General features: G+C 43.4%; 3 protein-coding genes and 1 pseudogene across 37 annotated transcripts; 3 read left to right on the top strand and 1 right to left on the bottom strand.

Annotated features, from left to right (window-relative positions):
- The first annotated feature begins 227 nt into the window (after nt 1–227).
- Nucleotides 228–129,509, top strand: DENND5A (DENN domain containing 5A). Of its 6 annotated transcripts, none has more exons than XM_005578652.3 (23): nt 228–619; nt 62,111–62,182; nt 62,962–63,071; nt 65,432–66,089; nt 76,445–76,632; nt 87,193–87,510; nt 89,229–89,444; nt 89,970–90,204; nt 97,292–97,442; nt 98,119–98,212; nt 102,016–102,147; nt 107,077–107,229; nt 115,615–115,699; nt 117,287–117,371; nt 117,842–117,970; nt 120,887–121,008; nt 122,226–122,371; nt 122,935–123,053; nt 123,752–123,933; nt 124,544–124,626; nt 125,184–125,307; nt 125,916–126,084; nt 128,485–129,509. In XM_005578652.3, the coding sequence occupies exons 1-23, from the start codon at nt 508–510 to the stop codon at nt 128,666–128,668; spliced, it is 3,867 nt and encodes a 1,288-aa protein (XP_005578709.2). In that variant the 5' UTR covers nt 228–507; the 3' UTR covers nt 128,669–129,509. The 6 variants fall into 6 exon arrangements, 3 of the variants coding, with proteins under 3 accessions (XP_005578709.2, XP_005578710.2, XP_005578712.2); XM_005578653.3 differs by having other exon boundaries at nt 125,916–126,050; XR_012423402.1 differs by lacking the exon at nt 124,544–124,626.
- A 40,636-nt stretch (nt 129,510–170,145) lies between these two features.
- Nucleotides 170,146–171,704, bottom strand: LOC102116285 (keratin, type II cytoskeletal 8 pseudogene; annotated as a pseudogene).
- A 2,615-nt stretch (nt 171,705–174,319) lies between these two features.
- SCUBE2 (signal peptide, CUB domain and EGF like domain containing 2) lies at nt 174,320–250,633 on the top strand. Of its 24 annotated transcripts, none has more exons than XR_012423405.1 (24): nt 174,320–174,640; nt 176,224–176,346; nt 181,503–181,613; nt 186,440–186,565; nt 190,873–191,007; nt 195,626–195,751; nt 198,277–198,393; nt 199,105–199,194; nt 204,451–204,567; nt 205,551–205,673; nt 209,055–209,171; nt 211,153–211,275; nt 211,697–211,813; nt 212,080–212,166; nt 214,202–214,306; nt 216,812–216,967; nt 217,345–217,551; nt 233,374–233,540; nt 236,245–236,412; nt 237,115–237,276; nt 239,944–240,141; nt 241,664–241,816; nt 245,892–245,971; nt 246,649–248,390. XR_012423405.1 is itself a non-coding variant. In XM_065528585.2 (24 exons), the coding sequence occupies exons 5-24, from the start codon at nt 190,929–190,931 to the stop codon at nt 246,799–246,801; spliced, it is 2,649 nt and encodes an 882-aa protein (XP_065384657.1). In that variant the 5' UTR covers nt 174,320–174,640; nt 176,224–176,346; nt 181,503–181,613; nt 186,440–186,714; nt 190,873–190,928; the 3' UTR covers nt 246,802–250,633. The 24 variants fall into 24 exon arrangements, 20 of the variants coding, with proteins under 20 accessions (XP_065384657.1, XP_015290623.3, XP_065384653.1 ...); XM_065528585.2 differs by having other exon boundaries at nt 186,440–186,714; nt 233,370–233,540; nt 246,649–250,633; XM_015435137.4 differs by having other exon boundaries at nt 233,370–233,540; nt 246,649–250,633.
- Nucleotides 250,634–263,442: 12,809 nt separating this feature from the next.
- NRIP3 (nuclear receptor interacting protein 3) lies at nt 263,443–284,264 on the top strand. 7 transcript variants are annotated; one of them, XM_065528588.2, is made up of 8 exons: nt 263,443–263,688; nt 274,818–274,905; nt 275,016–275,177; nt 275,665–275,747; nt 277,460–277,599; nt 278,858–278,910; nt 279,024–279,118; nt 283,779–284,264. In XM_065528588.2, exons 3-8 carry the CDS (start codon nt 275,046–275,048, stop codon nt 283,867–283,869), a joined length of 594 nt encoding a protein of 197 aa, XP_065384660.1. In that variant the 5' UTR covers nt 263,443–263,688; nt 274,818–274,905; nt 275,016–275,045; the 3' UTR covers nt 283,870–284,264. The 7 variants fall into 7 exon arrangements, 6 of the variants coding, with proteins under 6 accessions (XP_065384660.1, XP_073870493.1, XP_065384658.1 ...); XM_074014392.1 differs by lacking the exon at nt 283,779–284,264 and adding an exon at nt 279,432–282,791; XM_065528586.2 differs by lacking the exon at nt 274,818–274,905.
- Nucleotides 284,265–288,358: the final 4,094 nt, after the last annotated feature.

The following is a 288,358-nucleotide window of genomic DNA, read 5'->3' on the forward strand; positions in this document are numbered from 1 at the left end:
CGGGGGAGGGGGGGTGGCAGTTGCGGGCGACCAAGGAGTCGCCGGCTGCGCTGCGGCGACCCTCCGGGAAGCTGCGGCCCGCGGGCTGCGAAGAGCATCACGTCATCCTTTCCGCCAGGAGTCCGCCCTCTCCCGGAGGGCGCCTGCGCGGGCGCGGCGGGAGGAGGGTCGAGGTGGGGGCTGTCCCCGCGCTTTCCGCCCTTCTCCAGGCTCGCTCGGGCCGCGGCGCTCTTGGCTAGCTGCGGCGGCGGCGGCGCGGAGGGGAAGGTGTCCAGGATGCGGCGCGGGGCGGCCCGGTGCCCCCCCGCCCCGTCACGGCAGCCGCGGCGGCCGAGGGGACCGGGCCAGGGCCGGGGGCGGCGGCCTGAGCCGCGGTAGCGGCGGCGGCAGCGGCTGCGGCTGCGGCTGCGGGAGGGGCGGCCTGAGGGCGAGCGGGCGGGCGCCCGGGTTGCTGGGGCTCCGTGCAGCTCCGCACGGCCCGGCCCGTCTCGTCTCGGCCCCGGCGCCATGAGCGGCGGCGGCGGCGGCGGAGGGGGCTCGGCGCCCAGTCGCTTCGCCGACTACTTTGTCATCTGTGGACTGGACACCGAGACCGGGCTGGAGCCGGACGAGCTGTCGGGTGAGTGCGCGCCGAGCCCAGGGCCGCTTTCCCGCGCCCGCTGTGGTCGGGGACCCAGGAAGAAACCTCCCTTTAGCCCCGCTTTGTCCCGGGAGCCGGGCGAGTGTCGGCCGGGAGGACCAGGGCGGGCGCGGGCGAAGGGGGCATTGGGCTGGAGGGGGGAAACGGATGAGGGGCTCTGAGCCATAAGGGGTCCAAACCTGCGGCCCGCTGCGCCGTGGCCACGTCTTCGGCGACCAGAAAGACGGAGGGTTGTGTGTTCTCAGTTTGGTGTAGGTTGAGTGACTTCGTTTAAAATAAAGGAAAGCTTGTCCTCCAACACCCATTAGGGAGGGAAGGCGTCCCACGTCCTAGTGGAAAGTAAGTTCCACCCAGACTTTAAAAAAAGGAAAACAAAAACTTGGTGAGTGTATCTGGCCACTTCCCAAGAAGCCTGTGATACCAGTTCCTCAAAACCGTTATAACCCAGCCCTCGGCTGGGCCCCCTGAGTTTTCCTACAGATTGCAGCTCTGCACGTCTGGATGGGGCATGAAGTAATAAAGTGAACTTGGGCGGCATCAAGAAGAGTGGGAACTCCCTTAGCCCTGGAAAGGGCTTGTATCCCGGGGCCATGCCTTTTTTGAAAAGTAATTTATGTCCTTTATGAGGCCAGAGGCGTTTGTGAATAAAAGGGTAGCAGCATTCTAGTTGGAGAGGCTTGGTGTGTTGTGGTGTGTCTCAAGTCATCTTTCAAAGGGAAAGTGATGAGAGGAGTCAAAGATGGGGCCCTGATCAGATTTGGCACTCATTGCAGAAGGCGTGAAAATTACAGTCCCCGTGACTTTTCCACTGCACTGTCATTGGAATCTTTGAATTGTAACAGTTTTGAAAATAAGTTTTTGTCTGGAGTTTACAGTTAGTGGGTTTCAAGTGGGTAGAGGTTTGTCGAGTTGTACTTTAAGGTTATGTGATCCTGATGAGGGAAACCCCTTTTCACTTTTCTGTCTCTGAGGTTTCTCTCTCGAAAGTGATTATCGTGTTGACTAATCTTGCTTTGCTTCAACGATGACAAGACAGTTTTGTTTTTGGTCACCAGAAAAAGTCCAGTGTTTCTTATGAAAAAAAATTAGGCGGGGCTCAGTGGCTCACCATCCGGCGGCTGACGGGTAATCCCAGCACTTTGGGAGGCCGAGGGGGGCGTATCACTTGAGGTCAGGAGTTCGAGACCAATTTGACCAACATGGTGAAACCCCTGTCTCTACTAAAAATACAAAAATTAGCTGGGCGTCGTGGCGTGTGCCTGTAATCCCAGCTACTCGGGAGGCTGAGGTAGGAGGATCGCTTTAACCCAGGAGGCGGAGGTTGCAGTGAGCTGAGATTGCGCCACTACACTCCAGTCTGGGTGATTGCGCCATTATACTCCAGTCTGGGTGATAGAGCGAGACTCTGTCTGGGAAAAAAGAAAAAAAAAAGAAAACGTGATAAATTCATGCTTTAACAAGGTTAGAAAAAAATAAGCTATTTCCTCAATAGCAGGTAGAGAAAATATGAAGCAGAGCAGTAATATAATTAATATTAGGCTTTTTGTTGGGGTAGTTTTATTGTTTCTAATTTACTTTAAAAAAAATTTTAATTTTAGGCCAGGCGCAGTGGCTCACGTCTGTAATCCCAGCACTTTGGGAGGCCGAGGTGGGCAGATCACGAGGTCAGGAGATTGCGACCACCCTGGCTAACACGGTGAAACCCCGTCTCTACTAAAAATACAAAAAATTAGCCGGGCATGGTGGCGGACGCCTGTAGTCCCAGCTACTCGTGGGGGCCGAGGCAGCAGAATGGCATGAACCCGGGAGGCGGAGCTCGCAGTGAGCTTGTGCCACTGCACTCCTACCTGGGAGACAGAGCGAAACTCCGTCTCAAAAAAAAAAAAAAAAAAAATTAATAAATAAATGTCAATTTTGATGGGTACATAATAATTGTTCAAGTTCATCTTTTAAGGTCTTCAAATTCTTATAGTACAGATGTTTTTCATCTTTTTCCTATGTGGTAAGTATGTGACTTTGATGTAACTTTTGGAATTCGGTTCAAGGTATTGGTGTTGGAAGGGTACCTCAGAGAGGAAAATGAGGCCCAGGAAGGACAGTGGGACCTGCATCCACTAGTTAATTGCTTGGTCCAGTGCTCTTCTCATGACATTAAACTGCATCTCATTGGCCTGATGTTGAGAAATGTTAAAAACAACATAATTCTTCTCAATAAAAGAAACTTTAAGGTGGTGGAATAAACTTTTTTTTTTTTTTTTTTGAGAGGGAGTCTCGCTGTGTCGCCCAGGCTGGGGTGCAGTGGCGCAATCTCAGCTCACTGCAAGCTCCGCCTCCCGGGTTCACGCCATTCTCCTGCCTCAGCCTCCGAGTAGCTGGGGCTACAGGCGCCCGCCACCACGCCCGGCTAGTTTTTTGTATTTTTAGTAGAGACGGGGTTTCACCGGGTTAGCCAGGATGGTCTCGATCTCCTGACCTCGTGATCCACCTGCCTCGGCCTCCCAAAGTGCTGGGATTACAGGCTTGAGCCACCGCGCCCGGCCTAAACTTTTTTTTTTAATGCTGTGCTTTTGGGTGTCAAATTGTATGAACACTTGGTTTGAGAAGATAGAATGTTTTGCGAATGATAGAGCATAAGAATGAAGCTGGGAAGTTAACTGTTAGTGAGAGCATGAGTTTGGGGTAACATTCCTGCCCTGCTATTGACTATCTCTGTGATTGGGAGCAAGTTAGAGATAACCCTGTCAGGGTCCTCATCTATAAAAAAAGAATGTAAATAAAAATAATCTAATCAAGTAGACCTTCAAAAATGTTTAAAAACTGTCTTTCAACATTTCATTAAAAGAGAAATGTTACTCTCTTTTAATGAATATGTGTTAATTATCTGGCTTTTTGGCAAGCTAAAATTATGTCCCTGTGAAAGTTTATTGGGATAATAAAGGGGGATGAGTTGTATAAAATGTGTAAAGAAGGGTATTTTCTGTTTTTTTTTTTTAAATGTGGTTGCAGTAGTGGAATGCCGAGACCACATTTCCAATAGGTGGCATTTGTTAGAGTATGCAATGTTGAAAGGATTTTTTTTCCTCCCTTCATTTCATTTCTGGTGGGTTGATAGGGGAATCTGAACTATCCAGACAGGGAACCTTTTTTTTTTTTTTTTTTTTTTTTTGGAGACACATCTCACTCTGTTGCCCTGGCTGGAGTGCAGTACTGCAATATTGGCTCACTGAAACCTCCGTCTCCCAGGTTCAAGCAATTCTTCTGCCTTAGCTTCCCAAGTAGCTGGGATTACGAGCCGCGCGCGCCACCACGTCCAGCTAATTTTTGTATCTTTTGTAGAGATGGGGTTTCACCATGTTGGCCAGGCTGGTCTCGAATTCCTGACCAAGTGATCTGCCCACCTCGGCCTCCCAAAATGCTGGGATTACAGGCGTGAGCCACCACTCCCAGAGGGAATCTTTGAATAAAACAAAACAATACAAATAGCAGGTTCTTCCTGAGACTCTCCAGGGTGCATTTTCTCTCCTCAGCCTGCCTTGTAGCTCCCAAACTGATGATATTGTACTCAGTGAAACTGCAGGAAATTGTAATTTGCACCCAGGTTCTCCAAGAAGGTATTGAGGAGTCTCTAAGAAGGTGCACTCCACATAATTCACTTACATAGCTCAGGTAGCATCTACATTCTTAAAAAGTGAACCCAGAATAAGCAAATCAAAGATGCTCAGTGTTCCTTCTTGTTTTGTGGAGAAAGGTTAAGATTCATTCCTCTGTCTGCAACAAATAAACATGGAGGCTGGGCACAGTAGCTCATACCTGTAATCCCAGTACTTCGGGAGGCTGAGGCTTGAGCCCAGGAGTTTGAGACCAGCCTGGGCAGCACGGCGAGACCCTGTCTCTACAGCAGTACAAAAAATTAGCTGGATGTGGTGGCGTGTGCCTGTGGTCCCAGCTGCTCAGGAAGCTCAGGTGTGAAGGTCACTTGAGCCTAAGAGGCAAAGGTTGCAGTGAACTGAGATTGTTACACTGCACTCCAGGCTGAGCGACAGAGGGAGACCCTGTCTCAAATAAACAAATATACCTGAAGAAAAATAAAAATAAAAAACCCCAAATAAGCATAGAGCTTGCTGTGTTTATTATAGATTGAGATAATTGGATTTTATAGGAATCTCTTCCTGTCACCTCTTTCCCTTTCTTGCAGACTCAGCATGTAGGCAAGTAATGTAGAGTTGTTTTTTGTGCAAGGAATTGAGGAGGGTGTGAAAATTAATTTTGTTTTCTGGTTGAGGAAGCTCTTTGGACTGGAAGAAGAAGAAGGTAATCTGTGAGCAAAGCACAAATTTAGCCACCTTGAGGATATGGCATCTGCTTGTTGGCTTTTTGAACTTGTCAGTTAGGTAAGCAAATCTGGAAGAATTGCTTCTGATTTATGTTTTCCATTATTTTTGGCACATCCTAAGTGGAGAGGCAGATGGTAGTGTTCAGTTTCTTTTTCTACCTCTGATGGGCGAATGTCCTGGTGAATCTTCTTTTTCTTTGTTTCTTATGGTCACCACTAGGTGACCCCAGAAGAAGGCTTTACTGTGAAATGGGGTTCATGAGTTTATTTTCCTTGTCTCTGCTTGAGAATTAAGGTTCCTGAATGCTTGTGACCTATTTCTTACTTTGGAATCTGTAAGTTCCTCTGAACTGATCTGCACCTAGCATTGAGATATAAGTATCCTAGGTTCTTTCATCTGGTACTCCAATTTTCCCAGGCTCTGTGCAGAGGCTCTTGCCAGGAATTGAAGAGAAGTGGCTAGGGATAAGGATAGATGGAAAACTGGCCAGTGTCCTGTATGAACTTACTTAGAAAATTGAGACTCCACTGTAATAGTCTCTCTTTTTTTTTCTTTTGAGATGGAGTCTCACTCTTTTGCCCAGGCTGGAGTGCAGTGGCATGATCTTAGCTCACTGCAACCTGTGCCTCTCCCGTTCAAGTGATTCTGAGCCTCAGCCTCCCGAGTAGCTGGGACCACAGGTGTGCACCAGCACACCTGGCTAATTTTTGTATTTTTAGTAGAGACAGGGTTTCACCATGTTGGTCAGGCTGGTCTCAAACTCCATACCTCAGGTGACCCACCTGCATTGGCCTCCCAGAGTATTGGGATTACAGGTGTGAGCCACTTTACCTGGCCTGAAATAGTCTCTTAATGTCACCTTTAGAAGAGAGAGAGGGTCCTGGTACAGCAGCTCACCCTGTAATTCCAGCACTCTGGGAGGCTGAGGCAGGAGAATTGCTTGGGTCCAGGAGTTTGAGATCACCTTGGTCAATGTAGCAAGACCCTGTTTTTTTTTTTTTTTTTTTTTTTTTGAGACGGAGTCTCACTCTGTCGCCCAGGCTGGAGTGCAGTGGCATGATCTCGGCTCACTGCAAACTCTGCCTCCCGGGTTCATGCCATTCTCCTGCCTCAGCCTCCCAAGTACCTGGGACTACAGGTGTCTGCCACCACGCCTGGCTAATTTTTTTGTATTTTTTTTTTTTTTTTTGGTAGAGATGGGGTTTCACCGTGTTATGGTCTCAATCGGATGGTCTCGATCTCCTGACCTCGTGATCCGCCCACCTCGGCCTCCCAAAGTGCTGAGATTATAGGCGTGAGCCACTGCGCCCGGCCTGTTGTTTATTTTTTTGAGACGGAGTTTTGCTCTTGTTGCCCAGGCTGGAGTGTAATGGCACGATCTCGGCTCACTGCAGCCTCTGCCTCCCGGGCTCAAGCAGTTCTCCTGCCTCAGCCTCTCAAATAGCTGAGATTACAGGCATGTGCCACCATGTCTGGCTAATTTTGTATTTTTAGTAGAGATGGGGTTTCATCATGTTGGTCAGAGTGGTCTTGAACTCCTGACCTCAGGTGATCTGCCTGCCTCAGCCTCCCAAAGTCCTGGGATTACAGGCGTGAGCCACTGCGCCCAGCCTAATATTCTGTTTTTATAAAAAATAAAAATAAGAAAGAGAAAAAGGTGACTGTCTAGGAAAGGTAGATGACTAGTCAGATTGTACTCCTCCTTAACTGTATTGAGCAGTGAAATTTGAACTTCAGAATTATTGAACATTAAGCATGAAAGCATCCTTAGCAATTATGTAACCTTCTGATTTTACAGGTGAGGAAACTGAGGCCCTGAGGAAGTGGGATAATATTTGTCTCCCTTGCCACATTTCATTCTGCTACTTGAGTGATATTTTGCATGCTTTGCAGACCTTTGATGAGTGGTGGAGGTGGGGGGAACAAGCAAAAAATTTGTCTGGCAGGGCAGGAACAGACATTATGGTAGTTTTTTTCTAGTCCAGATTTCTGTTTCATGTTAAGAAAGAATACTGTGTGTGCAATAGTAAGACTTGGAACCAACTCAAATGTCCATCAGTAATAGACTATGTAAAGAAAATGGCACATATACACACCATGGAATACTGTGCAGCCATAAAAAAGGATGAGTTCATGTCCTTTGCAGGGACATGGATGAAGCTGGAAACTGTCATTCTCAGCAAACTCTCACAAGACCAGAAAACCAAACACCGCATGTTCTCACTCATAAGTGGGAGTTGAACAATGAGAACACATGGACATAGGGAGGGGAACATCACACACTGGGGCCTGTTTGGGGGTGGGGGACTAGGGGAGGGATAACATTAGGAGAAATACCTAATGTAGGTGACGGGTTGATAGGTGCAGCAAACCACCATGCCACGTGTATACCTATGTAACAAAACTGTATGTTCTGCACATGTACCCCAGAACTTAAAGTATAATTAAAAAAGAAAAAAGAAAGAATACTGTGTGTGGACCGGTATGGTGACTCATGCTTATAATCCCAACACTTTGGGAGGCTGAGGTGGGTGGATCACTTGAGGTCAAGAATTTTAGGTTTTAGATCAGCCTGGCCAACATGGTGGAACCCCATCTCTACTAACGATACAAAAGTTAGCTCGGCCTGGTGGCGCACACCTATAATCCTAGCTACTTGGGAGGCTGAGGCAAGAGAGTCGCTTGAATCTGGGAGGCAGAGGCTGCAGTGAGCCGAGATGGTGCCACTGCACTCCGGCCTGGGCAACAAAGTGAGACTTTGTCTCAAAAAAAAAGAATACTGTGTGTGATTATCATTAAGGATATCTTTTTTTTTTTTTTTGAAACAGAGTCTGTCTCTGTTGCCCAGGCTGGAGTAGTACAGTGGCACAATCATGACTCACTGCCGCCTTGACCTCCCAGGCCCATAGCTTTATTGCTTTATCTTTTGTTACAATTTCACATTTAAAGAAGCATTGAGGGCCAGACGTGGGTGGTCGCTTACGCCTATAATCCCAGCACTCTGGGAGGCCGAGTTGAGACCAGCCTGGCCAACCTGGTGAAACCCTGTCTCTACTAAAAATACAAAAATTAGCCGGACATGGTGGTGGGTGCCTATAATCCCAGCTACTTAGGAGGCTGACACAGGAGAATCGCTTGAACTGGGAGGCAGAGGTTGCAGTGAGCCGAGATGGCACCATTGCACTCCAGCCTGAGTGACTTGGTCTCAAAAAAAAAAAAAAAAAAAAGAAAAAGAAGCATTGACATGAATAGAACAAAGAACTCCAGTATATCTCTTAACCAGATTCAATGATTGTTAACATTTTGCCCCATTTGCTTTATCATTTATATGTGTGTCCATATATAAACAATTTTATTGACATATAATTCATATACCATACAGTTCACTTATTTAATTCAGTGATTTTTAATTTATTCACAGTTTTACAATCACACTACAATCAATTTTGAAATGTGTATTAATCACTCTCCCCTGAAAACCTGTACCCATTAGCAGTTACTCCTCATTTTCTCCCAACCCTCTAACCCTGAACCCTAGGCAACCACTCATCTACTTTCTATCTCTATAGATTTGCCTGTTTTTGACATTTCATATACATGGAGTAATGTGTGTGGTCTCTTGTTACTGGCTTCTTTCACTTAGCGTAATGTTTTCAAGGTTCACTTATGTTGTAGCATGTATCAGTATGTCATTCCTCTTTATGCCAGAATAATATGCCATGGTATGAATATACAACATTTTATGTATTTATCCATTAGTGGAAGGACATTGGATTGTTTTCTTCCTTTTTTTTTTTTTTTTCTGAGACAGAGTTTCACTCTTGTTGCTCAGGCTGGAGTGTAGTGGTGTGATCTTGGCTCACTGCAACCTCCGTCTCCCAGGGTGAAGCAATTCTACTGCCTCAGTCTTCTGAGTAGCTGGGATTACAGGCATGTGCCACCACGCCCAGCTAATTTTTGTATTTTTAGTACAGACAGGGTTTCACCATGTTGGCCAGGCTGGTCTTGAACTCCTGATCTCGTGATCCACTTGCCTTGGCCTCCTAAAGTGCTGGGATTACAGGCGTGAGCTACCGTGCCTGGCCTTCATTTTTTGATTGTTATGAATAATGCTATGAACATTTGTGTACACTTCTTTTTTGTGTGTGTGGGCCTGTGTTTTCATTTCTCTTTGCTGAATACTTAGAAATGAAATTACTGGGTCATATGGTAACTCTGTGTTTAATCCTTTTTTTTTTTCAATTTTTTTCAATTTTTTTTTTTTTTTTTTGAGATGGGGTTTTGCTGTGTCGCTCAGGCTGGAGTGCAATGGGACAATCTCGGCTTATTACAACCACTGCCTCCCGGGTTCAGGCCATTCCCCTTCCTCAGCCTCTCGAGTAGCTGGGATTACAGGCACCCGTCACCATGCCTGGGTAATTTTTTTTTTTTTTTTTTTAGGACGGAGTCTCACTCTGTCACCCCGGCTGGAGTGCAGTGGCGTGATCTTGGCTCACTGCAACCTCTGCCTCCCAGGTTCAAGCAATTCTCCCGCCTTAGCCTCCCAAGTAGGTGGGACTACAGGTGCGCACCACTATGCCCAGCTAATTTTTGTATTTTGTACTAGAGACAGGGTTTCACCATATTGGACGGGCTGGTCTTGAACTCCTGACCTCGTGATCCACCCGCCTCGGCCTTCCAAAGTGCTGGAATTATAGGCGTGAGCCACTACGCCGGCCAATTTTTTGTATTTTTAGTAGAAATGGGGTTTTACCATGTTGGCCAGGCTGGTCTCAAACTCCTGACCTCAGGTGATACTCACCTGCCTCGGCCTCCCAAAGTGCTGGGATTACAAGTAAGAACCACCACACCTGGCTGCCCGACTAATTTTTAATGTTTTTGTAAAGATGAGGTCTCACCATCTTGCCCAGGCAGGTCTTAAACAACTTGAAGAGCGATACTCCCGACTCAGCCTCCCAAAGTGCTGAGATTACAGGCGTGAGCCCCTGTGCCCGCCTGTGTTTAACCTTTTGAGAGACTGACTGCCAGTCTGTTTTCCAAAACAGCTGCACCAGTGTACATTTCTAATAGCAGTGTATGAGAATTCCACTTTGTTCATATCCTTACCAATACTTATCTATTTGTTTATAGCCATCTTAGTGGCTGTTAAGTGGTATCTCATGGTTTTAATTTGCATATCCTGGAAGACAAAGACTTTTATTTTTATTTATTTTATTATTTTATTTTATTTATTATTTTTTGAGACGGAGTCTTGTTTTGTGGCCGAGGCTGGAGTGCAGTAGAACGATCTTGGCTCACTGCAACCTCTGCCTCCCGGGTTCAAGCGATTCTCATGCCTCAGCCTCCCAAGTAGCTGGGATTACATGTGCCTGCCATCACACCCAGCTAATTTTTGTATTTTTAGTAGAGACAGGGTTTCACCACATTGCCCAGGCTGGTCTCGAATTCTTGACCTCATGATCCACCCTCCTCAGCCTCCCAAAGGGCTGGGATTACAGGCGTGAACCACCGCGCCTTGCCGACTAAGACTTTTAAATAAGACTTCTTATTTCAAAGAGAAAAGGATACCCCTCCCCGGAGATGAAGTAGCTATAAAAAGTTTGATAAGCCAGTTTCAAACTAGGAGTCCATATGGACTAAACTTAATTTTCATCTTTCTCTACTAGGCTGGTTGATTCTGGGCAGATTCTTGGGGTCATTTTATAAAGGCATCTCTGCTCTGAAGCCCAGATTACTAGCTGCAGCAAAACTCAAAATCTTATGGCTTATCTCAGACGTCTGTGGATGCTTCCAGAAGTCAAGGCTACTGAAGTACAGAAAGAGTTCTTAAGTTAGGTTATGTGTTTTCTTTTTTTAGGTACAACAAGTAAGAAGTCAGGAGAGATGAGACCCACACAGAAAACAATTACAGAGTAGCCCAAGGCAGTTAAAATACAAGCTAAATTTCTGTATATATACATATTTTGAGATGTGGTCTGGCTTAACAAAGCCAGACCCAGGCTGGGGTACAGTGGACAATCATACCTTACTTCCTCAGCGTTTCTGAGCTCGAATTTCTGAGCTCAAGGGATCCTCCTACCTTAGCCTCTTGAGTACTTGGGACAACAGGCATGTGCCACCACACCTGGCTCATTGTTTTTTTTTTTTTTTTTTTTTTTTTTTGACACAGAGTTTTGCTCTTATTGCCCAGGCTGGAATGGGTGGCACAATCTTGGCTCACTGCAACCTCCGCCTCCCGGGTTCAAGTGATTCTCCAGCCTCAGCTTCCTGAGTAGCTGGGATTACAGGCATGCACCACCATGCCTGGCTAATTTTGTATTCTTAGTAGAGATGGGGTTTCTCCATGCTGGTCAGGCTGGTCTTGAACTCCTGACCTCAGATGATCAGCCCGCCTCAGCCTCCCAAAGTGCTGGGATTACAGGTGTGAGCCACTGCACCCATTGTTTTTTTGAGACAGGGTCTCACCCTGTTGCCCAGGCCAAAGTGCAGTGGTGCGATCATGGTTTACTACAACCTTGACCTCCTGGGCTCAAGTAATCCTCCCACCTCGGCCTCCCGAAGTGCTGGGATTATTGGTGTGAGCCACCACACCTGGCTGCCCAACTAATTATTATTTTTTTTTGTAGAGATGGGTTCTCACCATCTTGCCCAGGCTGGTTTTGAACAACTTCAAAAGTGATACTCCCGACTCAGCCTCCCAAAGTGCTGGGATTATAGACGTGAACCACTGTGCCCGGCTGAGACTGTATATTCTAAGAACATAAGAGAACCCTATTTGACTCCATCAGGCAGGGAGGATCATATTGAAATTAGTTGATTTTACTTTAGTAATATTAGGGCCCTGCAATTCTCTTCTTAGAAGGAAATCCTGCGTCACAGTGTTTAGTGCTTAAATCAAATTCTCTTAGAGCCTGCTCAGACCTTCCTTCCTAGGTTAAAAATAAAGTTTTCTTTGCCTAAAGCCTCTTTTGGTAACACCCTTTTCCAGTCCTACATCCTTTTATAAGTTTGTTTTTTGGCTGTCTTTGTTGGAAGGCATACTTGGACTTGGCTCAGCTTCTACATTCCTGTTGTGGCCAGGTGTGGTAGCTCATGCCTGTAATCCCAGCATTTTGAGACGTGGAGTCGGGGAGGATGGCTTTAGGCCAGGAGCTTGAGACCATCCTGGGCAACATGGTGAGACCCAGTCTGTACAGAAAATAGAAGAATTAGCCTGTATATGTCTGTATATGGTGTAGTGGTATATGTCTGTGGTTCCAGCTACTTGGGATGCTGAGGTTGGAGGATCAGCTGAGTCCAGGGAGGTCCAGACTGTGTTGAGTCATGATTGTGCCACTGCACTCCAGCCTGGGCAATAGGGTGAGACCCTGACTCAAAAAACAAACAAACAAACAAAAAATTCCTGTTGCTATCCCTGAGTTTGAATTACTGTCAGGTAGTCTTAGAGGTCTCTCAGGAACCTGGGTACACATGAAGGAACCTATACTTGGTATGTTTTAGGTTCCTGCTGGAGATGGCCTAATATCCAGTGAGAAAGAGGCTTGCCTTTCAGAAGCTGGTGACTTCCTTGTGGAATTCAGTTTTTTTGTTTTGTTTTGTTTTGTTTTTGAGATGGAGTCTTACTCTGTCACCCAGGCTGGAATGCAATGGTGTGATTTCGGCTACTGCAACCTCCTCCTCCGAGGTTCAAGGGATTCTCCTGCCTCAGCCTCCTGAGTAGCTAGGACTATGTGCAAGCGCCACCACACCTGGCTAATTTTTGTATTTTTAGTAAAGACGATTTCACCATGTTGGTCAGGCTGGTCTTGAACTCCTGACCTCAGGTGATCCACCCACCTCTGCCTCCCAAAATGCTGGAATTACAGGCATGAGCCACTGCGCCCGGTCGAATTCAGTAATTAAACACAGGCTATTACTGCCAGATTTTTAGATTTAGTTCTTCTTTTTTTTTTTTTGTGGCAGAGTCTTGCTCTGTCACCCAGGCTGGAGTGCAGTGGTGTGATCTTGGCTCACTGCAACCTCCGCCTCCCAGGTTCAAGCGATTCTCCTGCCTCAGCCTCCAGAGTAGCTGGGACTACAGGCGCCTGCTACCATGCCCAGCTAAGTTTTGTGTTTTTAGTAGACGTGGGGTTTCACCATGTTAGCCAGAATGGTCTTGATCTCTTGACCTCGTGATCCGCCCGCCTCGGCCTCCCAAAGTGCTGAGATTACAGGGGTGAGCCACTGCACCTGGCCAGATTTAGTTCTTAGAAGTTATTAAGTGAAGCAGATATTAGTCAAATGCCATATTCCAAATCTTCTGTGGTTGCTGATTTTGGTTTGGTGTACGTAGAACCCTAGGCTGAGTCTTTTTTTTTTTTTTTTTTTTTTGAGACGGAGTCTCGCTCTGTCTCCCAGGCTGGAGTGAGGCTGAGTCTTATGAATGGTAGAATCCTGGCATGGCAGAAAATGAGAGTATGTGCCAGATGTCAAGTTGTTTTCAGTATGCCTCCAGGGGATCAGATATAACTTGGGAAGTAAGATGGCAATAGGTATAATTTAGAATATTGTGTTTCTCAAATATTGTACTTTCTTTGATATTTGCTTGTTGTCATACATGGAGTCTCTTGTAGAGCTTCCTGTTAAAGAGAACCAGGTTAGTAATTTTTTATTTTATTTTATTGTATTTTATTGTATTTTTTATATTTTATTTTTTCTGAGACGGAGTCTGGCTCTGCTGCCCAGGCTGGAGTGCAGTGGCGTGATCTCGGCTCACTGCAAGCTCCGCCTCCCGGGTTCATGCCATTCTCCTGCCTCAGCCTCCCGAGTAGCTGGGAATACAGGCGCCCGCCACTATGCCCGGCTAATTTTTTTGTATTTTTGGTAGAGACGGGGTTTCACTGTGTTAGCCAGGATGGTCTCGATCTCCTGACCTTGTGATCCGCCTGCCTCGGCCTCCCAAAGTGCTGGGATTACAGGCGTGAGCCACCGTGCCCGGCCTATTTTATTTATTTTTATTTACTTATATATTTTTTGAGGCAAGGTCTTGCTATGTCACCCAGGCTAGAGTGCAGTGGCGCGATCTCGGCTCACTGCAAACTCCGCCTCCCGGGTTCAAGCAGTTCTTCTGTCTCAGCCTCCCCAGTAGCTGGGATTACAGGCACCCACCACCGCGCCCAGCGAAGTTTTGTATTTTTTAGTAGAGACGGGGTTTCACCATCTTGGCCAGGCTGGTCTTGAACTCCTGACCTCATGATCCACCTGCCTCGGCCTCCCAAAGTGCTGGGGTAATTTTTTATTTTTTATTTATTTCTATTTTTATTTTTTTTGAGACGGAGCCTCGCTCTGTCACCCAGGCTGGGGTGCAGTGGCCGGATCTCAGCTCACTGCAAGCTCCGCCTCCCGGGTTTACGCCATTCTCCTGCCTCAGCCTCCCGAGTAGCTGGGACTACAGGCGCCCGCCACCTTGCCCGGCTAGTTTTTTGTATTTTTTAGTAGAGACGGAATTTCACCGTGTTAGCCAGGATGGTCTTGATCTCCTGAACTCCTGATCCGCCCGTCTCGGCCTCCCAAAGTGCTGGGATTACAGGCTTGAGCCACCGTGCCCGGCCTAATTTTTTATTTTTTATTGTTCATTATGTGATGGGTAAGTCAGGTTAAAATTTTGCTTGGCCATCTGTGGTCTACTTTATGTACTGAACTAGCTGGGTTAGCCTAATGCTAAAATGCTTTCCTGGAATGCTGAGAGGCCTGAACAGTGAAAAGTCTGTAGAGGTTTCTCACATTGAGTTTCATTCCTCTGTGAATGTGGGATTCCTTGATTTCTTTCTTTCTTTTTTTTTTGTTTGAGATGGAGTCTCACTCTGTTGCCTAGGCTGGAGTGCAATGGCTTGATCTCGGCTCACTGTAACCTCTGCCTCCCAGGTTCAAGCGATTCTCCTACCTCAGCCTCCCAAGTGGCTGGAATTACAGGTGCCTGCCACCGTGCTCAGCTAATTTTTGTATTTTTAGTAGAGACGGGGTTTCACCATGTTGGTCGGGCTGGCCTCGAACTCCTGACCTTAGGTGATCCACCCGCCTCAACCTCCCAAAGTGCTGGGATTACAGGCCTGAGCCACTGTGCCCAGCAGGAATTCCTTGATTTCTAAACTATTCCAGTTGGCCAAACAATGCATGTGCATTTGTTTATATTGGTCACAGAATCAAAAAATGTCAGAACTAGAAATCAGAGATAGTTCAGCCATCACTTTTGACAGATGGTAATGATTAATATTTGTAAATGACTTTGTAGTTTTACAGTGTACTTTTAAATGATTTTTATTTTTTTTAGCCTCACTTGAAATAAAATTGTTTTGTCCCTTGTTACCCACCAAGTTAGAAAGATCTGTTAGAATCCAGGTCTTCGGTCTGCTGTCTTACTGTTACTGAGGTTGGTTTGTTTTTTTAAAATTATAGATGTGGGAAAACCGAAGCAGTGGCATAATCGTTGAAATTCAGAGCTGAAGTGTGGCCTCTTTGTGGTTCAGTCTCCAGCCCACATTGCAGTAGAGGAGCTGTGTCAGGAGAGGAGGCAGGTTGCTTGTTTTCAGAATTGTAGTTAACAACAACCATTGTTCTTTTTCCTCTTTCCCTACTCTTTATCAGTTCTGGAAATGTTTTTCTTAGACTATGTAGTTACTAGGGGTTTGCTTCTAAGAAACCTTTCTTTTTTTTTTTTTTTGGTGACAGTTTCAGGATGTTTTTATGCTTTTTGCCTGGGTTTGTCTTTGAAGGAAAAAAAAAGATTTGCATTTACTAACCTCAGATATCCCTCAGTGTAGCCTATAATTTGCATGTTTTGTAGTTGTAGTTTGGGGGCTGGCTGTGACTTCTGATTAGCCGTATTCTTGATAATAAGATGATGTGGAAAACACCTGAGAAATTTTAAGGATTTTTTTTTTTTTTTTTTTTTTTTTAAAGGCACAAACACAGAAGAGGAAATGGTTTAGAAATAATGATCAGGGCCGGGCGCGGTGGCTCAAGCCTGTAATCCCAGCACTTTGGGAGGCCGAGACGGGCGGATCACGAGGTCAGGAGATCGAGACCATCCTGGCTAATATGGTGAAACCCCGTCTCTACTAAAAATACAAAAAACTAGCCGGGCGAGGTGGTGGGCGCCTGTAGTCCCAGCTACTCGGGAGGCTGAGGCAGGAGAATGGCGTAAACCCGGGAGGCGGAGCTTGCAGTGAGCTGAGATCCGGCCACTGCACTCCAGCCTGGGCGACAAAGCGAGACTCCGTCTCAAAAAAAAAAAAAGAAATAATGATCAGGCCGGGTGCGATGGCTCAATACTGTAATCTCACCACTTTGGGAAGCTGAGGTAGGAGGATCCCTTGAGCCCAGGAGTTCGAGGCTAGCCGGGGCAGCAGAGTGCAACACTGTCTCCACAAAAAAATTAAAAAATGAGGCCAGGCACTGTGGCTCATGCCTGTAATCCCAGCACTTTGGGAAGCCGCGGTGGGTGGATCACCTGAACACAGGAGTTCGAGAACAGTCTGGCTAACATGGTGAAACCCCATTTCTACTAAAAATACAAAAAAATTATCCGGGCATGGTGGCGGGCTCCTGTAATCCCAGCTACTTGGGAGACTGAGGCAGGAGAATTGCTTGAACCCGGGAGGCGGAGGTTGCAGTGAGCCGAGATTGCGCCATTGCACTCCAGCTTGGGCAACAAGAGCGAAACTACATCTCAAAAAAATAGAATAAAATAAAATAAAAAAATGAGATCTGTGTGATGACATGTGCCTCAGCTCCAGAGGCTGAGTGGGAGGATCCTTTGAGCCTGGAAGGTCCAGGCTGCAATGAGTTGTGATTGAGCCACTGCATTCCAGCCTGGGCAGCATAGCTAGACCCTATCTCAAAAAGAAACAATAGAAGAAATAATTACAGGCCACAATTATAAGACAGTAAATGAATAAACCCGATTTATAACAAATTACATGCTTTTTCATCACAATACATTAGAATTACTATCCCGGAATGTCGGAGGACTTGGTTCTTTTTCTTTCTTCTTTTTTTTTTTTTGAGACAGAGTCTCGCTCTGTTGCCCAGGCTGGAGTGCTGTGGCACTGTCTCAGCTCACTGCAAGCTCCACCTCCCGGGTTCATGCCATTCTCCTGCCTCAGCCTCCCGAGTAGCTGGGACTACAGGCACCCGCCACCGTGCCCGGCTAATTTTTTTGTATTTTTAGTAGAGATGGGGTTTCACCACGTTAGCCAGGATGGTTTTGATCTCCTGACCTTGTGATCCGCCCGCCTTGGCCTCCCAGAGTGCTGGAATTACAGGTGTGAGCCAACATGCCCAGCCAGGACTTGGTTCTTTTTTCAGGTGTATCATCTCTGATGCCTTTTTCATTCTTTCTTTTTGTAGTTTTAGAACAGTGACTCTCTGACAATGTTTTAGCCTAGTTATGAAGATAGCTACTAATTTTGGGATATATTGTTATATTGTTGAAGAAAACTAAATATTTTATTTTGGGTAAGTTAGGTGTGTAAACCAAAAGTAAAACCCTAAGTCCCTCAGCCAACTGAATGCTCCCCCACCCCCCACCCCCACTTGGCTAAGGGGACCCTAGAGAAACCTGAAAAACTAAATTCCAAGTCATGACTCAAGGGGAGGTTGCCCTCATTATATCCCTCTCTTTTGCCCAGTCTGGAATGCAGTGGCTCAATCAGCTCATTGCAGCCTAGACCTCCCAGATTCAAGCCATCCTCCTACTCAGCCTCTGGAGTAGCTGTGACCACAGGCACCTGCCACCACACCCGGCTCATTTTTTAATTTTTTGTAGAGATAGTGAGTGTGTCACTATGTTGCCCAGGCTGGTTTTGAACTCCTGGGCTCAAGGGATCCTCCTACCTCAGCTTCCCTCTCTCTTTTGAAGAGGGGTATAATGAGGCATGGCCAACCTCCCTTTAAGTCATGACCACCATTAATGTTAAAATGAAGATCATGAGACTGACAAAAGAGACTCTTTGGCAATAAGATAACCAAATTCCAGCTGGGCGCTGTGGCTTATGCCTGGGCGCTGTGGCTTATCCCACACTTTGGGAGACTGAGGAAGGTGGATCACTTGAACCCAGGAGTTTCCAGATCAGCCTGGGCAACATGGTGAAACCCCGTCTTTACAAAAAAGACAAAAATTAGCCAAGTGAGGTGTCACCCACCTGTAGAACCAGGTACTCGAGAGGCCTGATGTGGGGAGGATTGCTTGAACCCAGGAGGCGGAGGTTGCAGTGAGATCATGTCACTGCACTCTAGCCTGGGCAACAGAGCAAGATCCTATCTCAAAAACAAAACAAAACCCAAAGATACCAAATTCCAACCTGAGTCTCATCTAGCATCACATGACACATAGCAGACCCTGAAAGAAATAAAAATATTTTACCCCAAAATGTATTTCTTTGAAGATGTTTTAAAATGGCCCTGCAAAGCTGTCTTTCGTGGGGGAAATTTGCGTCTGTAGAGATGCAATTAATACAGACAGGGCTTTCCTAGATCTAGAAGATTATCTAAGAGTTGGACACCTTTTAAGGTCTGAAAAGAGACATTTACCATCTATACTCTTGGTTACCTGGAGGCTTCATCCAAAATTTGTAAACCAAAACCAAACGGTAACATGACCATCTCAGGCACATTTTCTCAGAACGTGTTGAGACTGTTCCCTGGGCCACGGTCATTCATATTGATTCAAAATAAATCTCTTTAAATATTTTACGGAGCTTGTTTTTTTTTTTTTTCCTTCACTAGGTGTCTCTCTCCTTGTTTTTCCTAGAGTTTTTATTTGATAACAGCATTCTTTATTTTTTTCTTGATTTTAAAAGCCATAGGTCATTATGAAAATGCAAACATTATAGAGCTGTATTATAAACTCCTTTGTCTCAGAATTGTTGTAGAACTAAACTGGAGTCTGCTTGCCCAGTGCAGTAGAACCAGTTATCTACACTGAGATTTGCAGTCATTGAAAGAAAGGCTTTTACTACAGGGTGCCAAGCAAGGAGGACTAGGCAGCAGAATGTTCAAATCCCGGCCTCCTTAATGGCTTGCAGGCAAGGGTTTTTAAAGGCATGGGTAAATTTCAGGAAAGCAGGAGCTGCAGGCAAAATTGTAAATCAATACTTGGAGGTTACACATTGATTTAGGCCTAAAAGGAAGGGCTATCTTGAAGTGGGGCTTACGGGTTGTAGGTAGATGCAAAGATTTTCTGATTTGCAGTTGGTTAATGAAGAAAAGCTTTGTTTAAAAATTTGGGGTCAGTAGAAAAATGTTAACTAGTTAGGGGGAGTAACTTTCTTTAAGCCCCTCTGGAAGAAACCTTAGAACCTTAGAAAGTTACGATGGTTAACTTTCAGTCTTTACTTCCCTTTTTTTTTTTTTTTTTTTTTTTTTTTTTGAGATGGAGTTTTGCTCTGTGGCCCAGACTGGAATACAGTGGTGCAATCTCGGCTCACTGTAACTTCCACCTCCTGGTTTCAAGTGATTCTCCTGTCTCAGGCTCCTGAGTAGCTGGGACTACAGGAGCGTGCCACCATGCCCGGCTAGTTTTTTGTATTTTTTTTTTTTTTTTGAGACGGGGTCTTGCTCTGTCACCCAGGCTGGAGTGCAGTGGCTGGATCTCAGCTCACTGCAAGCTCCGCCTCCCGGGTTCACGCCATTCTCCTGCCTCAGCCTCCCGAGTAGCTGGGACTACAGGCGCCCGCCACCTCGCCCGGCTAGTTTTTTGTATTTTTTAGTAGAGATGGGGTTTCACCGGGTTTGCCAGGATGGTCTCGATCTCCTGACCTTGTGATCCGCCCGTCTCGGCCTCCCAAAGTGCTGGGATTACAGGCTTGAGCCACCGCGCCCGGCCATTTTTTTGTATTTTTAGTAGAGATGGGGTTTCACCCTGTTAGCCAGGATGGTCTCGATCTCCTGACCTCATGATCTTCCTGCCTCGGCCTCCCAAAGTGCTGGGATTACAGGCATGAGCCACCCCACCTGGCCCTACAACCCTTTTATCTGAGGGCTATGTGTCCGGTGTGGAACCTCAGTGGGTGTCTGAATTTCTGAAAGGCAACTCAGGGATACATTTTAAGATGTTCTCCTTAGTTTGTGTGGGGAAAGCAAACATCTCTGTAACTGACTTCCTTGGCTATTGTTTTAGGCTGCTGTCTTGTTTAACAGGTTGCTTAGTCACTTCTAGGGCTAGCTAGGGCGCTGGAATTTTCCTTGAAGGAACTCACAATTTTCCTTTATTTCCTTGCTTGGGGTCTGCAGGCCCTAAAAAGGGGGTCCCTGCTCCATCTCAGAGTCAGGTAGGCAAATTTCTTAACTTTGGTAGAACACCATACTTTATGTAGTAGGTGCTTAATGAATATTTGTTGTATTAATTATGAAGAGAGATAGGTTGGGTGTGGTGGCTTACGCCTGTAATCTCAGCACTTTGCGAGGCTGAGGCAGGCGGATCACCTGAGGTCAGGAGTTTGAGACCTGCCTGGCCAACATGGTAAAACCCTGTCTCTACTAAGAATGCAGAAATTAGCTGGGTGTGGTGGTGCACGCCTGTATTCGCAGCTACTTGGGAGGCTGAGGCAGGAGAATCACTTGAACTTGGGAGGCGGAGGTTGCAGTAAGCCAGGATCGTACTACTGCACTTCAGCCTAGGGGACAGAGTGAGACTCCCTCTCAACAGTAAATAAATAAATAAATTAAATTAAATTAAAAATAGAGGCTGCCTATTCAGATTCTTTTTCCCCCGAGATAGAGTCTTGCTCTGTTGCCCAGGATGGAGTGCCGTGGTGCGATCTCAGCTCACTGCAACCTCTGCCTTCCGAGTTCAGGCAATTCTCCTGCCTCAGCCTCTCGAGTAGCTGGGATTACTGGCATGCACCACCATGCCCAGCTAATTTTAGTATTTTTAGTAGAGATGGGATTACAGGCGTGAGCCATGGTGCCTAGCCTGCCTATTCAGATTTTAAAATAATTCTGTGTAACCATTTTTTTTTTCTTTTTTTGAGATGGAGTCTCGCTTTGTTGCCCAGTCTGGAGTGCAGTGGCACAATATCAACTCACTGCAACCGCTGCCTCCCAGGTTCAAGTGATTCTCCCACCTCAGCCTCTCAAATAGCCTCTCAATACAGGCGCACTACCAAGCCTGGCTATACCATTTTTTTTTTTTTTCTGATATACGTATAGTACTTAACTTTTTGTAACTTAATAAGCCAAACTTCCACAACTTTCCTAAGTGCTGAGTAATCAGAGAATGTGGGGGCTTTATAGAAGAGAAGAATAGCAAGAACTGTGATTGCTTTTCCAAAATTCTCAAAAAGCCAAGGACCAGAGTCAGACCTAGAAATAAGATGCTAGTAGGGCCGGGTGCGGTGACTCACGCCTGTAATCTCAGCATTTTGGGAGGTTGAGGTGGGCAGATCACCTGAGGTCGGGAGTTTGAGGACAGCCTGGGCAACATGGTGAAACCCAGTCTCTACCAAAAATACAAAAATTAGCCGGACGTGGTGAAGTGCGCCTGTAATCCCAACTACTCGGGAGATGAGGCAGGAGAATTGCTTGAACCTGGGAGGCAGAGGTTGCAGTGAGCTGAGATTGTGCCACTGCACTCCAGCCTGGGTGACAGATTCCATCTCAAAAAAAAAAAAAGGTAGTGGGAGAAGCATTTTGTATTGTACTCATTATTTTATGATTTACATATTAAATTGTGTAATAGTGCAGATTAACCTGTATTTTTATTTATTATTATTTTTTGAGACAAGACTTTTGCTCTCATTGTCCTGGCTGGTGTGCAATGGCTTGATCTCGGCTCACTGCAACCTCTGCCTCCCGGGTTCAAGCGATTCTCCTGCCTCAGCCTCCCAAGTAGCTGGGATTACAGGCATGTGCTACCACTCCTGGCTAATTTTGTATTTTTAGTAGAGATGGGGTTTGACCATGTTGGTCAGGCTGGTCTGGGATTCCTGACCTCAAGTGATTTCGCCCCTCTCACCCTCACAAAGTGCTGGGATTACAGGCATGAGCCATTGCTCTTGGCTAATCTGTATATTTAAAAATGAATTTAGTTTTAATTTATTCAACCAGTTTTGTTGGCTCAGGATCGCAACCTCTTGTTGGGAAAAATATCCTTTGGAAATTATCTTAGTGCTGCCATAACAGAATACCACAGACTGGGTAATTTAAAAAGAACAGAAGTTTATTTCCTGCCGGGCACGGTGGCTCACCCCTGTAATCCCAACACTTTGGGAGGCCGAGGCAGGCAGATCACCTGAGGTCACCAGTTCAAGGCCAGCCTTGCTAACAGGGTGAAACCCTGTCTCCACTAAAAATACAAAAATTAGCTGGGTGTGGGGGTGGGCGCCTGTAATCCCAGTTACTCAGGAGGCTGAGGCAGGAGAATTGCTTGAACCTGGGAGGCGGAAATTGCTGTGAGCTGAGATCACACCATTGCACTCCAGCCTGGGCGACAAAAAAAAAAAAAAAAAAAAAAAGGCCGAGCCGCGTGGTGGCTCACGGCTATAATCCAAACACTTTGGGAGGCCGAGGTGGGCAGATCACTTGAGGTAGGGAGTTCGAGACCAGCCTGACCAATATGGAGAAACCCCATCTCCACTAAAAATACAAAATTGACTGGGCATGGTGACACATGTCTGTAATCTCAGCTACTTGGGAGGCTGACGCAGGAGAATTGCATGAACCTGGGAGGCGGAGGTTGCCGTGAGCGGTGATCACACCATTGCACTCCAGCCTGGGCAACAAGAGTGAAACTCCGTCTCAAAAAAAAAAAAAACAAACCAGAAATTTGTTTCTCACAGTTCTCGGAGCTGGGATGTCCAAGATCAAGGCGCTGGCATTTGCTGTAGTGAGGGCCTTTTGGCTGTGTTTTCATATGGGAGAAGGAAGAAGGACAAGCTATCCCAACACAAAGTGAGGCCTCTTTTATTATTATTATTATTATTATTATTATTATTTGAGTCGGAGTCTTGCTCTGTCACCCAGGCAGGAGTGCAATGGCGCGATCTCAGCCCACTGCAACCTCTGCCTCCCGGGTTCAAGCGATTCTCCTGCCTCAGCCTCCAAGTAACTGAGATTATAGGCCTGTGCTACCATGCCCGGCTAATTTTTGTATTTTTGGTGGAGACAGGGTTTCACCATGTTGGCCAGTCTGGTCTCGGACTGCTGACCTCAGGTAATCCTCCCGCCTTGGCCTCCCAAAGTGCTGGGATTACAGGTGTGAGCCACTGCATATTTTTTTTTTTTTTTTTTTTTTTTGTGACGGAGTCTCGCTTTGTCGCCAGGCTCGGGTACAGTGGCACTATCTCAACTCTGCAGCCTCCACCTCCTGGGTTAAAGCGATTCTCCTGCCTCAGCCTCCTGAGTAGCTGGAACTATAGGTGCATGCCACCACGCCCAGCTAATTTTTTTGTATTTTTAGTAGAGACAGGGTTTCACCATGTTGGCCAAGATGGTCATGGTCTTGGTCTTGGTCTTCTGACCTCGTGATTCACCCACCTCAGCCTCCCAAAGTGCTGGGATTACAGGCATGAGGGTCTTAGAGCCAAGCACGGTGGCTCATGCTTGTAATCCCAGCACTTTCGGAGGCCAAGGAGGGTGGATCGCTTGAGCCCAGGAGTTCAAGACCAGCCCGGGCAAAATGGCAAAACTCTGTTTCTACCAATAAAGATACAAAAATTAGCTGAGCTGGGTTGCTTGTGCCTATAGTCCCAGATCCTCAGGAGGCTGAGGTGGGAGGATTGCTTGAGCCCAGGAAGTGGGGTTGCAGTGAGGCGAGATAGCAACACTGCACTGTAGCCTGGGTGACAGAGCGAGACCCTATCTCCAAAAATAAAAATAAATAAATAAATAATTAATTAAATAAAATAGGCTGAGCACGGTGGCTAACGCCTGTAATCCTAGCACTTTGGGAGGCCGAGGCGGGCGGATCACCGGAGGTCGGGAGTTCGAGACCAGCCTGACCAACAGGGAGAAACCCCGTGTCTAGTAAAAATAGAAAATTAGCTGGGCATGGTGGCATATGCCTGTAATCCCAGCTACTTGGGAGACTGAGGCAGGAGAATCACTTGAACCCGGGAGGTGGAAGTTTCGGTGAACTGAGATCGCGCCATTGTGCTCCAACTTGGGCAATAAGAGTGAAACTCCATCTCAAAAAAATAAATAAAATTAAAAAATAAAAGGGCCTTAATCCCATTAACAAGGGAGCAGCTCTCATGGCCTAATCACCTGTTAAAGGCCTCACCTCTTCATACTATCACATTGGTAACACCTGAATTTTGGAAAGGACACATTTAAACCACAGCAGAAATATAACAAAAATTTAGGAGTATCATCTGCTAAACCGACATCTAGTTTTGCTGAACTCTGAGGTTCTGTATGTCCAAATACACTTGACTCTTGAACCAAGTTGGGGGTTAGGGGGCACTAATTCTCCGTGTAGCGGAAAATCTACATATAACTTTTGACTCTCTGAAAATTTACTAATAGCCTACTGCTGACCGGAAGCCTTACCAATAACATAAATAGTTAATTAACACATATTTTGTATGTTAAATGTATTATATACTGTATTCTCACAATAAAGTAAGCTAGAGAAAACATTATTAATAAAATCATAAGGGAAATAAAATATTATTATTATTTTTTTGTGTGAGATGGAGTCTTATTCTGTCGCCCAGGCTGGAGTGCAGTGGTACGATCTTGGCTCACTGCAACCCCTGCCTCTTGGGTTCAAGCAATTCTCCTGCCTCAGCCTCCCAAGTAGCTGGGACTACAGGTGCCCACCACCACGCCTGGCTAATTTTTGTATTTTTAGTACAGACAGGGTTTCACCATATTGGCCAGGCTGGTGTCGAACTCCTGACCTTGTAATCCACCTGCCTTGGCTCCCAACATGCTGGGATTGCAGGTGTGAGCCCCCATGCCTGACCAGGAAATAAAATATATTTGTCCTTCATGAAGTGGAAGTGGATCATCAAAAAGGTCTTTATGCTCATCATCTTCACACTGAGTAGGCTGAAGAGGAAGAGGAGGAGTTGGTCTTACTGTCTTGGAGTGGCAAAGGTAGAAGAAAATCTATGTATAAGTGGACCCACACAGTTGAAACCCATATTGTTCCAGGGTCAACTGTAGTGTTTACACCCTTTCTTTGTTAAATATTTAATCTAAGATCTCCCCACCCATTGTCTCACAACATCTGTGTGAAGCACATTCTTTCTCCTGTGTATGGAAACTAGTACATTTTGAATTTTATCTACTAGAAGAATGTTTAGTGTTTGGTGGAGGATTGTCAGTCTGCCCATCTAGCACTGTTGACTGCTTAGCTCAGTTGGTTATTAGTGTGGTGTATTTAAGGAGGCCAAAGTCATTGAGTTAGTCTCCAGAAGAGCAGATATTCCAGTTAGCCTTATTCGACTCAGTTTCTTTTTGAGACGGAGTCTCACTGTGTCGCCCAGGCTGGAGTGCAGTGGCGTGATCTCAGCTCACTGCAACTTCTGCCTCCTGGGCTCAAGTGATCTTCCTGCCTCAGCCTCCCGAGTAACTGGGATTACAGGTAAGTGCCCCACGCCTGGCTAATTTTTGTATTTTTAGTAGAGACGGGTTTCACCATGTTGACCAGGCTGGTCTCGAACTCCTGACCTTGTTATCCACCTGCCTTGGCCTCCAAAAGTGCTGAGATTACAGGCGTGAGCCACCACGCCTGGCCTCGACCTCCTTTTATGCTAACCTCAGCTGACCATCCTGCTCACTAGTATATTGTGGGTCATAGGGAGCCAAAAAACATGAGGCTGGTAATATTCCATCCCTGTTATTCATAGATGATATTTAAGTTAATGGCTATTTTTTTATTGAATACATTTCAATGCCAGGTATTAGATGGCATTATCCCCATGTTGCAGATTAGGAAGCTAAAGTGCAGAGAATTTAAATAACATGCCCGAGACCATAAAGCAAGAATTGGAAGCCTGTTCTCCCTGTCTCTAAAGTCTTCTACCTTTGTGTTATTGAAAGACCAACTTAGTGATGGGGCCTTGTTTGCAAAGATGTGTAAGTGAGACAGTCAGTGTCCTTGAGGGGCTCATAGTCTTCTGAGGGGTTAGGCATGTAAGCCAATAACGACAATGCACTGTGATAACTGATATAATGAAGGTATGTTTGTAATTGAGAGTGTCTTGCAATCGGTGATTGTCTAGAAGATCTCAAAATTAGTTTGCTCTGTTTGTTTTTCATTCCCTCCTTCAGCTCTTATTTACTGAGTTTCTGTTATTTGCTAGTCACTATTTTAGGTACTTAAGACACATCAATGAGTGAAACTGCCTTTGTGAAGCTTTGGTTTTAGTGGAAGGAGACATTGAAAAATAAACATAATGAATCAGTAATTTCCATAGTATATTAGGAAGTAAGTGCCATGGAAACAGTAAATAGGGTTAATGGGATCAGGAATGTAAGGGCAGGGTGGAGACAGATGTTGTACTTTTCTTTCTTTCTTTTCCTTTTTTTGAGACGAAGTTTCGCTCTTGTTGACCAGGCTGGAGTGCAATGGTACAATCTCTGTTCACCGCAACCTCCACCTCCCAGATTCAAGCGATTCTCCTGCCTCAGACTCCCAAGTAGCTGGGATTACAGGCATGCGCCACCATGCCCGGCTAATTTTGTATTTTTAGTAGAGATGGGGTTTCTCCATGTTGATCAGGCTGGTCTTGAACTCCCGACCTCAGGTGATCTGCCCGCCTTGGCCTCCCAAAGTGCTGGGAGGTAACCGCGCCCAGCTGATGTTGTACTTTTATTAGGATGGTCGGGGTATACCTCACTGAGAGGGTGACAATTTGAGGAAAAATTCTAAGGAGTCAAAGGAGTGAGCCATATGTATATGTGGAGAAACGTATTTCAGGCAGAGAGAAGAGCCTGTGCAGGGGCATTAAGCTAGGAGTATACTTGATGTATTAGAACTGTTTACAGTGTTACTGAGGTTGGAGGTATTAAATGAGGGGACACGTGGTAGGAAGATGAGATTAGAGAGACAAGGAAAGGGAGTGTGGGGGAAAGATGTAGGGCTTTATAGGCTTGTGGTTCTCATTGTCTGGTCTCTGGACCTGTAGTATCAGCATCACCAGAGAACTTCTTAGAAATGTACATTTTAGCCCCACCCTTTACCCGCTGAATCACAAACTCTGGGGGTGGGGCATAGAAACCTGTATTTTAACAAGCCACTGCCCTGATGCATACTAAGGTTTGAGAACCACAGTTTTGGCTACTGTAAGAGCTTTAATGTTACATACCTACATGGCTGCAAATTCTTAGGACTGATGTAGGTTTAAGTTCAGTACCTGAATGACTGTAGAGCTTTGGCTTTAGAGTCTTTCAGTTCTGGTTTCAAATTATGGCTTCCTCACTTTCTAGTTGTGAGGCCTTGGATCAGCTTGTGGGGATTACATGAGGGGAAAAATACACAAACATCACACACACAGACAGAGTTACTAGGGCAGATGAGTCCCTGTCAAGACAACTATTCACATGAAAGAACTTCCAAATTTTGGACTGCTTAAATTTATAGGTTGAATTTAACTGGTTGTTAATTCAACAAGCAGTTGAATGGTTGTTAACATATCTCATACCACATCTATCAGCCACATATTTTGTTTCTACTTGAGATTTCGTGATCCTGTCATGGGTAGTTGCCTGTCAGGAATAACTCAACACCTATGACCCTTATCAGGGTCTGTGTTGAGTGCTGGAGAAGAGAAGGGCAGGCACACTGTGAAACAAGGTAGGAAAGGATCAGTTCTTCAGTTCTTTTTTTTTTCTGAGAGAGGGTCTCTGTTGCTCAGGCTGGAGTACGGTGGCACTATCTCAGCTCACTGCAAACTCTGCCTCTAGGGCTCAAGTGATCCTCCCACCTCATTGTCCTGAGTAGCTGGGACTACAGGCAGGTGCCACCAAGCCTGGATAATTGTTGTCTTTTTTCTAGAGATGGGTTTTCGCCATGTTGCCCAGGCTGGTCTTGAACTCCTGGACTCAAGTAATTTGCCCGCTTTGGCCTCCCAAAGTGTTGGGATTATAGGCGAGTGCCCTGTGCCCAGTCAGGATCAGTTTTTGTTTGTTTGTTTGTTTGTTTTTGAGACAGAGTTTTCACTCTTGTTGCCCAGGCTGGAGTGCAATGGCGCAATCTCTGCTCACTGCAACCTCCGCCTCCCAGGTTCAAGCGATTCTCCTCAGCCTCACGAGTACCTGGGATTACAGGCGCTTGCCACCACACCCGGTTAATTTTTGTATTTTTAGTAGAGACGGAATTTCACCATGTTGGCCGGGCTGGTCTCAAACTCCTGACCAGCCTTGACCTCCCAAAATGGTGGGATTATAGACATGAGTCACCACGCCCGGCCTAGGATCAGTTCTTTAAAAGGAACAGATGATGATGTGTTGTTGGGGTTCAACAGAGGGAAAGAGTACTGTTATCTAGCTTTGCAGTTTGTGTCTTGGAAAATTTACTATAGCTCTGGGTGTGACCCTGAACAAAAACATAATCTCTCTGATTTATTCATTGATTAATTTAATACTCACTTAATATATGCAAAAATACCCAAGGGGCTATACATAAATTATAGAATCTGAGGGTTGAAAGAGAGGGACACAACTAGAAAGTGAGGGAACCAAGAGTTTGAACTCTTGGGATAGGAAAGAAACATGAAGGTCATCCATATAAGGAATGGTATTTTTCTCTCTTTAAAAATAAAATGTTGGCCAGGCATGGTAGCGCATGCCTGTAATCCAGTACTTTGGGAGGCAGAGGCAGGAGGATGGCTTGAGCCCAGGAATTCGAGACCAGCCTGGGCAACATAGCAAGACTCGTCTCTACAAAAAATAAAAAGCTGAATGTAGTAGTACATGCCTGTAGTCTCAGCTACTTGGGAGGCGGAGGCAGGAGGATTGCTTGTCTGAGGGATTGAGGCTGCAGTGAGCTATGATGACACCACTGTACTACAGCCTGGGCAGCTGAGCAAGACCCTGTCTCAAAAAAAAAAATGTTGAGCCAGGTGTGGTGGTATGCACTTGTAGTCCCAGCTACTTCAGAGGCTGAGGCAGGAAGATTGCTTGAGCCCATGAATTTGAGTCCAGCTTGGGCAACATTGTGAGGCTTCTGTCTCTTAAATAAATAAATAAAATGTTGAGTTTTAAAATACAGTTTCTAATAGGAAACTTAGAAATTGTAGAAGGATGTAGGCCGGGCGTAGTGGCTCCCACCTATAATCCCAGCACTTTGGAAGGCCAAGGTGGGCAGATCACCTGAGGTCAGGAGTGCAAGACCAGCCTGGCCAACATGGTGAAACCTGGTCTCTCCTAAAAATACAAAAATTAGCTGGGTGTGGTGGCATGCACTTATAATCCCAGCTACTCAGGAGGCTGAGGCAGGAGGATCGCCTGACCCCGGGAGGCAGAAGTTGCAATGAGCCGAGATCGAGCCACTGCACTCCATCCTGGGCAACAAGAGAGAAAATTCGGTGTCAAAAAAAAAAAAAGAAATTATAGAAGGATGTGGAAATAATTCACTCATTATTCCTTTATCTGGAATTAAGCTTTATAAGCACGTTGATGTCTTTATGTAGTTCCTTTCAGTTAAAAAATATTTTTGAGCCAGGCACGGTGGCTCACGCCTGTAATCTCAGCACTTTGGGAGGCCGAGGCGGGCTGATTACAAGGTCAGGAGATCGAGACCATCCTGGCTAACACGGTGAAACCCCGTCTCTACTAAAAACATAAAAAATTAGCCAGGCGTGGTGGCGGGCGCCTGTAGTCCCAGCTACTCGGGAAGCTGATGCAGGAGAATGGTGTGAACCCGGGAGGCGGAGGTTGCAGTGAGCTGAGATGGTGCCACTGCACTCCAGCCTGGGCGACAGAGTGAGACTCCATCTCAAAAACAAAAAAAAGTAATTTAAAGACAGTAAAGTGCACAAATTCTAAGTATGTAAGTATATAGCTTCATATATATATATATATATGCATTTAATCATCACCCGGATCAGTTCTTTCTAGATTTTACTATGTGTGGGTGTATGTGTATATATTTTAACAGAGTGATAATGTGTAATGTAAAATTTTGTTTTGACTTTTTTCACTTGATGTTCTATCATGAGTATTTCTTGATACTTATTATGAGTATGCTCCTGAAATTCCACTGATCTTAGTTAAGAGTTATTTAATTATAAGGAGCAGACACCCACTCAAAAAACCTACTCAAGTTGAATTGATATCAAATTAACATGTTGTATATGAGATAACAGAGAACATCTTAAAAGATGATCCCACATCAAAACAAAGATCTTTCTGGTGGACCCATGGAGTATTTAAAATTTTTCTTTTTTCAAATATCCAGGTACACTTATTTTTACACACTTGTAGGGGTTTTTCTGGAGCATTAATTGCTAAAACTGGACTTTGTTGAATCCAAGAAATGTACCTTTTTTTTAAAATGGAGCCTCGCTCTGTTGCCCAGGCTGAAATGCAGTGGCGTAATCTCGGCTCACTGCAACCTCCACTTCCCAGGTTCAAGTGATTCTCCTGCCTCAGCCTCCCTAGTAGCTGGGGCTACAAGTGCTTGCCACCATGCCTGGCTAATTTTTGTATTTTGAGTAGAGACAGGGTTTCAACAAGTTGGTCAGGCTAGTCTCAAACTCTTGACCTCAGGTGATCTGTCTGCCTTGGCCTCCCAAAGTGCTGGGATTATAAGCATGTGCCAAGAAATGTACATTTTAAATTTTAATAGATATTGCTAAATTGCTTTCCTTAAAAATTGTGCCAATTTATACGTCTACTAGTAATGTTTAACATTCCAGTTTCTTTATACCTGTAATAAAATGTTACTGCTTTTCTGAAACATTTCCAGTCTACTAGGAAGAACATATCTTCTTTTTTTTTTGAGATGGAGTTTCACTCTTATTGCCCAGGCTGGAGTGCAATGGTACAGTCTTGCCTCACTGCACCCTCCGCCTCCTGGGTTCAAGAGATTCTCCTGCCTCAGCCTCCGAAGTTGCTGGGATTACAGGTATGTGCCACCACACCCCTAGATAATCTTTTGTATTTTTAGTAGAGATGGGGTTTTACCATGTTGGTCAGGCTGGTCTCAAACTCCCAACCTCAGGTGATCTCCCCGCCTCGGCCTCCCAAAGTGTTGGGATTATAGGCGTGAGCCACCGCGCCGGCCCGAACATATCTCTTTTTAATCTGAATTTAATTATTAGGCTGAACATCTTTTCATATACTTCATATACATTTGTTTATTCTATGAATCGTCTGTTCAGGCCGTTTGTCCATATTTCTATTGTGGTGTTTATCTTTTTTTCTGATTGATTTGTGGAAATTCTTTTTCTGTTACAAATATTTTGTTTTATGTGTTCTAAATATATTTCTATGTATTAAAAACAGGTTGTCAGGAAATATATCAAAACTTCATAGTCACAATGAAATAATACATACACATAATATATATTTATAAAATTGGGATCATCAGAGAAATACACTTTTGGATCCTTTGCATGCCTTCTTTCCCTCCCTTCCCTCCCCTCCCCTCCCCTCCCCTCCCCTCCCCTCCCCTGTCCTTCCCTTCCCTTCCCTTCCCTTCCCTTCTGTTCCCTTCCCCTCGCCTCCCTTCCCCTCCTTCCTTCTTTCCTTTTCTCTCTCTCTCTCTTTCTTTTTCTTCTTTTTATTTTTCTTTCTTTCAAGACAGAGGTCTTGCTTTGTTGCCCAGGCTGGTCTCAAACTCCTGGGCTCAAGCAATCTTCTTGCCTTAGCCTCCCTAGTATCCAAGATTACAGGGGTGTGCCCAATGCCTAGCTTGTATCTTCCATTTTTAATTTACTATTTAAAAATACTAAATATTTATTTTTCTTTCTTTCTTTCTTTTTTTGAGGTGGTGTTTCGCTCTTGTCACCCAGGCAGGAGTGCAGTGGCGCAATTTTGGCTCACTGCAACCTCTGCCTCTTGGGTTTGAGCAATTCTCCTGCCTCAGCTTCCTGAGTAGCTGCGATTACAGGCGCCCGCCACCATGCCCAGCTAATTGTTGCATTTTCAGTAGAGACAGGGTTTCACCATATTGGCCAGGCTGATCTCGAACTCCTGACCTCAAGTGATCCGCCTTCCTTGGCCTCCCAAAGTGCTGGGATTACAGGCATGAGCCACTGTACCCAGCCAACTTTATTTGTTTGTTTGTTTGTTTTTTTTGAGATAAGGTCTTGCTCTGTTGCCCAGGCTGGAGTGCAGTGGTGCAAACGTGGCTCACTGCAACCTCGACCTCCTGGGCTCATGTGATCCTCTTGCCTCAGCCTCCTGTATAGCTGGGACTACCTGGCTAATTTTTAAATTTTTTGTAGAGATGGATTCTTGCCTTGTTGCTTAGGCTGGTCTTGAACTCCTGGTCTCAAGCAGTCCTCCTGCCTTGTCCTCCCAAAGTGCTGAGATTACAGGTATGAGCCACTGCACCCAGCCTGTTTAAAAATGTGTAATTTAGTGGTGTTTAGTATATTTATGGTTTTGTGTAGCCATCATCATCATGTAGTTTCAGAACATTTTCATCTCCTCAAAAGGAAATGCTGCACTCATTAAACAGTTACTTCTCATTTCCTTGTCTCTCAAGCCTGTGGCAACTAGTAGTCTGCTTTCTGTCTCTGAATTTACCTATTCTGGATATTTCATGTAAGTGGAATCATACAACATGTGGCCTTTTGTGTTTGGTTTTTGTGTCTGGCTTCTTTCAGGTAGCATGTTTTTTTTTTTTTTTTTTTTTTTTTGAGACGGAGTCTCACTGTGTCGCCCAGGCTGGAGTGCAGAGGCACGATCTCGGCTGACTGCAACCTCCATCTCCTGGGTTCAAGCAATTCTCCTACCTTAGCCTCCTGAGTAGCTGGGATTACAGGTGCCTGCCACCATGCCCAGCTAATTTTGGTATTTTTAGTAGAGACAGGGTTTCACCATGTTGGCCAGGCTGGTCCCAAACTTTTGATCTTAGGTGATCCGCCCATCTTGGCCTCCCAAAGTGCTGGGATTATAGGCGTGAGCCACTGTGCCCAGCCTAGCAGGATGTTTTTAAGGTTCATCCATGTTGTAGCATGTGTCAATACCTTATTTCTTTTTGTGGCTGAATAATATTCTATTATTGGAATATTCATGTGGTATGAATAATACATACCATATTTTGTTCCTTCATCTGTTGATGGACATTTTGGTTGTTTCCACTTTTTGCCTATTGTGAATAGTGCTGCTATGAACATTTGTGTACAAATTTCTGTTTGAGCACCTGTTTATGTATATATTCAAGAATGTAATCAATGGTTCATATAGTAACTCTGTGTTTAACCCGTTAAGACACTGCCAAAACGTCTTCACAGCAGTGCACCATTTTACATTCTCACTAGCAATGTATCAGGTTTGCCGAGACCAGCTCGGTCAGGGAGACCCTAACGTAGCGGTGCTAGAGGAATAAAAGACACACAGACACAGAAATATAGAGGTGTGGAGTGGGAAATCAGGGGTCTCACAGCTTTCAGAGCTTAGAGCCTCAAACAGAGATTTACCTACGCATTTATTAACAGCAAGCCAGTGATAAGCATTGTTTCTATAGATTATAGATTAACTAACAGTATTCCTTATGGGAAATAAAGGGACGGGCCGAAATGAAGGGATGACTTTGGCTAGTTGTCTACAGCAGGAGCATGTCCTTAAGGCGCAGATTGCTCATGCTATTGTTTGTGGTTTAAGAACGGAAGTGGTTTTCTGCCCTGGGTGGGCCAGGTGTTCCTTAGTTTCGTTCTGGTAAACCCACAACCTTCAGCGTGGGCGTCATGGCCATCACGAACATGTCACAGTGCTGCAGAAATTTTGTTTATGGCCAGATTTTTGGGGGCCTGTTTCCAACAAGGTTTCCACTTTCTCTATATCCTCGTTAATACTTGATTTTCATTTTTTGCTGTCATTGTGTTTTAATCTGTATTTCGTTGACTACTACTCAAGTAGATAGAAAAAAAATTACTCATTCTTTGTACTGATATTGTGAATTGTCTGTATGCTGGTTATAATATCTCTTTTTGCTATTTTTTTGGGGGAGGAATCAGTGGGAAAGATTGAGGTTGGGGTGCTTTTGAATCTTTTGCTTAGGAAAACTGGTGAGTTTGCTACAGAATTGGGGTGAATAAAGGAATGTGGTTTGGAGGGTGTATTAGTTTATATTAGTTGCCTTATTATTATTATTATTTTTTTTGAGGTGGAGTCTTGATCTGTTGCCCAGGCTGGGATGCAGTGGCATAATCATGGCTCACTGCAACATCTGCCTCCTGGATTCAAGCCGTTCTCCTGCCTCAGCCTCCCAAGTAGCTGGGACTACAGGCATGTGCTACCATGCCCAGCTAATTTTTGTATTTTTGGTAGAGACGTGGTTTCACAATGTTGACCAGGCTGGTCTCGAACTCCTGACCTTAAGTGATCTGCCCACCTTGGCCTCCCAAAGTGCTGGGATTACAGACCTGAGCCACTGTGCCCAGCCTATATTAGTTTACTATGGCTGTGGCAACAAATTACCATAAACTGGGTGGCCTTAAACAACAATAATTTATTTTCTCACAGGTTTGGAGGACAGAAGTCCAAAATCAAGGTGTCAGCAGGGCACAGCTCCTCAGAGGCTCTTGGGGAGAATAATTCCTTGAGCTTCTGTTGACTGTTGGCATTATGCTTTGGTTTCTGACCACACCACTCTAATCTCTGCCTCTGTCTTCTCATGGCCTTCACCTTCGTGTGTATCTTTTCCTCTGTGTCTATTATTTTAGGGATACTTGTCATGATATTTTGGATACACTCAACTACTCCAGGATGATCTCATCTCAGTATTTTTTATTACATCTGTAAGATCCTTTTTCCAAATAAGATAACATTCATAGCTTCTGGAGATTAGGATGTGGACATACCTTTTTTGGGGCCACCATTCAACCCACTCCAGAGGTTCTAAAGGGTAGGTCTTGAATTTTTTTTCTTTTTTTTTTTTTTTTTTTTGAGACAGAGTCTTGCTCTGTCGCCCAGGCTAGAGTGCAATGGCACGATCTCGGCTCACTCCAACCTCTGCCTCCTGGGTTCAAACGATTCTCCTGCCTCAGCCTCCTGAGTAGCTGGGATTACAGGTGCCCGCCACCATGCCAAGTTACTTTTTGTAGTGTTAGTAGAGACGAGGTTTCACCATGTTGGCCAGGCTGGTCTTGAACTCCTGACCTCGTGATCCGCCCACCTCGGCTTTCCGAAGTGTTAGGATTATAGACGTGAGCCACTGCAACCAGCCTTCTTGAATTTCTTAGGGTGTGAGCAAGAAGCAGTTTACTTCCGTCACTATTTGCCTTCCTACTCACCACAGGTAACCAGTATTTTGACTTCTAACAGCATAGTTTTTCATTTCTTTGTACTTTATATAAATGTAATTATATACTGTGAACTCTTGTGTCTGGATTCTTTTGTACAATATGAGAGATTCATTCATATTGTGTGTAGTTTTAGGTTGGTCATTCTCGCTGCTATAGAGTTTGCCCTTGTGTGACTTTACCACACCTTATCTGTTAATTCTGTGGTTGATAGGCACATGGGTAGTTTGTAGTTTTTGAGTATTACAATAGTGACATGTTATGAACATTCCTGTATGTGCCTTTTCGTGAACATGGCTTCTGGTCTGTTGGGTCTATGCTCAGGAGTGGAATTGCTGGGTCATAGGTGTACATATGTTCAACTTTAGTAGGTGCTGCCAGACAGTTTTCCATAGTGGTTGTACCAGTTTACATTCCCACTTGCAGTGCATGAGGTGTAGGTTACTCCCTATCCTTACCAACTTTTGGCATTTTCTTTTCATTTTACCTATTCTGGTGGTTATATAATATTATTGTTATTTAAATTTGAATTTTCCGGATGACTAATGAAGTTGAGCACCTCTCAAAAGTTTGTTAGGCATTTATATGTCTTTTTTGAAGTATCTGTTCAGGGCTTTTGTTATTTTTCTTTGAGTGATCTTTTTTCTTTATTGATTAAATGCAATTCTTTGTATGTTCTAGATATGAGTCTTTTGTTCATTTCTCATATATATATATGATGCAAATATATTCTTGTAATCTGTGCGCTTCCTTTTCGTTCTTTTAATGGTGACTTTCAAGGAACAAAAGTTTTAAGTTGTAATGTACAATTTATATGTTTTATCTTAATGTTTAGTGCATTTTATATCTTTGTTATTGCAGGATCATGAAGATGTTCTGTGTTTTCTTCTAAAGGCTTTTTTGTTTTACCTTTCATATTTAAATCTACAATCCTAGGGCTAATTTTCTTAAACACTCTGCTGTTAACACTACTGTGTACTGCCTGAAAAAAAAGCTTTCCCATTTTTTTTTCTTGGCCATTTTTCAGCATTCTGCAAGTGAAAGAGAAACATTACCATTGCTCTCACAGCTGGGCCTGAAGTACAACAAGGCTTTGATTTGACCAATACAGTGCTTTTGATGCACATTTGATAAAACAAATGCTAGTCTTTGTGCTTTGATATAGTACCAGTTGGTAAAATTTTAGTGGTTAGGAAACTCTGTTAAAAAAAAAAAAAAAAAGAGAATTTATTACTATAAAAGTTCTTAAAGGTAAAGGAAACTTTCTCTTATGTTACTGAGGGTAAACTAACAGGAAGCTCCCAGAGTCTTTTTTTTTTGAGATGGAGTTTCGCTCTTGTTGCCCAGGCTGGAATGCAATGGCATGATCTTGGCTCACGCCAACCTCTGCCTCCCAGGTTCAAGTGATTGTCCTGCCTCAGTCTCCTGAGTAGCTGAGATTACAGACATGCGCCACCACGCTCTGCTAATTTTGTGTTTTTAGTAGAGATGGGATTTCTCTATGTTGGTCAGGCTGGTCTCAAACTCCCGACCTCAGGTGATCCACCTGCCTCTGCCTCCCAAAGTGCTGGGGTTACATGCATGAGCCACCGCACCCAGCCTGGCTCCCAGAGTCTTAAATCTGCTTATGTGCTATGGGGAAGAAGAGGCTGCTGGGTGGTCCCTTATAAGTTGTGGTTTGAAATCTGAATTTGCGGACATGTCGGTGTTCTTAGTATAGCCACGTTTGCTGCTGTGGGCTTTGCTGTGGTATACATTCTGTGAAACAGATGTGTGTTGCCACTTTAGTGCAGTAGAGGTCTGCTTCTTAGGAAACATTTGGTAACTTATAGCACATTTGTGTGTCCTATTTTCATGGCTAAAGATTTTGAGATGACTCTTGCTTATATGACAGACCTTTTGGAAAGAAAGGAGCTAATATTTGTTGAGTACCTCTTATGCTCCATATAAATATGTCCCATATGCTTTACATATGTTAACTCATTCATTCCTCTCAATAGGCTGATGAGGTAGGTAGTTTTTTGTTTTGGTTTTTTTGACACAGGGTCTTGCTCTGTCACTCAGGCTAGAGTGCACGCTAACTGCTCACTGCAGCCTAGACCTCCAGGCTTAAGTGATCTTCCCCTCTTAGCCTCCCTAGCGGCTGGGACTACAAGTGTGTGCCACTATGCCTAATTTTTGTATTTCTTTGTAGAGACGGGTCTCCCTATGTTGTCTGGGCTGGTCGTGAACTCCTAGGCTCAGGTGATCCGCCTTGGCCTCCCAAAATTCTGGGATTACAGATGTGAGCCACTGTGCCTGGCGCAGGTATTGTTATCCTCATGTTATAGATGAGGAAATTGAGATTTATAGAAAAAATACCCTTAGTGTTTCTACAGTAAGGGCAGAAAGGTGTGATACCTTTCCTCACCCATCATAGGTTCAACGGCTGACACTCCTGCAACTAAAAACAAATTAACAAGAAGAAAGCATAAGAGGCTGGGTGTGGCTCACACCTGTAATCCCAGCTCTTTGGGAGGCTGAGCTGGGAGGATTGCTTAAGCCCAGGAGTTTGAGACCAGTCTGGGCAACCCGGTAAGAACCCGTCTGCAAAAAATTTTAAAAATTAGCCTGGCGTGGTGGAGCGTGCCTATAGTCCCAGCTACTTGGGAGGCTAAGGTGGGTGGATTGCTTGAGCTCAGGAGGTTGAGATTGCAGTGAGTTCTGTTTGTGCCACTGCACTCTGGCCTGGGTGAAAGAGTGAGACCTGTCTCAAAAAAAAAAAAAAAAAAAAAAAAGAAAAGAAAAAGAAAAAAGCGTAAGAAATTTATTTAATTAAAGTTTTACATGCAATGGGAGCTTTCAGAAATGAAGACCCAAAGACCTAGGGAAACTCTTTTCATGCTTAGGCTCAGTGAAGAATGAAGAAAGGGAGAGGCCTGTAGAAATGTTAGTAGACAAAGGGTGTTATCTAATGGTAACAGACTGGGTAGGGGAGGGGGACCCAGCAGAGCCTGTCTGTTCAGATTCTTCTTAGACTCTGTGCAGCATTCCTTCTTCCTGGGTATAGGGCAGGACCCTGCTGGAGCCGAGGGTCTTCAAGGAAGAAGGGAGAGAGTGACATTTTTAGGTGTTATGGCTTACTTTGGGGGAGAGGTTTATGGCTTTTGAGTGGGAGGTAATACTTTTTAGGTATTATGGCTTGCTTTTCTGGTATCTGTGACCCGCCTTGGGGAAAGGGGGATTCTGGTTTCTGTGACTTGCTTTGGGGGAGTAAGAGGAGTGAAAGAGGAGGGCAAGGAGAGACTTTGCTTCTGAGGCTATTTCTGAGGTCTTCCAGTCTCCTTTAGTTCATAGTACTCAGCATGCCAGAGTGTCTTACTTAGGGGTATCATTTTTTGAGCCTCAATACCAGGCATGACACCTCTGATACCAAATGTGTGAGTTTTTTCCCCACATTTGTAACTTGGCCAAGGTCTCTGTGATAAATGCATATTTGGGCCAGGCACAGTGGCTCATGCCTGTAATCTAACACTATGCTAACCAATTCTCCAACTCTCTGGTTACCAACTGGGTGTCCTGTAATTCAATTCAATTATTATTATTATTATTTTCCAATTCAGTTCAATTCTGACACTAACTACTTGGGCTTAGTGCAGACTCCATAGGTTAAGTGCTCAGTCTCACAAGACTGTCCCCACTTCAGATGCCAATAGAAAGTCCCAGATTGCCGCCTGTCTGTACTTCTGATCAACCTGCTATAAGTCAGGTGTTCCCATGACCCCTTCCTAAGTTTGCATAATTTGCCAGAATGACTCACAGAACTCTGGAAAGTACTTTACTCACTATTACCCATTTATTATAAAGGATATAACTCAGGAACAGCCGAGTAGAAGAGATGGGTAGGGCAAGTTGTTGTGGCCAGATGTGTGTGTGGAGCCTTCATGCCCACTTTGGGTGCACCGTTCTGCAATACTTAAGTGTGTTCATCAACCCAGAAGGTCCTTGAACCCTGTTGTTTATGTTTTTTTTTTTTCCTTTTTGAGATGGAGTCTCACTCTGTTGCCCAGGCTGGAGTGCACTGATGTGATCTCAGCTCACTGCAACCTCTGCCTCCCAGGTTCAAGCAATTCTTCTGCCACATGCTACCATGCCTGGCAAATTTTTGTATTTTTAATAGAAATGGGGTTTCACTATGTTGGTTAGGCTGGTCTCGAACTCCTGACCTCAGGTGATCTGCCTGCCTTGGCCTACCAAAGTGCCGGGATTGCAGGCATGAGCCACCGCACCCGGCCTTATGGGTTTTTAAAATGGAGTTTTCATTACTGTGTTGGCATGAATTTTGAAATAATTGCTCATTGGTGATTAACTCACTTCAGCCTCTCTCCTCTCTGCAGGTGGTAGTGGGGAGTTGAAAGTTTCAATTCTGTAATCACCCTTGGTCTTTCAGGTGACCAGCCACCACCCTTAAGCTATTTAGTGGCCCTGGTCACCAGTCATGTCATTAGCATACAAACGGTCTCCTCATCTGGGAGATTCCAAAGGTTTTAGGAGCTGCATGCCAGTAACCAGGGACTAAGACCAAATGTACATTTTTTGTTTGTTTGTTTTTGTTTTTTTTGAGATGGAGTCTTGCTGTCGCCCAGGCTAGAATACAGTGGTGCGATCTCCGCTCACTGCAACCTCCATCTCCTGGGTTCAAGTGATTCTCCTGCCTCAGGCTCCCAAGTAGCTGGGATTACAGGCATGTGCCACCACGCCCGGCTAATTTTTTGTATTTTTAGTAGAGACAGGGTTTCACCATGTTGGCCAAGTTGGTCTCAAACCTCTGACCTCGTGATTTGCCTGCCATGGCCTCCCAAAGTGCTAGATTTACAAGCGCGAGCCATCGTGCCCGGCCACATTTTTTTTTTAATTTAAATTTTTTATTTCTGTAGAGATAATATCTTGCTATGTTGCCCAGGCTGGTCTTGAACTCCTGGCCTCGGGTGATCCTCCCATCTTGGCCTCCCATAGTGTTAGATTACAGGCATGAGCCAATGTGCCTGGCCCAAATGTGCATTTTTCACAGAGACCTTGGACAAATTACCTAGAAGAAATTAAACAAAACATGGAACTAGTACTTGAGTTCTAAATTTTCCTATCATTAAAGTCCTTTCCACTATAGTGTATGTAACACAGAATGTACTGCAGTACCTTCCCAGCTTCATCTGGATGAAATGCCCTTTCAGATTTGAGAGGACTCCTTTGCCTGGAGAAGGAGGTACACGTTTACAAAAATGTGCTTATGCGTTCCAAGAGTGACTGGTTTTTAATGATAAATTTGTATGTTTCCATAGCACTTAACATAGAGTTGTATAGATAGTCAGAACTCAATAGAAAAGTGATGGATCAGTTGTTTGAGTAATAATAATGTAATAATGTAGCAAAACGGCTCAACGTGAGGTAGATAAGGTCTTTATAAATCCCATGGTGATTGAGCGGAGAAAATATCACTCTGTGCTTATTTATTTATTTATTTATTTATTTGAGATGGAGTTTCACTCTTGTTGCCCAGGCTGGAGTGCAATGGCGTGATCTCAGTTTACTGCAACCTCCACCTCCCGGGTTCAAGCGATTCTCCTGCCTCAGCCTCCTGAGTAGCTGGGATTACAGGCATGCGCTACCACGCCCGGCTAATTTTGTATTTTTAATAGAGGCAGGGTTTCTCCATGTTGGTCAGGCTGGTCTCGAACTCCTGACCTCAGATGATCCGCCCACCTTGGCCTCCCAAAGTGTTGGAATTACAGGCGTGAGCCACCGCTCCCAGCCTTGTGCTTATTTTTATAGCTTGGATTTATTGAGAGGGTGTAAGTATGATGTGAGGTTTTGGGTGAATTGTTTTGATTCAGAGTCTTGCACTTTCAGTAAATATTTGTAGGACATGGTGATGGATTATGGGGAAATTTTCACCTGAAGGAAGTTTGTTAATTTTCACAACTCTTGTTTAGCTTACTTGAGAATAGATTCGTCAGTTTGGTTTTTGCTACTGTGGTAAGAAGAGCTCTGTTATAATTAGCATCTCTGCTTCCTCTTACAGTTTTATGAATTAGAAAAAGGAAAACTTTATCGTGTTAAATACTTCTTTAAGAAGAGTATTTTATGTTGGGTAATACTCTAAATGTGAAATCCCGAATAACCACATTTGAAAAAACAAGAACAAAAACCTTGAAGATTGAAATAGCCCCAGAAACTTTTTTTTCCCCATTGTCAAGGTAAATTATATATAGATTGGAAAGGATAGAACCAAATCGATTAAGAGGAGACTGAAACTGAGATCATTACTCATTTATACAGGATCATTTAATTGCTCTGAATGAAAGTCTCCTGACCCAGACAAATTATACCACAGGATTCTAGATAATTTTGGGATGAGATCATTCAGTAGATGTCAATAACCTTTGAGGAATCATAGAATTACTGCAAGAAGACATAATCTCAAAACTGGGAAGAAGGTAAGAGCATGGCATGTTCCAGTCAAAATCTAGAGTAGCTTATTAAGGATATAATCTGAGGGTTTAGGAAAAGACCTGATTGATGATGATGATGGTGATGATGATGATGATGATGATGATGATGATTTTCGAGACAAGGTCTCACTCTGTTGCTCAGGCTGGAGTGCAGTGGCGTGAGCACAGCTCATTGCAGCCTTGACCTCCCTGGCTCAATCAGTCCTCCCACCTCAGCCTTCCAGGTAACTGGGGCCTAGGCATATGCCAACATCACCCAGCTAATTTATTTGTTGTAGAGATAGGGTCTTGCTATGTTGCCCAGGCTGGTCTTGACCTCCTGGGTTCAAGCGATCCACCCATCTTAGCTTCCCAAAGTGCTGGGATTACAGGCGTGAACCACGGTGCCTGGCCAAAACTATTATTGTTATTATTATTAATTATATATATATTTTGAGACAGAATCTTGCTCTGTTGCCCAGGCTGGAGTAGAGTGGCATGATCTTGGTTCACTGTAACCTCCGCCTCCCAGGTTCAAGTGATTCCCCTGCCTCAGCCACCCGAATAGCCAGATTATAGGTATGTGCTACCATGCCTGGCTGATTTCTTTGTATTTTTAGTAGAGACAGAGTTTTACCACATTGGCTAGGCTGGTCTCGAAATCCTGACCACAAGTGATCCGCCTGCCTCAGCCTCCTAAAGCATTGGGATTACAGGCGTGAGCCACTGTGCCCGCCCCAAAACTATTATTATTAAGAGCCAACATCTGCCCACTAAGAATGTGTTAGGTCAGACTAACCATGTGTTCATTCAGGTGAGTACATGGATAGAACGGGAAATACTGTCAGCTACCATTTTTGGATTCAAGAATATTTCACAGGAATGACTAGGATATAGTTGGGAATAAGAGAAATTTAAGCGGTATGATGAAATAAGTGATGCAGAAGTAGAGGTTATAGAAAGAAGATGTGACCTAATATCAACTATCAACACTTTTTAAAAAATGTAAGACTTTTAGTTGGCTGCGAGTTTGATTTATGGCAAAAGTGTGATTTAGTTGCCAAAAATTGTGATTTTTGGCTTCTATTCTAGAGATACATTGTCAAAAAAGAGGGAGTGCATAGTCCTGTTTTAAATTGTGTTATTAAATAGTTAGATTACACATAGAGTTAGATGTCAGTTCTAGGAACTAGGATTGTGAGGGAACTGAAAACCATGTCATATGAACTACATTCAAAGGAGCAGATTTGTTTTATAATCAGTAAATGGCTCTGACCCTAGCTCTCACAGAAAAGTTCCAGAAGAACTTGGGGATGGGAAGATGAAAACATTGTTGGGATACTATAGTTTTTTTTTTTTTTTTTAAAGACAGAATCTCTCTCTGTTGCCCAGGCTGGAGTGCAGTGGCACGATCTTGGCTCACTGTAACCTCTGCCTCCCAGGTTCAAGCGATTCTCTTGCCTCAGCCTCCTGAGTGGCTGGGATTACAGGCGTGCACCACCACAGCCGGCTAATTTTTGTATTTTTAGTAGAGACGGGGTTTTACCATGTCAGTTAGGCTGGTCTCGAACTCCTGACCTCATGATCTGCCCGCCTCAGCTTCCCAAAGTGCTGGGATTATAGGCATGAGCCACCGCGCTGGGCACCATGGATTTTGATAGCACTCACTTGAATAAATATAGATTGGCTAACCACGCAAAGAAGGATATAAAGGTTATTCTAAGCAGAGAATATCATCTAACAAAGAATGAAAGCACGAGAAAGCGTACCCTGTTTGGGGAACTCAAGTGAATCAGTGTATTAGAGGGAGAGAGTGGGTGATGGGAGGTGAGATGTTGGCATCACTAGGGATGTTGGCAGGTGCCTTATATGCAGGTGGAGAAACTGGAGCCTAGGAAGATAAAGTGATTTGCATAAGGCTTGAGATATGTTGAACCATGCTAGAACCCCAAGCTTTCTTGCTTCCCTTCAAGAGTTCTCTCCTTCTTCCCTTCCTTTAGGCATGTTGTTTTAGGTTTATATTTTATTTTATTTTATTTTATTTATTTTATTATTTTATTTTATTTTATTTTTTGAGATGGAGTCTTGCTTTGTCACCCAGGCTGCAGTGAATGGCATTATCTCGGCTCACTGCAACCTCTGCCTCCTGGGTTCAAGCGATTCTCCTGCCTCAGCCTCCCTAGTAGTTGGGATTACAGGCATGCGCCACCACACCTGGCTAATTTTTGTATTTTTTAATAGAGACGGCGTTTTGCCATGTTGGCCAGGCTGGTCTTGAACTCCTGACCTCAGGTGATCTGCCCACCTCGGCCTCCTGGAAGTGCTGGGATTACAGGCATGAGCCACTGCACCTGGCCGTTTTAGGTTTATTTTTAAATGGTCAGGGCATGCCTCTGTTTATGAAAGGATTCTAAATAACAATCACAGAGGACTATCTTTTATATTCTTTAGTAAGCTGAATAATTTATCGGAAAAGCTGTAACCTACAGTCAATAGGTTGAAGGATATTAACATTCCCAGGTACCAGTGTCAGATGTTATGCTTCTTTTCTCTCTTGCTTGCTCTGTTGCCCAGACTGGAGTGCAGTGGCGTGATCATAGCTCACCGCAGCCTCAATCTCCCTGGCTCGAGCAATCCTTCCACCTCAGCCTCCCAAGTAGCTGGGACCTCAGGCGTGGTGCTATCACGCCCTGCTAATTTAATTTTTTAAATTAATTAATTTTTTTTTTGAGATGGAGTCTTGCTCTGTTGCCCAGGCTGGAGTGCAATGGTGAGATCTCGGCTCACTGCAACCTCCACCTCCCGGGTTCAAGTGATTCTCTTGCCTCAGCCTCCCGAGTAGCTGGGATTACAGGTGCCTGCCATCATGCCCAGCTAATTTTTTAATTTTTAGTAGAGATGGGGTTTCACCATGTTGGCCAGGCTGGTCTTGAACTCCTGACCTCCACCTGCCTTGGCCTATTCTGCCCGCCTCAGCCTCCCAAAGTGCTGGGATTACAGGTGTGAGCCACCGCGTCCAGCCAGCTATTACAGTTTTAACTTTCAAAGACAAGCAGCTTGTATTCTAGATCATGCTACAATCAAGAACTCTTTCTACTTTACCATGCTAATTGCTTCAAAAATGATTATTTCTTTGGCTAGTTCAAATGATAGATGCAGGGATGATCAGTTGCAGCTATAGTGATTTAGCATTTAATAGCTATGTCTGGTAGAAGGTGTGCTATATCAAGACCTTGTGGCGACTTTGCTTATAACTGATGTAATTGCAGCTTATTGCTCCACTGCAGGTAGGGTTGAATTTCAGCATGGAAAGCACGTTCTTGAGGCCTCTTCGCTTTTCCTCATACAAGGCTGTATCCGGGGTTGATATCTAGCCTATATGCCATATGTGTATGGCTAGTGTTTGTTCTGATTGGTTGGTGCTCACACTGCACAGATTGTTAAATATTTTGAAAATTGTATCTGGTTCTATTCATCTGTATTCTCTGATCTTATATCTGGCTCTATTCATCCCTGTTCTCTGATCTTATGTCAGACCTGAAGTTTCTCTAGTTTTTCTGTAGTGTATTTATAGGGAAAAATTGCCTTTTTTCCTTCTCATGCTCTTAAGCAACTTCATATTAAAAAGTTCCTGGAAACATTAAATTTTGCTTTTACTATTACAGCCATTATACATTATTTTAAGTCCACTTAGTGATCTAAAAGATTTCAAACATTTATGAGTCAATTAAAGAAATTTGAACACTGACTAGAATTTTGGCATTAGAATTTTTTTGGTCAAATTTTTCTAGGTATAATAATAGTATTGAGGTTGTGTTAAAAAAAGAGATACTGTCTTTTAGAGAGACATGCTGAAATATTATAAATAAAATGATATATCTGGATTTGCTTTAAAATAATCTGGCGTGAGGATATACAGGTAAAGCAAGATTAGACATGCATTGATAATTGCTAAAGCTAGGCGATAGATACATGGCAGTTCATTGTACTTTTTATGATAAAATGTTAGAAAAAGCTCATGTACTCTTAAAAGATTCTTGCATTTGTAAAATTATAATTGGATATTAAAAATTTTCGCCGGGCGCAGTGGCTCACGACTATAATCCCAGCACTTTGGGAGGCCAAGGCGGGCGGATCATGAGGTCAGGAGGTCAAGACCATCCTGGCTAACACGGTGAAACCCCATCTCTACTAAAAATATAAAAAATTAGCCGGGTGTGGTGGCATACACCTGTAGTTACAGCTGTTTGGGTGGCTGAGGCAAGAGAATCGCTTGAACTTGGGAGGCAGAGGTTGCAGTGAGCCAAGATCGCACCACTGCACTCCAGCCTGGGCAACAGAGCGAGACTCTGTCTTAAAAAAAAAAAAAAAAATTCTCAGTTAGTTAAAGACATTATTGGCAATTATAACTAATTATAACTTCTGATTTCCTTATAATAATTAGAAATATACATGGGGTTGGCTGTACACAGTGGCTAACCCCTGTAATCCCAGCACTTTGGGAGGCCGAGGCAGACGGATTGCCTGAGGTCAGGAGTTCGAGACCAGCCTGGCTAACACGGTGAAACCCCATCTCTACTAAAAATACAAAAATTAGGCCGGGTGCAGTGGCTCAAGCCTGTAATCCCAGCACTTTGGGAGGCCGAGACGGGTGGATCACAAGGTCAGGAGATCGAGACCATCTCTACTAAAAAATACAAAAAACTAGCTGGGCGAGGTGGCAGGCGCCTGTAGTTCCAGCTACTCGGGAGGCTGAGGCAGGAGAATGGCGTAAACCCAGGAGGCGGAGCTTGCATTGAACTGAGATCCTGCCACTGCACTCCAGCCTGGGCGACAGAGCGAGGCTCTGTCTCAAAAAAAAAAAAAAAATACAAAAATTAGCCAGGGCAGGCGTAGTTGCTCACACCTGTAATCCCAGCACTTTGGGAGGCCAAGGCGGATGGATCACCTGAGATCAAGAGTTCGAGACCAGCCTGACCAACATCATAATAGAGAAACCCCATCTCCATTAAAAATACAAAAATTGGCTGGGGGTGGTGGCAGACAACTGTAATCCCAGCTACTCGAGAGGGAGGCTGAGGCAGGAGATTCGCTTGAACCCAAGAGGTGGAGGTTGCAGTGAGCTGAGATCACACCACTGTACTCCATCCTGGGTGACAGAGCAAGACTCCCATCTCAAAAAAAAAAAAAAAAGGAAATATACGTGGGGTTAATAGATTTCCAACCGAAGGCAAAAAATCTGATCTTTTAATTAGCTTGTATAATATTTTTACATATATTTCCAAATAGCTTTTTGACACATTAAAATTGATGCCTCCATTATTATTTATTCCTTTTTAGGATTCTAGTTGGGAGCCATTGACATTAAACTTTTTGACTAATCTTGTCTGTATCTAGACTTTTTTTTTTTTTTTTTTGGAGACAGAGTGTCATGTTGTTGTGTCTAGGCTGGAATGCAGTGGTGCCATCTCAGCTCACTGTAAGCTCTGCCTCCCAGACTTAAGCAGTTTTCCCACTTCAACCTCCTGAGTAGCTGGGACTAAAGGTACATGCCACAATGCCTGGCTAGTTTTTGTATTTTTCAGACAGGGTTTCACCATGTTGCCCAGGCTGGTTTTGAATTCAATTCAGGTGATCCACCTGTCTCAGCCTCTCAAAGTGCTGGGACTACAGGCATGAGCCACTATGCCCGGCCTCTGTCTAGACTTCTTAACCCTGGAGTTGTATTGCTAATTAATAAATATTTTTAGTCTTTTTTCTTTTCCTATGTATGTTGCTTTAATGGTTAGATTGTATTCCATTGCCTTGATGTGCCAAACTGTCTTCTTGTTGATAGGCATTTGCTTTGCTTTTTCTTTTTCTTGCAGGTTTAGCAGATCAAAGGGTGTGGATTTTTTTAAATAGCATTTATGATGTCATTCCAGATTGGAAGAGCCTATAATGGCCTTTAATAGTAAAACATTTTATGTTTCTAGGAATTTTTTTTTTTTTTTTTTTGAGACAGAGTCTCGCTCTGTCCCCCAGGCTGGAGTGCAGTGGCACGATCTCGGCTCACTGCAAGCTCCGTCTCCTGGGTTCAGGCCATTCTCCTGCCTCAGCCTCCCGAGTAGCTGGGACTATAGGCGTCCGCCACCGCACCCGGCTAATTTTTTGTATTTTTTTAGTAGAGACGGGGTTTCACCGTGGTCTCGATCTCCTGACCTTGTGATCCGCCCGCCTCGGCCTCCCAAAGTGCTGGGATTACAGGCGTGAGCCACTGCGCCCGGCTCTAGGAATTTTTAAAATATAAAGTTATTTAAGAGCATGAGGAGCAAAAAAAGGGAATTTTCTCCTATAAATATACCACAGACAAATTAGAGAAACTTCAGATCTGACATAAGATCAGAGAAGAGGGATGACTCGAGCTAGATACGATTTTCAAAATATCCAAAGGTGTCACTTTGTGCGTTGGGACCTATTCAGTGTTTTTGTTGTTGTTGCTGTTGTTTGTTTGTTTGTTTGAGATGGAGTCTCGCTCTGTCATCCAGGCTGGAATGAAGTGGCGCTATCTCAGCTCACTATAACCTCTGCCTCCCAGGTCAAGAGATTCTTCTGCCTCAGCCTCCCAAGTGTAGCTGAGACTACAGGCACCCGCCACCATGCCCGGCTAATTTTTGTATTTTTAGTAGAGACAGGGTTTCAGCATGTTGGCCAGGCTAGTCTTGAACTCCTGACTTCAGGTGATCCACCCGCCTCGGCCTCCCAAAGTGCTGGGATTACAAGCATGAGCCACCCACTCCTGGCCAGTATTTTCATTCATATTTTTTTCGTGTTGAATTATTATTATTATTATTTTTGAGACCGAGTTTTGCTCTTGTTGCCCATACTGGAGTGCAATGGCATGATCTCGGCTCACTGCAACCTCCACCTCCTGGGTTCAAGTGATTCTCCTGTCTCAGCTTCCCAAGTAGCTGGGATTAGAGGTGCCCGCCACCACATCCAGCTAATTTTGTGTTTTCAGTGGAGACAGGGTTTTTCCATGTTGGTCAGGCTGGTCTTGAAATCGTGACGTCAGGTGATCTGCCCGCCTCGGCCTCCCAAAGTTAACGATTACAGGCATGAGCCACTGTGCCTGACCCGAATTATTTTTAAATATCATACGTTGCAAGCAAACTATCATTTTTTGCAATTTATAAGAAAGTTATGCCACAGGCATTTAAGCACATCTTTTTTTTTTTTTTTTTTTTTGCTTTTAGTGTTCTTTGTCCTGCTTTAATTTTTTTATATGATTTTTCTTATATACCACCTTGTTTTTTGAGGTGGGTAGGTAGGTGGGACATAAATCACAAATTGAAAAAACAAAACCAAACCAATCTCTCTTCAGAATGTTTTGTAGAGTAAGGTATTAAGCTTCATTTGAATAAAATAAAATTCCCTGGGCTTCTAGAGTGCTTTAACTGAGCCCCTCTTTCCTTTCTTTCTAAATGATGATATCCAATCAGAAAAAACGTTAATCTACTGCATTACTCCACATTCTTTGTCTTTGAGATTTGTAACATCTGAAAAATTTCTTTTTGTTACAGAAGTCTGTTGTGATTTGTCCCTTGTGCAGGACCTGTAATAGACACCTTAAAGCAGTGGCTTAAAGTATTTTTTGGCTCACAGATCCCTTGGAAAATATGATGCAAGCTGTGGATTCTTGCCTGAGCCCCATCAGTCAGGATCGTTTGAGTGTTGGCCTGTCAGGCCTATTGCATTAAAATCTTGGGATGTCCCCTCACTTTATCTTGGAGTTACCCTTTGTCACTCTCTTTTGATGGCTCCAGTTTCCTCCATCCTGTATGTAAGTCGTTTTTTTGTTAATTCCCATTTTGGCAGAGCATATGCTTCCTGAGAAAGGATGCATAGAAAGTACATTTTGTTTTTGAGATTATATGTTTGAAATTTCTTTCTTTTACTCTCTTACTTATTATTTGACTGAGTATATAGTTCTAACTGGAAATAATTTTCCCACAGAATTTTGAGGACATTGCCTTATTGTCTGCTAGCTTCCAATGTTGCTATTGAGAAATTCAGTGCTATTCAGATCTCTTTCCTTGGTAAATTTGTTTCTTCCTGGAAACATCTAGAATTTTCTCATTGTCCCTGGCATTCTGAAATTACATCATGACGTGTCTTGGTGTGGGTCTGTTTTCATCCACTGTGCTAGATCCTTGAAGAGCACTTTCAATTTGGAAATTCATGCCTTTCATTTCTGGGAAACTTTATTATTTTGTTGATAATTTCCTCCCCTTTATTTTCTCTCTTTCCTCTTTATGGCATACTTTTATTTGGGTTTTAGACCTCTTGGATGGACTCTAATTTTATTATTATTTCTTAAATAAATAAATAAATTTATTTTATTTTATTTATTTATTTTTTTGAGATGGAGTTTCATTCTTGTTGCCCAGGCTGGAGTGTAGTGGTGCGATCTTGGCTTACTGCAACCTCCGCCTCTTGGGTTCAAGCGATTCTCCTGCCTCAGCCTCCCAAGTAGCTGGGATTACAGGCATATGCCACTACACCCAGCTAATTTTTATTTTTTTAGTAGAGGTGGGGTTTCACCATGTTGGCTAGGTTGGTCTCGAACTCAGGTGATCCACCTGTCTCAGCCTCCCAAAGTGCTGGGATTACAGGTGTGAGCCACCACACTGGCCCAGTACATTTATTTTTCATACAAAGTGTCACTCTGTCACCCAGCTGCAGTGCAGTGACATGATCACAGCTCACTCCAGCCTCCATCTCCTGGGCTCTAGCCATCTTCCCACCTCAGCCTACTACAGGCACACTCCACCACACCCAGCTAATTTTTGTATTTTTAGTAGAGACAGGATTTCGCCATATTGCACAGACTGGTCTCAAACTCCTGGGCTCAAGTGATCCACTCGCCTTGGCCTCCCAAGGAGCTGGGAGCCGCTGCACCCCACCTAAGCATGAGCTGAGCCTAAGTGTGAGCCACTGCACCCAGCCTAATTTTATTACTATATTTTCTCTAATTTTATTTCTTTTGTCCTACTTTTGAGGATATTTCCTCAAATCTATTTTCTAACTTTTCTATTGAGTTTAAAATTTTTCTAACACCATTTTAATTTCCACAAGCTTGTTTTTATTTTTATTTATGTTTTCGAGACAGGGGCTTGCTCTGTCACCCAGGCTGGAGTGCTGTGGTGCTATCTCAGCTCACTTCAACCTCTGCCTCCTGGGCTCATGCAGTTCTCCTGCCTCAGTCTCCTGAGTAGCTGAGACTACTGGTGGGCACCACCATGCCTGGCTAGTCTTTTAATTATTATTTTGTAGAGATGGGGTCTTGCCATGTTGCCCAGGTTGGTCTCAAACTCCTGGACTCAAGCAATTCCACCCACCTTGGCCTCCCAAAGTGCTGAGATTATAGGCATCAGCCACTGCCCGGCCTTGTTTTATTTTCTGAATATTCTTTTAAAACAACAGTCTATTCTTGTTTTATATATATAGTATCATCTTTTATCTCTGCATATCTTTTATCTGTGATAATTTTTTTGTGTGGGAAAAGATACTTTGTTGGAAATGACACATGCTTTGACAGTAGGAGACTATATTTTACTAGTGTGCCAAATTTCTTTTGTTGTCTTTTTATTTTTTAAATCACTTTATGAAGATGTAATTTACATAGCCTACATACCTGCTCATAGTATACAATTTCTGTTTTTTAGTATATTTGCAGAGTTGTGCAATCATTACCATAATTTAATTTTAGAACATTTTAATCACTTTAAAAAGCACCCTTGTACTAATTAGCAGTCACTCTGTATCCCCTCACCCCAGGTAAACAGTAATCTACTTTCTGTCTCCATATATAGGCCTTTTCTGGGCAATTAATTAATTAATTAATTTGAGGCAGAGTTTTTGCTCTTATTGCCTAGGCTGGAGTGCAGTGATGAGATCTCGGCAACCTCCGCCTCCTGGGTTCTAACTATTCTCCTGCCTCAGCCTCTCAAGTAGCTGGAACTACAGGCGTGCCCCACCATGCCTGGCTAATTTTTGCATTTTTAGTAGAGATGAGGTTTCACCATGTTGGCCAGGCTGGTCTCAACTCCTGACCTCAGGTGATTGCCCACCTTAGCCTCCCAAAGCGCTGGGATTACTGGCGTGAACCATCGTGCCCAGCCAGGACATTTTATATAAATGGAATGATAAAGTATGTGATCTTAGGCCACTTGACATGTTTTCAAGGTTCATCTGTGTCGTAGCATGTAACAGTACACCATTCTTTTTCGTGGCTGAATAGTGTTCCATTGTATTATTATACATTTCATTCATCTGTTCATTAGCTGATGCCTGCTGATTCTTTTGTATTTATTTTTTTGAGATGGAATGTTGCTCTGTTGCCCAGACTATAGTGCAGTAGTGTGTGATCATAGCTCACTGCAGCCTCGAACTCCTGGGCTTAAGTGATCCTCCCACCACAGCCTCCTGAGTAACTGGTACTACAGATGCATACCACCATGCCTGGCTTATTATTATTGTTTTTATTATTGTTTTGAGATAGGATCTTGTTCTGTTACCCAGGCTGGAGTGCAGTAGCACCATCACAGCTCACTGCAGCTCAATCTGCCAGGCTCAAGCAATCCTTCTACCTCAGCCTCCAGACTAGTAATTATTAAATTTTTTTTTTTTACATTTATTTATTTATTTATTTTATTATACTTTAAGTTCTAGGGTACATGTGCATAACGTGCAGGTTTGTTACATATGTATACTTGTGCCATGTTGGTGTGCCGCACCCATCAACTCGTCAGCACCCATCAACTCGTCATTTACATGAGGTATAACTCCCAATGCAATCCCTCCCCCTTCCCCCCTCCCCATGATAGGCCTCGGTGTGTGATGTTCCTTTTCCCAGGCTGGTTCTGAACTCCTGGCCCCAGGCCATCCTCCTGATTAACTGCAATTACAGGCATGAGCCACAGTCCCTGGCCCTGCTGGTTCTTAAATAGGCTTTTGGTCAGTCCTCCTGTTTTTAGCTCCATCTTTATCCCCACTTTGAAAGGTGCCTAATGCTACAAGTTCCTGAGCTTTTTGGAGGTTATGTTGTATCTCAGCCTTTCTCAAGCCTACTGTTAGTAACCACTCATTCATCTGCTTTTCAGCTTCTAAAATGTTGTTACTATTACCTTCGCTCTCATTTTGTGGGTTTGTGCCACTCCCCATCCCTCATTGTTTTAGCAAGGTTTTGGAAAGAGAGAGGTAGCCAAGGAAGAGCTAATGCATACCTTCAGTCCTCAGTCTTTCACTGAAAGTTTAAAAGGTGGGATTCCCATGCTGTGTCAGGCTCTAGGCCCAATAGTCATGGAATGACCAAGCTAGAAAAACCTTTAGAGATGAGCAGCTAGTCATGTACTTCATCTTTCAGCTGAAGAGAATGAGACTCACAGGACTTAGTAAATTGTTTAATGTCATACAATTAGTAAGTAGCCAAGTTAGGTCCTTAATCCTGTCTCCTGCCTTCTTAACTAGTTGCTCAGACTTAATTTAGGCTGATTACTTTAACATTCAGTATTGAGGAGAGCATGGGGACCCTTGCTCAGATTTGGCCTCTGCCACTTTTTAGTTACAGAAATGGGTTTGCTTAAGCCCAATTTTCTGGAGGGACTAGCTTTTAGAGAAAGGTGCATGTGTACCTACCTGTGTAGCCTCTGGGAGCTCACTGTATTTGAAAGAGTGTGTGTATACATCTAACTAATTTATTAATTATATAAAAGAATGGCTGGGCGCAGTGACTTACGCTTGTAATCCCAGCACTTTGGGAGGCTGAGGCGGGCAGATCTTCTGAGGTCAGGGGTTCAAGACCAGCCTGGCCAACACGGCGAAACCCTCTCTCTACTAAAAATACGAAAACAATTAGCTGGGCATGGTGGTGCGTGCCTGTAATCCCAACTATTAGGGAGGCTGAGGCAGGAGAATTGCCTGAACCTGGGAGGTGGAGGTTGCAGTGAAGTGAGATTGCATCACTGTACTATAGCCTGGGTGACAGAGCGAGACTCCATCTTAAAAAAAAAAAAAAAAAAAAGAACACAGGATTGGGTTTCTTAGACTGGTCTAAAAGACCATGAATTGGACAGCTGGTTGCATCACCCACTAAACAGGAAATTATGTGAGTTCCAGATGTTACCTGACAGATGTGTGCTCTGCAGGGCATTTGACTGGGCTAAAAGGAATGCAATGTGAACAAAAGTGCTTTCAGTTTGTCCTAGATGTAGTTTGGAACAGTCCTGACTAGATAGGCTCTCAAACCCTAGTCTTTCTAAAACTGCTCACATAAGAAGTTCAGCCATTTTAGAAATACTGGGTACATGAGTTGGATCACGTGTGGTACCTGGAAGATGTTAAGCAGGAGGGAAAACATCAATAGGAATAATGGCTGTATATACAAACCTAAAACGATCTGACAAAGTAAATGTGTTGAGAAAGAGAGTGAACAAATCTGCCTCGAGAAAACAGGAGTAACAGGGTTTATCTTAAATTTACATTGAAAAGCCTGGTCAGCAGCTTTCCTGGGTTAGTGCCTTGGAAGAGGACTTAGAAGTGGCCTGTGGGACCTGTGCGGTGACTCATGCCTGTAATCTCAGCACTTTGGGAGGCCAAGGTGGACGACGGATCACTTGAGGTCAGGAGTTCGAGACCAGTCTGGCTAATATGGCACAACCCCATCCCTACTAAAAAGAGAAAGATTAGCTGGGCATGATGGCAGGCGCCTGTAATCCCAGCTACTTGGGAGGCTGAGGCAGGAGAATCAGTTGAACCTGGGAGGCAGAGGTTGCAGTGAGCCAAGACTGTGCCACTGCACTCCAGCCTGGGTGACAGAGCGAGACTCCGTCTCAAAAAAACAAAACAAAAAAGGCCTGTGGGTGGGGGTTGGGGGACAGTGGACAGTTCACTGCTTGTATTCTGGGTACTTATTTGCATGACTCCTGAGCACCACAGTCAGCTGGTGATGTGGGCCAAGGTAAAACCTGTCTCTTCAAGGAACAGTTACCTTCTTTACGTCATGGTGTAGGAGTTGTAAAATCACTTTAATTTCATGTGAAGAAGAGATAAGGAAGAGTGATAGCTTCCAAAACTCTGCAGTCCTTATTGTGTGTGTGTGCCTGTATTTAAGGTGTCTCTATTTAAAAAGAGCTGATACTAATGAATGTCATCTATTAGTAAAAGTAATCATAAGGTTAATTCTCATTTAATTAGAAATGTGTAATCTCTTCCCTTCCTACATTGTGCCCCACCATCAGACAGGTGATGCCCTCTGATTTGTATAGGGGTTCAGAAATTATGTAGAAGATAGGGAGAATTGAAATGCTGGAGCAGCCAGAGAGTTGAAGAGAAAACAACCTAGCTCTCAACATGTACAAAAAATAGAAGTGTGAGTTGGTAGCAGTGCTATGCTGCTGGGCAGTCTATTTCACAAGTGTTTATAACAGGAAAGATACAGTGCCATCTTTTAGTGTGGGAAATAAACTGATTATAGCATGGATGACACTCAGTTGATGACCATGGTCACCAATAGTATCAATTTTAGGATATCCCAGAATGCCACTATGCAAAGGATAGCATATTAACTTAGACATATGCATTCACAGAGGAAAGAATTTCATCATTCTTGCTGCAGATAATCTGCAGATAATGTGAAATAGACCTTATAGGATTGCTGTTGATACGGTAAGTTGAGGCGCAGTCCATGTGATACTGAAACAGGAGAGGTTCCCTTGTCCCCTCCCTGGCTTGCTGCTGCTGCTGCTTTTTTTTTTTTTTTTTTTTTGCAGACAGAGTCTCGCTCAGCCACCCAGGCTGGAGTGCAGTGGTGCAATCTCAGCTCACTGCACCCACCGTCTCCAGGGTTCAAGCGATTGTCTCGTCTCAGCCTCCTAAGTAGCTGGGATTACAGAAACTCACGCCTGGCTAATTTTTGTGTTTTAGTAGAGATGGGGTTTCACTATGTTGGCCCAGCTGGTCTTGAACTCCTGACCTCAGTTGATCACCCGCCTCGGCCTCTCAAAGTGCTGGGATTACAGGTGTGAGCCACCGTACCCTGCCCACAGTATAGTTTTGAATGCTTGAAATGTATTGCCTGCAGTCTCTGTTTTAAAAACCCTGAGAGGTTGTTAGAACCATTAAAAAAAAGTTTTTTTGTTTCTTTTTTTAAGATAAACTTTAAGTTACCTTTAAGTTAAACTTAAAGGTAATTATAGATTTATTTGCAATTGTAAGAAATAACACAGAGCAATCCCCTGTGCACTCTACCCAGATTCCCTTATTGGTGACATCTTGCAGAACTATATAGATATTATTAGAAACTCACGCCTGTAATCCCAGCACTTTGGGAGACTGAGGCAGGTGGATTACCTGCAGTCAGGAGTTCGAGACCAGCCTGGCCAACATGGTGAAACCCCATCTCTACTAAAAATACAAAAAAATTAGCTGGATATGGTGGCGGGCACCTATAATCCCAGCTACTTGGGAGACTGAAGAAGGAAAATTGCTTGAACCTGGGAGGTGGATGTTGCAGTGAGCCAAGATTATGCCATTGCACTCCAGCCTGGGCAACAAGAATGAAACTCTGTCTCAAAAGAAAAAAAAAAAAAAGATATCAGAACCAGGAACTTGACATTGATATAGTCAAGGTATAAAGAGTTCCATCACTGTGAGAATTCTTGGGGTTGCCCTTTTATAGCCATACCCATCTACCTTCCTCTCCCCACAGCCACCCAACTCTCCCCCTCCCCCACCATTCTTTGCTTCTCTAATTTTATCATTTCAAGAATATTATATAAATGGAATCATACAATATGTAACCTGTTGTGATTGGCTTATTCAGGTCTACTGGTGATGAATTCTCACTGTTTTGCCTGAAAATATTTTTATTTTTATTTAAGTTTGCCTTCATTTTTGAAGGATTTTTTTTTTTCTGTTCATAAAGTTCTGGGTTTGACAGATATTTATTTATTTATTTATTTTTCAGTACTTGTAAGGTGTTCCTTCTTTTTTTTTTTTTTTTTTTTTTTTTGAGACGGAGTCTTGCGCTGTCGCCCGGGCTGGAGTGCAGTGGCCAGATCTCAGCTCACTGCAAGCTCCGCCTCCCGGGTTTGTGCCATTCTCCTGCCTCAGCCTCCCTAGTAGCTGGGACTACAGGCGCCCGCCACCTCGCCCGGCTAGTTTTTTGTATTTTTTAGTAGGGACGGGGTTTCACTGTGTTAGCCAGGATGGTCTCGATCTCCTGACCTCATGATCCGCCCGTCTCGGCCTCCCAAAGTGCTGGGATTACACGTTTGAGCCACTGCGCCCGGCCATGTTTTCTAGCCTTCATTGTTTCTGATGAGAAGGCAGTTGTAATTTCAGTTTCTTCCCCCGAATATAATGTGTGTCCTTTCTTTCTAGCTCTTTTCAAGGTTCTCTCTTATCACTGGTTTCCAGAAGTTTGTCTGTGATGTACTTGTGTATTATTTTATTGGCATTTATACTGCTTGGAGTCCGTTGAGCTTTTTGAATCTGTAAATTTTTGTCTTTTACCAAATTTGGGAAAATTTTGATTCTTCTTCAAATATTGTTTTCTGCCTCATTCTATTTTCCTTCTGGAACTCCAATTATATTATGTTAGACTTGTTGCCCCACACATCTCTGAGGTCCCTCTCTCCTGCTGCCCTTTCTTTTTTAATTTATACATTTTATTTTGTAGAGATGGGGTCTTACTGTATTACCCAGACTGGTCTTGAACTCCTGGCCTCAAACATTCCTCTCAACCTTGGCCTCCCAAAGTGCTGAGGTTACAAGTGTGAGCTACCACACCCAGACAGCTCTTTCTCTAATCCTTTTTTCTCTCTGTATTTCTGATTGGATAATTTTTGTTGTTCTTTTTTCAAGGTCAGTAACTCCTCTGTCGTTTCCAATCTGCTTTTAAGCCAGCCCACTGCGTTGCAATGTCTGTTTCTCTGTTGCGATTTTTTTTTTTTTTGAGAGGGAGTCTTGGTCTGTTGCCTAGGCTGGAGTGCAGTGGCGCGATCTTGGCTCACTGCAACCTCCGCCTCAACCTCAAGAGATTCTTCTACCTCAGCCTCCCGAGTAACTGGGACTACAGGCGCACGCCACCACGCTCTGCTGATTTTTGTATTTTTAGTAGAGACGGGGTGTCACCATATTGGCCAAGCTTGTCTCGAACTCCTGCCTCAGCCTCCCAATGTGCTGGGATTACAGGTGTGAGCCACCACACCTGGCCTGAGATCTATTTTTTTCATTCATAATGATCATACCTGCTTTAAAATTCCTGTTTGCTAATTCCAGTATTTGAGTAAACTTAGGGTTGGTTTCTGTTGATTGACTTGTCTCTTGAGAATAGGTCATATTTTTCTGTTTCTTTATATGCTGAGCAGTTCTGGATTGTAAATAACTAGATTCTGTTACCTCCCTCCAGAGAGCATTCTTATTTTATTATTATTATTGTTATTATTTTTAAGTTAACTGTTTCCCTGTAGTGAGTGGCAACTTAAATCTCAGTTCAGTTCTTTTACCCTTAACTTGGCTGCTTGGGGTCTACTCCATGCATGCGTGGTTCAGGGATCAGCCAGTTTTGTAGGCAGAGTTTGTACATAGATTTTTGGGTCTTCCCTTCTGTGGTTCTCTCTGGAATTTCCCTCTTTCACTTCCCAGCTGCTGTGGTTTGCCTTAAAATTTGTCCTCTGGTTTCTGAAGCTAGTAAGATTATGAGTTTTTCAGTTTTACCCACCTCTTATGACAGACAGGTACTTGCCTGACTGGAAGCCATAAAAAAGGGAAACTCACCCAGTATCATTACCTTCTTCTAAATGATGACTTTTTTCCCTACTTGAGAATCTTCTTGCTTTTTAATTCTCCAGACAAGCTCATACTTGTCTGCAGGAAAGTTGGTCTGATGGGAGCTATTCTGCCATGACTGGAAGCAGAACCTCTGTGAACTAGATATAAAGTATTCTGTTGATAAAATCAATTTTTTCCCGTTGTAGTTTCACAGATCTTTATATTACTCTCCCTATCACCTTCAAGAGGCCAGATATAAAAATGTCTTTAAACGGGGTGTGGTGGAGCATGCCTTTAAGGGAGGCTGAAATCAGAGGATTGCGTGAGCCTGGCAGTTTGAGACCAGCCTGGGCAACCTAGCTAGATCCTGACTCTACAAAAAAATTTAAAAAATTAGCTGGGTGTGCTGGTCCCAGCTACTCTGGAGGCTGAGGTGGGAGGTTAGCCTGAGCTCAGGAGGTTGAGGCTGCAGTGAGCCGTGATTGTGCCGCTGCACCCCAGCCTGGGCAACAGAGTGAGACTCTATCTCAAAACAACAACAACAAATGTCGGTTTGTTTCTGGCTTGATCAAAGCAGAACAGATAAAAAACCTATTAGAAGTTCTTGTAAGGCATGTATGGTTTAAAAAAAATCTTTTATGATTGATTTGAACTGTACTTCCTTGGAAGCAGATTCATAAGGATAGACTGACACGTAGTTGACTGCTTTTGAAATTGTTCTTAGAAATGGGCTTAAAATCTGATATCTAGATCTGCTGATGTTTGTATAATCTGTATGTGTTGGACAAATAATTAGTTGTTGTTTCTAGGACAATAGGACAGTTGTGGTGGCGATGTCATATTCCTAATATTGTTTGAATTTCCAGGGGTCTAAATAATTGAAATTTAAGGTACCTGTGATACACGGGGTTCAGGAGGTGGGCCTGTGTAGGTGTTTCTGAGGATTAAGTTTTCCTACTGTTTCTTCCTTTTTTTTTTTTTTAGATGGGGTCTCACTGTGTCACCCAAGCTGGAGTGTAGTGGTGTGATCTCAGCTCACTACATCTTCCATCCCCTGGGTTCAAGTGATTCTCCTGCCTCAGCCTCCCGAGTAGCTGGGATTACAGGTGTCCGCCACCACACCCAGCTAATTTTTATATTTTTTTAGTAGAGGTGGAGTTTCACTATGTTGGCCGGGCTGGTTTCTAACTCCTGACCTTGAGTGATCCACCCACCTTAACCTCCCAAAGTGCTGGAATTGCAAGCATGAGTCACCGTGCCCAGCCCCTTACTGTTTATTCTTAAAACTCAGCCCTAAGTAAATGATGAGTGAATCATTTCAATAAAAAAAATCTTAGGTTTGTGAATCCCCTTCTCTTACCTTTTTGGCACTCTTTGTGGAGTGACTGAAATGAATATGATTTGCTTTCAGGGCCCTCATACTTCTTTATACATCTCCTTTCCCCTTGTGGAGAAGATGCTTTGCTCTTGCTACTGGTCTAGTCTAATTCACAGAAGGACGTTTGTCTAACTTCAGCACCCTGTATAGTCTTTTATTCAGAACTGGACTCTTTAACAAGACTTCTTCCCTTAGCTGATTTAAAGAAGGGGCAAATGTGGAGAGGTGGTGGTGGGGACAGAGGCTTTAACAATTACTTCTCCCATGATTCATAGCCTTTCTCTCCCTTTTGACCACACGTCAGATCAGCTGGCCATGCTCACCTTTGGCGCCATTCTTCTTCTCACTTTTTAAAAGTTCTCCCCTTAATCACTCAGCTTTCCTATCTTCTCACACGTGCATGTCATGTCTTAGGGAGCACCGTACAGCCATTTAGATGAGATCAGGCACATTTAGGGTAGTTATGGCCATAGAGGCCTAGAGCCATTTTAGGAAGGCATCTTTTCTTCACAGAGGACAGTGATTCCTCTCTATGTTGTGATATTTCATGGTTTTTACTGAGGGGATTTTCTGGCTAGTTAGGAATAAATGAGCACGCGGTAACTGAAAGTGAAGAAGCTTAGGAGGAAGAAACAGTTATCTTCTTTCAGACATGAATGCAGTTTAAAAATACATCCCAAGAATTTCAGACTGTAGACGAGATCATTATGTCAGCTGCTTGCTGCTTAATTACTTTGTACAGTAAGTGCAGGCTTACCATGAGTGGGCTCTTTGCAGGTGTTACTGAAAGCTCTGAGCCTAGCTCTACATAAGCTGTAGGCCTTTGTTGCTGCAGCTATTACCAGCTGCCTGCTGACTTTTGCCAGTCTTCTTTAGTGAAGATTACCAAATGTATTTTGAGGGATGAAATTTGCTCAAAAAGAAAGTTTCAGAATAATTTGTTTGGAAGAAGGATCAGGAAATAAGAGGAATGAAATTATGGCACTTGCTTTTAATAACAGAAAGAAGGTTGGGTCCTATCAGAATTTGAAAATTGTGAATAAGTGAGCTGCTGCTTCTGATGTTGGACAAAACCTCAGAGAAAATAGAGGAGACATTGTAGTTATAAAAGCAATAACTTTCTGACTGGACTTATTACTAGTTTCTGGAACAGGTGCCTTAGAGTTATTATAAACTTTTCTCTTTTAGAAACTTTTGAGGTGCCTCTGGGATTGATTTAGGGTAAAGGACTTTCTGACTTAGGTGCATCTCATCCTGTAATTGTGAAGAATGCATCCTCCTTAATAACCACAAGTCCCTTTAGGTTCCAGACCAACTAAAAAAACTGTATTTGTAACAGAATTTATTCTATCAACTAGAACACGCAAACAGGACCCTGTGCCAGTGTGCTCTGAATGGTTAGGCCATGTAGGTGAAAGATCTGGAGCCTCCCAGATAATAGCCTTCCTGTGAAATGTTATTTGTATATGTATGTTCTTTTTCCTGTATATTTGACATTGAGATCATTGAGGGTATGTGCTTTGTCTGGTTCATCTCTATTCCTTGCAGTATCTAAGTCCCTTGATTACTCAGTAAACAGGTAATATAATTCATTTGACTTGTCCTTGATTGTTTCCCATATGTTTCCATGACACCTAAAATTTATTTGTTTGAACTGTTTATATGTGTTTAATTTGTCCCATACTCCCTAATTCCTTAGGAAAAGCAATATTTGGGACAGTATACTTTTAGATAGAGCACTAGTGACTTTACAGTAATTTGGTATCAATTGAGCTCTTCATTCTACTATACCGTATTATAATGTTTTTCAAACTGAATTGTGATCATTAGTAGGCCTGCAGTCAGCATTTTTAGTTTTAATGATATAGAGTAGGAAATATGAGAGGACATTATATATAAAGGTAAATATTGTTTTGTGAAATTTTTGCTTTAGGTAAATTTGTGTATACACATATACATGTATATGTTTATTGCTTCATAATGTAAAATGTAATTTGTACTGGAATAATGGTCAAAAAAGTTTGAATAACACTGCTTTATTGTAATACTCTGTTATTTCATTTATCATATAGCATTATGCCAGTACATACAGGCTTCTAAAGCCAGGGATGGTGCCAGCCCTTTCATTTCAAGTACGACTGAAGGTAAAAACAAAACAAAATTGAGAACACCCAAAGCTTTCTAATGGTTCTTACATATGTCTCTCCAGTGGCATTTTGTAACCTTTGACCTTCTAACTTTCTTGTGCCTTTTTTGACCAGTAGATTATTCAGATTTGTATCCCTCTAGGTGGTGGGTTCTTTGGTTCTTTCTCTCTTCACTTTAATGTTCTTATTTCAATATACTCTAGTGTTTTTAGGAGGGGGAATGGGAAAACAAAGGACAGTTCTGGAAATTTCAAGTAATTCTGAATTGACAGAATATTTCATTATATTTACCCTGAAATCTGCTTTGTTAATGTTCTTATATCTTTTCGTTTCTTTGTATTTTTCCCAGAGATCATTGAAATGCGTAGTTTATTCTGAATTTTAAGTAAAATATGCTTCTGTGATGTTTTTAGTTGACTTTAAGCAAATTAAACCTGACTTTCAGGGAAAAAAAAAAGATAGATACAATCCTTGTCATTCCTTGTGCTTTCTCACTCTCTTCCAAGAAAATTAACCATTGGGTTTGTAGTAATAGTTTCATTTTGAAGAAGAACTGACAGCTAGTGATGTCTAACATTAACCATGCTATACTTTTTCAGCTTCTTTACTGACCTAATAACTTTAATGCCTTTCCTATTCTTATTCTTAGATGGTTGGCATACTAACCCCCTTGCCTTCATTTCTGTACCTTGCTGGACTACCAAGCTCAGACATTTGTAACCCCGTGACTTAAAGGGATTTTGTAGAGATGATTTGCTTCATTCTTTTTCTTACAGGAGAAAATTTTGAGCAGACGCCATTGAGACGAACATTCAAATCTAAGGTCCTTGCACGATATCCTGAGAACGTAGAATGGAATCCCTTTGACCAAGATGCAGTAGGAATGGTTAGTATTTGTTAGCCACAAGTATGAGATAATTTACAGAGTAATTTTTAATAGGATTGTGAATTCAGGCTGTGGTAGCAGTGGTACCACCAAATACCAATAACTTTTGAAGAAAGGATTATAACACTTGTTGTTTATTATTCTGTATTTTGGTCAAAGTATCAAATATTCAGAATATATTAACTATGCAAAAAGTTATAATGTGTTCCTGTTGTATCAGAGAAATACATAATATTGTGTCAGTGAACTTATTTTGTGGTCCTGATTTATTGATTATTTATTGCATTGAGATTATATGATGAGTTAATTTTAAACTTCACTAGTTTAAAATTGTTTTCTCTCATTCTGCACTGAATATATCTGAGTAATATGACAGAAGTAGATATTTTTGTTTCATCATAATTTTATTTTCATTTTTTTGTTTCATCATAATTTTAGATAGGAAAGCATTTAAAATCTCATATGGAAGAATATACCACTATGAGTAAGCTAACCTTTATTGAATATTCACCTTGTGCTAGGCACTCTAATAAGCATTTTACATGAATTAATTTATTTAATCCTCATGGTACTCCTTACATGGGTAGTATTAAATAAACACATACACATGTACATATTTTATAGATGAAGAAATTAAGATCCAAAGAGGTTAGGTAATGTATTCAAGCTCGCATGGCCAGCAAGTAGTTGAGTTGGAGTTTGAGCACTGTAGTCTGGTTCCAGACTTCTGCTGTTAACCTTATCTTTGTACTGCCTCTGTTGCATTTGTTTTTGAGGCAGGGTCTCACTCTGTCGCCCAGGCTGCTGGAGAGCAGTGGTGTGGTCTCTCCTTACTGCAGCCTCATCCTCCTGAGCTCAAGTGATCCTCTCACCTCAACCACCCGAGTAGCTGGGACTACTAGTGCATGACACTATGCCTGGCTACTTTTTGTATATGTTTTTTAATAGAAACAGGGTTTTGCTATATTGTCCAGACTGTTCTCAAATTCCTGGGCTCAAACAGTCCGCCCACCTTGACCTCCCAAAGTGCTGCGACTATAGGCGTGAGCCACTGCACTTGGCCTTCTATTACATACTTAACGGCATTCTGTAGTTTTTAGAGGATGGTCTTGTTTGATGCACACAAAAACCCTGTGAAGTAGGGAGAGGAAACTGTATTATTTATTTCACAGATGAAGAAACTGTCTTTGAGAGACTTAAGTTTTTTGACTCCTAGTCTAGTATTTATTTCATTTTAACATGCTATATTCTAGAAATACCTAGCCTTTGGGAAGTCAAGTTTAAGGCTAATAGATATAATATAATATAGGCCCTTGTATTTGTTAACCCAGGCTATTATATTTTATTTGTATAGCCAGGTTCATGTAAAACTGGAAAATGGGAACTGATTGATTCAGGTCAGTTCGATTAACTATCCAAGTTTCTTTATATAACCCATCTGAATTAGAGTGAAAACAGTACATCTTTATCCTGATTCTGTCATCTCCTTGGTTTATATGAAATGAGCATACTTTTTGATGTGAAAATAAGTTTTACTAATGACAAAATTTTGTGAGGTGATAGTCCAATACTATTTACAAGTTTGTTTTATTTTTAGGTATAAAGTTGCATCTATCTGGTTTTTAGATATATTTCTAGCATCGTCTCCTAATATACATATCTTACTCTCTGTCTTGCTGTCATGCTTAACCACCTACCATTTCCTAAATTCTCCAAGTTTTCTTTTATCTCCATGTCTTTGTGCATTTTCTTCTTGTCCCCGAAATATCCTTCTGTCCCTTGTGTACCTGATGAACTCTAACATTACCTTTCTTTGGCGACAGAATCTTGCTCTGTCACTCAGGCTGGGCTGCAGTGCATGATCTTAGCTCACTGCAACCTCTGCCTCCTGGGTCAAGTGATTCTTATGCCTCAGCCTCCCTAGTAGCTGGGATTATAGGCGTGCACTAGCACACCTGGTTAATTTTTGTATTTTTAGTAGAGACAGGGTTTCGCCATGTTGCCCAGGCTGGTCTTGAACTTCTGGCCTCAAGCGATTCACCTGCCTTGGCCTCCCAAACTGTTGGGATTACAGGTGTGAGCCACTGCACCTCGTCCGTTTTTGTAGCTTTTTTCTGATATTCCCAGGCTGAGTTGTCTGTTCTGTGTTCCCATAGTACTTTGCATATACTTCTGTATATCCCTGATGACTGCATTATGATTTTATTTACTTGCGTGTCTTGCATTAGAAAGAGAGAGCTTTAAGCCAGATACACTCTCAGCTTAGTAGGTGCTCTATAAATAAATAAATAGTGATGGTGTTCTGAAAGAGGATCGCCAGTAAGTGTTCTTACTGCTTGTTGCCTTGTTGTCTTTTGCAGCTATGTATGCCCAAAGGGCTGGCATTCAAGACCCAGGCTGATCCCAGGGAGCCCCAATTCCATGCCTTTATTATCACAAGGGAGGATGGCTCTCGGACATTTGGGTTTGCCCTCACATTTTATGAAGAGGTGACTAGCAAGCAGATCTGCAGTGCGATGCAGACCCTCTACCACATGCACAATGCTGAGTATGATGTCCTACATGCTCCCCCTGCTGATGGCAGAGACCAGAGCAGCATGGAGGATGGTGAAGACACTCCTGTGACCAAACTGCAGCGCTTCAACTCCTATGACATTAGCCGGGACACTCTCTACGTCTCTAAGTGCATCTGCCTCATCACGCCCATGTCTTTCATGAAGGCATGTCGGAGCGTGCTGGAGCAACTCCACCAGGCGGTCACTTCACCTCAGCCCCCTCCACTGCCCCTTGAGAGCTACATATACAACGTACTCTACGAGGTGCCACTCCCACCTCCTGGCCGGTCCTTGAAGTTTTCTGGGGTCTATGGGCCAATAATCTGCCAGAGACCAAGTACCAATGAGCTTCCCCTATTTGACTTTCCTGTCAAAGAGGTTTTTGAACTGCTCGGGGTGGAGAATGTGTTTCAGCTTTTTACTTGTGCCCTTCTGGAGTTTCAAATCCTGCTCTACTCACAGCGTAAGTCAGTGCTTACTAGAGCCTTCTGCCTGCCTCAGGCTTCCTTTCTTTCCATGTTCAGATACAGTGGGACTGACTGTAAAGGTTAAGAGCTATTACAGTTTAAGCAAAACCCAGATCTTTTGCAGGTAGGTGGTGGATGGCAAATTGATGGACATGAGAGGGCCAGTATTTCTGATTAACTGTCTTCATGGCCTTTTGCTGGGCATTCCAGTCTTGGAAGGGAACACTGCTTCCTATGTCCCTTCTGATTGAAGTGAAAAGAGGGGTGGGTAGGAGGTGGTGGTCACAGAAAGCTGACTTTCCATCAATTCTGTTCTGTCATTCTGCAGAGTTATTTCTGCCTCTTCCTTAGCCTAGTAAAATTGAGGATTCACAAAGGATAATCCTTTATATATTGAGAAAATGTGGATGTGTTGCTTCTTTTTGTTGTTTACTTAACTGAATTGTTTTTATAAATGGGAGGTTGAGTGTAAGCAGCATATTTGGACAAAATAGTAAAGTAGATGAGAAAGAAACAGATGCTTTCTTAATGAACCAGGCTAGTAACATGAAATTCATTCATTCAGTACATGTTTACTGAGAGTGTACTATGTGCCAGGCATTGTTTCAAGGGTAGTGGTGGACAAGATAGAAAAATTGTTGTGGTGGACAAGACAGAAAAATTGTTGCTATAGTGGAACTTAAATTTTAGTGGGGGAAGAGAGGTGATTAAACAAATACATAAACTATGTAGTTTGTAAGGTTCTTAATAAGGGCTATAAAGAAAAATAAAACAGAGAAAGGGATAATATTTGGGGAAGAAATTTATAATAAGAGTGGTTAGGTAGGCATCCCTGAGTGACCTGTTAATATCTGTAGGAAAAGTATTCCAGGCAAAGGGCCCAGGTCTTATAAATGGTCTAAGACAAGAATGTGCTTCATGTGTTCAAGAACAAGGAAGCTGGGTGGATGGAATGGAGTGAATGAGCAGGAGTATAGTAGGAGATGGTGTTAAGAGACTTAACTGGAGGCCAGATTGTATAGAATCTTGTAGGCCATTGTAAGGACTTTGGCTTTTACTCTTAGATGGCTCTTAGATAGCCATCAGAGTTTTCAATTTTTTTTACTTTTTATTTTAAAATAATTTTTAGCTTATGGAAGAGTTGCAAGGAGTGGTCAAAGGACTCTTGTATACCCTATGCCAAATTCACCAATTGTTAACATTTTGCCACATTTGCTTTATTACGGTCTCTCTCTGTGTGTGAACATAACTGAACCATTGAGAGTTATTGTGACTCCTAAATTCTCATATGTTTATTTCCTAAGAATAACATTCTCTGAAATAACTATCATTGATCAAATTTGGAAAACCTGACATTGAGACAGTACTGTATTAAAGTTTCTCTAGTACCTGATAATGTCTATTATGATAATGTAAAAAAATTCCTTATTCAGGATCTAGTGCAATATCTTGCATTGCTTTTAGTTGTGAGTTTCTCAGCCTTTGTCTTTTATGACATAGACATTTTTGAAGAGTACAAGCAGGTTATTTTATAGACTGTCCCTTAATTTGATTTTGTCTGATGTTTTCATGATTAGATTCAGATTATAAATTTTTGCCTAAAATACCATAGAAGTGATGTTGTGCTTCTCTCAGTGCATTATATTAGGAGACATATACTGTCAGTTTTCATGATTACAGGAGGCAGGCATATGATGTCATTTTGTCTCATTTTTGGTGATAGTGATCTGCTCACTTGGTTAAGATGGTGTCTGTGGTTTCTTAACTTGAAAGTTTTAATTTTTCCCTTGGTAATTAACACGTAAGTTGTGAGGAGATACTTTGAAACTAATTATTCTGTTCTTTAAAGTTTTGCGTAACCATTTCTTTTTTAGTTTTTATTTTTTTGTATTATATTTGCAGTTTATGGATGCCTAATAGTTTAGCATCTATTGATGTTTCTATTCTGAATCAGTTTTTTCAAGGATAGTAGCAAAAAGGTGATTTTCTTTTTCTTTTTTTTTTCCTTTTGAGGCAGGATCTCACTCTGCTGCCCAGGCTAGAGTTCAGTGGTGCCATCATGGCTCTCTGCAGCCTCATCCTCCTGTGCTCAAGTGATCCTCCCACCTCAGCTTCCTGAGTAGCTGGAATTACAGGCATGCACCACCATGCCTGGCTAATTTTTTATTTTTTGTAGACATGGGGTCTCACTGTATTGCCCAGGCTGGTCTCAAACTCTTGTACTCAACCTCCTGCCTTGATTTCCCAAAGTGCTGGGATTACAGGTGCCACTGTGCCCAGCCTTAAATTTTTTTTTTTTTTTGTAAGAAATAGTCTTACTCTATCACCCAGGCTAGAGTGTAGTGGCACAATAATGGCTCACTGCAGTCTTGATATTCTGGGCTCAAATGATCTTCCCATCTCAGCTGCCTGAGTAGCTGGGACTACAGGCGCTCACCACCATGTCTGGCTAATTAAAAAAACTTTTTTTTTTTGTAGAACTAGGGTCTTGCTTTATTGCCCAGGCTGGAAAATAGTGGTTTTTAAACTTTATCTGTATTTATTAATTGGCATTATACCATAATGAAGAATGTTTCTTTCTCCTTTGTTTATTATTGTATGGATTCATAGATTTTTATTTTACTCAAGTTATAATTCACTATAATTATTTACTTTGATGCTCAAATTTCCCAGATTTGGTCCACGGACAAAAGAACGGACCTCCACAATGGCAGGGCTTTTGCTTTTTGCTCACTGATGGATTCCAAGCACTAAAACCGTGGCTGGTTTATAAGGGTGCTCAATAAATGTTGTTAAATGAATGAATAACTCAGGCTTTTAACAGGATCACTCTGGCCATTATATTAAGAGTATATCCCCAAAGGGAGAATGAGCAAAGAGTTCCGTTAAGAGGTAATTTGTAATAATCCAGGTGAGAGGTGATGTCAGTTAGAACTAAGGAGGTAACAGTGAAGTGGTGTGAAATGGTTCGGTTCTGGATACAGTTTGAGGGTGAAGTAATGGAAACTATGTTGAACTCAAGAGCACATACCTCATATAAAGTGGACAGCCACTAATTAGCTCCAGTTAATTCCTTGTGGGTATACTGGCCTGATGTTACTAAATATTCCAATATTTCATGAGGACCCAGATTTTTTACATGAAATCTCTGATTTTTAAATATTGGCAATAATATTCTTTTTAAACACTGCAGGCCAAACAAAAAGCATCTGCTGGCTGAATGTAGTTCCTGAGGCTTCACTTTGCAGCTTCTAGTTTAAGATACTAAGTTACAGCCTCCTGTCTCTGGGTGAAATACAGACTTGGACAAATCATATTGCTTTCCTAGCTATTTCTTGACTGGAGCTTCATAAAAATACTTTGAAATGGAGACTTAGTTGAATAGGGAAGAACTTCTCTGGTTTCGAACAGAACAGAGAGGAGGAAACCAAACTGTATAGAGTGTTAGAAGATACAGTAGACTTTTAGGTACCTATAAGGCAGTGGGGTGTTTAGAGGCAAGGAAAGGAGGATTGAAACAAATATGATGAACACAAGGGAAAAATAACATTATTTCATCTGAATTTCTTTTGTATTTCCTAGAATATGGGTTCTTGTATCCATAATAAAAATTTTAAGAGGTTTGAATGTAATTGAGATGGTTAGTATGTAGAATTGAATTGAACTTAGGACCTAAAGTCACGTTCAGCATGGACAAGAGAAAGCTTTTTCCAGAAATTCCTGGGTATTGCTGAGGCCAAAGTGGAGTGGATTACTTTTCATTGGATGTAAGTTACGCTTTTTGTTGTTAATAGAGTGCTTTAAACAATTTAGGTTGGTTGTCTTGAAATAGTTTTTATTAATGATCCAAAGGCATCTTCCTTGTATGGATAAAAATCACTCTGGCCAAAAACAAGCTGTCACCACTGCAGTTGATTTTACCTGCTGCATGTCCTGCCCTCTGAATAGAAAAGAGGTGTTACTTGAGGAAAAGGAATGCAGGCTGAATTGTAAGACTCTGAAAGTATAACCCTTTGGAACGCTGAATTGGCAGTTTTAAGCAGTGTTTTCTTTTTGGTATAGGTCATTTTATTTACTTCTGGATAATATTTATTCTTTAGTCCATATAGAAATAGTGTTTTTTAAATAGCATAATTTTTAATTGGTTGTTTAAAAATTATTATTACTTTTTTTTTTGAGACAGGGTCTCATTCTGTCACCTACACTGGAGCAGGTCTCATTCTGTCACCTACATGGTGTAGGTGACAATCATAACTCACTGCACCCTTGACCTCCCCAGACTCAGATGATCCTCCCATCTCAGCCTCCTGGGTAGCTGGGACTACAGGCATGTACTGCCGTGTCTGGCTAGTTTTTGTATTTTTTGTAGAGATGAGGTTTTGCCATGTTGCCCAGGCTGATCTTGAACTCCTGGGCTCAAGCAATCCACCTTCCTTGGCCTCCCAAAGTGCTGGGATTACAGGCATGAGCCACTGCACCCGGCCTTATTTTAAAATTATATGCAGAACAGAAACTCTTTATCTGAAGTGGCCTAGTAGAGTAGTTGATTGGAAACCAAAAAAGTCAGTTAAGTCACAGAATCCTAAAAATGATATATACAATTAATTTTATAGTTAAACTATTTATTATTTGTTATTTTTGGGATGGAGTTTTGCTCAGTCGTCTAGGCTGGAATGCAGTGGCACAATCTCGGCTCATTGCAACCTCCGCCTCCTGGGATCAAGTGATTCTTCTGCCTCAGCCTCCCGAATAGCTAGGACTACAGGTGCACACCACTGTGCCTGGCTAATTTTATTATTTTTAGTAGAGACAAGGTTTCACTATGTTGGCCAGGCTGGTCTGAAACTCCTGATCTCAGGTGATCCACCAGCCTCAGCCTCCCAAAGTTCTGGGATTATAGGCGTGAGCCACCACGCCTGGCCTAAATAATTTAACTTAAAACGTATAACTGTATAGTCACTAATCTTTGATGAAGGGTCCAGGCATTTCTCATGATTATGAATTCACAAATCAGGTATCTGCACTCCTTGCATAAACCACACCCATAATGCATTGACTAGATTTCCTAGTTACTTTGCTTTACTTTTTTTTTTTTTTTTTGTAGGTGGAGTCTTGCTCTGTTACCAGGCTGGAGTGCAGTGGCGTGATCTTGGCTCACGGCAGCCTCCGCCTCCCGAGTTCAAGCAATTTTCCTGCCTCAGCCTCTTGAGTAGCTGGGACTACAGGTGTGCATCACCACGCCCACCTAATTTGTATTTTTAGTAGAGATGGGGTTTCACCATGTTGACCGGGATGGTCTTGATTTCTGGACCTCATGATCTGCCCGCCTCGGCCTCCCAAAGTGCTGGGATTACAGGTGTGAGCCACTGCGCCCAGCCCTGGTTACTTTTTTTTTTTTTAAAGTAGAGTGATAACTTAAAGAACCTTGCAAAAGAACATGAGCAGAGACTACTTCTAGATTTTTGTCGTATTCCTTAGTTTTTTATTCTTAATTGTTTCATGGTATGCCTAATTCAATTACAGTGTTTTTTAGTGACTTTGTATTACTGAGTCTTTTGAAAGCATTTAATTTTGTTTCCAGAGAAACAGGCATTCTTTCTTTTTACCCTCAGATTTTACCATTTATTTACACAATATTTGGTTACGTTATATAATCCAGTAATAAGTTCAGCTAGCACAGGTTTGGGAACAAATGAGTGGGAGCAATGTATGCTTTACTCAGAGTGGGGAAAATCAATTGATAAAGTGAGTTGGCTAAGTGGAGGCTGATAAGAAATCTCCAATGATATTTTGCTATCTAAAGTAGTCTTTTACTGTAAAAATAATGATTGCTTAAGGCATATAATTAAAATAATTCCAAAGGGAATCAAATATTTTCCTCTCTTTTCTTCATATAGTAGCTAGATATCAAATTTTTTGTGTATCCTTAATGAAAACAATAGTTTTAAAAAACAAATAAATAATATGTGCACATATAATACAGAGAAAGTTGGAAGTTCCCCCCAACCCCCTTTTTTTTAAGACGGGGTCTCGCTCTGTTGCCCAGGCTGGAGTGCAGTGGCGTGATCTCAGCCCCCTACCGGGTTCAAGCAGTTCTTGTGCCTCAGCCTCCCGAGTAGCTGGGACTACAGGTGCGTGCTACCACACCTGACTAATTTTTGTATTTTTAGCAGAGATGGGATTTGCCATGTTGGCCAACCTGGTCTCAAACTCTTGACCTCAAGTGAACTGGCCACCTTGTCCTCCCAAAGTGTTGGGATTACAGGCGTGAGCCACTGCACTTGGCCCCTTTTTCGTTGATCTAGTATCCTACCCCTGAGAAGTAATCTCTTAATTTTTAAAAATTCCCTTTTTTCCGGTATTTTTAATAATGCACTATATATATATGTGTATGTGTGTATATATATATATGTATATATATATATTTTTTTTTTTATTTTTTTGAGATGGAGTTTCACTCTGTTGTCCAGGTTGGAGTGTGGTGGTGCAATCTTGGCTCACTGCAACCTCTGCCTCCTGGGTGCAAACAGTTCTCCTGCCTCAGCCTCCCGAGTAGCTGGGATTAGAGGCACGTGCCACTACACCCAGCTAATTTTTGTATTTTTAAGGGGTTTCACTATACTTGCCAGGTTGATCTTGAACTCCTGACTTCAAGCAATCCACCCTACCTTGGCCTGCCAAGGTGCTGGGATTACAGGCATGAGCCACCACGCCTGGCCCAATGTACTATTTTTTATGTTAGGTGTTAAATATACATGTATTGATTTTAATATTCTTTAAATTATACATATACACTATGAAATCTGTATGGTATATTAAAATAAAACTTGAGGCCAGGTGCGGTGGCTCATGCCTGTAATCCCAGCACTTTGGGAGGCCGAGGAGGACAGATCTCTTGTGATCAGAAGCTCAAGACCAGCCTGACCAACATGATAAAACCCATCTGTACTAAAAATACAAAAATTAGCTGGGCATGGCGGCACACACTTGTAATGCCAGCTACTGAAGAGGCTGAGGCACGAGAATCACTTCAACTCGGGAGGCAGAGGTTGCAGTGAGCGGAGATCACACCACTGCACTCCAGCCTGGATGACAGAGCAAGACCCTGTGTCTAATAAAATAATAAATAAATAAAATAAAACTTGAAAAAAGGCATTTCAAGAGTGTAAAATGAAGGATAGAAATTTACAGCATTAGAGGAGTGTACAGTGACGTGTGCAACTTCTACCTCTGCACCCTGGTTCTCCTTCAGGGAGGTTACCACTGTTTTCCGTTTCCTTGTAGACATAGCTGTGTATATACTATATATATACTTTTTAAAAAGAACACAAATGGGGGCATACTAATCATTGTTTTGCAACTTCCCAGGATAGTTTAAAATTGTTTGTAAATACATAGGAGCTGCCCTGTAGTTTGTTTAGAGGGGGCTTATTTATAGAGTGATTCCAAGTCTGATGTCTTTATCTGCACATACAAGTCATAAAAATGGGCCGGGTGTGGTGGCTCACACCTGTAATCCCAGCACTTTGAGTGGCTGAGGTGGGCAGATCATTTGAGGTCAGGAGTTCAAGACCGCCCTTGACAACATGATGAAACCTCTTCTCTACTAAAAATACAAAAATTAGCCAGGCGTGGTGGCGTGCGCCTATAATCCCAGCTACTGGGGAGGCTGAGGCAAAAGAATCGCTTGAACCTGGGAGGCAGAGGTTGCAGTGAGCTGAGATTGCGCCACTGCACTCCAGCCTGGGTGACAAAGCGAGACTTTGTCTCAAAAAACAAAAAAAGTGCTGGGATTATGGGTTTGAGCCATTACACCTGGTTTAAAAGACATTCCTTTTTTTGTTTTTTGAGACAATCTCACTTAAAAGATATTTTTAATGCCCAGTAGATTCCAAGAGTTTTAGCAGCTGTGTGTTTCAGAAACTGCGAAGAAGACCAAATATACGTATTTATCATACTAGTAAAGTTGTCTACAGGTTATGCTCTTCTTTGATTAGCTAGGAGCAAGGTGATAGGCAACTTTCAAAGCTTTATTAGTGAGCAAATGTAGGATATTTTGCTAAACTTCTACCTTAATACTTTTCAGCTTCTGTTCCCTTTGTACTGAGACTTCTTCATTTCCTAGAAAGTTTTTTGTTCCTTACAACTACTTTATGAACCAACCTGTGATTTAAATGGTGGGGTGGGTTTTTAGTGCATAACATCATTTTAATTCCTATGACAGCTCATTTGAAACCAGCCATTCCAGAGGGATTTTACTCATATGATTTAAAAATGTATATTTCTGCTTTGTCCTTAAATGCCTGAAACCATCATATCATTTGTGAATAGTAATTTGTAAAATTTAAGTTTTAGGCCAGGAGCGGTGGCTCACGCCTGTAATCCCAGCACTTTGGGAGGCTGAGGTGGGCGGATCACCTGAGGTCGGGAGTTCGCGACCAGCCTGACATGGGGAAACCCTGTCTCTACTAAAAAATACAAAATTAGCTGGGGTGGTGGTGCATGCCTGTAATCCCAGCTACTTAGGAGGCTGAGGCAGGAGAATAGCATAAACCCGGGAGGCGGAGGTTGCGGTAAGCCGAAATCGCACCATTGCTCTCCAGCCTGGGCAACAACAGCGAAACTCCGTCAAAAAAAAAAAAAAAGTTTTAGTCAGTCAATTTTATTGGCTTTACCAATATATTTATTAGTCATTAAAAAAAAAAAGAAAGGCTGGCTGGGTGCGGCGGCTCACGCCTGTAGTCCTAGCACTTTGGGAGGCCGAGGTGGGTGGATCACGAGGTCAGGAGTTCAAGATTAGCCTGGCCAAGATGGTGAAACCCCGTCTCTACCAAAAATACAAAATTAGCCAGGTGTGGTGGTGGGCATCTGTAATCCCAGCTACTTGGGAGGCTGAGGCAGGAGAATCACTTGAACCCGGGAGGTGGAGGTTGCAGTGAGCCAAGATGGTACCACTGCACTCTAGCCTGGGCAACAGAGCAAGACTCTGTCTCAAAAAAAAAAAGGCCTAGAAATTATACTCTGAAGAGAAGCCAAATATTGACCACGAGCCTTCCCTTTAGGCTATGATATGATCTCTGATCTATAACAAGAGTTTTGAGTCACTAAAGTCAATCCTCTGGGTCTTTCAAGTTCTAGGGAAGCCTTTTTTTTTTTTTTTCTTTTTTTTTTTAGGAGTCTAGCTCTGTCACTTAGGCTGGTGTGTGCAGCTGTGCAGTCTCGGCTCACTGCAACCTCTGGTCCCCAGGTTCAAGCGATTCTCACGTCTCAGCCTCCTGAGTAGCTGGGATTACAAGTGCATGCCACCACGCCCAGCTAATTTTTGTATTTTTAGTAGAGACAGGGTTTCACCATGTTGGTTGGCCAGTCTGGTCTCGCACTCCTGACCTCAGGTGATTCACCTGCCTCGGCCTCCCAAAGTGCTGGGATTACAGGCGCGAGCCACTGCGCCCGGCCTCTAGGAAGGCTTTTTATTGAAACGTTAAAATAACATTTTTATGCTGTTCTCATTCAGGAAAGGTTGCCAGGTGAAGGGCAGACTTGGCTAGCATGGAAAACCAGCTTCTGCATGCTTGATGGTTCTTTGTGCTTGATTTTGCAGGCAAAGCTCACATAAGCTCCTTATAGGATGTTCTACAGAAGTATATTAGTGAGAAATGAGCCTATTTTTGCTTCCATGCTGAATGGAGACCCAGAACTACTGTTCTTTCTTTTTGTTCAGTTCTCCTACCCCCTTTCTTAAGAGGATCTACTTAACATTCTGGGGTAGTATTTGGAGCAAGATGTCATTAATTATTTTTGTTGTATTTCTATATTAGATTTTATTATGAGCAAGGACCTGTGTGTGTAGGTATATTTCTTTTTTGTTGTTGTTGAGACAGAGTCTCTCTCTGTCGCCCAGGCTGGAGTGCAGTGGCCGGATCTCAGCTCACTGCAAGCTCCGCTGCCCAGGTTTACGCCATTCTCCTGCTCAGCCTCCCGAGTAGCTGGGACTACAGGCGCCCACCACCTCGCCTGGCTAGTTTTTTGTATTTTTCAGTAGAGACAGGGTTTCACCGTGTTAGCCAGGATGGTCTCGATCTCCTGACCTCGTGATCCGCCCGTCTCGGCCTCCCAAAGTGCTGGATTACAGGCTTGAGCCACTGCGTTCGGCCGTGTAGGTATATTTCAAGGGTCTCTTGGTTGTCTCTCGGACACCCTCATGGGAATCACATTGAGCATACCCTTGCTGAAGTTTATCCTGATCCTTTCTAAATAAGAGATTGTATTGAAAGTTTTAACTTACTGTTTCGAAAGCAAGTGCCTTGTTTTTGACTGATTTGTGTGTGTGCTTTTTTTGTTGTTGATCCAGATTACCAGAGACTGATGACTGTGGCGGAGACGATTACAGCTCTCATGTTTCCTTTCCAGTGGCAGCATGTCTATGTCCCAATTCTCCCGGCTTCTCTCCTGCATTTCTTAGATGCCCCTGTTCCATACCTGATGGGCTTGCATTCCAATGGCCTGGATGACCGGTCAAAGCTGGAGCTGCCTCAAGAGGTGAGAGCTTGAGTGTTGGTGCCTCTGGCCTCAATACAGGATTGGGGAGAGAAGGGCTTTGGGATGAACCCAGCATGCATGATGTTACCAAGTTTATTTTCTTTTATTTTGGTGAGTATGAATAACTTTTCAGGAAAAAAGTAAAAACAATGAACATTTAGTTCAATTTATATCATCCCAGAGACATTTACTATCTTTATCAACTGACATACGTACATTGTAATTTCTGTATTTATACTATTGTTTTTGTTTTGTTTTGCTTTTTAAGAGACAAGGTCTTGCTGTGTTACCCAGGCTAGGTGCAGTAGCATGATCGTAGCTTACTGTAGCCTGGAACTCCTGGGCTGAAGTGAGCCTCCTGTCTCAGCCTCCTGAGTAGTTGAGACTAAAGGAGTGTGCCACGACATCCAGCTAATTGTTTTTTTTATGTTTTGTAGATGCAGGGTCTCACCATGTTGCCCAGGCTGGTCTCGAACTCCTGGGCTCAAGTAATCCTCCTGCCTTGGCCTCCCAAAGTATTGGGATTATAGGCATGAGCCTCTGTGCCTGGCTAAGAAAAGAGTTGATTTAAAATATGTATTTCCTATTCCATTCTAAATAGATTTAAAGCATGATTAGAAATAAGATTGTTTTATTTTTAATTTTTTTAGAATTACCAGCAAAACTGGTATGTTACTTTGTGGCTGTTGTGAAACTAGCTGCAGGGAAGTGCTTTCCTACTTTGAATTTCTTAGTCATTAGAAAGGCCTGGGAAGCAAACTTTGGAGTATACATACACTGGTGTCACCACAGCTCTTTGTTTCCTCCCTCTACCAGCCTTTTTTTTGGGGGTAGAGATTTTTGTATATGACTGAGGAATATGAGTGAGGGGCCCCAAGAAGAGAGCATTCTCATGGAACTGGATCTGGGCAGCACTGTGTCATTGGGCATGACTGGGCAACAACTTTGATGAATGCCCTGATAATTAGACCATGTCTGTGATGTTTAAATTATAGTCAAATGCATCTCTTTGCTCTTTTCTCTCTTCTTTAGTTTTAGAATCAAAATATCTTCCTTGTCTTCTTCCATTTCTGCCCTTTTTTCTTCTTTGACTTTATAGAGCATTGTGCTCTTTGGGGTGGAACAATATTAATTAAGGAAAAAAAGATCTAAATGATGGATAAAATCATTGAGTTGAGATAATATTGAGGTTTTTTGTGTACTTGCTTACTGTACCATACATATCCATGAAGAGTGGACTGGAGAAAGAAGAGCTGTTTGTTGTTTGCTTTAAACAAATGTCTATTTAATATTGATACAACTTAGTCAACCTAATTATAATTCTGTAAAGTCACAAAAAGAACAATAACAAAAAATTGTTGAAGGTGGAAGGCCAAAGAAGCAAGCTATGTGCATAATTTAGTAAATAGACCACTAAGCAAGAAGCCAGATTTCTCAGTTTTATTTTCCTCTTTGGCATCAGCTTTCTTTATACTTGGGGCAAATTCTGATCCCTCTAGGATTTTTCAACATTGTTGCCTATGTACTTCATGTATATGGGTATGTGAAGGGACCTCTGAGGGATCAATAGGTTTCTTAATGGGACTGTTGAAGAAACCATGGGTTGTTTAAGAAACCCAAAAGTTGGCTGGGCGTGGTGGCTCACGCCTGTAATTCCATCACTTTGGGAGGCTGAGGCAGGTGGATCACCTGAGGTCAGGAGTTCCAGACCACTCTGGTCAACATGGTGAAACCCTGTCTCTACAAAAAAATTAGCTACAGGCATGGTGGTGCATGCCTGTAGTCCCAGCTACTTGAGAGGCCGAGGCAGGAGAATTGTTGAACCCCGAAGCCAGAGGTTGCAGTGAGCCGAGATCATGCCGCTGCACTCCAGCCTGGGTGACAGTGTGAGACTCCACCTCAAAAGAAAAAACAAAAAATAAAAAAGAAACCCAAAAGTTCTCTCTGTTCTGGGCTATTGGAGCCTCCATGTTGCTGTATTCCCCATCCCTGCTGCAAACTTTACATCTGAGCTTCTGGCCTCCCCTGTAGTCTGCTTGGGAAGGAGTGGTGACAGTGGAACAGTAGAATTACGTGTGTGTACTTCATAAGTGGTTATTGGGTTTCAGAGTCCCAGTTCATCCACCCTTTTCTTCTGAAGGTCATACATTTGTGGGAGCAGTTATATAGCTAGGTATTTTCTACCTTGATTTTTAGCAGATAAACTCTAGGGTATCTGAGCCTGTGTAGTTCCTGTGGAAAAACCTTAGGCTGGGGGAGAAGAGCTGGCTTTGAAAGACAACTTTGGAGTATCTCAGAAATGACATGTTTATAGTAAAAAATCCTAACAGTGCACAAAAGCATAAAGAATAAAATTAAAATTACCTCAAATTTTACCACCCAGAGAGAACTCCTTTCAATATTTTGATGCACATCTTTAAAGTATGTGGTGTCTTTTAACTGCAGTCTTAGAAGGAAGCTTTGGGGCAGTGTATTAGTTCATTTTTACACGGCTGATAAAGACATACTGGAGACTGGGCAATTTACAAAAGAAAGAGGTTTAATGGACTTATAGTTCCATGTGGCTGGGAAAGCCTCACAATCATGGCAGAAGACAAGGAGGAACAAGTCATGTCTTACATGGATGGCCGCAGGCAAAGAGAGAGCATGTGCAGGGAAACTCCCCCTTATAAAACCATCAGATCTTGTGAGACTTTTTCACTATCATGAGAACGGCATGGGAAAGACTTGCCCCCATGATTCAACTACGCCCCACTGGGTCCCTCCCACAACACATAGGAATTTAAGATGAGATTTGGGTGGGGACACAGCCAAACCATATCATTCTGCCCTGGCCCCTCCCAAATCTTATGCCCTCACATTTCATAACCAGTCATGCCTTCCCAACAGTTCCCCAAAGCCTTATTTCAGCATTAACTCCAAAGTCCATAGTCCAAAGTCTCATCTGAGACAAGGCAAGTCCTTTCCTTATGAGCCTGTAAAATCAAAAGCAAGTTAGTTACTTGCTAGATACAATGAGAGTACAGGCATTGGAGAAATACAGCCATTCCAAATGGGAGAAATTGGCCAAAAACACAGGGCTGTAGGCCTCATGCAAGTCTGAAATCCAGCGGGGCAGTCAAATCTTAAAGTTCCAAAATGACCTCTTTTGACTCCGTGTCTCACATCCAGGTCACACTGATGCAAGAGGTGGATTCCCTGGCTGGGCATGGTGGCTCATGCCTGTAATCCCAGCACTTTGGGAGGCCGAGGTTGGTGGATCACCTGAGGTTGGGAGTTCAAGACCAGCCTGACCAACATGGAGAAACCCCATCTCTACTTAAAATACAAAATTGGCTGGGCATGGTGGCGCAAGCCTGTTATCCCAGCTACTCGAGAGGCTGAGGCAGGAGAATTGCTTGAACCTGGGAGGTGGAGATTGTGGTGAGCTGAGATTGTGTCATTGCACTCTAGCCTGGGCAACAATAGCGAAACTCCGTCTCAAAAAACAAACAACAACAGAAAAAGAGGTGGGTTCCCATAGTCTTGGGCAGCTCTACCCCTGTGGCTTTGCAGGGTACAGCCTCCCTCCTGGCTGCTTTTATGGGCTGGTGTTGAGTGTCTGTGACTTTTCTAGGCACACAGTGCAAACTGTCAGTGAGTCTACCATTCTGGGGTCTGAAGGATGGTGGCTCTGTTCTCACAGCTCTGCTGGGCAGTGTCTCAGTAGGGACTCTGTGTGGGGGCTCTGACCTCACATTTCCCTTCCGCACTACTCTAGCAGAAGTTCTCCATAAGGGCCCTGCCCCTGCAGCAAACCTCTCTCTGGGCATCCAGGCATTTCTGTACCTCCACAAAAATCTAGGCAGAGGTTCCCAAACCCCAATTCTTGACTTCCGTGTACTTGCAGGCTCAACACCACGTGGAAGCTGCCAAGGCTTGGGGCTTGTACCCTCTGAAACCACAGCCTGAGCTTTATGATAGCCCCTTTCAGCTACAGCTGGAGCAGCTGGGATGCAGGGCACCAAGTCCCTGGGCTGCACATAGCTTGGTTACCCTGTGTCTGGCCCACAAAACCACTTTTTCCTCCTAGGCCTCCAGGCCTGTAAAGGGAGGGACTGCTGTGAAAACCTCTGACATGCCCTGGAGACATATACCCCCACTGTCTTGGAGATTAACATTTGGCTCCTTGTTAGTTATGTAAATTTCTGTAGCAGCTTGACTTTTCTCCTCAGAAAATGGGATTTTCTTTTCTATTGCATTGTCAGGCTGCAAATTTTCCAAGACTTTTATGCTCTGTTTCCCTTTTAAAACTGAATGCCTTTAACAGCACCCAGGAGACCTCCTGAATGCTTTGCTGCTTAGAAATTTCTTCTTCCAGATACCCTAGATTATCTCTCTTAAGTTCAAAGTCACACAAATCTCTAGAGTAGGGGCAAAATGCCTCCAGTCTCTTTGGTAAAACATAGCAAGAGTCACCTTTGCTCCATTCCCGAGCAAGTTCCTTATCTCCATCTGAAACCACCTCAGCCTGGATTTCATTGTCCATATCATTATCATTATCAGCATTTTGGTCAAAGCCATTCTACAAGTCTCTAGGGAGTTCCAAACTTTCCCACATTTTCCTGTCTTCTCCTGGTCCCTCCAAACTGTTCCAGCCTCTTCCTGATACCCAGTTTCAAAGTTGCTTCCACATTTTTGGGTATCTTTTAAGCAGCACCCCACTCTACTGGTACCAATTAAATATATTAGTCTTTTCTCATGCTGCTGATAAAGACATACCTGAGAGTGGAAAGAAAAAGAGGTTTAATGGACTTAACAGTTCCTCGTGGCTGGGGAAGCCTCACAATCATGGCGGAAGGCAAGGACGAGCAAGTCACGTTTACATGGATGGCAGCAGGCAAAGAGAGAACTTGTGCAGGGAAACTTCCCCTTATAAAACCATCAGAACTCTTGAGACTTACTCACTATCACAGGAACAGTATGGGAAAGACCTGCCCTCATGATTCAACTATCCCCCACCAGGTCCCTCCCACAACATGTGAGAATTTAAGATGAGATTTGGGTAGGGACACAGCCAAACCATATCCGGCAGGGCTGGGGAAATTCACCTGGGACTGTGTAAGGGGGCATCATCAAGGTAGTAAGGTGGGGCAAGCTTGGTTTATAAAAAGGTCTTTCTCCAGAGGGACAGAGAGGGTACATTTCCTAGTCCCCCAAATCAGAATTCATCAGTTACTGCCGTCTTTGGGCATCAGAAGTCTGTAAAAAGCTTTTTGTTCCTTTTTGTACCAGCACATGAGCTCAGCTGGCTCTGAGCAAGTGAAAGTGCTGAGCTGCCTTTGTGAGGCATCCTTTGTCTTACGCTTCTCTTTGGAGCTTCGTTGTCTGAGTTCAGGAAGGAGGCATTTCATCCACAGCTGTATTACAGAATTAAGCAAAGGATATTAAAGGGGTACCATTTTTTTTCTGTCTTAGACCCTTCTTTCCTACTTTCCCCCCATTTTCTCAGGACACTCCTTCAATAGCTTTTTCCCAGTCATCTGTGTGTTGAACTTCTTTTCAATGAATAACATGAGGATAGACTGGCTGGCTGTTTTTTGGCATTTATAGCTGGCTGTTTTTTGACATTAGGAACTGAGCATTGGGAAAGATCATTGTGACCTTGAGTGGAAGATATTTGGGAGACTTCTTGGGATTTGGGGGATCCATGTGATCACTATCTCAGAGCAGCTAACTCTACCCATAATCCCTCTCAACAAGGCAGGAGGTTAACAGAGGAAAACTGATCACTTGGGGTTCAATACCTCTTCCAGGCTACTCTCCCCAAAGCTGTTATGTAAGAACTAATCCCTCATCAGCTGAGGAAAGAGGATGTATGAGGAGTTGCTAGTATTTTGTAAGTACTTCTGTGTGCCAGAGCCCCTCAGTATAGTGGGAGGAAACAGCACGAGGCTATTGTATGAGTCTAGTAATTTGCCTTTTTACCACTCCCTCCTTTAGCCCAATTCTTTCTTTCTTTCTTTCTTTCTTTCTTTTTTGTTGAGATGGAGTCTTGCTCTGTTGCCTAGGCTGGAGTGCAGTGGTGCCATCTCAGCTCACTACAACCTCTGCCAGTCATCAACTCATGGCTACTCTTCTGTGTAAATCCTCCTCTCCACTCCACCTCATGGATTATTTTAAAGCAAATCTTACACAGTATTATTTTGCCATCCAGATATATTCAGTATGTACCTCTAACAGATTTTTTCCTGTTTTTTTTTTTTGTTTGTTTTTGTTTTTTTTTTTTTTTTAGACAGAGTCTCACTTTGTTGCCCAGACTGGAGTGCAGTGGTACAGTTATAGCTCATTGCAACCTTGAACTCCTGGGCTCAAGCAGTCCTTCTCAGCCATCCAAGTAGCTGGAATTACAGGCGTGTGCTACCATACCCAGCTACTTTTAAAATTTTTAGTAGAGACGAGGTCTTGCTATGTTGCATAGGCTGGTCTTGAGCTCCTGGACTCAGGCCCCCAAAGTGCTGAAATTATAGGTGTGAGCTACCATGCTCGGCCCATAAGACTATTTTTAAAACATAAAAGTGGCTTTTAAAATTAAATTTTCAACATCTCTCAATTTTTATTTATTTATTTGAAACAGAGTCTGTCACCCAGGCTGGAGTACAGTGGCATGATCTCAGCTCACTGCAACCCGTGCCTCCTGGGTTCAAACAATTCTCGTGCCTCAGCCTCCCGTGTAGCTGAGATTACAGGTGTGCACTGTCATGCCTGGCTAATTTTTGTGTTTTTAGTAGAGATGGGGTTTTGGCATGTTGGCCAGGCTGGTCTCGAACTCCTCCTGGCCTCAAGCGATCTGCCCACCTCAGCCTCCCAGAATGCTGGGATTGCAGGCGTGAGCCGCTGCGCTCAGCCTCAAATTTTATTTTTGAGTATAGTATTATGTTAACCTATTTATTTATTTAGAGATGGAGTTTCATTCTTGTTGCCCAGGCTGGAGTGTAATGGTACCATCTTGGCTCACTGCAACCTTTGCCTCCCGGGTTCAAGCGATTCTTCTGCCTCAGCCTCCCAAGTAGCTGGGATTACAGGCATGTGCCACCATGCCTGGCTAATTTTGTATTTTTAGTACAGGTGAAGTTTCTCCATGTTGGTTAGGCTGGTCTAGATCTCCTGACCTCAGGTGATCCGCCTGCCTCGGCCTCCCAAAGTGCTGTGATTACAGGTGTGAGTCATCGCGCCCGGCCTATGTTAACCTTTTTAAATGGACAGCATTTGTCCCCAAAACATTTGTTGAAAAATTCATCTACAATGCATGGATCTTGCATTAGGCCATTCTTGTATTGCTATAAAGAAATACCTGAGACTGGAGATAGATATATATGGATATATGGATATATATATGGATATATGGATACACACACACACACACACACACATATATATATATATTATTTTTTTTTTTTTTTGAGATGGAGTCCCTCTCTGTCGCCAGGCTGGAGTGCAGTGGCGCAATCTCGGCTCACTGCAACCTCCACCTCCCAGGTTCAAGCGATTCCCCTGCCTCAGTCTCCCAAGTAGCTGGGACTACAGTTAGCGAGACTGGATAATTTTTAAAGAAAAGAGGTTTAATTAGCTTATTGTACTGCAGACTTTATAGAAAGCATGGTGCTGGCATCTGCTTGGCTTCTGGGGAGGCCTCAGGAAGCTCACAATCATAGCTGAAGGTGAATGGGAAGCAGGGATGTCACATGGCCAGAGCAGGAGCATGAGAAAGAGTGGTTGGGAGGTGCCACACACTTTTAAATTAACAGACCTTTTGAGAACTCACTGTCACAAAGATAGCACCAAGCCATGAGGGATCCACCCCTATGACCAAAACACCTCCCACCCGGCTCCACCTCCAGCACTGGAGATTGCAATTCAATATGAGATTTGTGCGGGGACAAATATTCAGGCTATATTCAAGTCTATTAAAGATCTTTTCTAGTGGATTATTGTTTTCGTCTATTTTAGAATCTAGTAAGGCAAGTCTCCCTTCAATGGTCGTGGCTATTTTTTTCTTTTATTCTTCCAGACAAAATTCAGAATTAGTTATTAGATAACACCCTTCAGAAAAAAATCTTGCTGAGATTTTGGAAATATTTACATTAAATTAACAAGTAAATTTGGGATTATTAGCATCTTATGGATTTTTTCTATCCATTAATATTGTATATATGTCCATTCAGATTGTATATTTCATGATGATTATAACAATGTCGATTAACATTTATTATGTACTGTGTGCCTGGCACTGTGCTAAATCCTTGACATTTATTGTCATATAATTCTCAAAACAAATCTGTGATGTAGGTAATAGTATTATCCCTGTTACATGAATGGAACAGAAGCACCCTTAAGCATTTAATAATGTGCTGCAATGAAGGAAATGTTGTCTTGGCTAGAACAGGTTCATGAATATAAGATAAATATGAAAAAGTGAAAGACTTTTGTAATTTATATCTGCAAGAACATTCCAACAGGGACAAGAACTACAAAGTATTTAAATATATATGTACACACACATATTTTTATTGACACATAATTATACATATTTACAGGGTATGGTATATTTCAGTACATGTATGTAATGATCAGATGTGGGTGTATGTAATGATCAAATGGTGATTAGCATATCCATAATCTCAAACCTTTTTTTTTAAATTTGTATTGGTAACATTCAAAATCATCTCTTCTAGCTACTTGAAAAAGTACAACAAATTTTTGTTGAGTATAGTCACCCTGCAGTGCTATAGAAGACTGCATTCCTCCTGTCTAGCTATAATTTTGTATTGGATAATCAATCTCTTTCTATTCCTCCTCCTTGCCACCCTTCCCAGTCTCTGGTAACCACTCTTCTATTCTCTACTTCAGTGAGATCAACATATTTAGCTCCCACATACAAGTGAGAACATGTGGTATTTATCTTTCTGTGCCTAGCTTATTTCACTTAACATAATATCCTTCAGGCTCCTCCATATTGCCATGAATGACAGGATTTTATTCATTTTTATGGTGGAATAGTATACCATTGTTAAACTACAAAGTATTTAAATTAAATGTACAAGACCTCTAAAGAGGAGAAGAGTAGGTGGTTAAGAACTCAAGATTATGACTGAAGTCAGGGTAACTGAGTTCAAGTCCCAGCTCTACTAGTTAATAACTGTGTGACTTTTGACATGTTACTTAACCTGTCTGTGTCAGTTTTGTCTGTAAAATAGGGATAGCTAGATACTGCCACGTTACTGTGGGTTTTTTTTGTTAGTTTGTTTTTTGAGAGGGAGTCTCATTCTGTTGCCCAGGCTGGAGTGCAGTGGCACAATCTCAGCTTACTGCAACTTCTACCTCCCAGGTTCAAGCAATTATTCTGCCTCAGCCTCCCGAGTAGCTGGGATTACAGGTGCCTACCACACCTGGCTGCTTTTTGTACTTTTAGTAGAGATGGGGTTTCACCATGTTGGCCAGTCTAGTCTCAAACCTCTGACCTCAGGTGATCCGCCTTGGCCTCCCAAAGTGCTGGGATTACAGGCAGGAGCCACTGCTCCTGGCCCCTAAATTGTTTGTTAATCCAGATTATCTACCTCCTCAGCAGTGTATGAGCACTATCTCTTTACATTCTCTCAGAAGCAATTTTAAATCCAGAAGGAAGCACAGAAAGAACAAAGATCAGCCACTAAACCTTACAAATTAAGACTGAGCCTCAGAAAGAGAAAATGGTATATCCAGGGTCATAGAGGGGGATCATAACAGAGTCAGATCTGGAACCCAGACTTTTTGAACTCATTCCTAGGGTTCTTTTCACTGAGTGTAGAATTCACAAATTCACCAGGCATTTATTTTTTTATTTTTTGAGACAGAGTCTCACTCTGTTGCCCAGGCTGGAGTGCAGTGGTGTGATCACGGCTAACTGCAGCCTCGGCTTCTTGGGCTCAGGTGATCCCTCCCACCTCAGCCTCTCAAGTAGCTGGGACTGTAGGTGCATGCCACCACCCCTGGCTAATTTTTGCATTTTTTTGTAGTGACGGAGTTTCCCCATGTTGCCATGACAAGTCTGGGCAACATGGAGAACAACAACTAGGCAACAGTCTGGGTTCAAGTGATCTGCCCATCTCAGCCTCCCAGAGTGTTGGCATTGCATATTTGAGCCACTGTGCCTGCAATGAGTGTTTATCATGTGTGAGACTTTTGTGTTTGATGCTAAACATCTATGATATTATAAAATGTGTTTGATGCTAAACACCTATGATGTTGTAAAATCTTCACCACTCTAACATAAATTGTTTATCTCTTTATCTCCGTTTTACAGCTAAGGAAATAGAATCAGAAAGGTTAAGTAACTTTCCTAAGGTCACAAAACCAGAATGTGGCAGGATAAGATTGGAACTCAAGTCTGTATTATTTCTGAGCCCTGTCTTCCTTACACCATATCTCAAATATAGCCATTTCAGGTGTTTTTCTTTGCCCTCTTGTTCACTAACCTTTCTAAAACTTCTTCCCGTAATGCTCTGGAGTTATTCATACTCCTCATCCTGTTTTGACTTCCAGGCTAACCTCTGCTTTGTGGACATTGACAACCACTTCATTGAGTTGCCGGAGGACTTGCCACAGTTTCCCAACAAATTGGAGTTTGTCCAGGAAGTCTCTGAGATTCTCATGGCATTTGGAATTCCCCCTGAAGGGAATCTTCATTGCAGTGAGAGTGCCTCCAAGTTGAAGAGGCTTCGGGCCTCTGAGCTTGTCTCAGACAAGAGGAATGGGAACATTGCTGGCTCCCCTTTGCATTCCTACGAGCTTCTTAAGGAGAATGAAACTATTGCCCGGCTGCAAGCCTTGGTCAAGAGGACTGGGGTGAGCCTGGAAAAGGTAAGATGTGTATATGAGTCTGTGACACGTGTGATCTGTGCTAGGGTGCTGTCCTGGTGAAGTAAAGTGTGGGATGAGAAAGCACCCAGTTCTGGACAAGTCATATTTGTGAGCAGTGAAAGAATGTTCTGTATGGGGGACTCTGAATTCCATCTGGCAGATGTTATCCTAGTAAATACTACTTTAATCTAAATCTGGGTAGCTTCTCCTTTGAACATCCAGGAGAGTCTGCCATCATTCTATGTGAACACTACAGCAGAGTGATTGGAGAGAGCGTGATAGTAATCTTAGTGTTCAGACCTCTTTTATTTTTTGAGAGAGGTTCTTACTCTGTCGCTCGGGCTGGAGTGTGGTGGCACGGTCACAGCTCACTGCAGCCTCAATCTCCTGGGCTCAGGTGATCCTCCTGCCTCAGCCTCTCAAGTAGCTGGGACCACAGGTTCGTGCCACCACACACAATTAATTTTTTTTTTTTTTTTTAGAGACAGGGTCTCACTATGATGCTCAGCTAGTCTCAAACTTCTGGGCTTAAGCAGTCCTCCAGCCTTGGCCTCCCCAAGTGGTGGGATTATAAGTATGAGCCACTGTGCCAGGCCCAGATCTCTTTTAGATCCATTGCCCTTTGAGTTTCACAGCAACCTAAGGCAGACAGAACAAGTATTAACTGTTTTATAGCCAAAGAAACCAAGGCTTAGAGATCCTAAGTGTTTTGCCTAAAGATTAAATGCCTAGTACGTAGCTGAACTGAGTCTAGAATCTGGTCCTCTTGAATTCTCACTGTTAAATTACTTTTATAAGTTACTTATAAACCAATGGACTAATGTAATAATCTTGTTGGGCTGTGTTTTAGTGAAATATTTCATTTTTTCTGCTTTAGTAGAGTAGATTTTTTCCTGCCTGGTAGAGTAGATATTTTTCAAAAATCATGGGCAGTTAAAGAGGAACAGAGAAATATTTGGTGAAATGAGAAAGGTTTTCTGGGCTGAATGTGGTGGCTCACTCCTGTAATCCCAGCACTTTGGGAGGCTGAGGTGGGAGGATCACTTGAGGTTGGGAGTTCAAGACCAATCTGACCAATATGGAGACACCCCGTCTCTACTAAAAATACAAAATTAGCCAGGCATGGTGGTGCATGCCTGTAATCCCAGCTACCGGGGAGGGTGAGGTAGGATAATCACTTGAACCCAGGAGGCGGAGGTTGCGGTGAGCTGAGATGGTGCCATTGCACTCCAGCCTGGGCAACAAGAGCGAAACTCTGTCTCAAAACAAAAAACAAAAACAAAAGGTTTTTTTTTTTTTTTTGCAGAAAGAAGTAAAGTGATATGAGGGAAAAAATAAAAAATCAAGAGAGCCAGAATTTAACCTCATTGCTTTGTTAAATTGACCTCCCATATTCCTTCCTTTCTCCCTGACCTTTGAGATAATTAGCACCTTTTCTTTCATGGCAGAATCTCTCTCTGCCCATAAAGATCTTATCTCCACTTTCATTGAGTTGTTGGATATCTTTAAGTGAAACTCTTTGATTTTTCTCTCCTTCATGTCTGAGTCTCTTTCCTTTTATTTATTTATTTTTTCCAGTTTTTCCTCTTTTGTTCTCATGATTTGCTGCTAAGTAAATGAGCACTGGAAAAAAATCAGATAAAAAAATCAGGAATTGTGTTCCTTGGGTTAAAAGGAAAAAGTGTGTGTGTTCTCAATTGCTTTTTCTTTTTCTTTAGTTGGAAGTGCGTGAAGACCCCAGCAGCAATAAGGATCTCAAAGTTCAGTGTGATGAAGAAGAACTCAGGATTTACCAGCTAAACATTCAGATCCGGGAAGTTTTTGCAAATCGTTTCACTCAGATGTTTGCAGATTATGAGGTGTTTGTCATCCAACCCAGCCAGGATAAGGAATCCTGGTTTACCAACAGGGAGCAGATGCAAAACTTTGATAAAGTGAGTGTAATCCTGCTTGGGAGGTGGTGAGGAATGAGAACTTACCAGTTATGTCTTGAAGAAGTAGTGGAAAATTACTTGAAGTAGTAATGGAAGATTATTATACGCTGGAAACAAGTTTATGGTCCATTTGATGTTGGTCCATTTGATGTTGATAAAATAGGTCTTGTCGCTTATGAATAGATGTGCTGATTATTATTATCAGATGATTTACCTTCAGCCAAAGGGATCCTCTTAAGACAAAGATATACATGTAGAGTGAACATCAGGATTCTGGGAAGATTGGTTGACTCAGTAGATTACCCAAGTGAGTTTGTTCCAGTGTCAAAGTTTCAAGATACCTGAACTTACATGAGTGTTTTTGTTTTGTTTTGTTTTGTTTTGTTTTTTAAATGTAGAGATTTTGCAGCTTGTTTTTCTTAAAGACCTAGGCAGCTCCAGAGAATAATTAACCTACTGGATTCCTCAGGCACATTGACATTACCCTTTTCCCTGTCAATTACTGCTTCTTTTTGGTCCCACCAGGCATCTTTTCTGTCAGATCAGCCTGAGCCCTACTTGCCCTTCCTCTCAAGATTCCTGGAGACCCAGATGTTTGCATCTTTCATTGACAACAAAATAATGTGTCATGATGATGATGATAAAGACCCTGTGCTCCGGGTATTTGATTCCCGAGTTGACAAGATCAGGCTCTTGAATGTTCGGACACCTACTCTCCGTACATCCATGTACCAGAAGTGTACCACAGTGGATGAAGCAGGTAAGGCCTCCTTGGAACTGTACATTCTAGCCTCTTGGATTATGTCATTAACATGTCCCTTTTCCTAAATATGCCAGCCTCTTTCTCTGTTTCTGCCTTTGCATATGTGGTTCCCATTGCCTGTAATCTTCTTCGTTTTTTTTTTTTTTTTGCCTGGTTATCTTCTTCTCATCCTTTAACACTGTTAGTTAGGAATGGATCTCATTGTATGTAATAGAGACCCTAATCAGCAGTGGGTTAAACAAATGGGGGTTATTTTTCTTATATTAGCAAGAAGTACAGAATTGGTGGTTGCTGGTGTTGGCTCAGCTGCTCAACAATGTAATCAAGAACTGAGATTCTGTCTTTTTATTCGGTGAATCCTTGTTGTTGGCTTTTATGGTCATACTATTGCCTCTTTTTTTTTTTTTAAAAGGATGTCAATGAAAGCCTCATGGTTACAGAAGCTCTTTCTTTTCTGCCCTTTTTTCTCTGTGTGTGTGACAGGGTCTCTCTCTGTCACCCAGGCCAAAATGCAGTGGTGTGAACATAGCTCACTGCAACTTTGAACTCTTTGGCTCAAGTGATTCTCTTGCCTCAGCCTCCCAAGCAACTAGGACTACAGGCATGTGCTCCCATGCCTGGCTAATTAAAAAAATTTTTTTTTTTGTAGAGACAAGGTTTTGCTATGCTCCATCTGGTCTTGAACTTTTGCGCTCAAGTGATCCTCCTGTCTTGGCCTCCCAAAGTGTTGGCATTACACACATGAACCACCACACCCAGCCCCAGAAGCTTTTCATATTCACATTCGAGGCAAGAAGAGGGGAAGGTTGATGTCAGCTATATTCGCCATTCCACCTTTTTTTTTCTTTTTTTGAGACAGGGTCGGTCTCACTCAGTTGCTTAGGCTGGAGGGTAGTGGTGCAATTATGGCTCACCACAGCCTTGACTTCCCAGGCTCAAGCAATTCTCTCACCTCAGCCTCCCAAGTAGCTAGGACTGTAGGCACATACCACCATACCCAGCTAATTTTTTATATTTTGTAGAGACAGAGTCTCACCATGTTGCCCAGGCTGGCCTTGAACTCTTGGGCTCAAGCACTCTGCATTCCAAAGTGCTAGGATTATAGGCGTGAGTCACTGTGCCCGGCCTATTTTCCCACTTTTTTCAGAAAGCAAAAGCTTTCCCAGAAATTTCTAACAACTTTCATTGTCTCATAGGCCAAAATCATGTTATATGATCACCCTCAAGTGCATGGGAAGCTGTGAAAGTGAACATTGAACTGGGTGTAACGTTACCCTGAACAGTATGAAGGTCTATAAGCAAGAAAGAAGGGGTGAATGAATTATGAGTAAGCAGTTGATGGTATTTGCCACAAAAACCTAGCAGATATGTTTCCTTCTCTATGAAGCCTTCTCTGATGCTCCCAGACTGAGTCAGTTGATTCTTCCTCTGTGTTCCTGTGGTGCTTTGTGCATGCTTTTACTCAATCTCTAATTTTTATAGCTATCATTATTAGGGAACAACTTAAGGGCAGAGACTGTATTTACTCATTTTCTTACCCCCATTCTTCTAGCATTTTACCCAGCACATAAGTATGTTGTAATCTACACAAATGATTGAACATGTCCTTTTGTTTAGAGAACTCATCTACATCAGTTTAGCTAGAGAATGGTTTCAGCTTGAAGCATTAGATTAAGTGGTGTATTCACTTCCTGCAGGATGTTCAGTGTCCTTGTTAAGGCATTTTTGTATATTTTCATCATTCATTTGCTGCATTTTGTAGCTACCTACCAGATGCCGAACGTATAGCAAGTCTTCAAGAAATATTTGCCAAATGAATGAGTATGCCAGGCTTGTTTCTAGCCTTTGAACATATAACTGCTGACAGTTTAGACAAAGTCTTGCATTTTCTATTTCAAAGTCTTGTATTTTCTAGTTCAGGATCCTATGTCCTGAGTTAAAGTAGTCTAATTGCATGGACAACTTGTCCTCGAACCTTTGCCAAAAGGACTGTCATCTTAATGAGGGTCCTGGAACAGGGGCTGACAGGTAAAGAGAGAAGACTAGAAAATGTAAGGGAGATGTGATTTTGATTTGTGTGTGCCTAATTTCTCTTAACAGTGTCTTTTTGAGAACAAAGTCTTTTATTTTGATGAAGCCTAATTTATCAGTTGGATTATGCTTTTATTGTATCTAAGACATTTTTGCCCTACCAAGGTCACATAGAGATTTTCCCCTATATTTCCCTGTAGAAGTTTTATAGAGTTTTATAGAAGTTTTATAGTTTTAGGTTTTACATTTAGGCCTGTGATCCATTTCAAGTTAATTTTATAAGTAGTGTAAGTTATGGGTCCATTTTTGTTTTTCATATAGATATTCATCTATTGAAAAGACTATCCTTTCTCTAATGAATTGCCTTTATGCTTTTGTCAAAATGTTGTTAGTTTGTATATGTGTTAGTCTACTTCTGGATTCTCTGTTCTGTTTCATTGATCTGTTGGTCTACATTTATACCAATACCACACTGTCTTGATTACTGGAGCTTACATTAAATGATTACTGTAGCTTATATTAAATCTTGAAATCAAGTAGTGTTAATCTTCTAACTTTGTTCTTCTTTTCAAAGTTGTTTTGGCTATTCTGGGTTCTTTGTATTTCCATACATATTTAGAGTCAACTTGCCAACTTCTGCAAAGAAGCCTTCTGAGATTTTGATGGATATTTGACATCCTAACAGTACCAAGTCTTCTGATCCGTTAACATGGCATATCTTTCCATTTATTTAGGTCATCTTTAATTTTTCTCAACAGCATTATGTACTTTTCAGGGTACAGGTTTTGTATGTCTTATCAGATTTTTCCCTAAGTAGTTCATATTTTTTGGTGTTATTTTAAATTGTTTTGTGTTATATAAATTTGGTACTATTGTATTGCTTTCTTAATTTTAATTTCTGATTGTTCATTGCTAGTATATATAACTGTAATAGCATAATTTTATATACTTATATTGTGTCCTGCAACCATACTAAAGTTACTTTTAATAGCTTTTTTGTACATCCATCAGATTTTCCACATAGACAGTCACATCACCTGTGAATAATGATAGTTTTACTTTTCCTTTCCACCACCCTGGATGCCTTTTATTTCTTTTCCTTTTCTTTCTTTCTTTTTCTTTCTTTCTTTTTTTTTTTTGGCTGTATTACACTGGCTAGAACCTCTAGTATGATGTCAGATAGAAGTGGTGAGAGTGGGCATCTTATTCCTGACTTTAGGGGGAAAGCATTTACCGTAAGAATGATGTTACCTGTAAGTTTTTCATAGATAACCTTTATCAGTTAAGGATCTTACTAGCTTGTTCAGAGTTTTTATCTGAGGTGGATGTTGAATTTTGTCAAATATTTTTTCTGTATCTCTATTGAGGTAATTATATGGTTTTTAGCTTTAGTTTGTTAATATGGTGAATTATATTTTTTCCTTTTTTTTTTTAAAATGGTGATGGGGTCTTGCTCTGTTGCTCAGGCTAGAGTGCAGTGGTGTGGTCATGGTTTTCTGTAACTTTGAAGTAGTGGGCTGAAGGGATCCTCTTGTCTTAGCTTCCCGAGTAGCTAGGACAATAGATGTGTGCCACCATGCCTGGCTAATTTTTATTTAAAAAATATATATATAGAAATAGCCTTCTTTATTCAGAGTAATATTCTTTACTGTGAAATTTATTTTGTTGGATATTAATAACTACTCCAGCTTTCTTTTGACTAGTGCTAACATGGTATGTCTTTTTCATTATTTTACTTTTAATCTATTTCTGTTTTTATTTCTTTTATATTTAAAGGGTATTTATTGTAGGCAGCATGTAATTGGGTTTTGCATTTTTATCCAATTTGACAGTTTCAGATTTTTAACTGAGGTCTTTAAACCATGTACATTTAATGTGATTATTGAGATTGCTGGGTTTAAGCCTGTCATTTTGCTGTTTGTTTTTTATTTGTCCCATCTGTTCTTTGTTCCCTTTTCTTCTTTTTCTGCCCTCTTGTATACTAATTGAATATTTTCCATTATTTTATGATTTCATTTTATCTGCTTTATTGGTTTACTAGCTATAACGTGTTATTTTAGCTATTGCTTTAGGATTTATAGTACACATTTAACTTATCACAGTCTACTTTTAGGTGATATAATATCACTTTCCACATAGTATAAGAACTGTACAGAACTGCCAGGCACAGTCATGTTCTCCCATAGTCCCACTGTTTGGGAGGCTGAAGGGGGAGGATTGCCTGAGCCCAGGAGTTTGAGTCCAACTTGGGTCACATGATGAGACCCTGCCTCTAAACAACAACAGAAAAGAACTTCACAAAACTCTATTTCCGTTTCTCTCTTCCTAGCCTATGTGGTATTGTCATTTATTTTACTTTTACATATGTCATAAAGCTCACACTACATGGTCATTTGTGTTTAAACAGTCAATTGCCTTTTAAAGAGATTTAAATAATAAGTACAAAATCTAATACATTAACTGTGTAGTTAGCATTTCTGGTGCTCTTCTTTTTTTTCTGTAGATCCATACTTCCGTCTGATATTATTTTCCTACTGCCAGAAGGACTTCCTTTAACATTTCTTGTAGTGTAGATCTGCTGGTGATGAATTCTTTCAGCTTTTGTAGTTCTTTTGTCTTTGAAAGGTATTTTCCCTGAGTATAGGTTAATAGTTTTTTCCTTTCAGTACTCTAAAGGTGTTGCTCCAGGCCAGGCGCGGTAGCTCACACCTGTAATCCCAACACTTTGGGAGGCCCAGGTGGGTGGATCACTTGAGGTCAGGAGTTTGAGACCAGCCTGGCCAACATGGTGAAACCCTGTTGCTACTAAACATACACACACACACACACACACACACACAGGCACACAATTAGCCAGGCATGATAGTATGTGCCTGTAGTCCAAGCTACTCAGGAGGCTGAGGTGCAAGAATCGCTTGAACCCAGAAGGTGGAGGTTGTAGTGAGCGAAGATCGCACCACTGCACTCTAGCCTGGGCGACAGAATGAGACCCTGTCTCAAAAAAAAAAAAAAAAAAAAGATGTTGCTCCTCTGTCTTCTCACTTTGTAATTAGTTTATTCTCATGCTGCTATGAAGAAATACCCAAGACTGGGTAATTTATGAAGGAAAGAGGTTTAATTGACTCAGTTCCACATGGCTGGGAATGCCTCAAGAAACTTACAAGCATGGTGGAAGGCACCTCTTCACAGCACAGCAGGAGAAAGAATGAGTGCCAGGAGGGCAAATGCCAGATGCTTATAAAACCATCAGATCTTGTGAGAACTCACTCACTATTGCGAGAATAGCATGAGGGAAACCGCCCCTGTGATTCAATTACCTCACACTGGGTCCCTCCCACCACACATGGGGATTATCACAATTGAAGGTGAGATTTGGGTGCAGACACAGAGCCAAACCATATCATACTTCCATTGTTTTCTGATAAGAAATCTGCTGTCATCCTTAATTTTGATCTTCTCTATATGCAAAATGTCTACTTTCTCTAGCAGATTTTAAGATTTTCTTTTTATCACTGATTTTGAGCAATTTGATTATGATGTGACTTGGTGTAGTTTCCTTCATGATTCTTGTTCTTGCGGTTCATTGTGCTTTTTAGATCTGTGGATTTTTTTGTTTATATCAAATTTGCAAAAATTCTGGCCAGTATTTCTTCCAGTAATTTTTCTATTGTCCCCATCCCTACCTTAGGGACTGCAGTTACACATATGTGTAATATCTGGGATTGCGTAAAATTATCCCAGCACCGCTGATACTCTTTTAATGGCAACAGCTTTTTCTCTCCCTCTGTGACTTCTTTGGGATAATTTCTGTTGCTATGGCTTCAGGCCCACTTAGTTTTTCTCCTGCATTGTTGAGTGTGCTTTTAACCCAGCCTGTGTATTTTTCATCTCCACAGCTTTCACCTTCAGACGTTTGAGTTCTATGTTTCTGATTTTTTGTTGTTGTTGTTTGTTTGTTTGTTTTTAAGAGGTTCTGCTTTGTTGCCCAGGCTGGAGAGCAGTAGTGCAATTATAGCTCACCGTAACCTTAAACTCCTGGGCTCAAGTGATCTTCTGGCCTCGGCCTCCTGAATAGCTAGGAATAAAGGTGTATGCCACCATGTCTGGCTCATTTTTTTTTTTTTTTTTACGAGATGAGGTCTCAAAAACTGTGTTGCCCAGGCTGGTCTTGAAGTCCTGGCCTTAAATGATACCCTCACTTTGGCCTCCCAAAGTGCTGGGATTACAGGTGTAAGCTACCAGGTCCTGGTAATCTTTGATTAGATGCCAGACACTGTGAATTTTACTATTTGAGTCCTGGATACTTCTATATTCCTATAAATATTCTCAATCTTTGTTCTGGGATATAGTTAAGTTACTTAGAAATAATTCGATTTCTTTGTGTTTTCCTTTTTCCTTTGTGTTTTCCTCTGGCAGGACCAGAGAATCCTTTAGGCTGTGATTAATTCTCCACTACCGAGGCACGGCCCTCTGAGTACATTACCCAGTGCCCCATGAGTGATTAGGTTTTCTAGTCTGGCAGGTGGGGACAGGCATTATTCCCAGCCCCGTGTGAGCATTTTGTATTGTTTCTCCTAATCCTTTCCAATGATTCTTTCTCCAGCCTTGAGTAGTTTCTTCACTTGTGTGAACTGACCCATTACCCTGCTGAATACCCTGCAGATCCCCTGGATTCTCTGTCTTCCCTGGTACCATTCATATGAACTCTAGCCACCTTGGTCTCCTTAACTCAGGGAGTCCACCAGTCTCTGCCTAGACCTCCCTCCCTGAGCCACAGCCTGGAAGCTGTCTCTAAGCAGTTAGCTAGGATAGTTCTAGGGGTTACCTCATTTGTTACCTGTTTCTCAGGGTTCCTGTCCTTCATTGCGTGATGTCCAGTGTTTTGAAATTTATCATTTTATATATTTTGCATGGGTTTTTTCCTATTTGCAGGAAAATCATTCCCTTTTACTCCATCTTGGCTGGAAATGGAAGAGTAGCTAGATTTAAAAAAAAATGTTTGACTTGATTTGTGTGTGTATTTATGTGTGTATGTGTTTGTATTCTCATCCAGAGAAAGCAATTGAACTACGTCTGGCAAAAATTGACCATATTGCAGTTCACCCACATTTACTTGACATGAAGATTGGACAAGGGAAATATGAGCCAGGCTTCTTCCCTAAGCTGCAGTCTGATGTACTTTCCACTGGGCCAGCCAGCAACAAGTGAGTCAACTCCAGGGAATCACTGATCCAACTCCCTAGCCATAATAGGGTCATCTAGTATCTGGGCTAGGGCTGTTATCCCCAGAAGACCATGTAATTTTGTAAAGTAGATATGGAGAAGACCCAGACTATCTAGGTTGTTCGCTTATTTGAACAAGAAAGTATGTGACAGAATGTCTTTCAGTTCTGCCTCCACTATGCAGATTGGGATAGCTCCATATGTCCAGGACCTGCAAAAAGCTGCAAATGGGTTAAAATCATCTCATGCCTGGATCCCATTCAACAGCAAGCTAGCATTGTATTTATTAAATGGCAGTTGAAATAATCAGAGCCTGAAATGAAAAGTAGATAAGTTAGCAGAATTACTCATTAGTTGCTTTTGAAGATGACTGTATCAAAGCCCAGATAGAGTTAAGTGAATATAGTTTTAGATCTATATGTCAAGTGTTTGTAGATGTTTCAAGAGAGACATGTTCCCTGAGGAGGTATCTCTCTCATGTCCAGTCACTCACCTTTAATCTGCTCTTCCTCAAGGTCTCTGAGCTGTCTCTGGTGACTTCTTGGTCATTTCCTGTGTCCAGCATTGGCTCTTAGTCATTCATGTTTTCTCCTGTTAGTTGACATTGCTTTTTAAGTGAGACATTATTAATTGCCTGCTTTGATGCTGATGTGTTAGGTGGACGAAAAGGAATGCCCCTGCCCAGTGGAGGCGGAAAGATCGGCAGAAGCAGCACACAGAACACCTGCGTTTAGACAATGACCAGAGGGAGGTAAGATACCTTAAGAATGACAAGGATGACCTTGCTATCATGCTGTGCGCTCCTTCTCTTTCTCATTTCCTGTTCTCTGGTCTGATTCAAATGTCTCAGCATTGACCTCACCCCATAAAGAAGGCTTAATAATAGGTCTAGTTCCTGATATCTGATGGTGGGTCTGGGTTATCACAAATCAGAATGTAGGATGTTTTACAAATTCCAGCTAGCTACTAACCATGTTGTAATTACTCATGCATGATGCTCCCTGGGGAGTTTGATAGGAACCTCTGAAGTTAGGAGTCTGAAACTTGGGAGAAATCCTTTAAAAATTGGTGTTTTGTGTGTGTATAGGAAAAAAGTTAATTTTTTTAAATTCTTTTTTTGTTTGAGACAGAGTTTCGCTCTTATTGCCCAGGCTGGAGTGCAGTGAAGCGATCTCGGCTCACTGCAACCTCCACCTCCTGGGTTCAAGCGATTCCCCTGCCTCAGCCTCCTGAGTAGCTGGAATTACAGGCACCACCACCACGCCCAGCTAATTTATGTATTTTTAGTAGAGATGGGGTTTCACCATGTTGGCCAGGCTGGTCTCAAACACCTGACCTCAGGTAATCCGCCTGCCTCAGCCTCCCAAAGTGCTGGGATTATAGGTGTGAGTCACTGCACCCGGCCCAGAAAGAAGTTAATTCTGTTAGAGTTTTTTTTCCTGCTGTTTCTTACCTTAAATTAAAACAGATAATCTTGACTTTTTTTTTTTTTCCCCCTTCTTCTTCAAAAGACTAAAGGAGAGGAACATTATTATCAGGTACCTGGAAACACAAGATTCTTGAATTTACCTCCTGAATCTTCATTGCTCGTAAGCTGAGTTTCTCAGCTCTACTGTAACTTGCTTCTTAAGTTTCTAGTTATAAACTTCAGGTTGTAGACCGTGCCTTACTTAGTTGCAAAGAAGTTGTGAAAATGAGTGTTAACTTCAGAAACCTATTTCAGTAATTTATCTTTGAGAAAAGATCCTATAATTTTCATCTTGCACAGATAGAACCCAAGAAGGCACACTGTTTTCATGTGTCTGGCAACTCAGTGAATTGGAAAATAAATAACATATTCTCCCTTTGCTATGTTTTTAATGAATAAATTAAAATTGTAAGATATGGTTATGAATTTTCAACTGCTGATTTATAGGATATAGTTACACTGAAATTTTTTTTTTTGTGAGAGTAGCATAAGAAATTTTGGTTATTTGTGTTATTTTAAAAGTCTGTCTTCCACCTAACTTCCTCATTACTATTTTCAGCAGTGTTTATTGACCACTTTTTCTTGGTCAGAATCACTGAGTGTATTAGTCCATTTTCATGTTGCTGATAAAGACATACACAAGACTGGGTAATTTACAAAAGAAAGATTTAATGGACTTACAGTTCCACATGGCTGGGGAGGCTTCACGATCATGGTGGATGGCAAGGAGGAGCAAGTCACGTCTTACATGGATGGCAGTGGGCAAAGAGAGAGCTTGTGCAGGGAAATTCCCCCGTATAAAACCATTGGATCTCGTGAGACTTGTGCACTATCACGAGAACAGCTCGGGAAAGACCTGCCCCCATGACTCAATTGCCTCCTACTGGGTCCCTCCCAAAACATGTGGGAATTGTAGGAGCTACAATTCAAGATGAGATTTGGATGGGGTCACAGCCAAACCATATCACTGAGGTATCAAGGAATTCTTTGCTAAAGCAAAAAAAAAAAAAAAAAAAATCACTGAGGTAAACACTTTGAAATACAAAGGTGACAAAAGAGGTTAGTCTCGTCCTCAGGGAATACCAGTTGATATAAGGGAGCAAAGTCAGACAGAAAGATAACTTCAGGAGAATAATCTTTTGAAATGACCATATGAGGAGCAAACCAATGTTTGATTACTGATTAGAAAAAGCAGAGGTTACTTCGACTTGGGGTCATCATCAAACAAGATGATTTGGAAGAGGAGTAAGCATCTCTTTAAGCCTTAGAGAAAGATGGGATTGTTAGAAGAGCTTTTATTTTATTTTGAGATGGGGTCTTACTCTGTCACCCAGATTGGAGTGCAATGGTGTAATCTTGGCTCACTGCAACCTCCGTTTCCCAGGCTCGGGCGTTCCTCCCGCCTCAGCCTCCTGAGTAGCTGGGACCACAGGCACACACCACCATTCCCGGCTAATTTTTTTTTTTTGTATTTTTGGTAGAGACAGGATTTCTTCATGTTGCCCAGGATGGTCTCAAACTTCTGAGCTCAAGTGATCCACCCGCCTCAGCCCCACAAAGTGCTGGGATTACAGGCGTGAGCCGCTGATCCTGGCTGTTTTTCTTTCTTTCTTTTTTTTTTTCTTTTTCATCTCCTTGGAGCTGTAAGAAGAGCATTTCAAGTAGAGGACATGGCAGGATCTAAAGTTTGGTGTGTAAATGTGTAAAGGAGGCTGTGGGCAGAATATTTTGGAGGAGGGTGGTATGGAGATAGCTAGCAAGTTAGGAGACAGGTAACAGCAGTCCAAGAATAGTAATTGGACCCTAACCTTGGTGGGTTGGTAGTAGAGACAGATTAAGGGGCCATAAGATAGAATGGACAGAGTTATGCCACTGGAATAAATATGGGGGAAAGGAGAAGTTTAGGGTAAAAATGTTGGTCATGAACCTACTGAGAGGATATCAGAGTGCATTTTACTGCATTGATGTGGGTTCCGTGTTAAACAACATATGAAGAAGAATAACCGGCACATTATACAAAATAATTGCAGTTGTTGTTTTGAGTGTGCAATCTTATTTTCCAGGCCTTAATTTTATACTTAATGATAGAAAGGGTAGATATCTTTGATATGGGCAGAGGAGTTAAATTCCTCTCAGCTTGGTGGGGGAACTTATTTTCTCAATGTTACACAGAGATTTGAGATTTGCTGTAGTCATGTGTTTTTTGACTCTTGTATCTTTTTTTTTTTTTTTTTTTTTTGGCGATGGAGTCTCACTCTGTTGCCCAGGCTGGAGTGCAGTGGCGCGATCTTAGCTCACCACAACCTCCACCTCCTGAGTTCAAGCGATTCTCCTGCCTCAGCCTCCTGAGTAGCTGGGATTACAGGCATGCACCACCACGCCTGGCTAATTTTTGTATTTTTAGTAAAGATGGAGTTTCACTATGTTGGCCAGGCTGGTCTTGAACTCCTGACCTTGTGATCTGCCCACCTCAGCCTCCCAAAGTGCTGGGATTACAGGCATGAACCACTGTACCCTGCCTGACTCTTGTATCTTTAAATCAAAGGTAATTATACTATTCAGGGAGTGCTTTACATCTGCTAAAACAGAAATCATCTGTTTTTCCCTTTAATACAAGAATTAAATTAAAATTTTTCTATTCCTAACTATCTGAGCCTAGAAAGAGGCAGCTAAGAAAGTGTGAGAAAATAAGCTGAGCACGGTGGCTCATGCCTGTAATCCAGTACTTTGGGAGACTGAGGCAGACAGATCACCAGGTCAGGAGATAAAGACCATCCTGGCCAACATGGTGAAACCCCTTCTCTACTAAAATACAAAAAAGTAGCCAGGTGTGGTGGCATGCGTCTATAGTCCCAGCCATTCAGGAGGCTGAGGCAGGAGGATTGCTTGAGCCTGGGAGGTGGAAGTTGCAGTGAGCCGAGATCGCGGCACTGCCCACCAGCCTGGCAACAGAGCAAGATTCGTCTCAAAAACAAAAAAAAAGAAAATGTGAGAAAATAATGCCCTCTTCAGGCACCCGTCAGTACTGGTGACCTTTGGTTTATGTACTTGGACACAAGGGGTCTTTATTTTTCTGTTTGATGTAGAAGTACATCCAGGAAGCCAGGACTATGGGCAGCACTATTCGCCAGCCCAAACTGTCCAACCTCTCTCCGTCAGTGATTGCCCAGACCAACTGGAAGTTTGTAGAGGGCCTGCTGAAGGAATGCCGCAATAAGGTAAGCTGTGGACATCTCTGTATGTGTGCTATTTCTGTTAGCAGCCAAGGTAAGACCAAGGATTGGCTCCGACCACTCCCTCTGGATTTTAAAAATACTGTTGGCTGGGCGTGATGGCTCGTGCCTATAATCCCAACACTTCGGGAGACCATGGCAGGAGGATTGCTTGAGCCCAGGTGTTCAAGACCAACTTGGAGAATGTAGTGAGACCCTGTCTTTACAAAAGTATTAAGATGGGCATGGTGACACACAGCTGTAGTCCCAGATACTTGGGAGGTTGAAGTGGGAGGATTGCTTGAACCTGGGAAGTGAAGGCTACAGTGAGCTATGATTGTACCACTGCACTCTTGCCTGGGCAACGGAGCAAGACTCTGTCTTAAAAAAAAAAATCATTAATATAATGAGACAGTACTAATTTTAAGGTCCTGTTAGTTTGAAATTAGTTATATTTGTTTTAAATAAAATATACCATTAATTGAGAGCATGCATGCTTTGATTGATATAAACTTAATGTATATTCCATAAAAATGAACAACAAGCTAGGCGCAGTGGCTCATGCCTGTAATCCCAGCACTTTGGGAGGCTGAGGTGGGCAGATCACGAGGTCAGGAGTTCGAGACCAGCCTGGCCAACATGGTGAAACCCTGTCTCTACTAAAGATTAGCCGGGCGTGGTGGCGTGCGCCTGTAATCCCAGCTACTTGAGAGACTGAGGCAGGAGAATTGCTTGAACCTGGGAGGCGGAGGTTACAGTGAGACGAGATTGCATCATTGCACTCCAGCCTGGGCGACAGGGCGAGACTCCATCTCAAAACAAACAAAAATAACAGAGAGATGTAGTTTTTAATTTCATAAAAAACTTATTTTTAAGACAGGATCTCACTATATTGCCCAGGCTCATCTTGAACTCCTGGGCTTGAGTGATCCTCCTACCTCAGCTTCCCAAGTAGCTGGGGTTCCAGGCATAGTTTTAAATTTTCAACATTTTACAGTACTTTAAATCAGACTAGTCTTCACTCTGACTTACTTCAACAGATTAGTCTTACATATATGCAAATGTTTTTGCCCCTTTATTTTAATCTGATAGTAATGATATCTTTTATCTAGAAACATAAATTTGCTGAGTACCTACTATGTGCCAGGCTGAAATGTGTCATTCAGTTTAAGCTTAGATTGTTTGGATGTTCTTCTCTGTTCTACAAAGACATTTATTCTTAATTTTTAATGTTTTAGTTATGAATTTATATGTCTTTTCTAATAAAAAGAATCTTTCAACCAAGTCAGCATACCATAATTTTAGGGCAGTTCAACTATCTCAGTTTCCACTACATCCTATTTATTTATCAATGGAATAAAAATAGTTTCCTGCACTTTCAGTTCTCAGTGGTGCCCATTTGAAGTGATGTTCGTTTATAGGAGGAAATAAAATATACTGTCTCTTGCAGAAGAAATTATTAGTGTTTAAAGCTAGATTGGCAGGGCACAGTGGCTCATGCCTGTAATCCCGGCACTTTGGGAGATTGAGGTGGGTGAATCACTCGAGCCCAGAAGTTTGAGACCAGGCTAAGCAATGTGGTGAAACCCCATCTCTACCAAAATTAGGCGTGGTAGTGTGCATCTTTAGTCCCAGCTACTTTGGTGGCTGAGATAGGAGGATCATTTGAGCCCTGGAGGTCAAGGCTGCAGAGTGAGACCCTCTCTCAAAAAAAAAAAAAAAAAAAAAAAAAGGCTGGTTAGTGTCTCAGTACTGATATTTTAAATTCAGTTTAAAAAAAACTCTGGCCAGGCATCGTGGCCTGTGTGTGTGCGTGTGTGTGTGTGTGTGTGTAAAACTTCTGTCAGTTTACTCTGAGTAATATCTGTGATTTTTTTCCATACAATTTTGTCTCTTCTGCCTTTCTGCTGTGAAGAACACTGGTGATGCTGCATTTCTACATTTTTTTTTCTAAGCTGCTGGACTGTCATTCTTTTTTTTGAGATGGAGTCTTATTGTGTCACCCAGACTGGAGTGCAGTGACGCAATCCCGCCTCACTACAACCTCCGCCTCCCAGGTTCAAGCAATTCTCTTGCCTCAGCCTCCCGAGTGGCTGGGATTACAGGAGTGCACCACCACGCTTGGCTAATTTTTGTATTTTTAATAGAGACACGGTTTCATCATATTGACCAGGCTGGTATTGAACGCCTGACTTCAAGTGATCTGTCCGCCTCGGCCTCCCAAAGTGCTGGAATTACAGGTTTGAGCCATCGCAACTGGCCTGGACTGTCAAAATTCTTAAGTCATGAGATGCATGACCTGGCTGTGACAACTTCCTATTCCTAGCCAATGATGACTGAAATACATACCAATTTTAGACATGTTAATATGTGGGCCAATGTGCATCTAGAATTGAAGAAATATAGTAATCAATATAACATCACAAACTATTGGCTTGCACATGAGGCAACAGGCTGTTGGAAGTATAAATTGGTATGATGATTTTGGAAAACAGCATAGTATTGTTTAGTAATTCTTCTCCTAGGTTATTCCCTAGAGAAACTTTTGGAGCATGTCCCAAGAGACATGTACACGAAGTTTACAGCAGCATTCTTTTAATAGCCCCAAACTGGAAACAACCCAAAAGTCAATCAGTAAGAGAATTAATAAATATATTGCGGTATATTCATATGGTGGAATGCTATACAACAATGGAAATGGATAACAGTTATACACATCAGTGTGGATGAATTTCACAAATATAAACATGAGTGAAAAAGCAAATCACAAGCCAGGAGTATCGGCACACACCTGTAATACCAGCTACTTGGGAGGCTGAGGTGGGCAGGTTGCTTGAGCCTGGGAGTTCGGGCCCAGCCAGGGCAACATACTAAGACCCAGTCTCTTAAAGGGGAAAAAAAAAATCACAAAAGAGACATGCACGCCGATAGTCCCAGCTACTGCGGGGGCTGAGGTGGGAGGATCAGTTGAGTCTGGGAGGTTGAGGCTACGTGAACCATGATCGAGCCACTGCATTCCAGTCTAGGCAATAAAGAGAGACCCAGTCTTTAAAAAAAAAAAAAAAAAAAGATACAGGCAAACCAAACCATATATTTTAGGCTTTAAAATATACGTAATAATTTTCTTGCTTTTCTGTAGTTTCATTGTGTAAGTGGTTGCTTCTAGAGTGGGAAGGTGAATGGAAGAGGGCACGTGGGGTGCTTCAAAGGTATAAACAGACAGTATTTATAAATAAAATACTGGGTGGGCGCAGTGGCTCATGCCTGTAATCCCAGCACTTTGGGAGGCCGAGGTGGGCAGATCACCTGAGGTCGGGAGTTTGAGACCAGCCTGACCAACATGAAGAAACCCCGTCTCTACTAAAAATACAAAATTAGCCGGGTGTGGTGGTGCATGCCTGTAATCCCAGCTACTCGGGAGGCTGAGGCAAGAGAGTTGCTTGAACTGGGGAGGCAGAGGTTGCAGTGAGCTGAGATCACGCCATTGTGCTCCAGCCTGGGCAACAAGAGCGAAACTCCGTCTCAAAAAAAAGAAAGAAAATACTGGCCTGGTGCTGGTCATAATCATGTAATAGCATATATATATATATAAAATATATTTCACAATAAAAAGGTGAAAAACAGTAATAGTGGAAAGATATATGCCAAAATATTAAGAGTTGCTGCTTTTGAAAGGTAGGATTGGGGTGATTTGTTTTCCTTTTCTTAGATTTTTATATATCACAAATTTATACCATAGTTAAATCTTTTGAACTTGGACTCAAAGTTCAGGCAGATATGGGTTCGAAGGCCAGATCTGTTGCTACTTTGCTGTTTCATTTGGGCAAGTTATATATATATATATAAATTATATATATATATAATTTAATATAGTGCTATATTAAGTATAGATTTTGGGCAAGTTACTTAAGAGAATTATATTATACTTAGAGTATAAATATACTGTATTATTTTATACTATGTTTAAATTTAGTATATTGATTACTATATTTCTCAATTTCCTTATTGGTGAATTGAGGGTGATAATAATAGTTACTTCATAGATTGTTAGGAGGCTTAAATGAGATAATGAAATGCTAAGTACAATGCCTGACACAGTACTTAATAAAAACTGTGATTATCATTATGCAGTGTGTGTTTTCTTGGTTATGATCTTACAATAAGCAGTTGAAAATTTTTATGTAAAATAAATTACCTCCTCAATTTTTGTCCCCTTGACAGTTATTTCAGGTATATTTCTAAGTTGTATGTATGCTCGAAGGTTTGTTTAGTAGGGTCATTTAAGCAGTGGGAATCAGAGAATGTCAGCGGTGAGCATGACTGAAGGGTTTATTTGTTTCTTTTGTAAATGCAAAAACTGAATACAGAGTGATGAAGTCACTGGCCAGGAGTCATAAAGATTACTGTGTTCTTATCCTTTTCTTAACTAAATTTTTTTTTTGAGACAGAGTCTCGCTCTGTCGCCCAGGCTGGAGTGTAGTGGCGCGATCTCGGCTTGCTGCAAGCTCCACCTCCTTGGTTGACGCCATTCTCCTGCTTCAGCCTCCTGAGTAGCTGGGACCACAGGCACCTGCTACCATGCCTGGCTAATTTTTTTGTATTTTTAGTAGAGACAGGGTTTCACCGTGTTAGCCAGGATGGTCTCAATCTCCTGACCTCTCTCCTGACCTTGTGATCTGCCCACCTTGGCCTCCCAAAGTGCTGGGATTACAAGCGTGAGCCACCACGCCCGGCCTTTCTTAACTAAATTTTTAAAGCATGCACTCCCTTATAACCTGACCTATATGGGTATAAATATATTCTGTGTCCTTGGGGCTAATTCATCCTGTCCTTCCCAGCCCAACAGATGTACTGTGCAGGCTGTCAGAACCCTCTCCGGTTGTATGTGATCCTGCTCACTGTGGTTATTTAATCCTGTTGACTGCTTCCTTGTAGACCAAAAGGATGCTGGTGGAAAAGATGGGCCGAGAAGCTGTGGAGCTAGGGCATGGGGAGGTGAACATCACAGGGGTGGAAGAGAACACCCTGATTGCCAGCCTTTGTGATCTCCTGGAAAGGATCTGGAGTCATGGACTACAAGTGAAACAGGTAATGGATGTGTTGCCTCTCTCTGCTGAGCAAATTGTCTTCCTGTTTTCAGTTACTAGCTTTCCCACACTCTTTTTGTCCAGCTGACTGGCTTTGAAGAATGGTGTGCAGTGCTCTGGAGTGAGATTTGAAATAAACAAATAAATAAATGTGATCCAAACTATTTTCCTTAAAGATAAGCTTTATAAATCTGTATGTTTATCAGACTTTTATAAAGAGGCATCTTTCTTCCTGGGGGTAGAGCTGAAGGCCAACCTGATAAGTCCTGTTTGGCAGCTGGCCCTAGTCTAGAGATAGACCAGAAAGAGAGAAGTTGGAGCTCGGGAAGTACTAATTGTACACTAAAGGTTCTTCACTAATCGTATATTCACAATGGAAAAAAAGTCTGTTATTAACATTTCTTTGTATGCAGATGGTTTAAACATTTGAGAAAAGGCCTCAGGAAGTTGAGTAAGTTTGATTTTTCCACTTAATACCCAGAGAATTTCCTTATTTCAAAATACTCTGTTTTCAATTGGTAGTCAAGATAGATACATTTTATTTTTATGTATTTCTAAATTTGAAAATAACTTGAAATTTTTTGAAAAGAAGTTTTATTGTGGAAAAATTAGAAAATACATTAGTATCTATTGGTATTTCTCAAGGGCCTACTATGTCAGGTACTGTTGTAGGCACTAGAAATACCTCAGTGAACAAAACAGACCAAGATCTCTGTCTTCCTGGAGTGTCCATTCTAATGGGTATAGCAGCAATCTTCCACATATGTTTTTCAGAGCATTCTTCTGTGTACACATGCCCATGCATATATAGCTATATATTTAAAAACCCAATGGAACTACAATGAGATACTATTTCACATCCACTGGAGTAGTTAAAATAAGTAACAAGTGTTAAGGATGTGGAGAAATGAGAACTTTCATACATTACTATTGGGAATGTAAAATGGTGCAGCCACTTTTGAAAACAGTTTGGCAGTTCCTCAAAATGTTAAACAGTTCTTATATGACCTAGCAAGCCCACTTCTAGATACGTACTCAAGAGACGTGAAAACAGATGTCTACACAAAAACTTGTATGCAAATGTTCATAGCAGGCCAGGTGCAGTGGCTCACACCTGTAATCCCAGCACTTTGGGAGGCCAAGACAGGTGGATCAGTTGAGGCCAGGAGTTCGAGACCAGCCTGATCAACCTGATGAAACCCCGTCTCTACCAAAAATACAAAATTAGCCAGGTGTGGTGGTGCATGCCTGTAATCCCAGCTACTTGGGAGGCTGAGGCAGGAGAATCGCTTGAACCCGGCAGGTGGAGGTTGCAGTGAGCCAAGATTGCACCGTTGCACTCCAGCCTAGGCAACAAGAGGGAAACTCCACCTCAAAAAAAAAAAAAAAAAAAAAAAAGTTCATAGTAGCATTAGTCATAATAGTGTCATCATATGAGGCTATTATTACCCAAATGTTTATCAGCTGATAAGTGGGTGACCTAAATTTGGTGTATCCATACATTGGAAATATTATTGAGCAATAAAGGGAATAAAGTACCTACATATGGTACAACATGGATGAACTCTGAAAACATACCAAGTGAAAGAAGCCAGATACAAAAGGCCACAGATTGTATGATCTCATTTATACAGAATGTCTAAAGTAGGCAAATCCACAGACAGAAAGTAGATTAAGGGTTGCCAGAGGCTAGAGAAAGGGAGCAATGGGAAGTGACTACTAATGCATATGGAGTGTCTTTTGGGGGTGATGAAAATGTTCTAGAATTAGATAGTGGTGATGGTTGCACAACTCTATATTAAAAATCGGATTTTTTTCAGAAAATTGCATACTTTAAATGTGTGAATTTTATGGTAATATGAATTATATTTCAATGGTTTTTTAAAAAATCCAAATAAGTTAATACTGTACGTAATGTTTTGCAACTCGCTTTGTTTTTATCTCATATCTTTTCTGTGTCCTTAACTAATTTTTAGATGATAGTATAGTAAGTGTTTAAGAGCTTGACTGTAAAGCAGACAGATCTGGGTTTGAAGTATGATTTTCACGTAATAACTTTATGAAACTGAGCAAGTTATCTAGCTTCTCTAAGCCTGTTTCCTTGTATGTATGATGGAATTTTATTTTATTTTATATTTAATTTAGTTTAGTTTTTGAGACAGAGTCTTGCTTTGTTGCCCAGGCTGGAGTGCACTAGCATGAACACTGCTCACTGTAGCCTTGACCTCCTGGGCTCAACTGATCCTCCCACCTCAGCTTGGAGACTGAGACAGGCATGTGGCAACATGCCCAGCTAATTTTTTTTTTTTTTTTTTTTTGTAGAGATGAGGTCTCCCTATGTTGTCCCGACTGGTCTCGAACTCCTGGGCTCAAGTGATCCTCCTGCCTCAGCTCCCCAAACTGCCAGGATCACAGGCATAAGCCACTGTGCCCTGCCTGATGGAATTTTAAAAGTACCTACCTCCATTGGGTCCTTGTGTGGATTCGATAATTAATGTAAAGCACTAAGCTCAGAGCCTGGTTTCTGGCTCTCTAAATGTTTGTGGTTATTGTAAAACCTCAGTTTTAATGACTACATCTATTGTATAGATGTGCCATACTTTAATCAATCTCTTATTATTAGTCATTTAGGTTAATTCTGATTTTTCAGTGTTGTAAACAACACTGCATTTATAGAGTTTTTTAAATGTTAAAAATTGTGTATTGCATCCCTAAAATTTTGAGACTGTGGTGTAGCAACACTATGAACTGTGAGTCAGAAGGACTTTGGGTTTGAATCCTGGCTCCACTGGATGACTTTAAATAAGCAACTTGCACTTTCTGAAATCCAAATCCATGAAAGATAGATAGTTAATAACCTGTCTTTTAGAATATTAATTGTTCTACCATAAAGACATATGCACATGTATGTTCATTGCAGCACTATTCACAATAGCAAAGTTATTGTCAACCTAAATGGCCATCAACAGTAGACCAGATAAAGAAAAGGAGATACATACACACCATGCAACACTACACAGTCATAAAAAAGAACTAGATCATGGCTTTTGCAGCAACATGGATGTAGCTGGAAACCATAGTCTAAAGTGAACTCATATAGGAACAGGAAACTAAATACTGCTTGTTCTCACTTATAAGTGGGAGCTAAACATTGAGTACACATGGACACAAAGAAGGGAACAACAGGCACCAAGGCCTACTTGACGGTGGAGAGTGGGAGGAGGGAGAGGATTGAAAAACTACCTGTGGGGTACGAGGCTTATTACATGAATAATGAAGTAATCTGTACACCAGACCCCTGTGATATGCAGTTTACCTGTATAACAAACTTGCATGTGTGCCCCGAACCTAAAATAAATTTAAAAGAATTAAATAAATACCTTTCAGCTGTGATAATTAGAGGCAATGAAAGGAAATACCTGGCGTGTGATGAGTATGCAAAATATGACAGCTATTATTATGCTGGGTTCTGTATGAAGGCTTTACTTCTTTCTTTTTCTCTGTAACAAGTGAGTAGAATATATATAATCCTTTTATCATTTTCCATAACATTTAGCAAGTCTGGCACTATAGTTGAGCTCTTTTAGCTTTGAGGTAAAACATATATGCCGATAACTTTTAAATATTTACTGCAAAAATTTCTAGGGAGTTAGTGAAGCTTCTTCCTGCATTCTGAAAAATAGTACCGTATCATTATATGTTCTAAGTCTGTGTTCTAGGCTTTGCAGCAATATTCTGCAGTAATTCTCACTGTAGGAGGAATTTATTATTCTGCAGGAATTCTCACAGTAAGAAGTCCTTCCTTCCTTCCTCTGCCTCCCTCCCTCCCTCCATCCCCTCCCTTCCTCCCTCCCTCTGTCCCCACCCTTCCTTCCTCTGCCTCCCTCCCTCCCTCCATCCCCTCCCTTCCTCCCTCCCTCTGTCCCCTCCCTTCCTTCCTCTGCCTCCCTCCCTCCCTCCCTCCCTCCCTCCCTTCCTTCCTTCCTTCCTTCCTCCCCTCCCCTCCCCTCCCCTCCCCTCCCCTCCCCTTCCCTTCCCTTCCCTTTTTCCTTCACTCTGTCACGCAGGCTGAGTGCAGTGGTATGATCTCAGCTCACTGCAACCGCCGCATCCTGAGTTCAAGTGATTCTCCCACCTCAGCCTGCCAAGTAGCTGGGAGTACAACTGTGCACCACAATGCCTGGCTAATTTTTGTATCATTTTTTTGTTTTAGAGACGGAGTCTTGCTCTGTTGCCCAGGCTGGAGTGCAGTGGCGCGATCTTGGCTCACTGCAACCTCCACTTCCCTGGTTCAAGCAGTTCCCCTGCCTCAGCCTCACAAGTAGCTGGGATTATAGGCTCAGGCCACCACGTCCAGCTAATTTTTTTGTATTTTTAGTAGAGATGAGGTTTCACCATGTTGACCACACTGGAATTTCTTTTAGAGTTCATTTGCTCCCCCTCTTATTTTGGAGAGATGAGAAACCAGTACAAAATAATGGGGGCTTTTTAGCTGAAGTTCCATTTTGTTCTGAGTCCTGGCTTTTGGAGCTCTGGAAGTGAAGCAGTGACAATGTCACCAGAGGAGAGTGAAGATCTGTTCTTGCTGGCATGGCATGTATGCCCTTAGGGATACATGTTCAGCTGGAGATTGACCCTGATGATCTATATTGGGTTCCTAACACCATGTTCTCCCTAGGCCTCGGTTTTGCTGGTTTCTTTATCCTGCTGAGACATTCTTCACTTATCTTCCAATCCAGCAGTCACACCCTCATTACCTGCTGTCCTTTATCATACACCCAGATTGTGACTAAATTTGCTCTCAGAGGGTGATTTTATTATGCCACTATGGGGGCACCTTCCTGAGCAACCACCCATTATTATCTGCTTAGAAAGTAGAGAGAACCCAAACAGCATTTTTGCTGCTGGCCTCTTAAATTTTGTTACTAGCCTTGACTGCTTGGATGCAAGGCTGCCTGCAGCAAGTCTTCATAAGAACCTCTGTTATCCTCACCACTCTCTTTGGCTTTCAGTGACATCTTCCAAGGAGATGGACTTCCACCTATAGTTTGTTTTTCTATCAGAGAGAGGTTTGGTTTTTCATACTCGTTTTGTAACTGCTGCCATTTGGGGTTGACACATGAAAAGGAGTTGTTACTTATCTTTCTTGCTTATGACATTCTTGTAGAATCTGATGCAGTTTATTGTGTGTCCATGTCCGTAAATGGATAGTCAGGCTGTATTGAACCTTGCAGTCCCAATCAGGCCCTTTGCAAAAGAGGAAAAAGAGTAGGCCATGTCTTGTGAACTAGAAAAACCAAAGTGCAGCAGCCCAGTTGCTGCTCTTCCACTCTTGCCCTTGCTCTTTCTCCTCACCTCTGTAATCACTGTGGGCCAGGGGCTTCCTTCTGGTATAGTGGCCTGATTTTGCCCTTGTCCTTGGTTCTTTGGTGTTATTGCATGTCAGGCTCTCTGGTCACCAGCTGTACTTAATGTGTGCCACATTCAGACAGTTCTATTAATTTTTCTTAGGCTGCTTTCCTAGTCTACCTAGATGCTGAGAAACCTACTTGCTAATGGTTGTGGTAGATGGAAGGATGAATGGATTTCTAGAAGTTGAATTACTAAGTCAAAGACCATAAATATTTTAAACTCTTGTATTATCTGTTAGATACATTAATAGACCTGTTTTATTTTTTGAAATGGAGTCTCACCCTGTTGCCCAAGCTGGAGTGAAGTAGTGCCATCTTGACTCACTGCAATATTCACCTCCTGGGTTCAAGCAATTCTCCTGCCTCAGCCTCCTGAGTAGCTGGGATTACAGGCACCTGTCACCATGCACGCCTAATTTTTGTATTTTAGTAGAGATGGGGGTTCCCCATGTTGGCCAGGCTGGTCTTGAACTCCTGACTTCAGGTGATGCACCTACCTCGGCCTCCCAGAGTGCTGGGGTTACAGGTGTGAGCCACCGCGCCCAGCCAACCTTCTTTTTTTTTTTTTTTTAAGTTTTTTAATTAAAAATTTTTTTTTCTTTTTGGCTCCCAACAGGAAACAATAGACCTTCTTAGAAGCAGTGTATAGGATTTGTAAGTCTCATTAATGTTGTTAGACTTTTTTTTATTCAAATATTTGGTATTTGGATGAATAAAACCTGGTATTTTCTAATTTTAGTTTTTAGTTTTTATATATTTTAAAAATTGTCTTTGAAGTTGTAGGGTTTTAAGTTGATGAATTTTTGTAGGAAACACAAACATGCAGCAAGCTTATTTTGACAACTTGCTGATCTATAGCGAGGGTTTCCTACCATTCAGATGTTTGATTTTTTTTTCCCCAGAGTAGGTCAAGTTTGTGAATAGAAACAAAATAGACCCTCAGTATTCTCATGGGGTAAATCTTAAGACCTTAAATCTTCACATTCATTCCATAGCACAAAATTTTCTTCAGAAAGTATAACTTAAAAAATTAAGTGATCTTTTCAGAAACATCTCGTGTAGCATAGTTATTAAGTGCAATGGTTTTGACATTAGATAGACTTAAGCTTGGATCCCAACACTCTGCTTACTAATGGTGTGACCTCTTACAAGTTACTTAACCTTTCCGATCCTCAATTTTTTCTTCTCTACAGAAAATAGGGATAGAGATCTCTACGTTGTTAGACTCTTGGGAGCATTAATTACAATATTGTATTTTGAATATCTGACATAGTGCTTAGTTCATAGTAAGCCTCAAGACCTGGTAGCTTCTATCATTATTATAGAACCAAAGTCATTTATAAAACTATTATAATCTTACTAAAACAAACATACCACCTTTATATTATTTTATTATCTACATGGGAACATCTACCATGAATCTGAAATAAAGTTGTTATCATTTAACAAGGGTTATGATGTACTGAACGATGATTAGAAAGAGACAAAGCAGTTGCTGGGTGACCAGCTGGGCTCACTCATTACCCAGGTGAATCGCTGCCTCACATCAGGCTTGCAAATACTATTGAGGTTTGTGCCTTGGCAAAACGACAAATTACTACATGTCTCAAATAGTGTAAATTGCAGTTCTTACCTTTCCAAACACCAAGGTTCTATTATATTGACTGTAGTTTATTTCAGCCATACAGTTAAGTACCAGCCTACCTTTCTTCACATTTCTTCAACTATACCTTCAATAGTAAATCCTCGTTATAGTGATGACTTACTCTCCCTAACCTGTGCTAACAACTTGTAAGGTAACCAAAGATACCACAGTTTCCCCCACTTAACAGAGAAGAAAACTGACATTCAGAGAGGTTCACCAAACTGCTTTGCCTAGTTCGCCAAGTAGCAAAATCAGGACTAGAACAATATTTAAAGGAATAACTTTAAATATTTTAGGAAATGCAGGAGCTAAGATGGAAACTTATAGGCTGCATATCCACTCCTCTGTGCAAAAGCCATCAAGCTGACATAAAACCAAAGGACCATTTAGAGGATGATAGGTCATTTGCTTCTTTTTTTTTTTTGAAAGGTAGCCTCACTCTGTCACCCAGGCTGAAGTGCAGCGGCATGATCACAGCTCCCTGCAACCTCTGCCTCCCACGTTCAAGTGCCTCCACCTCCCAGGTTCAAGTGATCCTCTTGCCTCAGCCTCCCGAGTAGCTGGGACAGCAGGCGTGTGCCACCACCCCCGGCTAATTTTTGTATTTTTAGTAAGGGTTTGCTATGTTGACTAGGCTGGTCTCGAACTTCTGACCTCAAGTGATCCGCCTGCCTTGGCCTCCCAGTGTTGGGGTTGGGATTACAGGTGTGAGACACTGTACCTGGCCTGCTTTTTTCTTTCTTTCTTTCTTCTTCTTTTTTTTTTTCTTAAGACAGCGTCTCACCCTGTTGCCCAGGCTGGAGTGCAGTGGCGTGATCTCGGCTCACTGCAACCTCCGCCTCCTGGGTTCAAGCGATTCTCCTGCCTCCTGAGAAGCTGGGATTACAACCACACGCAACCACATCCTGCTAATTTTTGTATTTTTAGTAGAGACGATGGGGTTTCACCATGTTGGCCAGGCTGGAATCGAATTCCTGGCCTCAAGTGATCTGCCCGCCTTGGCCTCCCAAAGTGTTGGGATTACAGGTGTGAGCCACCGTGCCCAGCTGCTTTTTTCTTTCTTATCCACCGGTCCCTTCCCAGGCTCTCTTTCCCATCTCCTTTCTATTCCCAGTGGGAGACCATTTCCTTTTTCTGTTACCTTCCATTGTTTATATTTCTTCTGGATTTTAGTAAATTGATATATTTGCATACGCTGTGTCCTGGATGTACATTGAAACAAGAAACAGTACATATTTTTTTTTTTAAGCAAAAGCTTCTATCTGTATGTTGAAAGCCTTGACCCCCGAAATCTAAACTGATAGGTGTTTCTCCCTTGCATTGGTTCCAGGGGAAATCAGCCTTATGGTCCCACCTGTTACATTATCAGGACAACCGGCAGAGAAAACTCACATCAGGAAGCCTCAGTATGTCAGGTAAGATAGTCTCTGCATTGGAGAGTCTGCCCTTTCTCCACTTTTCCATCACCCACTGGAGTGATCATTTTGAAGCAAACCATTCTAGGTCAAAGAAGCCTTTGCTCTGGAGTGTTTTCTCTTTTAAATATGGAGCCACCAGACTCTCTGAACCACAGAGCATACCAAAACCATGGCATTTGCTTTCATTATGTATTTCTGTATGCTTTTTATTGGCAAGATAGAAAATTTATATGGGCAAGAGGCCAGTCTCAAAATGAATATGGGTTTTACTGTGGTACCGGGTTTGGAGCAGGCTGTTTTCAGAGTCTTTTGTTTTATTTCTCTGACATGCGCATTATGATTATCTATCCTATTAGTCAAGAGAGCTGTTGGTCAGTGTCCTTCCTTGGACTTCCTCAAAGTCAAGTCCTGGTGTGAATGATCCCTTATACTTACTTTCTGTTTCTAACCTAATAAAAATGTCAGAGTTTGTGGCAACTCCAGAGGTCATCTAGTCCAGGCCCTTTATTTTACAAGAGGAGGAAACAAGTCCGGAGAGGAATTGAATTTACTTAAGATCACAAAGTGAGCTCATGGAAGAGGCCAGACAAGAGCCAGTCATCTTGTCTCCTGCTCTGATGTTTAGACCATCCTACAGTGTCCTTTCCAGGGTAGTCTCCCTTCTTTTTTTACTTTTTGGTGCATCTCCCCTTCACATCATCCTTTGTTCTCCACTCTCTGCCAAAATATTTGCTTACCTTTCTTGGATGTTTTTATCTTAATGGTAAAGGCAAGTTAAATGGGGTAAAAAGATGAGCATGAACTCTTTGCCCTTGAACTAGTTGACCTTAACTAGCACTGAACTTTGGGAGATAATTGGCTGAAAACTAACTAGGGACAAGAGTTCTCCAGGTAGGCTTATGAGGAATTTTTTGGCCCGCTTTCTGGATGTGTAAAAGCAGGTTCTTATTAAGAATGCTATAGAAGTCATTGCCGAGAAATAAACTGTAGCCAAAAATTCTCAATAGCTTGATGAGGAAAATACTAAGTTTTAAACATTAGGCCAGACATGAGGATATAAAGGTATTATATCTTCTCTTCTCCTAGAGGTCCTATCATTCTGGAACAGAACCAGAACATTCTTGTTCTTTATACATTCTCTTGGGCTTTTGTAGGCTGCTGTGAAGCCAGAACAGGATGTGAGTAGTGGCTCCAAGTGGAAGCACTGCTTCTGTGGATCATGATGAGAGCATGATAGACTAGGAGCCAAGAGATCTGTATTCCATTACTGACTTTGCTAGTTGGTGTTGTAGGCAAAGCAGCTAACCTCTCTCAATATCATTTTCCTTCTCTGTTAAGTAGGGGAAATTGTGGTATCTTTTTTATCTACCTTATAAATTGTTAGAGAATTAAATGAGATAATATCCATAAAAATACAAAATTTTGATCTCTAGTAGGAATTTAATAAATATTTATGAAACAATCAATTAAAGTGTTACCAATGTAACCAACTGTTTCCCATAGTAATTTGTGATTTAAGATAAGGGAAGGTCAGCTATTTGGATATTCAGATCTCTTTGGACATGACCAACTTGTTTATTCTAGGAATACTTCTTGATTCAGAACGTAGGAAGTCTGATGCCAGCTCACTCATGCCTCCCCTGAGGATCTCCCTGATTCAGGATATGAGGTCAGTATGGGCTCACATGTAATAAGCCACTAAAATCCTGTTTTCAGTTGCTGCTTAGGTGTCCACTTTAAGTAAGAAGGTCTCAGTGGCTGCTACAGCATCTCAGCTAACATGGAAGCCCTTCTAATCACAAAGTCTTGTGTTTCATAATACATTTGTAAAGCTCTACAAACAGTTGGGTTTCCTGGCATTTTTGGAGGTAAGGGAGCATAGGAGAGTATCTCAGGCCCTAAGAGCTCAGAGTTAGCCTGGCTTTTTAAGGTCTGTGCTGTCTTTTTTCCTTCCAAAATATGGTGAGCCTATCTGGTAAAGCTACATGGAAGCCCAGTATTTGGAGAATATAGAGATAGGTTCTCCTAGGTTGGGATAGGGCCGTCTCAGCAGGTCTCCTTTGGCTTTGCAGGTAAGTTTTTGGCAGTGAGTTAATCTCCCATCCCGCCCTCCACTTTCCTTTTGCATTCTTCCTCCAGGCACATCCAGAACATCGGGGAAATCAAGACTGATGTGGGAAAGGCCAGAGCATGGGTGCGACTGTCCATGGAAAAAAAGTTGCTTTCCAGACACCTGAAGCAGCTCCTCTCAGACCATGAGCTCACCAAGTAAGGCTGCTCCGCCAGGAGTAGAAGCAGGCTCCCAGGAATGGAGGGAAGAGATTGGAAACTTGTGTGGGAAGGGGGAGTATTCATTGCTGCTGCATTCAGCTAACCTCTTTGCTTATGAAGGTTTTGCAGTATTTCCTCTTCTCCCTTTTTATCAGTAGAATACTTCTGCTATATCGGTTCTCCCTGTCTTCTCAACCTGCATGCCCAAAACTAGCTTTCTTAGAGAGGTGGTGAGAAGGATGAGGTCCTCCTCTCCTTCCTGTATTCAGGTGACATGTATATCTCTTGGACATAAGGAATTTCCTTTGTCTCTTTTGTGTTCTGGGGAGCAAAGGATTGGAGAATTAAAAGGAAACTTCTGAGATGTCCTCTTCTCTCTCTTGTTCAACACATCATACCCCTCACTCCTCTCAGGATGTCTGTAGCCTTTTCTTGTCTGTACTTCTGCATGACCCTAGTCCCTGTCTGCACTCTACCTGGTAAACTTCTTCAGGGCCCAGTTTTCTTTCCCAGAGTTTTCCTGGACTCCCCAGAAATGTGGTTCATCCCTCCTCCAGGCATGCATAACATATGTTAGAATATTTGTTCATCCCCTTTTTACCACGATGTGTTGTATTTTCATTATCTATTTGCTTGCTACTTACAGACGTTTGCTTTCATTGAAGGCATAAACCTGTCCCTTTCCCAAGGCTGAGCATGTTGCTTAGCATCCACTAGGGATTCAGCCAGTGCACGTAAAAGGTGTGCATAGTTGCAGAGACAGGAGGTGGACAGCCTGTGAAGAGTATATCTTGATAGAATGTCCCTCAGTCTCTGCGATTTCCAGCTAGCCCCCAGGACTGTTTGTAGCTTGGAGATGTGGTAAGGTGGAGGCAGGGTTGTATATTCATGGGGGCTGTATATTCACGGTACCCACTGAATTCTAAATTCCAAAGGAAGAAATGAGTTAGCTCCTATATAGGGAGCCTAAACTCTTTCTCCTTAACTTGTCTGCGGTGAGTAATACCATGTAGTGCCCCCCTTACCTTGAAACTTACTTTGTGTGGCTGCCATGACCTTATACCATCTTGTTCTCTTTCTCCCCTTACTCTTTGCACAGTGTTGGCTTTCACTGTCTTCAATTCTTTACATGCACACACTCTTTGTTGCTTTCTCGCTTGCTCTCTTACTTGGTGATCTCACCCATTCTCATGACTTCTCTCACCTCTAAGCAGGAAATGCCCACATCTGAAGTTCTAGCCCTGACATGTCTTTTGAACTCCACTCCTGCATTTATTTCCATTCTGATATTTTACCTTTAGCTCAGAGAGAACAAAAGCAAGCTTCACAGAGTCTTCACCATAACTACTTTACTCTCAGATTTTTTGTTAATGTCGCCGCTGTGCTCTCTGAAAAGCTTACCCCCACTTCTTCTCCATACCTACATTCAAAATTTGGAGTCAGTTTTGACTCCTTGCTTTGCTTTATCTCCCACATACAGATTTCAGGTCTTTCACCTCTGTCCCACCTGTCTCCTTACCATTTTTACTGCACAGACTTAGTTTAATCCTCATTTCCCTTTCACTTCTCACCTGCACTAAATTTAAATTTCCTGAATTTGGTCATGGCTGTCCCTTTTTCTAGGGCAAATTGCAGAAACCCCTTACATACTGGGCAGATTGCAAAGTCCTTAGTTTAAAATTTTAGGACCTTCCTTCATTTGAATAGCCTTTTTGTTTGTTGGTTTCATTTGACACCCTTGGTATAATAGCCTAACTTCTTAGTCTCATTGCTAACTGATCACTTCACTGAACTCTCAACTCCAGCCAAACTGGTTTCCAAACCTATCTGTACAACACTTGTCTAAATTTCTGCTGCCCTTCAGGTCCCTCTTGTTCTAGAAGGCCTTCCAGGACCACTGAAACATATGACTCTTTAAATTCCAAGAAACAGCCTTTTGTTTGATTATTCATTGTGAGCAGTCCTATACCATGGCCTTTACCTGATTTATTCACTTAGACTGCATTTGAGGATAGGCGCTTTCCAGCACCTGGACATAACAGGCCTGGGTTGATAAATTATCTGTTGAAAGTGCCTTATAAACCTGGCTAGGCAGAACCTCACAGATCTGAATTCTGTACCTCTCTGGCCATGGTGATTGCAGCTTGGGCAACCAGGACAGTTGTCTTCTTTTGTTCTTTGTGTTGAAGGCCTGCACATTTGGCTCTGGGTGTCTCCTCTATTTGGGGGAAGATATCATTGCTTTGAAGCTGCAGAGGGCCTGGAATGTCAGGCAAAGGAGTTGACCTCTGATGAATGGGCAGTGGAAATGAAGGGAGAAAGTTTGAAAAAAGCGGAAGGATATGATCTGCATGGTTCTTCCTTGCCTGTGACTTGGATCAGAGGCGGGAGCAGAAGCCTGCCCTTTATCGCTTCTGAAGCTGTCCTGGGCTTACACCCCCATTCAGAGCAGTGTTCTGACTCGTGGCTCTCAGATCTACTCAGGGTTTGAAACTAGGCCTGGTGATGAATGGTGACCACAGACCTTCATCCTCTGCCACTCACACACCGTACACTAGCTGACAGCCTAACCAGAAGCCTGAGAGGACCTGTGTCATCCTTGATGGAATTTCATTACAACCCTCAGTTTAGAAAAGGAGATTTCATGACTTTTGATACTTGACATTTTAGTAACGTCATATACCTTGGACACAGGCAGTTTTTGATTTTTGTTGTTCCTGCCGTAGCTTAAACCATTGTCCCTCTGTCCATTAGTTACAGAGTAGATAGCTTTGTTCCTTTATAGGGTGAACCTAAGGAACTTGAGGCTTGACATCTTATGCTTCCCTTAGCTGTCTCCTTCCAGAACTGAAAATTCTAGTTTCTTTCCCTTCCTTTTGGTCGGAGACTGATGTGTTGCCTCCTCTCCAACAGAAAGTTATATAAGCGCTATGCCTTCCTGCGCTGTGATGACGAGAAGGAGCAGTTCCTCTATCACCTCCTGTCTTTTAATGCCGTCGATTACTTTTGCTTCACCAATGTCTTCACAACTATCCGTGAGTAGCCCTGTGCTCCCAGCTGGCCTTCTCAAGGCAGTCTTTATGAACCTGCCTGAGACTCACTCATTGTCCCCTTTTTAAAGAAAGAAGATTAATTCCTTGTACTTTCTATTTGTCTTTTGCTTCTGTGGGGAGAGAGGTGCACTTGCCCTCCTTGGAGGTTGTGTTTTCTCCGAAGTTTCTCATTCTTGTTCTGAACTGGAGAGCTCAGTCTTTTTTGCCATTGTGTTGTCGATGTTGTCCTAGGCACTGCTCTGGGAGCCTAAGGTGATGAAGGTAGAGTGGAGTCAGTTGAGCTGATGCAGTTTACCTCCCTCCCTGCATACCCACAAAGAATCTCCCTTTTGTTTTCACCTAAGAGTGTCACTTGGCATCACAGAATATTTCAGACCAGGCTGAAGGGAAAAAGAGCTCTTGCCTGAGGTAGCAGAAAGAACTCCAGATGCCAGTGGGAGATTTAAGTCTGGGCCCAGTTTTGGCTAACTTATTATGTGTCTGTGAGCAGAGTCTATCCTGCTGTGAGTCCCAGTCTCTCTATTTACAGAATAGGGAAGAGGGTTCAATATGGTCTAATTCCCTTTGAGCCTCTTCTTTCCCTGATGCCAGGATTCTCTGCTGGGTGGAGTTTAGTCTCTGAGTTTGCCACTTGGCTAGTTCTTTGGCCAATTACTCAGCAGCATGGACTCTTGTTTCTATCTGATGCTGCATCTTCCCTTTTAGAGACTAGGGCTATGGGCTTAATAGAAGTAGCACTGGACTGGAATTTAAAAGATCTGAGGCAAACCGTGTCTCTCTCTGTGCCTTGGAAAAAGGATTGCAATACTTCCTCTCCAAAGATTGTTATGATTGTTATTAGGGTTCATGAGATGGTAGATTGAAGAGTGCTCTAAAAAGCAGTTCAGTACGTTAGGAGTTGGGGATATTGTTTAACCAACAGGTTCAGTTAGCTCTGAGCCTACAGATAGGCTTGGATCTTTGATGTTTGGGTGGTAAGTCTGAGAGGAGTGAAATTGAGGAGGGGCTGTGGAATAGTTGGCTAATATTCTACATCAGCCAGGGACTAGGTCCTGGGGCCCTGTTGTTCCAGGGCTTTGCTTGGGCTAGGATAGCAGGGGCCACAGTTGTACCAGCTTGCCTGGAGCAGGTCAGAGTCCCATCTGGTTTGGGAAGGATTCCTGATTCTCCTCAATACTTTTGTGGCTTCCTCTAAACAGTGATCCCGTACCACATTCTGATCGTACCAAGCAAGAAGCTGGGGGGCTCCATGTTCACTGCCAACCCATGGATCTGTATATCAGGAGAATTGGGTGAGACACAGATTCTGCAGATTCCCAGGAATGTGCTAGAGATGACCTTCGAGGTATGTGTTATTTGGGGCCATAGCTCTGTGGGGATCTGAGTTTGCAACAGCTGCTTTGGGGAGTTTTCTGCAGGATTTTTCAGAGGCCTTGCTATGTACAGTGTAATGTGTCAGCATAGCTGACCTTCCTGAGATGATCTGAGGCTGGAGCCAAGAACTGACCCTGAGGAGGGGGACCCCACCTTGTCTAAACAGTGTCTGTTTGGAAGGCACTTTCTTGTCTGGACTTGCACATCTCTCCATGCATAGTGTGTTGAGAAGTCCCCAAGAGTTCTTTCAGCTACTCAGCCCACCTGTTCCCAGAGACCTCAGAACCCACTTCCAGAACCTCTTGCTCCCAGGCCCTATTCTTCTTCTAGGTAGAGTGTTTTCTTTCTCAGCCTTGGGCGCCCCCATGAGATAGGGCTGTACCGCAGTTTTGGCAGTATATAGAGCCATGACCTCTACCCCTGCAGATGCTGAGGGGTCATGTTGCAGGTAGCCAGTCAGATCTGTGCCTCTGAGGACTACTGTTCTTTCCTCTGATTTTCCTGACCTACCTCATCTTCTCTATTCTCTAACAGTGCCAGAACTTGGGGAAGCTTACTACTGTCCAGATTGGCCATGATAACTCTGGGCTGTATGCCAAATGGCTGGTGGAGTATGTGATGGTCAGGAATGAGATCACAGGACATACCTACAAGTAAGTGTTCCCTCAGGCTGTAAGGTAGAGGGGCAAGGTGTGTCTACAGGAGCTCTTTGATGCTTGGGTATGTGGAGTTCCCAAGGAGACCCTTTAGGTTGCGATAACCTGAGGTAACTTCCTGTTTGGCTCTGCCTCATACACTTGAAAGTAAGTAGAAGGAGGGTTTCCTCTTTTTTTTTTTTTTTTTTGAGATGGAGTCTTGCTCTGTCACCTAGGCTGGAGTGCAGTGGCATGATCTTGGTTCACTGCAGCCTCTGCCTCCTGGGCTGAGGTGATTCTCCTGCCTCAGCTCCCTGAGTAGCTGGGATTACAGGCATGCACCACCACGCCCAGCTAATTTTGTATTTTTAGTACAGACCGGTTTCGCCATGTTGACCAGGCTGGTCTTGATCTCCTGACCTCAGGTGATCCAGCTGCCTTGGCCTCTGAAAGTGCTGGGATTACAGGCATGAGCCATCAGGCCTGGCCAGAAGGAGGGTTTCCAGGTGAAGATGTGTGGAATTGCTGTGCCCAGATCCCAGGCCACCCATGCCACTCAGGTCACTTCTCTGATGATACATGGTGGAACCAGCAGAGCCTTGAAGGAGTCTCTATCCTGGTTTCAGAGCCTATCTCCAGGGATTGGCTTTGTTATGGCTCTTGCTGAGCAGCAAAGAGGAGCTGGATGCTCTGACAGTCCATTGTCTGACCTTCAGGTTCCCTTGTGGCCGGTGGTTAGGGAAGGGCATGGATGATGGAAGCCTGGAGCGGATCCTAGTTGGGGAGCTGCTCACATCCCAGCCTGAGGTGGATGAGAGGCCGTGCCGGACCCCGCCGCTGCAGCAGTCCCCCAGTGTCATCCGGAGGCTTGTTACCATCTCACCCAACAACAAGCCCAGTAAGTGGGAGGAGAGGTTGGGCCCTCATGCCACACAGTCTAGGGAATGGGTGGAGCTCTGTGAGCCCTGATATGGGGAACCCAGATCCCAGCCTGTGCAGCTGCCTTAGGAAACACTTCTGCTGACAAAGCCACCTCAGGCATATGGCACCCTCCTCTTATGAATCACTGAGAGCATTTGGCAGTCTCCTTAGAGGGCTGGCAGGAGAGGAGAGAACTCATGCTGCCAAGCCTGGGTGCTGTCTATATTCATGCATGATCCATTAAAGGAGAAGGGTCTACTTTCTGGCCTTCTCCTTCCTGATTCCTGGGCTTCACAGCCAAGGCATGACTCTCTTTTGGTTGCCCACAATTCCAAGTAAAATGGAAAATAAACTTTACCAGCATTTCTTAGAGATAGAACTCTAAGGTGTTAGCTTTTGTGTTTTTCCCCCAAGATTTGTGGAAGAGCTAAATCAGCAAAGCTGGGTGGGCAAGAGCCTCTGCTTCCTAGGGTCCAGCTGCCCTGCCTCTCCTATGGGCCCTCCCCATGTCCTCAGTCTCCTGCTCAGGCAGCTAAGCACTGTTAGCCTCTGAGATTGGTTAGGGATGTCTGCTTGATTTTTATTAGAGCTGAACACTGGGCAGATCCAGGAGTCCATCGGGGAGGCAGTCAATGGCATTGTGAAGCACTTCCATAAGCCTGAGAAAGAGGTGAGCCTTCCTGCCCTCCAATCCAGGGCCTTACATTGAGTAAGAGAGAATAATTTTGTTTTTCCAATTATCCTGTTATGCTCTTCCAGGCCCATGTGCTGTGGACACCCTAGAGTCTTGTAGAGTGTGTGCCTCAGCTAGTTGGAGATGGAGCAGACTCCTTCCTCTGGGGGCCTTTGCCTCAGATTACCCTATTTTCCCTCCATACTGATGACCCAGTAGAGTCCCTGGGCCCCTAGTGAACAGTACCCATTCCTGTCCTCTTCTAGATTTGCCTGGGTCTCCTTGAAGAGTGGCCACACTGGCTTTGTCCTCCAGTGGAGAATCTCCTTGTGTGTGACCCAGATCCCTCATCTCTTCTTTCATCCATTTATTCAACAACTCTTCACTGGGAGCTGCTCTGAGCCAGGCACTGTGCCAGGTGTTAGGGGAACAGATAGAGTCCTAGCCTGTCTTTTGCAGCCCTCCCAACTCTGGGCTGTGGGTTTAGGGATGCAGTGGTGGGAGGGCAGCTCGGCTGAGACAAGCCTGGCATCCTCCCCTGTTTCCTTACTTAGCGAGGCAGTCTGACGCTGTTGCTCTGTGGAGAGTGTGGCCTTGTCTCGGCCCTGGAACAGGCTTTCCAGCATGGATTTAAATCACCCCGGCTCTTCAAAAATGTCTTCATTTGGGATTTCCTGGGTGAGTTGAGCTGGAGTATGAGGGTGGGAAAAGCATGTAGAGATATAGGGGGACTCACCAACATAGCATAGGTGCTGACCACTCTGAGAGGCAGAACCCAAATTAGGTGACTCTAAGATCTCATTTGTTTGCTCTGGTTTTTCTTAAAGGGAATGACAAGAGCTCTCCTCCCCCCTTGGTAAATGCTTACCTCTTGAGAATTGGACAGAAAAGATTCTTCTAGACATCTGTTATTTAGTATGGACTTAGTTCTGAGTCCTCACACTTTCTCCTTATAGATCCCAAAGTCCAGCTGAGTGTATTGGAGCCCCAAGCCCTATGTTGCACCAATATGGAGAATTTTCATGCAAGAAACCATCCTCAGAATTTTTTGTGTCTTCAGAGTAGGGAAAAGAACATCTTTAGATCAAGGGCCACATAACTAAATTTAAAAATAAGGATAGGGAAGCTAAGGATGATTTTGAAACATGACCGGTGACATCAGAACACTTGTACTATTCTCATTAAGTTACCTGCGTGGACTTGGAGAGGCCCATGGCAAGTGGCCTGCAGGACCATCAGGTTGGTGTTGAGAGTCTTTCACTGGCAAGCTTTTCTACTCTTCACAGAAAAAGCACAAACCTATTATGAGACATTAGAGCAGAATGAAGTAGTCTCTGAGGAAAACTGGCATACAAGAGCCCGGAACTTCTGCCGATTTGTCACTGCAATCAACAATACTCCCCGGAACATCGGCAAGGACGGCAAGTTTCAGATGCTGGTGTGCTTGGGAGCCAGGTACTGCAGACCCGGGGCCCAGAGTGCACAGCAGTTAGCCTTGGTGGTGGTGTTGGAGGCCTGGTGTGGTGCAGGGGCGAGGAATGGCTCACCAGGTGCCCTTAGGGAGATGTGGCCTTAGAAGGCTTCCTAGAAGCTTGAATTTCCTTTGCGTATCATGTATGGTCACACATTACATAAAATGTGCCGCATAACAACATTTGTCAGTGATGGACTGTTTATGGGATGATGGTCCTATAAGATTATAATACTCGGCCGGGCGCGGTGCCTCAAGCCTGTAATCCCAGCACTTTGGGAGGCCGAGACGGGCAGATCACGAGGTCAGGAGATCAAGACCATCCTGGCTAACATGGTGAAACCCCGTTTCTACTGAAAAATACAAAAAACTAGCCGGGCGAGGTGGCGGGCGCCTGTAGTCCCAGCTACTCAGGAGGCTGAGGCAGGAGAATGGCGTAAACCCAGAGGTGGAGCTTACAGTGGGCTGAGATCCGGCCACTGCACTCCAGCCTGGGCGAAAGAGCGGGACTCTGTCTCAAAAAAAAAAAAAAAAGATTATAAGACTGTTTTTACTGTACCTTTTATATGTTGAGATATGTTTAGATACTCAAATACTTACCATTGTGTTTTAGTTGCCTACAGTATTCAGCACAGTATTCCTTCATTTTTATTCTTCAGGCTGCTTTGGCAGGAAGCTCCAGAAGAAGTGTAGAAGAGCAGGCCTGGGGGCTGGTGACAGGGCTGTACCGATTTGTAGCTTAGGAGCAACAGACTAGACATATAGTAGGCTCTACCATCTAGGTTTGTATGAGAACCCTATAAAGTTTGCACAGTGACGAAACTGCCTAATGACACATTTCTCAGACTGTATCCCTGTCATTAAGCAACACATGACTTATGTGTGTGGTGATCTGTTGGGGTAGGGATGAGAGCGTGTATGTAACTAGGGGCAGAGGGGCCCCATTTTGAAAGGAAAGATCAAAATTACACCACTGGGGAAGTTTGAAGCAGAGTATATCTAGTTATTCCTTCATTAAACATTTAAATGGCCTTATGGAAGTTGGTAGGAAGAGAGCTGAATAAAACATGGCCCCTTGCCATTTATTTATTTATTTATTTATTTATTTATTTATTTATTTATTTTGAGATGGACTTTCGCTCTGTTGCCCAGGCTGGAGTGTAATGGTGCAATCTCGGCTCACTGCAACCTCCACCTCCCAGGTTCAAGCGAGTCTCCTGCCTCAGCCTCCCGAGTAGCTGGGATTACAGGCATGTGCCATCATGCCTGGCTAATTTTGTATTTTTAGTGGAGACAGGGTTTCTCCATGTTGGTCAGGCTGGTCTTGAACTCCCGACCTCAGGTGATCTGCCTGTCTTGGCCTCCCAAAGTGCTGAAATTATAGGCGTGAGCCACCACACCCAGCCACCATTTAGAAGCTTACTTGTCCTAATTAAATATAGAACATGGAAGAAGGTTTTGAGGGTCCAAAAATGAAATATACATTCATACAATATGCTGAAAAGATAGAGGAGAAAGATCAGAGAAGACTTCAGGGAGGAGTTGGTATTTAAGTGAGCCTTTAATGGAAGGAAATAACAGAATGTGGCAAGGGCAGTAATAGGAAACAGAATAGGGCCCCTGAGCTGGGACAGAGAAAGATTCTTTTCATATTAGTACAAAATTGTTTCATCAGGAGACTGAAGTAATATTAATCTGATATTATGGGTGGTATGCATTAGAGTGGACGAGATTGTTAGGGGTTATTCCTATAGGTCAGGTGAAAGAGCATGAAGCTCAAATAAACTTAAGGCAGTAGTTTATTCAGGCTGCATAAAGGGAGAGAATTGGCATAGTGGTTAAATACAGACTCCAGAACTGCATTCACTATGTTCAGATCTCAAGTTACCCATTTACTAGCCATGTGGTCTTGGACAAGCTACTTAACTTCCATCTACCCCACTTTCTTCATCTGTAAAGTGGGGATAATAATAGTACCTACCTCATATCATAGGGTTATCATGAAGATTACTCTTATGTTAGTACCAGCACATGCTGAGTGCTGTGTGAGGTTAGTGCTTCTTATTATTCCTGGTGGTGGTAGCTGTGGGAGGAGAGAAGCTCTGGGAGACACTGGTGGTGGGGCTGTCTAGGCAGGGCGAGGGAGGCAGGGGAGGAGGAGGCCTGGGGGCTCGTGACAGGGCTGATTTGGGTCAGGTTTGTTTGGTGTCCTGGAGCTGAAAGACCTCTTTGCCAGTCCCTGTTTGGGAAAGGGGGCTGTGGGGGAGCTGTCAGCTTCTCCAGCTTCAGACTTAGTTCATGGTTTCCCCCTTGGCCTTGCACTAACTGTCTGTCTTCCTTTTCCCTTCCCCTTTGACCCACCTGGACTGCTCCTGCTCTGCCAGAGATCACCTCCTACACCACTGGATTGCCCTGCTGGCTGACTGCCCCATCACTGCACACATGTATGAGGATGTGGCACTGATCAAAGACCATACACTTGTCAATTCCTTGATTCGCGTGCTGCAGACATTGCAGGAGTTCAATATCACACTGGAGACGTCCCTTGTCAAGGGCATCGACATCTGACCTCCCAGGACCAGTCAGCAGCAGGACTAAGAAAGACTCACCCTGCAGCTCTGACCTTTCTTCCCAAACGGACTTAAGCGATTGTGCAGGAGGAGACAAAATGTACACTCACTGTAAAAAGAAAACTAGAGGATTTTTGGAATAAATAATCTATTTTAGAGTTTATTTGCCGATTTGCTTTTTACACACTTTCATGTGAAAGAGTGATAGGGAGAGGGAGCGAGGCCGGTGCCGCTTATTTTGAAGCTGGTGCCCTCCCTCGCCGTGGCCACATGCTGGAAGCCTGAGGCCTCCCTGGACTGAGCCTGTGGCACTGCGTGCGGGACAGTTATGTTTCCTTGCCCCGTCGCATTAATGAGGCCCTTCCACATCATTTTTAAACTAATGTTTTCTATATTAACATTATTATGGTTATTTGGCTTTCATAGGCCACACACAGGTGTGCTGAGCGGGAAGCCCTATGCTCCAATCAAAGGGATTTTTAGTAGTGCCTCTAAGTAAGCACTGATGAGTCAGTCCCACATCTTTTCTTTTTTGTCAGTATTATTTGGGAAGGAGACATGCCGGGATGTGTCATCGTGCCAAATATCATATTTCCTGTTGGCACAGTTTCACAGAAGTAAACATAAGCATGTTTTAACAGGTTTTTCTTTTCTTTTTTCTTTTTAAAAATGTTTTATTTATTTAACCCTCCACTGTGTGTTTTTAAGTATTTTCTTTTTTTAAGGAAAGGAAAAGCTTGTCACAATCTAACTGGCTATGTTATTATTATTAAATTTATATTTTGCAACTTAGAAACCAGCTACAGTATGGCCCACTTAATAAAACACCTGAAACAAAACTGCATGGATCACTGATTTTTATGGAGGTTTGTCAGCAGCGGGCGGCTGCGGGTGCAGTTGGGTCCATCTGTGAGGACGGGCTTGTGGCATCACCTCTCTGTACCAGCAAGCTCGGGGTTGTGGCCTGCCCAGGATGCCCCTGAGGGCCTGGGGTCTCCTGGGTCCTTCTGCCCACAGTGCCAGGAGCTCTCCTAGCTGTTACGTGACTGATTGACAGGGATGCAGACAAGGTTCTTTCCCCAGTCCACAGAGGAGGAGACAGAGGCACAGGAGGGAAAAGACCTGGCCAGGGGTGCAGAGGTTGTCACTTGACTGAGACAGGATGGGCCCTTTCTTGAGAGGGTAAGGGAGACCGGGTGTGGGAAGCTGGGGGTCGGGGGAAGCTCTTGAAAGAAAGGTTTGCTTTCCTGGGGATGGCAGGTGGAAGACCTTTATGAGAGGTCCGGCTTCCTTCATTTTTATTCTTCAGGCTGCTTTCTCAGGAAGCTCCAGAAGAAGTGTAGTGTGATCAAGTCAGGGACCTCAAACCAATCAGTGCCCTCTTTTATGCTTCCCTGGTTTGCATGCACTTTCCCTTTGCCTGGAATGCCTCCCCTTCACCCACTTTGTTTGTTGTTTGGGATTTACTTTAGCAGTCACCTGTGTGAAGTGTTCCCCAATCTCCCTAGGCAGTTAATCATTCCATCCTTGTGCTCCTTCATTTTCTTAGATGCTGGCATCTCCTCTCTGGATTGTCATTGCCTGCTTTCACATCAGGCTCAGCCCCTGCACCGTGAGCTCCCAGAGGGAAGAGGGGGATCTCTTACCTGTCTCCACCCCCTGGGCCTGGCAGGTGGTAAATGCTGCTGAAGAGATGAGGAAAGGGCCTAGAGAGTTGCAGCGCAGCGTCCTGCCTGCAGAGGGGGTGAGAGGCTGCACTGCACCCGTCTGCCTGAAGCCCACGGACAGAGCCTTAGTTCTTTTGGAGATGGCCAAGAAAAGGGGAGGGAAGGTAGGCAGTACCTCTGGAGCAGGAAGCAGGATTCTTGGCTGGGCAAGAAGGGCAGCATGGAACTCAGCTGTATGTATGTATATTGTGGGCCTAGGCCTGAGCTTACCTTAAGCCAGGTGCCTGGGACCAACTATTTCCTTGTTCTAACAGCTGATACTACTCACTTTCTACTGTGTTTTGTTTTGTAATCTTCGGCAAATCCATTTTGGAATGACGTGTGATATAAGAGAACAGACCTGCTCAGTAGCTCAAGATTTCAAGGACACTTGAGTCAACTGCATTCTTCTGTGTAGGGCCTAGCCAGGCCTCTCCAGTGGCCCTGGGTAAATAGGTGTGTCTGGTTCACTCAGCAAGCAGCCCTGCCTGCCTCAGCTTCTGCACCTGCTCTACTTCAGTGCTTCCCAGACGCTCAGATTTCAGGGACTGGTAAATAAACAAGCAAGCAAAGGAACTCTGTGAATTACTATAAAGCAAGCACCCTTGTAATCACTACTCAGGTCAAGAATAGAACTTTGCCAGCCCCCATGGAACATGCCAGGGTCCTCCATGTTCCCCCTTCGCCATCACAGTCCCAGCACCTCCCTTTTTCCATCTTCTTGACTTTTATAAGTAACAATTTCATTGAGTTTCTTTATTGTATTTTGTCGCCCAAATGTGCATCCCTACATGCTATAGTCTTACTGTCCTTTTAAAAAACTCGATACATCTTTTAAGTCTCTTTTAATCTAAAGGGTCCCCTCCATCCCTTTCCTTTTTTTACAATTTGTTGAAGATTTTAAGCTATTTGATCTGTAGTTTTCCACAGCCTGGGTTTTTGCTAATTTCATGCCTGTGGTGCAGTTCAATATACTCCTTTATCCTCAGCATTTCCTGCAGATCAGCAACTAGATCTAGACAACTTGCCTCAGGTTGATCCCTTTGATAAGACTCTAGGTGGTGGTGTGCTCATTTAGCAAGAGGCACGTAACGTCTGTTTTTCATTTTTGTTGTTTTAGCAGCCACTGATGCTCAATACCTACATCCAGCAAGTAATTCACTGGGGATTGCAGCATGGGGATATTCTAATCTATCATTTTGTCTTCATTTATTAGATGGAATAATTTTATAAGGAGACATTGTCTCTCATCTACTGTTTGATTTCCCAGTAGAGTTTGTGTGGGAAAGGCAGATAAGTGCTTAATTCTTTCCTTTTATTTACCTAACTTTTAAGATAATGAACTGGTTCTTTGTTATCTTCAGAAGATGACTATTTTTTAAACAGTATTATGAACTCATTGGTTTAAATGTATTTGATAGGCTTCATCTCATTGCAGTTATTATCTTTATTGTCTTACCTTTGGCCTTTGGGAGCTTCTTTAAGTTGGCTCCTGAGTTGTTTTGACACAACTCTAGTTGTCTTTGACATCTGCTTTTATTTCTGGTATTGCAAGATGTTCTAGGGTCACTTTATCCATTTTCTGTCCTAGACTTGGAATCAGCCATTTCTCCAAAAAGCCCTGGTTTCCTTAAGTGGGAAATGGTATTGCAAGACCATAATTGGACACTAGAAATTCTCATTGTTACTGGTAGATCATTGGTTCTAGGCCTATTCAGTAGACAGAGCTTTGATTAAATTTAAATATAACATGTTTATACATTTAATATAGACATCTAGAAATAAAGATATATAGTAAATATGTATATTTGAAGATAGTGAAGATCTTGGAATTATATATGTTAAATGCATATGTAAATGTGTATATATACATGAGTGTGTATACACACATGCATCCATGGTGCCCCATGATTTTACAGTGTTATTTCTGATTCCAGTTCAGGATTGTAGGGTGCCTTAGTCCGTTTAATGCTACTACAAAGGAATACCTGAGGCTGGGTAATTCATAAAGAAAAGAGGCTTAGTTGACTAATGGTTCTGCAGGCTTTACAGGAAGCATGATACTGGTATCTGCATCTAGTGAGGGCCTCAAGCTGCTTTCACACATGGTAGAAGAGGACGGGTGTGCAGAATTACATAGCAAGAGAGGGATGAAAGAGACGAAGGAGGCTGGGCGCCGTGGCTCACACCTGTATTCTCAGCACTTTGGGAGGACGAGGTAGGTGGATCACTTGAGGTCAGAACTTCGAGACCAGTCTGGCCAACATGGTGAAACCCCGTCTCTACTAAAAATACAAAAATTAGCCTGGCATGGTGGCGGGCGCCTCTAATTCCAGCTACTTGGGAGGTTGAGGCAGGAGAATCACTTGAACCCAGGAGGCAGAGGCTTCAGTGAACTGAGATTGCACCATTGTACTCCAGCCTGGGCGACTAGAGCAAAATTCCATCTAAAAAAAAAAAAAAAGCGGAAGGAGATGCTAGGCTCCTTCCAGCTCTCACAAGAACTCATACAGCAAGAATTCATTCATTACCATGAGTACAAGAATGACACCAGGTCACTCATGAGGGGTGTCGCCGCGTGTCTGCCCATGACCCAAACACCTCCTATTAGGCCCCACTTCCAACAACAGGGATTACGTTTCACTATGAGATTTGGAGGGATCAAACCAAACTATAACATACTTTTACTTTTTTTTTTTTTTTTTTGGAAACAGGATCTCACTCTGTTAGCCAGGCTGAAGCACAGTGGCATGATCATGGCTCACTGCAGCCTTGACTTCCCAGGCTCAAGTGATCCTGCCTCAGCCTCCTGAGTAGCTGGGACTACAGGTGTGCACCACCACACCCAAGTAATTTTTAAATTTTTTGTAGAGACAGGGTCTTGCTACATTGCCCAAGCTGGTCTTGAACTCCTGGGTTCAAGCAATCCTCTTGCCTGGCTTCCCAAAGTGTTGGGATTACAGGCATGAGCCACCATGCCTGGCTTAACTTTTTATATATTACATCTGTATCTCTTTTTTCCATAATGAGAACCCTAGGTCTGAAGGGTAGAGAAATTGGTAGAATTAGAAGATCCCCTAATTAACCATTTTCTTTATCCCACATTATAAACACAGCCATCTCAAAATGACAATACTAATGCTTCTACTACAATTATGATCATGGAAAACAGTTAAACTTTTTTTGGTATGTTATTCCCATCCTTCCCCCTTAAGCCTGCCCTCCCCCTGCACCCTTTTTTTTTTTGAGACAGGGTCTCACTCTATCACCCAGGCTGGAGTGCAGTGGCATGATCTTGGCTCACTGCAGCCTCAACTTCCCAGGCTCAAGCAGTCCTCCCACCTCAGCCTGAGTAGCTGAGACTACAGGTGCACACCACCATGCACAGCTAATTTTTGTATTTTTTGTAGAGACAGGGTTTTGCCATGTTGCCCAGGCTGGTCTTGAACTCTTGGGCTCAAGCAATCTGCCCGCCTCAGCCTCCCAAAGTACTAGGACTACAGGCATGAGCCACTGCACCTGGCCAAGCCCCTATGTTTTATTTTTATGTATTTATTTATTTGTGGCTTGCTGCAACCTCCACCTCCCGGGTTCAAACAACTCTCCTGCCTCAGCCTCTTGAGAAGCTGGGACTACAGGCACATGCCACTACTCCTGGTTAATTTTTTGTATATTTAGTAGAGACAGGGTTTCACCATGTTAGCCAGGATGGTCTTCATCTCCTGACCTTGTGATCCACCCGCCTTGGCCTCCCAAAGTGCTGAGATTACAGGCGGGAGCCACTGCCCCCGGCTAGCCCCTATGTTTTAGTAGTTGTACTCTATCTTTGAGAGATCATATATTATTTCTATCAACTTGGGTTTTTTTTGAGAAGCAGATTCCAAGACAGAGGAAACACCTGTGAGGGCTAAAGAGCTAGGGAGCAAGAATAGGCAGGGAGAGGCTTTAGATCCAGAAGCCAGGCTGAACCCTGGGAGAGGACAGAGGGAGGAAGGAGTGGGAAGGAAGTCTCAGACCCATAGACCAGCTCTGAGAAGAATCTCAGTCAAGTTGATGGGAAGTCCCTGAGCAAAAAACTGCTCACGAGGAGTCCCCTTTGGGCAGGAGTGGGCACACCAGTAATCCTGTTGTGCTCAGTTGTTGTCTAGGAGCAGAGCCTAGAGGAAGTGTGGTTTCTGCATTCACAGGGGAAGCAGCTGGAGGCTGCCATTAATTATGACTTCTCTGGGTACTTTGTCAGGTTTTCTTGAAGGAGATTTGAGTGATGCAGCTCCACAGCCTCACAGTCTGCCCCTTACACTGCGCAGATCCTCTTTTCTGCAATGTACCCATGTTTCTTTCCATGGTTTCCTGAGGGGAAGCCTAGAAGAGGGAGCCTTGGGGAACAAGTTACAATCCCCATTGATGAAGTTAGTCTTGGGGCCACGATTGGTACTTACCTTCTCCCTTCTGCGCTGTCCTAAGTTCCCGTCATCTTCAGCTATCATTTCAGTGGGGCTTGGCTTGCTGAGTAGTATAACCCCAACCTTCATTCCTGAGAGGTCCAAGCCCTTGGTTGCCGTAGTCTTCTTGACCAGGGTTGCTGCACATGTTCACTTACAGTTACAACTGGACAAGGGAGTACCAAGAGATACCCAAATGGATCATTTGGGCTTCACATTATTTTACCCCCTACCCAATGTATAAAAACAGTGCTACCACCTCTTGCTATTCAAGCTCAGTCAATCTCTGCCACAATGGTGACTCTTTTCTTGTCTCCTCGTTCTTAGATACAAGGAGTCCAAACTACCCTGGTGGCAGCCAGAGTTCTGTAGTTTGGTGGGACTTAGGTGTAGTTGTGTCCCTGGCAAGAATATACCCCCTTTGGGGATTAGTGTTTCCAACCCTACAGAACCTAGAGTTTAGGGACAGGAAGCACAACATTCCCCAGTAGGTCTTTGGAAGTGATGGTAAGTGTGGCCACTCTTGCTTCTGCCCCTAGGTTCCTGGACCCATGCATTCTTCCTGTAGGGGACATAGCAGGGAGCTGTAATTTAGCTGTGATTATAGCTCTCTGATTTAATGCATGTGCTGAGTCCTGAAGGATGGCATCCAGTCCGTGCAGATTATTACCTCCAGGCAAGTGCCCTAGCTGTGCCTTCAGTAAGCCATTCTGGTGCTCTTTAAGGTTGGCAGCTTCTGGATGGTGCAGTATATAACCAGTAGATCCTATTGTCATAGGCTCACTTGCTCATCTCCGTTGTGAAGTGGGTCCCTGGTTGGGTGCTATGCTGGATGGAATTCCATACCTGTGGATCAGTTACTCTGTAAACTTCTGAGGATACTGGTGCCAGCTAAGGTTTCTGTGGGCAGAAAAGGCAAGCTGATTCCCAGGATAGGTCTCTATCCCTGTGAGGATAAACTGCTGGTCTTTCCAGGATGGAAGGGGCCTCATGCAATCGACTTGCCACCAGGTGGCTGGCTGGTCTCCTTGAGGAATAGTATTATATCTGGGACTCAGCATGGATCTCTGTTGCTGGCAGATTGGACACTCAGAGGCAGCAATAGCTAGATCATTTTTGGTATATAGGAGTCTGTGCTGTTGGGCCCATACATAGTATCCTTCATCTCTGCCACTGTGACCAATTCCATTCATGAGACTGTTGTGTCAGTTCCAGGATGGCCAGTGATGAAGTGGCTGAGTCATTTAATCTACTCAGTTGTTAGTTCTTTTTTGTGGTGGATGCTTTCTGGTGGGTGTTAATGTGTGATACAAAATCTTCACATTTTGTGCCTATTTCTAAATGCCCACCCACATGCTTCCTTGTCCCTAATCTTCCAGACTTTTTCTTCCAGCCTCTAGCTAGGCAGCTAGATCCTTGGTTGCTGCCCAGGAACATGTCCCCTGTGTAGAGTTCTCCTTCCACAAGTAGCTGCAGCACTTGCAGTTCTGCTTATTGGGGAGATTTTCCCTTGCTTCTATCTTTCAAGAAAACCCCTGACTGGGGCTGTCATGCAACCACTGTCCATTTTTGGCTTCCACCCACATGCTGAGCTGACCCGTCAGTAAACCAAGCTTGGTTACCATTTCCACCTTGCAATGAAGTACTGGAGGCCCTACCTAACTAGGACTTGGCTGACTTAACAGAACCCAGTCCATCATGGGCAGTTCTAGACATATTGTCACTTGATGGTCAAGCATTGCATCTAAATTGGAGCCTAGTCACATGCCAGGAACTGTTCCTCAAAAGATATATAATTCTCAGTTGCAGATGTCATGCTCCAGAAACCCAGGGGCCTGCTTTGTGATTATTTCACTGGGGCTTTCAAAGAAGTCTGTATTGCATCTTACCTATCACTGACACTTCCAACACCGTAGAGTCTGCTGGATCATATGATCCAAAAGATAAGCTATTTGACTAGCTGCCTGGACCTCCTGTAGAGCCCTTTTCTGCTCCAGGCTCCGTGTAAAGCTGGCAACTTTCTGTACCACCAGAGAAGAATTTCTAGGTGTGGAATGTGTGGCCTCCAGAATCCAAAGAGCCCTGCCACATGCTGTGCTTCTTTCTTTGTGGTAGGAAGGATGAAAGGGGCATCATAAAATTTGCATTTTACTTTGAAGGGGATATCCTGGCACACCTAAAAACTTCAAATGTTTTCTTTTCTATTCTGATGGAACAAGAGGATCAGAACAGTTGGCATTCATGTGAAACAGACAAAGATATTCATCTGCAGTTTTCCCCCAGAGGTATATTAACTCTCTTTCCTTCAGTCATTGTGCAGAGAGAGATAGACAATCTGGACGTCCCACAGAACAGCACACAGATGCATTAAATCAACTGCATCATAGCGACTGGGCAGAATAAGCAAGAGGTGGCTAGTGTGCTCCAGAAGGCAGATGATAAACCCTGTGAAGACTCAGGGACCTGCTCTGTGGCCGGAGACCGACTGTGCTGGGCCATGGAGACCACCTGGGGAGTTTTATCTTTACCATTAGAGACCTGAGAAGTCATGGAAGGGTTTTCTGGAGGTGGGTGATATGTTCAGATTTGCATTTTGAGGAACAGATGGATGTGAGCATCCTAGTGAGTAGTCACAGGTGAGATGAGCACAACTTGACATAGGAGTGGTGGTGGAGCTGGAGGGAAGGGAATGGATTCTAGATTGCTTCAGATGAAAGACTGGGAGGATCTGGTGATGGATTGCTTCTGGGGTAAGGAAGAAGAGGTATTAAGGATGTTGTATAGGCCTTAGGGGTACATGGTCTACACTTCAGTTCACAACACAGACTTGTGATGTTTGTCAAACTAAGATTTGGGGGTTGGTGTGTATATCCATGCTCACAGGCTTACAGTCACCTGTGTTTATATTTCCTATTTTCAACTTCCTTTTCTCATACTAATTCTGAGGGAGCTGGGGCTGGCTGGCACACTTAAAAGAAGTCCTGGAACTCAAGGTTCCTTCCTGCCTTATCTGACCCTGAAAGTAAAGCCTGCTATTGGTTCCAGGTTCTACCTGAACACTTCTGCCTTGGCCCTCAGGCTGGGGTCGTGGTGATCTCAACTTCCAAAAGGAGGTTTATTATAGAGTCTGACCTTTAACTCGAGCTAAACAGGCGGGATAGTTATAGCAACCTTAGAAGTGCAGGATTAATTGCCTTGAACCTAGTTTCAATTGCTTGAGTATCTCAGCCAGAGCTCTAGGCTGCTCCAGAGCTGGACCAAGGGCATCACTGGACCAAACTGTACATTTCTTGCCATCTTGGTTCCTGATCTTCTTGTCCTTGGTAAGCTCTGGCCTTAGGGACAAGTATTAGCTTCCCTACCCCTACAGGCTGTCACAGGTCTGGCAGCTCTTTGAATGCTTAAGCTTCACTTCCCCAAAATGTTGCTGCTCTCACTAATGTTAAAACTGAGAACAAAAAACAACATATTAGGGACAGGCCTTCTGATATATAAACATTTAGCCAAGAATGTGTGCAAATCTTTGTAAAAGCTATTCTTTCTGGCCTTGGACTTGTGCCTCTTTATGCAGTTTTAGGGTTTGGAGGTACCTCTGGTGAGAGCTGGAAATGTGTGACCTCAGCCTACCACTGAGGCTCACTTGGTTGTGTAATTTACTAAGCTCAATCTCTAGCATAATTGAGACCCTGTAGATTTGTACAACTTTGTAGCAAAAATCAATCTGAAGGTTGAATGAAAATTGGTGCTTCGTTTTGTTTGCAACAAATTTCAATTTACTGAATTTACAATTGTAGTTGATTCTCTTGGGGAGTTCTTTATTTAGAATAATGCTGTCGAACTTCAAAGAGGACATTAATCTGGGACACTGAGACAGCTAGGTCCTGAATGTTGCAGGACCCATACATCCAGGTAGTGTGACTTTCTGTTCCTCAGTTTTCTTGTAAAAAAAAGTAAGCACCATGTTGTTGGGTGTGCTGAAGACAAAAAGACCTAGCAAATAAATGATTCTCAAAAAAAGTAAGTAATAATTAGCCAAGAAAATTAAATAAGAGTCATCCAGATTGGAAAGGAAGAAGTGAAACTATATTTGCAGATGACATGATCTTGTATATAGAAAATCCTAAGGAATCTACTAAAAAAACTATTAGAATTAATAAAAAAGCTCAGAAGAGCTGGGTGCAGTGGCACATGCTTATAATCCTGGCTAGTTGGGGGGCCGAGGTGGGAGGATTATATGAACCCAGGAGTTTGCAACTAGCCTGGGCAACATAGTGAGACCTCATCTCAAAAAAAAAAAAAAAAAAAAAAAAGCTTAGAAGATTTCAGGATACAAGATCAATACACAAAAATAAGTTGTATTTTTGTATCAACATACAAAAATAAAACTTACTGCAGTAGCAATAAACTGAAAATTAAGAAAACTCCATTTATAATAGCATCAAAATGAATAGAATACTTAGGAATATTTAACAAAAAAAGTGCAGAATGTATGCTCTGAAAACTACAAAACGTCGTTGAAGGAAATGAAAGAAGACCTAAATAAATAGAAAGACATCCCATGTTCATGGATCATTGGTAAGATGGTAATACTCTTCAGACTGATCAATAGATTCAGTGTAATCCCTATCAAAATCCCATCTGATTTATTTGCAGAAATTAACAAGCTGATCATAAAATTCATATGGAAATTCAAGGGACCCAGAATAGCCACAGCAAGCTTGAAAAAGAACAAAGTTGGAAGACTTGTACTTACCTATTTCAAAGCTTACTACAGTAATCAAGATGGTGCAGTATTGGCATAAGGATAGACATATAGATCAATGGAATAGAATTGAGCCCATAAATAAATCTTCACATTTATGGTCAATTAACTTTTGGCAAGGGTGCCAAGACAATTCAATGGGAGAAATAATAGTCTTTTCAACAAATGATGCCAGGACAACTGGATATCTGCATGCAAAAGAATGAAGTTGGACCCTACTTCACATTACATACAAAAATTAACTCAAAATGTACTGAAGATCTAAATGTAAGAGCTAAAGCTATAAAACTCTTAGAAGAAAATATAGGCATACATCTTTATGACTTTAGATTAGGCAAAGAGAATCATTCAAGCATGAATTCCATTTCCTCCTCAGTTATATTATCATATAACTAATATTTGATGGAGAGGCATTTATGCTTACTGAATATGCATATATTTCCCCACAATATTCCCAGTGCTCTTGTAGTTGGGCAGGGCCACGTGACTATTTCTGGTCAGGCAGAAACAGGCACAGGCTCTGGTTTGTCATTACAGGTTCCAGTTTGTCCTCACAGGTTCCAGTTTATCCTCCCTTTTCCCTACTTCTATGCAGCTTTCTTCCCAACCTCCAGCCCTGCTGATCAGCAGAGACTCCAGGGCTACCACTATGTACAGAGGCAACAGTCTCCCCTAGATTTCTTCACCAGCTCCCATGATCCTTATGACAAACCCCTTTTCTAATAAACTTCCTATTTTATTTACAAAGCATTAAAGTTTCAGCAAGAAGTACCCAAGGCTAAGTCTCATCTTGTACAAAACTACAGAATTTTTTTTTTTTTTTTTTTTTTTTTTTTTTTGAGACAGAACCTTGCTCTGTCCCTCAGGCTGGAGTGCAGTGGCATGATCTCAGCTCACTGCAACCTCCTCCTCCTGGGTTCAAGCAATTCTCCTGCCTCAGCCAACCAAGTAGCTGGGATTACAGGTGCCCACCACCACGCCTGGCTAGAAAAATCCCCTTTTCTGAATCACTCACTGTGCTTCTGCTACCCTGCTTAGACCCTAACTGGTACAGAGAGCCACGTGGCCACTGCTTGGCATGGGGCAGTCATCTCTGTCATCTGTACTCACATGATGTGTTTCTTTCCAGGCATCAGGAGCTGTGGCCTGAGAACTGTGATTTATCAACCTCCTCCAGCTTTGACTCAGGGTGACCAGATGGAGGGAATCACCAGGGCTGTGATCAGGAGTCTGTACTCAAGGCCAGGCAGGGCGACTAGAAGAGCAAGAAACCACTGACTCTCTTGGGAAGGACCTGCGTGCCTCTGAGCTATGAGCCCACTGGTGCCACACTATATTCTCTCAGTTACAGCCTTTAGGTGTAAAACATGTATCTGGATGTTTTCTTCTATTTCCAACACAAACTCTGAGCCCTGGGGATAAAGATAAATATGCGATTCCAGGGCTGCTTTGACACAGGACACATTTGGAACTTAACATTTCACCTCATTCAAATCCCTACTTACTAGGTAGCTCAGACTTTGTGTTCAATTTTGTTTTTGTTTTTAGACAAAGTTAAACCACCCACTGCACAACTGCTGCTCCTCAATCTTCATGGTTGTGTAGTTTTTCTGCAGAGGACTGACTGGAAACAACTAGGTTGGTTTTGTAGCAAATGCTACCTTCCTATACAAAGCAATATTCCTCTCAAGATAGTCGGCTTGGGAGCACACACTTTGTCTAATAATTCTGCCATTGCTCAAAGCCCTTTTGTATCTCTGATTGGGTCTTCACTTCCTGACTGATTACCTAATACACTCCTTGTGCTGGCAAATCTTTGTCCTACAAAAGGGGATTTAAGTGTTTAGAAATAGTTATCTTAGTCACCTCGGGCTGCTACAACAAAATACCATAAACTACAAACATTTATTTTCACAGTTCTGGAGGCTAGGAAGTCCAAAATCAAGGCACCAGCAGATTTGGTATCTAGTGAGGGTCTGCTTTGCAGAGATAACCAGTAGTGGGATTGCTGGATCACATGGTAGTTCTATTTTTAGTTTTTTGAGAAGTCTTCATACTGTTTTCCATAATGGTTGTACTAATTTACATTCCCCACCAAGAGTGTGTGAATTCCCTTTTCTCCACATTCTCACTTGCATTTGTATATTTTGTCTTTTTAATAATAACCATTTTAACTGGTGTTAAGAGGATACCTTGTTGTGGTTTTATTTGCATTTCCCTGATGACTAGTGATGTTGAGTATTTTTTTAAATTATACTTTAAGTTCTGGGGTACATGTGTAGAACGTGCAGGTTTGCTACATGATGTTGAGTATTTTTTAACAGACTTGGCCATTTGTTTGTCTTTTCTTGATTTGTTTTTGTTTTTTTCTTTTTTTTTTTCTTTTCTTGAGAATTGTGCTTGTGTCCATTGCCCATTTTTAATGTGATTATTCTTCCATTGAGTTGTTTGAGTTCCTCGTGTATTCTGGATATTGTTCCCTTGTCAGATAAATAATTTGCAAATACATTCTCCTGTTCAGCCGGCTGCCTCTTCACTCTGTTGATTGTTTGCTTTGTAGAAGCTTTTTAGTTTAATATAGTTTCATTTGTCTATTTTTGTTTTAGTTCTCTATGCTTTTGAGCTCTGAGTCATAAAATCTTTGCCTAGACCAATGTTCTGAAGTGTTTTCCCTGTTTTGTTCTAGTCATTTATAGCTTCAGGTCTTTTAAGTATTTAATCCATCTTGAACTCAAGATGGATTTTTGTATATGATGAGAAATAGGGGCCCAGTTTCATTCTTTTGCATATAAACATCCAATTTTTCCAGCACCACTTATTAAAGAGGGTGTCCTTTCCCCAGTGTATGCTCTTGGTTCCTTTGTTGAGAATCAGTTGGTTATAAATATGTAGCTTTATTTCTGGGCTCTCTATACTGTTCCATTGGTCCATGTCTATGTTTATACCAATACTATGCTGTTTCAGTTACTTATAGCCTTGTAATATATTTTGAAGTCAAGTAGTATGATGCTTCCAACTTTATTCTTTTTCTTTTTTTGAGTCAGGGTCTGGCTTTGCTGCCCATGCTGGAGTGTGGTGGCGTGATCATAACTCACTGCAACCTCTGCTCTGCCTCCCAGTCTCGAGTGATCCTCCTGCTTCAGCCTCCTAAGTAGCTGGGACTACAGGTATGCACCATCATGCCTGGCTAATTTTTGTATTTTTGGTAGAGACGGGGTTTTGCCATGTTGCCCAGGTTGGTCTCGAACTCCTGAGCTCAAGGAATCCGCCCACCTTGGCCTTCCAAAGTGCCAGGGCTACAGGCGTGAGCCACCATTCCTGGCTTGCCAACTTCATTCTTTTTGCTTAGGATTGTTTTGGCTATTCTGGCTTTTTTTTTGGATCCATATGAATTTTAGGATTTTTTTTCTATTTCTTTGAAAAATGACATTGATATTTTGATAGGGATTGCATTGAATCTGTAGATTGCTTTGTGCAGTATGGTCATTTTAGCAATATTAATTCTTCCAATCCATGAGCATAAGATAGCTTTCCATTTGTTTGTATCCTCTTTGATTTCTTTCATCAGTGTTTTCTAGTTTTCCTTGTAGAGGTCTTACTTTCACTTGTTCAGTTCTTACATTTCTCTGATGAGTGGGTTATGAAAGAATCTAGGTGGAAATAGTGACCATGTCTAGGGAAAGAAAACTCAGAATTTCTAAGAAGGGACGTCACAGAACTAACTAGGGTTTCAGGACAGATATGCTTGCATGTGGTTTCTCAACTGATCTGCTGCTTCTTTCCAAAGTTTAATCAGCCAGGTAGGTACTGAGCACAAATTTGGTGCTGGCACCTTTGCTGGCTGGGATGTGAACAGAAATAAATAATATCAGGCCCTCCTTCCCCTAGGCAGCCTCCCACACAAGACCAAGTGGATGTCTTGGTCAAGGGCAGATTCCATGGGCACAGTGGAAATCATAATGGTGATGGTGATGATGACTAACATTATACAGTACTAACTCTAAGCCAAGCACCGTTACAAGTACTTTACAAGTATTACTTATTTGATTCTTACAGACATTCTTATCCTCATTTTATAGGTGGGGAAACCGAGGCATGGGGGAGGTGAACTAACTTGCCATACAGCTGATAAGTAGTAGAGCTGGTGAAGAAGGAGGCTGTCAGGGAAGGCTTCTGGGAAAGGCGCTGCACCTGTGCCAGGCCTGGGGCAGGTGATATCAATATGGAAGAAAGGGGAAGGCATCATGCTTAGCTGGGGCATAGTTTGTACTGGCTACAAGTCTCTTTGGAGTCCTGTTGCCCACACTGGGCTCAGCAGCTCCAGGGAACTCTGGGCCTGCTCTGGCCTCCACCTGCCACACTGCCTTAGTGAACATTCCCTCAGCCTGGCACAAAGCAGGAGGTTTAGGTAGTTGCTGGACCCATGGGACTTGATGTTTACACCTGCTCACAGGTGGCTGCTGCTTCAGCAACCACTCCTGAATACTATTGGTACTTCTCTTGCTGAAAATAGTTGAATTACAAAAGCAATGCACAGTCATGCTAGAAAATGCACAATCATTATGCACAGAGTGAGAAGACAACCAGAACCGACTCCTACTGCTTGTTCCACTTGGAGGAGATAACTCTCAAAAGGTTTCTTGATGAAATTTCCAACATAAAAGACAAGATCTTATTGCTGGAAGAAGCGGATTTCGTGAGGGAGGCCTCACACTCTGCATATGAAAACAAAGAACCTGAGGATTTGGTAGTGTCCTCTTGGTGGCAGGTGAGTATCCCGAAGGCACAGAGTGGAGCCTGGAGGGGGCAGAAGTGAGGCCATCCCTCTCTCTTGGTGAGAGGCAGGGTCTGAGAAGAGCGTCCAGTGAAAATCTCCCAGAAGCAGGGTCAGCCAGGACACATCGGAACAGAGATGTTCCTGTAGATTTTAAGTTGTGTACAGTACTATGTAGGGCTGTAGCCCCTCAGCAGTGCCTCATGTAAGATATTCCTTGGGGGAAATCAAAGAAAAGGGGCAGTGTTCCATATTTGGGTTAACTAGGGGCAGAGAGAAGGGGACAGCTGCAGAAAGTAGGATGCCAGGGAAATCGAGAGCAGCAGGAAGAGGAAACTGGAGTGAACATGACAGCTAAGCACCAGGAAATTTGCAGTGACGTTGGGGGAGGGCCATGGACTTTGCACAAGACATAGGATGAAGATTTCAGCCATTTTTATTTCAATCTTAAGAGAAAGCATGATCCTGTTAATCTGGAAGATTTGAGGATACTGAGATGGCAGAAATATGGGCTACAAACAAACAAATGGAAGAAAATACCCCCTCTCCACCCATCAAGAAGAGAGAGTAACTCCAAACATTTTGGTGTGTATCCTTCACACTTTCTTCTACACACACATACACTTTTAATGTGCACATCATTTTGTAGTCTGCTTTTTCCATTTAACATATTGTGAACATCCCTTCATTTTTAGTAAATGCTTATCTTTGGCATCATTTCTGGGGAGGTGAAGATACCTTAATCGACCCACCTGATCACACAGTCAAAGCATCATGTTTTGCTTTTAGCTGTGTTGTTATGAAAGTTGGACGTGCTCATAAAGAGTCAGTTCTATAAAATTCGCTCCAAAAAAATTGCAATCCTGGGCCAGGTGCGGTGGCTCATGCCTATAATCCCAGCACTTTGGGAGGCTGAGGCACGTGAATCACCTGAGGTCAGGAGTTTGAGACCAGCCTGACCAACATAGAGAAACAGGCACTTGATGGGCCCTTTCAATTTGTTTGGAAATTCATGGGCTTTAGTTCTAAGAATTTTTCTTAAATTATCCCTTGGATGTTTTCCTTCCCCTTTTTTTCTCTGTTTCTCTTTCTGGAACATCTACTATTGAGATATTATATGTTCTGCATCTCTTCATTCACTCATTTTTTCCATCTGTGTTTTTTGTTTTTGCTTTGTTTTTGGAAGATTTCCTCAGTTTTATTATCTAGCACCTTCTAATAAGCATTTTAGATTTTAAAAATGAAACATAAGACATAAACAATGAAGTGCACAAATCCCAAGTGTACATGTAGGTAGGTGAATTATCAAAGGCTGAAAATACTTCCCAACCAGGCCAAGGAACAGAACAGCACTGGGACCCTACAACCCTCTCATGCCCCCGAGCTCCACTTCCCCATTTTCCTAAACCCCAAACCATCTCTGTCCCAACTTCCAGTGATTTTCAAACTTAAATGTATAACAGAATGACCTGGAAGATTTGTTAAAACGTATTTCTGGGACACACTCTCAAAGTTTCTGTTTCAGTAGGTCTGGGGTAGAACCCGAGAATGTTCATTTCTTTCTTTTGTTTTTTTTTGAGAGGGACTCTCGCACTGTTGCCCGGGCTGGTGTGCAGTGGTGTGATCTTGGCTCACTGCAGCCTCTGCCTCCCAAGTTCAAGTGATTCTCCTGCCTCAGCTTCCCAAGTAGCTAGGATTACAGGCGCCCGCCACCATGCCTGGCTAATTTTTTGTATTTTTAGTAGAGATGGAGTTTCACTGTTGGCCAGGCTGGTCTCGGACTCCTGACCTCGTGATCCGCCCGCCTCGGCCTCCCAAAGTGCTGGGATTACAGGCGTGAGCCACCGCACCCAGCCTGAGAATGTTCATTTCTAACAAGTTACCAGGTGATGCTGATGCTGCTGGCCCGGGACAACACTTTGAGAGCTAATGGCCTATTCTTGAACGTATTACAAATGGAATCACATGGTGTGTATTATTTTGCTCAACATTAACTTTGTAAAATTTATCCATTTATTAAAATGTAGCTGACATTCATTAATTTTATTTTGTAAAATTTTTGAGACAGGGTCTCACTCTGTTGTCCAGGCTGGAGTGCAGTGGCATGATCTTGACTCACCACAGCCTCTCAAGTAATCCTCCCGCCTCGGTTTCCCAAGTAGCTGGGACTATAGGCACGCACCACTATGCTTGGCTAACTTTTGTATTTGTAGAGATGGGGTTTCACCATGTTGCCCAGGCTATCTCAAATTCCTGAGCTCAGGCAATCCTCCTGCCTCAAGCCTCCCAAATTGCCGGGATTACAGGTGTATGCCACCACACACAGCTGAAGTTCATTAATTTTAATTGCTGAATAATGTGAATATACCATGTATTATGAAGTTATTTTTTTTCTGCTGTTGATGGATATTTGGGTTATTACCAGTCTTTGGTTATTATGAATAATGGTGCTAAGAACATTCTTTGAGAGTTTTTTGTGCAAGTGTGCATACATTTCTGCTGGGCATATATACATAGGAGAGGAACTGCTGGCAGGTAGCATGTGTCAAACTCTTTTCCAGAGTGATTGTATCAATTTTCACTCCCACCAGCATGATAGGAGTGTTCTTCTTGTGCTGCATCCTGGACAACACTTATCATCAATCTTCTTATTTTTAGCCATTGTGGTGGGAATCCAGTGGTATCTTGTTGTGGTTTTAATTTGCATTTCCATGATGACTAATGATGTCGAATGTTTTTTCATATGTGTATTGGCTACTTGGATATCCTTTCTGATGAAGTGCCCGTCCAAGTTTCTTGCCAATTTTTCTATTAGTTTTTCAGGTCTTTTCTTCCGGGCTTATAATAGTTTTTATATTTTCTGAATATTACTACTAGTTGGTAATACATATCATGGTATCTTTCACTCTGTGGTTTGCCTGTACTCTGTTAATGGTGAATTTTGATGAACAGAAGTTTTAAATTTTGACATAATCCAATCTTTTCTTCTATGGTTAGTGTTTTTTGAATCCTGTTTAAGAAATCTTTCCTTACCATAGAAAATATCATAAAGATATTTTCCTATATTATCTTTAGGGGATTAATTGTTCTACCCTTCACATTTTAAGCCATAATCCACCTGGATTGATTTTTTTTAATGGTGTTTTGTTGTTTCATTTTTAAATTTTTTTTTTTAATATGGATATCCAATGGCTAAAACATTGGAAGAAATAGACAGTAGGTAAAGAGAAGAAAAACTTAAAGAAAAAAGGACCCAATACTGTTTATTGAAAGAATTGTCCTTTCTCCACTACTCTGAAGCACTACCTTTTTCAAAAATGAAGGGTCCAGGCTGGAGGCAGTGACTCATGCCTGTAATCCCAGCATTTTGGGAGGCTGAGGCAGGCAGATTACCTGGGGTCAGGAGTTCAAGACCAGCCTGGCCAACATGGTGAAACCCTATTTCTACTAAAAATACAAAAACCAGCTGGGTGTGGTGTGTGTGCCTGTAATCCCAGCTACTCAGAAGACTGAGGCAGGAAAGTCTCTTGAACCCGGGAGATGGAGTTTGCAGTGAGCCGAGATCATGCTACTGTACTCCTGTACTCCAGCCTTGGCGACAGAGTGAGACTTTGTCTCAAAAAAAAAAAAAAAAAAAAAAGAAGGGTCTACATATGTAGGTCTCTTTCTGGACCCACAGAAAGGGGGTTGGTCTATTTGTTTACCTATGTGCCAATATCAAAGTTAACTGCTGTAGCTTTATAATAAGTCTTGATACTTCATAGTGTTTCCATCTTGTTCTTCTTTTTAAGAATGTCTTGACTATTTTTTATTCTTTGGATTTCCATATATTGTAGAATCAGCTTGTCAATTTCCATGAACAAAACTGCTAATATTTTTTATTAAGATTGCATTTAATCTCTAGATGAATGTGGGAAATGTTGGCATCTTCATAATATTGAGTCTTTGAATCTGGGCGTATGTTATGGTCATAATTTAGATCTTCTTTAATTCTCTAATGTCTTGTTTCCTGGGTAGAGGTCTTTCACATATTTTATTATATTTGTCCCAAAGGTACTCACTAGTTTTTATGCTATTACAAACAGTACCTTTAAATTTTTACTTTCAGCTGGGTGCAGTGGCACATGCCTGTAGTTCCAGCACTTTGGAGGCCAAGGTGGAAGGATCACTTGAGCCCAGGAGTTCGAGACCAGCCTAGTTAACATAGCGAGAGCCTGTCTCTACAAATTTTTTTTTTTTTTTAAATTAGCTGAGTGTGGTGGCATGCCCCTGTAATCCCAGCTGCTCGGGAGGCTGAGGAAGGAGGGTCACTTGAGCCCAGGAGTTTGAGACTGCAGTAGGTGGTGATCATGCCACTGCACTCTAGCCTGGGTAACAAAGCAAGATCCTGTCCCTCAAAAAACAAAATTTTTTTAACTTTGTATTTGTTGCTGTTACTTTATAGAAATACATTTGATGCTTCTCGCATCCAGAAACCTCAAGTGTATCCATCAGGATAAGCTAGGTTATGCTACAGTAAAAAACAAAAACTTTCACTTCTTTAAACAGTATTTGCCTTTCACTTACACTATAAATCCACTACAGATCTGCATGGAAGCCCTGCCCTTTGAAGTCACTCATGGACCCAGACTGATACAGGATTTTTCTCAGCACATGCTTCAAGATTCTCAGGGGTAGAGAAAACAGAGAACATGGTTAACCATGAGCTGGCTCCTAAAGCTTCTTCCCAGAAGATACACATACCACTTAGCCAAAGTAAATCATGTAAGGTATGTTTAAGTTCAACAAGGCAGGGAGGCACGTAGAATATTTGTGAACAACAATACAGTTAGCCATATTAATTGTAATGACTTTATCTGGACAATCTTAACTTGTTTTACTGTACTTTGCCTTACTGCCCTTTGCAGATATTACATTTTTTTTTTTTGCAAAGTGAAGGTTTGTGGAAGTCTTGCATTGAGCAAGTCTGTTGCTGCCATTTTTCCAACAGCGTGTGTTCACTTCATGTCTCTGTGTCACATTTTGGTAATTCTTGTAGTATTTCACACTTTTTAATTATTGTTTCTGTTAGGGTGATCTGTAATCAGTTATCTTTGATGTTACTATTGTCATTGTTTTGGGGTACCACAAACCGTGCCCACGTAAGCTCGCAAATTTAATAAATGTTGTGTATATTCTCACTACTCCATTGACTGGCCCTTTTCCCATCTCTCCCCCTCTCCTCAGGCCTCCCTATTCCCTGAGACAAAACAATATTGAAATTATAATCCTACAATAGCCTCTGTGTGTTCAAGTGAAAGGAAGAGTTGCAAGTCTCTCACTTTAAATTCAAAGCTAGAAATGATTAAGCGTAGTGAGGAAGGCATGTCAAAAGCTGAGATAGGCTGAAGCTAGGCCTCTTGCCCCAAACAGTTAGCCAAGTTGGGAAAGCAAAGGAAAAGTTCTTGAAGGAAATTAAAAGTGCTACTTTAGTGAACATTTGAATGATAAGAAAGTGAAATAGCCTTATTGCTGATGTGGAGAAAGTTTTAGCGGTCTGGATAAAAGATCAGACCAGCCACAACATCCCCTTAAACCAAAGACTAATCCAGAGCAAGGCCCTAACTCTCTTCAGCTCTGTGAAGGCTGAGAGAGCTGAGGAAGCTGCAGAAGAAATGTCAGAAGCTACGAGAGATTGGTTCATGAGGTTTAAGGAAAGAAGCCATCTTCATAGTATAAAAGGGCAAGGGGAAGCAGCAAGTGCTGATGGAGAAGCTGCAGCAACTGATCCAGATCTAGCTAAGATCATTGATGAAGGTGGTTACTCTAAATAGCAGACTTTCAATGTAGATGAAACAGCCTTCTCTTGGAAGGAGATGCCATCTAGGACTTTCATGGCTAGAGAGGGGAAGTCAGTGCCTGGCTTCAATGCATTGAAGGACAGGCCGACTCTCTTGTTAGGCACGAATGCAGCTGGTGATGTTAAGTTGAAGCCAGTGCTCATTTACTCAGCCTGTGCTCTATAAATGGAACAACAAAGCTGGGATGACAGCACATCTGTTTATAGCATGATTTTCTGAATATTTTAAGCCCACTGTTGAGACCTACTGCTCAAAAAAAAAAAAAAAAAAAAAAAAGAATCCTTTCAAAGTATTACTGTTGATTGACAATGCACCTAGTCACTCAAGCGCTCTCTGGTGGAGATGTATTGGGAGATTCATGTTGTTTTCGTGCTTGCTAACACAGCATTCATTCTGCAACCCATGGATCAAGGAGTAGGTGTGACTTCCATGTCTTATTTAAGAAATACATTTCATAAGGCTATAGCTGCCATACATAGTGATTCCTCTGATGGATCTGGGCACAATGACTATATTCTGTAAAGGATTCACCATTCTAGATGCTATTAAGAACATTTATGATTAATGGAAGGAGGTCAAAATATCAACATTAATGGGAGTTTGGGAGAAGTTGATTCCAGCTCTCATGCATGACTCTGACAGGTTCAAGACTTCAGTGGAGGGAGTAATTACTGATGTGGCAGAAACAGCAAAAGAACTAGGATTAAAAGTGAGCTTCAAATGTGACTGAATTGCTATAATCTTATGATTGAACTTGAAGTTGCTTCTTATGGATGAACAAAGAACGTGGTTTCTTGAAATGGAATCTACTCCTGGTGAAGATGCTGTGAACACTTGAAATGACAACAAAAGATTTAGAAAATTATGTAAATTTAGCTGATTAAGCAGTGGCAGTGTTTGAGAGGATTGGCTCCAATATTGAAAGAAGTTTTACTGTGGGTAAAAATCCCATCAAACAGCATTGCATGCTATAGAGAAATCTTTTGTGAAAGAAAGAGTCAATTATGTGGCAAACTTCATTGCTGTCTTATTTTCAGAAATTGTCACAGTTACCCTAGCCTTCAGCAACCAACCACCACCCTGAGCAGTCAGCAGCCATCAATATTGAGGCAAGACCCTCACCAGCAAAAGGATTACAACTCGCTGAAGACTCAGATGATTGTTAGCATTTTCAGCAAAAAGTATTTTAAATTAAAGAATATACATTTTTAGACATGATGCTATTGCACAATACACTATAGTGTAGTGTAAATGTAACTTTTTTTTTTTTTTTTTTTTTTTTTTTTTGAGACAGGGTCTCATTCTGTCACCCAGGCTGGCATGCAGTGGCATGATCTCAGCTCACTGCAGCCTTGACCTATTGGGCTCCAGTAATCCTTCCACTTCAGTCACCCTCCTAAATAGCTGGGACCACAGGCATGTGCCACCATGCCCAGCTAATTTTTGTATTTTTTGTAGAGACAGTTTTGCCATGTTGCCCAAACTACACTTGAACTCCTGAGCTCAAGCAATCCACCTACCTCGGCCTCCCAAAGTGCCTGGATTACAGGTGGGAGCCACCATTCCTGCCCAAACGTAACTTGTATATGCAATGCAATGGGAAACAAAAAATTTGTGTGACTCACTTTATTGTCATATTTGCTTTATTGTAGTGGTCTGGAATTGAACCCATAATATGTCCGAGGTATGCGTGTACTTTTAAAAAGTTTCTAAATCCACATTGATACTGTTTGTGAATAATTCATTTTTATCCCTTTTCAACCCTTAGACTTAATTTCTTTTTCTTGTCTTACTGACTTAACCAGGATTCCTAGTACAATGTTGAAGTGATGATAGTAGGCATTCTACTGTGTTCCCTGTTGCAGAGGAGAAGCTTTTAAGTTTTCACCATTAAATGTGAGTTTGCTCTAGGTTTGGGGTAGATATTCTTTATCAGATTAAGAGAATTCCCTTCTACTCTTAGATTGCTAAGCATTGTTATCATAAATGGATGTTGACTATTTTTTTTTTTTTTTGCAAAGGAGTCTTGCTCTGTTACCCAGGCTGGTGTAATCTCAGCTCACTGCAAGCTCTGCTTCCCGGGTTCACACCATTCTCCTGCCTCAGCCTCCCGAGTAGCTGGGACTACAGGTGGCTGCCACCATGCCCAGCTAATTTGTATTTTTAGTAGAGATGGGGTTTCACCATGTTGGTCAGGCTGGTCTCCATCTCCTGACCTCGTGATCTGCCCGCCTCGGCCTCCCAAAGTGCTGGGATTATAGGCCTGAGCTACCGTACCCAGCCAGATGTTGACTTTTATCAGAAGACTTTTGTGCCCCTATTGAGATAATTATGTACTTTTTTTCTCTTTTAATAAGCCAGTGTGATTAATTACTTGGGTTGTTTCCTTGGGTTTAATTTGCTGTTCTTTTTCTTATTAGTTTTAGCTTAGGTTGTCTCCTAAAACACATTTATACAATCCGTACAATTTCAATTCTTTGAATTCTTCAATTATTTTATTTTCCCCTCCTGTTAGCTTGGTAATTCTATTCCTTTACTCTTCTTTCAGTAGTGACCCATGAAATTATAATATACACTGGCTTATCAATGTCTAATCTAAATTATTACTCTTTCTCTTTCCAGACAATGTAAGGACCTTTAGAATAACTTCATTTCTTGTCTGGACTTATATGTTACTGTTGTTATATATTTTAATTCTCTATATATACATATATTTATGTATATATTATATACAACAATAAATACATGTAATAAAAATATATTGAATATTAAATGTATATATTTAAACCCATTAGATGTTGTTACATTATTGTTATTATTTAAAAAATACAATAGTTACCTAGCCTTCCCCCTTTTCTGATGTTCTTCATTAATGCCTGTGTCTAGAATGCCTGTGTTCTTCTGCTTGAAGAACAACCTTTAGTATTTTCCACTAACAGCGGTTTGCTGGAGTTAAATCATCTCATGCTTTTAGAAGGACATGTTAGCTGAGTATGAAATTCTGGGTTAGGCCGGGCGCGGTGGCTCAAGCCTGTAATCCCAGCACTTTGGGAGGCCGAGACGGGCGGATCACGAGGTCAGGAGATCGAGACCATCCTGGCTAACACGGTGAAACACCGTCTCTACTAAAAAATACAAAAAAAAACTAGCCGGGCGAGGTGGCGGGCGCCTGTAGTCCCAGCTACTTGGGAGGCTGAGGCAGGAGAATGGCGTAAACCCGGGAGGCGGAGCTTGCAGTAAGCTGAGATCCGGCCACTGCACTCCAGCCTGGGTGACAGAGCAAGACTCCATCTCAAAAAAAAAAAAAAAAAAAAGAAATTCTGGGTTAGTACTTATTTTCAATATCTAGACAATGGAAGATATTCCATTGTCTCTGGCTTCTCCAGTTTCCACTGAGAAGTTACTGGGCAGCCTCACTGTTGTTGTTCCAGTCAAGGTAATCTCTCTATTCGTTACTGTTTTTGAGATTGTTTCTTTGTCATTTAAAAAAAATAATTTACCAAGATTTGCCTGAATGTGGTATTTATTGCACTTGGGTTTCACAGTGTATCCTGAATCTGGGGTTTTGTCTTTTGTCAGTTTTAGAAATTTTTCATCCACTATCTCTTTAGATACTACTTTTTCATATTTTCTCTCCCTGTCCTTCCAGAATTCCGTTTACACATATGTTAGACCTTAGCGCTGTATTCTGTATGTCTTTTATGTTCATATCTGTATTTTCAATCCCTTTGCCTCTCCATGAATCTGGTTATTCGTTGTGGATATTGTCTTCCAATCTGTTTTCCAATTCACTTTAGCTGCTGCTAAACCCATTAATCAATTTCTCTCTATATAACTCTAATATAGAATTCAGGTAAGGTTTGACCAGGGCCCAGTTCTATTTCTCTGAGATTCCAGGCTCTTCCCTCTTATGTGTATGAGCTTTGTCCTCAGGTTGGCTTCATCCATGGTAGCAAGACAGAAGCAAGGACTACTTGTTTTCTTGATTACATCAAGCAGACATGAGAGGGCTTTTGTGTCAACAATTCAAGTAAGATTCTTGAATTCTTGCTTCTCATCATGATTCTTCTGGTTTTGTTAACATGCCTGCCCTTAGACCAATGTCTGTGACCAGAAAGATGAAATGTGCTCATTTAATTAGGTTCCACCCCTGGAACTGGAATTGGGGTCAGTTTTCTGAAGACACGTGTTGCTTAGAGAAGAAGTAGATACCTAAATGAAATTAATAAATTAAAAGCAGGGCATTGTAAGAAAGAGAGAAGGAGTGATGTATACTTACAAGGCAGTCAAATGACTACTACATCTTCCAATGAGCATAATGAGCATAAACTCATGACTACTCTTGGAGCCTATGCAGACAAACAGGTGTTGGCTGAGGTTGCCCCAATTTCCAAGAGAATGACTTTCTGTGATAACTTTGTTTCTCATATGCCTTTCTGCACTGAGAATCTGACAAGCTAAAAAATGGCATTTCTAAGCTCCCTTGCAGCTAGGGTTCTGGACATGACTTTCTACTAGTGAAATGTATTTGTGTGAGATTTGAAAAGTATAGGTGAGGCAGAGGCTGTTTCCCAATTGGTTTTAGCTTTGTTTGTTTTTGATTAAAAAAGATTGTGGTGATGCATCTATTAACCAGATTGTAGGTACAGAGAAGCAATGGCTATGATGCCAGCTTCCTTGTCTTGATTCTTGAGAATTCAAGCAATGTGTTCAAGGTTACATAGATAACAAGTGACAGAGTTCAAGCTCAGGTTTCTGAACTACTCAGTGAGTTCTTGAAGTTTGTCCTGTGGTTGCTGAGAGGTAGTGGCTTCCCAGCTCAGTCAGTTCTGTTGTCTCCTAAAAATCCTTCCTGAAGGTGAGTCTAGAGCTCACCCCTCCAGCTCTTCCAATCATTTCGTAAGCTCTTAGTTCTCTCTATTGTAGACCTTTCTGCTTACAATATCTACAGCCATTTCCATTTCCTGCACTGAAACCTTTTCACTAGCATAATAAGGAAAACATCCTTCTGGGATCTGGACAGAGCTAGTTTATCTCCAAAAATTCCAGGTGTCCTAATTACAATCATGGAATGGGTATGGATTAATAACCAGGTTTCTTCCAACAAGCAGGGACAAGTACCTGTTCTTTGACATGGCCACAGAATAGCCTGAATGGAGAAACTCAGGAACCGTGGTCCAGGTTGGGCTTGACTTCCATGGGTCTTGCCTCCACTGGGTGGGTGGGGGGTGGGAATCCTTTTTACTGTGTGTCTACTCTGTGCCACAGCCTGCACTCAGTGCTTCACAAACATCATTCATCCACAGCTCACTACAGGCCTAGAAAGCCAGTATGATTATCCTTAGTTTACATGTGGGAAAACTGAGACTCAGAGAGGTTAAAGCAACCTGCCCAAGATTCCATAGATAATAAATGACAGAATCAGAGTTAACATCAGGCCTGTCTGCATGCTCAGCTTACACTTGTTTACATTTTAAAATCTCTTTTCTTTTCTTTCTTTTTTTTTTTTTTTTTCCTGTATTGCTCTGTCACCCAGTCTGGAGTGCAGTGATATGATCATAGCTCACTGTTGTCTTGAACTCCTGGGCTCAAGCAATCCTCCTGCCTCAGCCTCCTGAGTAGCTAGGACTACAGGCACATACCACTGTGCCTAGCTTTATTTATTTATTTATTTATTTAGTTATTTAGTTAGTTAGTTATTTAGTTAGTTGAGACAGGGTCTCATTATGTTGCCCAGGCTAGTCTCAAACCCCTGGGCTAAAGCAATCCTCCTGCCTTGGCTTCCAAAATCTTTGAGATTATAGGCACAAGCCACCACACCTGGCCTCTTTTATTAATTATAAAAGTAATGCATGTTAATTGTAGAAACTTTGGCTTCACCCCTTTGGAGTCATGGTAGCAAGATAAAAACAGGTGCTATTTTTTCTACAAATATATTTATATAAAGTCCCTGCTGCTTTTGTCACATATGATGCCTAGTTTTTGATACAAGATATATGAACTCTGTATTAGTCCATTCTCATGCTGCTATGAAAAAAATACCCGAGACTGGGTAACTTATAAAGAAAAGAGGTTTATTGACTCACAGTTCCACATGGCTATGGAGACCTCAGGAAACTTACAATCATGGTGAAAGGTAGCTCTTCACAGGGCAGCAGGAAAGAGAATGAATACCAGCAGGGAAATGCTTATAAAACCATCAGATTTTGTGAGAACTCACTCACTATCTCAAGAACAGCATGCGGAAAACTGCCCCCATGATTCAATTACCTCCCACTGGGTCCCTCCCATGAGGGGATTATGGGGATTACAATTCAAGATGAGATTGAGGGGGGACACAGCCAAACCATATCAAACTGTATTTTCTCTTCCTTTTCTTTTCCCTTGATCACTGGTATGAACAGTATTTCAGAAATAACTAATTAACAAGCTGGCTTTGTGTTGACCTATTAATAAATGAAAGGGTAGACAATTACCTGCAATAACTGAATTGTAGATAATTATAAGGACTCACAGGTCACATTTTAACTCGTTATCTCATTAATAGGCTCTGTGAGCTAATTTAAAAGGATTTTTTTTTTTTTTTTTTTTTGAGACAGAGTCTTGCTCTGTCGCCCAGGCTGGAGTGCAGTGGCGCAATCTCAGCTCACTGCAACCTTCACCTCCCAGGTTCAAGCCATGCTCCTGCCTCAGCCTTGCAAGTAGCTGGGATTACATGCACCCGCCACCATGCCTGGCTAATTTTTGTATTTTTAGTAGAGACAGGGTTCACCACGTTGGTCAGGCTGGTCTCGAACTCCTGACCTCATGATCCACCCGCCTCAGTCTCCCAAAGTACTGGGATTACAGGCGTGAGACACCATGCCCAGCCAATATCAATAATCTTATATGATGATTTTAACCATATAGAATCACACTGGCCAAAGTGTGTGTGTGTGAGAGAGAGATTGTGTGTGTGTCTTTGTGTGTGTGTGTGTTTTGATTGCCTATTCTTTTCTCACAGGCTGTAGGCAATAGTTACCAATGTTGCCACAAAAATTTAAAAGATGTTATCTGTTGCCTATTTAGCCCAAATTTGTCAGGAGGATAATTCACCATAATCATGTCAACAATTCTAAGGCAGCAGTTGAAAGTCAGTGTTATACTCTGTGGCTGAAAATGAACTATGAGCAAATCTCACATTGAAAAATCCCACGTGATGAACATTGAGATTCTCAAAAGTGACTGTGATCTGGACTTCATTCAATTTTAAGTACTTTGGTAGTTATGACAATAAAAACCACCTCTACTCCACTTCTCCTTCTCCTCCTCCTGCTTCTCCTCCTCTCATGATAATATAGTTACAATGTCAACAACTATAAGTATAAGGAGAAAGTCCCCCTCCCATCCTTGACTCCCATCTATCCATTCCCATCCGTGCCTTTAGTAACCATCTTCTTTTACTTATGTATCTTTCTAGATATTCTTTATGTATATACAAGTGAATACAAGTATATATTCTTGTTTTTCTTCCTTCTTTACACAAAAAGTAGCAAAATATATGCACTGTTCTGTACTTTTTTTCAATTTAAAACTGTATCTTGGAGATCTTTCCATATTGGAACATATAGAGCACCTTCATTCATTTTTATAGCTACTTAATGTCCTATTTTATGAATGTCATGTAATTTATATTTCTAGTTCCCTAGTCACCTTGATGGCCATTTGAATTGTTTCTAATATTTTGCTACTACAAACAATGCTGTGGTGAATAGCATTGTACATATGTCATTTTGCACATAAGAGTCTATCTGTAGAATAAATTGCCAAAAGTAAAATTCTTGGGTGAAAAGACAAATACTTTTTTTTCTTTTGAGACAGAGTCTCACTCTGTTGCCCCGGCTGGAGTACAGTGGCACAATCTCGACTCACTGCATCCTCCATCTCCCAGGTTCAAGTAATTCTTCTGTCTCAGCCTCCCGAGTAGCTGGGATTACAGGCATGCGCCACCACACCCGGCTAATTTTTGTATTTTTAGTAGAGATGGGGTTTCACCATATTGGTCAGGCTGGTCTCGAACTCCTGAGCTCATGTGATCCACCCACCTCAGCCTCCCAAAGTGCTGGGATTACAGGCGTGAGCCACCGTGCCTGGCCAAAAAGATAAATACTTTTAAAATTTAAATAGATAATTTGAGATTTATCTTCATAGAACTTATGTCAATATACACCCTCACCACCAATTTTTGAAATGCCTGTTTTCCCAGTCTCACTGTGAGAGTGTTATCAAACTTTGGATTTTTGTCAATGTACTGAGTAAGTAAGCATTTCTATCTTAGTGTTTTATTTTGTATTTTATTCATTATGCATAAGGTTAAGAATATTTTCATGTGTTTAAAATTTATTTATATTTCTTGTCTACCCATGTTCTTTGCCTATGTTCTATTGGGTTACTTAGAAGTCTTATTGACTGCTGGTGACTCCTGTTATATATTAGGGAGATGACTTCTTTGTGATTTGATATGAAAACATTTTCCCTGGTTTAATATTTATTCTTCAACTTTACTTACAGTATTTTTTAAACATGCAGAGTAGTTTTTCATTTTGGTGTAGTTGAACTTCTTGATCTTATATGACTTCTGGATTTTGGGTGATAGAAAGCTTTCCTTACTACAAGATGAAAGTATTTTTCCATTTTTCTTTTAGTATTTGTGAGGTTTTTAAAAAAAAAGTTAAATGTTTTACACATTTGAAGTTAACCTAGAGAGCCTTGAAGAGTGGATTCAACTTTATTTTTGTCTAGGTGGCTGCTTATTTGTCCCAGTACTACTTATTTAGTGGTCAGTAATTTCTCCAATGACTTGAGATGTCAACTTTATGATACTGTATCCTTATATGATTTTGAGACTATTTGTGAATGTGATGTTCTACTCTGTTAGCCTCTATCTGTCTCCAACTTACAGGCCAGCACTACATTGTTGTGATGACTGAGGCTTCATAACATCCTTTTATATCTAGGAGTGCTGACCCACCTCCCCCTTGCTCCTTGCTCTTCTTTATATTTTTTATTGCTACTCTTGCTTCTTTCTTTTTCTATATGAACTTTTAGACTCAACTTTTTTAGCCAAAAAAGCCTATTTGTATGTTTGTTGGATTACATTAAAATTTTTAAATTAAGTGATGGAGAATTTACAGCTTTATGATGTTGAGGATTTCTATCCAAGAGCGTGTTATATTTCCATTTGTTTAAATTTTTTGAGGGGGGTTATATTTAGTAGCATGTTATAAACTTTCCTCACACGGGCCTTGACTATTTCTTGTTAAGTTTATTGCCAGGTATTGAATTTTTTTTGTTTGTTTGTTTCTAATAGAAATAAGGTCTTTTCTTCCATCACGTTACTTATATTGATAAAACTTGATGTTTGTAAATTAATTTTGTTCCCGACTAATTTTGTTGTATTTTCTTTTTGTTGTAGTAGATTTTTAGCATATTTCCTTGGGGTTTCAAGACATACAATTATATTTCCTGCAATAGTTCCTCTCTTCTAATTTTTATACCACTAGTTTATTTTAATCTAGTTGATTCACCTAACACACCTAGTAAAGTATTAAATAGTGTTGATGTGACCGTCTTTGTTTTGTTGTTTCAGAATTTAATGGAGATGCTTCTAGTGTTTCCCCATTAAGTCTGAAGTTGGTATTGGGTCGAGATAATTTTTTTTTCATGCTAAGAAGATATCTTTCCCTATCTCATTGAATGTTTTGATCAAGAATATTGTTTCAAATGCCTTTAGTGTCTATGGAGGTGATCATATGATTTCCCTCTCAAATCTATAATATTCAAATTTATTGTGATTAATTATGTAAGTAGGTTTCATAATATTAAACCATCCTTGCACCCTGAAATATATCCCACTTGGTTATGATGTTGAAATCTGATTGATAATTCTTTACTGAGGGTTTTTAACTGATGGTCATAAGTGATATTGATCTATAGTTTGCTTTTTTGTGTACAGTATTAAGTTTTGGTATCAGTGGTATACTTGCTTCATATAAAGAATTCGAAAGTTTTTTTCAGTGCTTTGGAACAATTAAAAAACATTAGAATATTTACTTTTTAAAAGTTTGTTCAAATTTCCCTTGTGAAATTGCCTGGGCCTGCTGCTTTTTTCAGGGGTAGACTAACTCTTTGACAATCTTCTCTATCTCTTCCATATAAATTGGCCTCCATCATTTCTTTGTCTTGAGGTCAGTTTTGTGTACATGGCTCTTCTGCTATTTAGGAATCTTGGATTTTTCTTCTTGTAGATGCCTTTATAATTATAACCTTCTATGATGTCCTTTACTCTCCATTTCTTTTTTTTCTTTTTTTTGAGATGGTGTCTTGCTCTGTCACCTAGGCTAGAGTGCAGTGGCACAATCTTGGCTCACTGCAACCTCTGCCTCCTGGGTTCAAGCAATTCTCCTGCCTCAGCCTCCCGAGTAGCTGGGACTACAGGTGTGTGCCACCACGTCCAGCTAATTTTTTTTTGTATTTTTAGTAGAGATGGGGTTTCACCATGTTAGCCAGGATGGTCCTGATCTTCTGACCTCATGATCCGCCTGCCTCTGCCTCCCAAAGTGCTGGGATTACAAGCATAAGCCACCATGCCTGGCCTGCTGTCTGTTTCTTTAGGTAGCATCTATGACTTCCCAGTTACGAGAATAATAAAATGAGCTCAGATTCTAATACTTTATTCTTGAGAACCTGTATCTACTCTTTAAACAAACCTTTTCTGAGTGTCTGCTGTGTTCCAGACCTAGCTGAGCCTGGAAAATGCAGAGGTGAATCACAGACACCACATGCCCCTATGGGGCTCGAAGTCCATAAGCTGGGAAGGCAGCCATGGACATTGACGGCTATGACTATATGTTGGATGCTATGTTTAGGATTTGTGCAGCAGACTGTGGGGACACAGAAGAGAAGTGCCTGCCCCGGGCCAGGAGGGGGTTTGCTAGGAAAGACTCTGGGAAGGTGATACTACAGCAAGTCTCAAAGGATGAGCTGTGGCCAGGAAGAATGTTCGAGGTAGAGGGGCTGGACAAAGGCTTGGCATTGTGGAGCAGTTTGGGAGGGCTGGAAATGGGGTGCACTTATGTGAGAGATGGGGCTTCATAAGTCTTGGATGAAAGACAAGAGGCAGATTATAAAGGCTCTTGATGGCCTGGCGCGATGGCTCACGCCTGTAATCCTGGCACTTTGGGAGGCCAAGACGGGCAGATCATTTGAGGTCAGGAGTTCGAGACCAGCCTGCCCAACATGGTGAAACCCCATCTCTACTAAAAATACAAAAATTAGCGAAGCATGGTATAGTCCCAGCTACTCGGGAGGCTGAGGCAGGAGAATTGCTTGAACCTGGGAGGCGGAGGTTGCAGTGAGCCACAAGATCGCGCCATTGCACTCCAGCTTGGGCAACAAAAGGGAAACTCCATCTCAAAAAAAAAAAAAAAAAAAAGGAGGAGGGGTGGGTTCTTGAATGCCATATCCATGAGTGTGGCTGGCTTTAAGAGTGTGCAGCCTGTACAGCCAGACAGATAGGGCCCTGTTCTCAGAAAGGCCCCATGTTTGGTGTTATTCCTTGCTGCTACCATCTTGAAATTTCTAAATTTCATCTTTCAACTTGTGTTTTGTAACTAAAGTCTGGTGGGACAATGGTACATGCCCATGAGTAGTGGAGACACACCGGGTGACAGCACTAGCACACATAGACACAAGCCTGACTGCTGGCTGCACGTGTGTATGTTTCAGGAGAAGTCCACAGCACTGTAGGGATCCAAACCAGCTAAGCGGGGCCCAGGGCCCGTCACATCAGCTAAGACAGTGGCAGCAGCCACAGTGGCTACAGAAGAAAATGGGTCTCTACATGGAGACAGTACATGGGAAGCTGCTTGCCTGTTCACTCCCAGACTGTGTTCCTTTGATAGCTACACAAATACTAACTCTCTGACCTGAGCACTGGAACAGGAATTGCTAGTACTCACACAGTAAACTTAGTCAGTAAATTATTACAAAATAAAAGCAAACACAAGGATATTGCAATAAAGCATAGCAGCATGTATCAGAATTCTTTGAAGAGTTTAGAATCTCTGGTTTTTATTTATTTTATTTTTTTTTTAGAGACAAGGTCTCCCTCTGTCACCAAGGCTGAAGTGCAGTGGCTCAAGCTATCCTGCCACCTTGGTCTCCCAAGTAGCTGAGACTACAGGCATGCACTACCATACCCCAAAAATAATGTTTTTATTCTGTAGAGACAGAGGTCTTGCTATGTTACCCAAGTTAGTCTCAAACTCTGGGGCTCAAGTGATTATCTTGCCTTGGCTTCCCAAAGTGTTGGGATTACAGGTGTGAGCTACCACGCCCAGCCTCTGATTTTTAAAACTGCTGCAACATCACAAAGCAAATATCTGCAGGCTTAGAGACAGAAACCGAATATAAAAATCATTGCATTAGATTGAAAAGAGCCTTGTTTTCATAGGAAGTTTCAGATTAAGCAATCATTAACAAGGAAGACAATTTTAAAATAAATTTTTCCTTGTAATTGAAGATATAGAAATATATACATAAACAGGCCTTCTGAATTATATACAAATCATGAAGCCACTTTCAGCTTCTTATTTAACCTCCACATGTTACAAGAAATGTCAAAGAAAACATTAAAATGATATTGTATAAGTGTACATTAAAATTAAATTCAGATTTACACAAAAATGATTTGTATGAAGAGTTAAATCTTTTTAGAAAAATAATTCCACAAGAATTATCAGTTCTAGATATACTAAAACAGATCCAGTAACAGGTAGATCCAATAACAGATCCACTAGAAATTACATCCCTAGAAAGATCCTTCTGAAAATTAAAAATCATAAAAAATTATCACCTTTAATTTGCCAAGAACAATTGATATACCTTCAATTATACTGACTAAAAATAAAGATCCTAAAAATATACATTTTGACAACCTTTTTTATTTTTGCAGAAAATGATTTGTGGAAATTATTTTGTGGAAAAATGAGCCAGAAAAATCTTATGATGAATCAAGATACCACAAAAATGGAGCTTTTTTTTTTTTTTTTTTTTCCCCCGAGACAAGCTCTTGCTCTGTCCCCCAGGCTGGAATGCAGTAGTGCAATCATAGCTCACTGTTACCACGATTTCCCTGGCTCAAGCGATCCTCCTGCCTCAGCCTTCCAAGTAGCTGGGACTACAGGTGGGTACCACTACACCCAGTTAATTTTATAAATCTTTTGGAGAGAAAAGGTCTCACTGTATTTCCCAGGCTGATCTCAAAATCCTAGGCTCAACTATCCTCCTGCCTTGGCCTCCCAAAGTGCTGGGATTACAGGCGTGAACCACCCCTCTTGGCCTAATGGAACATTCTTATTTGTTGTATTACATAACATTATGACACCAAAATACTACCTTTTTGCAGTTTGTAAATTTATGTTTTTACTCATGTTACCCCTATTATGTTTTACAAGTACTGTTTTTAAAGGAAAGAACTAATTTTAGTGTTCTTAATAGCATCTTCCCCCTGCGTTTTTGTTAAGGCACCTTGCATTTTAATTTTGCACTGGGTCCTGCAAATTATGCAGCTGCTCCTGCCCCTTAGGTTGGTCTACGGTACAGGTAATGTAGGTGAAGGGGCTTTAAGAAGTTTTAAACAGACATTGTTGTATTCATATTTTGGAAGAGGTGTGGAAGATGAACACCCATTATGTCTCACCTTTTTTGGTGGACTGTAAGCTCTGAGAGGGCAGCGTTTGCCTCTAATCTTTGGATCTTTTGGATCTTCCATAGGGCCTAGCACAATGCCTGGCACATGATGGGCTGTAGAGCGCACTGGTTAGGCAGGGGGATCGGAAGCCAGGCTTCTTGGCATTGAGTCTTGGTCTGCCACTTACTAACAAATTACCTAACCTCTCTTCCCTTCACTATCCATATCTGTAAAATACAGGCTTCTATTTCACAGAGTTTTTAGGAAGATTAAATAAATACATGTGAAGTATTTAGAATAGTATCTGATATTTAGTATTCATTCAAGTGTTAACTATTATCATTTTAAGTAAATATTTATTGGAAGGATTTTAAAACTTCTGTAAGCAAAAGAGAACGTAGGTGCAGTTTTAGAAGCATTGAAGAAATAGAGGATCCTGGCATGTATGCCGAGATTGTATCAACTTTTGTGACTAAAATAATAATTTATTATTTCAGCCCCTGAGAGGATTCAACCCTACACAATTACCTTTCTCCCACCTTATGGAGAGGATTGCCTAATGGAGGCTTATATAGAACTAAATAGGAGTACTTTTTTGGCTAAAATAATAGAAAACTCAATTCAAAAAACCCACAACGAAATACCACTTCATGTCTGTTAGGATGGCTATTATTGGAAAATTGGCAAATTACAAGTGTTGGTAAGGACGCGGAGAAATTGGAATCCTTATGCCCTGCTGGTGGGAATATGAAATAGTGTAGTTGGTAAGGAAAACGTTATGGTAGTTCCCCCCAAAATTAAAAAGAATTACCATCTGATCCAGCAATTGCATTCCTGGGTATACACTGAAAAAAAATTGAAAGCAGGGACATGGACAGATATTTGTACACCCATATTCATAGCAGCATTATTTACAATAGGCAAAAGGGAGAAGCAACCCAAGTGTCTGTGGACAGATGAATGGATGAACAAAATGTGATATATACATGCAATCAAATATTATTCAGCCTTAAAAAGGAAGGATATTCTGACACATGCTCAACTCAGAAGAACCCTGAAGCCGTTATGCCAAGTTAAATAAGCCAGTCATGAATACTATATTATTCTGCTCATATGAAATTCTTAAAGTAGTCAAATTTATAGGAACAGAAAGTAGAATGGTGGTTGTCAGGTGGAGTGGGATGGGGATTTATTGTTTAATAGGTAGAGTTTCAGTTTTGCAGGATGAAGAAAGTTCTGGGGATGGCTGGGCGTGGTGGCTCACACCTGTAATCCCAACACTTCAGGAGGCCAAGGTGAGCGGATCATCTGAGGTCAGGAGTTTGAAACTAGCCTGGGCAACATGGCAAAACCCTGTCTCTACTGAAAAAAAAAAAAAAAAATTTAGCTGGGCATGGTGGTGGGCGCCTGTAATCACAGCTACTCAGGAGGCTAAGGCAGGAGAATGGCTTGAACCCAGGAGGCCGACCTTGCAGTGCCGAGATCTCGCCACTGCACTCCAGCCTGGGTGACTGAGCAAGACTCAGTCTCAAAAAAAAAAAAAAAAAAAAAAAAAGTTCTGGAGATGGATGGCTGCGATGGTTACAAAGCAATGTGAATGTATTTAATGCTAATAAGCTGTGTACTTAAAAATTGTTAAAATGGTAAATTTTGGCCGGGCGCGGTGTCTCAAGCCTGTAATCCCAGCACTTTGGGAGGCTGAGACGGGCGGATCACAAGGTCAGGAGATCGAGACCATCCTGGCTAACCCGGTGAAACCCCGTCTCTACTAAAAAATACAAAAAACTACCCGGGCGAGGTGGCGGGCGCCTGTAGTCCCAGCTACTCGGGAGGCTGAGGCAGGAGAATGGCGTGAACCCGGTAGGCGGAGCTTGCAGTGAGCTGAGATCTGGCCCCTGCACTCCAGCCTGGGCGACAGAGCGAGACTCCGTCTCAAAAAAAAAAAGTAAATTTTATATTATGTATGTTTTACCACAATTTAAAAAATAAAAATAAACCCACCGATACAAACAATAAGGAAGGTATTGGCACATATAACTGGAGGTCCTGAGGTAGGGAGTGTTTCCTGGTTGGCTTCTCAGGGTTTCTCTGTGCTTAACCTCTTTTGGGGAAGGGAAGGAGGTATCAAGATGGCTGCCACAGTTTTTCATTCACCACAACCACATCCCAAAGAGGAAAAGAGAGTCTTTCTATTCCAGCCTTTCAAGCAAAGGGCTTGAGAGTCACTCTGATTGGAAAGCCGTCACGTGCTTATCTTTGAACCAATGACTGTTGGAATAATAGGTATTATTGTCTTAAGCCAACTCCAGAGCCTGCAGTTAGAGATGGGACAGTTTCCCTCCTAAGGACACAGGCTGCCTGTGAGAGGGGTGAGTATCTGTTAGGAAGGAGGGAAAGAACAGATGGGGATGGGTAAGCAACCAGAAAGATTTACTACCTCATAGCCAGCTCAGACATATTGAAAAGGTTTTTCTAGGAGATATGGAAGCCATTCATGGAGGAGAAATTAATGTGTGTGCAAGAGCAGATAGTCTTCCTTTATTTATTAGTTTTTTGTTTGTTTTTTTTGTTTGTTTGAGATGGAGTCTCACTCTGCTGCCTGGGCTGGAGTGCAGTGGCACAATCTCAGCTCACTGCAACCTCCGCCTCCTGAGTTCAAGCAATTCCCCTGCCTCAGCCTCCCGAGTAGCTTGGACTACAAGCACCCACCACTAAGTCCGCTAATTATTATTATTATTATTATTATTGTTGTTGTTGTTGTTGTTGTATTTTTAGTAGAGATGGGGTTTTACCATGTTGGCCAGCCTGGTCTTGAACTCCTGACGTTGTGATTCACCTGCCTCGCTCTCCCAAAGTGCCAGGATTACAGGCGTGAGCCACTGCGCCCAGTCAACTCAAATTTTTTCATGCATGCCTCATTGCTTTTTGGGAGGACGTCTCAACAAATGTATTTTTCCTTGGAGTATAGTGATATTTATTAATCAAGATGTTGTTGCATTTTATTTTTTCAAATATTTATTGAGACCAACTTCTTCATGTCTTTCAGGCAAAGGGAACAGTGTCAGCAAAAGAAGAGATGTATAAGGAGAAAAATGATAAACTGCTAGTATGTGAAGTTTGATGTCGCTGGAGCATAGTCTGTGGGTAAAGGAGTGACAGGAAAAAAGGCTGGAAAGATAAAATGGGATCAGATCATAAAGGTCTTGAGCTAGGCAGTGCTTACTTCAACTTACTGATGTAAAACATACATACAGTCAAGAGCATGAAGTGCATTAAGCTTAAGCCAACATTCCAGCAGATTTTACATATGTATAAACCCATACAATCACCATGCAGATCAAGATCTAGAACATTTCCAGCACTCCAGAATGTTCCTTCACATTCCTTCCCAGATAAACAAAATGTCAATATACATCCCCGGAGGGAACGGTAGTAGTAATTCTGACCTCTGTCACTATTAATTAGTTCTGCCTGTTCTCTTTTCTTTTTTTCTCTTTCTTTGAGACAGGGTCTTGCTCTGTTGCCCAGGCTGGAATGCAGTGATGCAATCTCAGCTCACTGCAACCTCTGCCTCGTGGGCTCAAGTGATCCTCCCACCTCAGCCTCTGGAGTAGCTAAGACTACAGGCATGCATCAGCAAACCTGGCTGATTTTTCATTTTTTATTTTTGGAGACGAGGTCTCACTCTGTTGCCCTGGCTGGAGTTCAGTGGCACGATCTCGGGTTCAAGCTATCCTTCTGCCTCAGCCTCCCAAGTAGCTGGAAATACAGGCTCATGCCACCATGCCTGGCTAATTTTTTGTGTATTTTTAGTAGAGACGGGATTTCACCATGTTGGCCAGACTGGTCTCGAACTCCTTACCTCAGGTGATAAGCCCACTTCAGCCTCCCAAAGTGCTGGGATTACAGGTTTGAGCTACCCCACTTGGCCCCTGGCAGATTTGAAAAACATTTTTTGTAGAGATGAGGTCTCACTGTGTTGCCCAGGCTGGTCTTGAATTCCTGAGCTCAAGCGATCCACCCACCTTGGCCTCCCAAAGTGCTGGGGTTACAGGTGTGAGCCACCACACCTAGCAGAACATCATAGAAGTGAATAGAATTGTTATGGGCGGGTCTTTATTTTTAGAGCTCCCAAGATGTGGCGGGCTGCTCCCAAGATGGTAGCAAGTCTTTTGTTCTCTGACCTGGGGTTTTTGGCCTCACAGATTCCAAGGAATGGAACCTTGGGCCATGCAGTGAGTGTTATAGCTCTATTAGAAGCCGTGGGTTATGGAAGAGAACCATGGAACCCAGCAACTAGTGTTCAGCTCCATTAGGACGAACCCTGGGCCCTCAGCCATGCGGGATCAATGGTGTGCCTTTAGCCAGATTGGGAGCGGCAATGGGCGCCTGGCTGGATCAGGAGCGCAGCGGACACCCTGCTGGATCTGGAGGGGTGGAAGTAAGTGGTGGGTCTGCGATGGCGGCAAACAGCAGTGGTGGACAGCAAGCGAAAGCTCAGCTCCAGCTGTAACAAACACGGACCAGAAGAATGTGCAGTTGCAAGATTTAATAGAGTGAAAACAGAGCTCCCATACAATGGGAGGGGACCCAAAGGGGGTTACCGCTCCCTGCTCAAATGCCTGGGTTTATATCCCGATCATTGTCCCTCCCCCTGTGCTCTCAGGAGATATATGATTTGACTATTTCTTTACTTCCGGCTTTTGGCCTGATTTGTATTTTAGTGAGCCCTCTTTACTACCTGATTGGTTGGGTGTGAGCTGAGTTACCAGCCCTGTGTTTAAAGGTGGGTGTGGTCACCTTCCCCAGCTAGGTTTAGGAATTCTTAGTCCGCCTAGGAAATCCGGCTAGTCCTGTCTCTCAAAATGATACAACTTACACCCTTTTTAACCTGGCTTCTTTAGGCCTAATGTTCGTAAGATGCCTCTGTGTGGTTGCCTGTATCAGAGTTTGTTCGTTTTGTTGCTTGGTGTAGTATTCCATTGAACAAATATCCCATGATTTGTTCATTATCTAGTTGATGGACATGTGGGTGATTTCCAGTTTAGGGCTAGTGTAAATACAGCCGTTATGAATGTTCTTGTATATGAATTTGGTGGATATGTACACTCGTTTCTCTTGGGTATATTCTGCGAAGTGGGCATGCATGATCCATATTAGTGGATACTGCCGAACAGTTCTTCAGAGTGATTGTACCAAGGGAGCTTGGATGTTAGCCTGAGGAAGACTGGGAGTGATGTGATGAAACTTATATTTAACTCTGGCAGCCACTGTGTTAGATGTGCTGAATCGGGATGAGATTCTAGACAGAGACCTGTAAGAAATTGCAGACTAGGTGCAACCAGAGTGTCTCCTGGTTGGCTTCTCAGGGTTTCTCTGGACTTACCCTCTTTTGGGCAAGGGAAGGAGGTATTAAGATGGCTGCCACAGTTTCTCATTTACTACAGCCACATTCCAAAGAGGAAAAGAGAGCCTTTCCATTCCAGCCTTTCAAGCAAAGGGCCTGAGATTTGTTCCCATTGGAAAGCCGTCACGTGCTCATCCCTGAACCAATGACTGTTGCAGGGGGAATGGAATGAATGATATCAGTTGTCTTAAGTCAACTCCAGAGCCTGAAGTTAGAGATGGGGAAGCTTCCTTCCTAGGCACACGGGCTGTCTGCAGGAGGGGTGAGTATCTGTTAGGAAGGAGGAAAAAGATAGATACACAGCCCCCAGGGGTGATGAGGGATGGTGAACCCCTGAGCCCAGGCAATGGGCACGGAGGAAGAGAATGGTTTTAAGAGATAGTAAGAAGGCAGAATTTTCGTAATTGTTCAGATGTGCTGGGGAGGGATATCATGGAGTCCCAGATGACCACCAAACCTCTGACTTGGCGTTCACAGGATGGTGGTGCTCTTGTCTAAAGGAGACAGCGCTTGAGAAGGAGCAGGTTTGAGGAAGATGAGCTCCATTTTTTTGTTTGTTTGTTTTGGACAGTTGGCAGAGCTAGCTGAGGTTTTATTTTGGGGGAAAAAAAGCAACAATTGAATTGTTTTGTAGCTGGAAGCATGAGCAAGGGGGGTGCCTCAAGCAGTAAACTCCCTCAGCAGGTGGGCTGAGGGCTAGGGCTGACCCTCAGGTGGGTCTCCTGTTCCTGTGCTCCAATGCACAGTGGCTTCCCCCACAGGCCCTGGGGCAGCTGCAGCAGGGGCAGGCTGGTAGGGGCTGCCGTGGCCATTCACTTGGGCAGGACATCTGAGGACTCGGACACCAGCTTCCCATGTCGTGTTTCCACCTTCTTCACAACCACGGCCCTGGAGGAGCTGGCACGGCTGAAGGAGCTGGAGCCTCCACCAAAGCCAAAGCTGGAGTCCAGGCTGTAGCTGAGGCCAGGGCTTGTGAGGTGCCCATAGGCCGAGCTCAGCCCATCTGAGAAGCCACTGGTGGTCTTCAGATGGATACTCATGTTCTGCATCCCAGACCCCAGCCAGCTCTCCTTGCCCTCCAGAAGCTTCCTGTAGGTGGCGATCTTGATGTCCAGGGCCAGCTTGATGTTCTTCAGCTCCTGGTGCTCCATGGCACAGCTGCCGCACCATGTCCCGCTTGGCCCACTACAGGGCGCCTCTAGCTCAACAGCTTTGTGTTGGCATCCTTAACAGCCAGCTCCCCACACTGCTCAGCATCTGTGATGGCGGCCTCCAGGGAAGCCCTCTGGCCTTTGAGGCCCTCAGTCTCAGCCTGGAGCTGGCTGATGTTCCTGTTAATCTCAGAGAGCTCCATCTTTGCATAATGCAGGTCATTCCCGTGCTTCCCAGCCAGCGTCTGCAGCTCCTCATACTTGATCTGGTGCATGCCCTCAGCCTCAGCCCAGCTGTGGTTGGTGATCTCCTTGTACTGTGCCTTGACCTCAGGGATGATGCTGTCCATGTCCAGGGAGTGGCTGTTGTCCATGGACAGCACCACAGAAGTGTCCGAGATCTGGGACTGCAGCTCCCGGATCTCCTCTTCATACAGCTGCCTGAGGAAGTCGATCTCATCAATCAGCCCTTCCAGGTGAGACTCCAGCTCTACCTTGTTCATGTTAGCTTCAGCCACATCCTTCTCGATGAGGACAAATTCATTCTCCATCTCGGTACTCTTATTGATCTCATCCTCATACTTGTTCTTGAAGTCCTCTACCAGCTCCTGCATGTTGCCAAGCTTCAGCTTCTCCTGGCCCAGAGTGTCCAGCTGCCACCGAAAGTTGTTGATGTGGCTCTCGAACATGCTGTCCATGTTGCTCTGAGCTGTCTTCTGCTGCTGCAGGAGGTTCCACTTGGCCTCCAGCATCTTGTTCTGCTGCTCCAGGGACCGCACCTTCTCGATGAAGGAGGCAAACTTGTTGTAGAGGGTCTTGATCTGCTCCTTCTCCTGGGTGTGCACAGCCTGGATGTTGGGGTTCACCTCCAAGGGGACTCAGCAGGTTCTGGCTAACCATGATGGCTGTGATGACCCCCATACCACTGGCCCCACCAAAGCGTCCACCCAGACCCGTGGAGGTGCCCAGGCCACCCTGGAAGCTGCTGCTGCTGCCTACTCAGGAGAAGCTCCAGGAGCTGATACGGGCACTGGGCCTGCTCATGTAGGAGTGGCTGCTTAAGGCCTAGGGGCCAGAGGTGGACACCTTGTAGGACTTCTGGGTCACTCTGATAGACATGGTGGAGGCAGGAGTGGAGGCAGGTGGCCTGAACCAGGCAGAGATTCGAGAAGGAGCAGAGAAGCTGCTTCTAGGTCGTGAGCTTCCTTTTGAACATGATGAATTGGAGGGATCTAGGGGAGATCAAGGTGGTATCTAGTAGGCAACTGGATACATGGGATTGAACCAAGGGGATAAATCCAGGCTGGAGATTGATGTTATGGAATCAAGGGAATGAGCAAACCATCCAGGGAGAGGATGTAGAAAGAGGATTCCTAGAAGATGGTGGAGAAGGCATTTCCTGAGAGGTAGGAGGAAAACCAGAAGTTTGCCTGCCACAATGACAACCAAGGGTAGGGAGAGTTTCCACCAGGGAGAAGCAGTCCACATTTCAGAGGCTGCTGGGGGGCACTGAATGGTGTCCCGTGAGTGCAGAGTGGCACCTACTTATGTGTAGTTCAGGGGTACACACAGCCGGCCACTACCAGGCTTTCTTCCGCCTCCTCAGAGGCCCACACCAGTGAGACTGGGCTGGCTGGGCTGCCTCTCCGCACCCTTGAGACCTGGTTCATGGTCTCTCAGCCTGTGGAAAGGAGACAGGGAGAGGAAGAGGGAGCTTTAGCCTCAGTCCAGGAACCCTGTCTGAGGCCTTTCTGAGAAGTTTGTGGGGACCTCAGCGGGCCAGTAGAGGGCAGCCTACAGCCAGAGTAGAGCCAACCAAGTCCCTCCTGACACCAAAAACACTGACATTTGGACACAGTTTTCCCCTGGAGCCTTCCCCCTATGGAAATTCCCAGTTGTAAGCCATATTGACTTTAATCTCAAGTGTCAGAAAGGTTGCCCAGGAGTCTCGGAGCCAACAGCTGAAAGCATGTTTGTAAGGATGTCAGGGCAAACAAAATAGGATACAGAACATTTTTTGAGATCTGTGCCAGTGGTGGACTTTTCTGGAAAACATGACAAAAGCTGACCCTCTTAGGCAAAAAGGCGCTGAGTCTTATCAGTATTAATTTGTGTCCTTACTGAAAGATCAAGTTAGGGAAAGGTAAAGGGGAAGAACAGCACATGTGTGATTTCTTCACCAGGCACAAGGGCACTGTAGGAGGCTCCCCCCAGAGTTTAATGGACAGCTTTATGTATTTATATGCTTTGACTGGAGCTAAAGAGGTCTGTGCCACACAATGGGCAGTTTCTAGTTGGATTTTAAAAGAAATAACTTTGATCATTTCAAAAGCAATGAAGCCTGATGCAGCGGAGAGAAAAGAAGGCAGTAATTTATGGCTACCATTAAGGACACAAAGACAAAGGCAGAGAGAACGTTTCACTAACTGCAGATTTACAAATGTGTAAAAACCACCCTTATGACCAGAAATAGCTGAGTGTCTCTCTCAGCACCAAACAAAAGGGAGTGGGAGGGAGGTGCAGACAGAAAGAGGGATGCAACCTGCCTGTCTTCACTGAAAAGGTCAAAAGAAAAACAACTACAGAAAAGTTGTTTTCTCAGATAGCTCCATCAAGCAGCTGCACTAGCCACAGCCCAAAGAGGCGGGCTTAGCCTGGGCCCCGTGGGCGTGTTCAGGGGCCGGGGTGGCAAACGATGGGTGCTGAGGGTGCAGAGGCTGGGAGCTCTGGGCTGTGGATAGGCCCCAAGAAGACACAAGTGTTTTTGTGTATGAGCTAGGTGGGGATTTTTTGGTGACATCTATTTTTTTTCTGATCTCCAAAGGAATGGTGTGTGTGTGCGCGCGCGCGTGCATATATACATATGTGTATGTATATATTCACAGGAGAAAATTGAATAAATATGAAGAAGCTCAGTGAAGAACATTACTATCCCTGAGTGTGATGTTTAGTTGCCTCTCGAAATTGTTACTATATTTGTTCCTGGAGTGATATTGAGTGTACTGGGCTCCAGCCTTCCGTGGCGTGGGTGATATGAGAAGACCCTGTGTGTACCTGTTACCTTGCAAGGACTGTCTTGCATGGAGGGCCAGGTGTCAGGCACTGCCTGTATTTGCAACTGGCCAGACCTGATGTTTATGAGTTCAGGTGATCATAAATGCCACCTGTACTCCGGACAAAGTCGGAGCTGTCTGTTGTCCCTGGTGGCTCACCTTTGATCTCTAGCCCCCTTCCCCTTAGGCTGCCTTGAGAGATACATAAGTAGCTTGCAGGGATTCTAGGCCCAGCGTGCCCCACAGTAGGACAAGTGGACCAGTGCCCTCGGGGCTGTGGAATGGAGGATCCGAGAGGGCCTGGGGTTTGGGCAGTGTGGAGAAGGGTGCAGAGGGTGTGCTGGGGTGGGCAGAGAAGCCAGGGTCACCTTCTCCATTCAAAGAGCTGTTTTCCCGAATTGGAAGTCACCCCCACTCCCTTCCACTCCCACCTCCCACATGGAGCGCCCCAAGATAGCTTTGGGGTTTGGGGACTGTACTGAACACTTTCTGGGCGCCCTCTGCCCGAATATTTCAATCTAGAAAGGTTGTTTGTCCTCACAAGAAGGCCTGGGTCGAGCTGTAGGACACTGGAACAGGCGGGGCACTGAGGGCTCCGAGCGCTGGAGCGGAGCGGGGCTGCGGGGGGCAGCGGTCTGGGGGCCTGGGCTGCGCGGGGCGCGGGGCACAGTGCTGCCGACCCTGCCTGGCTGACAGCAGCGCTCGGGCCACCGGGGCCGCGCCCCCTCCGCCCGGGGCCGGGGAGGGGTCGGGAGGAGGCCGGGCGGGGCGGCACTGCCCCCGCCTGCGCCTCCCGCCCCGGCCCTGGAAGGACCGTGTGAAAATGAGGCCGGGGCTCGGGGGGCGGGCGGGGCCGGGCCGGGGGTGGCGGCGGCAGCGGGCTGGGCGCCCGCACACACCTCCCCGCGCCGCCGCCGCCGCCGCCGCCGCCACCACCGCCCGCACTCCGCCGCCTCTGCCCGCAGCCGCTGAGCCATCCATGGGGGTCGCGGGCTGTAACCGTCCCGGGGTGGCCCAGGCGGTGTTGCTGCTGCTGCTGCCACCACTGCTGCTGGCGGGGGCCGTCCCGCCGGGCGGGCGCCGTGCCGCTGGGCCGCCGGAGGGTGAGTGTCCGGCCGCGGGGGGCGCACCTGGCACAGTGGGCAGGGCCGGGTAGGGTGTCTAGGTCCCCGGCGGGGCCAGAGCCGGGCGTGCGGGGCCCGAGGCTGGCGGCTGCAGCTCCGCGGGGGCCTCCGCTCCCCCGGGGACCTCACCCGCCGGCCTGGCCAAGGCGCCACGACCGCTGTGGCCCTGAGTCCTGCGGCCCGGCCTCGGATCCGGAGCTGCTGACAGTTCCCGCCCGGTCCGGACGCCTCCAGAGCGCCTGCTAGTCAGACCGTCACCGGCGAGTAGGCAGGAGGGTGCTGACCCGGGCCTCGGGGTCCCGCGCCTCAGTGTAGGCGGGGAAACTGAGGGCCGGGCCGGGCACATCCGCGAGGCCGTGGCAGCTTTGCCCTTTCTTTCTTTGGGGGCCAGGAAGTTCTGCTGCTGGCTTCGGGGTGGGCTCCAGAGACTTTTCTATCAGCGGAACAGCGCCTGTTCTCATCTGGGAATTACCCTGAAGCAGCAACAAGCCTAGGTTTTCAGCAGAGAACTCTGGTTTCCAGAGAGGACTCTTGACGTGCTGTGCTAACTGGACTTGCAATACTTTCAAAATGCTTTTGTTTTTAATTAACATCCTGGAGCAGTGTCAACCCAGGAAACACTTCCGCCAAGGCGGGTTTCCAGGTTGAGACGATGGGCAGGGGTGGGAGTGCGGGGGGCCGGCCGTGGGGACACCATCCCCGCTTCGCAGAATCTGAGAGCCTGGGATGAAATCTGCTCCATTCGCAGAATCTGAGAGCCTGGGATGAAATCTGCTCCAATCCCGGGGCAGGCTTCCCCCAGATACTCCAAACCAGCGGGGTGCAATCTTTTGGCTTCCCTGGGCCACAATGGAAGAAGAAGAATTCTCTTGGGCCACACATAAAATATACTAACACAAACGATAGCTGATGAGCAAAACAAACAAACAAAAACTCATAATGTTTTAAGAAAGTTTACAAATTTGCGTTGGGCGGCGTTCAAAGCTGTCCTGGGCTGCATGTAGCCCACAGGCTGTGTTGGACAAGCTTGCTCTAAGCCCTGAGAAAGCTGACAGACACCTGCTTGGCTTTCAGAGTTTTTCTGTCCGTTTGGTCCTTTCCTCCTTTAGCAGACATGTATGTACTGTTGCCTACTCACGTGCCAGGTACTGCACTGGCTTGGCATAAGGGGCACAGATGCAGTCTGTTGTCAAGACATTGTCTAGTGGAGAGGAAGGAAAACATTAACCCTGCCTGATGTGTACCATGCAAAGCCATACATATACTAGCACTGGTGAGGGCACCTACACTGGGGGTCATGGCAGGCTTCCTGGAGGAGGTGGATTTGAGTTAAGTCCTGAAGGCCAGTAGGTGATGGTGGGGGTAATTTCACCTAGAGGGTACAGGCTGTTCCTGGAAACAGCGGCCCAGAAACAGGGTGGTTTATCCCAGGGATCCCAAGCAGTTGTAGCTTGTGAGGAGTGAAGTGGGGTGGGCTGGTGGGGATGATGCCAGACAGGACCGAGGCCAGATCACACATGGCCTGGGAGCCTGTACCAGGTGTCAGCTGTGCTCTTTTGCAGATGTAGATGAGTGTGCCCAAGGGCTAGATGACTGCCATGCCAACGCCCTGTGTCAGAACACACCCACCTCCTACAAGTGCTCCTGCAAGCCTGGCTACCAAGGGGAAGGCAGGGAGTGTGAGGGTAAGTGCCTTGGGGACCATGTGGGGGGACTGCAGGGAAGCTCCTACCTCCTTAGCTCTTGCAGTGGCCACTTAACATTGGTAAAAGTGCTGCCCCTCCTCTCCCTTTCCCCCAGCCCCTGAATCACATCACCTGCTCTCTGAAATGCTTTTCAGATCTTGGACTGGAAACATTAGGTCTTCCCCAGAGTTGCTCACACAGTTTTATCTGGCTCTGAAATGTCCTTTTGTCTAGCTTCTGGAAAAGAAAAGAGATGTGTTAGTATCTTTGGGTCCCACTCGGTTTTGGGGCAGAAAGTAAACAGCTATGCTGATCAGGAGAGCCATACCTGCCAGAGTAGGGCTGATCCTGCACCTCCCTGGGGCAGTTTGTAACTTTGCCCTGAAGTCTGAGTGCTAGAGTCCTGCCCTTCCCTTCCAGCTCAGGAGGCTCCATCCTGTCTATGGCTTTGGCCACAATGTTTGGCATTGCGACAGGCCAAGCTTCAGAGTACACCAAGGGCCTTCCTTGTTTGGAGTTACAGGTTCACTCTGGAGAGATGTGTACAGAGGGACATTTTAGCCCATAGAGCTGCAGGTCTGAGAACCTGTAGTTTGGACTCTGCCATTTTATATTCTGGACTAGAATCATGAACTGTGAAGTTCAGAGCTGGCCAGAGAGTAGACACTCGAGGCTGTCCCTGGAGATGGAAATCATGACACATTGGAGCTGACTGGGCTGTTCACGTAGCTCTGGGCCAATCCTATTACTCATTTTACAGATGGGGACATTGAGGGCCAGAGGACTTGTGTCCATGATCACACTATTCGCCTGCAAGTGAAAGAAAGTCAGGTCTTCACTCCCAGCTCTGTCTCCAGCCCCACGTTTCTCATATTTACTCAGCCTGCTGCTGTCCCTCTTTGGATGGGTGAGAAATCCCACTGTCTATAGTCATCCCGTGCAGGAAGAAGTTAGATGAGGAGCACTGAACTTATCTCTGAGTATCCGTCCTTGCTCCTGGACTCAACCTTGACAAGTATGTTGGTGGCCCCTTCCTCTTCGAGAGGTTTTAAACTCTTTAGAACTTGGGCTTAACTCCCACAGGAATTGATCTTTTGAATACTTGCAGGATCTAAAGCTATATAATGAGTAAGAAAGTTCCCTCCTAGTCTCTTTCCACTTTGAAAAACATTAACTTCTTTAGATGAGGAGGAAAACTTTTTTGAGACAGAGCTTTGCTCTTGTCGCCCAGGCTGGAGTGCAATGGTGCGATCTCGGCTCACTGAAGCCTCCTTATCCCCAGCCAGGAGTGCGAGACCAAGCAATTCTCCTGCCTCAGCCTCCCAAGTAGCTGGGATTACAGGTGCCTGCCACCACGTCCAGCTAATTTTTGTATTTTTAGGAGAGATGGGGTTTCACCATGTTGGCCAGGCTGGTCTCAAACTCCTGACCTCAGGTAACCCACTGGCCTCGGCCTCCCAAAGTGCTGGGATTACAGGCATGAGCCACAAGAGGAGGAAAACTTTTAATGAGTGTCTATTCTAGTGCCATTTAATGGCCTAGTGTTCAGACCCTGATATTTCAAACCAATCTGTTTCATACTGTGGCCTCTGAGTAATAAAGATTCTAAATATTGGAACAGTGTGTAATGCCCAGCGGTACCTGGTATGTGGTAGACACTCAATAAACATTCTTATTTTTGAATAAGTGATTGTGTAAGATGGGCTCAGTCACTAGCACCTTGACACAAAGTCTTTTCCAACAAATAGACAAACCCGCAAATGAAATATCTAGATACAGAATATACAGATGACCAAATAGGTAAGTGACTGTCAGATGCTTTTGCAGTGTTGTAGCAATGATCCGATCCTCCCTACCCACTCATCTCCTTGTCTTAGCATAGCTGAGACAAGAGATGGGATTTTTAAAATGAACTTTGTTACAAAGGAAGGGAAGACCAAAAGAAAATATAGATAGCAAATATGAATAACAGGTGGGATTATGACAGGCAAGTTTGGATCTGGTGACATCCCTTAGGAAATCATTCAGGGAGCTCCCCTTTGCACATGAGGAGTGAGGCTCCCGCTGTTCCCATCAGAGAAGGTGTGCTCCTGGTCAGGTGCATAGCAAGTGGGATTGGGGATCCATCCATGAAGTAGCGCTCTCTCTCTCTCTCTCTCTCTCTCTCTGTTTCTTCCCCATCCCCCGCCCCATTTCATGGGAGGCCAAAAGGCTGTCTCTCCCCAAAACATTTATCTGCTGATTCCTCCATACCACACACTCTTGGTATTAAATATTCTATTTGCTGTACTGTAATTCACCCATGTTGGTACCCTGCTTTGGAAAAAAATATTCACTTCTTTACTATGTGGATAACTCACGTCCTCCAGTTGCTGTGTGCTCTCAGGTGGCACAAAACCATGCCACTAACTTTATTTAGATAAAGTACACTTCTAGTAAATGATGTTAAATGACAATTGGCAAGAGTTTCCTTACTCTTGGCTTTTGAGTTGAATATATTTCAAATGAAATTGAATTGCTAACAGTTTATAGTTGATTGTTAAAAGTCTATTATTTAGTTTAAAATAACTAACGATTGGCATTGTGCCATATATATATGTTTATTTATTTTTAAATGATATGTGATTGTTATAAAAAGTCAAATAATATAAAATGTGTAAAATAAAAAATTAAAGAGCCTCCCATCCATTTATCCACAGATAGTCATTGTTAACAGTGAGCATACATCCTTTGTACTGTCATTTTGAACCCAAACCCTAGAAGAATTTGATCTTTTGAATATTTGTGGTATTTACAATACTAGTAAGTAAGGATGTCCCTCTTTTTTTTTTTTTTTTTTGAGATGGAGTCTTGCTCTGTCACCCAGGCTGGAGTGCAGTGGTGCAATCTTGGCTCACCACACTACAACCTCCACCTCCCGGGTTCAAGCAATTCCCTGCCTCAACCTCCCTAGTAGCTGGAATTACAGGCATGCACCACCATGCCCGGCTAATTCTTGTATTTATTAGAGATGGGGTTTCACCATGTTGGCCAGGCTGATCTCAAACTCCTGACCTCAGATAATCCACCTACCTCGGTCTCCCAGGTGGGATTACAGGCGTGAGCCACCGCGCCTGGCCAGGGTGTCCCTCTTAGTTTGGATTTCTTGGTATAGGAGTACAGAAATGGAAATTTTCTCCCAAGAAGGAAAAGGAGAGGAAATGAGAATTGTAAGGATTCAAAAATGTAGATATACAAAGATGTAACTCCTTTATCCATTTCTTGGCCTATTAATTTGTAAGCCTCTTGGGACCAACCTATGGTATTATTTGGGTTGTGATTATTGCCAGCTTCACTACTCATATTTAAGTTTAGGGATAAGAACCAGGTTTACTCAGAGTAGCTAGAATTTTATCCTCCATAAAGTTTTCTTCTGCCAAAATGTTGGAGAAATGTGTGAGCCCTGAATAAGTGGGTTTAAAAATAATGTGATTCAGACGTTGCTTTAGATGATCTTTTATTCTAAATGATCTTTGCTTATTTGCTTATTTATTATATGGTTCTTACTTCTCAGTTTGAGGAATTGAATTGGCTCATGCTTGTAATCCTAGCACTTTGGGCAGCTGAGGCAGGAGGATACCTTGAACTCAAGAGTTTAAGACCAGCCTGGGCAACATAGTGAGACCTTCTCTCTACTAAAAGTCAAAATAATTAGCTGAGTGTAGTGGTGCGTGCCTGTAGTACCAGCTACTCCAGAGGCTGAGGTGGGAGGATCACTTGAGCCCAGGAAGTGGAGGTTGCGGTGAGCTGTGATTGCTCCACTGCACTCCACCTGGGCAACAGAGCAAGACACTCTGCCTTAAAAAAAGAAAAAAAAGAAGAAAGAGATTGAATCAAGTTTAACAGGGATGAATCTAAAGTTGGCCTTTGTACAAGATACTGTATTTTTCTTTTCTTTTTTAATTTTTTAATTTTTGAGACAGAGTCTCTCTTTGTCACCCAGGCTGGAGTACAGTGGCGTGATCTTGGCTCACTGCAACCTCCGCCTCCCAGGTTCAAGCGATTCTCCTGCCTTAGCCTCCTGAGTAGCTGGGACTACAGGCGCCCGCCACCACGCCCGGCTAATTTTTGTATTTTTAGTAAAGACGGGTTTCACTGTGTTTAGCCACGATGGTCTCTATCTCCTGACTTCGTGATCCGCCTGCCTTGGCCTCCCAAAGTTCTGGGATTACAGGCATGAACCAGCGCACCCAGCCTGTATTTTTATTTTTTAAAAACTTTTTATTTGGAAATAATTTTAGATTTCAGAAAAGTTGCAAAAATAGTGCAGAGTTCATATGTGTATATATAGGCCCTTCATTCATCTTACCCTAATGTTGGCAACTTACATAACTATAGTACAATTATCAAAACCAGGAAATCAACACTTGCATAATGCTATTAAGTAAACTACAAACTTTATTCAAATTTCACCATTTTCCCCTACCATTCTTTTTCTGTTTCAGAATCCAAGTAAAGTCCCACATTAGATTTAGCAGTTGTGTCTCTTTTCTCCTCCAGTCCGTGACAGTTCCTCAGTCTTTCCTGACATTGACATTTTTGATGAATACTGCTCACTTCATTTGTGTTATGTCATTATAAGAATTGATATGAGACCAGGTGCAGTGGCTCATGCTTGTAATCCAAACACTTTGAGATGCCAAGTGGGGAGGCTTACATGAGGCTAGGAGTGTGAGACAAGCCTGGGCAACATAGCGAGATGCCTGTCTCTAAAAAAAAAAAAAAATTGCTGGTGTAGTGGTGTGTGCCTGTAGTCCCTGCTACTCAGGAGGCTGAGGCAGGTGGATCACTTGAACCCAGGAGTTTGCAGTGAGCTATGATGGAACCACTGCACTCCAGCCTGGGCGACAAAATGAGACACTGTCTCAAAAAACAATAATTGATATTAGAGAATGTCTTGTATTTTTTCATGATAAAACTGAGGTGATGAATTTTTGCCCTGGCTGCTGCAGAGGTGCTGTTGTGTCCTTTTCAGCGTAGCACATCATGGGCACATGACGTCAACATGCCCCATTCCTGATGATGTTAATCTTGATTGCCTGAGCAAGATGGTATTTACTGGGTTTCTCTGCTGCAAAATTACTACTTTTTTTTTTTTTTTTTGCCCTTTGCAATAGATACATTTCTTAGGGGAGATACTTTGAGGCCAATATCCTGTTTCTCCTCAAGTCTTCATCTACTGATGTTAGCATCCAACTGTGGATTTTGCCTGCAATGTGTGTCTCCTGGTAATTTTGCATTTCTTGAATTCCTTAAACATCTATTAATTGAAATTATTCTGTAAGGAAGATCTCTCCCTCTTCCCCACTTATTTATTAATTTATACCACTATGTACTCATGCATATTTACTTTATTACATCTATATTTATTTTTGGCTCAAATTGTTTGCTTTAGCCATTGGAAGCTCCCCCCCACATTGTCAACTGTGTCATTTTGACATCCCTTTTTTGAGGACTTCCTAACTTTCTGGTACAACAATATGCTCATCTTATAGCTTCTCCTGCCTAGGCCTGGAATCAACCACTTCTCCAAGAAACTCTGATTCCTTTTACTGGGAAGTGGTCTATAGAAGCCAAGATCTGGATGCTTGGTGTTGTCATTGCTACTGGGGTGTCATCATTCCTAGCTGGGAAATACATGTATGCATACTCACCCATACATATACATATATCTATATTTATTCCTTTTATTTATTCATCTGTATACATATTAAAAACAATTAGTTACACTGATACTTTGGATTCCAAACCAATACCACAAGATTCATTCTATTCTGTCTTCGCTTATTTGTAACTTTCTCCAACAGTGAGAAATCTGGCGCTCATTATCTGTAATGTGTTTACCTCTTTGTTCAGTCCTAATACACAGGTAAAGTATTCACAGAATTACGAGTCCATAACCCTGTGAGTAAAACAGATTTGCTAACTAGAGTACAATATTTACTAGAATCTATAGCATGCAGCTATTTTTGTTTTTAGCCTTAAAGCATCCAAGCAAGGTGTTGTTTTTCACAGTGTTATTTAGGGCAATACTTTTCTTCCCTGTCCCCTTCAGTATGGTTATGCTATTAGTTTATAATACATTAGGTTCATTTGTTTCTTTTTGTATTCCATTTTTATTCACTTCCATCCCCTCCTTCCATGCATTTCCCTTATTCCTTAAACATCTATTAATTGTATGTATACAATTAATTGTATACGTATTAATCTATGTGTATGTATGTATATGTTACTTGTGTGTATTAATTGTATACATATAATCTATGTGTATGTATACATTACTTGTATGTATTGTATGTATTAATAAACATACAATTAATACATACAAGTAACGTATACATACATACACATAGATTATATGTACGTATGTATGTATGCATGCATATATGTAAAACATCACCATGGTTCCAAGAGTCAAAAATATACCAAAAGGTATACTCAGAGAAGTGTCACTCCCTTCTTATTCCTGTTCCCCTCCTCATTCTTTCCACCCTTTCCCCGTGCCCTGTGGGTCACCAACCTCTGTAGTTTCTGGTTTTTCCTTTCTATATTTATTTTGCACTGTAAGCAGATAAATGTATGCTTTCTTTTTAACAACTTTACTGAGGTGTAATTAACATACTATAATATTCACCAATTTTAATTGTACAAGTCAGTGATTTTTAGTAAATCAGCTGAATTGTGCAACCATCACCATAATACAAATATTTTCCTCATCTCAGTAGTATTCCTCATGTTCTTGTACAGCGAATCCTCATTCCCAGTCCCAACCTCAAGCAACCAGTAATCTACTCTCCGTATCTGTATATTTGCCTTTTCTGGACATTTCATGTAAGTGGAATCATACAATATGCTATCTTTTGTGTTGGATTCTTTCACTTAGCAAAATGCTTTTGAGGTTTGTCCATGTGGTAGCTTATATCAGTATTTCATTCATTTTTATCATTGAATGGTATTCTATTGAATGAATATACCTTTTTTTTTTTTTTTTGGCCCATTTATCAGTTAATAGGCATTTTGGTTTTTTCTACTCTGGGGCTATTATAAATAATACTGCTGTGAATACTTGCATGAAAGCCTTTGTATAGACATATATTTTCATTTCTTCTGGGTATATACCTAAGAGTGGGATTGCTGGGTATTTGTGTTTAACTTTTTAAGAAACTGCCAAAGAGATAATTTCTTGGATATCACACCAAAGCCACATACAACAAAAGATAAAGTAGACAAATCAGACTTCATGAAAATTTTAAAGTTTTGTACATCAAATGACAATATCAACAGAATATAAAGGCAACTCACAGAATAGGTGAAAATATTTGCAAATCATATATCTTAAAAGGGATTAATATCCAGAATATGTAGAGAATTCTTAATGTTCAACACTAAAAATCAAATACCCAATTAAGAAATGGGCAAAATATTTGAACAGACATTTCAGCTAAGATGATATGCAAATAGACAACAAGCCCATGAAAAGATGTTCAACATCTCTAATGATTAGGGAAATGCAAATCAAAACTACAAATGGGAGATACTATTCATATCCATTAGGATGGTTACTATCAAAAAAATAGAAAATAATAAATGTTGGTGAGGATGTGGAAAAATTGGAAGCTTTGTGCACTATTGGTGGGAATGTAAAATGGTGTAGCCACTGTGGAAAACAGTGTGGAAGTTCCTAAAAAAATTAAAAATAAAATTACCATAGGACCCAGCAATTCCCCTTCTGGGTATATACCCAAGAGTGGAAAGCAGGGTCTTGAGGAGATGTTTGTATGCCCATGCTCGTAGCATTATTTACAGTGACCAAGAGGTGGAAGCAACCCAAGTGTCCATTGACAGATGAGCAGATAAGCAAAATGTGTTATGTACAAAATAATGGCTTTGGTTTTTATGTTTTGAGATGGGATCTTGCTATGTTGCTCAGGCTAGTCTCAAACTCCTGGGCTCAAGTGATCCTCTCATGTCAGCCTCCCAAGTGGCTGAGATTACAGACGTGATGTAATGGAATATTGGCCTTAAAAAAGGAAATCCTGTCACATGCTACAACATGGTGGAATCTTGAGAACATTATGCTAAGTGAAACAAGCCAGTCACAAAAAGACAAATACTGTTTGATTCTACATATATGAGATACTTAGAGTAGTCAAAATCATAGAGTCAGAAAGTAGAATGGTGGTTGTTGGGGCCTGAGGAGAGAGAGGGAAGAGGAAATGAGGAGTTATTGTTAAATGGGCATAGAGTTTCAATTCAGACAAAAAGAGTTAGGAAGATGAATGGTGGTGATGATTTCACAACATTATGATTGTTTTAATTATATCCAACTGTACATTTACAGAAAGAAAAGAAAAGATACTGCCAAACTGTTGTCCAAAGTGGCTATGCCATTTTACATACCCATCAACATCCTGTCAACAATGTATGTGTTCCCATTTCTCCACATCCTTGTCAACATTTGTTATTGTCTGTCTTTTTAATTATTACCATTCTAGTGAGTGTGAAATGGTATCTCATTGTGGTTTTAATTTGCATTTCCCTAATAACTAATGATGTTGAGCATTTTTTCATGTGCTTATTGGCCATTTGCATATCATCATAGCTGAGATGTCTATTCGAATATTTTGCCCATTTTAAAATTAGGCTGTTTATCTTCTTATTGAGTTGTAAGAGTTCTTTTTCAGTTCTTCATAAGGTATGTGATTTGCAAATATTTTCTACCAATCTGTGGCTTGTCTTCATTTTCTTAACGATACCGTTTGAAAAGCAAAAGTTCTTAATTTTGATAAACTCCAGTTTATTAATTTAAAAAATTGTGATTGTGTGTTTGGTATTATATCAAAGAAATTTTAACCTCATCCAATGTCCTAAAGATTTTTCTCTTTTTCTCCTTTTTTTTTTTTTGAGATAGGGTCTTGCTCTGTCACCCAGGCTGGAGGACAGTGGTGCGATCTTGGCTCACTGCAGTCTCAATGTCCTGGGCTCAGGCAGTCCTCCTGCCTCAGCCTCCCAAGCAGCTGGGACTACAGGCGTGCACCACCACACCCAGCTAATTTTGTTTATTTTTTGTAGCGATGGGGGTCTCACTATGTTGCCCAGGCCAGCAACTCCTGGGCTCAACTGATCCTCCTGGCTTAGGCTCCCAAAGTGCACCCAAACATCATGCCCAGCCATCCCAATATCTTAAAGAGTTTTCTCACATATTTTTTCTGAAAAGCTTTATATTGTTAATGCTTACATTTGGATCCCTGATCCATTTTGAGTTGATTTTTGTGTATGGGATAAGATAAGGGTCTAAAATCATCTTTTTGAATATGGATATCCAATTAGCCCAGTGCCATTTGTTGAAAAGGCAAGCATTTATCCCAATGGATTACCTTAGTACTTTTGTTTAGAATCAAGTGGCCATAAGTAGAAGGATTTATTTGTGGACTCTCAGTTCTGTTCCATTGATCTATACATCTGTCTTTATGCCTGTACCATGCTGTCTTGATAACTGTAGGTTTATAGTAAGTTAAAGTCCCCCAAATTTGTTTGCCTTTTTCAAAATTGTTTTTGCTCTTCTAAGTCTTCTGTATTTCCATATAAATTTTACGGTAAGCTTGTCAAGTTCTGCAAAAAGTATCCTGAAATTGTGTGTGTTTTATATCTTCTTATTTCTTACATGAAGATAACATATTACAGATACTCTTTTAATTTTTATTTTTTTCATTTAATAGTATATCCTAGAAATTACTCCAAATCAGTTCCTAGAGATCTTCCTCATTCTCTCTCTCTCTTTTTTTTTTTAATAGCTGCATGGTAGTCCATGGAGTTGAGGTACCATAATTTATTAAACTATTCTTCTATGTATGGAAACTTAGTTTGTTTCCAGTATTTTGTCATTAGAAATAACACTGCAGTGAATAACCTTGTGCATATTTGTTTTCCTATTGTTAGAGATGTATTTTCAGGTAGATTTCTGGAAGTGGAATGGCTGGTTAAAAGGTAAGTGCATATGTTTTCACATCAAATAAATAGCACCTGTCTGGTTTACTTCTGTTTTATTCCTCAGACATCGATGAATGTGGAAATGAGCTCAATGGAGGCTGTGTCCATGACTGTTTGAATATTCCAGGCAATTATCGTTGCACTTGTTTTGATGGCTTCATGTTGGCTCATGATGGTCATAACTGTCTTGGTAAGGAAGGCATTTGGAAATGGCAATTCTCCTTCGCTCTCCCACCCCTTGCTTTCCCTTGGTGAAGACCTCCTCATGAAGACAAAAACGGGCTCAGAGCCTTGTGTTTTCTGCTTCCTTGGAAGTCAGACTCCGTGATAGAAAATGAGGTAAAATGTTTTAGTTTTATGTGATCATTCATAACATAAATCTTCTGTTAGTCCAAAGAGAGGGGTGACATTGTCATTACTATTTATTGACTTTCTAGCATTGACTTGTCACCTTTTAAGATCTTTGGTCTTGTGTTGAGAGTCCTGACTTATAACCATTTTTTTTCAATGTTGTAAGTGTTTCTATTTTAGAATTTGGAAAAACTCCTTGTCCTGAAGACTCCAAATGTGTGCTGGGGTTACAGCCAGCTAGACCCCCCTTTTTTTCTTGAAAAAGAGAGAAACTAAAACAGAAATCTTCCATGAACATCTTCCTAGTATTCCACAAAACAGAAACATCTGTTGGAGTTTTAGTCCCTGATTTAGAGACTACAAAGAGTGTTGTTTACATTCATTCCTTATGCCAGGAATAAAACAGAACTTAGAAGCAACTAGCAACTGCATGGGGTTGAGTGTTGGATAGTCTTAGAGGCTGCAGCACTCCTGGCAGGTAGGTATTTGTGGTTTGCTTTTTAAGGCTGGTATTAGTTGTACAGGAGAACATCACGGGAAAATATGGCATCAGCGTCCTTTGACACTCACGACCCTTCGTATGGATAACCTGCTGAGGTCTACTTGGCCAACTAAGGAGCAGTGGAGCCAGGCCCTGGCTCTGTGGGGACAGCGATTTGGACACCCCCTTATAGTGTGGTAGGAATGGCCCTTTGATTAAATGCTTTGAGATATGCATAAAAGGAACTAGAAAAAGTCCAGGCAGAACTTGTGTGTTGCATGTTGGGGCTCTGGAGTGGAGGAGAGATTATTTCCATTTGGGACTTAACCCTCATATGACCTTTATCCCATGTCAGTGTCACCTGGAGCTCCATCCTGATGGACTCTGTTATTTCCTGTCTGTGCCCTGTGTGAGAGATCAGGCTTTGGGTGACACATCACGTGACTTTCCAAGCCTGCAGCTGTCAGTAAGACTTGATTGCAGGCGAGGGAACCAGTAACCTTCTAGGCAGTGAGTACCACAAAAAGGCATATTTGAAAGACAATCATAAGAGCAGGAATCAATATTAATTAAAAACTCAGACAAATGAAATCACTTTCAGTGTGTGATTTGTTGGGAGGCATACCACATGGGTTGCTTTTTTTTTTTTTCCCATTTTTGGGGGGAAATTTCCCTTTGATTTGTCAACAAGGGTATTTGGAGGATGCATATCTGATGGCAGACTTCGTCATTACTGTGGTGCCGTAATCCACAGCCCGGGGTCGGGGAGAAGGATGAGGTTCCTAAGAGCAAGAAACATCCAGGGGCTAGGAATCTGGGCCAGGGCTGGTGGGCGGCTCTGAGTATCGGCCTGCTTGGAAACCCTGAAGGCAGAGTTTTTTCTTGCCTTTGCCAATAACACAGATATTATTAACACAGAGTATCTCCATTTCCCCTCTGTGGGATCTCTTTGTGGACTCAGTAGCAAGGATCTGCCTTGTGGAGAGACCTTGAGCATCTACTGAGTATTTCTGAAGGGGGTAAGGACTCTTTAAAAGGAAGGAACAAGAAAATGAAGTACATTTAGAAGAGTAGGACCAGCACACATAGACACTTCCCCACCATTCAGACTTGAAAGGGCTGAAAGTGGCAAGAAAGAAGCTCAGAGCCCTAATGTCTCCTGAGTTCTCTGGGATGACCCCTTCAATCTCCTCAGCCTCCTAACCACACATTAGCCACAAATATATTAGCTAGAAGACACAAGGTACAAACACCACTTAGCTTTGGCACTAAACACAGAGCACTTCAAGATCCTGAATGCCTGCAAGTCTGAAAAACGAAAGGCAGCTCTTCTATACAGCTCACCCCATCTGCATTCAGTTTATATTTTTGGAGTATCTGGGATCTCATCATAGCTATTTGGCTTTGTAGCAGTGGTTCTCAACCCTGGCCGCACACTGGAATCACCTGAGAAGCTTAAAAACCACCATCACCTAGACTTCATCCAAGACTGGCTCTGTCAGTATCTCTGGAGGTGGCATCCAGGCATCAGGGTTCTGACACATAGCCAGGGTTGGGAACCACTGTTTTATGGTCTGGAGAAGCTCACCAGCTTAGTGATAGATATCTGCGTACATGGACACACACTTTTGTATTTATCCAACCAGAGAGCATCGGCCAGCTAAATGACACACTTCTGATTGCTTTGGAGAAAAGAAATTGGGGGTTAAACGTGGGATGGGGGTGTGGCAGCTCAGAGGGGAGCACACCTTTACTCGCAGCCAATCCAGGAGTTGGTGTTCAGGGAGACTGACCTCTCCTACTCACCTTGAGTCTTGCTGTGGAACACCTAAGCCAGGTGTATTCCAGCACAGCTCATCCTCTGGAATGTGCTTCCTTCACCCTTTGGCATAGACAAGGGCAAGTTTGTTAGGCTTCAAGCGATGGCTTGAGTCCCATCAGTTTAGTCAGACATCTGCTCAGTAGTGTGGGAGGACAGATGACTATAAGATCTGAAGCTTGAAACCAGATAACAGATATTTAAATGTGAGGTGTTATTATTATTATTATTATTATGGATACACACAGGAGCTAGTGATTGGCACATGAGAAATTAGACTGGAGAAAATAAATTGCTTTTATATCAGCCTTTGAGCCTTTATTGTCTGAAACTTTTCTGGAAGTTTCTCTTCTTTGACTCGGGTGATGCTATCCTCTCCTGCTTGTTTGTTCATGCATTGAATAGTTAATGAGCACCTGCCGTCTTCCAGGGCTGTGCTAATTGAAATAAAAATCTCTGTCCTCAAGGAGTTTGCAGTCTAGTAGAGGTAGATGAGTAAAGGATTTTGAGGCTGCAAGTCAGTAAGTGTATCAATATAGCTGTGCACAGGGTATCACAGGCAGAGTGGGAGGAAGGCCCCCTAAGGCCACCCTGACAGTGTGGCAGAAGGCTTCCTCCCTCCCGACCTCTCTGCTGGCTCCTTCCCTAGAGGCTCTTGGGACTCCTGCCATCTCCTCTGCCTCCTCCCTGTGCTAGCTGTGGCTGTTGCAGATGCATGTGTGAAGCTGGACTCCCAGACTGCCCATTCTTCCCCTCCCTCTGTCCTGCTCTCAGCCGCCGCCTTGTATTCCTCAAAGTGAAAGGCCAGACTCTCTCCCCTACTCTAGTGGTTGCCAGCTGCTTCCCAAATTAAGTAGGCACTTCTTTGCCTGGTGTTCAGGATCCTGCAGTGTGACCACAGTCTGTCCTCCCAGCTGTATCTCCTGTAACCTCCCTCCATGTGCCCTATGCTCTAGCCAAATGGGCTGACCTACTGGTATCTGAATGTTCTCCATGCCTCCCAGCCTTTGTGCTACTGCTCACGCTGTCTTCCACCTATAATCGCTTCTCTCCTGATTTATAATTGGACAATTCTAAGGGCCCATCTTTTATTAGCTTATCCTTGATTCATCCTGATACCCCACGACCAGATGTGATTTCTTTCCTTTGCACCAGCTTTTACCTTATATCAGAATCATTTGTATACTTGTCTCTTGCTGAAGTGCATGCTCCTAGAGAGAAGGATTTTTTTTTTTTTTTTTTTTTAGATGGAGTTTCACTCTGAGGCCCATGCTGGAGTGCAATGGCATGATCTCGGTTCACTGCAACCTCCACCTGCCGGGTTCAAGTGATTCTCCTGCCTCAGCCTCCCAAATAGCTGGGATTACAGGCATGTGCTACCATGCCCAGCTAATTTTTGTGTTTTTAACAGAGATGGGGTTTCACCATGTTGGCCAGGCTGGTCTTGAATTCCTGACCTCAGGTGATCCACCTGCTTCAGCCTCCCAAAGTGCTGGGATTATAGGCGTGAGCCACCACACCTGGCTGAGGGAAGGAGTTTTATCTTCCTTATCTATATTTTGCTGTCTCCTCTAGCACCATGCTTTGGAAGGAGAAGGTGTTCAACAAATATTTACTGAGCTAATTGATCTTGTGTCCATGTGGTGGTCCTGGCCAAGTGAGCCCCAGACCCATAAGGACTGGGTAATTGTCTGTGGACCTCACTGGCTTTGATTCAGAAAGCTTCTGTGGTGCAGGGACGTGAAGAGGGACCTCATCTTTGCTTAGCAGGGCCCCTGAGCTGCTGGGTGAGGTGGGGCATTTGAAACAGTCACCAAAGCAGAGGCTAATCCCTCTCTCCCTCCAGATGTGGATGAATGCCTGGAGAACAATGGCGGCTGCCAGCACACCTGTGTCAACGTCATGGGGAGCTATGAGTGCTGCTGCAAGGAGGGGTTTTTCCTGAGTGACAATCAACACACCTGCATTCACCGTTCAGAAGGTACCTCTGCCCCACTGTGGATGGGGACGGAGTCACATCTGAGACCCCCTCCCTTGGCGCACACGCACACACACTGACTCTAGGGGGGAAGCACAGGGTATAGAAAGTCTGGAGGCCTGAGTCTAGATGCCACTGCCGGCTAACCGTGGGCAAGTTATTCGAACTTCAACTTCCTCACCTGGCAAAATAGGTGCACTGGACTGGGTGAGCACTGAGGTCCTTTCAAACTCTCACATTCTCTGATTCTAATCTTTACATAGAATACATTGCAAACATGACTAGATGTCTCAGGAGCAATATAGAGGATGATCTGCCAAGTTTTTCAAAAAGGTGCTGAAAACCACAGCACCAGTATGATCCTGCTCCCTGCTCTGGGTGGGCAGAGAGGAGGCTGGATCCTTCCCATTCAGACTTTCAATGAAGTGCCCTGCTTCCAGCCCCAAGCTAGATCTGGCCCTTCCATGGTTTGCATTTTTGAGCTCCGAGGGGCAGAAGGGCTCCTTCCCTGGACTCTCCGTGCTGTGGTTTCCTTCACCTATGTCACCATTTACCATTCCTCTGTAAATTTGCCAGAAACTCTTCTCTTCTGATGTCCTTCTTTTCATTCTCTTTGCTTTGAGTTTATACCTTTTTTCATTCTTCTGTTACTTAGTTGATTCTTGAGAGGAAGATGCATTAAGTACATGTGGCCAATCAGTTATTTTTAACTGAATGTCATCCTTTTAACTCTTCCCTGCTCTTTCTTAAGTTGAAGAGTCACATTTTGGTGGCTGTGTTTCTCTTGGAGTTGCATCTGCCTATTTTTAGGGGAAGAGCCCTAAATACTAGCCTATTAACCCCTTTGGCCATGTGCTGCTTATTCTTTCCCATTACTTAAGAATGAGGTCATTTTAAGTTCTTCTACTGCTTAATCACAAATTTGTAGATTGTTTTAATCCTGGTCTTGGTAACTTTTCAAGGGTTTCTTTATGGAAGATGATTTTTGTCTCATTTTCCAAGGATGGTGGCTCACACCTTATACCTAACTGGAATACCTGTTTGGGTACTAAGAAAAATCGTCAGAGGAATCCCCAGGGGCCAATGGATTTGATGGTTATCATCATCCGGAGTCTGCTCATTCTCAGTGTTTGGAGCAGGGAAGTCACACGCACTGGCTTTGATCAGGCAGATTTCTTATCTTGTACCAGGTGTGGCCCTTGATAAAGTAGCAGTTGGGTTTCATTTTCCTGCCAGGTTCTCTGGGGTCATTGGTGTGCCCTGCACTCTTGTCCGATGCAGGCCAAATTCGAGGTGGGAATGAATTAGGAGGCCAGTGGCACAGAGTGATCCAAATCTCAGGGCATCTCTCCTTTTGATTGCTCCCAGCTGCTTCCTGGCAAGTCACTTTGGCTTCTTCTGCAGGTGGCTGGGGAGGGATGTGGGACCTGCAGGTTAAAGCCATCGCTTGCGCCCTTGCAGTCTGGGTCCCACCCAGTTACAAAGCAGCTGGTAGCGATTAAGATCACCCCTTATCCTTGCACTTCCAGAGCCCTAGCTCAGTCCTGCAAACCCCTGGACTATTAGAGATACAGGCTCCTCATAACATAAGCAAATACAAATGCAGTTCCTTTCTGCAAACTGTGTTTTCTAAATTTTCTACAATTCAGACATTCTTGGATCCCCTGAAGAGTATTTAAAGTGAACATTTTTGCCTGGAACTAAAACCAAAATCCAAGAATTTGAGTTGTGGTCTGGAAGTGTTCTCTATGATTTTCTGTTGTGTTTCAACCTGACTGCTTGGCAAATTCATGGGAGTGTCAGCCAACGGATTATAGCAATTGGTAACGGAGAACCTTTGCATCCTAGCATTTTGATTCTTCAAATAGAACAGCCTGTAAAAAGTTTTCTTCTAGGATTTTCTCTTTGATGTGCACATTAAACTATGAAACTATAGGCTTAAAAACCCACAGCGGATACCTTAAAAGTGATTGAAAGAAGGCAACACAGGAAGCTAGTGTTTTCTATTGCTGTTGTTTTTAATAATTATTTACAAAATGTTCTTTAATATAGGGCATCGTAATCATTGACTCTGAGGGAAAGCTCAAGATATTGATTTTTTTTTTTTTTTTTATCCTTAGAGACTCCAAAGCTGTGATAAAGAGACTGTGTGTTTTCACCCATATAATGAGGGTAGGCTGGAGAGAAACACATCACCCCCGGCCTGCCTTTGTTCCTATTCATGGCTGCTCAGGCTCTCAGAATGAGAACTCCTCTTTTGTTTTGTGTGTTCTGAGAATATTTAGATGGTGTACTGATGCCTTTTCAGGGCGATGGGGAAGGTGTCAGGGTGGCAAAGTGGAGGCTGTGCTTTCGGCAGAGCCTGTTACCCGTTTTAGGTCACGCTTTCCTCCCAGTTCACACGGCATATTTTTATTGGGTTTCCAGAAATAATCTTCAGTGGGGCCCTGATCTTGGGGTGCACCAGAATGGGGGATTTCCAGTGTTTCTGAGCTGTTTCCCTTATGGTGAACAAACCGTCCTGGACGTGACAACCAGGCCAGTTTTGGAAAGAGCTAGGGCCATTTGCTGGGCTGCCTAGTTTGGAACAAATTAATGTGCTCTCCCCAGCAGTGGTCTTGCTTTAAGTCAGGGTGCTATGAAAGGCTTTGAGGTCACCTCTTGAAAAGCCATCAGCAATTCCAGAGCCATTTAAGTCTCTATTACCTCTTGGTAACTTCAGGTGTAGCTTGATGTGGTGGAACATCAGGTGGCAGCTTCTCTGTGTATCACAATGGCATCTGGCACACAGGCGTTCTTATGAAATATTTCTTGTGTAGGTGAATTACTCTGAGGCAGTAAAGATCACTTTGTAAAGGTCTTAACGGTCTTGTAAACAGAGTGGAAAAGCAGCAGCAGCTGGCCTGTTTGGGGGTGTACTTTCCAGGTGTTCCTGCCCCCATTTCTTGGGCACTGTTATATTTACACCTGAGCACTGGTTATTTCCCATGCTTTGCTGACCCAAGGACAAACACAACGCTTTCTGGGCCTTCTCAGAAAGACAGGACACTGCTTCTAGAGGCAGCTGTCACCTCCCACGCCATCTCAGTTCTGGGGAGCAAATCACATCTTCGGAAATTGCCAGTCAGAGCAAGAGAAAGTTTTCCACCAATCCAGTGCAAGTCTCTTTCTATGTTAATTGACAGCCACCCTTGGCATGGATGAATGAATCCCAGCAACCAGCAGACTCAGTGCTGGAGTGCAGACAGCTCATAACTGTCAGGCAAAAGAGCAAGAGGATTTTAAGAGAGACTCTTGAAAGTATGGGATATATTAACTCTTGCACTGTCTTTTGGAATGGGAATGGCATCTGTTTGTATTAAAACAATTGTTCCAGTTAAGCACAGTTTGACAGCTCTGGCATGGGAGCTGGAGAGAGAACTTTGACTTCATTAGAACCTGTTGGCTAAGGTTTTAGGGGCATAATATAGAAGAGTGTTGGATTCTAGAGAAGTGAAAGCAACCTTTTTGTACTCGTGTTGAAACCAGTGCCTTTCTAGCATTAGAGTGTCTCGTCAGTAGAGAGCCAATGACAACCAAGTCCCTACTCTCAGAGATGTTTTAGAGTTACATTGCACAAATGCAAAGAAGCAACATAGGAATAGGTAATTAATAATGCAGTATAAACTGAGCAGATGTCTTGAAAATACTGTAGGGTATGAAAAGAATTCCTTCAGGATGCTGGCAGGCAGCAGGATCTCGAAGAATTGGTTTTGAGATGAGGCAGAATGCTGGTAAACCACACGGGCAGTTACCTTGCTAGTGCCCCTCATGTAGATGTACGCCGGGCCCTGCGGGAACAGAAGCAGGTGTTCCCTGCCCACCATTGTACTACAAGGTTGAGCCTAATCGAAATTTACTGTATACCTCAAAAGAATTGTACAGCAGCTACCACACACATGAGCACACTCCCTCCTTCTCTCTCTGTCTTCTCTCTCCCTTGCTCTGTTCTTGTTGCTGTTGCTGTGTGATGCTGTCTGTCAGAGGCTTACGTCCTGAGGGAAGGACCAAGGGAGTGGCTGAGGGTGGTCACAGAAGACAGATCCCTGGGCATGTGACCCATATGAGGATGCCAAAATGCCGCAGTCACACTCACCTCTGAAGGGCAGGATTGGTGGGGGTAGAGAGGGGTGTTGAAATGTTTTGAAAATTATCTTCAAGAGTATGTGAAAAATTGAAAATCTTGATCATTCTATCTGCACATTTCTTAGGAGGATTCTCCTTTTCTCTTTACATTCTTGATCAGCTCTTGGGTAAAGACATGGCAGAGATAAGAGCATGAGTACCAGTTCCTGGGGTCAGCAGGCTCTGATCCTGCACCCAATAAAGAGCTCCAGTGTATTGGGAAGGCTCCCATCTCGTTAGGAGAGTTGAGACATCATATCTCTTGGGTGACAGAAGAAATTTTTCATGTCTATTAATTGGCCCAGGTTGACTTTAATGACATATACTTTTCAAATGTGGGGCTGATGGAGACCTAGGCAGACAGGTCTGTGGGCCACCCCTTAGCCCTTTGCCGCTCTCCCAGGTCTCAGGATTCTGACCACAGCCTAGTCACCTGTTACACACTGCTGTTTTTCAGAGGGCCTGAGCTGCATGAATAAGGATCACGGCTGTAGTCACATCTGCAAGGAGGCCCCAAGGGGCAGTGTCGCCTGTGAGTGCAGGCCTGGTTTTGAGCTGGCCAAGAACCAGAGAGACTGCATTTGTAAGTATGGGCAGGTGCACACCTGCCATGGGAACCATCGTATTCCACAGGCTGCCTTCTGTGGCCCAGTTCAGAAGCACCACCTCATGACACGGCTGCAGCAGCGGGGAAGACAGTTAGCACGGGATACTGACCTCTACCAAGTACTTGTTCACTGCAGAAGGGTAGTCTCCCTTAGGGAAGGGAAATGATATTTTAAAAGGAACTCATCAGGAGAAAATGAAATTCAGGAGTAAGGAGCGTGAATGTTGGGGGGCAGTTCTCCCTGTTCCCACAGAATAAAACCAAATTTCCTCATCTGGCAATCACAGCTCTTTGCCACTGGGCCCTGCTTCCCTTATAAACCTCATCTGCCTCCTTTCTGCAGACACTACTCCCCTTACCTTTGGAGAAGAGCCCAAATTCTTTGATGCCTCCAGGCCTTTCCCAAGCCCTTCTTCCTTCCTGGCATGGTGGACTCTCACTCAACCTTCAATATTCTGTTTAACTTCTAATAAGGATAAGCATAATAGCTACCTTTTGGTGGGGAATTTATTGTGTGCAAAGGCTTGTCTCAAGATGTGCCATATCCCATTTAATTCTTACAAGCACCACCCTGTGAGTTCAGTATTATTACACTCATTTCAGTTGGCAAAGTTGTGCAGAAGGTGAAGCAACAAGGTCACACAGGGAGTTAGTGGCAAATGAGTGTTCAAACCCTGGTCTGTTAGCTCTAAAGCTGTGCTCTTAATCCCTTGCTACCATCCTCTGCTATCAGAAGCCTCCTGGGTGCTTCAGACAGGGCAGCCATTTTGTACTTTGGCTCCCACAGCACTTCCCTCAGCTGTATAGCTCTGGGTTGACTTGCGTGTTGATGTGTCTGTCTCCCCAGCTATGAGCCCCTCCAAGTCAGGGACCTTGTCTCATTTTTCCTCTCAGTCCTCCCCTGGTGCCTGCTACGGAATGTGCTCAGTACACTTGTGTTTAATGAATGGGTGAATGAGTGGTCTACACCATCGGGCTGCACCCCTGCACCACGATTGTGGTAACAAAACTCCACCTGGGAACAGGAAACCACTGGCAATTCATGGTGTTCCTAAACCACAATTTATGCTGAGGGAAGCACTGAGGGGTTCCCTTTAGGAACCTTCCCAAAGCCATGGACAGAAGACCCCTGCCATTTGGTGGGGATGGTGGTTTATGGTGAGTAAGAGATGAGGGGACAGTTTCACTGGTGAGGGACTTCTCTCCATTGTCTCCCTCACAAAGCAGAGTGCTGCCTCAAAACTGTCCAAGCCAAGGCTGGTGCCACCATCACACTCAAGCAACAGGTTCTGACAGGCTCTTAGGGCCCCTCAAAGTCAGGCTGTCCCTGAGGGCATCCAGTGAGCTAGCAGGGTGGAGACCATTTTCCCACCTCCAGATCTTCGAAAGGAGGACCCAGGCCCTCCAAGACTCACCTATGGGGCGAGACCCTCAACATTTCAGTCTTTCAGGGGACAGTTGCTGGGGGCGGGGGGCGCCTGTAAGCTTGTTTTTAAAGATTTTAAATGTCAGTAAGATATCACTGCTCAAATAATATTGTTATATTATTAACATTTTTTAATTTTAACATTAACATTATTAACATTTTAACATTATAACATTTTTAACATTAACATATATTATTTAACATTTGAGGAATTAACAAAGAAAAAATAAGATCTAGAATCTCACCACATAACCAGCTGTTTCAATTTTTTCATATTCCTATTTAGTTGTGGTTCATATGCATATACAATTTTTACATAGCTATAATCACAGGATACCACAAATATGTAATTAGTTCTTTTGAATTAGAAAAATTACAAAGGATCTATGTAAAATGCAAACACTCCAAAGCATATAAAGAAAACATTCAGTTTTCCCCCTCCCGTTTCCCTTGCCAGAGGTAACCGCGGTTTACAGTTTGATGAATAGATAGTTTTGTAGTTGGCTTTTTTTTTTTTTTGGCCTATCATCAATGCATTCATATATAGTCTTGATAATTACCAGTTAATGTCACATTAATTGTGTGCAGAATCATCCTGTGATTATCCTTCCTTCTAACTAATCTAGATTGAATCTGATGAGAGAAATTCTGACATATATGTACAAATTAAATATTGTCTGTTTTATTCCAGCATAAAGTGCTATAGCATTTCCCAAAGCCCCAGTACAGCTGTATTAATAGGTAAAGTTCTCTAAATAGAACAAAGCAGTAGTCTAGAATCTCTTGCTATGATTTCCCTTATTAATAAAAATCTCTCCCCCAATTCTCCCATCTCCCTCTTCCTGTATGACTTTGTTTAAACCCATGTTTCAGCATTTCTATGATTTGTGTTGTAACTATCTGCCTACACAGATACCACAGGGTCTGCCTCGGAGTTATGTCTTCTGTGCACCATGCCTGGCATGCACTAGGTGCTCAAATACTTGCAGAATGAAAATCAGTTTCTCTGGAGCAAACACAGCCCTGTGTTTGTGGAAATCTCAGTGCTTTATGTATTGATTCATTTTACTGTCAGTGACCTGTAACCATGGGAACGGTGGGTGCCAGCACTCCTGTGAAGATACAGCTGACGGCCCAGAGTGCAGCTGCCATCCACAGTACAAGATGCACACAGATGGGAGGAGCTGCCTTGGTGAGTGGTAACCCCAACACTGAGTGAGGGTCTGCCCCAGCCTGCCCGTCCCTACCCCTGCCCCTTAATGGTGTTTAGCACAGATGCAGGCTGTTTCCGGTGCATTTGCCCCCACTTCGCATGCTGCAGTGGGAGTGGTCTAGGTCTGTGGGGAAGGCCCCTCTCTCCGTGTGTGACCTTGGAAAGCCCTTCCTCCTCTCCTGGACTAGGCTGCTCCTAACGCTGGTATTCCAGAGACTGGCACAACACATCCCAAGAGGCCAGGGCAGCATGAAGTTAGAGCTGTTTGTGATGATGCAGCACTTCTGGCCAGCAGGAGCCAGGGCTGCATATTTCTGGTGGGATGCCTGCCTTGCCCTTCATGGTGTATCCTTCGCTACCTCCATTTTAGAGGTTTCCAGGCCCAAGGCTCTTTTTGTCCTCGACTCAGGAGACTGGAGTGAATCTGAAGCTTGCATTCCCTAGTGTCTCTTTGGTCAGTGCAATATACCTCCAAAATCTTTTCCATGTTTAATGTTTGCTAAGGATCTGCGGCCCTTTGACATGCTGTGTCTCCCACAGAGCCTCATTACAACACATTTTTATTGCGTGAACAGAGTCACATATCTTACATTGCTCTTGTGTCTGGGATTTCAGCAAACACGGTTGTACAGGGAATGAGCAATCTAACTCATTCAGTCTGAGAACTGTGCTCTTTTGCTTCTCTTGTAGAGCGAGAGGACACTGTCCTGGAGGTGACAGAGAGCAATGCCACATCAGTGGTGGATGGGGATAAACGGGTGAAGCGGCGGCTGCTCATGGGTAGGCGCCTTCACTCCTCTTCCTTGGCCACTGCCATTGTCCCTTTCCCTCCCCAACTTATTGCATCAGACCTGAACTTGGGAGCCACATGCCCTCAGACCAGCTGGACTGGGGTGAGCAGCTCCTGTGAACCAGGATGTGTGTCTGTTCTTCACTAGTGTTGTTGCTTAATCACCAACCAAGCAAGACCCCTGGTCTCGCCATCAGAATAATCAGGTTAACATCTCAATGCAGCCCCCACCTAGCTGTAAGGCTTGGCAAACTGCCCTGAGGCTGTGTCTCTTGGTCTTTCTACCTCTTAGGGCCAGTGAGTCGCACATTTTCATACTGCTATAAAGAACTGCCTGAGACTGGGTAATTGATAAAGAAAAGAGGCTTAATTGACTTACAGTTCCACATGGCTGGGGAGGCCTCAGGAAACTTACAATCCTGGTGGAAGGCAAAGGGGAAGCAAGGTACCTTCTTTGCAAGGTGGCAGGAAGGAGAATAAATGCAGGAGGAACTACCAAACACTTGTAATACCATGAGATCTCATGGTCTCACTCCATCATGAGCACAGTGTGGGGGAACCGCCCCCATGATCCAATCACCTCCACCTGGTCTCTCCATTGACACGAGGGGATTATGGGGATTATAATTCAGGATGAGATTTGAATAGGGACATAAAGCCTGACCGTATCAGTTGGGATGCTCAATTAAAATAATAATATGGAAAGGTGCCCAGAGTCCAGTGCCTGGGACTGAGTGGGTGGTCAGTGAAGTCAGCTGTCTACCTCTGAAGCAGCCTTTAGCTCAGAATGGTGGCTAGCCTTCTTTTGTGTCCACTGACTCTTCTATTTCTGACTCAGCTGATGATAATGGTAGAAGAGATGAATGGAGAGGGGCAGCACGTGGCTGTGGGACAAGGGAAGTCCTGCCTGAAGGTCCAGCAGTTAAGCTGGAGATGAGCAGAAATAGAGGTGGCCGTGGGAGTGGGAGTCAGACAGATCCTTTGGCGTGTTACTCCTTCTGGAGAAGGTTTGGCTCAACCTAAACAAAACCCATCTTTTGACAGTTTCTGAATTTAACAGTCAGGCAACATATCATACAGCCTTTGGTTACCAAGCAGGTAACCTTTCTGAGCTCTTTAGAAATTATAATTTTTCATTGTCTTAAGTGAAAATAGTATATGTGAATAACATAGAAACTTAATTACTTCTGGGCTTGTAATGAAGCGCATCATTTCCTTGTCTCATAACTTCCCATTTCCTCATCCCATTTGCCAGAGGCAACAACATTCAATTCTTTGAGCTGTTTCTTTTTCTGACTCCTCCTCCCCCATATTTCTGAAAAATGAAGGGCATACAGTTATTATTTTCTTCTTTTTTTTCTTTTTCTTTTTTCTTTTTCTTTTTTTTTTTGAGACAGGGTCTCACTCTGTTGCCCCCAGGCTGGGGTGCTGTGGTGTGATCACATCTCACTGCAACCTCCGCCTCCCAGGATCAAGTGATTCCCTCACCTCACCTTCCTGAGTAGCTGGACTACAGGCATGCGCCACTGCACCTGGCTAATATTTGTATTTTTTGTAGAGACAGGGTTTCACCATGTTGCCCAGGCTGGTCTCAAACTCCTGGGCTCTAGCCATCTGCCTACCTTGGCCTCCCAAAGTGTTTTGATTACAGGTGTGAGCCTTCATGCCTGGCCCTACAGTTATTTCTTGATGTGTCTGTTATAGATGTCTCTCATCTGGGCGTTTACTATTAGCCTACAATTCCCTTTGCCGCTCTCCTGTTAGGTGAATCCTATGTCTTGCCTCTCGTTAGTTTATCTGGCGAATGAGATAGAGGTATTTAAAAATTTGCATGCCTGAAAATACCTTTATATTCTACCTGCACCCTTTATTGAGAATTTGGCTCAGTGTAGAATTCAGAGTTGGAAAGAATTTTCCATCACTGTTTTGAAGTTAGTGCTCCATTGTTTTCAAGAATGCAGGGTTGTTTTGAGAAGTCTAAAGTCATTTTTATTCTTGATCCTTTGGGAGAAACTTGTGAAAGCATCTCTCTGAAAGCTTCTAGGATCTTCTCCTCCCCAGTGATCTGAAGTTTTACAATAATGTTCTTTATTGTGGGATTTTGCCCACCTGTTGTTAGTACTTTTCTTTTTTCTTTTTTTGTTTTTTGAGACAGAGTCTTGGTCTGTTGCCTAGGCTGGAGTCCAGTGGTGTGATTTTGGCTCACTGCAAGCTCCACCTCCTGGGTTCACGCCATTCTCCTGCCTCAGCCTCCCGAGTAGCTGGGACTATAGGCGCCCGCCACCACGCCCGGCTAATTTTTTTGTATTTTTAGTAGGGATGGGGTTTCACCGTGTGAGCCAGGATGGTCTCCATCTCCTGACCTCGTGATCCGCCCACCTCGGCCTCCCAAAGTGCTGGGATTACAGGCATGAGTCACCATGCCCGGCCTAGTACTTTTCAATATGAACATTCAAATCCCTTAGTTCTAAGAAATTATCTTACATCTTTTTCTTTGATAAATTTCTTTTTATTTCTTTTTTTTGAGACAGAGTCTTGTTCTGTTGCCCAGGCTGGAGTCCAGTGGTGCGCTCTTGGCTCACTGCAACTTCCACCTCCCAGGTTCAAGTGACTTTCCTGCCTCAGCCTTCTGAGTAGCTGAGACTACAGGCACATGCCACCATGCCTGGTTAATTTTTTTTTTTTTTTTTTTTTTTGGTATTTTTAGTACAGAAGGGATTTTGCCATGTTGGCCAGGCTGGTCTCGAACTCCTGGCCTCAAGTTATCCACCTGCCACGGACTCCCAAAGTGCTGAGATTACAGGCATGAGCCACCGCGCCCGTCTTTGATAAATTTCTTCCCTCCATTTTCTCTGTTCTTTCCCTCTGGAACTCCTATTAGCTGACTGTTGTAACTCCTGGATTGACCCTCTAATTTTTTTTTTTTCTTTTCTCTCTCTTGTATTTTTGTTCTTTTTCTTTTCTCTCCTTTGTGTTTTTGTTCTACTTTCTAGAAGACTTTTCATTTTTTTCTTCTAATCTTTCCACAGGATAAAGTTTTCATTTTCATATTTTAATTGTTCAAGAATTTTACTTTGGCCTTTTGTTTTAGGAACCTGCTCTTATTTCATGGATGCTTTTCTTATCTCCCTGAGGAAATTAATTATAAGATTTTAACTCCTCTTCTGTTCTCTAGATTATCTTTGTTTCCTCCAGGATTCTTTTTCCCTGTTGGTTTGGTCTGGTGTATTTATTCCATATTAGAGGCTTTCCAGAAATGTCTAGTGATTCTTGACTGATTTTTCATGTTTAATAGTAAAATACTAAAAAGCTAGTTGGATTTTCTATTGACTTGTGGGCTCCATGTTTGGGTGATGAGGCAGTGACTTAGCCATTTCATCTGGAGATCCTCGAATGCTAATATCGTTAGGTCTTTTTGCTTGGGTAGGTCAATTTCGCTGGCGAGGAGTCGTTCAATCACCTGTCTGTAGGCTTAGCTGCTGTCATCCTGGGTTGCAGTGTTGTTTCAACGTAGCTTTTTGGAACTTTCAGTGGCTGTTATTTTAACATAGCTTTTGGAATTTTCAGTGACTTTAAATCTGCCAGTAGGGAGCTGAAGGAGCTGGGGGAAGAGGGATGAGGGTTTGAGATCTCTTTTTCAGGGTATAGACTTTCACCTGACAGTGCCTCCCTCTCCTCCTCTGTTGTTCCTGGTACCCTTGAGCCTGGTGCCTCTCTGGTCCAGACTTCTCTGCTATAGCCAGAATAGGAGAAGGGTAGTCACATGGCTATGTGGAATTAAGGAGGAGCTCTGGGGTTTATCTTTTTCATATGTAGACTCTCCATAATCTTCCTGTTTTTAACTCTGTCCGCATTTCTGCCTCTAGAATAACTTGATAATCCCAATTCCTGGGTTCTTCTGGGATTCTGGGGCTCACATGAGTTTACCAGCTGTTGGCACCCCCTCTGTAGACCGCTAGGATCTAGCTTTCTTCTACGCCAGATATTGTTCTCCTGCTAACATGCCACTTCCAGAATGTTTGACATCTCTCGTCTATTGTCTTTTCTTCCATTTTCTTTGTCTTTAAGGATTTATACTTTAAAAAATCAATTTATTCTCATATTCATGAGATTTTGAAAGGAACAGAGATAAACATACATGTACTATCTGCATATTTAATTAGGATTAAGCTTGTCCCCTTCAGGGTTCCTTTTTTTTTTTTTTTTTTTTTCTTTTCTTGAGACAGGGTCTCTCTGTGTTGCTGAGCCTGGAGTGCAATGGCACAAACATGGTTCACTGCAACCTTGACCTCCTGGACTCAAGTGATCTTCCTGCTTCAGCCTCCCGAGTAGCTGGGACCACAGGTGTTCATCACCAGGCCTCGCTAATTTTTAAAAATTTTTGTAGAGATGGGGGGTCTCACCATGTTGCCCAGGCTGGTCTTGAACCCTGGGCTCAGGCGATCCTCCTGCCTCGGCTTCCCAAAGTGTTGGGATTACAGGGGTAAGCCACCCCCCCACCCCCCACCCCCAGTTTTTAAAATGAAGTAGCTATGGAAGAAAAATCACGTTTCTGGAGGCCTAGATGCTAACAGTTCAATGAATGTTGAATAGCACTTGTCTATTACTTGGACTAACTGTATGAGATACAGAACTAGAAGACTGTTTGCTTATTATTCCTCATCTCCACAGTTGCGATTTAACAACTGTGGCTTATTTTTCATGTGGTTATGACAGGGTTTTCTCCTTTCAGGGAAAGTGAAACTTCAAATTTGAGTAAATTGGTGGTTGCCAGGATGAAGCCAGTAGTCTACAACAAGGCAGTGGTTGGGGTGACGATGCTTACCCACTCTTGCTTTGCCCACTACTCATATTGAAAGGAGAAGGTTCAAGATTAAGGAAGGACCATCCCCTTTGCCCTGTTCTGCACTCACCTCTAGCCTGCCAGACGTGGTCCTACTTAGGTTGCTGGCTGCAGATGAGCAAGAACTTTCAGTGGCTTTAGATCTGCCAGTAGGGGGAGTGACTGTGCAGATTGGGAGACATCTGTATCCCTCTGGTCACCCTGACAATCTTCCTCAGGAACTAGAACTCATTTAGGTGGGTGGGAGGAGCTGCACCTGCTCTCCCTCTAGCCCATCTACAGGTAGCAGAGACTTGGGGTGTAACCATGAGTACCCCACAATGCTTCTTGGCTTCTGTGACCTTCGTCAGCTGTATTAGCAATTCTTAAGGAAGCTAATTGTCTTTTCTTACCTCCTTGCCAGAAACGTGTGCTGTCAACAATGGAGGCTGTGACCGCACCTGTAAGGATACTTCGACAGGTGTCCACTGCAGTTGTCCTGTTGGATTCACTCTCCAGTTGGATGGGAAGACGTGTAAAGGTAGGCTTCACCTCCCCAGGGAGGCTGGGTGCCCTGTTACGGAGGGAAGACCCATGCTGCTAACGTATGGGGATAAAGGCAACATACCCTCCATACCCCACGTGACTCCAGATTTGCTTATGATTCATATCAATGGAAGCTTTTTCCCCCTGGGCTAGTGGAAGGTTATAATTGAGTAAACTTAATTAGAACCAACACTTAATTACACTAATTGTTGAGGAGGTCAGCCTCTACAAGCATCAAATAATTCATTTCAGACAGTGGCCTTATTAGAAAAAAGGCAGTTAAAGGAAGCATTCATTTGCAGGAGATAATATCAACATATCATACATAATAGCCTAAAGATTATTATGTAAATAACAGTCAAGATGATTATCCAGAGGACTTAATGGATAACTGTACCATTAACTTTTACTGATGAAGAGCGACCCCAATGACTTGCTCGTATTTTGTGGGCAAGAGTACAAAGGATTAGTCCTTTAGCATGACAAAAAGTATATAACCAATTACCAGACGAAACTGGGAAAATATAAGATTGAGTATCAGGAATCATTTTAAAACATTGAGGCTATTTGATCATTGTGTAATTTGCCAAAACAAATGCTCTAGTCCTTTATAGCTTTAATCATTAAACTTGAATACATAGTGTACTAAAGGGACCCATCTTACCTTGAGAGAGCAATACAAAGATGAGAATATAACAGGACATCATCATTCTTTCCCAGAGTTTGTTTCCTTAATGCCAGTCAAGGGCACCATAAGTTAGCGTTCTCAAGACGATGAAACACTTGTCTTTCAGAACTGGTTAAGCCAGACAAGAAAACATGTGTAAGGTTAAAAACATCAGCAAACATTCTTAAATGCTTTTGTGAGTATTTTTCTTAATTTCAGAGACTAATGAACACACACAATGGCCCTTCAGGGAGTTGTGAGAAGTGAGGCAAGTGTTGCTCTCTGATATGCCCAATGCTTGCCTATTGCAGATATTGATGAGTGCCAGACCCGCAATGGAGGTTGTGATCATTTCTGCAAAAACACCGTGGGCAGTTTTGACTGCAGCTGCAAGAAAGGATTTAAATTATTAACAAATGAGAAGTCTTGCCAAGGTATGTGCTGAAAACATAGCCGTGCTGCACAATGGCCCACAGGTTGGAGTAGAGAGCACGTAATGCCCTCCTGGCAAAGACTGGTTTATCAGGCTTCTTGACAGGGCCACTAGTCCAATCTCCATCCTAGGCTTCACTCAGTTCATCTATTAGGTAGAATAAAAACACTGATGTAGCTCACAGGTGTATTGGAAATTAAGTTGTTAATGGTTAGAGAACACCTTAAAGAATCCATCTGATGTGATGACAGCAGAGCTCACTGCTGGAAATGGAATGGAAAACAGAATGCAAACAGGGTTCCAGTGGGGTGTTGAGATTATGAATAATTTTCCCTTTCTAAAATTTCCTTTAATGTTATTGAATTGATCACAAAAGTTGGTGGCGAAAGTCTGTAGATTTAGTTAACATACCTCCCTACCAAAAACTTGGAGTTAACCTATGATCAAGATTATGTACCAGTTGGTCTCTTTCTTACAGCACTTGCTTTATTTTTTAAAAATTACTTATTTATTTTGATACAGAGTCTCACTCTGTTGCCCAGGCTGGAGTGCAGTGGCACCATCTTGGTTCACTGCAACCTCCACCTCCCTTCTTGGGTTCAAGCAATTCTCCTGCCTCAGCCTCCTGAGTAGCTGGGATTACAGGCACCTGCCACCAGCTAATTTCTGATTTTTTTTTTTTTGAGACAGAGTCTCACTGTGTCACCCAGGCTGGAGTGCAGTGGGGCTATCTTGCCTCATTGCAACCTCCACCTCCCAGGTTCAAGAGATTTGCCTGCCTCAATCTCCCGAGTATCCGGGACTACAGGTGCACACCATCACGCCTGGCTAATTTTTGTATATTTAGTAGAGATGGGGTTTCACCATGTTGGTCAGGCTGGTCTCGAACTCCTGACCTTGTGATCTGCTTGCCTTGGCCTCCCAAAGTGCTGGGATTACAGGTGTGAGCCACTGCGCCTGGCCAATTTCTGAATTTTTAGTAGAGTCAGGGTATCCCTGTGTTGGCCAAGCTGGTCTCGAGTTCCTGACCTCAGGTGATCTGCCCTCCTCGGCCTCCCAAAGTGCTGGGATTACAGGCGTGAGCCACCGCACCTGGCCTAGCACTTGTTTTAAATGACCAGCCTTTGATCTTTGAAGAGAGGGAAGGCAGAGAGGGAGAGGGAGGGCTTGTGGGGAGGAGATGCTTGTTGATCCTTAGAGAGGATTTCAGACCCCTTCTCAAAGACATCCTTCCCATATAAGGGCTGCAGCAAGGAGACTTCTCTAGGTAGCAGTTGTTGTTAGCATTAGTAGCTGTTTTGGGTGGGGGAAAACTGTTTTCTATTTTTAGATGAGCACCTTTCCTTTGATATGCAGGAAGAAGTTCTCAGGAAAGATGTGCTGTAATGTATTCTTGCTCCATTTATGGGAATAAGGACTAATTTATTTTGTTAGAAATCTCAGAATTAGGCTGGGTGCGGTGGCTCACACTGTAATCTCAGCACTTTGAGAGGCCGAGGCAGGTCGATCACTTGAGGCCAGGAGTTTGAGACCAGTCTGGCCAACATGGCAAAACCCCGTCTCTACTAAAAATACAAAAATTAGGTGGGGACGTGGTGGAGGGCGTGGTGGTGGGCGCCTGTAATCCCAGCTACTCAGGAGGCCGAGGCACGAGAGAATCGCTTGAATGCAGGAAGCACAGGTTGCAGTGAGTTGAGATCACGCCAGTGCACTCCAGCCTGGGCAACAGAGAGAGACTCCATCTCAAAAAAAAAAAAAAAAAAAAAAATCTCAGAATTAAATAAAAATCAGAATATCAGATTTAATCTTAGATAACAAAGACTAGCATTACCTTTTTAAAAAAATATTATGGTGTGATGTTTGTTTTGTTTTTCTCTTGGTTTGTTCTTAATACATAATTTGTCAGGCAGTTCAAGTATATCCCCCTTCAAATTCAGTAAGTTAATTCTAGATAATTATTGTGTGGTTTTCTTCAGTTTGACTTGGAAAGCAAATTTGCTGTTCCACGTAATGTTTCCTAGGGTATAGACCAGGCGATACTGTTGAAGCTGTGTAAACACATTAAAAAGGAATTAGAAAAGTGATCTCATTGTTTTTGGCAAAGCAGAAGCCCATACTGAGCAGCCAAAGTCAGCTACTGAACGAGTCCACTTTCTCGACAACTGGCTGACATTAATAACAGATTTCATAAAATGGCATTAATTCCTAGGGGAGAAACTGGATTTTTCTTATTTTTCACTGATCGGGCTTGGTAGAACAAATATTTGCACAGAACAAATTTACTGAAGAAATGCCAGGATTTCTGGGAAAAGCTAGGGATGAAGAGGTTTTGCAAGAATTTGCCCTTTTTTATTTTGCTTTTTCATTCTTCCTGTTCCTTCCAAATGTTTGTTTTTTATTAACATAGTTTCTCATGGCACACTCGGTGTTGAAAAAAGTGGTCTAGCAGTGGTCTAATTGGCTTCGACTAAGTGCTGCACTGGTCCTGGCTTATCCATTTGGAGACATAAGTCGTAACTCTGTTAAAATCTTCCAAAGAGTTCAGGGAGTGAAGCACTCAAATTCCAGCCTACAGGAAAGAGGTTGAGGGCCAGACCCAGGGAAAAGAGATGATGAGATGGACAAATGCAGCCTCCTGAGGCTGCTGTGCATGACCCCCGCTGCAGCCAAGGAGGCTTCCACACTGAACCAGGAGGATAGCAGACGCATGGGACTAGAACATACGGGAGGAGCAAAACCCAGGCATCGGCCAAGAGGATCCAATATACAGCTGAGCTACCACATTTCAGGGTCTGCAAAGAGAAAATTAGTGAGGATATTAGTATTAATGCATTCTTTCAGTGCAGAGGGCATTAAAACCCGGGATTAACTGGCCTCTTGGGGGCCAGAAGACTAATTCCGAGAAGGTAAGAAAGGGATGGGAACTAGATTTACCTCCAAACCAAGTGTTTTCTCCTTTCAGTTTGCCATGGTTAATAAATTACTATTGCTGTTTTACCAATAGTTATATGACAATAGAAATGCATAGCTAGCACCTGTAGCTTACAAAACCCTTTTTAGGTATGTTATCTCATTTGGCTTCATTTAAACATTTTAAATTAGCCTTACAAGTACACATGGGTGAAAGAGACCAACTGAGCTTTGAGGCAAGTGCAGTTTGCAACAGAATGTGGAAATGAGGGCTGCGGCAGTGAGTATACTTCTTGTGGGCTGCTCCACACTTTCTTTAACACAAGTGAGTGAGGAGAATGGATAGCTAATGTTTTTTTACCCTGTGTGTACTGTTTTTGGTGTTGGTCAGCAATTGGTGTTTATCATAAACCTATTCTTCACTCATCCCTCAGCATGGGTTTCAGCTCCCCTCTCCCTTTGACCGTTACAGATATGGATGAGTGCTCTTTGGATAGGACCTGTGACCACAGCTGCATCAACCACCCTGGCACATTTGCTTGTGCTTGCAACCAAGGGTACACCCTGTATGGCTTCACCCACTGTGGAGGTGAGCAGACTGCTCCTGTTGAGTTGGGAGGGGAATGAGGCTGGGCCTGGAGGGGAGCAGGGCCTACCCCTGAGGTTTGCTTTCCTACATCGGGGTATGAAAGGTACATTCCATTCCCGAGCAATAGTGGTGAGTCCATCAACTTGAGAGAAGGATCCGCTAAAGGAAATCTCCCCACATGTATCCCTTTAACACCCTGAGTGTGAAATGGAGCAGAGAGAAGTAGTGAGCTCTTCCAGCTGTGAATTCTCTATTGACTTGTTGGACTTGCGGTTGTATTCAGAGAGTGGAAGGGTATCTCAGGAGCTGATACTCTATCTGTTGGAACATCTCAGCAGATAGTAAAGTCACAGTCCTCAGACTGTGGGCACCCACCAATTCCACGGCCCTGCCGTGCATAGGAACTGGCTGCAAAGCCTTGGTTTGAGTCCTACAACTAGGTCTTTAAGCTGGAAGCAGAACTATGAAGTTTCTCTCTCCACTCTGTGCCCATTTTGCAACATGTTCTCATGTCTGATAACCTCATGGTCAAGCAGGCTATGCCATAAACTGGATTTGGTACCACCTGACTCCCACTCCACTCCCCCAGTCATCAGATTCACCCAGCAATCTTTGAGAATACAGGTTCAGATTCCAATTCAGAATGACTAGGGCTTCCAAGGTCATCTTCCTGAGGATCTATAGGATTTGGGAACCACTGGCTTAAATACTTCCTGCCCAGTCCTTGTGTCTTGTGCTTTAGAAGAATGGATACACTGGGCGTGGTGGCTCACAACTGTAATCCCAGCACTTTGGGAGGGAAGGCGGGCGGATCACCTGAGGTCGAGAGTTCGAGACCAGCCTAACCAACATGGAGAAACCCTGTCTCTACTAAAAATACAAGATTAGCCGGGCCTGGTGGCGCATGCCTGTAATCCCAGCTACTTGGGAGCTGAGGCAGGAAAATCACCTGAACCCGGAAGATGGAGGTTGCAGTGAGCTGAGATTGTGCCCTTGCGCTCCAGCCTGGGCAATAAGAGCGAAACTCCGTCTGAAAAAAAAATTATATCTATATCTATATCTATATCTATATATACATACACTAGTGATTTGCTAGTGACAATTATCTCCCTTCTCCCTTTCAACACATCCTTGGCATGGCCAAAAACATACTCTTCCCAGTCCATCAGGAAACCTCGAGGAAATGTACCCTGAGTATGGATGTATGTCTGGGTTTAGGTGGAGCCACCTTTTGACCTGGACTCAGTCTCAGGTTGATGAGAATTAGTGCAGTCATTTCTCTTTCTCTGTGCCTCAACTGTGTAGATGGTTAAACAGGGAGTCCCAGTTCTATCTGCCTCCCTTGCTAGGCAGCTCAGGAGGATGGTAGAGTTTTAAAGTAGAAGTCTGTGCAGTATCTGAATTTGGACACTAGGTGTTGCTAAGGGAGGAATGGATTGGAAAAGAATGCAGCTTGAGGCTGGGTGTGGTGGCTCACACCTGTAATCCCAGCACTTTGGAAGGCCAAGGCAGGTGGATCACCTGAGACCAAGAGTTCAAGACCAGCCTGGCCAAGATGGTGAAACCCTATCTCTACTAAAAATGCAAAAATTAGCCAAGCGTGGGGGCACATGCCCGTAATCCCAACTACTTGGGAGGCTGAGGCAGGAGAATTGCTTGAACCTGGGAGGCGGAGGTTGCAGTGAGCTGAGATTATACCACTGCACTCCAGCCTGAGTGACAACAGCAAAACTCCACCTCAAAAAAAAAAAAAAATAGAGCTTGAGAAGGCCTTATTGAGCCTCATGCCAGGAAATTCGCTGAGTGGGGAGTGGGGTGTGTAGTCAGCTGGTGCCAAGTGCTCATGCTAAAGGCATTCAGCATCTTCCTTTGGTTAGTGAGTTTCAACCTTGTGACTCTCCTGCTGCTCCTTCCTCAAGGGAGGGACCATATCAGCCCGTTCAGTGACAGGTTGCTGTGACGAGAGTATTTTGTTCCGCAGACACCAATGAGTGCAGCGTCAACAACGGAGGCTGTCAGCAGGTCTGTGTGAACACAGTGGGCAGCTACGAATGCCAGTGCCACCCTGGGTACAAGCTCCACTGGAATAAAAAAGACTGTGTGGGTAAGGGGAACCGAGGCACAGACTCAGACAACGGGCTGGCCACTGACCCAGAGGCAGTGCAGCTCTGCGCGCTCCCACGTCCCACCCAAACCTCCCTCCACTGACTTTCCCACCAGCTGCAGCAGCCGTTCTTTAAATAGTTCAAAAACAGGAGATACTTTGCAGGATCTTTAGTGTTTCCTTCTGTGCTTCTGTGTAAGTTGGAACTCACTTCTGTTTTCCTGGTTGCTTTTCTGCATGAAGAGATGGCATATCAGGGGCTCCTTTCCCTCGGTGGGAATCAGGCCTAGCATCTATGTTCTATGCCGGGCATCAGCTCTCCCTTCTTTTCTTGGGGACTTTGGTGCATGGGACTCAACCATCCTTGTCATACTTAGAAATGTCCTTCTCTTTCTGTAAGTGTCTGTTTTGTCCTGTCTAGAAGTGAAGGGGCTCCTGCCCACAAGTGTGTCACCCCGTGTGTCCCTGCACTGTGGTAAGAGTGGTGGAGGAGACGGGTGCTTCCTCAGATGTCATTCTGGCATTCACCTCTCTTCAGGTGAGTGGGGCCCATTTCCCGGGGCAGGTCCTCACGCCAGGGCCAGGCCTTTCTGGCCTCCAGGTGTTAGATTCCCTCAGAGGGCTTCCAGATCCTCCACCCGATGCCCCAGCCACAATGCTTTGAGAGGTCCATGCTTCAAGACCCCGTATGCTGGGCGTTTTTCTAGTGGCCCATGTGGAGTGGGGTGGGGGGAGAGTTTAGCTGCTACCAGGATAGCCTGTGACCTTGCTTATGCATTTGACAATTCACATTCTGTCTGTCAGGACTGCAAGGGGCCTACTCTGTCACCTGTGGCTCTTCCTCTCCTCTCAGGAGCAAACAACAAAAATCAAATGACTCTGCTTTTGGGGGTAATTACCAAATATTACCAAATCTGCATGTTCTCTCTGGGGGCTCACCATGTTCAAGGGGCTTCATTCATGGGGTGCTGTTCTTGGACGCTGGCTTTGTTTTTTTAATCTTGATTTCCTTGATGCTGTGAGCATGTTCCAGATTGTTGTTGCCTGCAGTCCTGGTGCCCGGAATGTGACTCTCCCGTGTAACAGATACTTACTGCGTGGCCACTGTACGTTAGGAGGCTGTGGTCAGCCCTGGTGGGTCATCATCCTGGGCAGAGGCCCACAGAACTCCGGGACCAGCGGGCTGTACTCCAGAGCACCTCAAAGGCTAAGGGAATGTGCCTGGGTCTTATGGCATGGATAGAAATAGGCAAAGCAGGGGCAGCAGGAATTCTGTGCCGAGAAAGGGGCCCAAACCCTTTCCTGTTTGTCAAAAGATGAAGAGTGAAATCCAAGGTTTTTAGGAGCCTGTGTCCTCCCGGATATAGACGCCTTTGTCCTTATGTCATCAGAACACCTGAATGAGGTTCATATTACATCCTGATGTCCATATTACATATATGAGCAAAGCTGGAGACTCAAAGCAAGACAGTACAGCTCTCATGCGTTGACTGAGCAGTTCAAATATGCCAGCCACCACAGTACACGTATTAACTGACTTAAGCCATACTACAACCCTCTGGGGAAATTTTATTATTATTCTCATTAACCAGATGAAGAAACTGAGGCTCAGAGAGGTGAAATAACTTACTCAAAGTGGTTTAGATAAGAAATAGGGGAGCTGGGATTTGAACCCAGGCAGTTTGGTGCAGAGTCTCAAGCACTGTCCTTCACTGCCCCTTTCAATGCACGTTTGGACTCAGCCAGGGCAGACATCATGGTCTGTTTCACCAAATCCCTCAGCAATAGTTCCTTGGTGATTTGGGCCACCCCAAGGGTGGACAAGCAAATAGCTAATAGCTATTCAGTTATTACTATGTACCAAGCAGGGAGCTAAACATTTTCCTTTTTTTAAACGCATTATCTCATTTTATCCTTACAACAGCCTGGTAATATAGATACTATAATTATGTCTATTTTACAGATGAGGACACTGAAGCTTAGGGAGATTAAGTAACTTGCTCAAGTTCTCACCACAACTTAAAAGAACTAGGGCATTGACTCCAGAAGCTACCGTGTGGTTAAGACTGACCGACCCTGGGAGGAGAACAGAATTTTGCACATCAGGCCCTCAAAGTGGGACCCTCACTCCCTCTCAGACCTCACAGCCTAGCCAGGTTTAGTGAGTGCCATCTGTGTCTGGAACGACAGCTCCCTCAGCCCTGTCCTCCCACGACAGGCTTGTTTAGGAAAATCTGCCCTTCACCATTTTGCCAAACGGGCTTATCCAGATTTGAACTAGGGGATTCTGGCCTTCTTTCTCAGGAAGGCACAAAAATGACTTCATGTTTTATTTCACGATGGAGGCTATTTTTGACCCTCAGTTTTAGAGGTAGGTAGGTAGGTAGATAGATAGATAGATAGATAGATAGATAGATAGATAGATAGATAGATAGATAAATAGATAGATAGATAATTTTTTTTTTTTTTGAAATGGAGTCTCATTCACTCTGTTGCCTAGGTTGGACTACAGTGGTGCAATCTCAGCTCACTGCAACCTCCGCCTCCCGGGTTCAAGCAATTCTCCTGCCTCAGCTTCCCAAGTAGCTGGGATTACAGGCATGTGCCACCACGCCCAGCTAATTTTTATATTTTTAGTAGAGATGGGGTTTCACCATGTTGGCCAGGATGGCCTCTGTTATATTTGAACACTGGATTTGTCTCTCATATGAGGGGGTAACTATAATTTTTAGGAGGCTCCTGGTGGCCCCAGTCCAGGGCAATGGGCACTCCATGATCCAAGCCACTCTTGGCCTCAGGGTCGGAGAGGGGCTCAGGGTGTGCTGTGTGTGGTGGGAGCCGCCAATGGACAGCTTGCTGCTTCCCATCTGGTGTCTCCATTCCTTTGCCTCTGAAGGTAACATCTCTCACTTGTTTCTTTCTGAAGATGTCGACACCGTCAGGACAAGTGTAACCTTTAAGCTAAATGAAGGCAAGTGTAGTTTGAAAAAGGCTGAGCTGTTTCCCGAGGGTCTGCGACCAGCACTACCAGGTATGAATCAGATGGTTGGTGTAGGGAACTTGCCTGCATGTGGGAAGGGGCCTGCAGCCAACCAAACTGGAGGTCTATGGGGGCCAGGGGCTGTCCAGCTGATCCAAGCACACTGCAGATGGGATTGAGCCATCCAGAACCTGCAGGGACTCATCCCAAGAGGAAGAAGAGCATAACCTACCACGCTTGTGTAGTTCTGGGGTCATACTTCGGGGCTTCCTTTGCATGGTATAGGTGAGGCTCTGGGGAAACCCACGAGTTCATAGAAGTCAATAAGGGCTTCAGGTGAATTAGCAATTTGTGATCATATTGGGTTAAATTTTCTAGATCTCAGATTTTGCTTGAAATATAAGCCAAAGAAATGAAAAAAAGTTTGGCTCAGAAAGGATAACTTTGATGAACAAAGATCTAATATCCAGCTTTCCTGCTGGGTCTAGTTTTTGGAAGCAGTGACCCCATTGGCTTCAGCAAAGCAAATACCATCCAAGTAGAACTGGCCTTGTTGTAAAGAGCAGAATCTAACATTCCTTTTTCTTTCCCAGCACACATTTCCAGTATTATTTTATAGAATACTTTTAGAGATTAAAAATAAAAAGGATCAGGATTCATGTATTAGGGAGGCTTCTTTTCCCAATCTACTCTCAAATCACACAGACAAATAAACCTAAAGCTCACTCTAGTCACTTTTGCCTGCCTATTTTAAGTAAGTAATTTAAAGTAACTTTGTACCTCCATTTGATGGAATATTATGCAGCTATTAATTCTATGTTTTCAAAGAATGTTTAACGACACAGGAAAATGGTCTTGTTATAATGCTGAGATGTAAAGCAGGAGAGAAACATTCTGTATATCTAATACAATCCAAACTGTGTAAGAAAAAGTGTGCTAGAAGAAACACAAAACTCATGATATCATTTAGTAGTGGTTACATCTGGGTGGGAGGATGATGGGTAATTTTAACTTTTTTTCTGCATTTTCCAAATTAACCATAGTGAGCATTTATACTTTTAAATCTCAGGAGTGGAGGGAGGGAGCATTGTTTAAACATAGATTTGAACCAGTCATGGTGCCTCACACCTGTAATCTCAGCACTTTGGGAGGCCAAGGCAGGCAGATTGCTTGAGCTCAGGAGTTTGGGACCAGCCTGGGCAACATGGCAAAACCCCATCTCTATGAAAACTACAAAAAGATTAGCCGGGCCTAGTGGTTCATGCCTGTAGTCCCAGCTACTCAGGAGGCCAAGGCGGGCGGATCACTTGAGCCCAGGAATTGGAGGCTGCAGTGAGCTGTGTTGACACCACTGTACTCTAGCCTGGGCGACAGAGCGAGACCCTATCTCAGTAAAATGAAATAAAATAAATAAAATGATAAAAATAGACTTGGCCTGTAGTTTACTTAATGAGATTGTACTAGTGTTAATGTCTTAGTTTTGATAAATGTATGATGTTAACGTAAGGGGAGACTGAGTGAAGGTTATGTGAGAACTCTATACTATCTTAGCAACTTTTCTATAAATCTACTTATTTCAAAATGGAAAGTTAAAAAAATACATATGGAACATCGAAAGGGAAAAAGATTTAAAATGAGAATCTGTTCAGTTTGAGATTTGAAGTTACCCTTTTGAAAAGGTAAGATAAATCTTTAGGGGAAAAATATAGAGAAGAAATAAATTTGCCTCCTTCCTGTGGCCCCTGTTGACCTATGGCTTGAATGTCCTTGTAATGTTAAAGAAGAATCTGATACAGGTAATACTTCATTTCAATGAAGATTCTGAAATAGAGACAAATTCATGGAGTGGTTGATATGTGGACCTGCTCTTTGGTGAGGGTTAACAGAGTCACTGGAAACCATGGTGAGAGGGGAGACAGTCAAGTCAGGAAGAAGGATGTGCAAAGCCCTGTCTCATGCAACACTTCCACTCTCATCCTAGATGCCTTCATGATATTGTTTGGTTCTGTTAATGCTTTGTGCCATTTATTGCTCCTGGTTATTTAAAAATGAGACATTACTGCTGACGGGCGTTCCAGCTTTCCCTTCAGGTTAGAATGACTTCCAAGGTCAGATTGCCTGAAAGCAGTAGTTGGTTTCCTTTCCACTCTTGTGCTTATTCCTTATTTGCAGCCTCAGCCCCTGCTTGGCACATCCAGCTTTTTGCAAACCAACTGTGAGAATGTAAGCACACGTTAGCAAACCGTCAGTAAAGAATGCAAGATGACCCCTGGTTCTTGTCTCCCACATATGTGGCCAGTCGGAAACATCTAGCATTTATTCATGAAAAGAATTTTCAAGAGCTAAATTGTAAAGTTATATAGGAGGCAATACTAGGTCTTCAAAATTAAAATGTCATTGCGCTCCAAGTTGAGGGCTTGCAGTGTCTTGGCATCTGGAGGTAATCACTTAGTCCCTTGAGAGTTGTTTTAATGAAATGTTTACTGAGCTCTAGCAAATGTTCAGCTGAGTGCTTTGCCAGGATTTGGCTTCCGATAATTTTGTTTCTTCATACAGAGAAGCACAGCTCAGTAAAAGAGAGCTTCCGCTACGTAAACCTTACATGCAGCTCTGGCAAGCAAGTCCCAGGAGCCCCTGGCCGACCAAGCGCCTCTAAGGAAAAGTTTATCACTGTTCAGTTTGAGCTTGAAACTAACCAAAAGGAGGTGACAGGTTGGTTTGAAAACAGTCTACATTGCCAGGCTTCTCACGGCTTGCTCCTTATTTCTTTGCCTTTCACTTTTTTTCATTCTTGGGGGAAAATAATGCAAACACTGAAGTATCTCCTGTTTTTTTCACCCTGAAACTAAACTGAATTGGTTTAGAACCTGATGATTTTCTCTGCTTCATAAAAACCCAAAGCTACCATTTTGATCCACAAATTTCTGTTTGAATCAAATGCTGCCCAGCCTGCTAGGTGCCCCCTCCAGGTTTCTCCCCATTCGGTCCACAGGGAGCTTGGGGTGTTGGTAGGGCCTGCAGTTGATCTGGCCGTTGTCACACGCTGCAGCCTGACCTCTCCCGCACTGCTGTCCCTCTTGTTTCTGTAGCTTCTTGTGACCTGAGCTGCATTGTAAAGCGAACCGAGAAGCGGCTCCGGAAAGCCATCCGCACGCTCAGAAAGGCTGTCCACAGGGAGCAGTTTCACCTCCAGCTCTCAGGCATGAACCTCGACGTGGCTAAAAAGCCTCCCAGAACATCTGAACGCCAGGCAGAGTCCTGTGGAGTGGGCCAGGGTCATGGAGAAAACCAGTGTGGTGAGTGGCCTGGGACATTCTTGCTAACAGAACAGCCTTGGGCTCCATAAACACTCAGGGTAACCGAAAGCAAGTCTGGCCCATCCTCCTTTCTCAGGGCTCTCTTTAGAGAACACTCCGGGCAGCCCTCTGTTTCCTAGTAACTGTCGCGTTTGTGTCTGTCGTCCCTGCTAGGCCCAGAGCTCCCTGGAGTGAGACTGATCTCATTCACCTCTCTGTCCTCAGTGCCTGGCATAGCATCTGGCTTGTGGTGGGCACTAAAATGTTTGTTGACTTGAGGAACAGGAAAGAAGTGGCAAGGTTGATGAGAAGAGGGGTGTTGCCCTTTACAGGTCTGAGGGGCGGCAGTCTTCCCTGGCTGGGGCAGAACTGCAGGGGTAAGGCACCCTCGAGCCTTCTCCACACTCTGTCATCACAGCTACTCTTACGGTCTTCCTCTGGCTTGGCCAACTATGGCAATGAATAAGCTCCTGTCCGTAGTTCTGTGCACAGGCAAAGCTAGGGGGCTGCTTGGCTGCCTTATGAGACCCTGGAGCTTCAGCCCAGGGCTCCTAATAGTGTCAGTTCCATTGTATGGGTTGTGTTGGTGATGGTATTTCAGAATTAAATTTGAGACCTGGCACTTGAGCAGCATCAGTTCTGTCTCTCTGATAAAGCTAGCAAGCGGGTCCAGGACACGAGGTTCTAGGATGGTCAGTTTAGAGATTTGTCACAAGGGACTCTTCTGGGCAATTATGGGAGATTTTATCTGAAAAGGCTTAGATGGGAAAAATTGGGTCTCACTTTACAGTAAAAATGATAATGATGTATTGAGTTCTTATCTGTCATAAGCATAACAGTAAGTCTCATGTCTGCATTATCTCAATTAATCCTAACAGTAACCTTCCCAGGTAGGTATTACTAACTGCATTTAACAGCTGAAGCTTAGAGGGCTAAGTTTTCTTGCTTAAGATCACACTGATGTTCTGATTCCAAAGCCTATGCTCTGGTCCCAAGCTGGGTGAATTTCAGTAACTAGATTTCTCCAGGATAAACTGATGTCCTTTTCCAAAGTGTCAATAGAATCATGAGGCCTAAGCAATAAAGCTTAACTAAGGAGTAAGAATGTGTGTTTCTAAATAAGCCAAGCTGAATCCAGGGGCACTTGGTCCAGAGAATTGTCAGCCTTAGCCCCACAGCTCAAATTTGTTGCTTTGCCAAAACTTAGTGAAAATCAAGTGCAAAATCAAGTGGAACTGTCTGCAAGGGGCTGGTTTCCAGATAGTCTTGACTTTCATTCCAGCTGATTCTCTTAAAAAGAAACAAAGAGGGGAAAAAGTAAAAACAGCCCAGCTGGTTGATCTGTTCTCATTTAAAATTCTAAGAGTTCCAGTTTCCATACTAAAATAGTGGTGAGAGTTGGCTATGGCTGCCCTACTTTCCAGGATGAGTTGCAGAGACTGTCAGGGCCCTCCTGGCCTCTCAGGGTTCCACTGCACCCCTCCCCCGTCTGCTATCCTGTTGGGGTGAGGCCTCGCAGACTGGCCAAGGAGTCTTTGTGGCCAGTTAAGAAGTCAAGAAAACCTATGTCAAGGGCTGCATGGACTGGCTCCCAGTGAGGGTATCACTAATACTACCATGGGTATGTTCCTGGGGAGTAAAGGCCCAAGGATAAGGAGCAGGAGTTACTTAACAGGGGCTTCATGACCACAACAGCCTACGAAAGATACTCAGGGCCAGGCGCAGTGGCTCACACCTGTAATCCCAGCACTTTGGGAGGCCAAGGTGGGCAGATCATGAGGTCAGGAGATCGAGACCATCCTGGCCAACATGGTGAAACCCCACCTCTACTAAAAAATGCAAAAAATTAGTGGGGCATGGTGGCGCGTGCCTACACGCCCAGCTACTCGGGAGGCTGAGGCAGGAGAATCCCTTGAACCAGGGAGTTGGAGGTTGCAGTGAGCCGAGATCGTGCCACTGCACTCCAGCCTGGGCGACAGAGCAAGATTCCGTCTCAAAAAAAAAAAAAAAAGAAAGACACTCGGTAGAGGGTTTGTGTAGCTGTTGTGGTGTGTGAATGTGTCCCTGAGATGCTTGTCATGCTAAATTAGGTTTTATTTGTTTCTAGGGGAGCCAATGTGTCTTGTCTCAGGAGCTCCCTCAAACACTGGATGAATTTTGTAGCCCTCATGGCATCAAATCAGGTCCAGGTCTGACAGCAATGTTGAAGATTTTACCATGTAGAGAAAACAGCTTACCAGTGACATTCCTTCTTGCTGAGGGAGGAAGTGGGTATAAAGAAGTGTCAGATGTGTTAATTAGAAAGGCTTTTTATACAGCAGGCAGCATGTGGCATGGGCAAGGTGGTGTGTGTGTGTGTGTGTGTGTGTGTGTGTGTGTGTGTATCTTCTAGTCCTGGTCTATTTGATGGTGTTAGGACTTCATAAAGACAAGGCTTGCTGATGTTTTCTGAACTCTGGATGGTACAGACAGTGGAGATAAGCCTAGGATAGTTCTTTTTAGAAATGATTTTCAGTATCTGCAGAAAAGAGCTCCAAAAAAATGGAGTCACTTCCATCTCTCCTTCCAGGAGAGATGTTTATTTTTTTAAATATGTTATGTTTATCTTTTTAAATATTTTAAATTTAGTTTTCAATTACAAAAGTAGTGCATGTTTCAAATGGCACAGAAATGTATACAGTAAAGATAAAAGTTTTCTCCACAGCTCCCTAATCCAACTCCCCAGCAGTAATCCCTGTTATAGTTTGCTGTGTTATTTTTCCATAACTGTTTTTATGCACATATAAAAAGGACATTTTATATATTCATTCAATAAATATTTATTGAGCACCAACTGTGTGCCAGGTACCATTCTAGATACCAGGAATCCAGCAATAAAGAAACAAGCAAACATCTCAGCCCACACAGAGTTTACAATTTTAGAGGAAGAAGGTAGACAACCAACCAATAAACAAGGAAAGATACTACTATCATGTAGCAGAGGGCGATAGGGATGTGGAAAGCAGGCCTGCAGGGAAGTGGAATGGAAAGTGCCAGGCCAAGGTGAGGGGTGAGGGATGAGGAGCCTACTCCCCCAAAGTGCAGACTGTGGTCAGGGAAGGCCTCATTGCAAAGTGTCATTTGGGCAGACCCAAAGGACAGTAAGAAGCAAGCTATGGAGATATCTGGGGGAAGAGAGTTTCAGGCAAAGGAAACAACAAATAGGAAAACCCCAAGGTACTGGAAGGAAGGCCAGAAGGATGAGAGCCGAGAGAGTCAGGGAGGGAAAGCAAGGGCAGAGGAGTAGCAGAGGGAACTCAAAACCAGGGAGGACCCTGATCCTGAATCTGATGAGAAAGGAAGCCAGTGGAGGGCTTTGAGCAGAGGAGTAACTGACGTGTTTTCAAAAGATAACTTTGGCTACTGTGTTGAAAATTGACTATATGTTTACGTATGAATAAACATATATATATATATATAATTTAAATAGGCTGGATGCAGTGGCTCACATCTGTAATCCCAGCACTTTGGGAGGCCAAAGTGGAGGATCACTTTAGGCCAGGAGTTCAATACTAGTTTGGGCAACATAGTGAGACTCTGTCTCTGTCTCACTATGTTGGTTGGTAGCACCTGTAGTCCCAGCTACTCAAGAGTCTATGGCGGGAGGATCATCTGAGCCCAGGAATTTGAGGCTGCAGTGAGCTGTGATTGTGTCACTGCGCTGCAGCCTAGGTGGCAAACCAAGAGCCTATCTTAACAAAATAAAAAACAAATATCAATACAATTTGAATAGTGCTATGTGTTGTTTTTAACTTAGTGTAGATCAAGAACATCTCTCTAACATGATAGAAGAGCAACCTCATTTCTTTTACAGCTTCCCAGGCTGTATTTGTTTGAAGACACCAGTACTGATTAGCCCTACCCCTATTGGTGAACATAGAAGTTATTGCTAATTTTTCTATTGCAAATAGCGCTCAGTGAATATTATTCTTTTACACATGGCCAATATTTCCGAAGGATAGACTTGTAAAAGTACAATGGCCAACTCAAAGAACTTGTATACTTAAAATTTTAATAGATACTGCCAAATTACTTTCCCAAAAGATCATACCAATGCATGTTGCTTCCAACATTGGAGTGTTTATAGCCCTACATCTTTGCTAACATGGATTATTTATCATTGATCCTTTTTGTTTTTGCAAATCTGATAAGCAAAAAAAAAAAAAAAAAAAAAAAGTCATTTTAACTTGGTTTTCTTTATTAGTAAGACTAAGCATGCTGTCTTATGCCTATGGTCATTTGGATTCCTTCTTCTGAGAACATCTATATTCTTTGCCTATTTTTGCATTAAACTGTTTATCCTTTGAATATCATTAAAAAATAAATTTTAAAGTCCTAACTTACACCAGAGAAAATAATCACTTCTGACCAATTGTATATTTTCTTTCTTATTGTTATTTTATATAGTAAAGTCTCATTAATTTGGCATTTGGGGACTTTGGGGACAGCCTGCTCTCCAAGTGACCTTTGTACCATCTGTGATCAATTTTAGCAAGATGGCAAAAAAGAAATGATTATAGTCTCCAAGGAACAAATTTCTTAAGCTCTACAGTACTTCATAAAGTTCTTAATGTCTAAAGAAAATTAACTATATCACATGGACGTCTAGCTATTGTACTTTCATAATACCAGCTAAAAGATACATTATTTAAGAAATACACCGGATAATATACATGTGTGTATGCGTGTGTGTGTGTGTATATATGTTTGTATGTATGTATGTATGTATATATACTGTATTTGGTTGTTTTTAAAACTTGCTGAGATTTTTAGAAGAAACAATCCAGACAACTGGCAAACTGGGAAGTATTTTAGTGCCTGGGTTCTTGAGAGACTAGGAACATTTAATTCGGTTTGTAACAGCTTACTGCTGTTCCTCTGTAGCAACTGAGAAACATTAATTCAACTAGTATTAATCGAGTACCATTCTGTCCACTCTGTGTGCTTGGGATGAAGCAATTAAGAACATAATAATCAAAGGGCCTATTCTCATGAAGTTCACACTGTAACAGAGGAAAACAGAAATTAAAAAGTAAAGCGATAATTTCAAAAGCTTAAGTGCTATGAAGAGAATAAAACAGAGAGGATTAGAGGGAGGATTACTCTCCATAGGGTGGCCAGGAAAGGCTCTCGGAGCAAGTGACTAGGAGCAAAGTGGTCAAGCACCAAGGCCTAAGTGAGGAGGAGCAGCTGGCGTGCAACGTGCTGATGGTAGGGCCTGGGGGGTGTGGGGGAGCTCCGTAATGGGGGAGGATCAGCAAATCCAAAGGGCCTAAGGCAGGAAGGAGCTGAGCATTTCCTTCTTCTTTAAGATTATTATTATTCTATTTTTTAGAGACGGGGTCTTGCTATGTTGCTCAGGCTGGTCTTGAACTCCTGCGTTCAAGTGATCCTCCCACCTCAGCCTTCGAGTAGCTGGGATCACAGGCGTAAGCCTCTGTGCCTGGCTCAGATATTCTATTCTGAATTCTTTCGAAATTGAGAAATGATTTGGAAATGATCAGGCAGAGATTTCCTTTCTTGTTTAAACTGAGGAAAATATAAAATCTGTATTAGCACTATAGACCAGTATTTGACCAATATTTAACACACAGACTGAATAGGAAATTCTTTTAATTAAAAAAGTTTTAAAAACATGATTGAGTAAAATGTTGACATGCATTGAACGCTGACACTGTGTTCAGCCCTGTGCTAAGTACTTTACCTATATTATCTCATTTAATCCTCATCCCAAGTCTGTATTAACTCATCCCGTTTTACACATAAAGAAACTTGAGACACAGGATGACAAGCATTTTCCACAACATCACCCAGCAAGTAAGTGTGGCAGAGGCAGGATTGAAATCCAGATCTGATTTGAGTCTATTCTTTTTTCCTTTTTTCTGGAGACAGTCTTGCTCTTATCACCCAGGCTGGATTCAGTGGCATGATCTCAGCTCACTGCAACCTCTGCCTCCCAGGTTCAAGCGATTCTCCTGCCTCAGCCTCCTGAGTAGCTGGGATTACAGGTGCCTGCCACCACGCCTGGCTAATTTTTGTATTTTTAGTAGAAACAGGTTTCACCATGTTGTCCAGGCTGATCTCAAACTCCTGACCTCAAGTGATCCACCTGCCTCAGCCTCCAAAAGTACTGGGATTACAGGTGTGAGCTACTGCACCTGGCCACGAGTCTATATTCTTCTCAATTTGAATGTCCTCACCTCTCCTGGGTTCAGCCTGTGCCCTGGGATCATCTTACTCATGCTGTACTCATATGCATAGCCCTCCATGTACCAACTCTGTGGGGAGTGCTGAGGAGGCCTAGGTAAGTAAGATACCATCCATTGGGTCACACTTAACCCTCCAGGGAAGGGTCAGAGATGCCTTCCCCAAAGAGAGAAAGCCTACGTAGAGTTTTGAAGGATGCATAGATGATGGCTAAGTGGGGAGGAGTATTCAGCCCAAGGAACAGCCTTGGGAAATGAGGAAGAGCAAGGTACGCACAGGCGATCATTGACATGTCAGTGTCACTAAACCTGGAGTACCAGGTAGAATGTGGTGGACAATTGGGTTAATGGGAGGGCATGGCCAACTCATGGAGACCTTGGATATGTTGCTAAGGAGCCTCAACTTTATCTCTAGGTGACATGTTGCCATTTACTCAGGAAGTGTCCAGGTCATATGTGTATTCTAGAAAGATCTCTCTGACTATACTGAAGGGAGCAGAATTAGAGGCAGAAAGACCAATCTGGGGGCTTTTGAATATGTTGCCTATGAGATATTGAGAACATGCAGGTCCTAGATAGAGAAACAGCAATGGGTTAGAGAAATATTTACAAGGAAAAACGAGCAGCATTTGGGGATGACATGGATTGGGGACTGAGAAGAGGAAAGAGGTGGGCTGAGCTCAGAGGATTCTGATTTGGCCTGTGATCCTGGCACTTGCTTCCCATACATCCCTCATCTCACCCTGCCCTGTTTCATATGCAGGAGGCACTAAGAAAAAGGCAGGAGGTTGGTTGAATGATGAAATGAATGTGATCACTGGGGAAGAAATAATCAAAAGAGATTTATCGGAGAAGCAGGAAAAAATAGGTTCTTGAGAGAGCATGAGAAAGGATGAAAAAAGATACATAAAAGGAGGCTAAAGCCTGAGTATTGAGTCAGAGAAACTGAAAGGAGTGCAGGAAGGCAAGGCAAGGAGGTTTTTGAGCCAGGGAGTGAAGCAATCAGAAAGAGATTATAGAAAGGTGCATCTGATGGTAGAATGGAAAGAGTGGAGGCAGGGAGGGACAGAAAGTCAGAGGGAATCTTGGAAGGTTACTGCAGCAATCCAAATAAGAGATGGTGAGGATCTAAGGGACATTTGTGCCAAGGGGATAGAGAGAAGGGACACAGCTGTAGGACGCTGCCGCTGAGTGACAGGGCAGTGAGGAGAGAAGCCAGGGAGAGCTGTGATTTGGAGCCTTGTTGACTGGGAGAATAGAGATGCTTCTATAAGAGGAGTAAAGCCAGAGGCCAGGGAGAGAAGTGCTCCTTGGGCAACAAGATTTCTAGGCAGAGGTGTCCATGGGTGTCTGGGAGTCCAGCGAAACAACTTCTTCTCTTCATGCCCAGCCTAACTTGCCTAATCCTGAGTCTGTCCACACAGGCTCAGACCTGTCTCCTGTTTAAATGGATGGACAGCCCATGCCTCTAAGGCCACGCCTGTATCTTCCACTCAAGCTGGAGCCTGTCCTCTCTCAACTTCTTAAAAATATTGCCCCTGCTATTGTCCCCATCGACCCCTCCCATCTCAGAATTCTTCTCCTCTGCTAGATCATTTCCAACATCACACAAACCCATCTCATGTCTTAAAAACCAAACAAACCCTCCATTGACTTCATGCATCTCTATAGCTACTGCCTCATTTCTGTGTCCCCCATTCTGTGTAGAACGAAACTCTTTGAAGGAGCCGTAGTCATACTGTCTTTGCCTCCTTACCTCCCATTTCTCTTCAGTCTGATTTTCATGCCTAACCTCTCCACAGAAACTTTTTCCAAGATTCCTAACCACCTCTGTGATGCCGAATCCAGTTGCCTTTGCTCACTCCTCATTGAGGCATTCTCTCCGCTCATCACTCCCTCTCCTGGAAACAGTTTCTTCCTGTGGGTTTCAGACACAACACACTTCTGCTTCTCCATACCTCACTGGCTGCTCCCTTTTCATTTTCAATGCTGGTTCCAGTTCCTCCCCTACTTTCTGATTATCCTAAGGCTGAATCCTTTGTCCCCTCCTCTGTCTTCATACTCTCCTTGGTGACCTTACCCAGTGCCATAGCTTTAAATGCCACCACATGCTGGCAACTCTGAAACTGCCCTCTCCAGCTCCTTTGTCCCAGAGATGTTGAACATTTAAGAACGCACACACACACTCTCTCTCTCCAAGTAAAACATATATGGATGTTTACTTGTTTATAAACTATATACTTACACTATTGGCTAGTACACTGTGTTCATCACAGAAGACAGAACAAGATAAAGATTAAATAAACACATTTAAAACTAACTGGCTAGCATCTTAAGGTAGAATCTTTACAATTGGGCAAGGTTCATTATTGACAGTGGTGGTTGCAAATCCATTTGTCATATAGTCTTTTTGACCATTGCTAGTGCTTTAGGTGAACTCTTGACAGATTGGATTAAATTGTAACTGTTTATGTCTCATAATGTAGTTTGACAAAGAGCTAATACACTAATGCCCCCTTATAGGCAGTTTTGCTTTCTGTGGTTTCAGTTACCTGGGTCAACTATGGTCCAAGAGTATCAAATGGAAAATTCCAGAAATAAACAATTTGTAAGTTTTAAATTGCCCACTCTTCAGAGTGGCATGATGAAATCTCGTGTTGTCCTGCTCCATCCTGCCTGGGATATGAATCTTCCCTTTATCCTTCGTACCCATAGTGTGTACCCTCCCCATCCTGCCTGGGATATGAATCCTCCCTTTATCCCGCGTACCCACGGTGTGTACCCTCCCCATCCTGCCTGGGATATGAATCCTCCCTTTATCCCGCATACCCACAGTGTGTACCCTCCCCATCCTGCCTGGGATATGAATCCTCCCTGTATCCCGCGTGTTAGTCACATAGTAGTCATCTCAGTTATCAGACTGACAGATCACAAGAATGGTACAGTACTATAAGATATTTTGAGAGACCACATTCACATAACTTTTTATTATAGTATGTTGTGATAATTGTTTTATTTTATTATTATTGTTAATCTCTTGCTGTGCCTAATTTATAAATGAAACTTTATCATGAATAAGCACGCACAGGAAAACCCCTAGTGTATATAGGGTGTGGTACTCTCCGGGGTTCCAGGCACCCACTGGGGGTCTTGGATGGGAAACCTCCGCTCCACTGTGGACACAGGTGGCTGCTGTGCTAGGAGCAGAAGATGCGCCCGCGGGTCCTCTCCTGTGGTGCGGACATGGGTGGCTGCTGTGCTAGGAGAAGATGCCGCGGGCCTTCTCCTGTGGTGCGTACGCGGATGGTTGCTGTGCTAGGAGCAGAAGATGCGCCCGCGGAGCGCGGACACTCCTGTGGTGCGCATGGGCGCGCGTCATGTTTACGCCCTTCAGTCGAGTGTTCTTTCCAGGAATCCATCAAAGCTGCTTTCTATTTTGTGATGGTTAGTTTGGTTAAAACACGATAATATAGTCAGGACATCTCATTACCCAGGCATAGCTAAGCTGTCACTGTTCTCTATGTATTGAGAGGCGAGAGTCAGTCAGTGCCTTGCGCCTGAGTTGTGGGTACCAGTGCTTCTCTTTTCTTGGCGACCCTGGCTCTTCACATGTGTCTTTTGCCTCACAGAAATGGAGACTGGCTGAGAGGCTGCTCTTACACCATATTCTAAACCAGGGGAGCTTCGTTTGTTTCTTATTTTAGGTGAAAATTCGTAGGCATGGGTGTAGAAACGTGCTCCCACCGGTGGATCATCTTGTCAACCCCTGAGGTGTAGTATTCCGCCTCAGAGACCACCAGTAGAATCCGTGCCATCTTAGTATCTGCACTTGGATGGCCAACTGGCATCTCAAAGCTTCTTATCCTCCCAAGCATCAAATCAAATCAAACCAGCATCCTCCCTCCCAAACCAGCATCTCAGTAAGGGGCACCTCTCCTCACCCAGTTGCTCAAGTCGAAAGCCTGAGTCATCTTTATCTCTCCCTTTATGTCATGTTCCTCATCCAGTCCATGTGCAAATCCTGTCAGCTCTGCCTTCAGGTAATTTCCTTTATCCGACCAGTTTTCTCCTTCTCCGTTATTGTTACTGCTCTGTTTCAAGCCACCATCATCTCTTGCCCAGTCTGTTGTACCAGGCTCTGAACTGTTCTCCTCAGCCTTGCCTGGCCTTCGTCTGTTCTCCACACAGCAGCCAGGACATCTTTTAAAAACATAAATTAGGCTGGGTACAGTGGCTCACTTTGGGATGCCGAGACGGAGGACCGCTTGAGCCCAGGAGACCCCATCTCTACAAAAAGTTAAAAAATTAGCTGGGCATGGTGGTGCAAGCCTGTAGTTCCAGCTACTCAGGAGGCTGAGGTGGGAGATCACTTGAGCCCAGGAGGGTCAAGGCTGCAGTGAGCCATGATCATTCCACTGCACTCCAGCCTGGGTGACAGAGCACAACCCTGTCTCCAGGAAAAAAAAGAAAGAAAAAAGAAAAGAAAAGAAAAACATAAATCAGACTGTGTCACTCCCCCATTTCAAACCTCCAACATACTTTGAGTAAGTTCTAATTTTCTTACCATGGCTTTTAAGCACCCGTGTGATCTGGCCCTTGCTTGCTTTTTAAAGTTAATCTCTTATTGCCCTACCCGCTTATGCTGTGTTCCTACTACACTGCCCTTCTTGCTATTAGGCAATCTCATTGCAAGGCTATTTCCTGTTTTTTGTTTTGTTTTGTTTTGTTTTGGTCTTTGTTTTTTAGACAGGGTCTTGCTCTGTCACCCAGGCTGGAGTGCAGTGGTGTGATTTTGGCTCACTGCAACCTCCGCCTCCTGGGCTCAAGCTATCCTCCCACTGGCATGCACTACCACACTCAGCTAACTTTTTAAGGTGATTTTGGAGAGACAAGGTCTCACTATATTTCCCAAGCTGGTCTTGAACTCTGGGTTCAAGCAGTCCTCCTGCTTCAGCCTCCCAATGTGCTGGGATTACAGGTGTAAGCCACAGCGCCCAGCCTATTTCCCACATTTTATTCTGGTCTCTGTTCAGAAAGGCCTTTCTTGGCCACACTTCTAAAATAGCATACATACAAACTCCATCCCTACCCCTTCTTTGTCCTCTTACCCTGTTTTCCTTTTCTTCATCATACCACTACTTGCATTTGATTACATATTTGTTTGCTCATTGAGATTTATTGCTCATTTATTTACTTCCCTGAGAACCCCATTAGAACAGGGTCATATCTGTCTTCTCTGCTAGAACGGTACTCAGCACATAATGAGTGCTCAATAAGTACTTATTGAATGAATGAGTAAATGAATCTTCACAGGGACAACAGATGAAATCCCAAGGATAGCAGATAACATTAAGAGAAAAGAGGGCAAAGGGCAAATCTTTGGAGAAATATTTAAATTGAGGGCAAAAGAGGCACTCTAAAAGAAGTGAAATCTCAACTCCAGTTAACTAGGCATGGAAAGAACAGTGTGCATTTGGGAACCCAATAAGGAAGAAGGCGTCAAGCTGGGCTCATTTCTGTGCCCTAACTATAGGAATGTTTTTAAAGAGCAAACCTGAGCACAGGTCAAAAACCTGGACAATGAAAAATCAATCTCTCAGCCCAAGAAGGCACTGTCCCCTGTTATCTTGGGGGCAGTCATTTAAAGAAAGCTCAAACCAGGATCCTGAGGCCAGCGCTGCCTGGGGCACCAGCGCTTCTGAACTGGGACAAAGCAGCAGCCCTGGGGCACCCTGGGAATCCGTGTAGGCTGCTTGTGGCTCTTCTTCAGAAGTCAAGGCGTGATTCTTAAGAAAACAGTCCAATGCTAGAGGGTGACCCCTTTTATTAGGTTCATCATCTGAGCCACAGAGAGACCATAGTGTTTGTCCATAGCCTGAAATACTCAAAGGCCACAGTGCTGAAAGAGGCCAAGGCTTGAGGCCTCTTTGTCGCCATTAATCCTCATCCTGCTGGTCTGTCCCTTTTGCATCAGAAAAGCTTTCTCATATCTTTTTTAAAGAAGGAGAGAAAACAGCTGTGTGGGATTTGAGAATGAGATTTTAATGGTCACTGAAGGCAGACAAAAGCTTTGCTGTGATAGTGAAGTGTTCTGGGGGCAATTGACTCCTTTGTCCTGGGCAGCAAAACAAGCTGGCTGCTGAAGGAGAAGAGAGAAGCCACTGGAACATGTGATTGAGGTCTCCACAGGCCAGATTCTCAGCACATTTGCAAAGAGCTGTTTTCAGGCATCCCTTCATGATATTTCAGAGTCACCTTTTAGTGTTTAGCTCATTTTTACCTTGTGAAAGAATCAAATATATTTGGGAGGTGCTTGGCATGAATTATTTCTGCAGGCCTTTCTCTCTGGAAGGAAAATGGAAATGGTGACTGACAATATGAGTTTGTTTATGTGAAGCAGGCCTTTCATTGTGAGGAAAAAGAATTGGTGCCCTCTTTTCCACAGGGCAGCCTGAAGGGTTTCTCAGCCCTTCGAGCAGTTAAGAAATGGCACAGAGGTGGGATATTGTGAGGTCTCTCTAAAGGTTATCTTGCAAAGGCTGTGGAGGTTGAAAGAGTTCTCAGGAGCAAGGGACAGCAGAGCAGCAGGAGCCTGTCCTGGTCCCCAGCTCAGTGAGAACCAGGCCTGGTGGTGTCCACCTGCCGAGGGCATCTGTTTTCTGCCAGAGGAACCATGATGGAACAGACCATGGTGATGTGACTCTAAGTTATGATTAATGGGGCTGTTGGAATCATTGTCACCATATGGGCACTTTCCCTTCCATGGATGAGTATTATAAAAACAGCTCTTCTTCAAATAGAAATGGCTGAGCAGAGGGGCTCTGGACAGCCTTGGTTTTACCTGCTTTCTGCCAGTCTTCATGACAGGCAGGCTCCTTAGAGCCATGAAGGAGTTATTCTCTGATTCACTGGCCCACTACAGACACTGAAAGAGTCAAGTGGGACATAGGGTAAAACGTGAATTCCTAGTACAGAATTCAGCCCAGCTTTACATGAGAGCTGGGCTGGAACCAGAGTGATATGGAAACCATTATCCAGTAGGGCTGCATTTAGAGAAGAAGTCTGGAATTATACTCTGTTTGCCATCAATCTCATTATAATATTGTTTGCCAATAAAACAAGAATTTGGTTCACTTTTAATTTTTTAAAAATATAAAATTGTGGTCAGCCGTGGTGGCTAATACCTATAATCCCAACACTTTGAGAGGTTGAGGCAGGTGGATCACCTGAAGTCAGGAGTTCGAGACCAGCCAGGCTGGCATGGTGAAACCCTGTTTCTATGAAAAATACAAAAAACTAGCCAGGCATGGTGGTGTGCACCTGTAATCCCAGCTTCTCAGGAAGCTGAGGTAGGAGAATTGCTGGAACCCGGGAGGCAGAGGTTGCAGTGAGCCAAGATCACGCCATTGAACTCCAGCTTGGGCAACAAGAGCAAAACTCTGTCTCAAAAAAAAAAAATATATATATATATAATTGTATTTAAATGATACATGAATATTGTAAAAGAAAATCCAAGAAATATGAGTTTAAGATTTAGATATTAGGATAGACTTTATTGATTGGTTACATTGAATTGTAGAAATAATATTTAAAATGTGGCATATTTTAGCTTACCATGATCCAAAAGCCTGATTTTTTTAAGATTATGGAATGAATAATGAAAAGACACTTTTATTTCTTACAACAGAGACCTTTGCTATGTTTAACCCTAAGAGTATATATACAAATTACATTTGTAGAATAGGATGAAAACCGATTTCCCTTGTTATAGACACTGGAGAGCTGTAATAGTTAACTTTATCATGTAATTTTTTTCTATTTCTTGGCAGCTTACATATAGAGAATGTTTGTTCCAGTCAAACTCTCCTAGCCCCATAGAAAATCCTTGATAAAGTCTTCAACTGCACTTACATCTGCCCTTTTGTTAAATAACTTTTTTCCCTTTTAAACTCGAAGCTCTTGATCTTACAGTACCATAGGAGTATTTCACAAATTAGCTGTGGGACTTTGGCCAAATTATTAACCTCCCTAAGTCTCTGTTTCTGTAAAATGGTGCCAATAATAGCATCTAAATCCTTAGGGCTATGTTGAGGAATAAATGAGATACTATATGTAGAGCTTTTGGCATGGTGTCTGATATAAGTACTCAACAAATGTTAGTCATTAGAAATGCTACTTTGATGACTCTGTTGATGATGTTTGAATAGTAGGGAGCCAAATTTGGTAAGTTTGCTTCATATTCATAGCCTAAAATAAGGTACAAATCTACGTTTAACAGTACTAGAAATAGAATCAGAAGCAACGTTTATGAATTTCCTTATTTACCAGCATTTACGCTTTGTTGTATTTATTTTTTTTTCTTTGAGACAGAGTCTCACTCTGTCACCCAGGCTGGAGTGCAGTGGCACCATCTCGGCCCACTGCAACCTCTGCAATTGCAGAGTTCAAGCAATTCTCCTGCCTTGCTTCCCAAGTAGCTGGGATTACAGGTGTGCGCCACCACACCCAGCTAATTTTTCTGCTTCTGTTTTGTTTTGTTTTGTTTTTAGTAGAGACGGGATTTCTCCATGTTGGCCAAGCTGGTCTGGAACTCCTGACCTCAGGTGATCCACCCACCTCAGCCTTCTAAAGTGCTGGGATCATAGGTGTGAGCCACTGCTCACAGCCCATTGTATTATTTATTATGAACCTGAAGTGTGCTATTTTGTAAGAGTCTTGAGATCACTACCCATCCCAGCTGGCCACCAGAGAATGAGCTTTTCAAAACACAGCTTCTGGTCATCTTCCTCTCCTTTCTTTTCTTTTTTCTTTTTTAGAGAAGGGGTCTCATTCTCACTATGTTGCCAAGGCTGGACTCAAATTCTTAGGCTCAGGAGATTCCACCTTAGCCTCCCCAGTAGCTAGGACCACAGGCACAAACCACCATACCTGGCTCCTGTCCTTTCAATGATTCCTTTACCTGTGAGAATAAAATCCAAATGCCTGGCACTCAAGAACTTTTGAAGTCTGTTCCCAACCTTTTCTTTCCTCTCCTCCTGATTTAATGCATGAACTTTTAGAACCTGCCCCCTTTCCCACCTGTGAAGATCCTATTCATCCTTCAAGGCCTGATACAAATGTGACCTCCTCTAGGACACCTTTCAGGATGCCACCAAGCAGAATTAATAACACTCTGTTCTTCCAGGACTAGACCTATGTTCAGTGAATGATTTTCATCTCTATAATTGTTCCAACAGCCCTGTGAAGTAGGGAGATCCAGGATTTTTTTAAATCTCTCTTCAACCATCAAGTGCTTATGCTACAAAAATAATTAGAACCCCTGTGATCCCTGTTCTCAAGGAGCTCATGGTCTGGGGAGAGACAGACCTGTAAACCCCTCTTACAGGGCAATAAATATCATGCTGTGCAGAGGTGTGCAGAGAGAACTGAGGCTGGGCACACTGTGTATTCAGGGAGTTTGCATGCGGTGGGTGGTGTGGTCAGTGCCATCTATTTGCCTTCATCTCTAGAACTCACATCATCCTTCCTTGGCCTTTGTGTTCACACTGACCAGATTGTTTCCCTTTTGGCTAGTCAGTTGCAGGGCTGGGACCTATTATGATGGAGCACAAGAACGCTGCATTTTATGTCCAAACGGAACCTTCCAAAATGAGGAAGGACAAATTACTTGTGAACCATGCCCAAGACCAGGAAATTCTGGGACCCTGAAGACCCCAGAATCTTGGAATGTGTCTGAATGTGGAGGTAAGGATGTTGTCTGTTCCTTCCTACTCCTGCCATCTCTGATGTCATTGTTTAGACAGAAGGCATCTCAAGGACTCCAGACAATGCACACTCACCTGGGGCTTCCTACAAGTAGGGACCATGTTGGCTCATCTTTGGCTCACCAGTGCCTAGGTCAGTGCCTGATACATGCTGGGCAGATACTCATTCGAGCAAATAAATGAAGATGGGGTAGAATACACTAGCAGAAGAGTGTAAGTGTTGCAACTGCACGCTTTATTCACTGGAAATATATACACCTGAAACCTGAGTGATTTCCCTGTCTATAGGTACTGTTTTGAAAGTGTTAAAATGAAGAGAGGAGGTCTGGGGTTTTCTCTAGCTTTGGTCTCAAATTCATAGCTTTTTTATTTAAAACAAATATATCCATTTATTTTGTTAAAACTGGGACCTCCTCTGTGAAGAGCTTTTAATTATCTCTTACAAAATGTTAACTTTGAAGTCAATCTCAAGCTCTGTGGGCTTTCCTATTTGTTTTATTATTAAATGTCTTCCTTTTATTAAATGGGAGAAGGGCTGGCTGTATTGACACTCTGTGGGCTCCAGTGGCAAGTGTGATCTGAATGGTGATTTGTATCTGATGGCCATGACAGAGTGAAGATCCCCTGTGCTGCTCCCACAGCTGTCCTTGGAGTGACTCCCAGCCTCAGCTTTATTTCCCACCTAAGTAACTCCAGACTCAACTGCAAGGCTGTTTCTGGCTTAAAAATCAAATCCTCATATTGACTGTGTGACTCCTATAATATCTTTGGCCTGTTATAAAACTCCAAAACTAACTGCAAGGTTGATAAGGGGGGACATTTCAGCATGTACTTACCCTTTTATGTGACATTATTATTATTATATTTTCTTGAGATAGAGTCTCTGTCACCAAGGCTGGAGTGCTGTGGTGTGATCTTGGCTCAACGCAACCTCCACCTCCTGGGTTCAAGTGATTCTCATGCCTCAGTCTCCCAAGAAGCTGGGATTACAGGTGCATGCCACCATGCCCTGCTAATTTTTGTATTTTCAGCAGAGACGGGGTTTTGCCATGTGGGCCAGGCTGGTCTCAAACTCCTGACCTCAGGTGATCCACCCGCCTCGGCCTCTCAAAGTGTTGGGATTACAGGTGTGAGCCACTGCACCCAGCCTATGTGACCTTATTAAGAAAAATTTAGGCTAGGCATGGTGGCTCATACCTGTAACCCTAGTACTTTGGGTTCAGGATCACTTGAGCTCAGGTGGCTAACCCTAACCCTAAAGACCAGCCTGGGCAACATAGTGAGACCTCGTTTGTAGAAAAAATTAAAAAAAAAAAAATTAGCTGGGCGTGGTGGCACATGGTAATCCCAGCTACTCAGGTGGCTGAGGCGCAGGGATAGTTATTAAGCCCAGGAGGTCAAGCTGCAGTAAGCTGTGATTGTGCCACTGCACTCCAGCTTAGGCAATAGAGATCCTGTCTCAAAAAAAAAAAAAATTGACAGCAATAAGAATATTAGTAATAATGGTTATTATAGCTAGCATGTATTGAATATTCACCTATGCCAGGCATTATGCTAAGTATATTATATGATTTATGCATAATTCATATAATCATTACAACTCCACGAGGCTAAAGTGACTCTTTTAAGGTCACACAGCCAAGTGGAGAATGTGGAATCAGAACCCAGGTCTGACACGCTCCAGGCTCCTCCCAAGGGTGTGTGCTCTTGAAATGCTATCATATCTATAACTTATGGGGGAAAATAAGACCACTATGATTAATGGAGGGAGATGATTAAGAATATAAGAGATAGCAGACTTTGATAGCATCTTGCCAATGACTAATTCCTGAGGAACATGTGCTTTTAGAAATCCTTTTGTTTGTTTATGGTTGTGTTTCTTGTCCCAGGTGTAACATGTGTAAGATCTAACTTAGTAAATATTATTGTTAAAAGAGGGGAGACTCTTTGGGTCACCTTTTTTTTTTTTTTTTTTTTTGAGACAAGGTTGTGCTGGATCACCCAGGCTGGAGTGCCGTGGTGCAAATATGGCTCACTGCAGCCTGGAACTCCTGGGCTCAAGTGATCCTCCTGACTCAGTCCCAGAGTAGATGGGACTACAGACATGTGCCTCTGTGTCTGGCTAATTTTTAAATGTTTTGTAGGGAGGGGATTTCGCCATGTTGCCTAGGCTTGTCTTGAGCTCCTAGGCTCAAGTGATTCTCCTGCCTCAGCCTCCCGAAGTGTTGAGATTACAGGCATGAGCCATCAAGCCCAGTCCGGATCACTCTTTATATCACTAGGATGTAATCAGCTAGGTAAAGGGGTACTTCTAGATCTAATTACCAAATTGGTTCCAGGGCAGAGAACTCCCTCTCCTGCCTTGCAGGGGATGCCTAGGCAGTGTGTAGACCTAAGCCTGAAAACTCCCCAGGCCTTCCTATACTTTGGAAGCAGTTGACATTTGACTTACTGGTTTCCATCTTTGCACTGTGCTGTGTAGCCCTGTGTATAAACAGCAGGCACTCATGTGCCATTGACTAAGGGTCAGAAGCACCGCAGTGTTGACTGTGTGCTCTCTGACTGAGGTGGGAACTGAGGTCAGCACGGGGTGACAGGTTGGACTGAAGTTGATCTCATCTGGAGAGTTGGGGGCAAGGGTCTGCCTGGGGGCCTTGCTAATGTAAGGCTATTGGTCCTTCCAGGTCTGTGTCAACCTGGTGAATATTCTGCAGATGGCTTTGCACCTTGCCAGCTCTGTGCCCTAGGCACGTTCCAGCCTGAAGCTGGCCGAACTTCCTGCTTCCCCTGTGGAGGAGGCCTTCCCACCAAACATCAGGGAGCTACTTCCTTTCAGGACTGTGAAACCAGAGGTGAGCACTTGGCAGCTTGCCTTTTTCTAGGACTGGATTTCCCTTCTAAGTATCATGGGAGTCTGGTGAGGCTCCAGTCAAGCCCAGCCTGATGCAGTGCCCCAGTGGCTGGGGGTCCCAGCTCCACTTGCCCCTGCAGGATGTGCAGGGGGCACAGGAACTCACTGGACAAGCTGTCCTCCAGCCACCTTAGCCCCTTTGGACAGGCTGACAAGGGATGATCAGGCACCGATGAGCCAGTTGGTACAAAGGTTCCCCTGGTTCCTTCCTCTAGCCCTCCTCCATCTCAGTGCCCTGACCTAGAACATCCCCCCAATATCCCTTCTCCAGAACCCCACTCCAGCTGCCTTTTCCCAGGGAGCCCAACTCTAAACCCAACTCAGTTCTGCAACCGCCTGCCCTCATACTCACAGATATGCTCTGCATGAAGACTGGAGTTGTGAACATTGATCATTGATGCCTGACTCTCCAGAAACTCTTTGGAGATACACACATATCTTGTCCCTCTGGATTTCTCTGTTTCATGAGCCCCATCCAAACTGCCTATTTAGGGATTAAGTGTTGATTAGCCCCAGATTGGTAGGAAAGCCCTACTTCATTTGCACATAAACATTTCTTTCACAAACTTTAAAATCTTTGTGCTGCATTTGATTAAAATAATCTTTCCTTTTTTCATTCTTTTCACCCTCCCTTGCCCCACAGTTCAATGTTCACCTGGACATTTCTACAACACCACCACTCACCGATGTATTCGTTGCCCAGCGGGAACATACCAGCCTGAATTTGGAAAAGATAATTGTGTTTCTTGCCCAGGAAATACTACGACTGACTTTGATGGCTCCACAAACATAACCCAGTGTAAAAGTAGGTCTCTCTCTCTAAGGCTTTTCACAGTTCTGGCTAAGAAGATATGTGTCTGGGTCCAACTCAGAGCAGGGGGCATGGGGCAGAGGTCCCAGGTTCACTCAGAACCACATAGATGTTGAGTCCAGCTCACAGCCATGCAGACCAGCGTGGAGAGAGAGCAGGGCCTGACTGTGCAGAGCGACTCATCTTTATTGATCCTGGCTACTTCCTCAGGCACACTTACAAGCTGTACTTGCCTTAATTTCCTTCCTGGGGCATAATTTCAGCCCACCCTTGCTCAGCATGCATTGCCTGAGGACCTGTTACGTGCCCAGCATTCTGCCAGGACTTGGTTGATATCAAGCAGAATAAATCAGCATCGCTGACCCTGCAGGGAGCTCAGGCAGTGAGACTGCAGAGGAAGGAGCAATTGACTCTGTCTCGAGAGATAATGAAAGGCTTCTGGAGGGTGTGAGAAGGTTTTGATGGAGACGATGGGGAAAGAGCAGGAGAAAGAGCCTTATGTTTGAGAGAGCAGCTGAGGGAAGCACAGATGGAGGAAAGCAAAAGGCCTTTTGGGAGGAGACCCTTGGATCTCAGGCTAGAATGCGCTAAAGGGAGTCTCAGGCAGACCAGGAGGCAAAGCCTCGGATAGATGCTGAGGAGACCGGTTAGTGTTTTATAGGAAGGGGGAAGCAAATCATTTAAGGACTTGCTGTCTAGGCTTTTTTTTTTTTAAGCCATCATTTATAACCAAAATTACAACAAAAACTCTCCAGTAAAGGCCAAAAGTAAATCCCAGCTAATCTTTAAGACAGCAATCAGAGAAGCAAAGAGGCCCCCGCTAAACCAGAGGAGCTTGGGACTGAGGGGGGCAGTAAATCATTCGAACTTTATGACTGAAAGGTCACCTGGTTTTCTATTGCAAGGAAGTCCTTTTAACAACATCTTTATAAGTAGCCTTCCATCTAGTCTCTTCTTGAATACCTGCTATGACAGGAAGCTCGCTACCTCATGATATCCTAGCTTGTTGGTGGATTGGACTTTGGAAAGCTCACAGTGTTAGAACAAGATGAATGTTCCCTTGTCTTCCACCACCTGGCCGTTGGTTGGCCCCATGGGAGCCTTATGGCACAGTTCCTAGGGCAGCCGTTCAGGACTGAAGGCAATTCTCTGCCCCATGGCTCCCCCTTCCTCCTCTTTTCTTCCAAGAAGAAAAGCCTGTTTGTTTTTTTTCTAGTAATAATAAATCCCAGTTGTAACTAGAGATGGAAAAAGTAATCCCTTCAACATCTTCTCTTGCACAGATTTACCTGACAGTATTAAATAATGAGCTCCTTGAGAGTAAAGACTGTGTCTCTCTCATTTCTGAGCTCTCAGAGCTTTGGGTGACATTTCTGGGATGAGTGGGATTAGATGAATGAAGATGCAGCTGGGTGCTGTGGGTGAGGGAGGGGTCTGTGCATGCATGTGCAGCCTCTGCCTTTGGTGCCAGACATAAGTATCCAGCATGCCCTGTACCTACTGATAGCTAATTAGAATTTTCTTCCTTCCTTAAAAATAAAAAATGGGGGCCGGGCGCGGTGGCTCAAGCCTGTAATCCCAGCACTTTGGGAGGCCGAGACGGGCGGATCACGAGGTCAGGAGATCGAGACCATCCTGGCTAACACGGTGAAACCCTGTCTCTACTAAAAATACAAAAAACTAGCCGGGCAAGGTGGCGGGCGCCTGTAGTCCCAGCTACTCGGGAGGCTGAGGCAGGAGAATGGCGTAAACCCGGGAGGCGGAGCTTGCAGTGAGCTGAGATCTGGCCACTGCACTCCAGCTCGGGCGACAGAGCCAGACTCCGTCTCAAAAAAAAAAATAAAAAATAAAAAAAATAAATAAATAAATAAAAAATGGGTTGGGTACAGTGGCTCATGCCTGTAGTCCTAGCACTTTGGGAGGACAAGGCTGGGATAGCTTGAGCCTATGTGTTCAAGACCAGACTGGGCAACATAGACCTTGTCTCTACAAAAAAATGAAGAAAAAAAAATTAGCCAGGCATGATGGTACTTGAATATGGTCCCAGCTTCTTGGGAGGCTTGAGCCCAGGAGGTCAGGGGCACAGTGAGCCATGACCGCACCACTGTACTCCAGCCTGGGCAACAGAGAGAGACCTCATCTCAAAAATAATAATAATTTTTTTTAAATTAGAGGTGAATAAAAAATAAGATGTGATCTTAACCAGAGAGAAAAGTGAAAAATGTATGTCTGTCTTCATCAAAGTTCTCTGAAAAAGGGTCAGATAGTCTCCACAGAGCAATGAGCTCTGTTCCCCCTAGTTTGAGAGACCTAGAAGTTCTGTCTCATGGGTTCCTCTGACACTTGGACTTGGTAAATAAAATACTGAAAGCTAAATTTATCCTTTTGTTCACAAATACCTGCCCTGACTGTGAACGCTTTCAGGCTAATGAGAAAACGGTGCCTCGGGAACTCAGAGGGGTAGACTGCTTGTGGGGAGTTTAATGGTTTGGCTCCCACAGGGGGCCCTGAGGGTTACAGGACAGACTCATTCCCAGATGGTGTCATTTTCATGCCCCATTCCTGGGTGGCAACAGGGATGCTGCAGGGCTCAGCAAGCTAGCGGTGGTCAGGACAGAGACGACAGTGTCGTGCCATAATTCAGGGCATCTCCTTTTCCAGACAGAAGATGTGGAGGGGAGCTGGGAGATTTCACTGGATACATTGAATCCCCAAACTACCCAGGCAATTACCCAGCCAACACCGAGTGTACGTGGACCATCAACCCACCCCCCAAGCGCCGCATCCTGATCGTGGTTCCTGAGATCTTCCTGCCCATAGAGGACGACTGTGGAGACTATCTGGTGATGCGGAAAACCTGTGCGTCTCACTCCCTGCCTCCCTCCCTTTCTCAGGCCAGCTGGGAAGCCTAATGACCTGCTCCCCAGGCTTTCAATGTGAGGAGCAGGCCTAGAACGTCACCTCCATATTAGAGCAGAGGTGAACATGAGTTTATAGAGTTGGTGAGAAACAAAATTTAAATGAAAGCCACACACTGAAGCGTCTTGCTGGACCCCAGAGGTAGTGACCCTGCAGGTCAGTCTTCCCCTCTGTGCTCACTGGGGTGTTTTGGACCCTCTTCCACAAGGACCCGGAGAGCCAGTGAGGAGCATGCAGTATTGGCCCCAGACAAGGCCTCATACTGAGTTGCAACTGATGGCTTGGGGACTGACCGAGCCTGGCCAGGTGGGGACCTGTCCTCCTATCCTGATTCATGGTCCAGTGTCCATAAAGGAAGACTGCTATCAACACGGCTTACGGGCAGTGTAATGAGGGGCTCTGCAGCCAGACTGCCTGGATCTCTGTCCCAGTTCCACCTCTTATTAGTTCTATGATCTCGGGCACACATTCTGAATCTTTCTGCACTTCAGTCTTCTCATCTGTTAAAAAATGGGGCTAATAACAGTTGCTACCTTATAGGGTTATTATAAGGACTAAAGGAGTTCATAGTTGTGAAACACTTAGAGTAATAGGCCAGGCACAGTGGCTCACACCTGTAATCCCAGGCTGAGGGAGGAGGCCGAGGCAGGAGAATCGCTTGAGCCCAGGAGTTTGTGACCAGCCTAGGTGAGACCCTGTCTCTATAAAAAATTTTTTAAAAAATTAGCTGGGCATGATGGTGCACGCCTGTGGTCCCAGCTGCTCGGGAGTCTGAGGTGGGTGAATCGTTTAAGACCGGGAGGTGGAGGATGCAGTGAGCCGTGATCATGCCACTGCACTCCAGCCTGGTTGACAGAGCCAGACCTTGTCTCAAAAAAGAAACAAACAAACAAAAAGAATGATGATGACACATGAAGCCACTATATCGTTTGCTCTCCTTATTAGTGGTTAAAATGTCTGAAGTTAAGTATAGATTTAAATCCTTGTTTTACCACATACTGGCTATATGACCCTGGGCAAGTATGTAATCTCTCTATTAAAAAGGTAACAGTTGCACCAACTTTCTGTGGTTTTCAGAAGATTAAATGAGACAAAGCCCATAAATTGCCTAGCACACTGCCTGGTCTTAGGCAGCAAATGGTGGTGATGATGATTAGATGACAACAGGTCAGTTCTGGAATGGGAGGCCCTCACCCAGCTCCTACAGTGAATGGTACAGTCTGGGCTGCTGCTGCTTACCAAGCCCCAGGTCTTTCCGGCGTAGCCTCCCCTGGGGGTCCATAATTACCAGCTGAATCTACTCTATTTCCAGGACCTTTGACTTATGATAGCTCAGCTGGGCCTGAAGAGCTCTTGAGCATAACTTATTGTACGGTTTGAATGTTTAGAAAGATGAGCATCTACTGTATGCCTGATCAGTGGTGAGTCTTAAACCCCACCCCTCTCCGACTTCCCTTGGCAGCTTCATCCAATTCTGTGACAACATATGAAACCTGCCAGACCTACGAACGCCCCATTGCCTTCACCTCCAGGTCAAAGAAGCTGTGGATTCAGTTTAAATCCAATGAAGGGAACAGTGCTAGAGGGTTCCAGGTCCCATATGTGACGTATGATGGTAAGCACAGCCTGCAGCACATGGAAAGAGCCTCTCTGCTTTCAACAGAGCCAACTTCGGAGCCAGCTGGCAAACTGCTGACAAGCACACATGCTCAGAAAGGCAGGCAGGATGAGGGGAAAAGACATTGCTGACTCACAAGTGCCAAATTTTAACAGGCATTTGGGGACACTGACAACAGGAGGAAAAGATGTTTTAGAAAATATATTAAAAGTGAGCATTGCTTGGTGAGTAAGAACATGGGCACTGGAGTCAGATTGATCGGCCTGGCTATGATTTCTTCTGTGACTTTGTGTATGCATCTCTAAGCCTCATGTTCTTAATGTGTGAATGAGGATAATCATTAGACTTATTTGAGAGTTCAATGAGAGTTCCTAAAGGACTTGAGGCAGTGCTTGGCACATAGTAATTGTTCAGTAAATATTAACTTCTTATGACTGTGGCTTTTATTAGATAGAATCCTGAGGTGGGGAAGGACCTGAGTTCTCGTCCTGGCTTTTTCACTGACTCACTGTGGGATCTTGGGCAAGTCAGATGACTTCTGGTTTCATTTTCTTCATGTTAGATGAAGAGTTGGCCCATCTGAGCCCTGGGGCTCTACCTAGCTCTGAGACTTGGTTGGCAAACATGGACTAACAGCATAAAATGAACTGGACCTTTGTCCTGGAGGACCACACAGTCCTGTGGGAGAGGAATCATCTGTTTCTTCATGAGCTTATTTGTTCATCTAGACAACAAATATTTAATGAGCATCTACTATGTCAGGCATTGGGCTAAGTGCTGGAAACAACATGGTTAGTGACAGAAACACAAAGGTTAGTGACAGAAACACTATATATATATAGTTATAGATGCTATAACAGCACAAAGCCCTAGGTGAGCATGGAAGCAGCAGCAGCAGTTAATTTCACATGAGCTTTTAGAAGGAATAGAGCAAAGTCTTGAGAGATGTGGGTTTTGAAAGAACATATACATTTTGAGCATAAATGGGGGAGAAGAACATTCAGAAAAAGGGAAGGACATAAGTCAAAGGATGAAGTACCTGGTGTATGTGTGGACCGATGAATGGTCTTATTTGGTCAGTGGGTAGGGTGTGTAGGGCTTGGCAGTGAGAGAGGAGACTAGAAGGGAATGGGGTTCGGCTATGAAGAGCCTTCAGGGCCAAGCTCTGGAGGACAGACTTAATCTTAGAGGAAGCCACTGAAGGAATTTAGGATGGCAAGTGCCAAAATTGTTTGGGAAGACAATATTCTATAGCTTTCCCAAAAAGTAACAAAAGCAAGGATCATCATCTTTGTCCTACAGTTGCCTGAAATAATGTCAAACACCCAAGACAAGGAGTTTTAGTATCTGACTCTTGGGGTAGACACAAATGCCTCCCACAAGGCTCTGCTGAGAGAGACAGAGAGCCTCATCTACCCCAAAGCAACCAACTGGCAACCTCTCCTATCTGGAATCAGGAAGAAAGCAAAAAGACACTGAGACTCCAAAATAAACATGGCTGTTCTCAACTCTGCCTTTGTGACACATTAAAATGTCTTTATTTTTTTTTTAATTAAAAAAAGAGTTGTAGCTCCAACTGGGGAAAATTACACATAATGCAGTGTATGCCCACAAGAGTGTGTCTTGCATGTGTCACAGTAGAGAATAGTTGGAAACTGTTATTTTCCCCACAGAGAAGCCCCCGAGGCCTTCACTCAGAGCGTTTTATTCGAACATGTATTTCCAAAAAATTTGATACCTTCTTTTCAAACCCAGAAGAATAGAAATCACATTTAGAAGGTGCACATGAGGCTGCTATAGACGAGCCCTCTGAGAGCTGGAGAACGGTGAGAACTGTAGCCGGGGCTAACACGCATTGAGCATTGCTGACTGCCAGGTACATGCTGAAGTGCCTTTTACATGGTGCTTTCCTCACAATCACTCCATAAAGTAGACATGATTATTTCCTGATTTTATAGATGGGGCCACTCAGGCTTAGAGATTTAAGGAACTGACCTAAGGTCCCAGCATGGCAAGGTTGCAAAGCAGGGTTTGAACCAGGACTTTGGGACTCCAGAGCCTGGATTCTTAAATGTAACTTTGCTGCATTTCTCATGAGTTGGAGCAAGTAAGGAAACACAGTTCTTAAAAGCAGAAGAAATATATATATATATATATATATATTTTTTTTTTTTTTTTTGAGACGGAGTCTCGCTTTGTCGCCCAGGCTGGAGTGCAGTGGCCGGATCTCAGCTCACTGCAAGCTCCGCCTCCCGGGTTTACGCCATTCTCCTGCCTCAGCCTCCCGAGTAGCTGGGACTACAGGCGCCCACCACCTCGCCTGGCTAGTTTTTTGTATTTTTTAGTAGAGACGGGGTTTCACCATATTAGTCAGGATGGTCTCGATCTCCTGACCTCGTGATCCGCCCGTCTCGGCCTCCCAAAGTGCTGGGATTATAGGCTTGAGCCACCGCGCCCGGCCAGAAATATATTTTTTAAACAATAGCAGTCTGGAAGCATTTGGTGGAATGGCAAACAGCTCTCTAGTTTCCTATTACACCAGAATGCAGCACAGCAACAATGATGATGCAGTCCCATCATCAAAAAGAGGAGAGACACTGCCGCAGAGGAATTCAAGATGAAAGAAAATGTATTCTCATGTTTTATATTCACTAAAATAAAAGAAGACACCACACTAATAGAGTATCAATGCTATTGTAAACATATCAAATTAGTAATTGTAACTATTATACCATTACTTTCCATTTACCATCCCTTAACTGAGAGAAACTTTTCAAGAGTTCCTCTCACACAATTTCAATGATGTTCTTATACTGTGTTTGGCTTTGTCACACACGATATGCATACAAAGAGGCATTTTTTCTGTGTCTGGAATTTGGAAAAGATTGTGCTTTGCATATGCTTGATTTGAATGATGACTATAGGAAATAAGCTAGACTTCAAAGGGGGAAGATTGGCATTTGGAGAAGTACAGCGTGCGCTGCATTTAATGTGTACATCAGGACAAAAAATATTAATGAGAGCGCACACATAGTTCTCTTCCTCCCCAACCAGCCAAATTCTCCACTCTCCAGCCCCATTCAAATAAAGGAGAGAAGAGTCTTTCTTGGTGGATAGGAAGCTTGATTGTTTTACATAATACAAGGATAAAGAAAAAAGTGGGAGGCGGGGAGGTGGAGAGGGAAAGGAGAGCCTGATGAGCTCAATAGGAAGTGAGTGTAGACAGAGAAGAGAAGACCAAGGACTAAGCCCTGGGACCCTCCTTTAGTAAAAGGTCAGAGAGAAGAAAAGCAAAGAAGCCTCAGAGAAGTAACGGATAAGGTAGGAGGAAAACCAAAGAGCATGGTGTCCTGGAAGCTCAGTGAAGAACTGGATCAAGGAGGAAGAGTGACCAGCCAGGTCAAAAGCTACTGATGCATCAAGGAGGATGAAGACCAAGAACTGGCCATTGGGATTTAGCAATATGGAGGTCATTGCTGGTCTCACCAAGCAGTTTTGGAGGAGTAATGGGGGCCAAAGCTGATTGGACTGGGTTTAAGAGAGAAAGAAAGGGAAAGAATCAGAGACAGTGGGTGCTGACAATTTTTTTTAAGGATTTTTGCTGCAAAAGGGAGCAGATAAGTGAGATGGAAGCTGGAGGCAGAAATGAGGTCAAGGGAGGGATTTTTAAAGTCAGAGACATACAGCATTTTTGTATGCTGGTGGGTGGGGGAGATCAATAGAGAGAAAAATGTATAATGTAGGAAAAAAAAGAGCAGAATTACTAGAACAATACTGTTGATTTGGGGAGAGAAGATGGACCTGGCATGCTAAGTGGAGGGATGAGCCTGGACTGGATGCACAGAGGCTCATCTGAGGGAAGAGGGGATGAGGAAGATGGGTGCAGGTGCTGGTATGTGAAGAGAGGTGGTGGAGTCTATGGAAGTTCCCTTCTGACTGTCTTCTCAGTAGCAGAATGGCAAGTGATAGCAGCCACAGAAGGGGCATTTCTCAGAACCTTATCAAAAAGTGAAAGAGCGAGTTTGGAAGTAACAAATCATAAGAATGCAAAACATGTTCTTTATTCCAACAGAGGACTACCAGGAACTCATTGAAGACATAGTTCGAGATGGTAGGCTCTATGCGTCTGAGAACCATCAGGAAATACTTAAGGTGAGTGCATGGCTCAGGCGGACATGGCAGTTATCCACAGAGCTTCCCAAGTACTGTTGGAGAAGGCTTCTCCTCCTGCTGCGTGTTGCCACCTTTCAGACACGGAGCCTGTCCTGGGCCAAGGTCAGTTTTATACCTTCACCAGACTTAATTTTTTAAAAAATCAGGTTGCTGTCTTTAGTGTTGTCAAGTGAAGTTGTATTTTTTAATTTGGAAACTTGTGGAGGGGCAGGGAGAAATCTGCTTATAAATCCAAACCAGCAGCAAATGATGTTTTTCTATTAATTACAAATAGTTGAAGATCCTTGGCTCCTTATGTATACTTCAAGCCTAAAATTCACCAAAGTTTAAATACTTACAAATAATTAGCAATAAACACTTGTGGTATCACTAATCCTACAAATTCTCCCAAATCTCAGTGTTGCATTCATCTGGTTGGGAAAAAGAAAACAGGTTTTTTCCATATTAAAGTTTTATTTATAAAAGTAATTCATACTTCATATAACTAATTAGGAAAAAAAAAACTGGAAAGAAGATAAAAATCAGAGGAAACAATTTTTCAAGTGTTTTTCAGCTAAGCAAGCTACGGCCTAATACTAGGTCATCACAGTTCCATGGGCAAAATGTCAGCATATTTAAATATTTTGGCCCAGTAACAAAAATTCTGTTCTTTTTAGGATAAGAAACTTATCAAGGCTCTGTTTGATGTCCTGGCCCATCCCCAGAACTATTTCAAGTACACAGCCCAGGAGTCCCGAGAGATGTTTCCAAGATCTTTCATCCGATTGCTACGTTCCAAAGTGTCCAGGTTTTTGAGGCCTTACAAATGACTCCGCCCACGTGCCACTCAGTACAAATGTTCTGCTATAGGGTTGATGGGACAGAGCTATCTTCCTTCTGCATGTCAGCACAGTCGGATATTGCTGCCTCCAGTATCAGTGACTCATTAGAGTTCAATTTTTATAGATAATACAGATATTTTGGTAAATTGAACTTGGTTTTTCTTTCCCAGCATCGTGGATGTAGACTGAGAATGGCTTTGAGTGGCATCAGCTTCTCACTGCTGTGGGCGGATATCTTGGATACATCAAGGGCTGGCTGAGCTGGACTTTGGTCAGCCTAGGTGAGACTCACCTGTCCTTCTGGGGTCTCACTCCTCCTCAAGGAGTTTGTAGTGGAAAGGAGGCCACAGAATAGGATGCTTATTCTGAAACTTCAGCTTCCTCTAGCCCAGCGCTCTCTAAGGGAGCCCTCTGCACTCGTGTGCAGGCTCTGATCAGGCAGAACAGGCAAGAGGGGAGGGAAGGAGACCCCTGCAGGCTCCCTCCACCCACCTTGAGACCTGGGAGGACTCGGTTTCTCCACAGCCTTCTCCAGCCTGTGTCATACAAGTTTGATCCCAGGAGCTTGAGTTCTAAGCAGTGATCATGAAAAAAAAAACAACAAAACTTAAAGCAGAAAGAATTAGAAATAAATAGATAAAAACTAAGCACTTCTGGAGACATAATAATGTACATTTATTGCCAGCCCTCCTCGTTGCCAGCTTCCACCCTGCAGCAAACGCACAGTGCCGACTCTCGCGCCTTCGGCTGTGCCCTCGGACACTCTGCTGGCCAATGCCTGAGGGATTGGGGAGTTCAGGTGAAATGTAATTTCCTCAGTGGATAATAATCATCAATTGTCATGAAAAGGAGATTTCACCAACCCTGAGTCAGTATTGCCAAGGGTTCTACTCCCCAAGTGGGCTTCCCATCACAAGGGATCTGAGGTCCAGGTGGGTGTGGTGAGGCCAGCCTGTCATGTACACCTTCCTTCCCCACTCTCAAATGTGAGAGGTGGACTCTGCTCCATGGACATGAGCAGCCCCTTGAAGGGTGGTCTCATTCTCTAACAGTAACAGCACTGCTAGAAACACCCTCTAAATGCCACACGATCATGTCACTTTGGGTCAGCCCAGCGGGGCCTCACCGTCATTTCTTGAACTTGAATTTCCAGTGTTATTGAATCTTTAAACATTTAAATCCCCAAGCAAAAATCTCATTACCGTGAATAAAAAAGAATCCAATCAAACAAGCCACCATTTCCCTAATGGATGGACTACCTACAACTATAGTGTTATTTCAATAACAGTTCTATGCACAGCCAATTCTCTATACCAAAGTGCTAAAAAAAAAAAAAGTTTAACAAGCATTTTTGAAGAAAACAAAGACAACTTCATTATGGTTAAACTTGCTTTTCATCTCAGTGTTGCTTTTTTAACCTGTTAATAACATTGATTCTTTAAAAGTCCTAATCAAACTTCTTTATTTGGATGGGCCCTAAATATTCAGATTTAGGTTCTGAATCTTTCAGATTTCTCTTCAAAAGTTTGAACATCATCATTAAAAAAATTGCATTAAAACAAGCACTTGGACTTTGTTATACTGGAGCTTGGCCTATATTTCTGAGTCTGACCATAAGATGAAAATTCGAATGTCACATAACCCGAGTTATTGACTGCACTGATGTGAAGGTGAGGTGAGCTGAGCTGCACCATTCTGTCCAAGCATGTTAGCAACTTTGTGCTCATGACTGTGTGATCCTGTCTTGCTGATTTCACAAGAAGGCTAGGGATGGGAATACTCTGGGGGTTGGAAGGAGGCTACATAAACCCAGTCACTATGGTCCTCCATGGGGCCGCCCCATGCACCAGAGCTGGGTTCCTGGTACACGCACAAGCCACTGACACCCAGGAGGTATAGAGAGGAGCTTCCTCTCTATACCCTCAACTACCTTAAGAGATGCTGTGATCCTGTTGGGGGCTGGCTGTCTGGAGATACTATTTCTACTGGCTACATCAATATTTATCAAACTGCTGCCAGGCACTCTTCTAGGCCCTGGGGATGCAGTGATAAGACAGACAAGGTCCCTGCCCTCATGGAGATTACATTTTAGAGGGAAGAGACAGACAAAGAACAGATACATCAACATGAAAAGTAGCAGCTAGTGGTCACAGCTATGTTGAAAATTAAAATAGGTTACTGTAACAGATGACTGTGTGGCTACTTTAGGATTGGGGATTATAGATGGCCTCTATGTGGAAATTACGTTTCAACTGAAAACTAAATGGCAAGAAGAAACCAGCCTTGGGAAAATTAGGGGGAAGAGCTTTCCAGACAGAGGAAAACCAAGTGCAAAGGCTGTCAGGTAGGAGCAAGCATTTGTGTATATCGTAGTCTAATGAGAAACCAGGTCGTACAGATGAGGCCAGAGAACCAGACACGGCCAGATTACATCGGGCTTTGGAATCTAGAATGAGGGGTTTGAGTTATTTCTAAATATGTTGCAAACTTTTGAATGGATTTAGGCAGAGGAGTGAGATAATCTGATTTATGTTTTAAAAGGGTAGCTCTGGCTACTGTGTGAATAGGAAGCAAGCACGAAGGCAGAGAGAGTTTTTCACAGACTACTGCAACAGACCAAGCAGCCATCCAGTTGGCAGATGAAGGTATTGTCTGGATTAGGGTGTTGTAGTGGAGAGGAGAGAAGTAGAAGGAATCTGGATATGTTTTGGGGGACAGTCAACAGAATTTGCTGATGGGGATTGTATGGAAGGGCTGAGGGAAAGAAGGCAGTCAAAGATGACTCCTAGTTGCCTAAGAAACTGGTAGATGGAGAAGACTAGGAGGAGCAGGTTTGGGATATGCAGCAGTTTTAAAACATGTTTGCAAATTCTTTGAGGCTCCTTCCTTGGACAGTTAGGGTCTATGTCGCCTCCCCTTGACTCTGGGCTCTGTGACTGCTTGACCAATATTAACATGGCAGAAGTAATGCTTTACGAGTTTCCAGGCCCTGGGCTTACGACACTAGCAGCTTCCAATTCCTCTCCTTAGGACATTCACACTTGGAACTCAGTCACCATGTCATGAGGAAGCAAGCCATAGCAGCCTGTGGAGAGGAACCACAGTCCTTCCACCCACTGGCCAGGCTGAACTCCCAGGCGACAGCCAGCAAACCTTGCCAGCTGCATGAGTAAGCCATCTTGGAAAGGGATTCTCCAGCTGCTCCAGCTGACGCTTCATGGAACAGTCCTCACTGAACCATAGAAAACATTAGAGATTTGTGTGCAAAATTAGTGATTATTATTTTAAATGATAGGCTTTGAGGTGACTTCTTATGCAGTAATATAACAGTGAAAAGGGGAGATGGTTAAGAGTTCCATTTTGGCCATTCTAGGTTCTAGGTGCCTATCATATGTCCAACTGGAGGGTTCAAATAGGCAAGTGGTTATACAAAGCCCCAGGAGAGGTCAGGGCTGGAATATAAGTTTTAATGTCACAGAGTAAAGGCATGAGACTTTACCCAGGTTAAGGTCACCTGGGAAACATGTAAATAAAAGAAGACCAGGAAGCTCTTAATTCTGGGATTTCCTGTGTGGACACAGGAACCGGGACTTTGAGGAGCTGCTTATTAAGTAAACAGGAAGAGGTGAGAGCTGAGCTTCCATCTTTACTCCAAGAGAGCTAGTTCTATGGGTGAACTCTGAATGGGTGTGGATCTGTACAGTCCTTCCTTCCAGCTATAGATATTGTTCTTTAGCCATTTACTGAAGTGCTGCATCTATGGATTTAACCACATCTCCCTTGAATTTCCAATGCTAATAAAAAAGTGTTTGCCTTTTCACACTAACAGACAATTATCTTCACTTCGGAAAATTGCTTCCTCTGAATCATGCCCTGAGCTGTTAAGTGTGTCATCTGTAGGTACTCACTGGATTTAGGTTTGCAGGTGATATTAAAATGTCATGTGGCAACTTGGGAAAGGCAGTGGCTGCACAGCACAGTGCAAGGATTTGCTTACCCTCTGGCAAATCTTTGTAGGAAGATGCACCGGAGCTGTTGCCTGCAGCCGACCACCACAGTTGGTGGGTCTATGTGCTGGAAAACCCAGGGGTCATTCCAGGCCCAGCTGTAATCTTCTCAGCCCTGAAGAGATGCCTGTTACTGTCAGCATCTCTGCTTCTTTTCACACACGAGGATACATCTTGAGAGCCTCACCCAAGTCTACACTACTTCTAGCCAGCATTTGGGAGGCAAATGGACTAGCTGAGGCTGGAGTAAAGCAGTTCCTCATCAAGTTGAGGGAACCTTGTTACATATGGCCCTCTAGCTAGGCAAGCCATCAGCTGCCTATGATTTAAGGTCCCGGGAGAGGCCAGTAGGGGCCCATGCACAGAAACTTAGAGGCCTTGGTGAGGCTTCATTTCTGTGACCATCTTCCACTCCAGGGGCTTGTGAGCCCAGCTCAGAGGTGTCCTAATATTTGTAGTACCCTGCCTCCTTCTCCCTTCAGGCAGTCTCGATCAGCCCGCAGGGAACAATCCTCAGGGACCTATTAACACAGCAAGGCTGCTCCTGTGATCCATGTCAGTGATACAGCCATGAAGATCTCACTACTCAGCAGGAAGCGCTTTCCAGAGAACACAGTAGCATCAAAATAGATTTAGAAAATGAAACCACTCTAATATAGGCAGTTTGCCTTAGTTGAATAAAAGGGATACAAATTAAACCCACTTACCGCAGACAATGACAGTAACTCAGTAGTGCTTGGTTTTCAGAGTATCTCGTAAAGGGGGTGCAACTACAGACCTTAGTTACTAATGATTTCTTATTATGTATTTGGTCATTCATTCATTTATGCAACATATATTTATGGAGAGCCTATTAAAAGCCAGACATTGTAGGAGCCAGGGATACTGCAGGGAGCAAAAGAAGCGCCCTGCTCTTTTGGAATTTGGGTTCCAGTCTGGGGAGACAGACAATAAACAAATGAACATATACTGTAAAGTCAAGTAGTGATGAGTGTTATAAACAAGGAAGGGCTAAAGGACAAAGAATGAGGAGGTGGTGGGAGGGAGCTGCTGTCTTAGATAGGATGAGCTCTTCATTAGAGTCATGAATCCAGGCCCCTCCTAGAGCACTGGCTCCTCAAACCAAGCCTGGCAGCACTGGCCCTGGCAAGCTTCTTTATCCGCCCATCTAGACCTTGGCATTTCATGTCAAGCCAAGCTGACCAATGCTCCAAGTTGTGAACAAGCCATTTGGGCAGTTCCTCGAACAGGTGCCACCTAGTGGTTGCAATATGGAGTCAATCTGTGTTTCTGTCTCCCATCCCACTGCCTCAGACCTTACATGCCCATAATTCAAGACAAGATATTACCCAAGGGGCCCTGGGGACTAGGGCTGTGGTTTGACAATTGATTGATTGCATGTTGTTTGACACAGCCCTCGGAGTTTGTTTAGATATTTTCCTTTTTTCTCTGCTTGGCAGAGAAAAACTAGTGACCAAGTCCAAACTCATTGATCTAGGTCATTTCAAACTATCAACAACGCTCTGAATCTCATATACACACACAGCATATTCATGTATTCACTGTTACGGTCTAGGCACCTGGGTAGGCTGGATATATAGTCCTGAGTCAGAAGGGAAAAGGAGTTGAAGGAATGATGAGGAAAAAATCTACTCCTCGATTATTATCTTGCATGTTTTACCACTGCCTTGGATTGTTCTCTGATCCTACATGGTATCCTAGGACTGAAGGATAATTTTGGGCCACAGTTTGAAGTTTTCTGTCTTTTCCCTACAAAATGCAAAAAGTAGAAATACAAGCCTACCTCAAATTTGAGCTTTGGTGCTGGCTTTGCCTTATTACATGTGTTGCAGTTGAAAAAAAGTAATAGCTGCTAAGCAGGAACTGGATCCAATGCCCCAAAGAAGACAGAGCCCAGTAATGTCTGAAGCAGCATGCACAGCAGAAGAGCATGGAGGTACGGAGTGTGAGCTTGTGGTGAACCCTGGCCAAGCCTACTAAGTGCAGCCCTCTGCAGCCTTGTGGGTAACCCATCGTGTGTGACCACAAATTGGTCATCAGCATACACTGTCAATGCAGCTGTGTGTGTGTGAGATGCCTGATCATGCTATAAAACTGTGGACATTATAGCACATTGGAACCCCAATGTTACTTCCAGGTGACTTGGCTTGCAGAAGGCAGCTTTTAGTAGCCACATCAGGTACCTAAACTGGAGTTTTGAGTAATGCAGGTGCCAAGTATAAGAGGCTTGATAGGGCCAGGCACGGTGGCTCATGCCTGTACTCCCAGCACTTTGGGAGGTCAAGGCGGGTGGATCATTTGAGGTCAGGAGTTCAAGACCAGCCTGGCCAGCACGGTGAAAACCCTGTCTCTACTAGAAGTACAAAAATTAGCCGGACGGTGGTGGCACATGCCAGTAATCCCAGCTACTCGGGAGGCTGAGGCAGGAGAATTGCTTGACCTGTGAAGTAGAGGTTGCAGTGAGCCAAGATTGTGCCACTGCACTCCAGCCTGGGTGACAGAGTGAGATGCTGTCTCAATAACAACAACAACAACAACAACAACAAAGAGGCTTGATAAACCATCACTAAGGCTCCCCATGAGGAACTGGGATGACTTGAGCAGCATCACTCACCCATACTCCCCCGGCCCAGTATTCCTAATATACTTCTCTGAAAGCACATTCTCTACATTTATCACACTGATAGGTGCCTTCTCTAAGATTTATGATTCATAATGCTCATATTCTCCAAGACTCCCATTATGTCCTTTACGGTACCTGGATTTGTATCCCAGTTCTGCCACTTATTAGCTATGTGACCTTGTGGAAGTTATTTAACTTCTCTGTGCCTCAGTTTCTTCATGTGGTAAATAAAGATAATGATAGTACCTACCAGATACAGTTGTTTTGAGAATTACATGAGTTAATACCTGGAAAACTCTTGAAACGTTGCCTGGCACGTAGTAAGGGCCCAATAAATGTTAACTGTCATCCTCATCTTCACCATTACCTTTCACTTCTTGAGACTTTAGAAGTTAAACCCAAGATACGTTCTTTAAAGGGGTTCATTCTCTGCTGGTTTTCCCCATTTCACTGAGACAGAATGTTCTTTAGTCACAGTTTTTCTAGTGGGGTGTGTCCTAGCAACAGAAGAGTTAAAGCTTGAAGTAGGAATGAAAGGCTATGACGCCTGATTTGGGTTCTCACACAAGGCCTTCCAAATACCCCTGTCCTCCTGAGCTGGAAAGGTAAAATGAGCTCTTCCCATCTCCTGAGCTTCTCTTAGGTCAGGGACAGCACAGACACAAGTACACATACACGGCGCGGCCTCTCAATCCTTCATCTTTTTCTGAGTCCCAATCCTCAGCCCCTGGTATGTGAGGATCACAGTACATCCCCCTGCTGAGCCCAGAATTACATGTTTTCCAGAACTGCCTATTTCTATTTGATGTTTCCAGCATGGCAACATCCAACTTCTGAGTCCAAGAAGGCAGTACTCAGGTCTCTAGGCAAGCAAAGTCAATGAAGACACTCACTGTAGCAGGGTGTGAATAATTTGCATGAAACCTGTGGTCAGTGGAACAAAGCCCCTTTCTGAGACATGAGGACACAGGCCCAGCCAAGGTGGGTCTGGCCACTGTGCAGCATGTGCCAGGGAGAGTACAGAACTCAAAGTGCAATGTGCTGATGGAGTGTAGACAGACTGAAAAGAGTGAATTTCATCTTTTTAAACATCATGAATGGGATAGGAAAAAAGCCAGTAATTATACAGCAGAGAAATCAGGCAATACCTTGACCAGATGATCGAAATTAGCATGTCCAATAAAGGACAGATGGATATCATGTGCCTGCAGATGTGATATTCTGAGAAGAACATACCATCACCTATACTGTACTTAGGCCAAAATGCATCACCTCCATCTCAATACAAGGAAAATGCAGACAAACACAAAATGAAGAATGCTCTGTTTTAAAAAGGGAGGGAAGTTGAAAAACAACTTGCACATCAGTGAAATTTTAAAACTTGTGTGTTTCAAAGGACACTATTAAGAAGTGAAAAGGTAGCCCATGGAATGGTAGAAAATGTTTGCAAATCATATATCTGACAAGAGACTAATGGCTACAATATATAAAGAGTTCTTACGAGTCAATAATAATGAGACAAATCACTCAAGTAAAAATGGACAGAGGATTTTAATAGACATGTTTCCAAAGAAGACAAACAAATGACCAATAAGCACCTGAAAAGATGCTTAACATCATTAGTCATCAGGGAAACACAAATCAGAATCACAATGAGATATCATCTCAACCTCACTAGGATGACTATAATAAAAAATACAGATGGTAAAAATTGTTGATGAGGATGTGAATAAATTGGAACACTCATACACTGCTGGTGGAGATGTAGAATGGTGCAGCTGCTTTGGAGAGCAGTCTGTTAATTCCTCAAAGGTCACACGGGCTACCATGTGACCCAGCAATTCTACTACAGGAGATGAATAAAAGGCACAAAAAGATTTCTGCATGAGATTTCATAGCAACATTAGTCATAATAGCTTAAAAGTGGAAACAGCTTACATATCTATCAACTAATGTACAGCTAGATAAAATGTGGTATAGCTGTACAATGGACTATTATTTGGCCATAGTTAAATACTGATACATGCTACAGTATGGATGAACTTTGAAAACAGTGTGCTACGTGAAAGAAGCCAGTCACAAAAGACCATGCATTGTATGATTCCATTACACGAAATATCCAGAATAGGCAAATTCATAGAGACAGAAAGTGGATTACAAGTTAGTTGTCTAGGGCTGGAGAAATTGGTAGGCAATGGGGAATGATTAATGGGTACCAAGTTTCTCTTGGGATGATGAAATGTTCTAGAAGTCATTGTGGTGATGGTTGCACAACTCTCCGAATATATTTAAAATTATTGACTTGTACATATTAAGTAAAATTGTATGAATTGGATGAATTTTATGGTATGTGAATTATATCACACACAGAAACGAGTGACTAAAAAGGGTTAACTGGTTTTTGTGTTAACCAGGGGGTTTTTGTGTTAACCAGTTAACCCTTTTTAATGACACTGACATTTTTGAATTTTGACATTTTGAATGTCAAAAATGTCAGTGTCGTGGAGGACAAAGAAAGCTGTGGAAATGTTCCAGATTAAAGGAGGCTAAAGAGACATGACAACCAAATACAATACCTGCTCCTAGCCTGAATCCTGTACTGGAGGAATGTGTTATAAATGGTCAACTGACAAAAATTGGAACATGAATAGTAGCTTAGATAAAAGTATTATATCGATGTAAATTTATCAAGTTTCTATCTGTATTGTGGTTACATCAGAGAAAAATTCCTATTTTTAGGAAATATACAATGAAGTATTAGTGGTAAAGGGTCACTATATATATGTAATCTATCCTAAAATGGTTCAGAAAAAAGTTGGGGTGTGTGTGTGTGTGTGTGTGTGTGTGTGTGTGTGTGTGTGTGTTTTGCAGGGAAGCAAATGAAATTTAACATTTTTATGAGTCAAAGGAAGTCATCAAGAAAGTGAAAAGGCAACTCATAAAATGGCAGAAAAACTTTGTAAATCATATCTGACAAGAGACTTGTAGCTAGAATATATAAAGAACTCTCCATTTGTTTGTGTCCTCTCTTGTTTCCTTGAGCAGTGGTTTGTAGTTCTCCTTGAAGAGGTCCTTGAAAAGGAAGAATTGATATCATGAAAATGGCCATACCTCCCAAAGTAATTTGTAGATTCAATGCTGTCTCTATCAAGCTACCATTGACTTTCTTCACAGAATTGGAAAAAACTACTTTAAATTTCATACAGAACCAAAAAAGACCCACATAGCCAAGACAATCATATGCAACAAGAACGAAGCTGGAGGCAACATAGCCAAGACAATCATATGCAACAAGAACGAAGCTGGAGGCATCACGCTATATGACCTCAAACTATACTACAAGGCTACAGTAACAAAAACAGCATGGTACCAGTACCAAAACAGATATATAGACCAATGGAACAGAACAGAGCCCTCAGAAATAACACCACACATCTACAACCAGTTGATCTTTGACAAACCTGACAAAAACAAGCAATGGGGGAAGGATTCCCTATTTCATAAGTGGTGTTGGGAAAACTGGCTAGCCATATGCAGAAGTCTGAAACTGGATCCCTTCCTTACACCTTATACAAAAATTAAGATGGATTAAAGACTTAAACATAAAACCTAAAACCATAAAAACTCTAGAAGAAAACCTAGGCAATACCATTCAAGACACAGGCATGGGCAAAGACTTCATGATTAAAACACCACAAGCAATGGCAACAAAAGCCAAAATTGAAAATTGGAATCTAATTAAACTAAATTGCTTCTGCACAGCAAAAGAAACTATCATGAGAGTGAACAGGCAACCTACAGAATGGGAGAAAATTTTTGCAATCTATCCATCTGACAAAGGGTTAATATCCAGAATCTACAAAGAACTTAAACAAATTTACAAGAAAAAAATAACCCCATCATAAAGTGGGCGAAGAATATGAACAGACACTTCTCAAAAGAAGACATTTATGCAGCCAACAAACATATGAAAAAAGCTCGTCATCACTGGTCATTAGAGAAATGCAAATCAAAACCACCATGAGATACCATCTCATGCCAGTTAGAATGGCGATCATTAAAAAGTCAGGAAACAACAGATGCTGGAGAGGATGTGGAGAAATAGGAATGCTTTTACACTGTTGGTGGGAATGTAAATTAGCTCAACCATTGTGGAAGACAGTGTGGCAATTTCTCAAGGAATGAGAACTTGAAATACCATTTGATCCAGCAATTCCATTACTGGGTATATACCCAAATGATTATAAAGACACATACACACGTATGTTTATTGCGGCACTGTTCACAATAGCAAAGACTTGGAACCAACCCAAATGCTCATCAGTGATAGACTGGATAAAGAAAATGGGGCACATACACACCATGGAATACTATGCAGCCATAAAAAAGGATGAGTTCATGTCCTTTGCAGGGACATGAATGAAGCTGGAATCCATCATTCTCAGCAAACTAACACAGGAACAGAAAACCAAACACTGCCTGTTCTCATAAGTGGGAGTTGAACAGTGAGAACACATGGACACTGGAATGGGGGCATCACACACAGGGGCCCATTGCAGGGTCGGGGGCTGAGGAGAAATACTTAATGTAGACGATGGGTTGATGGGTGCAGCAAACCACCATGGCACATGTATACCTATGTAACAAACCTGCATGTTCTGTACATGTACCCCAGAACTTAAAGTATTAAAAAAAAAAAAGAACTCTCACAATTCAATAATAAGAAGACAAATAACTCAGTTAAAAATGGGCAAAGGATTTGAATACACGTTTCCAACGAAGATAAACAAATGGCCAATAAGTACCTGAAAAACAAATGGAGTAAAATGTTAATAACAGGTAATCTGTGAAAAGGATATACAGGTGTTCTTTCTACTATTTTTATGTTTGCAACTTTTTGTAAGTTTCAAATTTTTTTTACAAATTAAAAGTTTGTAAATAATCCTGAATGACTTTTCTCTTTGGGCAGTGTAGAGCAGTGTGAAAACTGGTCAGAGGGAACACTATGAGCATGAGCATGTGCACGTGTTTGTACACCTGGGAGTCTACACATGTTCCACAGAGCACTTCACCTCTCTGCTGCCACTGGCCCCCAGCCCCTGTGGCTTGCCCAGCAGGCACACCATCACATCCGAGCAACATGCTTAGTTAACCGGGGGGAAGGAGGTAGAGCCCTCAGTGCTCCTGAGGTAGACAGGTTACTCATCAGTGTGAGCCACTCTACAGGCCTTGTCCCCTCTGGCTGGGGCTGACATAAAGATATATGGAGCAGGTGGGTTAGGCCTATGCTTTGCTGTATTCTGAGAGACTTGCCATCTTCAGAGTTCTCGTTTCCATACTGAAGAGTTTCCCACTAGGCTCAGAAGGGCCCCTCTTTTTCTGGGTTCCCTACCTATGTTGGAGATGGCAAGGAAAGAGGAGGAACAGGACATATTTATTGAGAGCCCACTTTGTGCCTTTATATATTATTTCACTCAAATGAGACAGAACCCTGCAAGATGGGTAAACTGAGACTCAGAGAGCTTCAGTAACTTGGCCAAGGTCCCACAGAAAGCAAAGGGTGGAGCCAGATTCAAAGCCAAGCCTAGACTCCCCACTTCCCCACTTCCACCAGACACACTTCCTTCAGATACTGAGTTTTTCTTTCTTTCCATTGTTTCTCCTCTTTTGCTGTCTGAGTTGAGGTCAAAGCCTGTTCTCATCTCGAGAAATGAAACCAAATCATTGCTGACTGTAATGGATCAAAAAGACCCAGGCAACTTTAGAAAACACCAGCAGGGCTGCCATCAGCCCTGTTTCTTGAGGCCATGGTGATGTTGGCAATCACTCTGAAGGAAAAGGACAGAAATATCTCTTGCTTTAACCTGCCAAAGCAGACACAGCCTTCAGGGCTGGGTGCCAAGTCAGGGGTACCATGTGGCCAGGGATCCTGGCACACATCTGGATAACTGTTTGAAGAATCTTCCTGCCAAAGGGGGTTGGGGTAGTGGTGAGGACATCTGAGGAGGAAAGAATGGGGTAGTGCATGAAGAGGGTCCTAGGAGTGGCCATTCTAACTTCAGGGTATGGCCAAGGGCAATATGCATGGGTAGGGAGGAAATGGGGAGGAAAATTTCTTGGCAGTTTCCCCTTTATCCTCTGTTCTTCTCCTCTACTTTTCAGGCCTCCCAGCCTCAGCACTCATCCTGTTTCTCATTCTTAAAGGCCTCTCTGTTAGCTGAAGACCCAAAAGAGGGTTGCTGGGAGAATAGGTTGTAAGCCTAGAGCCGCAAATAGCCATCAGACAAGAAGGGCCTGCCTATAGGGGCATCAGCTCAGAGGAAAGCAGAGCTGAAACACAGTGATAATGCCATTTGAGTCTTTGGATCCAGCCATGCCTGAAGTCCTGCACTTTTAAATTAAGGGAACCACAAATTTACATTTTCACATAAGAAATTTTCAACTGGCTATCTGTCACTTATAAGAAGAATAACATGAATAGCATTCTAACTGAAACAGTACTGGATTTTCTAGTATGATTTTCAAGTACAGATCTTCTATAACAGCCAAGGGAAGATGCAGAGAAGTTTAGGATAGAGCCATTGCACATGGAAAATCCAGACTCTGGAGACACTGAAGAGAGGAAGAGAGCTGGCCAGCCCCTGCCTCAGGAGGCCTTCACTCTAGAGATAGGGTATGATGCTCGAGTCTGGCTTCATGTCTGAAGCTCTGTAGGGAAGCCTGGAGAAGGGATAGGCCAGCCCCAATCTGAGAGTTCTGCAACCTACAATTTTTCCTGAAGTTGTTCCAGGTAATGATGGTTGCTACCTTCTGCTGAGCCTATGCTACATGACCAGTGTATTATACTATCTATCATTTTATTTCTCACAGCAGCCCTGAGAAGTAGACATATTGGCACAATTTTCTAGATGAAGAACTGAAAGCTCACAATGGTGCAGTAACTAACTGGTCACATAGCTAGTAAGCAGCAGAGCAGGGATTCAAATCTAGTGTATTAGACTCCAAAACCTGTGTTTTTAACAACCATATTGTATGTTACTTCCTCCAAGATGGGTAACCGAGGCAGGGGAGGTTGGTTGGCTATACGGAGGATTAATAATAATCTTTTCTGTTGGTATAGCCCTAGAGAGTTGAGCACAACTGTATATGCAATCTCACTACATCCATTTTACAGATATGGAAACTGAGGCTCAGAGGTAGGAAGTGATTTACTCAAAGTCATTTGGGCAAACAGGATAAACCACCCAGAGATAACTCTCCTTAAATTAAGCAGGCAGTCTTGAGGACAGTGACGGTATCAGTCTGTCCAAGGAAGGTCTCAGACAGGTGAGGGGACCAACAGGTATTACAGCCACAGACCCAACTGCAGAACACAAATGCCACTACACCAAAGAGCTCTGAATTCACAAAAAGATTCCCAGTTCCAGCCAGGCCCCATTTATTTTTCAGCAACACCTGATATGGGTAAATTCCAGTTCAACGAGAGAGATTCAGCTTCCTAGTGTTCCCAGGGGGATCTAGCTGTGAAAAGAGCCCCTTTCTTCTGTCAGGACATCCTCAGCAAAAAAGCCTGCAGGACTGAGCTGAGCAGCCTGAAGAGTGGGGACTCCAACGCCCCCCGAGAGTGTGTACCTGCCTGGCTTCCTCCCTGAGGAAAGTCACTGTCCCAGCCCAAGCCCTAGCTAGGGGCCCTCACTGTTGGACCTGTCCTGATGCTTTGCCAAGCTCAGAGGCACCTATCCTAGATAGACAAGGCAAAGCTGTCTTTCACTGTTCCCTGGGTGACCCACACCTGGAGGAGTTATCAGGCAGGGATCCAGGTGATGGGACAGAAGGGGCCAGGGCAGCCACTGTTGTTCACTGCTGGAAGTGTGCCAGGGGACTGGAAGGTGAGCAGCAATCCCACCTGTCTCCTAGAAACCCTGTCCTCCGTGTGTAGGGGCGTGTAAAGGGTGGGCACACAGGGAAGAATCCAGCCCTGGGGCTTCCTTGAAGCCAAGTGAGCAGCCTTCTGGATTTGTTTTCCCACAGTGTCTGAAACTGGGGCAAGTGTTAAGGCAGAACAGAGGAAAAGCAGCAACTTCATGAGGTCAAACCCAGTCTCTCCAGATCTAGGTAGTCCAGCACAGGTTCTGGGAGTAGATGCCAGCTTTACCACTTGATTTCTTTGGTATAACCTTAACTTTCTGCCATCCTTTCACTAGTATTTATTGAGAATCCTCTGCCTATTAGGGCATCAATGCTAAGCAAAAAACGGATTCAGTCACCTTCCTGGAGGTTCCAATCAGTGGGGGAGACAAATTAAACAACCAGTACCCCCCTACCCCTACCCCTACCCCCACAGAAAGTGAAATGCCCAAGAGATACATAGTATATAATTAGAGAGACTTCACCCTCTCTGGAAGGTCAGAGAAGGCTTCCTAAAGAAATGATAATGGAGCTGAGGTCTGGAAGAAGCATAGGAGTTTCCTGAAGAAGGTAGGAGGGGACACTGCACACAGAGGGAGCAGGACAGTCAAAGGCAGGCCATTTGGCAACAGGTGACTGGAAGGAACTGGAAGAAGGGCTATGAGGCTGAAGCACAGAGTGGATATGCAGGGTCTAGGCAGACCATGCAAGAATGTGGGTTTCTCTTAGAGCAATAGGAAGCCTTTTGAGGTGCTCTTAGCAGGGAAGTGAGATGATCACGCTTATGGTTTGAGAAGATTACTCTGGCAGCACAGTGAACAACGGATTGGAATGGAACTAGGGAGCATTCAGGAGGCCAGACAGAAGGTATCAGGTATTTGCCTGTAAAATGGGGGTGATGAGAATATACAAGCTGTTGCCAGGATCCAATGAGATACTACATTTTAAGTGTCTATTCCAGTACCTGGCACATAGTAAAGGCCCAGTAAGCGTCGATATTGTTACTTTTATCATTGGTTCTTTGCTGAGTGCACATATTTCTCATCCAGGTCTGCTCCTGTGTGATGGGGTGGAGGGGGTTGTTGTGGTTTCCAGAATGGAAACGTGGTTTGTGCCAAATCACAACGTCGAGACCAGAATCCAGGATGCCTGAAACCTGATTAGAATGGCTTAAAAATATGTATTCAAGAAGAAAAACGGGTTCCAATCGCTCCTACTAAGGACGCTGGAGGGACGGTGAATGATTCTTTAGATGGTAAGTCCTAGTACTTGTTGAGAAAAACAGGTGCTTCTCTGGTCGGAGAGCAGATGTAGGGCTCGCAGCCGCGTGCGCTCCCGCGGAGGTGGGGGACCCTCGCCATTCCCCTGTTCTATGCCCGCCCGCGGGCTTCCGACCGCACCTGCTCCCCCGGCTCGGAAACGCAGGCCGGGTGCCCGGCTGCAGGCAGAGGGTGCCCGGGGGAGGAGGTCCCGAAAGGCTCCTACACACGCCTGCACCGGCTGCCCCCTCCCCAGTCACGTGGCCCGGTGGGTGGGGACCGACCTGAAGTTGGAAAAATCCCGACCGCTCCCAACTTCGGAGGGAGCCGCCAGTCCTCCGGGCCCGGGCGGTGGGCGCTGGAGCCCCGGCTGGCGGCGTGGAGGTGCGTTTCCGAGAAGCCGAGCAGCGGCGCGGGAGGCGGGACTCGAGGCATGGCCTGGCTGTCGGTTATCCCCGGGTCGGCCACGGCGTGGACAGGTGAGCTGGGACCCACGGCCAGCGGCGGAGATGGCCGGGGCTGCCAGGGCATCGGGCCCCAGAGCCCACACCCGTCCAAGGGATGCGGGGCTCCCACGCAGGAGGGGGCGGTTGGGTGAAGAGGCCGCTGTGGATTCTCGGCCCGCCGGGTCACTCCCACCAGCGCCGCCGCCTCCTCTCCCGCTTTGCCACCGGGTGAGCAGGGCACGCGGGACGCCAGGGAGCCTCGCGGGACGTGGACTCTGTGCCGGCCCCGCCCCCCGCGCGCGCACTGGCTGCTCCACGCGGCGTCACACTCGGCTATAAAAGGCGCGGCGCGGGGCCCTTGCGGCGCTGGAGGAGCTCGAGCTCGAGGCTGAGGCTGCTGGGGAGCCGCGGGCGACCGGGCCGCCGGCGTCTCAAGGATGTTTTACTCAGGGCTTCTCACTGAGGGCGGCCGCAAGGAGACCGACATGCGGGAGGCGGCGTCGCTGCGACAGCAGCGCCGGATGAAGCAGGCGGTGCAGTTCATCCACAAGGACTCCGCCGACCTGCTGCCCCTGGACGGCCTCAAGAAGCTGGGCTCGTCCAAGGACACGGTGAGCCCCCGCCGCCGTTCTTGCCCTGGCCCCGGCGGCTTCGCGCCCGCGGTCTTCCGAGGCCCGGCCGTTGCGGCTTTCACTGAGTCACCGCCCGGCCCGCCGCTGCCCTTGGCTCGCGGTCGCTGCGTCGCGGATTCCTCCCCTTCCAGCACCCCTGCTGCGGTTTTGGTGGGGATTCCGTCCTAGCTTTTCAGCTCGCGCTCCCCTCGGCTGTATCTCCTCCCTGGATGTCTCCTCTCCAGAGGAAGGAAGAGGTCCTGCCCTGCCCTCTTGCCCTCGGGTCTTCTTTCTCTCCCCTTATTCTTAATACCGAATTTTGTTCGTGGGGCTTGTGCCTCCTACGCTGTGTGGCTGGTTCTATGACCCAGACAGAGGTGATTCCTAATGACTTCGTGTGAGGGGGAAAGAAGTGGAAAGGGATTTTTTTTTGACAGTTGCCAGATCCAGAAGATTTTTGTTGAATCCATTGTCCCCCTATGCAAAATCCACTTCTCTAGTTTTGGTCCTATGTACCTTTGACCTTCCATCCTGAGTGGGGAGAGAGAAAAGGGGTCGAATGTGAAGGTTTCCTGAACCCCCAACATCTCTTCATCATTCTCCTCTTCCAGCCCCGCCCCCAAGGAGTGAGTAGAGGGAGGAAGCCAGGCTGCTCCATCTTACCGACCAGCTAATGTGTGCATTTGGGGCTGGGGTGGTTGCAGTCTTTTTTTCTAGCACGGTTTTTCTTGGCATTAAGTAGAAGCACCCCAGGACAGGAGCCCTGGGGTAAAAAATGGTACTGTCCTCTTTCTATAGAATGAAAGGGTGACCAATATAAAGAACTGTATCTGTCATCCCTCAGCCTCTGTAGTGGTCCTGGGTCAAGTTTATGTTTAACTTTGTAGTTTTATCTGGAATTTTCTTGTAGTTTGATTGTTTTCTTGAATTTCACAATCGCTTTGTTCATTTGGGTGGTAATGTATGAAATGCTAATTAAATGTCTTTTAACAAATGAAATAGGTGCTCTGCATAATTTTTCTAGTATTTTTTATTTTAAGCTTTTGAAATGTTTAATTCTGGATGTGGTTGTTAGCTCTAATTCATTGAAATTGCCATTTCTGGCCCCAGGAGGGCAGAGCTTCTGCATCCATTTCCTTTTTTTTTTTTTTTTTTAATTTAACAGCTCTAATGACACACAGGTACCAGTATAATTTTTCTCCTCCCTGCCATTAGTTGCTTCTTTGCAGGGTTTGTCTACTTCAGTTATCTTGCTCTGTTTTTTGAAAGTTGTGTTTTTTTGTTTTGCTTTGCTTTTTGCACAAGCTGCAGGATAGTTTCCCTGATTTATGCTAACCCAGAGTGATGAGTGATTGAAATGTGCTCCTGCAAAAGAGGTAACTCTCTTTTCCCTTCTTTTACTTTAAAGCAATCTTGATTCATTTAACAAATCAGGTTCGAGAAATATTCTTTCCTTCAGGCCAAATAATCCTATCCTAGTTCCTAGAATGCTCGTCAATCAATAAAGAAGGAAGTATTATATTAAGAGAAGAATTAAAATATGGAATTTTTAAATGCTGGATTTGGTTGTCCTTGGTTGTCAAGGAGTTTCCTAGCCCTGAGAGCTACCTTAGCTTCCTTCTGCCTAGGATTTCTTATACTACTTCATGCTGTGTAGGAATTCCATCCACTTTTCTGACTCCAGTCTGTCTCAGTTGAGTCACGAAGGGCTGATAGCATAGAGCACAGGCAGCAGGCTGCAAAGAGGAAGGAGCCTCAAGAAGCAGGATATTGCCTTGAGTATGACACATACACATGGCAGTTGACTGTGAGGCTCTGAATCATGGTTCATGCTTTCTGTGCCCCACCGTCATGGAGTTGATTTCCCACTCTCACTGTTTTCACACCTACAGTGTACAAGTGATTGCACAGAACAGCCAGATTACAGAAACCGAGGCAGACTGAGGTAGGGCTAGGAGAGCCGCAAGCACTGGGGTGAGGCAGCATGCTTAAACTCTTGGAACTGTTGTTGCAGCCTCAGTACAATCTTAGAAGTGACCTTAGAAGTACATTATTATTGTTTTACTTTATAAATACATCTGGGATAGACTAGTGTTGACTCAATTTTCTCTCACTGCAAGGGAAATTTGGAGGATGCGAAAATTAATTGAATAGTTCTTACTTGAAGTAGTTTATAGTATAATCTTGACAGAAGGGGTCCAAGAAAAGGGAGAGGATAGCATCAGAGGGAGATAAGAGAGAGGAAAACTTAGTTGTAATTGACTTTTGGGTTTGTGAAGGTTGTAGGTTGTTTTCCCTCAAACTAGTAACAAACATTTAAATTATACTGCTGGGATTTCTGAATTATCTACCTCTTACTATGCTGTTTCTGTAATGTTCACTGCTTGATCAGCCTGCCAGCCCTTTTAGGACTGGCAGAAGGCAACCATAGGAAATCAAAGGGGGTCATGTTGTCTTGGCCCCAGGAAAGTGCCTTTGCCTATTTCTGTGTATATGGAGTTGGCTGATACAAAGTCTTCTGTGGAAATTATATTTTTGTCTGGCCCTTTTGCATTTATCCTTTTATCTTATATTGTTCATTCTGTATTAGATTAAGAACTAAAACCAGAGATATGAGTGAGTAATATTATATTTGATTTTTTTTTTAAGAGACGGGTTCTCACTTTATTGCCCAGCTGGAATGCAGCTGCAGTCACATCTTACTGTAGCCTCGACCTCACAGGCTAAAGAGATCCTCCCATCTCAAACTCTTGAGTAGCTAGGATTACAGGTGCATACCACAACACTAGTCTAACTTTTGTATTTTTTGTAGAGATGGGATTTTGCCGTATTGCACAGGCTGGTCTTGAACTCCTGGTCTCAAGTGATCTGCCCACTTTAGCCTCCCAAAGTGCTGGGATCACAAACATGAGCTACCACACCCAGCCCTGATTTTTTTTTTTTAACTCGATGAAGCTAGAGAAAAACATCTCCATTCTTGTAAATTTGCCTGTTGTAATTTATCTTGTTTTAGCTACCAGGTTCATTAAAGTTTTTCTCGTTGTGCTAAGGACTTTTTGATTTTTAAAAATAGTCATGTTATGTGATAATGTGCTGTCTTTCCTAAATGATATCATACTTACCTGTATGCATTAGACCATATTCTTACTTGTCTGGCAATAGAGTTTTTCTTTCCTACATATGATTGCTTCTGATCAGAGCTAAATGCTTTTTCAAAACTGACTAGAATTAGGAATGAGGCTGGGGGAAAGATGGTTGAACACAGTAAAGCAAACTTACCATAAAATACCTGAACAGAATCTGTCTATTGGAGCAGGTCTGTGTGGTGTGCCCTATAGATTAGCCATCCATATCACCACATTAAATTTTTATTTAATTTTTTTTTTTTTTTGTAGAGACACAGTTTCACTGTGTTACTAGGTTGGTCTCAAACTCCTGGCCTCAAGCAGTCCTGCCTCAGCCTCCCAAAGTGCTGGGATTGCAGGCATGAGCCAGTGTACCTGGTCAGTACTATGTATGTTGAAAAACAGGACATCCCTTGGAGAGCCAATATGTCATTAAACGAATGAGAACCACTTAACCACATTTATAAAACAGGCATAGACTGGGGATACAAGTAGTACAAACTCTTTAACATACAAATATTGAAGGGATTCTGAAAGAAAGAATTCAATGATATTAAGAAAGGCTTTTTGGCTGCGTCTGATGGCCCACACCTGTAATCCCAGCACTTTGGGAGGCCACAGCAAGTGGATCACCTGAGGTCAGGAGTTCGAGACCAGCCTGGCCAACATGGTGAAACCTCATCTGTACTAAAAAGGTAAAAATTAGCTGGGTGTGGTGGTGCACGCCTGTAGTCCCAGCTACTCAGGAGGCTGAGGTGAGAGAATTGCTTGAACCCGGGAAGCGGAGATTTCAATGAGCCAAGATTGTGCCACTGTACTTCAGCCTGGGAGACAGAGTAAGACTCCATCTCAGAAAAAAAGAAAGGCTTTTTGAAGAAAGAAGGGGTAGAGATTTCTTTCAGTACCATATCAAGAGCTGAGGATATAGCTGAAATCGACCGTCACAGTCCCTGCCCTTGTGCAGTTAACATGCTAGTAGGGCAGGGGTGAAATATAAACAAGTAAATACACAAAATAATTATGTATTTATAATTACTATGAAAGAAATAGTGAGATTTGTTAGTAACTAAAGAGGTGACCTACCTACTTTAAGTTGTATGGTCAGGGAAGGTATCTGTGAGGAAATGACATTTGAACAGAGACCTGGAAGATAAGAGGGACCTAACCATTAGAAATGTTAGGGGAAGAACATTTCAGGCAGAGGGGACAGCCGGTGCAAAGGGATTGGAATGGGAGAGGAATTTTGAGCAAGGAAGTGAGTGTGGATGGTGTTGAATCTGAATGAATAAAGGGAGAGTGGTTTGTATATGGAAGGAGAGGCAAGGACCAGTTGGTACAGAGCTGTATAGAGAAGAGTAAAAAGTTTGGATTTTTTCTGAAGAACAATGGGATACCATTGAAGGGTTTTGAGTAAAGTACTGTGTTATCTGACTTATGTTTTAAAAAGCTTACTCTGGTTTCCATGCAAAGAATGGACTGGAGAAGGGTAAAAGAAGAGGCAGAATGGAAGTTAAGAGGCTGTTGCAGTAGAGATAAGAAATTACAGTGGTTTGGATTAGATTGGAGGTAGTAAAGATGGGGAGAAGCAGATCAATTCCAGGTATGTTTCAGAGTACAATAGCACTTTTGATGGGAGGTCAGGAAATGAAAAAATCAAGAATGGATGTATGGTGGTGCCACTTACCAAGGTTGTTGGAAAGGAATTAACCCAACATGTTAAAACTGAACAAGACTTTGGAGCTCAAATGTCTTTTATTACTGATCAAGAGAGTAAGGTTTAGAGAAAAGTAATGCTCATAGAGATTAGTGATTCACCCAAGGTAATATGTGACAACTGGTAATTTGCTGAAAGCAGAAAGCTTTCATGGAGTAATAATGTAAAAGATGAGATTGGGAAGGAGGATGAGTGGTAGTGGAAGGTCTTGAATGCTAAATCGAGGATTTTTCTTTAATACAACTAGCAAGAGAACCACTGTAGGGGAAGAGGACCATGAAAGTAATGTTAGGAGATTGCTTGGGCTTAGCAGTAACAGTAAATGAAGAAGAAAATAAGAGGAGGCAGAATTTCACTCACTGAGATAGGGAATAAGGGAGAATATGCAAGTTTTATAGAAAATATCAGTGGGATAAGTTACGTTTGAAGTGCCTGTGGAATGTCTAAGTAGAGAAGTTCAAAAAGGTAGTTGAATCTATGGGTCTAGAATTGAGATGACATCTGGACATGAGATAGAGTCATCATCATAAAGATAGTAATTTATGCAATGAAAACAGATAAAATTGCCCTGGCAGTATATGTGGAGTGACAAAGGACCAAAGATAGAGCAATGAGGAACACTAATATTTAAGAAATGAACACAGGCAAAGGAACCAGTGAAAGAGACAGGAACAGAATAAACAGGTGGTTTTAGAGGCCAGTGGAGGAGTGTTTCAGGATAAATAAAATGTTGAGTTTATTGCAGCATTGTTTCTAATGGCAAACATATGGAAATAATCTAAATGCCCATTAGTAAATAGTTAAGGTATGTTTATACAACAAACTTGTCTGTCAAGGATTTGCTGTTTTAAAATGTAGAAACTAGGGCAGACATAAGAAAATAGATGCCTAGCTGGTTATAAGATAACCTGGCATTATACCTGCCTAAGTTACATGGTGTGTGTGCACATGCCTTAGTTTTTGCATCTGGCAGACACTGTTAGTTGGCTAAATCATCACCCATTCTTAGCCCTTTTCTATATGCCTGACTCCTCTATAGAGATTATAAAAGCTAAATTATCTCCCAATGTCTGTTAAAGTTAGGAGTGGCCATATGAGTTCTGACCAAGAAGATATGGGCAAAAAACTGCCAAAGGAACTTCTGGGAAAGCTTTTCCTTTTCTGATAAAAGCAATTGATTATGTTAGAGTAGTCCTTCCTCCTTTCTCATTTCTTGAATGTGGATATAATGCCTGGAGCTGGGGTATTCATCTGTGACCATGAAGGAATGTCCAAGAGAATTACAGAGCCAATAGCCCTGAAGTTGTTAAGCTGCTGAGTTAGTATCAGCAGCTTCTATCTCTAGACTTCTTGTTACGTGAGAAAAATAAATCTCCATTTAAACTGCTGTAAGTTGGCTTTTCTTGTGGCTGAACTCTTTCTGCTACATGGGGTATATTTTTATTTAAAAATTTTTAATGTAAATAATTTAAAACTTAAAAAAATTTAAAGCTGTTGCTTGTGTTAGGGATCTCCGTATCTCCAAGTAAATTCCAAGTAAATGGTATTTCTTAATTAACTGTTTTCATCACTATCTGTCTAGTCTTACTTTTTTTTTTTTTTTTTTTTTTTTTTGAGGCAGAGTGTCACTTTGTTGCCCAGGCTGGAGTGCAGTGGCACGATCTCAGCTCATTGCAACCTCCACAATGAGTTCAAGTTATTCCCCTGCCTCAGCCTCCTGAGTAGCTGGAATTACAGGCACCTACCACCATGCCTGGCTAATTTTTGCATTTTTAGTAGAGATGGGATTTCACCATGTTAGCCAGGCTGGTCTCGAACTCCTGACCTCGTGATCTGCCCACCTTAGCCTCCCAAAGTGCTGGGATTACAGACATGAGCTGCTGCACCCGGCCTCAGATTTTTGAAGGCATTATTCTATTGTCTTTTAGCTTTGATTGTTACTGTTGAGTAGTCCTATACTATTCTGATTCCCAATCCTTTGTATTTTTATCATCTTTTTCTCTTTGGAATCTTGTGGGATCTTTGTCATCCATGCTATTCCAAAGTTTCACAGTGATGTGAAATCTTGATGTGGATCTTTTTTCATTCATTATGGTAGGCTCCATGTGGGGCCTTTCAATCTTTAAACTCATGTCCTTCAGTTCTGGCTTAGTATGATACTCCCCACTCCCCTTCAGCTGTTCTCGAAACCTGAAAGCCTAGCCAAGCTATCAACTAATCAGTCTTTTTATTTACTCTTACAAGAAGAGTAAACTTTTGGCATTCTCCCCAGTTCTCTGGGTCAAGTGAGAGTCTTATGAAGACTTTAGTCTATTTCCAACCCTAATTGTATCCTTCAATTGTAGAGGTTCTGATACCTCTAACCCCTCAGCCTTTTAGTTTCAGTAAGACAACTGCTTTTACAGCTAGATGCAAATATATAATAGCTCAAACAAAATAGTTTCTTTTTTCTTTTTTCTTATTTTTTTTTTGAGACGGAGTCTTGCTCTGTTGCCCAGGCTGGAGTGCAGTGGCACTATCTTGGCTCACTGCAAGCTCCGCCTCCCGGGTTCACGCCATTCTCCTGCCTCAGCCTCCTGAGCAGCTGGGACCTACAGGTGCCCGCCACCACGCCTGGCTAATTTTTTGTATTTTTAGTATAGACGGGGTTTCACTGAGTTAGCCAGGATGGTCTCGATCTCCTGACCTTGTGATCCACCCGCCTCGGCCTCCCAAAGTGCTGGGATTACAGGTGTGAGCCACCGCACCCAGCCTATTTTTTCTTAAGTAACAGTATTAGTGGAAAAGTCAGCAAGACAGCCTCTTCCATTTAGTCCTTTAGAGACAGTAGCTCTTCTGTCTTCAACATGTGGCCTCTGAGAAGGTTACCATAGTGGTCATCTCCACTCCAGCCAGTGGGAAGAGGAAAAGAATATGGAGAAGTATGCACAGGAGATTTTTATGGGCCAGGCATAGAAATGATGCATGTCACTTCCACTCACATTCTATTCTGTAGAACTCAGTCATACGGCTATGCCTAACCGCAAGGAGGGCCAGGAAAGAATCTAGGTATCTTCCTGTGAAGAAGAGGAGAACAAGGATTTTAAAGAGCAACTGGCAGCCTCTGCCGCTTCAGCTGTCTGTGAAGTGAAATGGTATAAAGCACTTAGCTTTCTCTAGTCCAGGTCATTATTGCTGCTTTTCTGCCTGCTATTGAGATTCCAGAATTTTGTCAACATCTTTTTTTTCTTCTTTATTGTTCTTTTTGTTTTGTGAGTTTAGGACTTACTCTTTTACTGTCATTTTAGTGAAATTTTGACTGGAAGCAGAGGTAAATATGCAGCTATATTGTTACTTAAGATATGTAGGCATAGTAAAATGACCAGAGAAAAACATCTCTGAGGTTCATACGGGTTTGTTGGCTGTAAATTTTCTATTCCTGAACTATATTATTAATACTTTTTACTTATCAAAGAGAATGAAAAGAATTATGTATAGTGACATAGAAAATGCCCTTTTTTTTGAGACGGAGTCTTGCTCTGTCGCCCAGGCTGGAGTGCAGTGGCACGATCTCAGCTCAGTGCAAGCTCCCCCGCCCAGGTTCATGCCATTCTCCTGCCTCAGCCTCGTGAGTAGCTGGGACTACAGGCGACTGCCACCACGCCTGGCTAATTTTTTGTATTTTTAGTAGAGACGGGTTTCACTGTGTTGGCCAGGATGGTCTCCATCTCCTGACCTCGTGATCCACCTGCCTCAGCCTCCCAAAGTGCTGGGATTACAGGTGTGAGCCACCGTGACCAGCCAGAAATTGCCTCTTATATATTAAATGAAAATAGAAAATTTCAGAACAGTTTTATAGTATGTTTTTTTTATATGTTTATAAATATATTAATATTTTTTGAAAGATATACTTCTAAATTTAATGATCATTATTTGTCGGGAGTGGGACTGAGAAGGGTTTGAGAGATTGGGGAGGTTTTTGCTTTTAATTTTATTTATTTATGTATTTGTTCATTTATTTATTATTTTGAGATAGAGTCTTGCTCTGTTGCCCAGGCTGGAGTGCAGTGGTGTGATCTAGGCTCACTGCAACCTCGGCCGCCTGGGTTCAAACGATTCTCCTGCCTCCCCGTCTCTAGTCGCTGGGATTAAAGGTGCATGCCACCACGCCTGGCCAATTTTTGTATTTTTTCTTTTAGTAGAGATGGGGTTTTGCAATGTTGGTCAGGCTGGTCTCGAACTCCTGACCTCAAGAGATCCACCTGCCTCAGCCTTCCAAAGTGTTGGGATTACAGGCGTGAGTCACCGTGCCTGGCCTTTGCTTTTTATTTTATATATTTCAGTGATACTTAAATATTTTACATTGAGCATGTGTTTGAACCTTTTTTTGGTTACTAAAGAACAAGTAAAGGAACAGTCAGCAGGGCCAAATTCACTAGAAAAATCTAGTAAAATTAAGGCTGAAAATGTCTACTGTATTTGGAAATCAGAGGTCGTTACTGGTATGGGATAAGAAGTGTTCTCAGTGAAGGAAATATGAGATATCAGGAAATAGATGTCATGGTTTAGGCTTTTTTAAAAAAGACCATTCCAGATAAGGAGGGTGATTAAAGGAGGTTGTAGAGTCAAGGCAGCAGGATCTGATGTTTTGTGGAGGAGTTTTCTCCCCAATATCTAGGAACTTTTAGTATGTTTTATAACTTGTGGAAGAAGAATCCAGTAGAAAGAGGAAAATACAGAAAAGGGATGAATTCAAGCAGAATGATTTCAGAACTTCCCTCGTTTGTCTCATCTCTCCACTAATGATTAGGCTCCTTTGCAAGATTAAGAACCAGATAAAGTTTTTAGCAAGACCAATGTAGGAAGACATCCCCAAACTTTAGGTAAGAGGGCTTTGTTTAGATGGTCTTTGAAACTCCTTCCAGTCCTCACTTCTACAAGTCCAGTTTTATCTGAGTAGGTCCTAGATGTAAGCACAGATGTAACAGAAACAAACACCCTGCTTTAGTATGGCTTGAGATAGGAATCCAGTCTTACTGGTGAGAGAGATTCAAATGAAGCATTTTTGTTTCTTTTGAGAAGCAAAGCATTATCCCAGTGTTGCATCAGAAAATCTGACAGAGTTAGTACTTCCTCCAGCTCCTTGTCAAGCTAAGAAGCTCTCATTTTCTTTACAAGTGCCTCTCCCTCCACTTTTCCCAAAGATACCAATTTAGAATGTGCTTTGCCAAGAATCAGTGTATTTCGGGAATCCATTTCTTCATCTCACTAGGGTTACAATGAGTCATGGCTGTGACTCCATTCTTCCTTAGGAATCTGAAAGGTGGCAGATACTGAAGACCTCCAGTGCCAGCCCCTCCCCTTGAAAGGTTCTAGGCTCTGGGCTTCTAAGAGTGACTTCCTTCCCCATAGAATCAGAGTGTCATCTGGTATATGTTAGATAGAAACTTGGGGTGAAACACTCTCCTTTGAGGGATTTTAAATGCTATTGTAGCTGGGCATAAGATATTTGTGTATACAGATTTCTCCAGTCAAAGGATTTTTTTTCAAGAGATATCTTAAATTTTCTGGAGGCCACTTTGAATAGGAACGGTGGAGCATGATTATATCTGCCCTAGGAACTCTCCTAAGCTCTATCAAAGTACAGACTTAAACTCACACTTCTCATTCTGCTTCTTAACATTAGGCATCCTGGCATGCATATAAGGTCTAATTAAGTCTCCTGCTTCTTGGTCAGTGTCTTCCCCCTTCAGACCCCCACTTTTGGGCCATTGAAGGGAAGGGAAATGGATGATAAGATAGGGCAGGAGAAACCAGTGTTTTGAGGTCCAGAGGATGCCAGCAACGATGATTCTTATGTGTTCTGTCAGGTTTCAAAGTGTGTCTGCTGAGAGGCTTGCTCAGCAAGTGTGAATTCCTGTCTTTTCACCCTATCCACCCATGGGTGACTCAGCCCACAGGAGAGCCAGCCACTAAGGTATCTACAGGCTGCATCTGAAAGATAAGAGAGTGAGACTTGACACAGAAGTAGGCAGAGCTTCTGAATACCGGTGTTAGCTAAGTTTCTTCAGCCTATGAAAATGAGCTGCCGTTTCTATAGGGCAGTGATTTGCTGTCACCTGGGAAGATACAGAGATCACTTATTCTAGACTGAGACCACTTTTCCCTTGAAATGCTCTTGTAAGGGGAAGAAAGGTAGCAGGCCTAGGTTAGTCCAAATAACAAGGGCCCTCAGTTCTCTTAAGCCCTAGAATATTTATCGGCCCCCTCCACATTTCCCAGTGTCATATCTTGCATTTTCATTCATTCAGGGTGGCCTACTGCAAATTGGTTTATGGTACCTGCTCTGACAATACCAGTGAAGTCCTCACTTGAAGGAAGTATAAATGAGAAACAAAGGTAGAGCTCAGTTATGGGAGGCTCCTTCATTATTTTTATGGTACCTGGGGGACAATGGGAAAGAGGGATGTGGCCTGTCACTAAGAAGCCTCTGCTTTCTATCCCTCAAGCAACCCCATAATATTCTGCAGAGGCGCCTCATGGAAACCAACCTGTCTAAGCTCCGAAGCGGCCGTGTCCCTTGGGCCTCTAAGACGAACAAACTCAATCAGGCTAAGTCTGAGGGGCTAAAGAAGTCTGAGGAGGATGACATGATTTTGGTTTCTTGCCAGGTAATGTTCTGAGGACAGATTTTCCAGGGTTTTCTGGAAAGTAGGATGTGGGACCCTCTCCCCCTGACTTTATAGAGTATGGGTCTCATGGAATTCATAAGTAAGTTTTAAAAGGGCCATTCCATGCAACACTGGAAGTGTATGTGACATTTTGTATGCACGTGTGTCTTCATGGGAAGAAGGAACAAAGCTTTCATCAGATTTACAAATGGGTATGTGATTTTAAAAAAAAGTTTAAGAGCTATTTGTTATGTAGCAGAAAACATCTAGAGTTTTTTGGGGGATCTTCTGTCAGCCCTGGATTCAGCAGGAACAAGAGCCAGTCAAAGGCAGACTTAGCAGTGGGTAAAGATGGGACACTATAACCCATAATTGGGAGGATGCTCTCCACCCCTGCCTTTCATATGACATCTGCTGCTTGCTGTCTGCATCTCCTTTCCCTTCTGCTTCTCTGGCTCTTGTTGAACAGTACATTTCCTCCCCACAGTGTGCTGGAAAGGATGTGAAAGCCTTGGTTGACACAGGCTGCCTATATAATCTCATCTCTTCGGCCTGTGTGGACAGATTGGGGTAAGTAGCCACTTGTACTGAGTGGAACTTAGATGTGAGTGTACTCTTCGCTTGACTCTATTTTATGGTTAGAGATGGTGAGCATCTCTACGGCAGCTCAAAGAGAAGTATGCAGAGTTCAGATCTCAGCTGGAACCAGAGTCCTTAGTAGAGGGGAGGAGTGGTGGGTTATCAGGCAAGTGGAGAAATCAGTGAGCATGGAAACTTTTGGCTTTCTGTTAACTCCCCCTATTAAGTTTTGAGCAAAGACCTCTGAACTTGAATGAGAGAGCCTGAGACCTCTGGCTCATTGTGTGTCCTGCCCTGATCTACTAGACAGCAAATTAAAAGGAGCTGTCCTGTTGGTATACTCCATCCAGATGAATAAAAGTAGGGATGTGGTGGGCCTTAGCTTACTCAGAGTCTTTCTGGAGGATGCACTGCCTGTGCCCAAGAAACATCCATCAGAACTGAGAAGAGGACTGCAGCTGCTACTACACCTGGGCCTGGGCCTGGGCCTGGGCCATCATAAAGATGATTAGCCAGTAGTTTATTTTGTTTGTTTTGTGTGGTGGAGCCTCACTCTGTTGCCCAGGCTGGAGTGCAGTGGTGCAATCTCGGCTTACTGCAACCTCCGCCTCCTGGGCTCAAGTGATCTTCCTGCCTCAGCCTTCTGAGTAACTGGAACTACAGGTGTGCACCACCATGCCTGGCTAATTTTTTGTATTCTTTGTAGAGAAGGGGTTTTGCCATGTTGCCCAGGATGGTCTTCAACTCCTGGGCTCAAGCAATCTGCCCGCTTCAGCCTCCCAAAATGCTAGGATTACAGGTATGAGCCACCGCACCCAGCCCTGAGCTTTTTATGTGGTGAAAAGATGAAGTATAGTGCAACATGATGGTTCCAGAAAGACTAATATGTCCTGGTGCATAATTAGGCAGCAGACTGCCATGATTCCAGAGGAATTAATAACCATCTGTAAAACTGCAATTATTTTTCTTTTGGATGGGCTATAACATCAAAAGAGAGGAAATAGAGGAAAGCAGAAGTATTGGCACAGAAAGTCCATAATTATTTATCCACCAACCCATAATAGCTCTGGTACTAGCTATTACAATCAGCTTATGTAACATGTGAAACCTTGGTACTGTTTCTTTCCTTCCTCCCCTGCACAGACAAGTTAAATTAACAAGGATTTTCTCCGTGATATTCCTTGCTGATACGAATATCAGTGCACTTACCAAATAAGTACTTGCCTCCACTAACATTATAGTCTAAGACAGACTGATGAAGACAGAATGAAATGGAAAGGACAATGAGAAAATTAGACATTGAACAAAGCACCTTCTAAAATTAGGATTAACCTGACTTCTCTGGTATCTGTTACTCACAGATTGGTAAAAGGAAATGTTAACTCAATTGCCTCACACAATGGTGGGGACAGTAGGATACAGAATAGGATTCTCTGAATATGTCAGTTCCCCTGTCTTCACCAATACACATAAGTGATGTAAGGTTTTTGAGAATGGGAGATGAGTCTTTAGTGTTTTTATATCCCCCTGGCATGTTTAGGACAAAGTGCTGAAACAACAAATGTAGGATGGCTAGCACTTTTTGGTAAATTAATCCCAGGAGATCCCTGGAGAATTCCAGTTGTAGGTCAGAAGGTAGGCATTGCAGGATTCTATCAGGAATCTCTGTCAAGGGGATTTTGGTATCTTCCTTTTTGGTGCAGACTCAAGGAGCTTGTCAAATCCCACAAGCATGAAGGAGAAAAGCTTTCTCTACCCCGGCATCTCAAAGTAGTGGGCCAGATTGAACACCTAGTGATCACACTGGGCTCTCTCCGCCTGGACTGCCCAGCAGCTGTGGTTGGTAAGGAGAATTGAGGGCGGGACCTATGGACCCTAACATAAACCCTCTCCCTACCCCCAACAAAACCTCATGAGATCTCATGCCTGTAAATATTGACTTTTTCAAAATGGTTCCCATTTTTCTGTACTATAGATCTTGTCCCAATTTTTGGTCTCCAAAGTACTAGATGGGCCCTGAGCTACATTCAAGACATGTTGAGAATCAATCAGTTAAACAAATGTGGAGGTCAGATTAAAAAAATTCAAGGAGCAAGAGGCCGAGCGCAGTGGCTCATGCCTGTAATCCCAGCACTTTGGGAGGCCAAGGTGGACAGATCACCTGAGGTTAGGAGTTCAAGAACAGCCTGACCAACATGGAGAAACCCCATCTCTACTAAAAATACAAAATTAGCTGGGACTGGTGGCGCATGCCTTTAATCCCAGCTACTTGGGAGGCTGAGGTCGGGGAATTGCTTGGACCCGAGAGGTGGAGCAGAGATCGCGCCACTGCACTCCAGCCTGGGCAACAAGAGTGCAACTCCATGTCAAAAAAAAAAAGGAGCAAGAAAACACATTTTTATGTACAGGTGAAAATGTCCCCTGAGAGCTTTCCATGAACTAGAAACAGAGAGCAACTTACTCCTTTGCCATAAATCCTTTGATAATTTCCCACCACTTTCCACACTTCTCATACATTTTATTCTTGACTACTCCAAGTTATTGGTCTTTGTCTAAAGACCTTTGTCCTTTAGAGTAAAAAAGACCTGAGTTTGCATCTTGGCTCTATTGCCTTGTAACTTTAATGATCTAGGAAAATTACTTAATACAACACATGCTTGACCACGTGCGGTGGCTCATACCTATAATTCTAGCACTTTGGGAGGCCAAGGTGGGTGGATCACCTGGGGTCGGGAGTTCAAGAGAAGCCTGGCCAACATGGTGAAACCCTGTCTCTACTAAAAATACAAAAATTAGCCGAGTGTGATGGTGGGCGCTGGTAATCCCAAATCTCCTGCTGAGGCAAGAGAATTGCTTGAACCTGGGAGGCAGAGGTTGCAGTGAACTGAGATTGTGCCACTGCACTCCAGCCTGGGCAACAAGAGCAAAACTCCATCTCAAAAAATAAAAAAGTAAAAATAACAAAAAAATGAAAATAACACATGCTCAATATATGCTTATTGGATGTTATTGGATGGATGGGTGGAACCTAATAGTGATTAGGCCGACTTCTAAGCAAGCGTGGAAATGGCTAAATCTTAATCATCTTTTTGTTTTATTAGATGACAATGAGAAAAACTTGTCCCTTGGTCTACAGACTCTCCGATCTCTGAAGGTAAGATTGACTCCTCTTACCCCTTGATACTTCCTCTCTGAGGCAGGTATCCTCTTACACAGGAACTCATAGTGGTATCACTGACAAGTTACCAGTGATTCTCCTGTTTTCAGTGCATCATAAACTTGGATAAGCACCGGCTGATCATGGGGAAGACAGACAAGGAAGAAATCCCTTTTGTGGAGACAGTCTCTTTGAATGAAGACAAGTGAGTGCCCAAGTGGGTCAGATCAAGTCATATCCATTTGTCATGAGCTGCGAGCAGGGCAGTGGTGGTTCTTAGACAGGACGTGGGGTTGTATCCTGTCTTTGGCTTCAGTTATACTACAAATCTACCCTTCCCCACACCCAGAGTTCACCATCCCATAAAACTCTGTAGTGCACACATCAGAATGAGCAATGGTCATGTCACACAGAGTGGTAGGGAAATGAGTGGCTTTGAAAGCAAAATTTTACTTGCCTTCAGCTTAACTTTTTCTGAATATGGCATTATTTCTTCTGATATTTATTTCTCATTTCAGCACTTCAGAAGCATAACTACAGCCTGCAGCATGTCTGCACATGTGCATACACACCGGGTTGACAGATTGAGAAAACTGGGTTTGAACCAAATGCCGTAGCAACTTGCTGTGGACCAAGTCCTTCCATTTAATAGAAGCTCTAGGGGCTCCTTCCCATTCAGACCTCTCTAGACTATAGTCTATGCTTAGAGATCTTGTCTGGTTATAGCCATTGTTTTTTACTCCTTTGATCACTTAATTTATAGACCTTTTTTGACACTGCCAGTCTCACTTGTGGCCTATTTCTCTGCTGCTTCCAGGAATTTGCTTTTATTAGTCAAGTATAGGGGCTGCCAGGTTCTGTGTCTCCATAGTATATTTGCTTCTTTTCCTATAGCTAAAATGTATAATAAACAGGAACCTGACCTTTACCTCCTTTCAGCTGTTTCAAACAGGTGCCAGGATACCTATGTCTTGGAATTAGAGTTTCTTCAAATTGATTAATTGATTTTTCAAGTATGGATTATGTGAAAGAGCCCAGAGACATCATCTATTACAGTTTAACTCTTTCATTTAAAGGTCCAGAGAGGCAAGTGAATTGTCTAAGTTCATATATTAGGTCAGTGACTGAAGGGACTGAGAATGCAGACCTGATTTCCAAGCCAGGACTCCCATGCTGCCTCATTTGTATTCAAGCCTTTAACAGGAGGGCAAAGAGGTGAGAATGTGTTTAAAAAAAAGAAAGAAAGAAAGAAAAGGCAGAGCAGGGGAGGAATATGCTCTGGAGATGGATGCTAGGATGATTTGCGTAGCTCTCCCTCCTGTGTGCCAAGCCCACTAAAATTTCCTTGCCCCAAACTGTCACATTTGGGCCCTCATCTTGGTGCCTAAAAACTGAGCATACAAAGATGAATGAAATGGTTTCTCATTGTGAACCTCTTGGAGGAAAGGAGGAACCACAGACAGAGGAATATTAATCCCTCTCTGAGATGGAATTGAAGGCTTAAGTAAATCAGGGTGTCACTGTCAGACGTTGATTACTCCCAAGATCCAATCAGCATTTCTGCCTATCCTGTTATGTGTCTGCCAAGGACTTAAGTAGCTGGAAACCAGGAGTAGAGAAAGTGGGGGGGGAAGAGCAAGGCCAGAACAGAAGGGAGTTGAATGAATAATCAACTGGTGGAGAGGCCTACCTAGATAAACCTTTCAGGGAGGTAGGGAATGACATTTTCAGGCAAGGAATTGAGACGTTCAATTCTGTCCTGGTACAAGGAAAGAGGCAGAGCAGGTGCCAACAATGTTAAAGACAACTTTTTATAACTCCAGTATTTCCTGACCCCTCTCAAAGGTTGGGGAGAATACAAGGTTTCTTGAAGCTTTTTGATTGGGGTGTCCCATTAGGCACGCAGGTGTCTGTAATGGAATCTCCCCTTCAGTTTGGTCATAGAAGTGCTTGGACAAGTCAGAAAAATAGGTAGCTGTGGATATCCCTTTAAGATATTCCCAAGTCTACCCTGCATCATAGCAGTAGTTCTCAGTGTTTTTGTTTAAAGGATCCCACTTTGAACTTTGCCAAGTACTACCAACTACCTTGTCTAGTGTTCAGCAACTGCCCCTACCAAACAACCCTTTGGAACTCTGAATGATTTGGGCCTCACAGAAGCTCCCTAAAGACTAGGAACTTGGTGACCATCATTTGAACAACTAGGCAGCCATACTGCAGTCAGTTGTCATGGGGTCATTCCCTAGGCCCCCCTCCTATCAGCCTCTACCTAAGGAAGCTAGATAGAAAGCTAAGCACAGCCACGGTTGGGAGGCTACATCTAAAGCTCAGCAGGGGTGATCCCAGGGTTACCAGCCTTCAGCACTCCCTCTGGCAACACCCCATTCTCTTACCCAGTGGGGACATGGACCTTTCCACTGAAGTCTCTCCATGCTCCTTCCCTACCTTTCACGGCAGTACTTTGGCCTGCCTCTTACCCTAGTACAAAGTTGAAGTAAAGTTCACCCTTTACTTCCCTACTTGAAAGTTCTACTCTGAGCCTTAACTCTTGGCCACAGTGAGGCATGTTGAAGGTTCCTTCTGGTTTATTCTTTTTTTTTTTTTTTTGAGACGGAGTCTCACTTTGTCACCAGGCTGAGCTGCAGTGGCGCGACCTTGGCTCACTGCAATCTCCACCTCCCGGGTTCAAGCTATTCCCCTGCCTCAGCCTCTGGAGTAGCTGGGACTGCAGGCGCATGGCACCACATCGGCTTTTTTTGTGTGTGTGTGTGTGTGTGTGTGTGTGTTTTAGCAGAGTTGGGGTTTCACCATGTTGGCCAGGATGGTCTTGATCTCCTGACCCCGTGATCTGCCCACCTTGGCCTCCCAAAGTGCTGGGATCACAGGCGTAAGCCACCACACCCGGCCCGTTCTGGTTTATTCTTATTTGGATTCCAATTCCCCATGGACTGCGTGAGGCCAGGAACTCTCAAGTTCTGGAAAGACATGACTGCTTCTGGCCCTTTGAGTTTACGATGATATGGTATCGGGGATGATTAGATAACTTTTAGTGATTCTTCTGGCCTCTGAAGATTAGTCAATAATTTTCTAGTTTTGGAATTGAAATAGTTGGGGTGAACTCAGCTTCAGATATAATCTCATTTAATGCAGTCAAAACATTTGAATTTTCTAACCAAATAATTATGTTTTAAATCCCAGGCTTGATAGAGGCTCCGAAAAATGTCTTGAGACAATTATGGGAAGTCTTGAGCTTCATTAACTTTCTTTAAATGCCTCCAAGTTGATTACTCTCCTAGCCCACATCTCCTTGATGTGCATGAGGAAGCACTGGGTCTAATTTTTTGGGGCTGGGAAGGTAAGAAGGTGAGGTCAGTTTTTCCCAGGAGTCCTAAAAAATTCTGGTACCTTAGATTGAGGGTGTGGGAGAAAGGGTGTCTACCCATGTCATAGTTCTGAAAATAGGCAGTAGCATGAAGTACCAAACCTGTCTCATTCGTTATTAGATGTCTATCTCAAATACAGGGAGTTTGAAAAATGTTGTTTTTATCATTTGATATTTCCATGCCTGACTCATTTGGGAAAATAACGTTTTCTGACTTTTTTCTATTTCCTTGCCCTGCACAGGCCCTACCTGGTACAGTTTTCTATTTCTTAGCTCAAAGTGTCTATACAATGGGTTGCCTGGTATGTCAGCTGCCCTCACTCTTGTGTAATAGAAATATATTTCCAGGCTGGGGACGTGGAGGAGGAGAACTGGATTCCTCCCTCCTCCTGTTGCCAGGCCTCTCTGCATTGGCACTTTATCGTTTCAGTGTTTCTGGCTGTGTTGGGTTTATTTGTGAGACTGATGTAACAATAAAGTGAAATCTTCCCCTCTCTGTGCTTGTCTGACAAAGTCTTTGTGTCAGGGCCCCAGTCTGGAAGGTGGGGGAGACCAGGTACAGTCTAATTGCATCAGCATTTTTCTCTTAGGGTCTTCTGTTCCTCCATTGCTACTGACCCTTCAGGTGTCTCTTATTGACTGTATGTCGAGCAAATTAGTGAACCTCACTGAGCTTGGTTTTGTAATCTATAAAACAGAAGTAATAAAAGTGCTTATCTCACAGTGTCAAATGAGAAAATTCATATAGAGTGGTTGGCATATGGTAGTCACTCAGAGCTTCATATACGGGAACAATCTTTTATGGTGGGCCAGTCAACAGTCTGAGAGAACACTTCTAGAAAAGGAAATATAGCTGGACACCGTGGCTCACACCTGTAATCCCAGCACTCTGGAAGGCTGAGGCTGGAGGATTACTTGAGCCCAGGAGTTCAAGACCAGCCTGGACCACATAGCAAGACCCCTTCTCTACAATTAAAAAAAAAATTTTTTTTTTAATTATACTTTAAGTTCTAGGGTACATGTGCACAACGTGCAGGTTTGTTACATATGTATACATGTGCCATGTTGGTGTGCTGTACCCATTAACTCGTCATTTACATTAGGTATATCTCCTAAAGCTATCCCTCCCCCCGTCCCCTCCCCACAATAGGCCCCGGTGTGTGATATTCCCCTTCGTGTGTCCAAGTGATCTCATTGTTCAATTCCCACCTATGAGTGAGAACATGCGGTGTTTGGTCTTCTATTCTTGTGATAGTTTGCTGAGAATGATGGTTTCCAGCTGCATCCATGTCCCTACAAAGGACACAAACTCATCCTTTTTTATGGCTGCATAGTATTCCATAGTGTATATGTGCCACATTTTCTTAATCCAGTCTGTCACTGATGGACATTTGGGTTGATTCCAAGTCTTTGCTATTGTGAATAGTGCTGCAATAAACATACGTGTGCATGTGTCTTTATACAATTTTTTTTTTTTAATTAGCCGGAAGTGGTGGCGTGCACCTATAGTCCCAGCTACTCAAGAGACTGAGGCAGGAAGATCACTTGAACCCAGGAGGTCTAGGCTGCAGTGAGCCATGATTGAGCCACTGTACTCCAACCTGGGTGACAGGGCAAGACCCTGTCTCAAACAAACAAACAAAAGAAATATTTTTAGTTCAAACAAATAGGAGAGGTTTGGGAAGGGAAAGGGAAAGGGTTGAATGAACCTTAATATATAGTTAAAGTCATTATCCAAATGGCATCTCAAATAAATGTATTTTCAAGATAATGGAAACTTTTAAGTATTGATGTTTTTAATATGACTTAAACAGCATGGTTAAATAGTCAACAAGCAACATGCTTTCATTATGACGACGGTTATCACCATCTAGAATTATGGTTTAATTACTACTCAGAAGATACTGCCATTCCACCTCAAAAGATATTGTTTTGTCAATTTATTCTGATGATAAAAAATGTCAAGTGGTTCACCTGCCTGGTCCTTAAGCAATGAGTGACAGAATCAATATTCATAATCATCTCAAAAGAATGAAACCAACAAATTAAAATTTACACAGAGTTAAGAATATATGCTGGGCGCGGTGGCTCACGCCTGTAATTCCAGAACTTTGGGAGGCCGAGGCGGGCAGATCACGAGGTCAGGAGATCAAGACTATCCTGGCTAACACGGTAAAACCCTGTCTCTACTAAAAATACAAAAAAAAAAAAAAAAAAAAAATTAGCCAGGCGTTGTGGCAGGCGCCTGTAGTCCCAGCTACTCGGGAGGCTAAGGCAGTAGAATGGTGTGAACCCAGGAGGTGGAGTTTGCAGTGAGCTGAGATCACGCCACTGCACTCCCGCCTGCGTGACAGAGCGACACTCCGTCTCAAAAAAAAAAAAAATATATATTGTTGGCCAGGCACGGTGGCTCACGCCTGTAATCCCAGCACTTTGGGAGGCTGAGGCAGGCGGATCACGAGGTCAGGAGATCAAGACCATCCTGGCTAACACGATTAAACCCCATTTCTACTAAAAAAATACAAAAAATTAGCTGGGCTTGGTGGCGGGCGCCTGTAGTCCCAGCTACTCAGGAGGCTGAGGCAGGAGAATGGCATGAACCCGGGAGGCGGAGCTTGCAGTGAGCTGAGATCGTGCCACTGCACTCCAGCCTGGGCAACAGAGCAAGACTCTGTCTCAAACAAAAACAACAACAACAACAACAAATATATATATATATATATATACACACACACACACACACACACACCCCTTCATTTTAAAATATTTACTGCACTTGCATAGTGGGGGAGAACTTGGATTAACAGAAATTCACATTAAGATGATACTGATGTTTTAGTTGATTATACATTGAATGTAGCAATATTAAGGACTCTGTGTATAGGAGATGTCATTTGTAAGGCAGGGACATGTATACAATTTGTGACACATCCAGAAAAGCGCAATGGTAGTATGATTATTGTCTTCAGAGTTGTCATGTGGAAAGTGTTTGTTTTTCTGGTAACAGAAGGCAAGCATTTCTAATAGATGGAGGTAGCAGAGAAGTATATCTTGACTCAATTGGAGGAAAGCATTTACTATAAACCAGGGACTATGCTATCCCCTGCAAAGAAGGTAGTATTGTTTAGTTTTACAGAAAAGAAACCTAAGACTCAGAATAGTATAAAGACACAACTATTGAGCACAATTATTATTTTAACAGTATCTTCATGACATTTAATACTGAGCACATCCCAGCACTTTGGGATTCCAAGGTGGGAGGATCACTTGAAGCCAGGAGTTCGAGACCAGCCTGGGAAACATAATGAGACCCTACCTCTACAAAAAAATTAAAAACTAGTTGGGCACAGTGGTGCGCACCTGTAGTCCCAGCAACTCCAGAGGCTAAGGCAGGGGGATCCCTTGAGCCCAGGAGTTCAGAGGCTGCAGTGAGCTATGATCACACCACTGCACCCCAGCCTGGGCATAATTTCTCATGCCAAGTTCTTTGATTCTAGGGCATCTTTATTAAAGTGGCATTGTGAATCAAATATAGCTTCTTGTTGACTCACGCATTATGAGCTTGTTTGAAGGTTGCAGGCTGCTGTTCTCAAGAAGCAGAGACAAACTAGTCTGTGTGTTATCGCTTAGACTCTTCTGTCAGCTGTTGCTTCAAACTTCTATTTTCAGTGCATCCTGAGCTATATATAATACAGTGTTATCCTATTTCATACTTACCTGTCTGGCCAATGACTTACTGGAGGCTGTTTCTCACATGGTGTCAAGTACATGGACATTGTAATAGCTGTTTTTCTCAGAGACCGTTTTATTAAAGGGTTGTGGTATGCTCTTTTTTTTTTTTTTCTTTTTCTTTTTCTTTTTTTGAGATGGGTTCTCGCTTTGCTACCCAGACTGGAGTGCAGTGGTGCGACCTCAGCTCACTGCAACCACCAACTCCTGGGTTGAAGCGATTATTCTGCCTCGGCCTCCCAAATAGCTGGGACTACATGTGCCCACCACCATACCTGGCTAATTTTTGTATTTTTAGTAGAGACGGGGTTTCACCACGTTGGCCAGGCTGGTCTCGAACTCCTTACCTCAAGTGATCCTCCTGCCTCAGCCTCCCAAAGTGCTGAGATTACAGGCATGAGCCACCGCCGGGCCAGTATGTTCTGAAAGACGCCACCAGGTGCCTGACTAGAATGGACAAAAAGCTGGGTCTTTACTTGCTTTTAGATAGTGACTTGTCCAAAGGTTCTGGCAGCCTCATGCTATAGGCCTTATTCTTTCCTTCTAGCACCTTTTTTTTACATTCTTTTCTGGACCTATGCTTCTTCCAGCAAATCCCAACCACCATAATAATCCGAGAGGGGACTTCAATCCTGGTATTGCTTTTACTGGAGCCAGAGTAACCCCCCAATTTGTAATTAATACAGAAAATCTAACTCTCCAGGGAACCCAGATACTCCGATGCTGTTGACATACACAAACACTGCCAGTTCCCTTAAACAAGAGAAGTGGGTTGGGAAGAGGGAGTATGGTTATTCTAGTAGAGGTACTTGTGTTTGCCAAGGGATAGATTGGGGGACAGAGGAAATGGGGACATAGAATCTCCTGTACTCTAAGCCTGCATAACAGGAATTTAACTCTGCTTTCATCAGTTAGCAAACTAATCAGGGGGTTCTGTTATGAAATGCTGGACTCCTTGAAAACATCGGATAACCTTGTGCTTGAGGGTGGGTGCTATGCTGATAAGTGATTTTCATCCTGCTTGTTCTGGAAATGGGTAAGGACAGAGAATCTGAATGATGCTGGAGCTGACCATAATGAGGAGGCAATTACCCAGTCCTGCAGAAACTGAGCCCATAAGAGTTTCTCATAAGAGATCTATATATACCTATATATAGATCTCTATATAGATCAGATATATTTTGGAGATGGTGTCTTGCTCTGTTGCCCAAGCTGGAATGCAGTGGCATGATCTCAGCTCACTGTGACCTTCGCCTCCTGGGTTCAAGTGATTCTCATGCCTCAGCCTCCTGAGCAGCTGGGACTACAGGCACATGCCACCATGCCTAGCTGCTTATATATATATATATATTTGTATTTTTAGTAGAGACAGGGTTTCACCATGTTGGCCAGGATGGTCTCAAAGTCCTGACCTCAAGTGATCCACTGGCCTCAACTTCCCAAGGTGCTGGGATTATAGGTGTGAGCCTGGCCTGAAAGTATATTGAAGTGAACAGGTTTCATAAATACCAGTTGGAGCACAAGGGTGTATGAAGGGGACCTGTTCTAAGGCCTGAGGAATGGCAGTGAAGAAGACGATCCAGCTGTGGATGCCCCCAGGAGAGTGGAATTTTAGAAACGATAAGATTCATTATCAGCAGGTAAGGGATGAGAGAAAGGACAGGAATGGAAAAGAGTGACAATTAGAAGAAGAAATGCAGTGGAAAACTCAGAATCAGCCTAGGTTGTTTCCACCACTGGGATACCAGAAGCCTGGTGGGTGGACCTATTGGGAATTTTCAGGGACTAAGCAGCATTCTGGGAAAAGTCAACCAGTCAGACATGTCTGACCCCTTAACAAAACTCTTGTTGACAACTTTTTAAACAGTGGATTGGCCCGGTGCAGTGGCTCATGCCTGTAATCCCAGCACTTTGGGAGGCCGAGGAGGGTGGATCACTTGAGGCCAGGAATTTAAGACCAGCCTGACCAACATGGAGAAACCTCATCTCTACTTACAAATACAAAAATTAGCCAGTTGTTGTGGCGCATGCCTGTGGTCCCAGCTACTCAGGAGGCTGAGGTGGGAGGATCACTTGAACCTGGGAGGCAGAGGTTGCAGTGAGCTGAGGTCATGCTACTGCACTCCAGCCTGGGTGACAGAGTAAGACTGTCTCAAAAACAACAAAAAAGAAAGGTGGACTGGAAACATGGCTTCCTCCTGAAATGCCACTAAAATTACAGTAAAGGAATGTTAAATGATGTAAGGACAAAGAATATGAGAGAAAAGATGGCAGCATCCAGGCAATGTCAACAAAATCTTTGAATCTGGAAAGCAAAAAACAAGGAACAAACTG

The sequence above is a fragment of the Macaca fascicularis genome, chromosome 14 (assembly GCF_037993035.2).
Source record: "Macaca fascicularis isolate 582-1 chromosome 14, T2T-MFA8v1.1".
Taxonomy (NCBI): domain Eukaryota; kingdom Metazoa; phylum Chordata; class Mammalia; order Primates; family Cercopithecidae; genus Macaca; species Macaca fascicularis.

Bases quoted from the DNA above. Each gene is read 5' to 3' on its own strand.
- DENND5A (XM_005578652.3), top strand. From the start codon at position 508: ATGAGCGGCGGCGGCGGCGGCGGAGGGGGCTCGGCGCCCAGTCGCTTC. The intron at 62,183-62,961 runs GTAAAAACAAAA...TTTTTCTTACAG, and splicing joins CATTTCAAGTACGACTGAAG to GAGAAAATTTTGAGCAGACG. The intron at 117,372-117,841 runs GTCAGTATGGGC...TTCTTCCTCCAG, and splicing joins TCCCTGATTCAGGATATGAG to GCACATCCAGAACATCGGGG.
- NRIP3 (XM_065528586.2), top strand. From the start codon at position 263,515: ATGTTTTACTCAGGGCTTCTCACTGAGGGCGGCCGCAAGGAGACCGAC. The intron at 275,748-277,459 runs GTAAGTAGCCAC...TTTTTGGTGCAG, and splicing joins GCCTGTGTGGACAGATTGGG to ACTCAAGGAGCTTGTCAAAT. The intron at 279,119-283,778 runs GTGAGTGCCCAA...TTTTTTAATTAG, and splicing joins GTCTCTTTGAATGAAGACAA to CCGGAAGTGGTGGCGTGCAC.
- SCUBE2 (XM_015435137.4), top strand. From the start codon at position 174,361: ATGAGGCCGGGGCTCGGGGGGCGGGCGGGGCCGGGCCGGGGGTGGCGG. The intron at 212,167-214,201 runs GTAATTACCAAA...TTCTTTCTGAAG, and splicing joins AAATGACTCTGCTTTTGGGG to ATGTCGACACCGTCAGGACA. The intron at 237,277-239,943 runs GTAGGTCTCTCT...CTCCTTTTCCAG, and splicing joins AAACATAACCCAGTGTAAAA to ACAGAAGATGTGGAGGGGAG.